Source organism: Ambystoma mexicanum, chromosome 6p (genome assembly GCF_040938575.1).
Source record: "Ambystoma mexicanum isolate Mex_15411 chromosome 6p, UKY_AmexF1_1, whole genome shotgun sequence".
NCBI classification, from domain to species: domain Eukaryota; kingdom Metazoa; phylum Chordata; class Amphibia; order Caudata; family Ambystomatidae; genus Ambystoma; species Ambystoma mexicanum.
This window is the reverse complement of record NC_090935.1, coordinates 17,853,905-18,142,262: the sequence shown is the minus strand read 5'-3', so window position 1 is coordinate 18,142,262 and position 288,358 is coordinate 17,853,905. Positions and strand designations below refer to the sequence as shown.

The following is a 288,358-nucleotide window of genomic DNA, read 5'->3' as shown; positions in this document are numbered from 1 at the left end:
ATGGAACTAGGAACTCCTCAGTCCCAGGATTCACAATGTCATGCCTCCCATTGCGAGGTGCCGAAGGTCCCAAAATGTTACAAAATAAGGATATCCAGCTTTGAGATGCTATCCTGCGCATCCCGCAACTGTTCCAAATGTAGGGCTATTACCTGGTGCTCAGCAGAGCTAACAAAATGTTCTCTATTATCCAATGTTCCAACGTTGTCTTCCCAATGGGGCCACATTTCAATCTGTATGCTACGGGTTTTTTGGGCAACCAAGCACCAATTACTACAAGGATTGGCAAATGGCACAGTTACAAGCCCAACCACCGACATTGCCTTGAGGAGTCACTGGAAGCAGCCACATACTAGCTGCCAAAATAAAGATCGAACATAAGAGTATTTCCAGATTTGTATTGGTCTGTCCCAACACCCAGTTTGACATTTCCAGCCAAAGCTGCAAACCTTAAACCAAGGTTATCGATCTATTATCCTATTTCTAGTGAGCCTTATTGATTTTATTTTAAAGTTGCAGTTGACCTTTAGCTTGGTGTGTTTCCAAGCCAGACCCTTTGTTTTGTTTCACATCAAGTGTACATTTGTGTCACTGCCATACTTCTCATTAGCACCCTGGGCGGGGGTGCCAGCCCATCTGGTGGCTAGGAACACAGGGTTGAACTGTCAGTGTAAGCCTGCGTTCCAAGCCGCCTGACGGCCGGCTCTCACCGCCGCCACCCTTAGTCCCCAAAGGTTGGACTACTGTAACAGCCTACCTCCCTCCACTCTTCACCCTTTACAACTAATCCTGAACAGGACTGCAATACTTATCCTTGGCCTCAAGCCCTGGGATCACATCTCTTCAGCTCTGACATCCCTCCATTGGCTCCCAGTGGATGCAAGGATTACATTTAAAACCCTCTGCATTGTCTGCAAGGCTTTCTGAGGCTGGGTCCAAAATACCTGCAACTATTCCTCCGTAAATACCTCCCCTTTCGAGCCCTTCATTCCGCTACTTCTAACTCCCTAAGGGTCAGTTGTTTTTCAAAGAAAAGAGCTGGGGGTAGATTTCTGTCTTTGGCTGGGGCATCCCTTTGGAACAGCCTCCATGCCACCTTGAAACTTGAAGAGAGCCATTTCCGGTTCCAGATTCACCTCAAGACATTCCTCTTCGCTTCGGCTTTTGCACCTCTTCTCCCCTGATCTGTTTTCTCTCTTGGCACTGTGCACCTGGCCACCCTCAGTCCTTCAGGCCCAGGTACCTGCTCACCCTGCCACCCTCCTGCACTGTCTCCGGGCCACCCCTTGCACTGGAGTCTGTATCTGTACCCATACAGTCCCCCATCCACTTCTCTTCTGCACTTATCAGATGTACCCTATCTGCTTTACCTAGCACTTGCCACTTGCTGGTTGCACTACCACCTTTATTTATTTATTTTACTTATTTATTCTGTTCCCTCTTCTGTTCCGCACTTTCCACCTCTCCCCCTCACATGCACTTTCCCCCTTTTCCCTTTCCCATGCACTTGCGCATTTTCAATGTCACTGGGCCTAGTAAGATTGTTGTTTTTGTTCTCCCCTGTTCCCCTCCCTTTGCCTGGTCACGCTCTGAAGCACTTGTGTATGAGCGCGATATTAATAAAATATCATTTCATTTCCCCAGCCATTGCTGCAGGCCACACATCCCTCTTTGAACCCAGCTTGGGCAGGGAACAGAATGTTGTTCTGGGCTATCCATACTTAAATCTTAGTGTGCACAATTTACCCATGATCCTCTGGAGCACACCACTGAATGAGATTGGTGTGCAATTGTCTGGGCACCCTGTAACTCTCTTTTTAGTTTAGCTTGAAAGCATATTATTACTGCCGTATAGTAAGGGCTTTCCGATGCGTGTACAGATGCACAGTACTTTGGTTTGCTGTTTCTATCCTGTATTGCATTCATCCGATCAGGCGTTTTCCTAATCATTAGGCAGACCTTGATTGGATGAATACTCCTGTCATGTGATTCCTAATGCTGCCTCTGGTCTCCCTTTCTCCCAACCCCATGCTTGAAAGCAAAATGCACATTTATGCAGAGTAATAACAGTTGGCATATTGGGTCATTTAACAGCACAACTTGGTGAGAAAAATAAGCAGAGAAAAATAGAGTGCAGGTGTCACAGGTTTATGGTATAAGAAACCTGAAGGTACCTCACTGTCTGAACCCTGGGGATCGCTTTCTCAGGTGGCCAGGGCACAGCCATTGCACTTAGATCCAGACAAGTGCGGCTCACCTGGGTGAGGGGTCCTCAGGGAGTATGGGTGTGACGTACATTGGGGAGATGCAGTATTCCCCCCTTTCTGGCACCTCCTCCAACCTTATAGGTTATTCTGAATCCTGTCCCGTTTCCCCCTTCCCAATTCCAACAAGTACCAACTCAGAAAGGAGGTGTGGGAGAACCAGGAGAAGGAAATCACATACATTACCTTGTATATTACAACAACAGGACTATCCCCTTCTTTCTAACAACAATTTTCTGGACTTACCTAACATAAATAGTGAAAACTACAACTTCTACTTCCATTCTAGAAGTCCAACTACTGGGATGAAGAAGAGGCAGTTGGGAATCATGAGGATTACCCATAGAAATTAATGGGCAATAGATTCCTATGGGCTGTCTCCATGTTGTCCCAATAATGAGGTCAGGCAGGGAGGGACAACTATTCACACCTGACTCCAATCAAGCTGGGAGTATAAAAGCATCAGCCAGAAACAGCATTATGAGCGAGCTAGGGATGCTGGAGGGTGCCAGAAAGAGACCCACGGAGCCGAGAGGAACCTGAAAGGCCTGGAGGAGGAAGGACTACCCAGACACTAAGCATGACTGTGCAGGGGAGGCTACAGTGTGGAGTAAAAGCTGCACCTCCAGCAAGCCTAAACCAGGGACAGCTGGGGTCACCTGGTGGCACTCACAACAGAACTCCTCCCCTGGGCGAAAAAGGAGAGCACAGGCCTTTGGGCGTAAGCTGTCAAGACCCTCATCCCAGGTAAACACCCTGAGTGCTCTTGCTGCTCCTGAAACCTCAAGAATTCCGTTTTGGGGAGCTACCAATGTAGGAGCAACATATCCAGAAGTGAATTATGGGACTGGAAGTCCGAAGACATCTTTTTCGGTTTTTGTATAAATCAAGCTAAAAGGTGGCAAATGTGAAGAGTTGAAGAGTGATAAAGAATTGTGAAATAGTGGTCCTGCAACGGGTCAAGCAAAACCCTTTGCACTTTCGAAAGTCTTTGATAGTTGATGAAAAATTATATAAAGTTGGTCCGAGCCCAGCAGAACGAGATCAGCTAAGAGCTTTTAGTTAAAGCAGGTTTGTGTAAAGTTGTATTGGAAATTGGAATTAGTCCGAGCACAGAGGAGGGAGACTAATTGAACATTGTGTTAAAAAGGGATTTGAGCCCGGCTGAGGAGGATCCGAGATTTGAGCCTGGTTGATGGGATCCGAGATCTGAGCCTGGTTTAGGGGGACCTGGGTTGAACCGTGAGTCACCCGAAAAAGAATATTCAACAAGCAATTGGATGCATAAATAATTTACGAACATTGTGTTGAGAGGATCTGAGCCTGGCTGAGGTGGATCCGAGGTGAATAGTGAATCACCTGAGAAATTGGGCACTTGTGAATATCTGAACATAGAAAATAACGTATTGTTTGTTTGTCGCATCAGGCCTCTGAATGAGGAGACTTTGAAAGGCAGGGACTTGGGCACAGAAGGCCCTGATGCTAATGATTGAACTGCCTCCTCGTGCTAGAGAAGCCAGAGACTGTGCTAAGCTCGAGTGTACCAGCTTGTCCCGTGCTGAAAACGTGGGCAAGGGAGACCAAAGGCCTAAACAACCCGACATATTTTGTGAACACTTCTTTCTTTTTTGTAACATTGTTTCCCACACGATTTGTATTTAGAGGTTAGGATTGGCAATAGGTTTATTAGTATAGGCCCTTTTATTTTGACAAGACACCACTAGGACTGCATTATTATTTGATGGTCATAGCTTGCTCTCATCTGTAGATTTAGGTTTAGATAGGCGGTTATCACTCCCTTGTAAAGTTCAATAAACACCCTTGAAATATGGTCACTTGCGTCGGTCTTACTGTTGATACCATGCCTTCCATACAATGGCGACCTTTCCGCTAGTTTTTGACATGCAACCATTTCACAGCAAATATTCCTAATGTCTGATGCTGCGGCGAAGGCTAAGGGGTAAAGGCATGCAGTAGAGATGGAGGGCCGGGGAAGGTTCAGTGGAAAGCGGTGGCGTAGGGCAATATGTGATAGTAAAGAGCAAGCAGCATTCAGTGCATGTCCACTGCTTGTTTAGGGTGGTCGCGCTGCATGGTGTCGCAGGCTCCCTGCAAAGACATTTTAGGTTTGTCTGTGGCAGTGTTCGAGTGGAAAGGTGATGATGTGATCACAGTGGTGTGTGTGGAGGGGGATTTATATGGGATACATTACTCACCATAATCATATTTCTGATGCTTATATCTGCTTAGATTCACATGCTATGCATAGGCCGACATCTAGTGGAAGCTGCAAAGTATTACATTCTTTTTTTTGAAACTCGAAAAGGGACGTCGACAGGGCGTGCCAGTACTACTATCCCTAGTGTGACGTCCACTGTACCCATGGTCCTTCACGCGTCATGGTCCCTTAGAGTGTTTTGTTTCTGACTTGAGGTTGCATTAAGTGTAGCGTGAGTACAGGTGTAGTAGAGCAGATATGCATCCGATTGGTCCAGAGAGAAAGCATCTATGCACCTTTGTAATGACTAATCACCAAATTCGTATTTATCATTAAACATAAGTATTAACATAAAAGATATCACCCACCTCTTGACTTGATCTTTCCCGGGGGGTTGGTAATAGATCTGAGTGATGATAAATGAGGTTCCTCCTAGGAACCCTTTCACAACCCGCTCCAAGAGCTGGGACGTAAAGGAGCCCCCAGGGAAAACCCCCTTAGTGGAAAAAACCCTGTGTTGGGCTGCTAGGGTTCGTAGAATCCTGTGGACAGCTGGAATGATGTGTCTCAGCAACTGGGCGCTCTGTGAGGATGTCAGTGGAGCTGGATGCTGCGATAGAAATATATAAGATGAAATATAGAATAGTCAGAACCAGAGTGTGGAAAGGAAGGGTTGAACAGTGTATCACAAAGATAAAGGGCTTACCCCTGTATCAACTGGCCAATCCTGAACGGGATGTTTAAAGCGGGTAGAGGATGATACCTAAGCTCACAGGGCTATAGAAAAACAGAGAAGTTAATCTATAAGGATTGGATCTATGGATTCTTCTAGGAAATACGAAGATAGTTCCTCTTACCGCCTGAAAAGATAGCCTGATGGAAATAATCTTTGCTGCACTTCCGGGTACGGGTTCCTACTTCTTCCGGTACAATGTATAGGATCCGGAGTCCTACGTAATAAGAAATACACTTAATAGTGCTGAGGATAGGAAACGAGTTATAAGTGGAAGCCAGTGAGAATATGTACATTGTAACGTACCTAGTGGAGCTCCCGAAGAGTCTGGCAAAGTCAGAGTCAGAGGGCTCCGTGGAGGTTAGAAAACCAACGGCTGAAAGCCCTGACGATCCGTCTAAGATGAAACAAAGAATGATTACGAACTGGAGATAACAGAGTCTACGAGAAGGTGGCTAGTCGTCAATAGCACAGAGAGAAAAGAAAGCAAGTAGGCTTAGACAAAGAGCGAACATATGGAGCGTGACGCCACTGTGGAATAGAGAAGCAACGCGAGTTGAAACTGGTGAGGTGTTCGGATATGCCGTGCGAAAGCCAGGGGGCGTGGCTAACAGCCGATTGGGATCTGGCAGAAACGCTAGGGCGTTGCAGCTTGTTCCGGGTTCCGACATACTAGAGGAACAACTCAGAACAGCTTGCGCAACGTGAGAGAATAGGCAGATAGACCAGTTAACTGAGTGAAGTGTGACAACCTTCTACTGCAAGGGGAGGAAGCAGATAGAAGCATCAGAAATACGATTACTGCAAGTAATGTATCCCTTCTGAGGCTTGTGGAATCTGCTTAGATCACATGCTATGCATAGATTAGTGAGCATTGCTTGGAGAAGGAGGTGGGTTGTGAGAAGGTACAACAGCAAATAGATGTTTCAGATCTGCTTGCCCAACCTGGGTATCTGCTTTAGAGTGCGTGTCAATCCATAAGTGCTGAGTAAAGGTACGTACTGAGCTCCATGTAGCTGCTTTGCAAATGGCGTCCAGTGGGACGCTTGCGATAAAAGCCAGAGTAGCTCCTGCACCCCTTGTGGAGTGAGCTCTTGGTGTGAAAGGCAGTGTTTTGCTTGACAAAGAGTAGCAGAGCTGTATGCATCCGACTATCCATCTGGAGATGGCATTCCTGGAAATGCAGTCTCCTTCTCTGCCTGGTGCTATGGAGACAAACAGTTGCTCTGTTTTTCTCAGCGGTCTGGTTTACATAGTAAAGGACCGCCCTCCTTACATCTAGTGTATGGAGTTTATTCTCAGCTGAGGTTTTTGGATTCTGAAAGAAGGCCGGTATGGATTGGTTTATGTGAAATTTAGAGATGAACTTAGGGGAAAACCTAGGGTGCTTTCTCAATAACAATTTGTCACCAAGAAAGCCATTTTATACGTGAGGTGTTTAGGCTTGACTTATACATAGGCTTGAAGGGGGTTCCCATGAGCTTTGCAAGTACTACATTGAGGTCCCAACCTGGCGGTTGGTTAGATATAGGAGGGTGGAGTCTTTTTACTCCCTCCATGAATGCCTTAATTACAGGGACCTTCCACCATATTTTACTGTGAGAGGTGGTGTACGCAGATAAATCAGCCAGGTGAACCTTTATAGAGTTAAAAACTAACCCTGAGTCTAATAAGTGGAGCATATAATGAAGAATGTGTGTTGGAGAACATTCTATCGGGTTTTTATGTTTTGACTGGCACCAAATTACAAATCTTCACTTGTCAAAATAACAGTGTCTGGTTTGCCTACCTCCTTGAGGATATCCATACACCTTTGGGGTAAATTGAGTTGTCCAAACCCGATGACCTCAGGACCCATGCTGCCAAGCTCAGTAAGTGAGGTTGTTGGTGTAATGTAGCCCCCCCACCTCCCTCTGTCCTGGGAAAGCAACATGGTCTGGCACGGGAGCTTGATGGGATCGCACATCGCCAGTTTGCGCAGATGTGGATACCAGGGTTGTCTCGCCCACATGGGAGCAACTAGGATGAGCATCATCTGTTCCCTGTGAATCTTGTTCTCCACCCTGCTCATTAGTGGAGTTGGCGGAAAAGCGTAGGCAAATTTCCCTGACCAGCTCATCCATAGGGCGTTCCCCTAGGAGTCTGGTTGGGGAAATCTGAACACGAAGGCTGGGCATTGCTTGTTTTCACTTGTAGCGAATGGTGGGGTAACCCCACTGTGAGAAATGTGACCTGACATTTGTGTCGAGTCGTCACTCGTGATCTTCTGGGAGAGGATCTCTGCTTAGGGAGTCTGTTAGTGTTGAGTTCCCCTGAAACATGCTGGGAAGTCAGGAACATCCCCCGTTTGAGTGCCCATTTCCATATTTTCTGTGCTAGTCTGGACAAATTTGGAGAATGTGTGCATCCCTGCTTGTTGATATAGAACATTGCAGTGGTGCGGTCTGTGAGAATTTGTATCGACTGATTCATCAGGTGCGCTTCGAAGGCTTGGAGTGTTTTGAATACTGCTAGAAGTTCCAGCAAGTTGATGTGGTTCTGTGCTGTGAGCCACAGACCATGTGCAGTGAGATGAAGGTGATGAGCCCCCCCCCCCACCTGGAGAGTGATGAGTCTGTTGTAACTACTGTTTGCACTGTCAGGTCATGCAAGGGTTTTCCCTTCAACAGAGTCTCCTTTGTCCACCAGCATAGAGCATAGAGCCTGTACTAGTGTTGGTGAAACGCCCACTAAATCCTCTCACTGAGGACTTGCCTGAGACCACTGTTTCGCCAAGGGAGGATAGCTCAGGGGCAACATGCTCGCCTTGGAAGCAAGACGACACGGAGCAACACAGGTTCGATCCCCGGGTCCACACTTAGAAACCTCTGGGTATTAAGCATCATACCACTGCTGCATCAGGCGCATGCGCAAACGTGCATGTGGGACCAGGTAAATGCAAGATGCCATCATGCCGAGCAAACGCATAGCTTTGCGTACGCTTATCTGGTGACCAGCTTGTTACTGAGGTATTTGCAGCAATAGGTTTTGGATTATTTCCTTTGATGAAGGGACTAGCCTTTCCTCTGTTTTTATAACAGCTCCTAAGAACTGTTTGGTCTTGTTTGGTACGAGGCTTGACTTTTCCTGTTTATCGAGAAGCCCAATTGGAAAATGTTGAATGTTCTTTGTCTATTTTGCTTGAAAATTACGTGTGTTTCTCCTGTGATCAGCAAGTCGTCCAGGTAGGGGGACACTGGGATTGCCTCGCTGCGCAGGTGCGCTGCCACCACTGCCAGTACCTTGGCGTATACCCTTGGAGCAGATGCTATTCCTGTAGCGTTGTCATGTGGAATTTTTGTGGCTTGACATAGGTGTTTGCAGGGCACAGATCTAATACTTTGTGATTTTTAGATCTTTATTGGGCATAAGAAAGTAGGTTAATACATACCTATTGTTTACCTGGTTCGCTCGGATGATTTCAACCGCGTCCTTTAACAGCTTCCACCTCTTCCAGAAGTATGCACGGTTCCTCCTTTCGTGGTGGCCTTTTGTCACTGGGGGATAATAGGAAGGTCATTATAGAAGCTCTACGCAATAATCGCTTGCCACGGTAGAAAGCACCCACTTGTCTGAGGTGATTCCCTCCCATGCGTGGGTGAAGTGAGTTATACGTCCTCCTACTCGAGTGATATAAGAGGGGACCCGAAGCTGGTGGTCATTCCCTTGGGGGTGTGGATCCGCCTCTGAAAGAGGAGGATCTGCCCCGGCCATGAGATCTTCACTGGCCCCTCTGGAAGCCTTGCGAGGACTGGCCTTGAGTAGAACCTGTCACAATCAGTGGTCCACGTGGATTATTATACTTCTGTCCCCAAGCACCCCAAGTCAGAGAAGAGCAATGAACTCACTGACTGATTATTCTGGCCACAGGTGACAGGCAGGAACAGAGAACACCGGGTCCTGGATGGCTGTAAGGAAAAGACACGGTTAGCAGGTAGATGCAGGGTATCTACAGATAAGCATAAACAAATAGACAGAAAAACACCTACCCTATGGATGACCGGCGGTAGCTTGGAACCTAACTGTTCCCCTTGAAGGTGTGGTGAGAGTGGTTATAGGAATCTCAATGCAGCAGGGTTGAAAGTGGTCGGGGAATATCACATGAGAAACAATACTTGGTTCCAATTGCAAAGTACCCGAGCCAGAGGGGTAGGGAGCAAGGCAGTCCAAGAAGCAATCCAGACGTTTGGAGCAGTTCAGTTGAGGTGAGGTAGTCCATAAACAAGCAAATCCAGAGGGCAAAAACCAAAGCCAGTCCAATAGTACAATCCAGAGGTCTAGTCAGTTCCAATTGGCAGAGTTCCAAAGGACAAATCCAAGGGACAAATCCAAAGAGGCATTCCAGTAGAAAAAACGAGGTCTGAAATCCAAGGAGTCAAAAAGCAAAACACATGGGAAGCACAAGATTAGCTACTCGCCGAAGGAACAGCTGAGAAGCACTGACTGAGATGGATGGAGCTCTCTTAAGCCGTTCTTCCGGGTCACGTCACTGCATTCCGTTTTGTTACTTGGTCACGTGACCGCTATCCTGTTCACGTGACCTTCCCCCGCGAAGCGCCGTGCTCAAAGGGCACCCGCGATGAAGGTCGGCACTTCCGTGTGCCTATAGGCACCAGGGCAAGCGCCAATGCGATCGAGGGAGCAGGCGCCAGAGACGCCATGGCGCGCAGCGTGCACCTGGAGGCCGGGCGGATGCAGGAGCAGAGGGGATTCACGGTCTGCGCTGCCGCCAAGATGTCGCCAGACCAGGTGAGTGGGAGGGGGTCTGTGGTCCATGCTGCTGGTGTGAAGAATGCATGACAGAACCCCAGGATGAACCCTGACCCTGGTTGTAACCAGAACCTCTTTGCGAATTTTGTCCCCTAAAACGATGAAAATGATGGACTCCCCTTTGACCTGAGGGTTTGTGAGTTGACCCAGTGACTTTAAAGTGTCATATTCTTCCTTTGCAGTTTTGAGAGCATCCTCAACTGCTTTGCCAAACAGAACATTAGGCTCGATCGGCATATTGAGGAGGGTCGCTTGTGTGTCTAATTTAAAGCCTGACTGGCGCAGCCATGCGTGACGCTATGGCGCTTTGGATGCCCTCTGCAATAATCCTTCCAGCATTATCTGCTGCATCCAAATTATTTTTTAAGATGCAGTTAGACAAAGCCTTCCCTTCTGCTACTGCGAGGGAGAGTTGGGATTTTAATGGCTGTGGGGCTGAGGCCATTAATGTGGCTGTTTCCGCCCACTTGTGGCAGTTGTAGCTTGCCAACAGAGTGGTGTTATTGCCAATTCTTGCCCGATATGCTGCCGAGGTGGCTACTTTCCTACCGAAAGTGCATATCTTTTTGCTTTCTTTATCGGGGGGTGCTTCTGATGAGAGAGGTGTTCCCGCCCTTTTTCTTGTCATGGTAACAACCAATTGATCCCTGATGTAGAGGGGTTCAAAGGGAGTTAGACGGAACATTCTTTCTATGCTGGAGTTTACTGCCCGCTTTCGGTTAGGGGTTACCAGTGAGGGTTGTATTCTTCTCTGCACAGATTGTAATAATGGAATAAATTGGGTTGCTACTTTCTTGTCACCCAATATGTCTTTGACAAAATCCTTGTCGACTTGTCTTTCCTGTGTTTAAATCTGGAAGTGGTCAACTGCCTTTAGGAGCATGTCATTGAATTGGAGTTGATTATCTACCAGTGAGTCACCCACCATCGTCGTCATAATAATGATCTACCTCCTCTACGTCCTTCTGATCCACAGAATCTGTATACGCTTCCGTCTCCTGGATGATTTGGTTGGGGTCATAGAGATCAAATTGGTCTGGGTCCTGATGATGTGTGTGAACTGGATGGACCCCGGCCAGCCCATAAGACTGGGGGTCTCCAAACAGCCCTTTAAGATGAGTAGCAGCACCCTCCAGATAGATGGGGATGCAGATTCGTACTCTTGCACCAAATAATTATGACAACTCAATAGTTTGGCAAAGGGAGTCCGCTTAATGACATGTACAAAAAACAGGGAGTGCAATGAACATAAGCAACCGCTCGTTCTTCCCTCTCACTTCAACTCCACTTAATTTCAGAAAAAACACAGTATTTATATCAAAAACCCGACATCACTGATGCGAAATCTTAAAAACCTAACATGCAACATGATTGGTTATAGGAAGGTAACTTTAACATAGGTACTATAACTGTACGTGGTAACAGGGAGAGGGGATTGGATAATCAATGTCAGGTGGGGCAACTAAGCCCTTCCTTCAGAATTGCCACTATAAACGTCACTAAAAGTACGGCATCTCATTGGTTCTACTCGCTATAATACACGGTGCACTATGATTGGGTTGGCATCAACCCCACTCATACTTTTCCACTTGTGCCTAGCAGCATAAAGAATAACCAGCCAGGTGCAGGGAGTTAGTCTGCACCCCAGCTTCCCTCCAATTATGTTACAATCATTCATCACCTCAGTTGTCATGTGTCAATTACTTCTTTATAGTTTGGCCTCGAGTCTGCTCTTGGTCTGAGAAAATTAAGGAGTGTGGGTATGGCAGGGATCCATGTGTAGTTGTGAAAGTCCCATCCCTTCCTGCCTGCCTTGTCACATGATTCAGCCACTGTGAAATCAGCCTCTTATTCATGCATTTTTGTGTATTTTATTTAATTCTACCAGTCTTCTACCATCTGTGGCTTATTTTGACCTTTCTGAACAGGATACTCTATTCTTTTTCTCTTTAATTGTATCCACTGTTGGCCTCTTCTAGCCAGATACGACCCTGGCTTCTTGGCATGGTTACTTTCAGCTGGGTTTCTCTCCGTCTTAATTCTTGATTTGTTTGCTGCAGCACTCTCCTCTTGAGACCTTTAGTAACCTTTGTTCAATTCTGCTCATGTGTGTAGTGGATTTACACTCATCTTTAAAGTGCCTTTGTGGTATATATCTGTATAGTTGGCGCTTGACGCAATCTATTTTCCTATCTAAGCATAAGCAAGCTTCACGCTTTCTTTGCTTCTTGCGGTTCCTTGCGTCTGAACATGTTTAAACTAACTTAATATCTTTATCGTGCATATGGCATACGTTTATGCATCTTGACATCAACTGCTTCACTTTAGGCTCAAGATGTCACTTATCCATGGTATTTTGTCTCTTTGTCAGTATTCTCAAGTCATTATATCTTCCATATGTGCGTCCGTCCGATTTCTTATGACGTCACCATTCGTCTTCCTTTAATATCTTCTTGGCTTCTTCGGGTATTCCATTCTGACAAATGTCATTTTGTCTTGCCTGTAGATATGGCTTTCTGAATGGGTATCTTACAGTCCAGGTTTTCTTAGGTGTCGGTACTTCAGTAGGTGCTGTTACTCTTATATGCACTGGGCAGAGCCCAGCTGCGGCTCTCTGCTGGTTTATATGTTCGTCATACATCTCATATTTCGGTGTGAACGTACCTGGCACTTTGAAGGGAATGGCTGGAGTGTGGATGATGTTTGGCACTTCCTCTTCACTCCCCCTTCTGGGCGATTCATCGACCACCCTCACTTCTTTCCTGGTATTCACTTGGATTTCATCCTCTGGCTCTAGACATCTAGGTCTGAAAAAATGCTTTTTTGGGGTCCATATCTTTACGACTCCCTTCAAGCATCCTGTTGTTCTTACGTGCTCATCTTTGCTCTAGGTCATTAGTTGACATTCTCCACTTGGATTACAGTAGATCAATTTTCCCACATATTTCCTGTGTTTCTTCGGATATCTGAACTTTGTTCCTTCTGGTGCATAAATGCTGACCTTCACAAAGTCTCTTATTTCTTCATCAATCAGGTCTTTGGGCTTCCACCCTGACTCAACATGAATCATGATTTTCATCCCTATGGCCTTTTTTGTAGTTTTCTGGCACTGACAGATTATTAGCTTGATTATACAGAATCCAAGCAATATCACCACCAACAGGGCTCCTAGGAACTTGAATGCATCTGCCATCCATTGTGGAACCCATGAAAACAGTGATCCAAACCAACTGTCATCATCAACTTCATATATCATCTGGTTCTGTAGTTCTGTCAGCATACCTATGGCTTCTGTTAAGGTTCCATTTTCATCATCGTGTGACGGTGTAAATGTGCAACATGATTCTCTGATTTTTGCATAAACACCTCCATCCATAGTTGTGATCATGTTTAGGACATATCTGTTCTGGAGTGTCATTAGTCAAATTGCTCTTAAGTCTTCTTTGATTGCATTCAATCCCTTTATGGTTGTGTTGATGGTCTGCAGTAACTCCCATCTGGTTATCTGCAACCAATTAGTATTTGCTCCAACCTGAATTCTTGGCATAAGGATTGTCATGAACACTGATGATTTTAAACTGAACAACCTATGTTCATATGGAATTGCATCAAAGGCTTCCATCAATTTGGCAGAGAAGTAGTTTTCTCTCTTCATCCTGGTTATCAGTTCCACAGAGCTTTTCTTCCTCAGGTGAGCATCTGCTTTCTGGAAACAGTCAATATTCAGATCACTTCTTGGAATCATCAATGCTGGAACATGGACATTTACCAATGTCCATATACCTCCACAATTCTTCGGCAATTTGATATATGCTTTGGATCCACACGCCCAATAATGATCCATGATCACTGCTGTTCCATGCATCATTCCTGTAGCATCGAAGATGCGTCCACAGTTCTGATTTTCCATTGTTTCTGAAGCACAGTTTGGAATTCTCCAATGGCACTATCTGTAGGGTTCCTCCTCCATCTTCGACTCATGTTAGCAGTCTTGCAAGTCTTGGCCATAATGGTTTGCATATCATCTCTGCATTTTCAATTGTTTCTTTACAGTATCCAATGATCATCCCTGCTCTGCAGATCACTACTCCTTTCTCCCATCCTTCTGGAGAAAGTACTGTTGCCCAAATTTGCATTTGACCTGTCTTTCCAACTTCGAGCTTCTGTAGAGTTCCCTTTGATGTTCAGCTTTTTGTTAGTTTCTCTTCTGATCTCGGCTCCTTTAACTCCAAGCTTCTCATATCGGATCACAATGTTCTTTGTTTTGCCATTGTTTCTCGTCTTTATGTCTTGGACATAATCATCTGGGTCAGTTGCTTCAGTTGCCCATTTGAGTGAAGCATCACCTCCCATGAACTGGCCTCTGGTTGTGCACATTGCTAAATCAGGCAGGGTGCTGTATTGACATCTATTTCAACAGCTACAAAGATTTTTGACTTCCCCATGTTGTAGGGTTGGAGTGCACACAAAAAGCATTCTTCCTCCGAAGTTCCTCTTCAACTTCCTTCATGTGTTGGTACCATATGTTGTTTCAGGTGTGCTGTGCTGTCCAGGTAATCGTTCAATTCGTTATTGTCTTCTTGTGTGCTTCTTCTAATTCTTAAGGTCTTCCTGTAGTTTGCTATAACCACACCGTTAAACACATCTGTATAGCTTCTTCTTGCTGGAGGATTCTCAGGTATCTCCATCAATGATCCTGGCATTTTCATCTGTACCATTTGAGTGGGAGGAAGTCCAGTAAGTCTTTTCTTGTCTTCCTGTCTCTTTTTGGCTCAGTTTATGAACGTCTATATTGATTCTGCCATTATCTCAGCACTTGATTGTATTTCAGGACTTAAGCTCGACCTTTTCATCACTGGATCAGGCGTGCCAGTGGTGCTGTCTCTGTTTGTTCATTCTCTAGAGTCTTTTGTCTCCTTAACAGTTTATTTTCCGTGTGTCTTGTGGCACCCCTAAGTAACAAGCTTCTTGTTGAGCTCTGTCCAAACTCTCCCCATTTTTTGGAATGTGATTCTGCAGTCATTGACAATAGACCAGGTGTGTATGTACTCATTATTTGCGTACTTGTACCTTTCATCAACCCCTTCTCGGATTTACTTTGCTGACCCTGTCTGTGGTGTTTCAATTAATTTGTTATCACGAGTGTCTCGTGTGTGTCATTGTTCATCACATCCATCTCAAGTTCAGTCACTCTATCATTCTTTCTAGGAACTGGAAAGACAATGTAAAGTCTGCGTACCTTTGTAGGTTTCATGCGTACATCATTGGGCGGGTGCACGGGAATCTGAACGCTTTGTTCACCAATAAAAAAATGCAGTTCTAATCGTCAATGACAGTCATATGATGATGAACACAATGCATGTATAGATGATACACCTATACGTTAATTTACAGCATTTGTGCCGGGGCCAATATGAATGTCTTTCCTCATGAAGGAGGACAACGTTACTGTTCTGGTTTCCCATCTCGATCATATAAAGAAACTAATTAATTCTTTTATACATGCTAAACATAGCCATTTTATCTGGATTCTGCTGCCTCTGCTTGCAGGTCACAAATGCTGGACTGATTATCCTCTTTGTCTGAATAAAAGACTGTGGGCCTCATTAGGACCCTGGCGGTCATGGAATGAATGGTGCCGGTAAGGGACGGGCACCGTTCATTCTGGCCACAAAAGTGATGGGTGGAAGGTTTCGAATGAATCTAAACCACTGGCAATTGCTCTGGGCAACCTTCCACACCACCGTTTTTTAGCCCGTCTGCGCCATTGCAAAAGGGGACCAGCCATGTGCAAATCAGTCAGCAGCTGCCGCCACCGAAGGTAGCAGCCCAGCCCGAACTGCTAGGCCAAGTCCCCTCTGCACAGAAAACCAAGCAACCCCAGACATGTTTCGGCCTTGTTGGACCTCCTCAGTGGGGTGCAGCCTGGTTCCCTGTGGCGCAGCGAGCAAGGGACCCACGTCTGGGCATACCCTCTCTCACAAGGAGAAACAAACTGACCACAAAAGTGATGGGTGGAAGGTTTCGACTGAATCTAAACCACTGGCAATTGCTCTGGGCAACCTTCCACACCACCGTTTTTTAGCCCGTCTGCGCCATTGCAAAAGGGGACCAGCCATGTGCAAATCAGTCAGCAGCTGCCGCCACCGAAGGTAGCAGCCCAGCCCGAACTGCTAGGCCAAGTCCCCTCTGCACAGAAAACCAAGCAACCCCAGACATGTTTCGGCCTTGTTGGACCTCCTCAGTGGGGTGCAGCCTGGTTCCATTGTGGCGCAGCGAGCAAGGGACCCACGTCTGGGCATACCCTCTCTCACAAGGAGAAACAAACTGACCACAAAAGTGATGGGTGGAAGGTTTTGAATGAATCTAAACCACTGGCAATTGCTCTGGGCAACCTTCCACACCACCGTTTTTTAGCCCGTCTGCGCCATTGCAAAAGGGGACCAGCCATGTGCAAATCAGTCAGCAGCTGCCGCCACCGAAGGTAGCAGCCCAGCCCGAACTGCTAGGCCAAGTCCCCTCTGCACAGAAAACCAAGCAACCCCAGACATGTTTCGGCCTTGTTTGACCTCCTCAGTGGGGTGCAGCCTGGTTCCCTGTGGCGCAGCGAGCAAGGGACCCACGTCTGGGCATACCCTCTCTCACAAGGAGAAACAAACTGACCACAAAAGTGATGGGTGGAAGGTTTCGAATGAATCTACACCACTGGCAATTGCTCTGGGCAACCTTCCACACCACTGTTTTTTAGCCCATCTGCGCCATTGCAAAAGGGGACCAGCCATGTGCAAATCAGTCAGCAGCTGCCGCCACCGAAGGTAGCAGCCCAGCCCGAACTGCTAGGCCAAGTCCCCTCTGCACAGAAAACCAAGCAACCCCAGACATGTTTCGGCCTTGTTGGACCTCCTCAGTGGGGTGCAGCCTGGTTCCCTGTGGCGCAGCGAGCAAGGGACCCACGTCTGGGCATACCCTCTCTCACAAGGAGAAACAAACTGACCACAAAAGTGATGGGTGGAAGGTTTCGAATGAATCTAAACCACTGGCAATTGCTCTGGGCAACCTTCCACACCACCGTTTTTTAGCCCGTCTGCGCCATTGCAAAAGGGGACCAGCCATGTGCAAATCAGTCAGCAGCTGCCGCCACCGAAGGTAGCAGCCCAGCCCGAACTGCTAGGCCAAGTCCCCTCTGCACAGAAAACCAAGCAACCCCAGACATGTTTCGGCCTTGTTGGACCTCCTCAGTGGGGTGCAGCCCGGTTCCCTGTGGCGCAGTGAGCAAGGGACCCACGTCTGGGCATACCCTCTCTCACAAGGAGAAACAAACTGACCACAAAAGTGATGGGTGGAAGGTTTCGAATGAATCTAAACCACTGGCAATTGCTCTGGGCAACCTTCCACACCACCGTTTTTTAGCCTGTCTGCGCCATTGCAAAAGGGGACCAGCCATGTGCAAATCAGTCAGCAGCTGCCGCCACCGAAGGTAGCAGCCCAGCCCGAACTGCTAGGCCAAGTCCCCTCTGCACAGAAAACCAAGCAACCCCAGACATGTTTCGGCCTTGTTGGACCTCCTCAGTGGGGTGCAGCCTGGTTCCCTGTGGCGCAGCGAGCAAGGGACCCACGTCTGGGCATACCCTCTCTCACAAGGAGAAACAAACTGACCACAAAAGTGATGGGTGGAAGGTTTCGAATGAATCTACACCACTGGCAATTGCTCTGGGCAACCTTCCACACCACCGTTTTTTAGCCCGTCTGCGCCATTGCAAAAGGGGACCAGCCATGTGCAAATCAGTCAGCAGCTGCCGCCACCGAAGGTAGCAGCCCAGCCCGAACTGCTAGGCCAAGTCCCCTCTGCACAGAAAACCAAGCAACCCCAGACATGTTTCGGCCTTGTTGGACCTCCTCAGTGGGGTGCAGCCTGGTTCCCTGTGGCGCAGCGAGCAAGGGACCCACGTCTGGGCATACCCTCTCTCACAAGGAGAAACAAACTGACCACAAAAGTGATGGGTGGAAGGTTTCGAATGAATCTAAACCACTGGCAATTGCTCTGGGCAACCTTCCACACCACCGTTTTTTAGCCCGTCTGCGCCATTGCAAAAGGGGACCAGCCATGTGCAAATCAGTCAGCAGCTGCCGCCACCGAAGGTAGCAGCCCAGCCCGAACTGCTAGGCCAAGTCCCCTCTGCACAGAAAACCAAGCAACCCCAGACATGTTTCGGCCTTGTTGGACCTCCTCAGTGGGGTGCAGCCTGGTTCCCTGTGGCGCAGCGAGCAAGGGACCCACGTCTGGGCATACCCTCTCTCACAAAGAGAAACAAACTGACCACAAAAGTGATGGGTGGAAGGTTTCGAATGAATCTAAACCACTGGCAATTGCTCTGTGCAACCTTCCACACCACCGTTTTTTAGCCCGTCTGCGCCATTGCAAAAGGGGACCAGCCATGTGCAAATCAGTCAGCAGCTGCCGCCACCGAAGGTAGCAGCCCAGCCGGAACTGCTAGGCCAAGTCCCCTCTGCACAGAAAACCAAGCAACCCCAGACATGTTTCGGCCTTGTCCCTTATAACTGGGTCTGCCAAGGTCGGCATGACCTGGTTATTGCCCTTTTCTGGGCTCCAGTAAAAAATCATTACCGGCAGCAGGGCACGGCTACCGCCAGGGTCGTAATGAGGCCTTGTCTCTGGAAACAGTTCTTTTTCCATTAGCAAAAGTTCCAAATGAGGCAATAAGTTCAACAAGTCCCTAATTTGCATGTTCCATGTAAACCAATTCCCAGTCTATGCCTCTAATATGTTTCACTCCAGACGACATGTTGGTTCTTTGTCAGCATAAACAAAAGTGAAGTCCTTTGCAACACCTTTACGATCTGCCCCTCGAAGGAATGTTTACGCTCTTCTCCTGTGATTCTGATGCTGACTAGAAAGTTCAACCTGCATTACGCAGGAGCATACTCAGATGTGTAGTGTTCGCTGGGTCTCTGATGAACGTGAGGACGTCGACATTGGCATGTCTTCCCGCAAGTTCTGGAAAGTCTTCAATCAAGCAAAAAAAATACATTATTGGCTAATCTGCTATTCTCTGGTGACATTTGTCTTGTCCTCGCTGTATTCCGGGAGAAAAAGAAACTGCTCTGCAATCACTGTGAGCAGCCTCTTTATTGTCTTTTCGTTTTCAGGATCTTGAAGAAACTTTGTTATGGTTGTGATCCTTCCCACCAATGATGGGTATGACCTCAATACTAACTCGAAATAGATCAGAATGTCCTTCGTGAGGTCACTATTGCGTGACACCATAAGTAAGTCCAAACAGGGATTCTGTGTCAAAAGAGTCAGGATACTGTATTCTCTTCCAATTGATGTATCCTCGATCAAAATGTGGCATCTCTTTTCTTATCAAGGCTTCAGTGTGCCTCAGTCCAAAGTTCAAAGTCAGCAAGCTATTTTGTGGTTTATGCGCGCAATCCTTCTTCTTCACCCTGCAACTAGGATGCACAGAGCGTCCGTGTTTTCATATCCTTTTTTCCCTTATTTTGCTCAAAGGAAGTGTTCAAAACTAAGCCACAACTTGCACAAAAGTTATTTGTCTTTGCTTTGCTGGTCATGCGTCCTTCTTCCTTGTAATGGATCTTGTCTGCACGTGCTGTGGTTCTTCCCCGTTGTGTGTACTCTCTACATGTTGGGGGTCGGGGGTGCAAGCAGAGGGTTTTCTCTGATGTATGGCTTGATGTCACCCAGAAAGATCCAAGCTCCTCTTCCCTGTAGCTTCACTGCAGAGGGTGTGACTTCCTCCACTCTAAAGGGCCCGTTGAACCTTGGCTCATCCAACTTTTTTCTCGTGTGATTTCTCACCAGGACTGTGTCCCCAGGTAATATTGGAGGAACAAATAATTCTGGAACTTGGTCTGTTGCAGCATCTCCTTCTGTGTTCAGTACTGCTCTACACCCTTCTTGTCGTCGCTGCAGCTGTCCAGAAATGACAGTAAGACACAATGGGCCTCATTACAGGTCGGGCGGTCCGGAATTAACAGTGGCGGTAAACCCGCCGCCACTGTTAATTCCTGACTGCCGGATCCCCACTCCTGCAGGCGGGAGGTGATGTTCCCGCCAGATCTGACCTGACGGGTTTAACATCGCCCACCTGCAGGCGGACGTGGAAACACCAGCACTATCACGAGATGGTGTTGGTGTTTCCACTTCCCCATTCCCATTGATTCCTATGGGACTCAATGGGAATGGGGATTTACCGAATTCCGCCTCCGGAATTCCTGGGACACCAGGGTCGTAATGCCCTGGTATTTCCGGGAGTCACGGAGGCGGAATGGTAATACGAGTCTGGCGGTAACCAGGTGGTTTTACCGCCTCGGTTAGCGACGGACTCGTAATGAGGCCCAATGTGATGCAATTCAAGTAATTTTGCATTTCCTATCCTAACACTTCTCCTTTTGGCTGAGCATCACATCTAGCTCTATTTCGAGGCGTAAGTGGCGTGTGCATCCTCCTGCCCATCACGATTTTGTGCGGTGAGAGATGAGGGTCTGAACCAGGCTGGTTTCTAAGTGCCAGTGGAAGACAGTGCAGCCATCCCTTCTTCAGAGTAAGCTTGAACTTGGCTATCTTTTCCTTTAATAAGCCGTTGAGCTTCTTGCATATCCCATTCCCTTGAGGATGATATGCCAAAAAAATATTGTGCTTTATACCAAGCAACAAGATAATCTGTTCAATTACTGCATTAACAAAATGAGGACCATTGTCTGACCTCATGACTTCACACACTCCCCATCTGGGAAACACCTCCCTCACCTGTAATTTGGCCGCACAGTGTGGGTGTGTACATGGACCTACTGCAATCCATCTAGAGAATGGACACACCACAACAATTAGATACCTATACCCGTTACATACTTGAATCATATCGATATGCAAGTGCTGAAAAGGCCCATTAGGCCTTGGGATAACTCCTCTAATCGTACGTAGTGTATGCCCAGCTGTGAACTGCTGACGGATCATACAGTTTACCATAAAAAATGCAACGTGTTCTGCCAAGTTCGGTATGAACCAGTCTTCGGCAATGGTTGCTGCTAGATTCTCCTTTGTCATGCGCGCTGGATTGTGTAACTGTTCCAGTGCTACTTTCAATAAGGCTATAGGCATCACCGGTTTACCAGTGCTGTCTTGTCGCCACAAGCTCTCGGAGGGGTTTAAAAAACACCCTTGTTGCTTCCATAGGTTCTTTTCTTCCTGTGGTGCTTCTCCTTAGAGCTCCATTAACTGAGTGTTTGCCATATTGCTATAGCCTTCCGGCTCGCTGCGTGCAACAATCATCCTCTCATTCACATCAGTTATTTCCGCATTCATTATTATTTCGTCTTTGGTTGCCACACACTTGGCTTCAGTGTCTGCTACTTGATTTCCACGTGAGATAAAAACCTGTTCCATTAGTGTGGGCGGCACATTTCACAACCGCTATGGAGTTGTAGTGCCTTAATGAGCCTGTCCAATAAGGCTGTGGCTTATGGTAGACTGCTCTGAGGTAGACCCTCCTTTTCCAGAGTGCTAGTTCTGCGTGTACTGTTGACATCACATAGGCAGAGTCACTGTACGTTGTTACTTCCTGGTCTGCGCGATTCTCGAGTGCGAGTATCAATGCCAATAATTCTGCAGCTAGTGCTGAATAATGTGAGGGTAATCGTGCCCTAATAAGTACTCGAAACTCCCCATTTGCCATGTGCTTTACCACAGCGGTGCCTGTATATCTCTGTCCATCATTCTGACCGATCCTCCAAGAACCATCAGCGAAGACTATTTCTCCTTCTGCCAATGCATTTTCTTTTACTATGGGAATCTCATCATAGAATGCTTCATAGTTCGCACAATCATGTATTGGCTCTCTTTCAGTGACTGGCTCTGCTATAAACATAGCTGGGTTCACTATTTTGCATCAAACTATTTTAATCATTGGATTTGATATGACCACTTCATAAGCAGAAGCTCTCAGAGATGTCAATATGCCTTTTGCTTTCTCTAAAATGGCAAATAATGCATGCTCGACAAATAGCACCATTGGGCATCCCATCACAACGGTTGTAGCCTTTTCTATGGCGAACGATGCAGCAGCCAAACTTTGTTCGCACTGGAAGTGACCCCCTCATCACTGCGTCTAGGTTCCCACTGTAGTATGCCAGGGACTTGTACACCAGCGTGGTTTTCTGTGTAAGTACTGCTGTCATAACACTGCCATTCGTGTGAAAACAGGTAAAATTCCTCTGCATATTTGGGGATCCCCAAGACTGGTGCCGTACAAATGGCCTTTTTTAGTTCAACAAACCCTTCTTCCATGGTCTCGGTCCACACGATTTTTTCTTTCATTGCCTGTGCTTTCTTTAAGGCTTGTAACAAGGGCCTGGTATAAGAGCTGTAGTCAAAGACACATGCCCTGACATAATTACATAATCCTAGAAAACTCTGCTTTTGTTTTATCATGTGTGGCTTGGCTGTTTTTGAAATGGCTTCAGCTCTTTCAGGGGTAACCTTTTTTCCTTGATACGCGATCAGCTGGCCTATGTACAGCACTTCCTGTTGACAATACTGTATTCTCTGACAACTTTATATCCTTTCTCAGCAGGTAAGTTAATAGCTGAATAGAATTGTGTCTGCACTTTTCCTCTGTTGTGCTGAAAATTAGAATGTTATCCACGTATTGCAAGACAGCACTCTCTAATGCGATATTGCTTAAGTCCATCTGCAGGACTCTGTTGAAAATCGAAGGAGACACACAATAATCTTGAGGCAGCATAGTGCTTTTCAGACGAACTTGTCTGAACGTGAACAATGTCAAATATTGTGAGTCTTTATGCAATGGGATTGAGAAAAATGCATTTCTCAAGTCAATCACCGTGAAATACCTTGCTTCAACAGGTATATTACATAGAATTGTGGACGGGTTCAGGACTAGAGGGAACTCGGCCTTAACTATTTGGTTTATCGGGCGAAGATCTTGGATTACATGCCAAGACCCTCTCTTTGATTTTTTAATTGGATAAACCGAAGTATTGCATGATGACTCGGACGTCACTAAGAGGCCTTGCTCCATCATGGCATAAATTGTCTTAAAAATCCCTTCATCTGCCCTCATAGACATGGGATATTGTCGTGTTTTGGTAATATTGCTCCTGGTTTTAATGTAATCTTCACTTCTCTGACTCCTTTCAATAAGCCTATCTCATAAGGGCCTGTAGTCCATACTGAGACAGGCACCTTTGCCATGCTGTAATCAAAATATTCAGGACGTTTTTGTGCCAGCATCAGTCTCTGAGGTACCTCTCTTTTGATCATTTGCACCCAACAAATGAGAATAACCTCAATTGTCATCTTATTTTCACCCATTTGCTCTTCAAATAGATTGTCATCAGTGATGTCAGTCAATCTGTAAACTTCCTCAATGGCGATTACTGCACACCATTGCCTGCCTTCATCATCACAACCATCAAGCAAAGCCATCTCTCCTCACACTATGGCTGCTTGTATTGTCAAGCTAAACACTCGCCCCTTTTCCTCATGCATTGGTATTCTTGGCCTGAACAGAAACTCATCTGGGGTTCTCATTGTTTTGTCTGCAAGGCCTGGTAGCCATGACATTAATATACGCACTCCATAAGCAAATATTTTGGGTTCTAATGGAATAACTCTCATAGCCATTTGTCCTGCGTATGCTCTAATCATTTTGCACACATTCAAATAATGCATTCCTGGAGTTGAACATACTATGCCCTTTTCTATGAACGAGATTGTCATGTTTAACTTTGTCATTAGGTCTCATCCCAATATATACACCAGTGCTGCCTTGAATATAGCAGTGGCACGTTCATGTCACATTCTCCCATGGAAACTGGACGTTCTTTCGTAAAAGGAACATGACTTGTTGCTCCTGTGAAGCCCTGAGTAATTATGGCATCACCGGACAAAGAAAACTTGCATTAACGTATACCGGAGCGTGTCACACCCGTGTCAACTAAGAAAGAATATTCTTTATCCCCTATAGAGACATCTATCCTTGGTTCCTCGTGAAGGTTCGGTGTCACCGATAGGATAGAACACATCAGGTCTCCCAGTGAGCTGTCCTATTCCATATATAATCTTGTCCTATTCTGACTGAATGGATTTCCCCATCACTCGTGGCATCTCTTATTCCCAAATTCAGTACCTGACATGTGCCTGTTGTTTGTAATAGTTGCATTGGCGACTGTTGAGACTGTCCCTGTAGAAAATGTGTCACCTTCTGCTGTGGTTGCAAGCTTTGCTATACTGCCGGCGCTTGCTGCTGCACCGTGTGATTCTGTGCAAACCCATTTCCACCCTGCTGCGAGAACGCAGGTGGATTCACCATCCTTCCTCCTGTGAACTGGTCGTTTTGCACCATTCCTTGACTTCTGCACCTGGGTGCTAAATGCCCTGTCATCCCACACATCCAACATGTTGGCAGTGGTCTGATTATTTGCCCATTTTGCATTTCTTGGTTTCCGCTTTGCATATTTTGAAAACCTCCTTGATTGTTTTGAAAACCTCCCCGATTACTCTGCCATTCTCTTCCTCGAAAGTCTCTTCCCCTTGGGTAAAGCCTGCTATTGCTTTGATCAAACTGCCTTTGATTATTGATCTGCTTTGTATTTGATCCATCTGTGTTAATTATCATTGCCCCCTCAATGGCATACTTTGATAATTCTTTCTGCACTAATTTAGCCTTTTCACCTTTTCTTGAAGCATCCTTTTTGTGATTCTTCTCTTGCAGCAATCTGCAATAGTGCGCAATGGTCAAATGTATTTCAGACCCTGGATTAGCCTCAATCCCTACCAATTTCTTGAGCTGTTTCTGTATCTGTTCTGGCTGCCCTTGGCATAATATATGGTAAAACACGGGTACAGATTTCCCCCCAAGATTCACAAATTTCCAATACCCATGGATCTTGGAAATTCTGAATGTAAACAACAGATCATTTGACTCCTTCATCTTACGTGTCATTATAGCTCCCATATCTGAAGTGTCTGAATATAGCACTTGAAGCGCTTTCCATACTGCGGATCTGCAATTGTTAAACAGCGCTCTGTCATGCGCACTATTAACTGTGGTCACCCGAGGGTAGCCTGCATGTGTCCACACATCGTCAGCTCTATCATCAAGTATGGCGATTAAAAGACCCTTAATATCCCCTAAGCTAACATGTTCCCTCCCGTCATTTCTTCTAACTCATGTATCCATTTTCCGGCTCCCGATGGCAACATTGGGAGCTTATTTTTCAGGTTTTCTCTATCCATGTGTGGCCAAGGTATATATTGTGGCCTCGTTCCTCCTTTTTCTCGTAAAGGGAATTGTGACACGTGACACTCCTTTTCCTCTCATAATTTTTCTGCTTACCACAGGGGTAATATTCCTGCATCGCTGTCTACCTGGCAATGTCCTTAATCTGCTCACATAGGGTGGTGTAGACACCCCCCTCTGATCGTATGATACTCCTTCATGCCGATCTGATTGTATGGCTAATTCCGATGTCTTGGGTGCAGACCCACTAGAATCAGACTTATTCCCTTTCCCCTAGAGGAACATTTTTCGCACCTTCTCTCATCTTCTCTTTCTTCACATTCTTCTTTCTGCATCTAACATTGATTGTGCCCAACTCGTTCAAGTTCTCTCATGCTCCTCATTTCTAGCCTATCTAATGACAGCTCTCTATTTTGCTACTTCGGGAGGCATTCTCAGTATCGTACAGCTGAGTGCTCTCAAGACGCTCATCCTCCCCTTTCCATTGGGGTACCTTTTCTAGCCCCATCTCATCATATATTCTATCGATCGTCTCTCCGATGCTTCTGGTGTCAAAGTCATCCTCGATATCTTCCTAGTCTACTACTGGGTCAGGTTTTTTACCTCTCTTTCCAGATATTCGGGATCCCGTGCTCTGTCTTTGCTTACGTTCTATGTCATCATCAAACTCGCTGAGCTTCCTCTCTGACCCAGTCTTTTTCTTGCTTCCTCGCATCTCTTCATTCATTTGCCATTTGTATTTCCTCATCTCTTCTTCTTTTTATTCTCTTTTCCCGTATCTTTTGTTCTTCTTCTATTCTCCTTTGCTCTATTCTATCCCGATCATCAGCTGTTCTCGGATTATGATCGCGTTTTCTTTGTTCTTCTGGATTTTCCTGTTTTCGGACCTGCTCATCATGATATAACTGCTCTCGTTTCCCCTTTTCCTTCTCTTCCCTTTCTAATTCATCTTGTTCTCCCCTTTGTCTCATATCCTCAATGCCTTTACCATCAAGTTTCAATAAAATCTAACCTCCCATTCATTCGTTCTGTGCGAATGCCGTCTCATCAGTCCTATCCTCATCTCCTTTCCATCTCTTTCCCTCTGTTCCCATATCTAGAGATGTACTTGCTTGCGCTTGGTCTCCTTTTTCCTTTTCGCGACTCTCCTTGTCCTTCAGGACTTTGGAGGTAATATCTCTTTCTCTGGGCTTTCGTCACTACTTTGCGTGGGTGACTCATATGCCAGGTTTCTATATCCCGTGGCTGCTTTAAGGTCCATCAGTGGGTATAATCCTTCGTCTTTACTAGCTTCGCTTTTCGTTTTAGATGGGGTGGGTGGCACAGAAGGCCCTTTACCCTACTCTGTGCATATATTCAGTATCCAATCTAATGGTGGCTCCTCCTCCTTTTCCTCTTGGTACATTTTCCAAAGCTCTAAACTAGCTAGGCGTTTGTCTAACTTTTTGCCAATATACGTGGAATGCAAATATGTCGTAATGGGCAGCAGGACCGTTTTAGATAGTGATCCGCCTTTGGCCATGGCATAAACATTTTGTTTGCGGTCCCCTTAACCCATTCTACACTGTACTGTTTAAGCTTGGGGCATGCTTCGGCAGCTGTTTGCACATGTGTATCAATGGGGTAATGTCTTCCATGCTTAACCTGTTTATCCTCTCCTCTATATAACACTTTGTTTTGCTTTACGTTTCACAAACAAGAATATCAGAGAGCACCAATCGTCGCAAGCTCCAATCCTGTTTTTTCCAACAATAATTTCACTTTTACTTTTGTTAGCTACAACCATCAATCCATCCCATGCAACATTTTATCATCACAATTGTGCAATTTTCATGCCATTTTAAAAATGTTTTACCTTATGACATCATAGATCTACTTAAACACATAAAACAGACAGACTCCGGCCAGCTACATAAATGTCATGCCATCTGCTTCCTCAGATGCATCCTGCCCCTAATTTGTATTCCGACATGGAATTTAAGCCCATTTCTTTCAGATCGTCTTTAATCGATCTGGTCGTCTACGTTATCCTATCACTTCAGGATTTTAAATTAAGGCTTCTGATAGCGCTCTTTAAAACCTTGGTATTTGGGCGTATACTCTTATCTCGGTCACTCCTGGTATCTCTCTATATTGCTCGGCCACCCTTGAGTCAATATTTTCCCTTTATATATATATATATATATATATATATATATATATATATATATACACATTATACTCTTATTCTGATATTATTTTTGTTCTATCTCCCTCCGTTACCTTCTCTTTACTTGTTTTAAGGCATGTAACTTTTTTGCCAAAGCTTTCAGTCTTTTTCACTCACCGTTCGCATGTTTTTCCTCTCTGGATGCTCGGGATCACCGCCTTTCCGTGCCGCTCGTTCAATCAGCTGCTCGTAGACGTGGGAATGGGTTTCTTGGGCGAAGCAAAGGTCACTTCACACATAACCTGCAGGGTTTTCAATTAATCTAACCACTATCTACAGGTAGCTTCTCATTCTTTCAGCCATATGGCAAAGGACTCGTGATATTGCAGAGGACCCGAAGTTACTTATGTCGACGGTCAATGGGTGTCTTATCTAATCTTAACCATCCTCTGCTACCAAGTGAACTGGATGAACCCCAGCCGGCCCATAAAACTGGGAGTCTCCAAACAGCCCTTTAAGATGAGTAGCAGCACCCTCGAGATAGATGGGGATGCAGATTCGTACTCTTGCACCAAATAATTATGACAACTCAATAGTTTGGCAAAGGGAGTCCGTGTCACGACCCTCAGCCCTGATCCCCACTGGCAAGCCCACAGGCCAGGTGGAATCAGAGCTCGGACCTTTAATAAGGACAGACATCCACTTTTCAAGCCCTCTTGGGGCCAGTCCTGGCGCCTTTGGCGCCAGGCTCATCAGTTGGGAGAGGCATCTGCTTGAGGGACTACTTTATTTGGGCCTTCAGTCAACATGGAGGCATCCACATAGCTGGGTTCTCAGAACCAAGCTATGCGGTCTAGTGCTTTGGGTGTGGTAGCCTGGGGACTATTTTACCTGGACTACTTTACAGTGGCTCTTTAAACCACACCCGAACAAGACCACATGCTTCGCATTACTTTGCTTCTAGCAACGTGATGCTCACCGTGTCCAGCTTTCTCACGAACCGACGAATTCTGGACCTGCAGAACAGACAAAGAAACATCGTTAGCAGCAGAATCTTACCTGCAATCTTCATCCATCTCTGCTCAAAGCTCCTGGGCATCTCTGTTGGAGGAGTTTGCCGCCCGGATCGAAGGACCTGAGAAAAGGAGAAAGACATCATTAACGGAAGTACCAGAGACATTACAACCATAAAAGCGCTTAAAGACTTACCTGGCTGGTTGCTTCTTGACAGGCACTGCTCCGGAAACTCCATCTGCGCTGGGTATTCTCCGCGACCTACGAAAAGGGAAAAACACAGGTCAGTGACGACAAGGCATCGCTGCGCTATGCAAAGCGCCTCCTCACCGCATCATAGCGCTATAGCGCACCATCATCCCCCGGTGAGAACCAGCCGTTCCCGTTCTCCAAGTGGACACTCCACGCTCCTAGGGGAGATAAAAAGAGACATTAGAACAGACAAAAGGCATGCAAGATTTACGACACCATTAATTGCTATAGGACCTACCTGAAAGACACTACAAGGGCCGCAGTCAGTGAAGTAACTGGACTGCCAGCGCCCACAAAAGCCAACACGCCCCTGCCCAGAGAGCAGGACGGAGCGCCCACCGATTCCGGCAACCAGGTGAGAAGAGAACCTGGAGGGGCTGGAAACATAAGGAGGTGGGGGATTAAACTGCTTACCTTGGTCCCCCAGTCCTGACATAGTCTTCATTTTCCAGGCAGAATTCCCTTGACACCAAGACCACAGGGGAACCATCAGCAAGGGCATCAGTGACCAGCTGGCTGGGAGGTGTCTCCGTGGATACCAGGTGAGCGTGACAGAACATGAAGCCTCACATACATAATCCACCTGGGTGCCATGGAAACATCAGACATTGACCAATTGGCCCAATTGTTGGGGGACATTCGTGCTGAGATTCATTCAGCCAGACAAGAGACTAATGCACTCCGGAGAGACTTAATAGTGACCAGGGAGCGCACCGACAAAATCAGTAGACAATTCTTGCAATCGCAGGCAGGGCAGACTCCTCTGCCTGGAGGAAATCCACTGATGCAAACTCCTGTTCCACCATCTCATGCCCCCACACCAGTACAGATCACGCTGCCTGGAACAGTTCCCCTGGCACCACCAGAAAGGTTTTCAGGCGACCCACGGAAGTATACAGCATGTATAAATCAGTGTCGCCTTCATTTCCTTTGTCACCCTGGGGCATTTCCAAATGACCAAGCTCGGGTAGCCTTCATCCTATCATACTTTAGTGGAAGTATAGCGGATTGGTCGGTGCTGTTGGTGACCCATAACGATCCATTGTTACAGGACTATGGGGGGTTCCAGAGAGAAATGGAAAAACTGTTTGCTCGCCCTACCCAGGAGCAAGCAGTGGATAACAAACTTTTATCCCTCCGGCAGGGAAACCAAGACTTGTTAGCATATATTGCAACCTTCAATAGGCTGGTTGCTGAAGCCAGGTGGCCAGAGAACAAGAAAACCACGTTATTCCATCGAGGTTTATGAGGCGAATTAAAGGATGTCTTGGCCCAGGTAGTTGATCCTCCCAGAGACTGTACCGAATTCATAAATCTAGTTGTGCAGCTAGATCATCGCTTGCAGGACAGAAAAGCAGACCGGTCCAAAGCGGACTCATGAATAGTTTATGTTCGGCCTAAAGACAATGCACCACAGGGGGGAGACAACGCCGTAGAACCCATGCAGATCGGAGGATTACGACCCCCATTAACAAAACAAGGGCGGGAAAAAAGAAGACAACAGCAACTTTGTTTGTATTGCGGAAAACCAGGACATTTCCTGAAAGACTGCCCAATTAAACCCCCTAGGAGAACAGTCGGAGACACAGAAAAAGATGAAGCTAAGGAATCGTAAAACTATCAAGCTCGGCAACCGTAGAGATCAGTTTGTCGAGTGATGAGAAAGAGCCACTGACCTCACACTTTGCGATACCCATATCTTAATAAATCACCAACAATCGTCAAAGATGCATGCTGAAGAAGCGTACATCGACAGCGGAGCAGTTGGAAACTATATAGATCAAGAGTTGGCAGCAGAGATGGGGCTCCCTTTGTGTTCTAAATCTACCAGGTACAAGGTGACGACCATGGATTGGACGGAAATCGCCTCCGGGCCAGTAACCCAGTGCACAGCAGTAGTAACCTTGCTGTGCCAGGATGGGCATCGGGGGTGTATTTCTTTCAATCTAATAAAGGCACCTAAATTCCGGTTGATACTAGGGATGCCATGGTTGGTTGCTCACAACCCTTCGATAGACTGGCCGGCACGAAAATTAACCTTCTCCAGCAACTGCTCCATAACCTGCTACTCTCCTGACCCGAAACCCGACTCCTGTGTCTCCAAAACTTACAGTATTAAAGCCTCTAACCTGGGAGTAACTAATACTTTGCCAGATGAATATCGAGACTTTCAGGATGTATTCCAAAAAGACCAGGCTAACACGTTACCACTGCATAGGCCTTATGATTGTCAAATTGACTTTGTTCCTGGGGCACAAATCCCATGCGGCAGGATTTACGCTCTCACCGAGCCAGAAAACCTTCACCTGAAAACCTATTTGGACCAGTACCTCGCAAACGGATTCATCCACCCATCTAAGTCCCCTGCAGCCAGTCCTTTGTTCTTCATACCGAAAAAGGAAGGGGACTTGAGGACCTGTATTGATTACCGCGCAATAAACCAGATAACCGTGAAGAACCGCTACCCCTTGCCTCTTATCCCGGAAATGCTAGACCAAGTCAAAGATGCCCAGAGCATACCACCTGGTCCGGGTCAGAAGCGGAGATGAGTGGAAAACCGCTTTCCGTACCAAATATGGCGTGTTTGAATATCAAGTCATGCCTTTTGGCTTGTGTAACGCTCCTGCAGCGTTTCAATATTTCATGACTGATGTCCTGAGAGAACTGATTGACGTTTGCATCTTAGTATACATAGATGACATCTTGATCTACTCAGCCTCAAATCAAGATCATATCAGGCATGCTCGTTCAGTCCTCACCAAGCTCCGCCAACATCGTTTGTACGCAAAGCTGGAAAAATGCTTTTTTCACGTCACCGAAGTAAAATTCCTTGGTTTCATCCTTTCGCCGAAAGGCATCAGAATGGACGTGCATAAAGTGGACGCAATTTTAAAATGGCCATCACCAACATCTCTGAAGGGAATACAGAGCATGCTAGGCTTTGCAAACTTTTACTGCCGGTTTATTCCAGACTTCTCTCAGATTGTGCACCCGATCACGGTATTGCTAGGAAAAAGCAATAAAAAGTTTGCTTGGACTGAGGAAGCAGAAAGAGCCTTTCAGGAACTAAAACAAAGGTTCACCTCTGTTCCAATCCTGTGGCACCCGCGTCCAGACCTCCCTTATGTCGTAGAGACTGATGCTTCCAGTATGGCGATGGGAGCGGTCCTGTCAAGGAGGGACCCAGAAACCAGCCAGCTGCATCCTGGGGCCTTCTGGTTGAAAAAGTGTTCACTCCCAGAACTAAATTATGCTATCACGGACAAAGAACTCCTAGCCATCAAGTCCGCTTTTAAGGCATGGCGGCACTATCTTCTGGGAGCTAGACACACCATTACAGTGATCACAGACCACCGGAACCTGCAATATCTCCAAACAGTCAAATCCCAGTCTTCACGTCAGTTACGGTGGGCCATCTTCTTCACCGAATATGACTACGTAATTACCTTTCGACCTGGGGTCAAGAATAGGAAAGCTGACACCTTATCTCGAATGGGCATCGATGAAACAGTGTATACAACTCCAGACCCGATACCCATCATACCTGAAGACAAACTCTTGGGCATCACAACAGCCTTATCACAACCCGAATTACGGGACAAAATTTGTCAGTCAATGAACTCGGATGCTTTCCTCGCATGGCAAACTCAGGGCAAACAGTATCGGCTATATGTACCCAAGAAGGAGTCGCAACAGCATATCATTTCAGGTTATCATGACTCCCTGATCGAAGGACACTCTGGGATCGCTAAAACTTTAGCCAAGGTAAAGAAGAACTTTTGGTGGCCTACTTGCCGTAAGGATATTGTCCAGTATGTTCAATCCTGCGGCATTTGTGCACAAAATAAATCACAGAAACAGAAACCATCAGGTCTCCTACAACCACTGGACATCCCTCCCGCTCCATGGCACAGTCTTTCCCTCGACTTTATCACGGATCTTCCACCAAGTCAAGCGTTTAACACCATACTTGTAATTGTGGATTTGTTCTCAAAGATGGCACATTTTATTCCTCTTAAAGGCCTCCCAGACGCATCCACTCTAGCAGGAGTATTTCTGGAAAACATTGTCAAGCTGCATGGCTTTCCATCAGTTCTGGTCTCCGATCGAGGCAGCCAATTTATATCCAATTTTTGGAGAAAATGTTGTGCGATGGCTCAGATTGACGTCCGGCTATCCACCATTCACCACCCTCAAACAGACGGCCAAACTGAGAGGACCAACCAGACCCTCGAGCAGTATTTGCAGTGCATGCTGCACCATGAACTAAGACATTGGAATGATTAACTGTGGATAGCCGAGTACGCATATAACAACTCCGTACATTCTAGCACGGGCCAAACACCCTTTTACACCTTGTATGGCAGACATCCACGTACATCAGAACTGGACCTTCCTGCCAACTTGGAAATGCCCGCAGCCCGCAGTAAAGAGTCTTCATACAACCATCACTCAAGCGTTCAGGAAGGCAAAGGAACATCTTATTCATGCTAAAGAAAAGCAAAAGCACTTTGCCGATCAGCATCGGAAAAAGGCTCCAGACTATCAAGTAGGAGACCTCAGTCCTGATCCCCACTGGCAAGCCCACAGGCCAGGTGCAATTAGAGCTCGGACCTTTAATAAGGCCAGACATCCACTTTTCAAGCCCTCTTGGGGCCAGTCCTGGCACCTTTGGCGCCAGGCTCATCAGTTGGGAGAGGCATCTGCTTGAGGGACTACTTTATTTGGGCCTTCAGTCAATATGGAGGCATCCATGTTCTCAGAACCAAGCTATGCGGTCTAGTGCTTTGGTAGTGGTAGCCTAGGGACTACTTTACCTGGACTACTTTACAGTGGCTATTTAAACGACACCCAAACAAGACCACACGCTTCGCGTTACTTTGCTTCTAGCAACGTGACACTCACTGTGTCCAGCTTTCTCGCGAACCGACGAATTCCGGACCTGCAGAAAAGACAAAGAAACATTGTTAGAAGCAGAATCTTACCTGCAATCTTCATCCATCTCTGCTCACAGCTCCTGGGCATCTCTGTTGGAGGAGTTCGCCGCCCGGATCGAGGGACCTGAGAAAAGGAGAAAGACATCATTAACGGAGGTACCAGAGACACTACAACCATAAAAGCGCTTAAAGACTGACCTGGCTGGTTGCTTCTCGACCGGCACTGCTCCGGAAACTCCATCGGCGCTGGGTACTCTCGGCGACCTACGAAAAGGGAAAAACACAGGTCAGTGAGGACAAAGCATCGCTGCGCTACGCAAACCGCCTCCTCACCGCATCATAGCGCACCATCATCCCCCGGTGAGAACCAGCACATCCCGTTCTCCATTAGAACAGACAAAAGGCATGCAAGATTTACGACACCATTAATTGCTATGAGACCTACCTGAAAGACACTACAAGGGCCACACTCAGTGAAGTAACTGGACCGCCAGTGCCCACAAAAGCCAACGCGCCCCTGCCCAGAGAGCAGGACGGAGAGCCCACCGATTCCAGCAACCAGGTGAGAAGAGAACCTGGAGGGGCTGGAAACATAAGGAGGTGGGGGATTAAACTGCTTACCTTGGTCGCCCAGTCCTGACACAGTCTTCATTTTCCAGGCAGAATTCCCTTGACACCGAGACCACAGGGGAACCATCAGGAAGGGCATCAGCGACCAGCTGGCTGGTTGGCGTCCCCGTGGATACCAGGTGAGCGTAAGGAACAAGGTACTTACCTGTAACTGTTGTTCTCCAGCATGGGTCTGGCATGGATTCACATGCTCATGAATATTCCCCGTCGTCAAGCTGGGAATCCTCGGTAAAGAAATAAATCAGTATCAGTTTTGTTTCTGATCTGTCTTTCTTAGTAGTAACCAATCACTGGTCTCTGGGTCATACTGCCCCCAGCCAATGACTGCCCTCTCCCTAAGCCCCGCCCCTGGCAGCCATCCTCAGATTTGGTAGCACGCAAAGTGGCAGTATGACCAAGTGAAGAGCCGCAGAGGGGTAGCCGGGAGGGTTCGCATGTGAATCCATGCCAGACCCATGCTGGAGAACAACAGTTACAGGTAAGTAACTTGTTCCTTCTCCAGCATGGGGTCTGGCATGGATTAACATGCTCATGAATAAAAGAATACATAGCAGTACACACATGCACAACCACGGGAGGTGGCAAAGGCTCAACCATAAGCATTACATCCAAAACTCAACATTAAGCAATTCTTACCTCCTCACCATGCTCACCTTAGGCGAACAGGTTGCGCAGCCCTGCTTGGCCGACCCTGGACTCCTCCCTGGAGTCCCGATCGACGCAGTAGAATCTTGTGAAGGTGTGCGTCGACCTCCACGTAGCAGCCCTGCAGATGTCTAGCAGGGGTACACCAGACAGGAACGCCGTGGTAGCAGCGATCGCTCTGGTCGAATGGGCTCTCCGACGGCCGGGCAACGGTCGGTTTGCCAACCGGTGACAGTGCATGATGCAGCCGGAGAGCCATCTGGAAATGGAAGCCTTCGAGAGAGCCTTCCCTTGATTCACAGATCCAAAGTTCACAAACAGCTGTGACGTCTTCCGAAAACTCTTTGTGCGGTCCACGTAGAACTTCAGCGCTCTAGCTACATCCAGCGAGTGCAAAGTCCTCTCGGCCGGCGTCGAAGGCGACGGGAAGAAAACTGGCAACACCAAGGGCTCGTTGAGGTGAAAGTCCGACGGCACCTTGGGCATGAAGGAGGGGTGCGTCCTCAGCACCACCCTCGTGTCATGAAAAGTCAAGTATGGAGGCTTGCAAGATAGGGCCTGGATCTCTCCCACTCGTCGTGCGGAGGTGATGGCCACGAGGAACGCAGTCTTCCATGACAGGAACTTCAAAGGCGCTGAATGCATAGGTTCGAATGGGGCCCCATGAGCCTGGTCAGCACCACATTAAGCTCCCACGCCGGGGCAGGAGCCTTCACTGGCGGGAACGATCGGAATAGTCCCTTCATAAATTCCTTCACCAGGCGATGAGACCACAAGGACGACCGTCCCGTAGTCCTGGTATATCGGGAGATGGCCGCCAGATGTATTTTGATGGAGGCGTGAGCCAGTCCAGCTTTGGCCAGCGACAGTAGGTACGGCAGTACTTGAGGGGCCGTAATCCGCAGAGGGTTAATCTTCTGTGCACGGCACCAGACAGAGAACCTCTTCCATTTATGACCATAACACTTGAGAGTTGAGGACGCCCTGGCCTTTGCAAGACCTCTCTGCAATCAGCCGGTATATCGTACCCTCCAAACTCTAGTGCCGCAGGAGCCAGGCCTGCAAGCTCAGCGACTGTGGGTCGTGATGGAGAATGGCGCCTCCTTCTCTGGAGAGAAGATCCGCGTCCGCCAGCAGCTTGACTGGTGGGGACGTTGACAAGTCCAGAAGGTCCGGGAACCAGATCTGCCTTGGCCATGCCGATGCGACAAGGATCATCCTGCACCTGGACTTCTTGAGCTGGTTGATGAGGCGGAGCAGCAACGGCAACGGATGGAACGCGTATAGAAACAGGCCGTCCTAAGGGAACGAGAAAGCATCGCCCATGCTCCTCGGCCGTGGGAACCTGCTGGCGAACCTCTGGTACTTGGAGTTCGTCGCCGTCGCGAACAGGTCGATCTGGGGTTTGCCCCATCGTTGGAAGAGTCGATCCACTTGGTCCTGGCGCAGTTCCCACTCGTGGCACGAGCACAGCTCCCTGCTGAGTGAGTCGGCAATGGTATTTTTTATTCCTGCCAAGTGGAAGGGAACCAGAAACATCCCCTGGGCGACGGCCCAGTGCCACAGATCCTGGGCCTCCTTGGATAGGGCTGGGGATCTGGTGCCCCCCTGCTTCCTTATGTAGAACATCATGGTGGTGTTGTCGGTGAAGATCCTCACCACTTTGTCGTCCTTGAGGGACGGAAGGAACGACTTGAGCACCCAGAACACTGCTCGGAGTTCCAGGATGTTGATGTGTAGAGACCTCTCATCTGGGAGCCAAAGGCCTCTTGCGTGGAGATCTCCGGTGTGGGCCCCCCAAACCTCCAGAGAGGCGTCCGTCGTCACCGTCTCCTGAAACGCCGGGGTTTGAAAGTCCGTGCCTGTAGTGATGTGAGCCCGGGTGCCCCACCATAGGATCGCCCGACGGAACTCCTCGTTGAGAGGGATCCTGCCCTCGAAGTAGCCCGTCGCCTGAAACCAGCGGGCGTCGAGGAACTCCTGTAGCGGGCGCATCCGAAGTCTGCAAAGGGGTACAAGGTAGGTGCATGAGGACATCATTCCGAGAAGGGACTTGATGGACCTCACCCTGGCCACGTCTGTGGCTAACAGGCACCACACCTTGCCCAGGATGGTTTTGGTCCTCTCCTCTGAAGGGGAGGCCAATTGCCCCACTGTATCGAGCTTCGCTCCCAGAAACAGTGCTACTTGCAATGGAACCAGGTGGGATTTGGGGTAGTTAATGGCGAACCCCAGCTCTGTGAGTAGCCGGACGGTCCTCGCCGTATGTTCGACGGCGAGTTCCCTTGTCCTCACCCGGATTAGCCAGTCGTCCAGGTTGGGGTAGACTTGGATCCCCTGGAGGCGCAGCCGCGTCGCCACTGGTGCCAGGCACTTGGTGAAAACCCTGGGTGCCGACTTTAATCCGAACAGTAGGGCTCTGAATTGGTAGTGGCGTCCTTGAAGCACGAACCTGAGGAACTTCCTGTGCCTTTTTAGAATGGGGATGTGGAAGTAGGCATCTTCCAGGCCCAACGACGATAGGAAGTCGCCTTCCTCCAGCTGTCCCAGCACATGCTGGAGGGTGACCATCCTGAATTTCTGTGCCTTGATGTATTTGTTTAATCGACGCAGGTCCAGGATGGGGTGCCAACCGTCTGTCTTCTTTCTGACGAGGAAGTACCTTGAGTACACTCCGGAGCCCCGGAGCCTCCTGGGGACGAGCTCGATGGCACTTTTCTTGAGCATCGCCTTTACCTCTAACAGCAGTTGAGGGATGTGATTCTCCTTCCTGGCCACGGGAGGAATGCAAGGGCACTTCTTTTGGAATTCCAGCGCATGCCCGTTGGTCAGGGTGTCTAGCACCCAACGATCGGTGGAGATGGACTCTCACACTCTGACGAACTTCGTCAGCCGGCCTCCCACCGGGGTGCTTCGGTGTGGGCCCGACAACCCGGCCGGGTCAGTCTTGCTTGGAGGCGGCCTTGCCGCCTTGGCGACGACGGCGGGATCCCCCTTGCTTGCCGCGACCTCTGTAGGCCTCCTGGGAGGAAGAGCAGGCCGCCTGGCGGTAGGTGGAAGAATCACCGCTGGATCCTTTGGAGGCACCCTGTCTGCCTCCGGAGCTCCGAAAGGGCCGTCGTGGTTGGAGCACCCCAAGGGCCCGGGCCGTCTCCGAGTCGGCCTTGATGGCCTGTAGAGACTCATCCACCGCCTTCCCAAAAAGGTTGTTGTCATCGAATGGCATGTCCAACACTCTGGCCTGGACGTCCTGGCGAAAGTCTGTTGCCTTGAGCCATCCTCGTCGTCGGAGGCAAACTCTGTTGCCCAGTTGGCGAAATCCGGTATCGGCAATGTCCGTTGCCACCGTTATGGCGTGGTCCGAAACCACCTCGCCTTCCTGCAGAATTTCTAGGGTCTCCGCCCTTTTGTCATCAGGCAGGAAGTCTAGCAGGGAAGCTATCTTGAACCAGAGCTCCCTGTCGTAGCGGGCTACGATCACAAAGGCATTGGCTGATTTAATCGTCGTCACCGCCGACGAGATGCCTCGTCGTCCCATAGAGTCCAACTTCTTGCCCTCGCTGTCCGGCGGGGAAGTGGAAGTTGAAGCCACCGTGCCCGCCGCCTTCTTCTTAGCCGCTGCCAAGACGACCGAGTCCGGCGTGGGCTGGGCCCTGAGGCACAAGGGGGTGGCATCAGGGACTCGGTACTTCTTCTCGTACCTGTCCCTCTTGGCGGGTGTCCTGGAAGGGTTCTTGAGGACAGCAAGCCCCTCGTCCCAGATGTCGTCGAGTAAAGGCACCACGAGGACCGTCTTCCTCTTGGCCTCTCGTCGTTGGTACAGAAACCCCTCCTTTTTCTGCTCTTCAGGGTAGAGCTGGAAGAGCTCGGATGCCCTGGTTATCATGGCGTGGAAAAAGCCAACCTCGTCGGCTGGAGACGCCCGCGGGGGGGGCGACGTCGGCATGTCTGCCGTGGCATCGCCGCCGTCATCGTCCGTCCCCGTCGCTGTATCCGTCGCCGTATCCTCTCTAGGGTCCAGCGAGGGGGATGAAGGGTCCACTGGTCTCGCAGGTACAAAGGGCAGAGCGGGGTGGACTCTCCTCCGTTTGTTCGGAGGGCTTCCCAACGGGCCTGGTTCTGGCTCCTCCGTCGGGGTGCATGGTAATCTCGTCCTTATCTCGGTACATAAGGATTGGATTGCCAACAAAATGGCCGCCGAGCTATCCTGGGGCTCGGGCAATGGCTGCGACGGACGGGATGGTCGCTCCACTGGGCCCTGTTCGTCGTCATCGTTGCTATCTTCAATCACATCAGCGGGAACCGTCCCCTGGGATCAAACCTTCTCGAACCTCTCGTTGAGGCCTATGGACCTTTCGTTGAGGCCCTTCTCGGTTTCCACCAGTTCCTCCTCAGAGGCTGATTCCGAGTCTGTATTGGCCACCGGCCCCCCCCTATTTTTCAGCCGGGGGCTTCACGGGGGTCTTAGCGATGGGCTGGAAAGAGGATTCCCTCCGTGATGGCAGGGATACTCTGGGCCCAGAGGCCGTTTCCACTGGCGTAGTCTCAGCCGGCTCCGCCAGGGTCGCAGCGACCACTTCGGTAGAGGCCTTAGCCGGGTGGATCAAAGCCCTCACCACCTTAGGTGCGTCCTGGGCCTTCGCCTTGGGCGGAGGGTCGGCGCCTCGCTCCCCCTTTGAGATCGACCGGATCCGCTCCAGCGGCCTACCCGGGTTCTCGGACTTCCTTTTCCCAGAACCAGGGGGCTGGCTCGTGGCCGAACGTGCCGGGGAAGTAGCGCCCTGCTTGACAACCGAAGAGCTCGACCTTTCGACGCTCCCGGTGCCCGCGGACTCGCGGTGCTTGGCCTTATGTTGGGCCCCCATCGCCGGGGCGCCCTCACAGAACTTAGAAGACCGCTCAGACTTCTTCTTTGCCTTTTCACCTGCTGTGCCCTTCTCCAGCCAGACGGCGAGGCGGGAACGACGAACTTGTTTGGTCCGTTCCGAAAGGTTCTTGCAGAACACACAGTCCTTCTCCACGTGCGTCTTGTCCTCATGAAGGCAGTAGAGAAATTGCAAATGCTCGTCCTCCTTGAAAACGTTATATAATCAGCATCCAGGGCAGTTCCTGAACAGCTTGGATCCGGGCGTCGAGCTTCCCTTGTCCTGGGCCATGTCCGTTGAGGTAGGCCGCAGATCTTCCGGAATCCTTCAAGAAGTGTAAACTCGACGAAAACTGCACCCTTGAGGGGAGTAGAAGAATTCCGAAACGGGTCTCCGTTATCGGAATTAGAAACGGTGGAGCTTGAGGCTCGATTAACTGAAAAAATGAGAAATCTCCTGAAAAAGCGTGAAAACGCAGTAAAAAAACTCGAGAGCTAAACACGAGGACTCCCAACACTTGAGCGGCAGTAAAAATCTGAGGATGGCTGCCAGGGCCGGGGCTTAGGGAGAGGGCAGTCATTGGCTGGGGGCAGTATGACCCAGAGACCAGTGATTGGTTACTACTAAGAAAGACAGATCAGAAACAAAACTGATACTGATTTTTTCTTTACAGGGGATTCCCAGCCTGACAACAGGGAATATTCATGAGCATGTGAATCCATGACAGACCCCATGCTGGAGAACAGTCCATTTAATGACAAGTACAAAAAACAATGTTCAATGAACATCAGCAACTGCTCTATCTTCTAACTTCAACTCTTAATTTCAGAAGAAACACAGTATTTATAATCAAAAACTCGTCATCACTGACACGCAATCTTAAAAACCTAACATTTAACATGATTGGTTATAGGAAGGTAACTTTAACATAGGTACTATAACTGGATGTGGTAACGGGGAGAGGGGATTGGATAATCAATGTCAGGTGGGGCAACTAAGCCCTTCCTTCAAAATGGCCACTATAAACGTCACTAAAAGTACAATGTCTCATTGGTTCTACTCGCTATAGGACCCTAGATTACACGGTCCACTATGATAGGGTTGCCATCAACCCCAGTCATACTTTCCACCTGCGCCTAGCAGCATGCAGAATAACCAGCCAGGTGCAGGGAGTTAGTCTGCACCCCAGCTTCCCTCCAATTATGTTACAATCATTCATCACCTCAGTGGTCATGTGTCAATTACTTCTTTGTAGTTTGGCCTCGAGTCTGCTCTTGGTCTGAGAAAATTAAGGAGTATGGGTATGGCAGGGATTCATGCGTAGGTGTGAAAGTCTCATCCCTTCCTGCCTCCCTTGTCAAGTGATTCAGACATCGTGAAATCAGCCTCTTCTTCATGCATTTTCGTGTATTTGATTTAATTCTGCCAGTCTTCTACCTACCATCTGTGGCTTATCTTGACCTTTCTGAACAGGAGACTGTTCTTTTTCTCGTATCCACTGTTGGCCTCTTCCAGCCCGATACGACCTTGGCTTCTTGGCATGGTTACCTTCAGCTGGGTTTCTCTCTATCTTAATTCTCGATTTGTTTGCTGCAGCACTCTCCTCTTGAGACCTTTAGTAACCTTTGTTCAATTCTGCTCATGTGTGTAGTGGATTTACACTCATCTTTAAAGTGCCTTTGTGGTATATATCTGTATAGTTGGCGCTTGACGCAATCTATTTTCCTATCTAAGCATAAGCAAGCTTCACGCTTTCTTTGCTTCTTGCGGTTCCTTGCGTCTGAACATGTTTAAACTAACTTAATATCTTCATCGTGCATATGGCATACGTTTCTGCATCTTGACATCAACTGCTTCACCTTAGGCTCAAGATGTCACTTATCCATGGTATTTCGTCTCTGTCAGTATTCCCAGGTCATTATTGTCACGACTCGCTCCCTTCGCTCCCGTTCCCACCACCTGGGGGCATGATTTGGGGTTCATTCCCTACTGGATTTTTCCTCCAAACCTTATGCTACAGTGCTGTGATGAATTGAGAGCGCTAAAACCTTATTTTCCAAGCTACTTCCCTTCCGGATCCATTCCAGGTTTTTGGCAGCCAGCATGCTACTTTGATCAAATGACTATGCTTCCCAGAATGCCTGGCTCACCGCTTCACCTCCTCCCTTGCAGGACAAGGTTGGGTGGAGGATAGGCAACACCTGTGGCTGCAGGTGCAGCAGGCAGCACACCTGATGGGTGTGCTCGTTAAGCAGCTTTAAAAGCCTCAGTCTACTTCAGTCCAGCGCTGGTCATCGTTGCAGTGTTCCTGTTGTGACTAGTCCCTTGTTCCTTTTTCCTAGCGTTTGTGCCGAGTTCCTAGTTCCTGTTTCTTTTTCCTCCGCCCTGGATTTCTGATTCATGTGCTAATTGATTTCTGCTCCCTAGTTTCCCTTTCTGTCTTCCTCTGTTTGCAGGCAGCATTTCTCAGTGCTTTCCCCTTTGGAAGCAGCCCAGTTTGTCTGTGTTCTATATTTCTTTGACTTTGTCCTTTGCTGCTGTAAACCTTTATGCCTTAGCCTTCCTTTTAGATTAGCTTTCTGTCTTTTACTTGGAGGAGTGGGGGAGGTTTGCCTTGGTAATTTCGTTTTTCCCTGCTCCTGATCCTTACTTTCTATTGTGATCCATTCCATGTTTTCCATTGTACTTCTGCATTTATTTCCCTTTTGATTATTAGGTGTGGTGTGCTGTTGTAGCTAGCTCCTGTGTGAATGCTTGTTTTCCTCACTATTCTGTAATCACTATTCCAACTTAGGTATTTAGTTATCCTCCCATTGCTGTTATAGCCTTTCCGGGTCACAGTTTGATCAACAGGGTTCGTGGGCTAGCTGACATTCAAGAGGGTTTTTTCGTCCTTGTGAGTACTGTTTTTTTAGTTTCCTTATTTAATACCATCAAGAGTGTTAGTTCACAGATCCTGTCATTGCTTGCCCTCTACGTGGGTTTAGCGCTGTCAGTACCTGTAACAGCAATTGGGGGTAAGGCACTTGCAGACTTTCCTCGCGGTCAGGTGCTTACCCCACATCCCTTTTCATATATTGGTTTTGTTGTCACACTCTATTTGCAATCCTGGGTTTTAGCATACATGAGTCTTGGTTCCTGTGTGCACGTAGTTTAATTCAAGGCTATTCACTGTATGATTTAGTGCACATTTCCCTTGCCATATTCGCTGCCTTTGTACTCGCCTGACTAATCCTGACAATTATATCTTCTATATGTGCGTCCGTCCGATTTCTTATGTCACCATTCATCTTCCTTTAATATCTTCTTAGCTTCTTAGGGTATTCCATTCTGACAAATGTCAGCTTGTCTCGCCTGTAGATATGGCTTTCTCAATGGGTACCTTACTGCCCAGGTTTTCTTAGGTGTCGGTACTTCAATAGGTGATGTAACTCTTATAGGCACTGGGCAGAGCCCAGCTGCGGCTCTCTGCTGGTTTATCTGTTCATCATACATCACACATTTCAGTGTGAACGTACCTGGCACGTGTTCTGCAAGCTTTCTAGAGCTTGAGCGTTTTTCTTGGAAAATAATCTGCCATAAAGGACATACATATCATGACTCAGTCTACATCTTCAGCAGGCCACTGTGACGAACTTGGGATAGAGACAGGAGTGGGAGGAATTTCTGGTGTGGGCTGCCTCTTGTGCTTCAAAGCTTCAGATATAGTTCCCCCCGTCCCAGGTAACAGTCTCCTTCTACCTATGGGATTTGTGGGTCTTCCATATGTGGTGTTACGAAGTCTGCCCTTTCCGGAATGTCTCTGGGACATTTTGTAACAAGATGAGACAATTTCAAAGTCTGCAGGGATTTTGCCGATTTCGACATGTGTGTCGACTGTTATTCAGCAAATGAACGAGCTGGAAACCCGTCTTTCGATGTCCAGCGGTATTTTTGGACACGGCATTCCAAATCAGAATTCTCTTGACTTCGGTGGCCTGTCGTGAGGCGAATACCCAGAGGACAGGGAACTTGTGAACCTTCCCCTCAACACTGTCTGCAGCTGTGTCGTCGGTGTTTCCGTCGATTTATGGCCTTGGGTTGTGTGTTTTGTGTGGGGTGACTGGTCTGTGCTGGTTCTGCTAGGTGTCGTCCCCGTAACAGCGCCACCGGCCTGTCTTGTGGGGGTTGGAGTCTTGCACATGGCAATCCAAAGTTTCCCTTTAGCCGTTGTCACTGAAGACACCGATTCTGCCATCGCTAGAAGCACCCTCCATGTCGATGGCAGCCTCAGCCTGCATGACATGGTGGGCACAGCACTTGGTCTTGCGGTGCTTTAAGATTTTGGACTTAAAAAGCTTGCATGCTTTACAGTGGCCCTCGTTGTGATCCCACGGAAGACAGAGGTTGCACACTTGGTGCAAGTCCCTCCAGGGATATTTTTTGCTACAAGTTGGACAAAATGTAAAAGGTGTATTTTCCATGTTTAATTGGAAGGGCAGCTTGGCGATTAGAAAGAGAAGATGGGGAAATATGCATTCTCTTAGTTATGTAAGATATGCATCACCCCCCACTCTCCCTACTGTGTGGGGTGAGGGCCGGAGCAGCCTTCCGAGGCCCTGTGGAAGTTCGTCGAGGCAGGTTCTGCGTCAGCCTATGTCTGTCATCAAAATCGTTGTTGTCAAAGAACAGCTATAACAGGACAGAACAAGTAACTAGCTCTAATTTTCTTTTATAATAAATCTGCTATTAGCATCTGACAATGATGGCGGGAAGAAACGATCCGAGGGACCTCGACACGTGAAGGACCATGGGTACAGTGGACATCACACTAGGGATAGTATTACGGTCACACCCTGTCGACATTCCTTTTCGAGTTTCGAAAACAACAACTGTAATACTCTGCAGCTTCCACTAGATGTAGGCCTATGCATAGCATGTGATCTAAGCAGTGTTAATGTACAAATACAGCTAAATGTACTCTTTTTAACAAAGCGGGCATCAGGTGTTGTAAGCATGCCAACACGTATAGCCAAAACATGCTGACTTCAGAGAGTGATGAGCATGTGAAAGGTTCTTGTGTGTTTCCATGTTGGATGAATTGACAGACATTTCATTTTTATGCTTTCCATTCAGATTATTCTAATACTTTTGTCTTAAAAATCCCACAATCCATATACAGAAGCAGCTTCTACAGACTATGTCCAGTAGCACCAGACCAATAGCCCAAATACACAACCACAAACATGACAACATGGTAGACCAAATTCTATATTCAAACGTGTTTTAAATATTCTGAACTAGAACAGCCTGGCTGCTGAAATGAATACACACAACCACAGCTATGATGGCGCCATCGCACAACTCTAGTGCCAACGATGTGAAGGAGTGAAATGTGGCATCTGCTTTTAAATCTCATGGCACATGCTTACACAGTGAGCGTAAAGGGTATATTACGCATCCCACCAGTCACTGATACATTGCATCATTTCCAGACCGATCGATGTGTTCCAACATCCTGCGAGAAGGTACAAGTGTGCAACCATAGACCACCAAACCATTAGCAGGAACTCTGTTGGTTAATAGTTAAGTCCATTGCCAATGTGGCATGCACCAGGGAGCTTCTGAGAGAGGCAGTGGTAACTTGTACATTCTTGGAACAGGCAGTCCCATGCCCCACTGCTGTACAATCATCTCCTTGGTGCCAGGGCTTCCCCTATGAAAGTAGCCAGCTATACCCCAAGATTGCGGCTCCTTTTGCAGCACACTAGCCAACACTGATCCCTGATGAGTCAAGTTGCTGTCTTTTCAGTCACAGTCCGAGCTTTCACTCGATTTTGCTCAGAGCTATATTGCTTACATGTGCTGGCAGCCACCGCCAAGAGCAAATCATGGGCAGCCCCTGACATGCTACTTACATGTGCTGGCAGCCACCACCAAGAGCAAAGCATGGGCAGCCCCTTCCCTGCTACATTTGCATACCGATTGAAGTGACAGAACAAATGGGAACAATTTGAAGAGCCAGTCTAAGGAGAATCAGATACTCCTGTGAAGTAGAGGATTTCATCTGCTCCATGGAAATAAAAGGCAACACAGTTTTACAGAAAAACAAACAAAAAAAAGTGCTAAAATGCCGGCAAATCCATGCAAGTATCTGGAGCCTACCACCGACCCACCCTGGGACATCCATGGGTGTTTAAGAGTAGCCTTAGTACACGTCTTAACAATGAGCAAATCCTCAAGCAGTGTCAACAACCAGCCCTGCTACACATAGACACAAATGGATTAAATATCAAGATTATATTCTATCGACTGCATCATTCAAGGTCAGGTTAGATGCAAAAGACTGCAAGTGTGGGCAGGGCTTGCGATGTGGTGCACATGGCGTTCCCGTGCTGCGCCAAGGTAGTGTTAGCCCACTACCCAGATAGCAGAACTCAAGCGAGCAATAATGACAAGAGCTCGAGTGATGTACGCATGTTGAATTCTAAGCACTTCTGGAACACAGCCAGGAAAGTAAATACTCCATGTTGTGAGAGTGAATGTCCCATCCAGCACTCTGCTCTCTAGGATGTGCCAAAACTAGCTCTATTCTTTTCCTCACACGTCGTTTTGGGGATTTCCTTCCCCACACAATCAGCTTTTGGCAACTGAGAATGAATATAATGTTGGATGCCACATACCGTGCCAGCCATAGTGGGCTATGACACCCAGCAGTTTCCTCTCAATATGCAGCGAAACACACTCCCTGAATTAAATGAAGAAAACATAGGATCCTGTGTATGTAAAATTGATCCAATTGTGGTCGGAATTGTGTACCTCAAGGAAAATTCTGAGAAATACCAAACATGAGGATAGGAAAGTGTGTAGAGTGGACAAATTACATTCATTCTAAGATAAAACTGGAACCGAGAAGGCCACCCACTAAAGCCAATGATACACCTCGGTTCCAGGAAGCAGTTACAAAAAAAAGACGGAGGTACTACTAACAGTGTATTTTGAATGTTTACAAAAAAAGCGACTGTTTTAGTAGACTGTGGGGCCAGCAACTTGCCTTTTCTTTCTTAGTAACTGTAAATACATGCTGAGGGGCTTGTCGAATTTAAACCTTATAGTGGGCTAGGTAAATGGCTGTCATGCTTTTCTGTTTTTCATGGTGTACTGTCTATGTTCTCTCTGTTGGTAATGTATGTTTTGTTAGCGCTCTGATCCCTGCGGGCTCCAGCACTTTGTAAATAAATAAAAAATATAAATAAATAGATACAGAAGTAACATATTGGCTGACATTATTTTAATCAGCATTTCAATCAGTTTATGAACTCCTGTGAGTAAGATTTAAATGCCACATGCCCGCTTAACCAGGTTCAGTTTAATTAGGTAAAAATTTTTCTCCATTATTCCTGCTTGGAGAGAAGAGCTATGATATCATTGCAGCTACAACACTTTCATTGGAATCAGAAAGGCACCATTTCATTTGCAAATGTGCATTTGTTGTATGGACTCACAGTTCAGGGAATATTGCTATTCCATTTGCTCTTCCTATTCACAGAAAGTAACGTTTAAAATACATTTCTATATCATTTAATTAAAAACATCTGGCATCCTCTCCATGCCCTTCAGACCAAAATCATTTCTTGTGCTTTTATAGGGAGAAATGTTGTTCTATTCAGCAACGTATAAAATACATGAATCAATCACCACACATTTAAAATAATGATTAAAAACAAAATGCCCAAGCAGATAAAAACAACAATGTCCTAGTGTAGCTAAACATTTTACAAATCTTTAAACAAAATGCAAAAGGCACCCTCCATTATGTAATTGCACCGTGGACTTAACACTAATAAATTCTCCAATGCACCCACGCATTCTAACACCTCCTTGAATGTACAATACCCTGGGACTTCAGTTCCCCTGAGAGCGTTCAACCTATAGCGCGGTGTGACCATACCTATGGTGAAAGGAGCTACAAATGACAAAATTAATGAATGAATTAAAAATGGATAATCGTGTTGTATTCTTTTGGGGATGCTGTGGAGACTAGCATTGTCGAATTTGCTGCCAATAGAAAAGCACTGCCGGGTTCAGCTAGACTGGTGCTCCAGGAGAAGCACACATTTCATGGGAATTCTGACTTCTGGATCAATATAGCAGATTGTAGGATTAAGGAGTTCATAGTCCATGTATTCCCTTTATTGAAACTGGCCTTTTCACATGTGCTGTGTCAAGTTTCAAAAATTGTATTCCCTATTTTAAGTTTGTAAGATCAGGCAATAATACCTGTAGAACTCTTTCCAGTGCTACTGCCAAGGTGGTATTCCGGAGCTGAAATTTCGATGTGGGTGAAAGCAGGAAGACGACACCTGTGTGTCCAGTGTTTACAATTGTATAGATGAGTGTATTGCTACTTTTATGATGGGGTATTCGCCAATTCTTGTGGAGTAAATGTAGCCAGTACATTGCTTATTTAATAGGCTGGTATTAAGAGCTTCTATGTAAGGATGGTATCTAGAGTTTCCTTTTTTTAATTAAAAAAGGCAAATGAGAATAGATGGGGTTTAATCAAGTGTCTGGAGAGCACATGGTCTGTGATGTCACGCAGTGTCAGTCAAGGGGCATTCCAGACGCATGGAGCTAAAACCAAAAAGGACACACCACCTGGACACCTAATGAAACGGGGAATCCTCCTCTGGAGGGAGGACTATATCTAAAGGTACAGGGAGGACAAGGGTGGCAGGATGGAAAGGAGAAAGGGGGGACATGTACCATAAAAGGCACAATGATGTCGACAAAGCATCTGAAACCCAATCAGAGTGATCACAGGAAGCCGGTGCAGATTGTAATGAACAAGAGTGATATTGTAACATTTCTGAACACCTGAAATGGCTCCTCTGCCACTCGGAGTTGTCTCACATATGCCAGACAGGCAACAAAATATGACATCACAGTACTCTAGGTCAGAACAGATCAGGGTAATAGCAACTGACATCAGACCATGAAGGATAAGTAGAAGGGGGCTATTCTGCAAAGCTTGAAGGTGGAAATACACTGTGTCCAAGCAATGCATTTGAGGGGCAAGTGAGAACGGACAGCCAATGTAAACACCCATGTAGATGTCATGTTCACTGAACTCGGTGAGAGAGATTAAGGATGCATGCCAGGAACAGACTGCAGCACTGACAACTAAATGTAAGAGGATGTGACTTTTGTGGGAGTAGATTTTGTAGCTGAAGGACTAGATTAGCCTGGCCACAGGCAGAAACCTGGGGCTTGCCGCATCGTGTAAGCAGGAAGTTTGATATATAAAATACAATTAAAATAAAATATCAAGAATTGTAAAAACAGAGTAGTCTGTGTCGCTAATACAGGCATCCATTTGACTAACTAGGATCTATTGGTCAGTGGTATCAATGGTAATCGCAGGTTCCAAGTGGATATTAACGATTTTTCACATTTGCTGCACTGATGTCGTTTCTCATCTCTATATGTCCTCTACCTCCCACTACACAGGGATTACCCACTACAGTGCTGGCAGGCCACTTAATACTGTATTGGTTTGGGAGATGCCCAAATATCCACTGAGAGCATACAGTTATTGATACAACCACCTTGTCTTTAGGCATTTTCAAAAATACTAGTGTCCATTTAACAGCATAAAGTATAAAGTCAAATTGTTTCATATGATGGGTACATTAAAAACAGATGGTACGTATTCCTTTACAATATATTCTAGAAGGGACACACTTCCAACAGCAGTGATTCAAAGAATTGTAATCAGCCATTGTATGCCAAGGGAACGTTGGTACAGATGTGGAGATCTGGTCTTATCCATGTCAAAGTTCCATTGAAGAAGCACTCCCTACTCTCCGAAGCTTCTTAAATTCCATAGTTTTCCCCACACGCGTTCCCTCTTAGCAGATAACAGCAACCTGTGTACAGAATCATTTACCACATTCAAACGTTTGTCAGGTGCTGAAAAAGGCTACTGTTCACACTCCAGCTTTTTCCACATTCTGCACACAGATAAGGTGCCTCACCCGTGTGCATTCTCTGGTGAATAAGCTGGCCCTTGCAAACAAACCCTTTCGACATTCAGTGCACTCATGGTTTCTCACCTGTGTGCACTCTCCGGTGGAAAGTAAGCTGGCCCTTCTGAACAAAGCCTTTCCCACATTCAGTGCACCAATTTTAATTTTTTTTTAAATTTTGAAATGATTTATATCACGCACCAAATTCAACTGTAATTGGGCGCTCAACTTTGCCTTAATCCACTTCAATCATTTTGAGATTGACTTGCACCAGCTCAGATCCAAAGTCTCTAACAAAACAGGTGAGTCTTCAGGGCCCTACGGAATGCAGGGAGGGTTTTAATCTCACAGATTTCTCTAGGTAGTTTATTCCATTCTCTTGGACCGTAAACTCCAAATCTACAGTCCCCTTTGCTCACATACCTACTGCGTAGTCTGAAGCAGATTTTGATCCGCTGAGCGAAGCTGCAGAGTTGGAACATGCCTCTTAATTTTGTCTAAGTATCTTGGCACTGTCTTATTGACACACTTGAATACCAGACAGAGGACTATAAACTCAATTCTCACCTTTACCGCCAACCAATGCATGTGTTCTCATATGGTGAGTACGTTTTCCCTCACTAACAAACCATTTCCCACATTCAGTGCACTCATGAGTTCTCGCCTGCATGCGTCATCTGGTGGTGTATAAGGTGATCTTTCCGAGCGAACCTATTGCCACATTCTGTGCACTTGTAAGGTTTTTCACCTGTATGTGTTCTTTGGTGGATAGTAAGATCTCCCTTCTGAGCAAACACTTTCCCACATTCAGTGCACTGGAAAGGTGTAACACCTGAATGTGTTCTCCTATGATCAAGAAGACCTCCCTCCTGACTGAATATTTTACCACATTCACTACACCAATAAGGTTTCTCACCTGTATGTATTTTCTGGTGGCAAATAAGCTGGGCCCTGTAAGCAAATGCTTTCCCACATTCAGTGCATTCATATGGTTTCTCACCTGTATGCACTCTCTGGTGGGAAGTAAGCTGGCTCTTTTGAACAAAGCCTTTCCCACATTCAGTGCACACATGAGGTTTCTCACCTGTATGTGTTCTTTGATGGCAAGTAAGCTTTCCCTTACAAGCAAACCCTTTCCCACAGTCTGTGCACCAATAAGGTTTTTCACCTGTATGTGTCATCTGGTGAAGAATAAGGTGATGTTTCTGAGCAAACTTTTTCCCACATTCATTGCACTCATGAGGTTTCTCGCCTGTATGGGTCCTCTGGTGATGAATAAGGTGTTGTTTCCGAGCATACCTCTTGCCACATTCGGAGCACTCATGAGGTTTCTCACCTGTATGTGTTCTCTGGTGCATAGTAAGCACTCCCTTCTGAGCAAACCCTTTCCCACATTCAGTGCACTCATGAGGTTTCTCGCCTGTATGTGTTCTCTGGTGGTGAATAAGAGATCCCTTCTGAGCAAACCCTTTCCCACATTCAGCACACTCATGTGGTTTCTCACCTGTATGTGATCTCTGGTGGTGAATAAGAGATCCCTTCTGAGCAAACCCTTTCCCACATTCAGTGCACTCATGAGGTGTCTCACCTGTATGTGTTCTCTGGTGCATAGTAAGCACTCCCTTATGAGCAAACCCTTTCCCACATTCAGTGCACTCATGAGGTTTCTCGCCTGTATGTGTCCTCTGGTGCATAGTAAGCACTCCCTTCTGAGCAAACCCTTTCGCACATTCAGCACACTCATGTGGTTTCTCACCTGTATGTGATCTTTGGTGGTGAATAAGAGATCCCTTCTGAGCAAACCCTTTCCCACATTCAGTGCACTCATGAGGCTTCTCGCCTGTATGTGTCCTCTGGTGACGAACAAGGTGCTGTTTCCGAGCACACCTTTTGCCACATTCAGTGCACTTATAAGGTTTCTCATCTGCATGTGTTATCTGGCGTTCAATAAGTTGACTCTTCTGAACAACCCCTTTCCCACATTCAGTGCACTCATGCGGTTTCTCACCTGTATGTGTTCTCCGGTTGATAGTAAGATCACCCTTACAAACAAACCCATTCCCACATTTAGTGCACTCATCAGGTTTTCTACCCGAATGTGTTCTCTGATGAGCAATAAGACCTCCCTCCTGACTGAATCTTTTCCCACATTCATTGCAACAATAAGGTTTCTTGCCAGTATGCATTCTCTGGTGTAGAATAAGCTGTCCCATCAGAGAAAACCCTTTCCCACATTCCTCGCACTTATGATAGTTTTCACCTATGCTCTCTTGTGGGAAATAGGTATGTTCTCAAGATGGCAACTTGTCCCACATTGTGTACATTGGCACAAGGTTTCTTGCCAGTATATTTTGCCTGGTACTTGATAAGAATACCCTTCCCACTGAACCTGAAGTTATAGTGATATTTGTTGTAGCTCTGTCTTGATGGATGCCGACAATAAACCATCAGGTATTCAATCCCAGATACTGAATACTCTGAAAATACAACTGGACCCTAGGCATGCATCCTTCTAAGATATTGGGAAGTTGCACATTATAGCAATGGTGCTTTTCCCTGCATATAGTCCAGAGAAATTGACAATCAAGGTTGTTGCATTTCTAGGGGCACCAATCACCTATTGAAATAAAAAAGAAAAGGAGATGAAGATTAATATCACAATGTTAACTATCCCAGGCACCATGTTTAAAAGATAGATTCTCTCAGCAGTCATGATATGCATTAGTCATTTAAGATTTAAAAAGACTTTGAAGTACTTTGAAATATAATGTGACTGATGAGAGATGCAGCAGGAATAATGGGATTCATTTCTTTTAGAACGTTTTAATATCGAAGAGCCAGAGAATAATTATCAAGCAGACGGGATGGCCAAAAGATTTAAGGGCATAGTCTTCCCATTCAAGATGCCAACATTAAAGGAATGCTTTTCACACTAGGTCAGCAGTCTGTAACCATCCATTTACATCATTTAACCAGTGTATTAGTATTGACTTCGTTAGCACTGGCTAGATGTATATTTCCCCAAACATAAATATATAACCAACTTCCACAGCACAGTCTAAGCTGGGCTACTTAAACACTCTCTCTCCTCACTGGACTCCAAAACAGGTCCCTTCAAAGTCACGCAGAATCTTCTACACACTCCACTTTGCAAACAAATACAAATGCAGAAACAAGCATTCCTCGGATGAGCATCCATGGACTGGAACACCCTACCACAAATCTATAACACACTAACACACACAAAAACCTCACACATACACATTTCCCCACACATAATTCAACCACACAAACTCCTAATGTTCCCATCCTGAAATACTATTTTACCTCCAACCTTCTGTACTTTTGAACCTTGTAAGGTACTCCACGACGTCTGGTTAGGGCCATCGATTAACACATTCAAATAAAATAGCACTGCCTTTACACGAATGAGCCACTTACCCCATCATACCTATCAGCCCATCTCACTCCGTACTCTACCCCCCGCTCCCTAAAGTCATTCTTGGCTCACCTCCCTGCAAACTCTTGTCCCCCTTGCACTCCCTCTCGTTTCTGCTCTCTTCCTCTCCTTGCTCCCTTATTCTGAATGCTCTTCCTGTGCTACTCCTACTCTCCCTCTATGTAAATCCAACCTTTCTTCCTTTCTGAATAACCACGTGCATCACATTCTACAGCAACACATCTCCCTGTTCTCATTTCCCTCAGCTCTCCAAGACAACCCCACGGCACATATCCCTCACCCCTTCATCCTAAAACTTCCTCCAATAGCATGTTTCTATATCATGTTCTACTGTCCTCATACCGGTTTATGTTGGCACATTTGTATATGCGTTCACATTCGCTGGCCTGAAGTAATTAGAATACATACTAATCCTGCAGCTTATGTTTGAGTTTTTAACCTGGGCCCAGAAGGTTAGGTGCAATAGAATAAAGAGACATGTAAACTCAAATAAAGAGCATGGACACAATTGTTAGGCAGAAACCTGTGCAGTTCCCTTAGGGACCACTGCAAAAGATTTAGGACTACAGGTGGTTGGCAGTAAACCCACTTGGTAGCAGTCTGTACCACCCAGATTTACCTGGTAGCTGTGGCTGAGCAGTCAGACTTCTCTCAAGATGAGTTAGGCAGTATGCAGAGTACACACAATAGGTCAAAAGAACACAGTAGAACAAGCATACACTGACCAGAGCTTTGGTGTAAAAGTATATAATTATTTAAAGACACACTTGTAAATTACACTAGCACAAAAAGAGGTAAGTAAATTCAACACACAGTCACTATTACTAGATGTACATCCCTTATTCCTTATTAGACAAGTCTTAGTTAACACCACTTATTTCCAGACAGAGGTGAGCACTTAACTAAAGATGGCACTCCAATAAATTGAGAAAAAGGGAGGGGAAAATGCAGAAATTAGGAAAAGCACACAACACAATACTTTAGAAGCACCCAGCAAGGCAGGAAAGTCAAGTCTACTTGTGAGCAAAATGTTCAGAGGCCAGGCTCCCTCTTAGAGAGAACAGAGCACCAATGCGCCCAAGATCACACAGCTGAAAAGTCTTGAAAATTCTTGCAGGGAGTTCAGAAAAGAATTAAGTCAGCTCAGAAAAAGTTCAGTTAGCCAGCCTAGGGCCAACCCAAGTGGTAAGTGGAGGCTTTAAGAGTCACCCCACACAGACCGTTGCGAGGGAGGCCAGGCGGACACAGTACCTTCAAAGTGGAGAGGATACTCCAGCGGGGGCAGTTGTTCCTGGCAGCAGGTGTAAGTCACGGCATCGTCCAGAGGAAGAGATGGACCCGACGTGGAGGAAATCTGAAGGTCGTTGCACTGCCAGGGAAGAAACCAGCGGCAGAATTCTCAGTTTAAAAGGTAAGACCCTTTTATTCGCTGTAGTGGAAAAAACGTGGTATCCCGGTTGCCGGGGTGCTTGGCACAGGCAAGGCGGCACGAGATGATCCGGGAAGGCGAAAAGACGGGCAAACTGGTTATCCCCACCAGTCAAAGGAAGAAGATTCTCCGGACTGGAGATCTCCTCTGTCGTCGGAAAAAGTGGTGAGATGGTTCAGCAGGGCTCCACCAGCGGTGTCGTCGTTGCAGGTCGGCTCAGCTTCTCCCTCTTCGGATTCTTTAGGTTCTGTGGCGACTTCACAAGTTCCAGTCCCCAAAGCCCTGCTTTTATGCAGCAAATCCCCATTCATTCAGCCTAGCTGTCAATCAAACATGCTAAGTGGTGAGCCGAGCGGCTCACCACTTGGGCCAATCACACAAGAGTGAGACTTGAGTTGCCAAGGCAACTCAGTCCAGGGTGCCTAAACCCCCTCCCACACCCCCTGTGGGATCCAGACAGAGTGGCACCACTTTTGGAGGCTTCTGTGGAGAAGCCCGCCAAAAAGTGGAACAAAGGGCCCGACTTGGGTTGGAGTCACAGAAGCGAACACAAACACCATTTTGGAACCGAGTTTTGGCAAAAATTACCAACCAGTGATTTTATATTAATTTAATAAACCATCGATATGTTCGAGGCTATATTAAAAAGTGGTAGCCTCGAACAATGGGAAAATCCCATAGGAATATATTCGCGGTCGAATATAAAAAGTAGTATCCACTGCCACCAGCCAAAACTCGATCAGGGGGGATGGAGACGTGCCCCCTCGAACAACAGACCCGGGGAAATCGAATCGCCCCGACCAGTACGTCCACAATATGATGGTTTGTACTGGTTTCTGTTCATAATTTGGGACTAGTAAAGCCAATGGTGACTTTACATGCCCTGGGAGACAGTAGTCAGTCCAAGGGTATGGAGTCTATGTTTGGGGGTCACTATGACACCCCGGGGTTACTGCACGGAGGGTGCTGTGTAACCCACATACCAAAAAACACATGAAGCCCTATGGGGTAAAGGACCCCATAGCCCATAAAGCACATTCAAAGTCAGAGGAACACCTCAAATCATGTCTAAGAGTGGGAGAAAAAGAGTCTCACTCTTAGCAGGAGAGAAAAAAATAAACCCCAAAAAATCCAGCAAAGCTGCTGGGGGACTTACTAGTTTTGGGAAATTAGCTTTAGCAGAGCATTCTCCCTAACACTCGCCCCCCAGCCCCCAGACTAAGGGACAGGAGGATTTAATCCACTCCTGGACGAATCTCATACCTCTAGTCGGTTACAAACACCCTAGAGAGACCATCAGCATTTTGGTGGTGACACCAAAATTATGTTCAGTGGTCGAGTCAAAGGTTTTCCTTTATAAGCTATATGACCTACAAACCCTTTGAGGAACATCAGTTTTTTTAAAGTTATAGGGGATCTGGTTGACCAGTCCCTCAGAAGTTGGTACAACTTCTGAACCTGTGATAGGCTTTTTCAAGGGGTCCTTATAAAGGATTCACTTAGATCTAGAGGGGCCTCCAGAAGTCCTCACCACCTCTCTGTTGGGAGAAGGGTGGGTTTTAGGCCTCTTGATTGGAGGGGATGGAGATAAGCAAGATACATGCTTCTCCTTCCTCTTAAATCTACCTTTACCTACTTTAGGAGTTTCCCCCTTAAGACTAGGAATTGGGTTGGAGTCTTCTGTGGAAGGTCCAACAATCTGAAGGTTTTTGGCCTTAGACTTTTCTTTTCTGGTTTTCCACCAGCACTGAGAATTACCAGTTCTCGTAGGCCTAGTTAGGGTTCCAGTAGGTCTATCTACCTCTTCCTCAAGAGCAGAGGGAGTCAAAGACTCAAACTTGCGGAAAAATGATGGAGCTTGGTTCGGGCTCCCATTTCTCTAATATTTAAGCCTGAAATTTGCCTGGGTCAGAGGTCAATTTACCAACACCAGGGCTTGGAGTGGGGTTCTCAGTAGAGGTTCCCACAGGCTTAGAGTGGTTCCTTAAGGTGGCCTCTCTAGCCAATTTGGTTTGGTTCTGGGTCTCCATACTGGGAGGCCTGGGGGTACTGGATACTACTCCTAGAGTTCTTAGATCATTCCCCAACAGGACTCTCCCAGGAACCTCAGTCTGAACACTGACAGGAATCAACACTGTCATGTCATTACAATGAATGAGGGCTGGTAGAATTGGAACCATTTGGACAGGGCCTCCAGATATCTTAGTGGGACCTTTGGGTGCATCCTCAGGACTGAAAAAGCTTTCATCCACTACTGTTCTGCTGGCCCCAGAGTCTCGCCTGGCAGGAGTATCCTGGCCATTGACAAGAATACTGTCCATATAATAGACTTTAGAGTTTTCTGGTATGGAGTTGTACACACTCCTATTCTGATCACTAACCAGACCCATGGACTCTACTGTTACACTTGCTTGTTTGTGTCGGAAGCGGCCTCTGTGTGGACTCGTGTTGTGTAAGCTCCGCCTGAGCTTTGGCGAGGTGCGGCTTGACACGTTTGACATGCGTAGAGTCGCGTTCAGAGAAGTTGTGAGGTCCTTTCCTCGTAACTCTGGCCGAGTTTTGCAGAGTGAGCCGGCTGTGTGGCTGACTCACGTTTTTCACCGGCTCTATGTCCCAGCTTTTCACCGGCTTTCGTGTCCCGCGGCTTCCCGGTGATGTGCTTCTACTGATTCTACTGATCGGATTGATCGGACTGAGCGAGAGTGAGAGGTCTGCCGGTGGAGCTGCTGAGTGGTGTGCGGTAAGCCTTAGGTGATTTGCTCTCACTTTCTGCCGGCACTGTAGACAGCGTTACTACCCGCCTGCAAAAACAGGGGGATAGCACTGGGAAGTATTTTTTTGTATTTCTCAGTGCCAGTACCGCGACTGGGCAGTGTGGTGTGCGGTGAGCCTCAGGCAACTTGCTTTCACTTTCTTCCGGCACCGCAGGCGGCGTTGCTACCCACCTCAGGCGGGGAGCGTCCCTTAGCCTGACCTGACCTGGTCCCGTTAAAGGTTTGCGCTGGTTGCCGTCACACTCAGCCGGGACGAGTGGCTGCAGCTCATTTACTGTTTCATTACTCGTTTATTGGTTATTGAATATTATCGTATACAGGGGCAGGCATAAGCATTGCGAGTGGGTGCTAAACAAACTGTGATAGAGGCTGGGGAGACTGTCGGAGTGATTCCTTTGATCCCCACCAACTTTCAGAATTGGCTAATACTTCCACCATTCCAAACTACCGTAATATTTACTAGGACATTTTCGTCCCTGCGTAAAGCACAAGCCTGGAGTGGTGACAAGGGCCGAGAGCAGGATTGCTGGGAGACTGTTCGGAGCTACGAGGAGCCTTGGGAGAACCAATTCACACCGTGTTGGAAGACTGATCCGGTATCCTGCCAAGTATAAGTGTGGAGCAAAATTATTGGTAGTTGAAGTACACCGGGGGACTGTTGGCAGAACTTATAAGGCACCCCTTTCAAGTAATAGCACGTATTGAATATTGAAACAAGATCAGGGTCACATGGTAGCGATTTGTACTACTAAAAACAAGGCAAGGCACTCTGAGTGACTATAGGATTTGGGCTAACTGTGTCCTTCCCTTGAATTTAAAATATGCCCCCTAAAAAAAGAACTGCGCAGTCCAATTACAACCTGCGCAAGGGTAAGGCGGGGTCAGTTACTGAGGATAATTTGAGAGCTGGCGATAACAAGAAAGCTAAACAGCAAAAACAAATCCAGAATGGTAAAGGAACTATACCTACTTTCTTTCCTCCCAACGTGATGGAGGAGGTGGCCCCAAACAATCCGGGAAAGGAGCCTGGGAATAAGCTGTGTGCTAGTAACTCACTTGATAGCACCTCTGGCCTAATGATTGACAATAACTCTTTGCTGGAGCTATGCCTCTTGGTGCAGAGGTCTCTGACTCCGGCTATTGTAAATCCTGTTATGGTTAATGGCCCAGGTGATATAGTAAAAGAGGCCATACAACTCGCGGCTAGCCAAGACAGACTATCAATGTCCCCAAATCTTATGATTGACTCGGTCATTTCTGAGCCGGAACAAACTGGAGGTTCCCCCTCTGGAAATACCATTTTGGTAGAACTCCAATCTTCAATGGCATCTTTACAATTCGCTTTAAAAATATTGTTAAAGATGTGTGGCCGTATTCTTGATAATATTATTAACTTGGCCAACGAAGGGAGAGACAAAGAAAGTGACCATAACCTGTCTGAAGCCATATTGATGATAAATGAGCCATCGATCCCTGTTGAAGCTGATATAAGTGTAGCTAATGATTCAGAGATTTACTTCTCTCGCAAACAACGAAGATTAGCAAAAAGGGCTCCGAATAAAAATAATATATCAAATTTGGCTCGTCCGGCTTCTGAACCAGCTCAGGTGCCCAAAAATACGAAAAAAACGAGAAAAAAGGCAGGAAGGGCCAAGAAGAGATTGGCGGAAAGAGAAGGTAGTCTCACTAGCTGGTTGATTATGGACAAAGACAAAGAAGTCTCTGAGGTAGAGGAAGAAGTACCTCCTCTTATACTATCACCAAAGGAACCGGCAGTCGGGAATCCTTCATCAACACCAAATAGCATCAGGCGAACCCGATCGAATGGAGATGTCAAAGATGTCAGATTATGAGGATACTGATTTGCAGACGATTGCTAATACAAATAAGACATGCTTGATTAAGAATCTATACCAAAAGCATGACCAGGATTGGTTATCACGGTCGGAATTCCCGGTCCGGCTACATTCCATTCCTCAGTTACGAGTATTAGCATGGGATGATTTCGAATACATCGAGCCATTAAAGGTACAAAATACTAATGTCTTTGTCGTCCACTGTAAATTTCAGGCTTCGGTTGATTTGTTACGAGCACACAAATTAAATCTGCTAAAGGTGGATGTGGAAATCGATGTTGACCCTGGGAAAATAGACCGAGAATGCCCTAAGAAAGTGACAACTGTAGCAGAAAGCAAGAACATTATGCCTCTACTACCGTCAAGCAAAGTGGTCCAGGTGGATGACGTACAGAATGTCCTAAAATGGTTGGCTGAGACACTTCCTACTGTGCTTAAGAAAGATTGAGAAATTTTGATTCTCTCGTAGAATACTAGGGGTTTCAGCCACTTAATCAATCAGAATGGTTCATTGCTTACATAAATGATTTTGTGTGCGTAGGTTTGCAAGAGGTGTGGCTGACTACCCCTGTGTTGTTTGAGGGATTTACTGTATACCAAACGTTGGCCAAAAAGGGTGAACGGGGAAGACCGTTCGGTGGCTTACTAACTGGCATACAACATAAAATAAAATCCCGGCAATTACCAGTTATAATAGATGACTTTGTGATAGCTGTTGAACTATTGTTGCATATTGAAAGTAAGGCAGTGAACATGTTGCTGATCAATCTCTATAACCCGTCGGGGGGAATGCAAACTGAAAGCATCCAAGAGGCCCTACATGACACCATGATCAAATGGACCATGAGAGAAGGAAACAGATCCATTATGATTGTGGGGGATTTTAACTGTCATATGTCCGGTGTGGAGGGTACTAAGAGCAATCCTCATTTAAAATCAGAGTGTATAATGTCACATAAGAAATCTGAGCCAGAAGGTCTGTACTGGTCGAGTTTCTTTGAACTATGGGACATGGAAATGGTCAATGGAAGAACTAAAAGTGATTGCCCAGGTCACCATACGTGGGAGGGTTGTGGGGGAAAGAGTACGCTTGATTAGACCTTTGTAACCGCTGATATTTCAATGTGTGTTAGGGATATGAAAGTTACCACTAATAGCTGGAGTGACCATGCGGTGCTTGAGTTAATTTTAGCTGTCGATACTGTTGGCCCACATACAAAATGCATGGGTGATTTAAGAGTTAACCATGCTGCAACCCGTATCTCCTGGTCGGAACGTAATATAGCAAATGCTAAGAAAACACTATCAACAGACTCTTATAGGGACCTAGAGGCATTTCAGACAATGTCAATAGAGGAAATTGAGCAGTGGATTTCTTCCTTTGCATCGTCCCACGCCTCAATTAGATCCGGGGTTGTGGTGACGAGTCAGGCTTTGAGAAATCCATACGACTGGGAGGTGAGAGATGCCAAAAGGCGACTGAGTGGATATTAGGAAAGCGAAGAATTCTTCACTTTCATTTAGACGCTATATGGTTTTGAGGAAGGACCTGAAGGGCAAATATCACTCATGGCTAAGACAGAAGAAACATCTTAAAAAAACTTCAACAATGGCAGGAGACCCTAAAAATATTGTGCTCTAAGAATACTAGGAACATCTGGGCTCTTTTAGGGGAAGTTAGAGGTAATAGAACTACTGCAATAGTTAACCCAATAGGAGCTGAGATCTGGGAATGTTTCCTTCGGGACAGCAACATTGTGATCAAAGGCTTCTACCAGGCGGCCAGGCACAGCAACCCCCCTAAGCCGCCCATCGAGTTTACGGTTGCAACTCTAACTGAGAAAATTAATAGGCTAAAAACCTCAAGGGCACCTGGCCCTAATGGTATGGCTAATGTAGTCCTAAAGAGTAACCCTGGTTTTTGGGCAGTAATTCTAAAAATCCTGTTCGACAAAGTCTTGTCCGAGGGTAGAATACCATGCTCATGGCAAACAGCCATTCTAATACCTGTGTACAAGAAAGGCGACAAAAATGACCCAGGCAATTACAGGTTGCTTTCGATGCTGGATTGCCCTGGCAAACTTTTTGCCGCCCTAATGCTTGAAGAACTGGAAGACTGGGCTGAGAAAGAACAGATCTTCAATCCTTTCCAAAGTAGGTTTAGGCGGGGCTACTCAACAACTCATAATCTAATTACCTTAGACTCCCTTCGTGCTAAGGCCAGGAAGAAGGGTAGCCCCCCGCTTTATGCCCTCTTTGTTGATTTCAAAGCCGCTTTTGACCTGGTAAATAGAGACATCCTATGGTCCAAACTTGAGTTGCTTGGCTGCCCTAAAGGGATTGTATATTACCTAAGGCTTTTTCATCAGAATAATACTAATCTCCCTTAAGCTTGATCCGCAAGGCAATATGACTGAGCAAGTGGATAAACATAGAGGCGTGAAGCAGGGCTGTGTCACAGCTCCTACTCTATACAACTTATTTACATATGATCTGCCAATAGCAATTGCTCAGGCCCACAACTGCCCCCCGAAAATAGGTGATAAGCACTGTCCAGTCCTTGCATATGCGGATGCCCTGGTGGTACTAGACCATACCTTTGGCGGTATGAGATCAGCTGAAGCGCTATGGTCATACGTGAAACGCAATGGGCTGGAAATAAATATACAGAAAACCCAACTGATGCTATTCACCAAGAAGAAAACCGCTCGTATCAGTTTGAAGATACAGAATGCAGAAAATGTGTATACCCCAAGCTACAGATGCCTGGAAATCGATGTTGAAACGGTTGGTGACTATTTACTGTGTAGAAAGCACAGAAAGATCAGGGCAGCACAAATGACTTTGTTGGCCTACCGTTTCGTTATCACTCAGTCAGGTTTTACAATGTGGGCGGCACAGCTTTTATACCTACAGGTCTTGGTTCCTATGATGATCTACGGTATAGAGGCCCTCCTAAACATGGATCTGAATTGGTTGCAGGTTGTGGAAGGGATATTTTGGAGAAAGATCTTAGGTCTCCCAACTTGTATACCGATGGCCATAATCAGGCTGGAACTTGGTCTGATTTCATTAAAATCCCTTGTTCTTAAAAGAAGGGCAGAATTATACCTGATGATGCGAAGTAGATTGGGCAATCCAAGGTCGATATTTATCTGAAAGATATTGGGTGGTTAATTCGATCTGAAGAGTTTTCTCTCAAAACTAAGAGGGCGCTTACTAAAAAAGCAGAGATATATGACTGGCTAACAAATTATGCCCATTTGAAGAAGCTAAAGTCCTATCAATTTAGTAAGTATATACTGTATTCATACAAAGAACCGCAGCCCTATCTTAATCTGTGTCCGGCAGTCAGACTTAGGCGTTTCATTATGTTATTAAGAGTGAATCATTTGCCGGTCCTGGTATGTACGGGGGTTATTAACCAACTACCACAGCCTGAAAGATTTTGCCGCCTATGTCAAAACCGGTTAATTGCAGAATCAGGGAGACATGTATTCACTGGTTGTCCGGTGCTACGTACGACATACCATGTTCATTATGTGAAATATGTACATAATCTTGATTCTATTTCAGAATTGGCCTTCTGGTGGAGCAGCGTTAACTCAGAGCATACAGGCCGTCTGCTTGCAATGTATAATGTCTGGTTGGTAGTTGAACGCCGACTTGGTATTTCTATCTGAAGTATTGGTGTGTAACGATTATTCTCCTTGTTCTTTACTCGACCAATTTAGTCCCTTTTAAGTCTCTATCCCCTATGTGCTAAGGAACACCGGCTGAGCTATGGCTAGGGAGACATGCTTCTTGTAGTTCAGATGCTTAGGTATGTTTTTTTCTTTTATTGTGCGATGAGGAGCATATGCTATTGTATATGGTTTTATAATTTGTGTTTGATATTGGATTTTGGCTGAGATGATCAAATAGATTTTGTTAACAAATGTTATTGGTATTAATTAACTTATGATCTTATGCTTGTAAATAATTTGCATTTGTGTTCTCATTCCTTCATAAGTGTCCACTTTGTAACCCTTAATCCATCCCTCTAAGTTTTTCAACTCTTCACTCACCCAGGTAGCCCAAGGGGTACCATCATGCTTTTTGAGGCTTCTAAACCTCTTAAGATACTGGGAAGGGGTCTTCCCAAACCTAGCTATCAAAGCTAGTTTCACACATTCATAGTCCTTCTTATCCTCCTCCCCCAACTCCATTACCACATCAGTTGCAACAGGGGGAAGCCTAGAGAACAACCAGGTGAGTAACTCATTCCCTGTGATGTTCTGGAGCCCATGATTATATTCAAACAGAGACAACCAATCCAACACATCCAACTTAGGCTCATACATACCAATCAATTCCTTAGGCATCCAGGGTCTTTTAGGACTGGAACTTCTAGAGGAGCCAGAGAGAGAAGCATTTTCAACAGATAATTTCTTCATTTCTAGCTCATGCTTGAGCTCCATTTCCCGTAGCCTTAGTTCTTGGTGCTTTTGTTCTGTTTGAGCACTAATTCTTTTATACTCTAAGTCCAGTTTCATTTTCTCTAGTTCAAAATATTGAGGACTAAATGTGGGACCTGGCAAACGTCCAGAAGGTACAGCTGGTTAGAGCAGACAGAGGCCTAGAGGGAACATCTACAACAGTTTCACTCTCCTCTTCTGAATCTATTTCAAGATTATTAATACTTGCATCAATATCAATCTCTTCACGGTTATCTACAGTTGCTGGAGTGGTAGGTTCCTCTTTGGTTCCAGACTTTGGTTGGCTAACAATCTTTCTATTAGCTCCATTTTCTTGCCCTTAGTCAGGAGATTCTTATGCTTACAGAGAACTCTTAAACAATCAGCAGTTTTTGTAGCAAGGGACTCTTGACTATAACTTTCCATAGTAGACAGGTTAGAAAATAAACTTTTTAGTGCTAAGCTTTGTGGTTAGTTGCACTAAGGTATCTATAAGCACACTACAATGTACACTTAATACAGATCCCACCGCTGTACACCAGTGTTAGGCAGAAACCTATGCAGTTCCCTTAGGGACCAGTGCAAAAGATTTAGGACTACAGGTGTTTGGCAGTAAACCCAATTGGTAGCAGTCTATAGCGCCCCGATTTACCTGGTAGCTGTGGTTGAGCAGTCAGACTTCCCCCAAGAAGAGTTAGGCAGTATATAGAGTATACACAATAGGCACTCAGAATCAGTAGCACAAGCAAAGACTGACCAGAGCTTTGGTATCAAGGTATATAATTATTTATTTAAACACACACTTATTGAAACACTCCAGCACTATTATTGTAAGTTCAAAACACAGTCACTATTAATATATATACATCCCTTATTCCTTATTAGACAAGTCTTAGTTAACACCACTTATTTCCCGACAGAGTTGAGCGCTTAACTGAAGAAGGCACTCCAATAAGTTATCAAAAAAGGGAGGGAAAAGGCAGAAATTAGAAAAGCACACAACACTAATACTTTAGAAGCACCCAAGCAAGGCAGGAAAGTCAAAGTCTACTTGTGAGAAAAAGCTCATAGGCCAGGCCCACTCTTGGAGAGAACAGAGCACAAATGCGCCCAAGATCACACAGTTGAATAGGCTTGAAAAGTCTTGCAGAGAGTTCAAAAAGGATTTAGTTAAGCTCAGAAAAGTTTAGTTAGCCAGCCTTTGGCCAAGCCAGATGGTAAGGGAGGATTTACTCGTCACCCCACACAAACCGTTGTAAGGGAGGCCAGGCGGACACGGTACCTTAAAAGTGGAGAGGATCTTCCAGCGGGGGCAGTTGTTCCTGGCAGCTGGTGCAAGTCGCGGTGTCATCCAGGGGGGATCTCGACGTGGAGGAAAGCTGAAGGTCGTTGCACTGCCAGGGAAGAAACCAGCCGCTGAGTTTTTCGGTTAAAAGGTACTACCCTTTTATTCGCGGTAGTGGTAAATCGTGGTATCCCGGTTGCCGGGGTGCTTGGCACAGGCAAGGCGGCCACGAGATGATCCGGGAAGGTGAAAAAGAAGGCAAACTGGTTATCCCCACCAATTAAAGGAAGAAGACTCTCCGGACTGGAGATCTCCTCTGTCGTCAGGAAGTGGTGAGACGGTTCAGCAGGGCTCCACCGGTGGTGTTTTCGTAGCAGGTCGACTCAGCTTCTCCCTCTTCGGCTTCTTTAGGCCCTGTGGCAACTTCTAAAGTTCCAGTCCCCAAAGCCCTGCTTTTATGCAGCAAACCCCCATTCACTCAGCCTAGCTGTCACTCAAACATGCTAAGTGGTGAGCCCGCCGACTCACCACTGGGCCAATCAGGACAGAGTGCGACTTGAGTTGCCAAGGCAACTCAGTCCAGGGTGCCTAAACCCCCCTCCACCCCTCCTAAGTACCCCAGACAGAGTGGCACTATTTGGAGGGCTTCTGTGGAGAAGCCCGCCAAAAAGGTGGAACAAAGGGCTCGACTTGGGTTGGAGTCACAGAAGCGAACACAAACGCCATTTTGGAACTGAGTTTCGGCAAAATATACCAACTGGTGATTTTATATTAATTTAATAAACCGGCGGTATGTTCCAGGTTATATTAAAAAGTGGTATCCTCGAACTGTCGAACAGCCCTACTACGAGTTCCCTTAGCGGGTCCCTACTTTAAAGCCTGGTCTGACCAGGCGTTATGGACGGGGCCCGTTAAGGGAATTCAGAGCCAATAATGGTACCGCAATTTGCGGCACAGTTATTAGCGCCTTCCGCATTCCCATTGAGCCCTATGGGTGCTTAAATGGGAATGGGGAATGGCTTTTTCAATGGGGACTTGCCGGTCCCGCAAAGGTCGGACTACACCAGAAAGTCCCCATTGAACCATACCAGTGCCGGACCCGTTATTGGAGGCAGTCATGGTGCAAATAGCGCCATGCCTACCTCCAATCTCGGAATGAGGCCCATCTGGTTTTATCAGATGTCTGATCCGGGTCCCACAAAGGGAACCTCGTAATACGCGCTCCCGTAATGAAGGGGGCCGGTCCCATACCGTGGGGGGCTCAATGGGAATGGGGTATGGTTTACTGAATGGGGACATACCGGGTCCTTCAAGGTCAGAATGACCCGGTAACTCAATTACCAGCTCTCATTCAGTGCAATGAAATGACTGTCAGGATACCTGTGAGTGTACAATCTGAAGAACCAGGAAGGGTGTTGTTGCGCAATGATTTGAAAGACCTGGGAGTAGTGTCAAGTAGTGTCAAGTACTCCCAGACCTCCTAGTAAGAGATTACAGGGGTTTACCAGACCTGCCAGGGAGAGGACCTTGAGGGGAACTCCTGAGGAGATGATAGAAAAGACTAACTGCTATTTCAAAGCAACCAGAAGTAAAGGGGAAACCCAAGACTTCAAATAAGAAACCAGCAGAATGCGATCCTGATCCTGTGAACCATCCTGAGCTGCAGTCTTTACTGGCAGAAGGTGGCCCCAACAGGGCAGACTTCAGTAAGGGACAAAGAGAATGTCCAACTCTGGAAGGTCTTCATCACCAGGCAGCTTCTCAGCTTGAAGGGCAAGAACCTGGGAAGTATAGGTTACATTGTGAAGATGGCCTCTTCTATAGCGAACCAACAGAGTCAACCCCTGGGGACTACAAAAGACTTGTTGTGCCTCAAGCAAACCAACTCCAATTCTTGCAACTAGCCCATGAGATACCTTTGGCTGGTCACTTGAGTTTCAAGAAGACCAAGGAAAGGCTCTCTCTCTACTTGTATTGGCCTAAAATGGGGGCTGAGGTAGATAAGTATTGCAAGAGTTGCCACACTTGCCAAACTTCTGGTAAAAGTGGCTCCAAGAACGTGGCACCTCCTGTGGTGGGAGTACCATTTGAAAGGGTAGGAATCGACATTGTTGGTCCCATTGATCCTCCAACTTCTTCAGGCGACAGGTTTATACTTGTTGTAGTAGACCATGCTACTAGGTTCCCTGAAGCAATTCCTATGAGGACTGTTACAGCTCCGGCTGTGGCTAAGGCCCTCCTTGGTATTTTTACCAGGGTTGGGTTTCCTAAGGAGGTAATATCCGACAGGGGGTCACTTTTTATGTCCCACTACATGAAGGCCATGTGGAAAAACTGTGGAGTTACCTACACGTTCTCAACAGCATACCACCCTCAGACAAATGGGTTGGTAGAAAGGTTCAACAGAACCATGAAGAGCATGATAGGAGCTTTAGAGGACCCCCTTAAGAAAAAGTGGGATCTTCTACTGCCATGCCTTCTCTTTGCATATAGAGAAGTCCCTCAGGAGGGAGTGGGTTATAGTCCCTTTGAACTTCTCTATGGCCATCCAGTCAGAGGTCCATTGGCCCTGATCAAGGAGGCGTTGGAGAGTGCTCCTTCCCCCACACCAGTCAGAGTCACTGATTATGTGATAGGGCTCCGGAGGAGAATGTCACACATGATGGCTGAGGCAAATGATAACTTGAAAGCAGGTCAGGCTCTGGTCAAGCATTGGCATGACCAGAAGGCTAACTTGGTTTTGTTAGCTCAAGACCAGCTAGTTCTTGTTATGGTCCCAACAAGGCAGAGGGCCTTGCAGGACAAATGGGTGGGACCCTTCAAGGTTGTGGGACAACTTGGAGAGGTGAACTATCTGGTGGACTTGGGCAATCCTAAGGAGGCTCCTAGAGTCTTTCACATCAACCGTCTAAATGCTTATGTCTCAAGACCAGAACTGGGAGCTCTGCTTCTAGCTTCAGCTCAAAAGGAGGAGGAGAGTGAACCTCTACCTGACCTCCTCAGAGGCAAACCTTTAGATGAGAAAATAGAAGGAGTTAATCTCTCTTCTAATCTGACACCTGAGCAACAGGAGGAGTGCAAAGTTTTGTTAAATCAATTTGCCTCCCTGTTCTCTCTAGCACCAGGTTTGACCCCTTGGCGCCAGCATGATATCCAAACTGGAGACTGTTTACCTGTCAAATTCAGGGGCTAGAGGATGTCAGAAAATGTAAGAACCCACATCAAAGGAGAGGTCAACATGATGCTTGATCTCGGGGTAATAGAGCTCTCTACTAGTCCATGGTCTAGCCCAGTTGTGTTAGTACCAAAGGCAGGATCCAAGGAGTTGAGATTCTGTGTGGACTATAGAGCTCTAAATGCAGTCACTAAGACTGATGCCCATCTTTTGCCAAGGACAGATGAGCTGGTGGATAGACTTGGGTCAGCCAAGTTCCTCAGCACATTTGATCTCACCTCAGGCTATTGGCAAATAGCCCTGACTGACCATGCCAAGGGGAAAACTGCATTCTCCACCCCAGTTGGCTTATACCAGTTTAAGGTTATGCTTTTTGGATTAAAGAATGCACCTGCTACATTCCAAAGGATAGTTAATCAAGTTCTGAATGGGATGGAGGACTTCTGCATGGCATACTTGGATGACATTGCATTGTTCAGCCCTACTTGGAAAAAACATGTTGACCACCTAGGATATGTTTTGCAGGCTCTTGAACAGGCTCATCTGACCATAAAAGCAAGCAAATGCCAAATTGGTCAGAGTAAAGTGGTCTACCTTGGGCATGATGTAGGAGGTAGTGAAATAAGGCCTTTGCTCAGCAAGATTGAAGCTGGGCAAAATTGGACAACCCCTTCTACTCAAACCCAGGTGAGAGCCTTCCTAGGCCTCACTGGGTATTACAGGAATTTCATTGACAACTATGGATCCATAGCTTCTCCACTGAATGTAATCTCTTCTCCTAAGTTCCCTAAAAAGATCAAATGGAATGAGGAGTGCAAGCAGGCCTTTGAAAGCCTAAAGAAAGCTCTTTGTCAAGCTCCATTTCTCAGAGCTCCCGACTACCACCAACCCTTCATTGTACAAACAGAGATGCTTCCAATATAGGTATAGGCGCAGTACTCAGTCAACTGGATGAGAAAGGTAGGGAGCACCCCATTTGCTTCATCAGTAGGAAACTGAAGGAACCTGAAACAAGGTGGGCAACTATTGAGAGAGAAGGTTTTGCCATTGTGTGGGCTTTGAAGAAGTTTAGACCATACTTGTATGGATCTACTTACATCATTCAAACAGACCACCAACCCTTGAGATGGTTGATGTACATGAAAGGGGAAAACCCAAAACTGCTAAGATGGTCAATCTGCCTCCAAGGGTTTGATTTTACCACTGAGCACAGGTCAGGATGTCACCTCTAAAATGCTGATGGTCTCTCTAGGATGTTCATAACCGACTAGAGGTAAGAGACTCATCCAAGAGTGGATTAGATCCTCCTGTCCCTTAATCTTGGGGGGGGGGGGTGGCGGGCGAGTGTTAGGGAGAATTCTCATTTTCTCATTTTATGGTTAATTGCCCTTACCTATAGAGTCCCCCAGCAGTTTGCTGGATTTGAATGGTTTGTTTCTTTTTCCTGCCAAGAGTGAGACTCTTTTTCCCCACTCTTAGGCCTTTTTGCTATGTGTGTTCTAGGCTATTTTTGTGTTTGTCTATGGGATTTTTTCACCCCCATAGAAACCAACTTTACTCACATTTGTTACACAGCACCCTCAGTGCAGTGACACAGGGGTGTTGTAGCGACCCCCAAACATAGACTCCATACCTTGGGACTGACTACTGTCTCTCAGGGCATGTCATGTCCCAATTGACTTTACTAGTCAATTTTTATGAACTAAACCAGTACAAACCATCTTACTACAGAGGTACTGGAAAGGGTTAATAGTTTTTCCCTTATGTTCATTTTTGAGAGGGTACCGTACAGTTTCTCTCTCAAAGGTTTCTGGCTGGTGGCAGTGGTTACAACCGTAAATATTCGACCGCGAATAGTTCCCTATGGGATTTTCCCATTGTTCGAGGCTACCACTTTTTCTGACATCCTCTAACATACCGCCGGTGTATTTTAATATTAACTTTACTCCGGTAGGTTTTTATTGCCAGAACTTTAATATAACGTCTTGCTCGTGTCTTTCTCTAAACTCCTAACCCAGGTTGGGGATCCTTTGTTTGTCCTTTTGGCGGGCTTCTACCGAGAAGCCCTCCTTTCGGCGCCATTGAGTCTGGGGTGGGTCCATTGTGTGGGAGGGGGAGTAGGACCCCTGGACAGGGTTGCCACAGTAACCCATGTCGCACTCTATCCTGATAGGCTGGAGGGTCTCCCGCCAAGATGACCGCTCCACTGTGTGAGTAACAGCTAGGCTGTATGAATGGGGATCTTTTTGAATAAAAGCAGGGTCCTGAGGACTGGAAGAGCAAGACGTCGGCACTGGAACTAAGAAGCCGAATAGGAGAGAAGCCAAAGACTTCTGCAACGACTGAACCACCGGTGCAGCCCTGCTGCAGCGTCTCACCACTTTTCTCCACACGACGAGAGAAGATCTTCAGCTGCAAGAGCCTTCTTCCCTTGAGCTGGTGGGGCCAACCAGTTTGCCAATCGCCTTCCCGGACCTGCCTTGGTCGAATCTCCCGTACCCTGTACTCGGAGGCTGGATAGCCAGGCACCAGTCCACCCGGACCGCGATTTAAAGGAGCATACCTTTTAGTCATCGGGCAGCACCGTGGCTGGTTTCATCCCTGGGTAGTGCAGTAACTCGAACCTTCCTCCACGACGAGAGCCCCTCTTCCTCTGCTGGATCACCCAAATTGCAGGAACTACCAGGAACAACCGCCACCGCAGGAGTCACTTCTTCAGTTAAAAGTACATTGTTCTGCCAGGCCGCCCTTTATTCGCGGTAGCACTAAAGGTGTATTAAATCCTTTACCTACCTGTTGGGTTGGCCACGCCTCTCTCTTAACATTGTCTTTTCACTTTCTGCATCCACCTTTTCAAAATCGTTAACCAAAGACTTGACTGCAGCTACAAGAACATTTTGCTCCTGGGCCCTTGCCCTGTACCAACTGTCTCTGGCACAGGCCTACTGACTCTGGCTTCATTTGTTAGACCCGCCTTCTTTAGATTGATTTTCATCTAGAACTGTGTGGTGCACCTATTTCTTACAACTACCCTTGCCTTCCCATTTTTAAACCTTGTGAAATGCTATTTTGCTCAGTTTTCATTTAAATGTTGCCTATACTGATGCACTGTCTTGCTTAAACTGGTCCACAAACTTATGGGAAGTGTTTCTAGGGTGTGTAGGAAACCATTTATATATTACTTGTGCTTTCCCTCCCTTGTAAGGAATTGTTAGAGTACCCCTTGTGTGTGGTTTTCACTGCCATTTTGATCAGTTTCACTCTGGTTCACTTGGTCTACAATTTAACTTGGGAGTGTGCCTATTTTTCCTTTGACTTAATTTAACTCACTTAATGACTCTGATACATGTGTTTTATTAGAAGTGTATAAAATAAATATATAACTACTTTTTAATACAAAGCTTTGGTCAGTGTTTCCTTGTGCCATAGTACTGTAGGCCTATCGTGTAAACCCTGAATACTGCACATCTCACTCTTGAGATAAGTCTGCCTGCTCAGCCACAGCTACCAACTAAATCTTTGTGGTATAGACTGATACCAAAGGGTATTTATTGCTCTCACCTGTAGTCCTAATCTTGTGTAGTGCTCCCTAAGGGAACTGCACAGGATTCTGCCTAACAGCCGGTAATCCCTTACCGCCCTACTACAAGTTCCCTTAGCGGGACCCCCCTTCAACGGCTGGTTTTACCAGGCGTTATGGACGGGACCCGTTTAAGGGAGTTCAGAGCCAATAACGGTACCGCAAATTGCACTACCGTTATTAGCGCCTTCCCCCTTCCCATTGAGCCCTATGGGAGCTCAAATGGGAATGGGGAATGTTTTTTTCAATGGGGAATTACCGGTCCCGCAAAGGTCGGACTAAACCGGTGAGTCGCCATTGAACGAGACCGGTGCTGGTACCGTTATTGGAGGAAGTCATGGCGCAAATAGCGCTATGACTACCTCCAATCTCAGAATGAGGCCCCATGTCCTTTACTTCCCTAACACAGAAACTCGAGTAGCAGGTTTCCTTTACCAGTTCATGTTCTTTACTTCCCGAACACAGAAACTCGAGCAGTAGGGTTCCTTTACCAGTCCATGGGCCTCATTACGACCCTGGCGGAATGGGTTAACGGGTGCCGCAAATGGATGTGGACCCGTTAAACCCATTCCGCCTGATTACGAGGTCCCCTCGCGGGACCCGGTAAGGACACTTGACACCTTAATAAGGGCATGGCCGCCTCCATACCAGGTTCCAGTACGGGGTTCTGTGAATGAGGAATTACCGGGTCATTCCGACCTTGAAGGACCCGGTAATTCCTCATGCACAAAACCATTCCCCATTCCCATTTGAGCCCCCATAGGGCTCAATGGGAATGGGAATGGAGCTAATAACGGGCCCCTTAATAACGGGCCCGTTATTAGCTCCTTGGTCCCCTCGCGGGACCCGCAAAAGGACATCTGGTTTAACCCAACGTCTGTTCCGGGTCCTGCTCGGGGACTTCGTAATCAGGCATCCCGTAAGGAACTGTGCCGGTCCGGTACCGGCACCCTTCATTACGGAAGCGCCTGCCCCGTAATGAGGCCCCATGTCCTTTACTTCCCTAACACAGAAACTGGAGCAGCAGGTTTCCTTTACCAGCCCATATCCTTTACTCCCCCTGACACAGAAACTCGAGCAGCAGGTTTCCTTACTCCCCGAACACAAACTCGAGCAGCAGGTTTCCTTACTCCCCGAACACAAACTCGAGCAGCAGGTTTCCTTTACCAGTCCAGCTCTTTCATATCAGCAGCAGTAAAAGCTTCCGCTGCTGGACATGTGCTACAAGCGGGACAGAATACAGTTCATGGTGGTAGCGACACAGGTGCTTATGCAAAAAAAGAGTTGCTTAGATGATGGAAACGAAAGTAATTATTTTTTGGAACACGCTGAATTTATTTTTATTTTTGTACTTATTTCAGCACACTACGCCTGGAGGCATCTAGGCACTAGCTACAGTAAATGAATAGCACACTAGAGAAGTGCAAGAGGACTCGTAATGGTTACAGACAGTGTAGGTCAATGTATACAAATTAGCGAAACCTCTACTCATGGTACGGGGCTATTTGTACATGCACATTGGATGTAGCCCTCGTTCCATGATGTGAGGCTTTCCCAATCTGTGTATCCTTACTATGTTGCATCTTGGCTATTTGAACATGCACATGGGGGCTACATCCAATGTGCATGTACAAATAGCCAAGATGCGACGTAGTAAGGATGCACAGATTGGGAAAGCCTCACATCATGGAACGGGGGCTACATCCAATGTGCATGTACAAATAGGTAAGATGCGACGTAGTAAGGATGCACAGATTGGGAAAGCCTCACATCATGGAACGGGGACTACATCCAATGTACAGGTACAAATAGGTAAGATGCGACGTAGTAAGGATGCACAGATTGGGAAAGCCTCACATCATGGAACGGGGGCTACCTCCAATGTACAGGTACAAATAGGTAAGATGCGACGTAGTAAGGATGCACAGATTGGGAAAGCCTCACATCATGGAACGGGGGCTACATCCAATGTACAGGTACAAATAGCTAAGATGTGACGTAGTAAGGATGCATAGAATGGGAAAGCCTCACCTCATGGAACGGGGGATACATCAACGGGGGCTACATCAAATGAACAGGTACAAATAGGGAAGATGCGACGTATTAAGAATGCAGATTGGGAAAGCCTCACCGCATGGAATGGGGGCTACATCAAATGTACAGTCACAAATAGGTAAGATGCGACATAGTAAGGATGCACAGATTGGGAAAGCCTCACCTCATGGAACGGGGGCTACATCAAATGTACAGGTACAAATAGGTAAGATGCGACGTAGAATGCACAGATTAAGAAAGCCTCACCTCATGGAAAGGGGGCTACATCAAATGTACAGGTACAAATAGGTAAGATGCAACATAGTAAGAAGGCACAGATTGAGAAAGCCTCACCTCATGGAACGGGGGCTACATCCAATGTACAGGTACAAATAGGTAAGATGCAACGTAGTAAGGATGCACAGATTGGGAAAGCCTCACCTCATGGAACGGGGGCTACATCCAATGTACAGGTACAAATAGGTAAGATGCAACGTAGTAAGGATACATAGGGCCTCATTACGACCCTGGCGTTACACCATGGTGCTAATAGCACCATGGTCCATGCCGGTAACTTACCCACCCCGCCATGGCGGTATGGGGAATTACCGCCCCATTCCGAGGTTGGCGGAGCGGTAATTCCCCATGCCGCCATGGCCCTTCCCCATTCCCATTTTTGCCCCATAGGGCTCAATGGGAATGGGGAAGGCGCTAAGTACGGTGCCGCAAATTGCGGCACCGTACTTAGCACCAAGGTCCCTTTGCGGGTTGGTTTTTAACGCCTGCAAAAAGCAGGCGTTAAAGTCTCCAACCCGCAAAGGGTCCTCGGAATCAGGCGCTAAGGGATTACCGGTACGGGTACCCTTACCGGTACCGGTAATCCCTTAGCGCCAGGGTCGTAATGAGGCCCATAGAATGGGAAAGCCTTGCCTCATGGAACGGGGGCTACATCAAATGTACAGTCACAAATAGGTAAGATGCGACATAGTAAGGATGCACAGATTGGGAAAGCATCACCTCATGGAACGGGGGCTACATCTACCCACAGTACAGAGCCGTACACTCCAAATGCAGCAGATGTTCACAATTAAGCAACATGTACAGCTCATTTCACAATTTACATACATGCTGAAAAGTGACTGTATTAGCCAAACATTACATCACATTTGTACAGTACATGCTGAATAGAGCCTTCCTTCTAGGGAACACCTACAGAAAACACCTCCCCCAAGAACAGTTATGGTTTCAGTGAGGAGAGGAGATGCATACCTTCACTGCTGCATGCTTGCAGTGTTTCAGCTCTCAGAAGTGGTTGTACAGTCACATGCCAGTGCTATATGGCGAACCTAGACAAACAACCAAACATCACAAGTTAGTGGTGTGCAGACACTGCAGGTTGACATCTTCAGTGTCCACTGATCAGAACAAAAAGCGTTTTGACAATGACTACGTCCCCGACGATACTTTACACAATTGCAGGAAATTTTGGGGGGCAATGGGGGTAAGCCGGGAATGTGTGATGACAGCAGTGACGGAAGCGCTCAGCAGAGACCAGGGTCGGGGAGGTGAATGGGAGTGCTAGTAGGGTAGACAGCAGGGGAGCTGCAACACTAATCATCCATCATCTAATAACAGAGGGAGTGACAAAGGAGGATGTAGAGTAGTAGTGACAACATGCTTGGATGTCAATGAGGGAAGCGGCAGCTAATGAAAAGGAGTCATTCATCTTTCCGAACATGCTAAATACTGGAGAGCAGGCTCTAAGCGCCGGGCAGCGATTGAAACTGTATAGCTCTGCGCTGTCTTTCTTCCAAGACAAATGCATTGCCCCCGAGCTACCCTCACAGGTAGACCTGCTACAGCACATCTGTGGTGGGGAGTATGGATCTACTACATCAAGCCCTATGTTGCCCACCCAGCTATCCTCCCGGGTAGACCTGCTACACGACATCTGTGGTGGGGAGTATGGATCTACTTCATCAAGCGCAGTGTTGCCCCCCCCCCAGCTATCCTACCGTGTAGACCTGCTACAGCACATCTGTGGTGGGGAGTATGGATCTTCTGCATCAAGTGCAGCGTTGCCCCCCAGCTATTCTCCCGGGTAGACCTGCTACACGACATCTGTGGTGGGAGTATGGATCTACTCCATCAAGCGCAGCGTTGCCCTCGAGCTATCCTCCCGTGTAGACCTGCTACAGCGCATCTGTGCTGGCGGGATGGAGCTACTGCATTAAGTGCAGTGTTGCACCCCAGCTATCCTCCCGGGTAGACCTGCTACAGCGCCTCTGTGGAGGGGAGTATGGATTTACTGCATCAAGCGCTGCGTTGCCCACTGGGCTATCCTCCCGTGTAGACCTGCTATAGCACATCGGTGGTGGGGAGCAATGTTCACTCCAAGCTGTGCGCATGTCCGCTTGCCAAGCTTCCTTCTGGGTGCCGCTCAGAAGAATTTTAGCAGCGCACACAGACAATTCCCACCTATTCAAATACGATTTAATAAGGCACAAGCCACCGCAGGTACCTAATATTTGCTTTCTCTCAAGATAAAGCTACATTATACTAACTATTATTGATATTCTGGTGTCACCTATTGACATTGGCCCACTATGCAAGCTTGACCTTAAAAACCTAAAAACTCTAAAAGTAGAATAGACCCACACAAGGTTAAAAATTAATATGAAAAGGTAGCTCCATGAACAGAAGATATAAGCAAGATATGACTGCACACATTAACTAACTTATCTTCCCTCCCCACCCAGGATCCTATTCTTGACTCTTCCACACATATGCCGTATGACTCAAACTCCGCCCCCGGCCACATTCACATATTACCAGACAACCTTGGACTCTGCACACCTTAGCTCAGCAAAAGGTTACCAGACTTATATGCAAGTCTTGGTTTATGTTATAATATGAATGAGGTTCAAGCACAAGAATTTCTGCTACTCGTGGTGCCTCAGTAAAAGCATTACTCACATTATGTACCCGAGTGTCAGCTCAGATATCGGGTACTGACTGTCAGTAGGCAGGCTGCTAGGTTATCTAACCTCATCCCATGCTTCCTATTCTTTGCATATATGTCACACAAGCACTTTGAAGAGCCCCCCTTTGCAAGTGAATGCATTATAAAACTCAAATATGAATTTGCCCTCTTAGGATTTTGAGTAGGCAAATGTCATGCTCAGCGTCTCCTACTTTAGCATTGCTAACATTACTCTACGATTGGAGAGCAACCTTGCAATATCATTTACTTGGCTTGTAGGGGATAATTGGTAGGGACTCTGCCTGGCATTATTCTTATATAAAATGAGGGCAACAATATTCAGATAACTAGAAAGCTTTTCACACAATCTGCAACCTTTCTGTTCAGAGTTCCATGGGGGATTGAAAGGTAGGGTATGTTGCAAACAATCTTGTATGCACTTCATAATAATTGTGCACATGCATATTTATGACATTTCCTTAAACTGTACATAATATGATCATGAGGCTTTAAATTGGATTTGCTTGCAAAGTATTGTGGGTATGCAAATATCCCAGTTAGAGATTGTAAAGACTGGAGGGGGGTCTGTACTCTATATGGTAGAGGAGAGGCACAGAGGACCCCAGCAAGATTCTCTTTTGTTCGTAGCAACGGATGAGCTATCGGGGCCTAGCTTCTCAGGAGGTGATGCAGGCTGGTTCTTAAGTACAGTGTAGTCCCCAAGCCCCCACAAAGGAATGTCCACACACACTATTAGTTAAAACACAGCCTTTATATAATTAAGTTCAAGGTTATGTATAACTCACTTTGTGCTCAGTAAATCTACAATGGCAAATATATACAGTTCTAAGTGGTACCACAATTATTATCAGATTTCATTAAAGTGCATCAACTGTACTCTGGTTAAATGTCACACAAATCACTTAATAAAAGGTAACCAACAATAGACATAGGAGGAAAGCAGTTGGTTATAACAGTTGGCAGAATACTGGCCCTGTTACCTAGACACAATTCTGTGTGGAGATCCTCCCCACCTGGGCAACCTGTAAAATAAAGATATCACAAGCACAGTCCATATATTGTTCTATTTGTCTTATTTCCTTCTATAATGTTTCTACCACCCCAATGTACCTGGAATAACAGTGTTGGACAACGAGTCGTCGATGGCTCCTTCTAGAGCGGCTCCCTTTAAAGCAGGAGCCACGGATCGTCGAGATCCCTCGAAGAAAGTGAACTCGGCGTTGAGGCGGCAACTTTGGTCCCAGCGGTGCTCGTCGACGACAGAGCGAAGACGTCCTGCAAGGAAGAGGCTTGCGGGGCACCTCGATGTTGATAGATCAGGACCGCAACAAGTTTGTGAAGAACTGTGGCCCAGCAAGGGCGTCGAGTCGTCCGACATCTCTACGGTCGTTGGGTGGCGGGAAACCCACCGGCGGATGCTCCTCGGAGCGTCAACGGCCTGGCCTTCTCCCACGGGATAATGCAGGCGGCAGTGCGGACGAGCATGTCCATGAATCAAAAGTCTTAGGCAAAGGAGCGTGCAGCTCCAGTCGTCGATGGGACGGTGTCAAGCGGCCCCCTCTTCTGGGCAACACGCTTCGACGGACCTCCAGCGGTTATGCAAACCTGCGAGCCCTGGTCGGTGACGGTGGACGGAATGTCCGGTGCTTATCTTTGTTCTCCTTGGCGGTCCCAGTCTCCGATCGGCAGCCTTTCGAGGGTCTGACTTCCAGGGAGCTTCGTCGAAGGTTAGCGGTGCTCGATGGTCCCTCGGAGCACGGGAAGAGGGTGCCTAACCAGGTCCTATCTTGGGTCAGTCTCGACGGCTTTCGGCGAAGGGAGACAGCAGTCAGCCTTCTTCCTCAGGCACGGCTTCGAGATTCGGCTTCGAGATTCAGCTTGAGTTTCAATGTTAGTTTCAACTCCAGCTTCTATACGAATTCTAGCAGTGAGAGGCCCCCAGATATACTAGTTGATCTCTCATTCATTCTGCTGGGTCACACTCAGGCAACCAATCACTCAGAAGGGCATTCAGGCAGTCAGTCAGCCAATGAGGCACACGGTGCATTCAGGCCATTCTCCTCCCTCAGACACTCACAACAAGGAATGTGTATTGGGACAAGTACCCAGCCATTCAGCACTACACACTGGATTCATACCAGTTTCGGGCAGGGCTATCTCAGTCATTGTGCCAAACACCAGATACCAGACATCCACAACAAGTGCATATTGGTCACACACTCCATTCACCCAGGTCCCACCCACAGGGTGTACCCACAACATACAGGGCATCATCATGACTTTGGCGGTAACCCTTAAATCCAGCGGTCGCACTATTATCACCGGATTTAAGGGTCCACCAAATCAGGGCTTCGGCGGATTTCACCCCAGCTCTGAGCTGGGGGGAAATCCGCAGACAATTCACGCTATTATCGCCAGCGGGAAATCCGCTGGCGGTAAGAGCGCAAAAATTCCCCATTGAGCCCAATGGGGAATGGGGCATTCCCGAATGGGCTCAATGGGAAATGGGGATTAACATTACTGCCAAACTCGTGATCCGGCGGTATTACCACTAACGCTAAAGTCGTGATGAGGCCCACAGTCACTAGGAAGTCTCCAGCCAGCCTGGCCTGGACTTCACAACAACACCATATATGGAACTTCCACCCAACAGCCAGTCAGGGGGAAGGGACAGAGTCAAGGCTTCCCAGGACTTTAGGAAAACAAGGGAACAGGCAATGGAAAGCAAGACGCCACAGGGGCTATCTTGTTTCCTATCAGGAATCAACTGATTCCAATGGCTGGGCCTGGGTATTCCAAAATGGAGGATACTCAGAGCACCTGTCAAATTCAGCATGGAGCTGCCATCAGCCCATTCCTTGCTCTGTGGCCCACACACAGGTGCCCAAAAACATAAAGGGACACAGGGTTGTACCCCCACCCATGGGTGCCATAAGGGTATCCCATGGGTCTGTACAACAAACCAAAAACAGGAAGAGCTGCACTGCCATTAGTCCCACATGGACTCCTGGGCTGAAAACAATACAGAACACAAATGAAAAAGGACTACAGGACAAGGACAGGAAGGCCCTGTCCCTCCAATGCATTTCCAGCATCACAGAGTTTTACTTCTACAATTCCTCACTTTTTACAGAGCTCTGTCAACTAATATTGGAGGCTAGCACAGGAGCCCGGGAGGGGAACGGGTGGAAGGGAACAGGAGAACACTCCTTCTAGGAGAAGAACAAATCCGATGTTTTGACAGGAAATGTGGGTTTGCTAAAGGATAGGAACCTATAGTAATAGCCTAGGAAACGCCACCTTCTATTTCTTTCTATGCTCAGCTGCTGAGTACTTTTCAATATATTCATGGGCTTGCATGTATTGCTTCTAGCATCCCCATGCATCTAACAGGGAACTTCGGAAGAGGGGTCCCTAGTTAAAGAAGAAGGTACTCAATGGGTCTCATTACAACTATTGCGGAATGGGTTTAACGGCGCTGCTAATGGTGCCGGCGCCATTAAACTCATTCTCTCGTGGGACCCGCTCTGGATGTTCTGGTTTTACCAGACGTCCATAGCGGGTCCCGCGAGGGGACCAGGAAGCTAACAACGGGCCGGTCGTAATCGGCCCGTTGTTAGCTCCTGCACCCATGCCCATTGAGCCCTATGGGGGATCGAATGGGAATGGGGAAGGACCGGGCCTGGGTTCCCTGAAGGAGGAAATACCAGGCCCTCCATACTCGGAATGGCCTGGTATTTCCCCATTCAGGGAACCCAGTCCCGGACCCCCGCGTGTACCCTCGACTTGAGCCCTAGTTTAGTGCCGTGTAATGTCACTTCGTATGTTAAGGATACAATCCGGGCTCCGATATGATTTTACTCCATACTTGGAACCAAGAGATTTTTCAGAGAGTAAGAAAGTAATTGGTTTTGCCAGTAGAGATATTTCATGCTTATTAAAATATGTTCTTTTCCCTTAAAATTCCCCTTGAGATCGGGCAGTAATATCATTTGAGTTCCTACCAATGACACAGCTCTGCTGGTCACTGATCGAAAAGAGATCAGTGGAACTTTGTGCTTAGAAGGAGGAGGTAGATTCATATATAACGTTTTTGTTGGGTCCATTGCCCTGTTTTTTAGTAACAATAGTATATGCCTCCTAGCTGTAAGGCTAAATTTGAGTAAATGTCACAACTCGCAGAACAACCTAATGTGGATAGTAAGCAGAGGGCCAGGAATTCAGCTCATCGTGTTCTGTGGTGCAGTTATTCTGTTGGAAATATCGTGCTTACATACATTATGAGAGGCATTTTCTCCTGGCACTTGAATTACTCCATTAAAGTGGCAAATGAACTCCTATTGGCAGGTTTTCTGACACATTTCTTTCAGTTGCAATTATTCCATTTGCAAAAATTACATAATGTCTGAATTTTTTGACAACCACATCAGTGATGAGCAATACTTGTTTTTTGTTAATAAACTGTCACGCACGGCGGTCGCTGGCAGCTGTGGAGACGCTGGCGGTGGAGCGGCCATTGACTTAGCCGTCATGCCGCCCGCGCTTTCCTCGGCAGCGGTCTAGTTTTCCAGCCCTTCCGACCAGCTACGTCCTTTTAATGAGCGCCAACCCGGAAGCCAGCGCGTTGCAACCTTTTCGCGTTAGGCTTCCGGGTTGGTACGCTTCAGTCCTTTCCTCTGCGGCATCCGCCGCTCCCTTTCCTTTTTCTCCCGTTTGCTTTCTGGCTTTCATTTCGCTCTTGGCACGCCTCGCTCTGTTGGAGCTTTTTCTCCGCTCCACCTTGGTGCTCTCTCACTCCTTTTCTCCCCTGTTCTCCTGGTTCCTTCCCCCTCAGCTCATTCATTAGTCACCCCATCTTTGTACTGTTGTTTCTCCCCTGGAGCAGTCGCCTTACACCACTTTCTGTGGATTTCCTTATCACCTGGATCCCTCAAGCTACACAGTCCCACCTTGTATCCTGCTGCCATCTTCAACAAAGAAGGGTTTTTTTGCGCCTATCGGCTTTTTCCCCTTAGCCAGTCTGCCCCGGTACGGGGGCCCCCTTGGCCCCGTGTTAGAGGGGCAGGGTGGCTTCCTCTCGAGGCAGACCTCATCCACACTCCAGAGAGGAGGCATTGAGAATAAAGAGATTCGGACTCACATCGGACGAGGAGACAACAGGTGAGCAGGAGGGTGTGAGGGGCACTCAGGGAAGAGGGGTGAAATTGACGGAATCCAGGAGTGAGCCTGACAGTTTGCAACGCCAAAAAGGGAATATGGCCACCCCAGAACAAATACAAGAACTAGTGGCCGCAGTCCAAGCCATGAACGTGGAATTGCAGAACGTGAAGGCTGATAACGCTGTCTTGAGACAGATGGTCTCTGGTCGGGAAACTAGGGATTCCGACTTACCTCCCATGGCCTTATCCTCGGGCAAGCTTGACGGAACCCCGAAGCGCCTCATGGAATTTCTGGAAGCCTGCTCCATTTATTTCGCCTTTAGACCTCAGTTGTTTCTCAATGATCACACCAAGGTGGGATTTATGGTATCCAACTTGACAGGGAATGCCTTAGCTTGGGCCGCCCCTCTAGTGACCAACAATAATCCTATCATCAGAGACTACGAGGGTTTTTTGACCTTACTGCGCCAGACTTTTGAACAACCTGAGATAATACATGTGGCTGCGGAAGAACTCTTGGATGTGCATCAAGGTTCCAGTGATTTGCTGACATATATCTCCACTTTTAAACGTTTGGCTTCAGAGGCTGGATGGCCAGAACGGGCCCAGTACACAATAGTCCGTCGAGGTTTGAAAGAGAAGATAAAGGATGAACTGGCAAGGATAGCCTGCCCCACCACCCTGTCTGATTTATTCTCCATTGTTACTCAGATTGACTATCGCCTCAGTGAACGCAAGGCGGAAATGAAGAAGCAAAAAGCCCCTGGCCCCTTTCTACCAAGTGCCCACTCATTACCCTCCCTGCCTCACTCCAGTAACAAGGAAGAACCAATGCAAGTGGGGTCCGCTAGATCCCCCTTGACACCCGAAGTGAGAAGACGTCGGAGGGATGCTGGCCTCTGCATGTATTGTGGATCAGGCGCCCACCTACTTCGGAACTGTCCAGAAGTCCCGCCTAGACGGTCGGGAAACGAACAACCTCGGAACTAAAGGGGACGAGTAACCGAGGTCAGAGCACTAGTCCCTATGTCACTGTGACGGTAGCTTCACACCCAACCACGTTGGACTCTCGCCTCATGGCTGTTCCTATCCAGTTGGAAACTCCGACAGAAGTACTTACCACCATGGCTTTGGTGGATTGTGGTGCCGCTGGGGTATTTATGGATACCATGTGGGCGCACCAACAAGGTCTCCCTCTGCTAAAACGGGAAGAGTTCCAGAAGGTAGAATGAGTAGATGGTTCCCCGCTTTCGTTGGGGCCTATTACCCATTCCACAGTATCCTTGAAGGTCCGCATTTTTTTTTTATTTTTTTTTTTATTTGTTTATAGTTACATAGTAACTTTTACAAAGAAGAATGGTTTATTTTCTTTTTTGTTTTGTCGTTTAAGAAAGAAGACATCACGTAGATATCATATAAACTACATACATATTTCCTCCATACATAAGTTATCATTTACCACAACATTTTCAGTTCATTTTCACATTAATAAACAGAACATCCATATATAGTTTTACACAAAAATCATTTGAAGGGGCTCATATGCATAAAATATAAAACATCCTCACGTATAAAAAAATACTCAGGGTTTTCGTGAGGCGACTTAAAACCCAGCCAGCTGTTTCTTCTTTTATATTAAACTAAAGACAGCAATGAAGTTTTAAAACCTAACAACCGCAATCTGTAGCTTAACACGTTTGCCCTGCATCATGTCTAGCCACAGCCGGTCCAAATCCACACACTCAGTGTTTGGGACATATTTACTAAAATGACTGATGCGTTCACTTCTCAAACCATCACACTCCGTCAGTAAATGCCGCAAAGTTTCTTGATTCTCTCTTGACTTGCAGAATTTACAGAAGGAGGATCCCTTGCTCTGACCACTTCTAATGTCAAGTATTTGTCCCGTGCCCAACACATTAAAACGGAAGCGCATGTACTCCTGTCTCCACTTTTTATCAGGAAATTTAATTAGATAAGGTTCCAATTCCCCCATTTTTTTGCAGTCCGAGACCATGTTGTTATATAGTTTAGACAATTTGACCTCTTTAACTGTTAAATTCCAGTCGGCATGAAGCAGTAATTTTTTTACTTTCATGGGGTTTCCAATAAGCATATCTCTAGAGACCCCCAAATTGTCGAGAACCTCATTTGCTTCTTTCAGCATTTCCCTAAGGTATTTAGAAGTAGGAGCACCGCTCCTAATACCCCTGCCCATGATGTCATATAGGGTGGTGTATTTACTGGTTAACAGTTTCCTAAATAGAGCCATTCTGCGCCATTCGATGACACTTCTAATAGATTGTAGCCCAAGCTCATATCTTAATACCACCAAAGGTACACACTTAGGGAGGCACTTTACCATAGATTTTAAAATTTTGGATTCATACACAGCCACCTCCTTTCTGCACCATAAAGGAGCCAGTTCCAGACCATAGCAGAATTGGGGCACAAGTCTGTTTCTATAAAGACGGATACATGGTGTTAGAGAGAATTTGCCATACTTCAAGTCAACTTTACACAATTGAGCTTTCATAGGAGCAATTTTAGCTTCCAATAGGGCCCGGAAGTTTACCTTATTCTTATTTCCGAACACTGGGTATCCCAAGTATCTTATTGCAGACTTTATTGATAATTTCTCATGATTAAGATACATTGCTTTTATTTTTTGATTTTTCTTGTGCGTCAAGCACAGTATCACAGTTTTGGAGTAGTTTATTCTGAGTGCATTGGTGGAGATATAATCTTTAAACGCATTTAACAGTCGTTGTAGGCCTATGGGGGTGTAATCGTATATAGTTACGTCATCTGCATAGGCAGTCCACAGTATCTTAATGCCCTCCACTTTCGGTGAGTTTACAACTAAATTAGCAAAACAATCTGCAAGGTCAGAGAAATATAGATTAAATAATGTTGGGGCATATATGCAACCTTGTCGCAGACCATTGGTTACATTGATCTCCTGTGACAGATTGCCCTCCATGTTCATTCGAACTTTTAATTTGGAATTTTGGTGCATGTTGTATACTATTGACAAAAGCACTGGAGGCATCCCAAGGTTGGCTAATTTACTCCACAAGATTGTTCTGTCGACTAAATCAAAAGCAGATGTGAGATCAATTGATGCTAAGTATATTGGAAGATTTCCGAGGGTCCAGGCTGCATTTTGCATAATGTTAATTAACAAACCACCAGCATCAGTGCCCACATTTTTTCTAAAACCAAACTGCAAAGAAGATAGTATTTTGGATTGGTCCATCCAGCTCCGAATATGCTCTAGAACCAAGCATGCAAATATTTTAGAATCTACATCCAACAAGGCTATGGGTCTGTAGCTGGTAGGTATGGCCCTGTCCCCTTTCTTATATATTGGTATGATATAAGACATTTTCCAACTATTTGGGAAATGATGAATCTTAATAATGTCTTTATACAAGAGGAAAAGAATTTTAGCCCATAAATTTGGATTCTCCTTCATAATCTTGTTGCAGAGCATATTCGGACCAGGTGCCCTGGAGGGTGAACTCTTCATAATGATGTCTTTGATTTCTTTTACTCCAAATGTGATATTCCATGTGGCATTTTCCACATCATACGGCACTACCCACGCCACGGAGGGCGGACAGTAGAGACTCGAAAAATGCCCTTCCCATTTCTTTGAGTTTATACAGGAGGTTTGAGATTTTGTTTGTTCATGCCCATCGTGGTTAACCAACGACCAAAATCTACGAGTGTTTACATTGCCCAATGAACTTAACATTGATTCCGCATCTCCCTGGTAAAGTTTAGCACGTAGAAATCTTAACTTCTTTTTCCATTTATTTTTTAGTACATTAAATTCCCGTGCTTCCATGGCTGTACACGGGAAAGGATGTCGTTTGCGGAACACACGAAGTTCGCGGTTTCTCACCTTCTTTAGTGTGTTCATTTCTATAGAATAAGAGTGTTTGTGTTGCTTGTAACTTTTAGCCTTTTCCTTAATCCCAGCCTTTCCTAGGATAATCGATTCAACATAATTCTCAAAAGAATCATGAGAATACATCTTTTTTTTCCTGTCATATACGTTATTTTGAAAGTCAGCCTGAAATAATATATTGACTTTCTCGATATTATTTGTATGCCACGAAATTCTATTCGCTTTAGTATTTACAGTAACCGGAATTTCCCACTTGTATACCTCTCTCACATCGATATCAACCAAAAGAGACATTTTAAGCATTCTATGATCGCTTTCCTTGGTTTCAAGAAGACAAAAGTCCTGGACAAGGTCAAAAGTATTTGTACAAACAAAAATGTAGTCTATGATGGAAGACCATCTACCATTTGACCATGTCGGGTTATCCGGAGAGTCATCCAAAAGTTCCTTCACACCTTGCGTACCCCAACCACTCAGAAATAGAGCCCAGGTATCCCCTTGATAATGTTTCCGCTGATCATTTCTTTCGCCGATCGAACGTCCAAACCTACATTCCTTTGATCCTTCCTCAAGACAGATTTCAGAGTTGAAATCCCCAGACCAGATCATATAAAGATCCTTATTCCTGTCCTGGCATTCATGAATTACATAATCTATTTCGTAGATGTTTGCCTTTAAATCGCATTCAGGTTGCCAGTAAATATTCAGAATTAATAAAAACAATGGGGATCTCTTGCAATCTATTTTCACTAAGACTGCCAGGCAACCTTTGTTCATATGGAACTCCTTTAGAGTGGTAAACCTTATATTGTTCTTAATGGCAATTAGTAGCCCTCCCGACGGTCTTCCCATGGCTTTTTTTGTGGCGGGTTCCTGAAAAATGGTAAAACCATCCCAAACAATTGCATTCTCTGCCCAGGTTTCTTGAATACATAAAAACGAATGAGTCAAGAGTTCCACACACGTAGCACACGAAGACAGTAAAGCACGTGAACCCCTTGAGTTCCATGATACCAATGTAAGGTTCACGGTACTCTAGGATGAATCGTTCATGCCTTGAATTTTTGATATTGATTCCCTCAGGGTTGAGGCCAGCCATCTCAACTCTGCCACCTCCTCAGGGTGTATCCCAACATTCTTATCTCTTACACCTTCTTTTTCGTTTCTCATCTGTCTCTCTATGGAGGGCCCACCCCTCTCATCTCCCTGATGTTTCCATGCCCCTTGACTGAAGTTCACTATATCGTACCCAAAACGTTGCATAGCTACTCCTTCTGTAATGGCGAGTTCGTATGTCGCCCTGGAGTAGAACACAATCCTAACACAATCATATCTTATTGGGTGGATATAATCAATGAGCTTGATATCACTTGAAGTAATTAAAGAGAGACGGGGGATCTCATTGAACAGGGATAGAATCCGTCCTCTATTCAATGAGGGAGGCCCTCCTATAGTGAGCATAAAGTTTAATATAACACTAGGGTCATCCACAAATTTCGGCTCCCTCCAATCACTTTGATCTTCTGGCCAGGCACTAGATAGTATTGGAACGTGTCCCTCACCCCTCGGAAGTTCTCCTGACTCCCACTCCCTCTTTTCTCCTCTCTCATTACTTTTATTCCATTCCTTTTCTTGTTTATATTCTTTATTTTGATCGGGGTCCTGCTTTATATTCCACATTTCAGCTATCTCCCGCACCCTCTCTTCAAAGCCCCTGCCCTCCAGTCGTGGATTATTTCTCAAAGTTCCCCAGTCTTTACATTCCTCTTTCTTATCCCTCCCAATTTCCCGCATAGATTTGGGCCCGGGTCCTTGACTATGCACATTCTCCTGCATGTCAGGATCATCCTTTTTAGTTTCAGTATTTATACTCTGATCAAACTGTTTTATTACCATTTCTTTCACTTCCTTTTTCTCACCCATAGATGACTTTTGCAGGTCTCCCTCGTGCTCTTTTTCCTTGGATAGCAGAGATCTAGGTGGTAGAGGGCGACCATGCTTTGAGGGAAATTCAAGGAGTTTAATAAGTGCCTCTTCAACCAGTTTTTTAATATCTTCACTAGGAATCATATATGGCGTATTACTGTTGGTCACCTCATTTACAGGTTCTCCTTCTAGTTCTGCTTCTTCGCGCTCCTTTAAATTGCTACCGTTAGAAGAGCTTTCATCAGCTTTAGGCACTATGGGATCATTTAATACTTTCTCTACAGTTTTCGGCACCGTGTCCACGGTGAGATTTTGTTTATTTTTTATGCCAAAAAATTGCTGGATACCCCTTTCCTCCTTGTGTCCTTCTGATTTATCTCCAATCAGCTTCTTTGAATTCTTTTTCTTATTTATTTCTGTTCTTCTACATTTAGGGCTACCCTTCCCCTTTTTGCCCTTATGATTCATAGCTTCTGAGAGGGTGATCTGGGCTTCTCCATATTCCTTATCATTAGTTACCAGTGGGTAGCCTTCTATAAAGTCTATGGCGTCGTTGTTAATATGTCCTTGTCTGTCCAATGCTTCTTTCACATTCAAAGCTATTTTGCTTTCTTCATTTAATTGTGTGAAATCCAGATGACCTCCTTCTGCTGATAAACTGCATATATCTTTAAAGTTTGTGTTAGTATTTTTCATTTTAGGGGAAGGTTGATTCTTAAGCTTTTTTATTTCTATTTTATTTACTCCCATCTCACTCCTAGCCCTTCTTTTAAGGGCCCTTGCCCGCATTTTTTTTTCTCTGCGTGTGATGGCATACACAAACGGTGTCTCCTCTCCCTGACTTGATTCTCCCCCCACTTTCTGCTTCAGGGCCTGCTTTGACACTTCCTCATTATCCATCGCTTCCAAAAGTACAGATGGACTGGCCAGCTCAGGGGTACTTGGAGTGGAATTATTCAGATCCCCAATTTTAATTTCGTTAAGATTTTCCATTTTTTTAATATTTTTCTGATTTGTTAGGATCATTTTTTTTAATTCATCTACAGTTTCCCAAGTTGAATCCCCTTTTTGGGTACATAAATCATTCCCTGTTTGGGAACCTTGGTTTAGGGTCATTTTTTTTTCCATTGAAAGAGATAGGGGGATGTTTTTCATACTTAAGGCATGAACGAAGCCTTCCAGCCTACTCAGTTTATCTATACATTCAACCATCATGCATCTTAATTCTTGTACTTCCCCATGCGTCCTTTCGTGACCTTTATCTAAAAGGTTCAAAATCCTGGTTAATACCGGGAATGACTCTGGTTCTAGCATGTTATCAACTAGCAAGTTGTCATCTGTTTCAGTTTCCTTGCCATACTGGTTGGGCATGATTTCCTCAAACTCTCCTCGCCCAGGGGGGACGGGGTGAGACGGGCTGGAGCACTTATTTGCAGTTTCCTTATGTTCTCCTGATTTGCTACCCCCTAGCAGGTCCATCAAGGGGCCCTTCCTGTTCTCTCCGAGATTCTCTCTGTTTTCAAGAATGGATTTATGCAGGTGGACAGTATCGAGGCCTCCACCCCTGGCCCTTACTGGGGTTGAGGGGCCCATTGAGAGTCTTACCCTCCTATCCAATTCAGCAGATACCACAGGTGCCAAGAGTGACGTATCCAGCTGAGGTGTAATAGGCATGGAATCATCCATGTTTAAAACTGAGGGTCTAACAGATAATTCTAGGGCACTCAGAAAACTTTTTTGTACAGACTCTTCAACAAGATCCATTTGCTGTAAAGACAACATTTGAGCCTTTGTCTGATCACTTACGACGTTGGGCAGGGGCGGGAACTCAATTCCACTTAGTTCCCACTTTTCTGACTCGCCCATCCCCAATAAGTCCTTGAAATCATCATCTTCCCTTTTAGGTGAGCGGGGGTTTGCCATTTGTGTCTTACTTAATTGGGTAAACACAAAAGTCCCACTTGCAATAATAGTATTAGGCCTCTCAGTCTTATTTCTTATGTTGTGCCGCTTAGGGTCTTTTTGGGTCACACAAAGTAAAGGTGTTGTACCGCTCCTTAGGGTTCCTACCATACTCCAGAAGCGGGATAACCCTCTCACTTGAAGGCCAGGCACACAATTAATGTGGTTTTTATTTATTTATTTTTTCTTTCTCTTTTTTTTTTTTATTATTTTTTTTGCGTCCTCCCCGCCCAAAAACACCACAATAATCCCAGCACTCCCCTTTTTGGAGTGCTGAGCAATACAATATAATGCAAGATTTAGGAGAAATCTAACTTGTACTCGCCGTGTCAGTCCACAATTTTCTAACAATTTATGCAAGAAAAGCAAATATATCGAAAAGAAACAGAACAAAAGCAAACATAGAAACAGAACAGCTTATTCAAGTCAAAATCAAAAGCTACTTCCACGTGTATTTGAATATTCCATGGCTGTGTCCACAGTTATAAATAACAGCTTATTGCATGTAACAGAGAGGCAACTGGGATCAAAGGGTCTAGCCCCGCAGTCTCCCGTCGCTCTCTACTGGTAAGTCACACAGAGTGCAGCTCGCATGAGAGGTGACCAACACCGGCAGTTGCAGAGACGGGAAACACCAGGTCACATAAAGCAGGTACACGGACTGGATCAATGGGTCTAGCCCCACAGTCCCCCGCCGCTTGTTTTCAGATATGTCAGGCCAGCTTTACACGCCGATTCAGAGGACCTCAGCAGCCTCAGTTCACGACGATCACCAAGGATCACACTTCTCCTCACTTTTCAATTAAAGCAGCTCTCCTTACCCAAGTGGCGACAGGGCTCTTACTAGGACCGTTGAGCATGCATAAGTGGCAGAGATCAAGCACTTAATTCACAGCACTGCGAGCACAAACAGCAGAGGCAGTGATTTGGAAACAACACCCTTTTACTCCACAATCGGGCTTCACCTCTTGCAGCTGGAAGCAGAAAGCAGGGGACAGGGCACTTTTTTTTTTTCCCCTCCTCCCGGCGAGGTGGGATTGTGTAAACTAAAAACACAGCGTACTCTGCGGGCTCAATCAATTTTCCCTGTACGAGAGTACCTGTTTCTGGTGCCTGTTTATAGTGCACACGGCCCCCCTGACAGCACGCTGGCTCGCTGGCAGCTCGCTGGGGCAGCTGGTATCAGCTGGTATCAGTTCTGCAGCTGCACCTTCACCGGTGCCTCGACACCTCTCGACACCTCTCAGCTTCCACTCTCCACGAACAGTTACACCTCTCCCGATTCCCGATTCCTCTCAAACAATTAGAGGAAGGGACCTAACAGTCCGGACTGAATCAAGCCGCACTGCGAAACGCCTCCTCACACAGCCGCTTCCGACTCAGACGAAAAAACTAATCTTCTGGATGAATCTTTGCAGCAGCAGCAGTCGAGTGGAGACTTTCAATCAGATGCCTGAGGTCCTCCATGCAAAGGTCCTTGAAGGTCCGCATTTTCCATCATTCGGAACAGATACAATTCGACTTGATTCGAGCAGCCCATTTTCCAGTAATCCTTGGGATTCCCTGGCTGAGGAGGCATAATCCGCTCATCGATTGGGCGCAGAACACCATGGCCTTTACCTCCCCATACTGTAAACAGAATTGTTTATTTCATTCTTCAGAAGAATTGGTCCAAGTCCTTACTCCCCAACAAGAAGGAGTAAATGAGATTTGTAAGGTTCCCCCGGAGTTGGCCGAATTCAAAGAAGTCTTCAAGGACAATCTTGTCTTAGATCTACCCCCACATAGGCCGGAAGACTGCCATCGAGCTGGTGCCAGATGCCCTGGTTCCGTTTAGCCGCATGTTTTCTTTGTCTCTACTGGAGAAGAGGACTCTTCGCAATTATTTGGACTCCCATCTGACCAATGGCCTCATTCGTCCCTCCAAATCTCCGGCTGGAGCCTCTCTATTCTTCATACCCAAGAGGGATTCCTCTGAGTTAAGGCCATGCATTGACTATCGGGGTTTGAACAAGGTCACGGTTCGTGACCGCTATCCAATGCCTTTGATAACAGACATATTGGAAGCTGTCCAGGGTTCTACCACCTTCTCTAAGTTAGACCTCCGGAGTGCCTACCACCTTCTCCGAATAAAGGATGGGGACGAATGGAAGACTGCTTTCCGGACTCCGTTTGGCCTTTTTGAGTATCGAGTGATGCCATTTGGCTTGGTTAACGCTCCTGCCATATTCCAGCGTTTTATGGATCGCCTGTTTTCTGATCTGTTATACCTCAGTGTCATAGTATACCTGGATGACATTTTAGTTTTTTCGAAGTCCACCTCTGAACATACATTACATCTCCAGACGGTCCTACATCGTTTACAGTCGCAACATCTATTAGTTAAACCCGAGAAGTGCCTCTTCAATATGTCTTCCGTTCCATATTTGGGATACATTCTTTCCCAGGAAGGCATCACCATGGACCCGAGGAAAGTATCTGCCATCCTGGACTGGCCCACACCCACCTCTCTGAAAGACGTTCAACGGTTCCTGGGTCTAGCCACCTTCTACAGGAAGTTCATCAGTCAATTTTCGCAGATTGTGCTGCCCATTACCTCTATACTTAAAAAAGACGCCAAACCTTTTCTCTGGTCGGAACCAGCTAATCAAGCTTTTATCGATATCAAAAGGAGATTCTGCTCCACTCCTATTCTATCTCAACCAGATCAAGACCAGCCTTTTATAGTCGAGGCCGACGCCTATGCGAGCGCCTTAGGTGCGGTACTCCTTCAACTGAAGGATGGCAAGGAACATCCTGTAGCATATCTTTCCAAGACTCTTTCCACAAGTCAACAGAACTACTCTGTTATTGAAAAATAACTTTTGGCTCTCAAGGTGGCCTGTGAAGAGTGGAGACACCTGCTACAAGGCGGAGCGCATCAGTTTACATTACGTACTGACCATAAGAATCTGAAGATTCTCCGTAATATGGAATGTGTCAATTCAAGGCAGGCTCGCTGGGCGCATTTCTTCAGCCAGTATGACTTTACCATTACCTACATTCCTGGCACCCAAAACAGCTTGGCGGACGCCCTGTCTAGATGTCGGTCTGCAGACGCCCACTCTCCCTCCGTTAGCCACCCTATGTTTCCCCGAAACAGAATCGTGGGGATAGTTTCCTCGTTTCTGCAAGAGATTAAGACAGTAGCCAAACCTGATTTGGCAACCACCGTACCCGGTGACTTACGTTCTCAAATCCATTGGTCTGAGGGTCTTTTACTGGTGGGGCAGCGTTTGTACGTCCCCTCTAAGTCCTTACAACTTAAGGTTCTGGAATGGGGTCACAACCATGTAACCGCAGGGCACAGGGGAGTCTGAGGTACCTTAGAGCTAATTTCTCGATCTTTTTTTTTGGCCTTCACTCTCCCATGATGTAAGGCAACACTGTAAAACGTGTGTTGTTTGCGCCCAGAATAAGAACTCCACCCACAAACCCTACGGGTTGCTTATGCAGCCGGACTTGCCAAGCCGGCCATGGTCCCAAATTTCCACTGACTTTATAGTAGACCTGCCCAAATCCCAGGGGTCGACTTGTCTCATGGTTACGATTGACACATTCACCAAGCTGGCCCATTTTTCCACACTGCGGGGAGTGCCGTCTGCCACCGAGATGGCCGATGTTTTTCTCAGGGACATTTTTAGGCTCCACGGACTTCCTGACAAGATTATTTCTGACCGGGGTAGTCAGTATACATCTCGATTTTGGGGTGCCCTGTGTCAACGGTTAGGGATAGAGAGGGCTTTGTCATCAGGCTTCCATCCTCAGACCAACGGTCAGACGGAGCGGCTTAATGCCACTCTCGAGCAATACCTCAGGTGTTATGTCAATAAAAATCAGGACAATTGGGTGAACCTTCTGCCCACCGTCAAATTTGCGTATAATAACGCTGTGCACTCGGCAACAGGACTCAGCCCTTTTTTCTGTTCTTATGGTTATCACCCTCGCAGTATTCTCCAAGTTTTTTCCTCACCTACTAAAATACCCACCATCGAATCCACCCTGGATCAAATAACTACAGCCCACACTACAGCTCAACAGAGTTTAGCTTCGGCTAGACGCAGGTATAAAGACCTATCTGATCGAGCTTGTTTACCCTATCCTGACTGGAAGGAGGGCGATCGGGTCTGGTTATCTACTAGATACTTGCCTAGGTGGGTACATTCGACCAAACTGACCCCCCGATTTATAGGACCCTTCAAGATAATCAAGAGGATTAACCCAGTGGCTTTCAAATTGCAACTTCCCAAGTCCATGTATCGGGTGCACCCGGTCTTTCACTCCTCCCTTCTCTGCCCAGTTGATCCAGACACCCCGGTTAGTAAGACTACAGGGCTATTGAGTAATCCCAAGTCTATACCTGAAGAATATGAGGTGTCTGCCATCTTAGATTCCAGTTATCGTAAGGGCAGGTTGGAATACCTGGTGTCGTGGAAGAACTATCCCAGTTCAGAGGACTCCTGGGAACCCAGGTCGTATGTACATGTGCCTAGGCTTGTCAGGCGTTTTCACCTGACACATCCAGGGAAACCCGGAGGGTTCGGGTCTGGAGGGGGGTATACTGTCACGCACGGCGGTCGCTGGCAGCTGTGGAGATGCTGGCGGTGGAGCGGCCATTGACTTAGCCGTCACGCCGCCCGCGCTTTCCTTGGCAGCGGTGTAGTTTTCCAGCCCTTCCGACCAGCGATGTCCTTTTAATGAGCGCCAACCCGGAAGCCAGCGCGTTGCAACCTTTTCGCGTTAGGCTTCCGGGTTGGTACGCTTTAGTCCTTTCCTCCGCGGCATCCGCCGCTCCCTTTCCCTTTTCTCCCGTTTGCTTTCTGGCTTTCATTTCGCTCTTGGCACGCCTCGCTCTGTTGGAGCTTTTTCTCCGCTCCACCTTGGCTCTCTCTCTCTCCTTTTCTCCCCTGTTCTCCTGGTTCCTTCCCCCTCAGCTCATTCATTAGTCACTCCATCTTTGTACTGTTGTTTCTCCCCTGGAGCAGTCGCCTTACACCACTTTCTGTGGATTTCCTTATCAGCTGGGTCCCTCAAGCTACACAGTCCCACCTTGTATCCTGCTGCCATCTTCAACAAAGAAGGGTTTTTTTGCGCCTATCGGCTTTTTCCCCTTTACCGGTCTGCCCTGGTACGGGGCCCCCCTTGGCCCCGTGTTAGAGGGGCAGGGTGGCTTCCTCTCGAGGAAGACCTCATCCACACTCCAGAGAGGAGGCATTGAGAATAAAGAGATTCGGACTCACATCGGACGAGGAGACCACAGGTGAGCAGGAGGGTGTGAGGGGCACTCAGAGAAGAGGGGTGAAATTGACGGAATCCAGGAGTGAGCCTGACATAAACATAATGGGCCTCATTACGAGGTATGCCGGTAGCCATCTTTGTGAATTGCCCTACTTGTCTTCACATCACAGAAATGTTTTACACAAGCACCTTCTGAATAAAATGTGCATACATTAATTACACTGTTTCAGGCTTATGTAGTGCAGCCATTTACTGTGGAGAATAGGCAGACTGAGGGTGTGGAATGCTTATGGTCCCTTCCCAGTGAGCTGTGATTTGTCAGGAAAAGGGGTGATTAGCACTCTCCAATTCTCCTGCAGCCCAATAATTAAAGATAAGAGTCAAAGTCATAGACTTGGGGAATGACCTGGGGGCCTGTGAAGCCCAGCTTTGGCTTTTACCATAGCTTGGCTTTGTTACTGCAAAGGCCTCATTAGTGCCAGCCTGCATTATGCACACACAAAAAAACTTTTGTTAAGATTTCAAAAAGGAAGACCTCTGTGTTTTACACATCAAGAAAGCACCTTTTCACTCGTTTTGGGGGACGAGCATGTGTACAGCACAGCAGTTTAAGTGCCACCACCAGGAAACCCTTCCTCAGGCTCCAGCTGCTCTCAGGCCTCATCAGGGAGTCACGTGACAGTACTCTGTGGCTATGCTCGGACCCCTTGAAGTCAGGCCCACCAGCTTGTTCTTCTCTGTACTCTCACTCTCTGTGGGGTTAACAAGCCCCTAACCCCCATCCCAAATGTGGCAGGCGGATGGGAACAGGGGGGGGATCAAAGATTATACCTGGGGAGCTGCTTTTTAGCATCCCAGGCAGCCACTAGGGGCTGGGTAGCACATATTCTCCCTCTCGGCAGCTCAAAAGCCCTGTGTATGTATGATGTCAACGGCTCATAAGGGCACACCACAATCTATACAGTTGCAGTATTCATAACCACATTTATAATGATGCAGGTCCAGGCAACCTGCAGTGCCGGAGATTAATTGGCATGGTGAAAGAAAGCGGCTGAGCTTCTTCGTTGAAGTTGGTGGGGCACAACCTCATCCACCTCCAATGGCAGGGCTACCATTCTCAAAAGGTAAAGTAAACTAGGAACAGATGTGCTAAACACTTCTGACCTGGGATGTCTTAAGAACTCTGCATCCCTGTCGTTAACACTGCACATGACGTCAGGCTTATGGGTAGCCACATATTCGAATGGTACTAGCCAGCAGAACTATGGCTAAAAGGCAGTAGTTTTGGGCTACTATACAGTCAGCACTTGAACAAAACATGGGCCAATTCAGTTAGCACACTTTTTGTTGCTATTTGTGTAATACTGAAAATAGGTTTTGCTGAAGTGCATATTACATTGTGTTTTTTCCCCTCTGGGACAGACATGGAGAAAAAGGCTGTTTCTCATGTTGGTGCCTGCATTCGAGCAGTGTAGCAATTAGAGCTTTCTACTGAATTCGCATGGACATATTTACAAACAATGTTGCAACCAATCAAAGTAATCGAGAGAAGGGGTGTTCTCTTGTTTTATTGCTGTTTATCTTAATAAGGAGAGTCAATAAACATGAGTACACTTTTCAACTCTGGGAGATGGTAGGTTTGCTGGTGTCATTTACGAGCTGCTCTGTGTAGAGTGTAGCTGTGACAAGAAAACGAATGCACGAGGACTCCAACCACTGCTTTCCTCGCTCGAAGGCTGCAGTAGAGGGAGAGTGTGCAAAGCGCCTGCCCCCCAATGCTTACCTCTGTCCAAAGACGTCTATGCTATTCCAAAGGTGAACAAATATGACCATCAGGAGGTCCAGCCGGGAAGGAGGCTTTCGGAGTGAATGGAGGGACTGAGGGGACAGAAATGGAGGACAGCATACAACAAACCGGTGTAGTGTCATTTTTTGCTGTATCCTGGTGTGTGTTAACGAGATTCCTTTATCAGGAATATGTATTTGAATTAAGTGCATAATTATGATGTTAATAATGCACTTAGTTCACATACACGCGCATATATATTTGGGATGGATTCTTTCATATATTTTACACATTTAGTGCTTATTAGAATCCTGGTAGGTGAGCCTGGCTCCCAGCAAGTTACAGAAACTTCACCCCCCCAGAAAGACAGGCACACTACATTCCTGCTGTCACAAAATACTATCCGTGAAGTAATAGTCTGCAGGATAGGATTTTTTGACACAAAGCAAAAAGTGACATTACACCGTTAAGAGACAGTCTACATTAGGGATGAGTCGGCAGGCTTGGACTGGCCTATAGGGCAATAGGGCGATGACTGTACCAAAAATGCAAAATGCTAGTGTAGGCCAATCAAAATGGGCCACTTTTTTGACCAATGTGGGCCAGTTTGAGGAGTTACTTCACTATGCAGCTAGTAGTTTTGACCATTGTTGCTGAATAAATATTCTTTAAATATCACAATTTGTTTACATTTGAATAAAAAACAACCCCTTGTGTACAATTCAAACAGTCTGCGACTAAAGGACTGAATATCCATTTGCAACTGCTGGCCATGTTTTCATTGGTGCCTAAGACCATTGTATGGTCCAGTCTGACCATGTGAGCTGCCCCCTCCCATTTCCCCCAATCTGAAAAAAAAAACAAAAAACATTTGTTTTTGTTTGTTTACATTTCATGCTGGGCGCTGGGCTCTGGCGCCCCCCCCCCAGGGGGCGGCCGTGCCCCCCTGATGCGGCGCGCCCCACAGTTTGAAGACCTCTGGGTTAGAGGATCGGGCGCAGTCTGTGAGGGTTGTGAGGTGAGTAACTGGGGTCAAGGGCCACTGGGGATACATTGGGTTTAGCGCTCGTGGGCCGGGGATTGGCGAATGTGACTCTTACAATGGGGATTGGCGAGGGGTCTCCTACCGGCAGTGCTGGGGAGAGGGGGGCCGCCCTACTCGCTTCGTGTTCTCAGAACTGCTCCAGGGCTCGCCTTTTCCTTGTTAGGGTCCCAGGAAGTGTCTGACTCCCGGTCACAAACCCGGGCCGCAGAGACAGCAAACAGACATGCGCAGTGCAGAGGCACGGATCTATCGAGCATGCGCAGTAGAGAGATACGGAACAGAGCACGCACAGAAAGGGGATACTGAAATGAGGAGCATGCGCATCAAGGGATATTCAAGAAAGAGCATGCGCAGCAAGCCGTACACGCAGAAAGAGCATGCGCAGCAAGCCTTACACACAGAAAGAGCATGCGCAGCAAGGGATACTCAAGAAAGAGCATGCGCAGCAAGGGTTCTGTGAGAAGGAGCATGCGCAGCAAGGTCAAACTTTCCGACACAAAATCTAGTGGAAGAAGAAGCATGCGCACAAACGAGATACTGAAACGAGGAGCATGCGTGAAAAGGGCATACCGAAAGAAGAAGCATGCGCAGTGATGAGCTACTCCCACAGTGGACACGGACATCTCTACATATGGGGGACGGGCATGCCAAAAGAAGAGACACTTCTACACTAACGCTTTATTTCCGTGACTAAAAAGGAAACAAGTCTTTTTTTTATTTTATATTTGTGTTTGGTTATACAAAACCTTCACAAATACAGCAGCTACTAATTAATCATCTTACTGTTCAAATCAAAAATAAAAATAAAATTACATTTCTAAAGAGAAACATTTGGATATAAAAATAGTTAAAACAATAATGTTACAAATCATGAGAAACATTTCTTTCTTTCATTCATTCATAGTTCAGCATCAGCGTTGGCATAATCAAGAACAGTTGTGTGCCCTGCCTTCCCTACCAACATCATAGGATAAATGAGAAGCGGCAAATATTTCAAATTACTTCTCGTAGCCTAGACAAAGAGGGAAACAGGATAAGGAGAGGATAACAATACGAAAAAAAAGAAAGAAGAAGAACGAGAGAAGGAAGGAGAGGAAAAGAATTAAACGAAAGAAAGAAAAGAGAACAAGACAAGACAATAAGGAGTGTACATCCGTTACAATAAGTCGAACAGTGTAGACTATAAACATTATCAGCTCATAAGTCCACTTCTTACCAAAACCCGAGCCACTGCTACAGTTAGTGCTGTATTAAAGCTCAAAATCATTCTATTCCAAAATATTTCTGACGCTATACCCTCCTCTCTCTCTCCACAAATGTAGTGAATATGATCAGTCTCCTTTGCCAGGTGCCTTCGCATTCCAATAAAAGATGTTTCAAGCTCTGTTTGCCTGGGGTGGTGGATGTACTGCATAATCTGATTGCTGCAAGGGGATCTTGCACCCTTTTATCAAGAATCTCCTCAGTATGAACAAGGTTGAGGCAAATTCTCAAAAGGTTATTTCTAGTTTTCCAATCTGGGAACTTCACCAGATATCTTGGCGAGGTCCCCAGTTGGGTGTCGACCGCCAAAAAACTATTCGGGGGGTTACAGACCGCATGTCCTCGATTGTGACTATCCAGTCCGTTGTTTCAATGGCCTTTTCCACTTTAAGTGCATTGGAGACTAAGGTTTCGAGAGTGGTATCAGCTTTTTCGAGGATCACCATTGTTTTTGTCACGCCCTCTCACACAACCTTTCCCCATAGCTCTCAACTCACACACTTTTGGCGGGTGTCACCCGCCTTGTAAAGGGCTGACACACCCGCCAAGCCTCCTGCATGCCCATTCATTCCAATGGGCGTCTCACCCGCCAAAAACAAAATCGGGTGATTTCACCCGCCTTTGCGACACAAATGGTTGAGAGCTATGCCTTTCCCTCCTCACACCTCTCCTCCTCATCAGGCGCTTCTCGCCGTCGTCTTTCCCATTTACACCAGCGGGGAAAACACGGCAGGCGGAATACCATGTTGGGCGTACCTGCCTCTTTTCGCCCTTTTCCGCGTTGGCGACTGCCATGGCGCCTCTTGCATAGCCGGCAACGTCAGGATACCAGGAAGTGCCGGCAGCCCCAATCGCTGGCCACGTTGCGCTCCACGCAACGTACGCGAGCAGTCACGTGATACGTTGCGCTCCACGCAACGTACGCGAGCAGTCACGTGATACATTGCGCTCCACGCAACGTACGCGAGCAGTCACGTGATACCACTCGTCACTTCAAAAGAAGCCGGCAAACAAGACTCATTGCTTCACAGCTACTTCTACGGAGGACTGTCACGCGTTACCCTTGTTTTCTTGTTTGCTTCGACCTTGGAACTCTTTTTGGAATTGCTATTGGAAATCCCTTGGATTTTGGCGTGCTCTCTGATTTCCCGGACATCTGACTCCTGTTGTACTCTGGACTTGCTCTTGGATTGCCCTTCTGTTTTTGCAACCCTCGGATTGCTTCAAGCTTTGCCACAGATCTTGTCTTATTCCACGAGGTACTAGGAAGGAGTACCTACTACATCATTCCAGCCTGCCGTGGATTTCCCTGCATAGGTTTTCTACCTCACTCCACCTCTATTAGGTAAGCTGGTGTCACTGCATCTTGTTTAAACTCTTTCTATCAACTGCCCATTGCCCTTTTAGAGTGTATTCCTGATTATAACCCTTTGCCTTACAGCACTCAGGGGTCCTTCCGGCGTTCTCAATACCAGGCTGATGACAACACTCCTTCCTGTGGCCTCAAAGATTGCTAGGGCAGTATTTTATATTCTGCTCGAGCGGTACTTGGGGACGGAGGCATTATATAACTGCACGACCATCAAGTCGGACCCATCAAGTTAGAACAGACTGTGAAGCCTTATGGTCGTCCAGTTATGGATGTTTCAGCCGGGGACCCTGTGACTGCTTTAATGCAAGAAGTGACATCGCTTAGGACAGATATGGCAGCTGCTACCACTGCCCTCCGCACTGATTTAGCCTCTGCCACCACTGCACTGAACCACCGTCTTGATGCCATGCAAAGCACCCGACATCCCTTACCTGCTGACGCTGAGTTCGGCGATGCTGCCTCCTCCCAAAACACGATCCCCATCACACCACCTACTCTGCCAGCCCCGTCTGTGGTGGTTCAGACACCATTTCCTCTAGCAGCCCCCGAGAGGTACCAGGGAGATCCTTTGAAATATCGCACTTTTATAAATCAGTGCAAACTACATTACTTATGCCGACCTCAGGCTTTCTCTGATCCAGTCTCTAAGGCGGCTTTTCTTCTCTCCCATTTGTCGGGTGTGGCAGCCACATGGGCTAATCCGTTTTTGGAGAGCAATCATCCCGCTCTGTACGATTTCGAATTATTGACTCAAGAAATGGCCAAGGTTTTTGACACTAGATATAAAGCCCAATCCAGAGACATGGAACTCTTAGATCTCACTCAAGGCCGATCCACTCTCATTGAGTATATTACCAAGTTTAATCAACTCGCTACCGAGACTTCTTGGCCAGAGAACAAGAAAGCAGTGATCTATTATCGGGGCCTGTGTAGTTCCATGAAGGATGCTTTGTCTGTGGTGCCATCTCTTCCCTCACTTTATCTTGATCTGGTAGATTTAACCTTGCAAATCGACGCCAGGCGGGCAGAACGTAAGGGGGAAGCAGGGTTATCCCAGACCTCACCTTCAACCTCATCTAGCACCTTACCTGAACCCATGCAGATCGGCGGGGTACGCAGTCCTATTACTCATGCCGAACGAGAGCGCAGGAGGGCGGACAACGCTTGCTACTACTGCGGACTCAACGGGCACTTTGTAAAGGAGTGTCCCCGTCGACCAAGAAACAAAGCTCCGGGTTTTCCGAAGACTCGCCCTTGAGATCAGGGGTTGGGGCGAGTCCTATACCAAATACCTCTGATCTCGCTTTTGGTCCCGTCCGACCTGTGGTGGTGCAAGCTTCCTTAAACCTAGCTGCAGGAGTCTCCCATGCAATACAAATAGTGATCGACTCTGGTGCTACTGGTTGCTTTATAGACATAGCGCTAGCCAATGCTCTAAACTTACCTCTCGTCCAAAAGAAACACCCCGAACCGGTTCATGCAGTAGATGGGACGTCTTTAGCCTCTGGACCGATCTTACAACAGACAGCCCCTTTGGAATTAGTCATACAGGAAGTCCATAGAGAGACCATGTCATTTGACCTCATAGCCACGCCTCAATTTGGTGTTATCTTGGGCATTCCTTGGCTAAAGAGGCATAATCCTTTGATTAACTGGGGTACAGGTCAGGTCCTTTTGGAATCTGAAACATGTCAATACTACTGCCTGCTTGAGACACCTCGGGTTTCCAGTCCCGCAGACATCCTAGGGGTAGTTGCTTCATTAGACATAGAAGACAGGTCCAATTCTCCGGACACGCACATGATAGGGGCGGTCACAAATAACATACCTCCTGAGTATTATGAATTTCGGGCAGTGTTTAACAAAGGCTCTGCGGAAGGCCTTCCTCCACATCGATCCTACGACTGCCCCATTGATTTAATCCCGGACGCCCCCATCCCAAAGGGGCGGATATACTCCCTAACCCAAACAGAAGAGCGAGTCCTACAGGATTACATACAGCAGGCTCTGCGTCTAGGTCATATTCGCCCATCAACCTCTCCAGCTGCAAGTCCTATCTTCTTTATGCCAAAGAAGGAAGGGGATCTCCGTCCCTGTATTGATTACAGGCGTTTGAACGCCATCACAGTAAAAAACCGCTATCCTATTCCTCTCATTACCCCGTTGTTGGACAAACTTACTCATGCCACAATTTACACCAAGTTGGATCTACGGGGTGCATACAATCTCATACGCATACGAGAGGGAGATGAATGGAAGACGGCCTTCTGCTCACGACAAGGGCTGTTTGAGTATACGGTTATGCCGTTTGGTCTCTGTAATGCTCCTGCTACGTTCCAGCGCTTCATGGATGACATATTTGGCGATATCCTGAACGCGTACGTAGTAGTGTATTTAGATGACATATTGGTCTTCTCTTCCTCTCTCGATGAACACATCAGGCATGTCAAGGAAGTGTTGTTACGTCTTCAAGCTAATGCACTATTTGCTAAACCTGAAAAGTGCATTTTCCATACCAGCCAGGTTGAGTTCCTGGGGTTTCATATCTCTCCTGGAGGTCTCTCCATGAATCAGTCCAAAGTTCGGGCAATAAACGATTGGCCAATTCCAACCACACTCAAGCAATTACAGTCATTTTTGGGTTTCGCCAACTTTTACCGACGATTCATAGCTGGGTTTTCCTCTATTGTAGCACCACTCACTGCGCTCACTAGTCCTTCAGTCCCCTATGTCTGGTCCGAAAAACAACAAAACGCTTTTGATTCTTTGAAAAATATGTTCACCACTGCTCCGGTGTTACAACACCCTGACCCTGAACTCCCGTTTGTCCTTGAGGCAGACGCATCCTCTTATGCACTTGGAGCTGTACTGTCCCAGCCATGTCCTGCCACTGGTCGGCTACATCCGGTGGCATTTCACTCTCGCAAGTTCACAACAAGTGAATTACACTACACAGTCACAGAAAAGGAACTATTGGCCATTAAGGACGCCCTACAGACCTGGAGACATCACCTTCTAGGAGCAAAACACCAGACGGTGGTGTTCTCCGACCATAAGAATCTCCAAGACCTTGCCTCCTTGAAATGTACCAATAGTCGACAAGTACGTTGGCATCTTTTCTTTGCTGCGTTCGACTTCGTGGTCAAACATAGACCTGGTGTAGGGCATGGGAAAGCAGACGCCCTGTCTCGTTCCCCTGGGGGGGAAGTTCTACCATCCTTCCCTGAAACCTTGTTGAGTGAGTCTCACGTAGTTTGTGTTTGCACACCATCACCTTCATTGCAGTCCACCATACGACAATAGGTCTCCCGCTATCCACAGTCACTAACAGAATGGGATCCCGTTATGCAGGACGGGCTGCCCTTTGTACACGGGAAGCTTTTTCTTCCCACGAGTGAAACCAGGAATTTGGCGTTGGAATGGTCTCATGATGCTGCCATTAATGGTCACCCCGGGCAGCATCGTACCCTAGAATTACTCAAACGCTGGTGTTAGTGGCCGGCTATGAAACGGGACGTACAGAATTATGTCAATACCTGTCCAATCTGTGCTCAGGGCAAGTCACGTAGGGGCCGTCCTTTGGGTCTTCTTCTTCCTCTCCCGGTTCCTCCACGTCCCTGGCACACGGTCTCAATGGACCTAATTACTGATTTGCCACGCACACAGGGTTTCGATACTATTTGGGTTGTTGTCGACTCCTATACCAAAATGGCTCGTTTTGTACCATGTAAGGGAGTACCGTCAGCCCCGGTTTTAGCCAAGCATTTCTTTAGGTCTGTCTTCTGTCTCTTTGGCCTGCCTCATGTTTTGGTGTCCGATCGAGGTACACAGTTCACCTCCCGCTTCTGGCGGGCCCTCACCTCTCTGTTGGGGATTGATGCTCATTATTCCTCTGCTTACCATCCAGAGAGCGACGGGCAGACTGAGAGGGTCAACCAGTCATTGGAGCAATATCTACGTTGCCTAACGTTACAATATCAGGACACTTGGCTTAATCTATTGCATCTCGCCGAGTTTGCTTATAACAACTCTTTGCATTCTGCTACTGGTTTTTCACCATTCTTCGCCCTCTATGGCCAACATCCCCGCACTCTTCCTCTACCAGACTTCTCTTCTTCTGATACCCCCGCTGCCTCGGCCTGCGCTAGGGATTTGGTCTCAGTCCATGCCCAGACATTGATCCATCTGCGTGAGGCCCAATCCTCCATGAAATCCACTGCTGACAGGAAGAGGGCGGATGCACCTGCGTACAAGGTGGGGGACCGGGTTTGGCTCTCCACTCGCCATTTACACATTCCTGGCTGTCGCAAACTTCTCCCTCGCTTTGTGGGTCCTTACGAGGTGGTCAAAGTTCTGAACCCGGTGGCTATGCGTCTGGTGGTACCTCCTGCCTGGCGAATCCACCCAGTTTTTCATGTCTCCCTGCTTAAGCCTTGCCCTGGTCCTACCCGATTGGTTGCCCCTCCTGCTCCAGTCTCTGTCTCGTCCCCTGATGTTTTTGAGATCCGGGGAATACTGGGTTCCCGTATACACAGGGGTGGGCTACAATATCTGGTGGATTGGCGGGGTTATGGCCCTGAGGATCGCTCCTGGGTTGCTGCTCGAGATGTTCACGCTCCTCGCCTGGTGGCCAAGTTTCATCGAGAGCATCCTTCCAGCCCACGCGGTCGTGGGCCTTTGAGGGGGGGCTCTGTCACGCCCTCTCACACAACCTTTCCTCCTCACACCTCTCCTCCTCATCAGGCGCTTCTCGCCGTCGTCTTTCCCATTTACACCAGCGGGGAAAACACGGCAGGCGGAATACCATGTTGGGCGGACCTGCCTCTTTTCGCCCTTTTCCGCGTTGGCGACTGCCATGGCGCCTCTTGCACAGCCGGCAACGTCAGGATACCAGGAAGTGCCGGCAGCCCCAATCGCTGGCCACATTGCGCTCCACGCAACGTACGCGAGCAGTCACGTGATACGTTGCGCTCCACGCAACGTACGCGAGCAGTCACGTGATACCACTCGTCACTTCAAAAGAAGCCGGCAAACAAGACTCATTGCTTCACAGCTACTTCTACGGAGGACTGTCACGCGTTACCCTTGTTTTCTTGTTTGCTTGGAACTCTTTTTGGACTTGCTATTGGAAAACCCTTGGATTTTGGCGTGCTCTCTGATTTCCCGGACATCTGACTCCTGTTGTACTCTGGACTTGCTCTTGGATTGCCCTTCTGTTTTTGCAACCCTCGGATTGCTTCAAGCTTTGCCACAGATCTTGTCTTATTCCACGAGGTACTAGGAAGGAGTACCTACTACATCATTCCAGCCTGCCGTGGATTTCCCTGCATAGGTTTTCTACCTGCACTCAACCTCTATTAGGTAAGCTGGTGTCACTGCATCTTGTTTAAACTCTTTCTATCAACTGCCCATTGCCCTTTTAGAGTGTATTCCTGATTATAACCCTTTGCCTTACAGCACTCAGGGGTCCTTCTGGCGTTCTCAATACCAGGCTGACGACAACACTCCTTCCTGTGGCCTCAAAGATTGCTAGGGCAGTATTTTATATTCTGCTCGAGCGGTACTTGGGGACGGAGGCATTTTATAACTGCACGACCATCAAGTCGGACCCATCAAGTTAGAACAGTTTTCTGTTCTAGGTGGGACAGTATCTTAGATTTGCGGTTTACCGGGTGAGACTTGATGTCCTCAATTAGCGTGTCTTTCTGAGCCACAATAATGAGTCTATAAAGGCAGAGCAGTCTCCATTCTGCCAAGGTTGTTTTGAGAAGGGGGTTCTGGTAGAATGACTCTGACATCAAGGTGTGGATGAGTAACTTCTTTAATCAGTTTCCAAGTGTAACATCCAGTTTCTAGAGTCATTATTCATCAGTAAAGTCCAATTCTCATAGGCAAGCACCAGCATCCTCTCTCTAAGGCTTACATCTCCAACTGCCTTCTAGAAAACACCAGTCACACATAAACATTCTAATCTGTAACATTCCAATGTCAATCATAACACTCACTCCAGATTCCACTAGGATGCAGGAGAAGACCAGATCCTTACATATCTCCCCTCCTTAGAGATATCAAAAACAGGCCCAGTTAACTCAAGCATGACAGCGATATAAAACACACGCACGCACAAACACCTAGAAGTATGATGCACCTGCATCCTCTCACCAAACTAAGACATTCTGCTAACAAACTTCCTAAATTCAATGAACGTACACACCGCCGTGGGACACAATTACAACCAATGTCCCTTCCTCTTTCTGCTAAGTGAAGAAGAGGCATCCAACTACTGAAATACCATTACTAAAACTTTTCACACATAGAGGCACCCATACCTCTCATCCAAATCAAGACTCCAACATCCCACAATAGAACAGACACTCAACTCCCTCGCACCCTTCAATCACAAGACCAGAATGTGCTTAAACACACACCACCTCCAACCAGGCTGAGTATATCTGATACTCGGGTATCTACTTCACAACCTTAGTGACACAAGTACCCCTACTGTGCCGTGTTGAAAGTTTCCTCACTCAACAACTATTTTAGAGAGAACCACACTTCATACACTGCAAGCAACACACCAACAGCAATAAACCCTGCATAAAATCTTCACCTTATCATCACAAAATGCTGCATGGTTTCTAAGCAAAATAACCAAACATTTGCTTAACAATCAACATTACTAAATTTTAACATAACAAAAGTCACAATATTTCCGCATTAACCTGTCCCATCTGTGGAGAAAAACATTAGTGCAGAGAAACTCTTCCACAACATATTTTGTAATTCTGACCAAACCACTTCACTTCACTTTAGAATCCATCTGTGGAAAAGAATATTAGTCAATGCATTAAATTACAGTGTTTCCTATTCTTAAACAATGTCCAACCTGGAAAAGAAAATTATTAGCATAGCAGACACAATATCATAAAAACTTGAACTAGATCTTTCTACAATCCTAGTTAGGCAAGACCATATTTCATCTTTGAGTCCAACTGTGTGAAAAATAATTTTGTTAAACATGCAAATAACATCGCAAATTGACATTTTTCTAAACACCTATAGATTCACCGTGTATTTAGATAATAGAAGTTACTACAAACCTTCTCACTCCATTCATTCAAACTCACTCAAAAATGTCAAAATCACCAATAAGCATCACTTGACATCTATTCCAAAACAACATTACTCGGAAGCAACAATCATAAATATGAAAAGAAAGCATTTGCTTCATTAGTTGTTCATCATGGCAGCATCCTTCAACCCCCAAAAGTACCTCTGGGGACACAGCCCCATCCACGCTGGTTGCAGGGAGAACTACAAATGCTGTATTCCTAGTTGCCAGTCCGACTCACATTTTTACAAGTCATCATCACCCCCACAGTTCACGATCTACTTCTAAATTGCAGGCAAAATAGTCTGCTTCTGTTTTCCTCCAGCCACAGCTCTTAGTTCTATAACCGCCTGTCCCTCGGCGTCCGCTCCTAAACGCCACAGCATTGTAGTCCAAACGCAAACACCTCCGCCTTCAAGAGGCTGCGTATCCTAAATTGACAAACCCCCACAAACTGTCTCATTCCTGTTGCCGTTGACGCTCACTTCCGGGACACGTACCCACGCCACAGGGTGCTTTCGTCTAGTACCACAGCCAACAACACGCTGTGTGCCACCGCATCTCCTCCAACAGCGACAGTGTTCTTCTGTATGTCACCAGCAACGATTCCCTCAGTGACGTAGCCACAGAACTCTGCAATCACTGAATCCCTTGCATCTCCGGCTGACGTCATCACTCACAGCACGGCTCCAAGGAGGACAGAGCCCTTGCTCCAATTGCCGTTACAGCCTCCAACGCTGCTGCCCTTGCTCCAACCGCTGCCACAGCCTCCAACGCTGCTCTCTTCACTCACAGAGCCTCCTCCGACACTCGAGCAACACCATGCAGCACTCGCCCACGGATCCTGCTGTCTCCAATATCACCAACGGCACCCAAGTAAGTTTGTTTATCTGTGATCCTTTTATAACACAGTTCCCAAAACAGTAAACCCACAGTTCTCCAAACCATAGGCACAGACACTGCCCTTCTGCTATCCGGCAAGAGACACCAAGCCCCTCCTAGGCACATCACAAACTTCAAACTCCTTCAAACCCACTTGCACATGCTCCCAGCCCCTCAAGACGCTTATATTGTGGGCTCCAACTAATTATGGCTCCGAGCCCCTTTATAAGCGCATTTATGGTCTGCAAACCCCTCCAATATGCCATGGGCTCCAAGCCCCCAAGTGCATTCACAGGCTCAAAATCCCCAAGGTGCAGGCACCTCAAGCCCCCTCAAATACTGAAATGGCCACCAGGACCCTCCTCTGCTCCAGGCGCTTTGCACATTAGCCACAGTTCTCTTAAACACTGGAATGCCCCCAGCACCCTCCTCTGCTCCAGGCGCTTTGCACATTAGCCACAGTTCTCTTGAACACTGGAATGCCCCCAGAACCCTCCTCTGCTCCAGGCGCTTTGCACATTAGCCACAGTTCTCTTAAACACTGGAATGCCCCCAGCACCCTCCTCTGCTCCAGGCGCTTTGCACATTAGCCACAAACTCCTTCAACCAACTTCACTTCTAGGCGCAGCTTAGGTAAACAACCTCTTCTGATGCTGCTGCCCTGGGCTCCAAGCCCCCAGCTGCGTGGCATGGCTTCCTCATAATCCAGGCATAACTTAGACCCCGGGCCTCTTCGAATTGCTACTGCCTCAGGCACAAGCCCCCCCATGTCGCAGCTTGGGCTCCCAAACCCCTTAACACAGTCTCTGGGCCTCAGCCCTGCCACAATCTCTTGACTTTCTCTGTGCTTGACCTGTCCAACTGCTGACAGGGCAGCTGGCCCCTGGCTCTGGCGCAGCTTCTTACTTCCTGCGCCTGTGCCCTTTGCGCTGGGCCCTTCTGCGCGCCTACTGATTTTAGCGCTCCCCCTACCTGAGAGAGAGGGTCTTCCTTGGGTTGGGGGGGCCGGTGCTTGTCTCTTCTTCTGTGCTGTCCCCCCAGCACAGCCAGCATCCTCGTCACCAATGTGGAAATCTGGGTTCTGGTAGAATGACTCCGACATCAAGGTTTGGATGAGTAACTTCTTTAATCAGTTTCCAACTGTAACATCCAGTTTCTAGAGTCATTATTTATCAGATGGTAAAGTCCAGTTCTCATAGGCAAGCGCCGGCATCCTCTCTCTCAGGCTTACATCTCCAACTGCCTTCTAGAGCACCAGTCACTCATAAACATTCTAATATGTAACATTCTAATGTCAATCATAACACTCACTCCAGATTCCACTAGGATGCAGGAGAAGACCAGATCCTTACAGATCACCATTGTTTTCTGTTCTAGGTGGGACAGTATCTTAGATTTGCAGTTTTCTAGGTGAGACTTGATGTCCTCAAACAGCGTGTCTTTCTGAGCCACAAACATGAGTCTATAAAGGGAGAGCAGTCTCCATTCTGCCAAGGTTGTTAGTGATTTCAGGCCCAATTCAAACCTGAGGCAAGACATTGAAAGGCTCATTGGGAGCCCAAGAACTCTCTTCCAAACTGATCCCTCCAATTTTTGCCAATTGGTGTCCCACAATTGGGGCTTTGCTTCCAAGCTGTACAAAATTACTGGGACGACTTTCGCTGTATAAAATTTTATTAACTGATCTATTTTATTCTGCACACCCTGTTTCACCTTGTGTGTCGATGGGGAAGCATAGATTGTATACCCCAAATACACCACTTCCTCGACTCTCGGGATTACTTGGTCATCCAGTACACACTGTGAGAACTTGACCTGTTTGCGACTGTGCCTGAATGCTACCACCTTGGATTTCTTTGGGTTTATGGTAAGCCCGTTCTCCTTAGTATAATCGCTTAGTTTATTCAAAAGACGTTGAAGTCCCACAGCTGTATTGTCTACCAGAACTCGCATATGCCAGCTAGTGAACCTTCGTCACATTGATCTTAGGGCTGGCCAATACCGACGATTGCAAATACAGACGCATGTCTGCTAGATATAGGTTATAGAAGAATGGAGTTCCTAGACACCCCTGTCGGAATCCATTTTCCACTCTATGTGGTCCGCCAGGTGTCCTTCCTCATCCAAGCGGACTCTCACTGTAGTGTCTCTATGCAGCTCCACTAGCATAGACACCAAACCTTCTGGGGCCCCTCATTCCCTAAGTTAGCTCCATAGGCGTTTCCTGATGACCTGATCGAACGCCCTTGAGAAATCCTCCCACGCCCCATACAACTGACATTCTCCCCCATCCCTGGTATACTCACTAGTCAGGTTGAGGGACAGCCCATTAAGAGCTGTGGGACAGGCCTCTCCTAAACTCTGTTTGTAATTTTAACAGAATTTTCGCCTGCTCAGCCAATTTTTTCAGGTCTCTCAACAACCTTTTCATAAGCAGTTTACTCTCGATATCTAAGAGGGCGATCAAACGATAGTTTTCCTGTTGTGAACGGTCTACATAACACACTATGTAGAACTACCTGTGCTTTCCCTTTACCCATTTCCTTCCCGACTACTAGCCGCACTTAGTCAGCATTCAATTCCTTCTATTATCAACCACAACTATCCCCGCTTATATCCTTACCTTGATGATGTGGAGTCAGCTGTTTTGGCAACACCGAATTGTCGAGAGGTTCTAGTGGTTTATATTGAGGCATGCACACATTGTATTCGCGAAGGCATTAGTCTCATTAGTCCCCTCTCTATCGTGATTGTTACGCAAACTTAAATAGACACGCGCCATGGATAAACAAACGGCGCCAGGAAGACGTTGAGCAAGACGGAACACCGTGAGGCTCCAGAGACGAATAACAAGTTAAGGAAATAAGCGGGGATAGTTGTGGTCAATAATAGAAGGAATTGAATGCTGACTAAGTGGGGCTAGTAGTCGGGAATGAAATGGCTAAAGGGAAAGCACAGGTAGTTCTACATAGTATGTTATGTAGACAATACGGACATTTGAAAGGGCGCAGACTAGAAATGGGGCTCATGGAGTACAGTTCTCACAGGTCTAAGGGCTGGGAATATACTAGTAATATGTACTGGTGGCCTTATGAGTGTCACAGTGATTATACTTATATTTTTTGTGTGTGATGCCCAATGATGTGAACCGAGAGGATTATTTCTGTTCCGCATCTTTGTTGACTTACAGAACGCTCCGGAGTAGTTACATCTGGGTCGCTATCGATCGCGGTATTTGTGTGAATAATGAAACTCTCGGACTCAGCATTGGACTGTAGCCATTTGTAAGTCTAAAACAATTAGTCCACGAAGAGATTTTTTGTAGCTTTTACTTCTTTTACAATACTGTCCCATTTCCATCTAGGATTTAATGAATGGTTTGAGGCGCGAAGAACCCCTCTTGAAGAGAAAGGGCTAAATAATTGTACATATTGAGAGAATCAATTGGATTCTATTTGAAGTAAGTACCATGTTCTAAAATTATAATGGAACAGGTTTGTTTGCATCGAGGTTGGTGGGTAGATGAAGGTGGCCACTAATTTGAAATGGAAACAGGATTTATCCAGGTTGCAATATAGGTGGGTGTATAAACTCATCACCCAGTGATATTGTATCAATGATTACTTTTCAGAACATGTCCTCACATTAACCGTGTTAAAAACAAGAGGGAATAGCCAATAGGAAATGCATGTGTATGATATTTGTTTGTGTTTTTTATAAAAAAAGTTCTGATATTTTATATTGTATTTTAGGTGGAAATACTCACCCTACTCGATGCTTGGGGAATAAAGATATTCCCACTATATCTTGTCCTGAAGAAGGATGTATGAACGAAGGGTCGATGAATATTGACGTCCCGAAAATAGACAACTGAAACACGTGTAGACTAATGTCGGTGTGATGTGCACACACAGACGGAACCATCAGAACAGTAGATGGAGGATTTTTGTGGAATTGTCTAAATAGAGCCAGAGGCCGTCTAGATATGAGGCCAAAAATATACACATGTTACTAGTTTGTTACAAAAAGTAAAAAGTGGTATGAATGGTAGGAGTGAATCGCTATGAGTGAAATTTACAACTAACTGTTTAATGAAATGTTTTAGTACTGTATATGAATTGATTATGCAAATAAAAGTTTTTAGAAATTGAACATTTATTATTTATGAAAAAATAAATGTACTGAGAAGCTATTCCCTGCCCTGTGGGTCCAATCCTATTTTTCTTAGTATATGACGCCTGAAGGACCTGGGACTATAATCAGGCACCCCTTTGTTGTATAGGATTATAATATCAGAATTATTGAATAGACAATCCGTCATTGTTTTAGATGTAAAGGTTTTTGGACCCCGCGTGTTCCAATTTATCAGATTTAAATTATTGTGCTAACGAGGTTGTGTCCCCAGGCCCAATTTCTGCAACACTTGGGATAGTATTTAAGGCAGGAGCGTGAGCGCCTTTTTTTGAGGGTCTTGGCGGCTGTCCTTTTTCACTCCAAAAGGGTCTGTTACTCTCAAATTTGCCTTTGGTTCAAATGATGATCGATTTGAATGACACTGGTCCGTTTTCTTTCCAGCATTTACTTCTGCTTGTACTGAAGATAAGACAATCAAGTTTTGTCTCTCCAGTTCGTTGTTGCATTCAAAAGGACAACTGCGCTTTTCTTGAGGTCAGGCCTACTTCCTCTATGTTTGGGTCATGTATATCTGGACAATTTGCAAATTCCATGTCCCTTTTGTCAAATCGAGATTTGGCACCCTCTGCATGGAGAGTTATATCGTGGGTTCTTTCCCACTGACTTGAGCCATATTCTCGGGACTGCATATGCGGATACTCCTTCCTCGATGTTTTCAAGGGACGCAGGGTTATTCTCCGAGATGTTTTGGGCCGGACCTGCTTTTGGGTCAGGTATCATGAGTAATCTCGACTTTCCAATCACATTTGCATTTTCAGAGAGCACAGAGATCTTCCCCTGTCCAGTTTTAATTTCCACAGCCAAGAGGGCTTTTGCTTGTTCGACACTCAGATGTTTTAAAATGAGTGGAGATATTTTCTTATTTGAGGGATCATATACGGCGCTGTTTAACTTTGACAATGCTGAGGTGTTGTTTTTCTTCCAAAAAATTGGAGCCCGCGGCGATCCTGTAGTCGATACAACAGACTGAGGCCTACATGCCACTCCTTTCGTGGACCCCTTGTTTAGCAGATTGGGGACGGTGTTGGCTCGAGTTGCCAGGCAAGCTAAGCCTTCCATGTGTTTTTCTTGTGAGTCCTTTTGCAGCCCCACACTCACATTGATGATCTCAATCAATTGAGGCATGGCTCCCACACTGGCAGTACACCGAGACTTTTGTTTAGTGCCTGAGTACCCCTTCAGGCTTCCTACATGCGAGGCGTCTCTTGGGTCGGCTCTTGATCTTTCTGCAAGGCTCCCTTTGTCCTTTCCAACTTGATCATCTTCTTGAGATGGTTTCAGGATGCCCTTGAACATGGGGTCTGTTTCCGATGCTTTTAGTTTTGCATTTTTCTGACTTTTCCTGAGAACTATTGGAAATGTGGTTGAACACCTCTGTCTTGATGCTCCTCTCTTTGCTTTCCTTCTGCCCCCGGAATGCTGTTTGCCCACCTCTGTCCAATTTTGAGTGGGTTCTGATGTCACTTGCATACAGTGTTCTCCGCCTTCTCCCCCCCCTCTGCCAGAAATGCTAATCTTCTGAATTCCTCTAGAGTTGACTCTGAGAGAGGGGTGTCATCGGGAGGGTTTGTGGACTCTTCCTTCCTCTCCTCCTCATCTTCGCTTGCCCCCTTTTGTATGGGATTTATCAGCTGATTCAGAATTTCTTGTAGCAGAATATTATGAGCCTCTTCTTCTTTCTTCTTTCCATCGAGGGACACTTGGATTGCTGAGAGATCTAGCCCCTGTTTGGCTATCTCCAACCTAGAGTCTTTTAAGGTTGGGATCAAAGTTGAATGGATTATGTTAGATATCCCCACCAACAATGTCTCGCAATTCGCTGTCTCTTTATTTAGTTCGAGAAGAATCCCTGTTTGAGATTGAACCTCTATTTTAAGATGCTCGAAGACTGTAACTAGAGAATTCAGTACAAAGTTCAACGTCAAGAGTGTTGCTTCGTTTGATTGAGGGTTGTCCAGCTGATCCACAGCAATCGATGGGTTCTTCAACTCACTTACTTTTTCCTTGGCTCTCCATTTGCTGGGCATTATTTTGTTGCATCTCTTTCTCCCCTATGTCATTACTCTCATTCGCTCCTTCTCTTGGTTGCTTTTGAGCTGCGGCCCCCTGAGGAGGAAACTCCTCCCTATGGGGGATTTGGTTTGTATCTAGTTCAGACTCCTTGGGACTCATTACGAGTTTGGAGGTAGCTATGGTGCTATTAGCACCATGGCTGCCTCCAAACCGGGCTCCATTACCGGGTTCCTGCAATGAGGACTTACTGGGTCATTCCGACATAGGAGGACCCGGTAATCCCTCCTTGCAGGAACCATTCCCCATTCCCATTTGAGCCCCCATATCGCTCAATGGGAATGGGGAGGGAGGTAACAACGGGCACATTACAAGTGTCCCGTTGTTACCTCCCTCTTCCCCTCGCGGGACCCGGAAAAGACGTCTGGTTTTACCAGACGTCTGATCCGGGTCCCGCAAAGAGATACTCGTAATAGGCGCTCCTGTAATGAAGGTGGACGGTCCCGTACCAGCCCCCTTCATTACGGGAGCGCCAGGGTCGTAATGAGGCCCTGGGCCGCATTACGAGTTTGGCGGCAGCCATGGAGCTATTAGCTCCATGGCTGCCGCCAAACCGGGCTCCTTTACCGGGTTCCCAGAATGGGAAATTACCAGGCCATTCCGAGTTCGGACGGCCCGGTAATTCCTCCCTCTGGGACCCGGACTTGGACCTTCTCCATTCCCATCTGAGCCCCCATAGGGCTCAATGGGAATGGGAAAGGGAGCTAACAACGGGCCGATTACGACCGGCCCGTTGTTAGCTCCCTCTTCCCTTCGCGGGACCCGGTAACGACGCCTGGTTTTATCAGGCGTCCTTACCGGGTCCCACGAGGGGACCTCGTAATGAGGCGGAATGGCGTTAACGGGCCCGCCACCATTAGCGGAGCCCATTAACCCATTCCGCCTCACTTGTAATGAGGCCCCCTATCTCTCGGTTTGATTGATATTTGATATTGATTGATATTTTATTTCTATTGCACTCGTACACAAGTGTTTCAGAGCATGGCAAGGCAAGGGATGGGAACAGGGGAGAACAAAACAGCGATCTTACTAGGCCCAGTGACATTGAGAACGTGCAAGTGCATGGGTGAGGGGAAAAGTGCATGGAAGGGGGGAGAAGTGGAAAGTGTGAAGCAGAGGAGAAACAGATAAATAACAATAAATAAATAATAATGGCAACAAACAGTGGTAGTGCAGCCAGAAATGTACAAGTGCTAGGTTTAAGGCAGCAGACAGGGTAGGTCTGATAACTGCAGGAAGAAAACGGGGGGGCTTTATAGGTACAGATACAGACCCGACCCCAGTGCAAGGGGTGGCCCGGAGGCAGTGCAGGAGGGTGGCGGGGTGAGCAGGTCCCTGGGCCCGGAGGACAGGGGTGGCCAGGTGCACTGTGCCAAGAGAGAACAGATCAGCAGCGGAGAGGGGGAGCGAAGGCATAAGAAAAGAGGAAGGTCTTGAGGTTCTCCTCAAGTTTTTAGAGTGGCAGGGAGGCTGTTCCAGAGGGAGGCCCCAGCCGAAGGCAGAGATTTACCCCCAGCTTGTTTCTTTGAGAAACATCTGACCCTGAGAGAGTTGGAGGTAGAGTAGCGAAGAGCACAAGAGGGGAGGTATTTGCAGAGGGATAGCTGAAGGTATTTGGGACCCAGAAAGTCTTGTGGACAATGCAGAGTGTTTTGAATTTAATACTTGCATCCACTGGGAGCCAATGGAGAGATTGCAGAGCTGGAGAGATACGATCCCAGGGTTTAAGGCCAAGGACAAGTCTTGCAGTCCTGTTCTGGATTAGTTGCAGAGGGCAGAGAGTAGAGGCAGGTAGATTTAGAAAGAGGCTGTTACACTAGTCCAACCTAGAGAGAACCAGAGCTTGGGATACCATGAGCTTCTGGGGGAAGGAGAGGAAAGGCAGAGTACCTCTGAGGAGGTGCAGTAGGGCATTTGACTTTTTAGAGACCTCAGAGATGTGGGCGGAGAAGGACAGGGTGGAGTCAAAGATGGCCCGAGGTTCTTAGCCTCGCAGGTGGGGGTAGGAGGAGGGTCAAGGGAGGCCGGCCGGAGAGTGAGGGAAAAGGATGGTGAAGGTGTGCTAATGAGGAGGATCTTCGTCTTGCTGGCATTCAGACAAAGACCATTGGCGGCACACCATTCTTGAATGGCAGTTAGGCAATCAGAGATGAGAGAGGAAGAGGAGGTGGCAGAGGGCAGCCTGAAAATGAGTTGAGTGTCATCAACATAGCACTGGAAATTTGAGCAGAAAGTGGCAATGCAGTGGGCGAGAGTTGCCAGGTATTGGTTGAAAAGCCAGGGCGAGAGGTTAGGCCCCTGGGGAACACCACAGGTAGAGAGGAAGATAGATGAAAGGAAGGACCCAAGTTGGACCTGGGAGGGTCGATCTCAGAGGAAAGAGGTCAGCCAGGCCAGAGCCTGATCAGTGATACCCAGGTTTTCACAGAGACTGTTGAGCAGGATGGTATGGTTGACCGTGTCGAAGGCAGAAGAGAGATCGAGTAGGGTGAGGATAGAGGGAATATTAAGTCAAGGTTGGAGAGCAGATTTTCACGGATGTTCAGGAGAGCAGTGTCCGGTCTTTTGGCAGCTCTGAAGCCAGACTGGTGGTCATGGAGACAGCCAACAGAATTGGAATGAAGGTTAAGCTGAGCTATTGGCCAACTTTTCCAGGAGTTTGCCCAGAAAGGGAGTATTGGAAATTGGGCGATAGATAGCTGGACAAAAAGGATAATCTGTGGGTTTCTTGAGAAGAGGATGCACAAGGGAGTGCTTCAGAGGGGAAGGATCCAGAGGCAAATGAGTGCTTGCAAAAGTCAGCAAGGGCCGGAGAAAGGGTGTCAGTGTGGTCCTTGATGGTTTTAGAGGAACAGAGATTAACCTGTTTTGACGAGGCTCTAATAGATCGGACTTGTCTAGCGACCTCGTCAGGGGAGAAAAGAGGAAAGGACGAAAAGGATGGTGGGGGGTGGCTAAAGGAGGGTCAGCAAGCACAGATGGAGAGGGGAGAGTAGGGGTGTGGGTGGAGAGGGTGGACAGGATGTCCTGGGTTTTTGAAATGAAGTGAGAGGCAAGGCCATTGCAAAGAGCCTGGGGGGCAACAGGAGGGGTAGAGACTGAAGCAGGGTTGCCCAGCTCCTTGCAGATTTTAAACAGTTCCGCCGAGTTGTTAGATGCCGCAGAGACACAAGCTTGAATGTGGATTCTCTTCTTGGTGAGGACAGAGAGTCGGTATTGCCTTTGTAGCAGGCGACAGGCCAGTTTGTCAGCGGATGAACAGGAAGTCCTCCATTTCCTCTCAGCCTCCCTACACTTACCTTTAAGTGTAGCTAGGCCAGAGTCATACCAGGAATCGCACTTGGCTTTGGACTTCAAAAGGATCCTCATGACAGGGGCAAGAGAATCAAGAGTATAAAAAATTGAAGAGTAGAGCAGAGACAGGGCTGTGTCAGGATGTGAGACAGCGAAAGGTGGAGGGCTTGGGACAGAAAGTGGTGGCAAAAGCCTCAAATGACACCCGCTTCATGGGCCGGATGTCCGAGAAGGTAGGTGGCAGTGTTGGGGTAGGCTTGGCTTGGGGAGAAGAGAGGGAGAGATGAGAGGAGAGGAGGGAGTGGGCGCTCCAGGAGAGAGGAGTGGTCAGAGGGATGGAGAGGGGGAGGTCAGAGGAGATCAAGACATCGAGTGTGTGCCCTGCAGAGTGTGTCGGGCCAGAGCAGAGAATGGACAGGCAGAGGGAGTCGCAGAGGTCACGGAAGAGTACAGAGGAGGAGCAAGGAGTGTCTAAATGTATATTGAGGTCACCAAGGAGGAGGAGGTGAGTGGTAGAGGCCAGGATGGAGGAGGAGGGGTCCGCCCACTCAGAGAGAAATTAGGTGATTTGACCAAGAGGCCGGTAGATGGTAGCCACAGGAAGAGAATGGGTAGGCGAGACGGAAAGCATACAGACAAGGCATTCAAAAGAGGAGTAGGTCTGAGTGGGAATGACAGAGGCAGGAATCAACTCAGGAAAGATCAGGGCTACCCCCCACCGGACCAGGAAGATCTGGGTGCTGAGAGGATCTTGTAGCCATCAGGGAGGAGAGAGTCAAAGCTCGTGACAGAGCTGGCCGTGAACCATGTCTCAGTAAGACCAAGGACATCAAGGTCTAGTTCTTCAAGGAGGTGGCAGATATCAGAGGAGTGTTTGACAGTAGAGCGAGAGTTGAGAGTGGCAATATGAAGAAGGTTGCCAGCCTTAAAGACCTTCCGGGGAGGGGTACAGATCAGAGGTACGCCCTGCAGAGGAGAAAGAGCCCTAGGAGGGGCAGAGGAGGAGGAGGAGGAGGAGAGAGAGGGCAAGGTAGCCAAGGGGAGAGAGGAGGGGACAGCAGGAGATGAGAGGAAATTGATGAGGCAAGGGAAACGCCTATCAAAGAGGAGGAGATTGGCCTGAGGGCCTTGGACCATGACAGTGCCATTTAGGTAGACATTAATGATGACTTTATAGGAGTCGAAGGAAGCCATGAGAACTTCCCAGCGAGTGCCACCATTAATGGGAGAGGAGGAGATAGAGCAGAGCACAGAGACCATATGAGGTGTCCATAGATCTGGCGAAGGAACGACAAAGAGGATGTCGGTGAGGGTCTGTCTGGAGGAAGCATTGGAGTAGGTGTCGGCGATAGGAAGACCAGGATTAGAGGCCAAGATATCCTTTTTGAACTTCTTCCTACCAGACTTAGTGAGAAGGGAAGGATAGTCAATGGAGAAGCAGTTGGAAAAGATAGGAGAAACAGAAAGCGCCATGGGGGTGGAAGCGAGGAGAGGATGGAGATACTGGGGGGGCTAAGGCAGGTAGGTGTGGGACAAAAGAGAGTGGTGAGGTCACTGGGCTGGCAAGTTACAGAGAAGAAACAGTATACAAGCAAAATACAGAGAATTTCACAATGGGCAGCAAGATTTGACTTTTTAGCACAAAGCAAAAACAGCAAGATTTGACTTTTGAATCTTGGAATCAGATGTTAGCAAAGGGTTTTAGAAAGCATTGTGCATCAGGATGACAACATGGAAGTAACAAGCAGAAAGAGCAGTGATAGTCAAAGCCGGTAGAACAGGAAAGTGCTTTAAGCACTCAATGGGCCTCATTACGAGTTTGGAGGTAGCCATGGAGCTATTAGCTCCATGGCTGCCTCCAAACCGGCCTCCTTTACCGGGTTCCTGCAATGGGGACTTACCGGGTCATTCCGACATAGGAGGACCCGGTAGGTCCTCCTTGCAGGAACCATTCCCCATTCCCATTTGAGCCCCCGTAGGGCTCAATGGGAATGGGGATGGAGGTAACAATGGGCACATTATAAGTGTCCCGTTGTTACCTCCCTCTTCCCCTCGTGGGACCCGGAGAAAAGACGTCTGGTTTTACCAGACGTCTGATCCGGGTCCCGCAAAGGGAACCTCGTAATATGCGCTCCCAGAATAAAGGGGGCCGGTCCCGTACTGGCCCCCTTCATTCTGGGAGCGCAAGGGTCGTAATGAGGCCATATATGTTTTTATTTTATTTTGTATTTTTGTTTTTTTGTATTAGCATGAAGTAGCTATTTTCTTTCTCATTTTACTCAACGCCAATGGTGATAGTTGTTAACTGAAGGCTAAATATGCACTTCTCTGTTCCCAGCTATTGGAAATAGTTCTGATTTATTTGAACATATATCTGTGGCGAAGTTCCAGCCAATGCAATTGGGGATGCCAATGTAAACGCAGATGGAGATTAGTCTGGAAAGCCGCTGATGTCCTCTCCGGCTGACTGAACTCGTTCGTGTACTGTATGAGGTTGGTGAGGAGGGGGGAGTGATAGTATATCAAACTACCGTTTGTGCACACCCCAACATCCCAAGTCACTGTCTTACCGCCTTACACGTCGCATGTTTTTGGGCAGCTCCTTGGGTTCATCGAAACTCCTTGACCCACTCGAATTTACTCCGGGAGGATGAGAGTGAGGCTGAACATGCCAGTCAAGGCAAAGAGCCTGAAGACCCAAAGACTCGTTGGCAGACTCAGCGGCCACTTCGTGGCTTCGGGCAGTACTTGTACTGTAGATACAGAAAGAGGACTATACTCCAGCACAGTTCCTCGCCGTAACTGATCTGAATAGAGCTGAATAGAGTCACTTGCCAAAGACTCTTCGGCAGACTTTGCGGCTGCTCCGCGGCTTCAGGTCGTACTTGTACTGTAGATACAGAAAGAGGACTATGCTCCCAGCACACTTCCTAGCCGTAACTGATCTGAATCGAGCTGAATAGAGTCACTTGCGAAAGACTCTATGAAACAAGTATTGCAAAGTTAAAGTTGACAATTTCTTTCTCATAGGTGCTCAATTAGATAAATAGGGAGTTAAGTTCTAATTTGAATTGTGTCCATATTTTTGACGAGTATCCCATATGGATTAGAGTCTTTTAATGTTTTACATTGTGATAAAGTACTAGATATTCAGCTACTTTTTTTGCTGTTTCACAGATTTAATCTAGTGGAATTCACAATCTCTGCTTGGGACGCTTGAGATCTTCTTTTCAAGGTCTCCAAGAGAGCGCCTTTTCATTAGTTGATACCTTGTGTGGTGGTAGCATGCCGCTCAACTCAGCACTTTTGGTGGCAGTCATCCATATGTAATCGCTGTCACCCACCCAGCCCCTTACACACCCATGAATAGAGCTGTATAGAGTCACTTGTCAAAGACTCTTCGGCAGACTTTGCGGCTGCTCCGCGGATTCGAGCAGTACTTGTACTGTAGATACAGAAAGTGGACTATACCCCAGCACACTTCCTCGCCGTAACTGATCTGCATAGAGCTGAATAGAGTCACTTGCCAAAGACTATTCGGCAGACTCTGCGGCAGACTCTGCGGCTTCGGGTAGTACTTGTAATGTAGATACAGAAAAAGGACTATGCTCCAGGACACGTCCTCGCCGTTACTGATCTGAATAGAGCTTTATAGAGTCACTTGCCAAAGACGCTTTGGCAGACTCTGCAGCCGCTAAGCGGCTTCGGGCAGTACTTGTACTGTAGGTACCGAAAGAGGACTATGCTCTAGCACTCTTCCTCACCGTAACTGATCTGAATAGAGCTGTATAGAGTCACTTGTCAAAGACTCTTCGGCAGACAATGCGGCCGCTTCGCGGCTTCGGGCAGTACTTGTACTGTAGATACAGAAAGAGGACTATACTCCAGCACAGTTCCTCGCCGTAACTGATCTGAATAGAGCTGAATAGAGTCACTTGCCAAAGACTCTTCGGCAGACTTTGCGGCTGCTCCGCGGCTTCAGGTCGTACTTGTACTGTAGATACAGAAAGAGGACTATGCTCCCAGCACACTTCCTAGCTGTAACTGATCTGAATCGAGCTGAATAGAGTCACTTGCGAAAGACTCTATGAAACAAGTATTGCAAAGTTAAAGTTGACAATTTCTTTCTCATAGGTGCTCAATTAGATAAGTAGGGAGTTAAGTTCTAATTTGAATTGTGTCCATATTTTTGACGAGTATCCCGTATGAATTAGAGTCTTTTAATGTTTTACATTGTGATAAAGTACTAGATATTCAGCTACTTTTTCTGCTGTTTCACAGATTTAATCTAGTGGAATTCATAACCTCTGCTTGGGACGCTTGAGATCTTCTTTTCAAGGTCTCCAAGAGAGCGCCTTTTCATTAGTTGATACCTTGTGTGGTGGTAGCATGCCGCTCAACTCAGCACTTTTGGTGGTAGTCATCCATATGTAATCGCTGTCACCACCCCCAGCCCCTTACACACCCATGAATAGAGCTGTATAGAGTCACTTGTCAAAGACTCTTCGGCAGACTTTGCGGCTGCTCCGCGGATTCGAGCAGTACTTGTACTGTAGATACAGAAAGTGGACTATACCCCAGCACACTTCCTCGCCGTAACTGATCTGAATAGAGCTGAATAGAGTCACTTGCCAAAGACTCTTCGGCAGACTCTGCGGCAGACTCTGCGGCTTCGGGTAGTACTTGTAATGTAAATACAGAAAAAGGACTATGCTCCAGGACACGTCCTCGCCGTAACTGATCTGAATAGAGCTTTATAGAGTCACTTGCCAAAGACGCTTTGGCAGACTCTGCAGCCGCTAAGCGGCTTCGGGCAGTACTTGTACTGTAGGTACCGAAAGAGGACTATGCTCCCAGCACACTTCCTCGCCGTAACTGATCTGAATAGAGCTGAAAAGAGTCACTTGCGAAAGACTCTATGAAACAAGTACTGCAAAGTTAAAGTTGAAAATTTCTTTTTCATAAGGGCTCAACTAGATAAGCAGGGGCTTAAATTCAAATTTTTGTTATTGTGCTCATATTTTTGACGAGTATCCCATATGGATTAGAGTCTTTTAATGTTTTATATTGTGATAAAGTACTAGATAGTCAGCTACTTTTTCTGCTGTTTCACAGATTTAATCTAGTGGAATTCACAATCTCTGTTGATTGTCCAGCTTGGGACACTTGAGATCTTCTTTTCAAGGTCTCCAAGAGAGTGCCTTTTCATTAGTTTTTACCTTGTGTGTTGGAAGCATGCTGCTCAACGCAGCACTTTTGGTGGTAATCCTCCACCATGTAACCGCTGTCACCCACCAAGCCCCTTACACACCCACAAAAATCAATGGGCTTTCCCCCCATCAACAACAAAATTGTGTGTTTACTTTCCATGCTCCACCGGTGGAAGGGGGGCACAAAAGTTTTAGATCTCTGGTTAAGGTGATGGAGAAAGGGGGTTTGTTTTCAATGAGCTTCATAAGAAAATGCTTACAGCTTCCTCAGGTTTTCTTTTTTTAAAACTCTTTTTAAGGACTGTGGCTTGAATCAATCCCTTGCCCCACGTTTCTTCACAAATCTTCTCTCTACCACATGTAATGTCCCGCTCCCAGGTCACTGTAGCGGGACACAGTCACCAGGATCTCCTGTCAGAGTATCGAACTGCGATCACAAAGTGAAACGGTCTATAGGGGGAGCCATGCAGCATCTGGTTCACCAGGCTGCATACCAGTGCTGGGGCACCCAGCACCGCCTCAGCATCGGCTCTGTGGGCACACATGCCAGGGCTGACACACAGGCCGTGGTCACACGGCAGACAGGCACACCAATAATGACACGTAGACAGGAGTTGCCACTAACTGGGTCGTCACTGCAGTGCCCTCACGTGCCTGCAGAGACCCCTTTTATTAACACGAGGCATGACAAAGTCATGACTCGTTTCCTTAAAGGGATAACACGCCCCCAGTTAAAGGGGTGACACATAACCCCACAGTTACTTATATTTACATAGCTCTCAACTCACCCGTTTTTTGGCGGGTGTCACCCGCCTTGCTAGTTACTGAATCACCCACCAAGTCCCTCATACGCCCATTCACTTATATGGGCTCTCGCCCACCTGACACACAAGGTTGGGAGCTATGAATTATCCTTCCTCCTACTATCGTGCTCTACCTTCTCCACATCATCAACATATATCGCCCCCATCCATAGGCATTTGCCCACCCACATTAACAGTGTGACAGCGAATCCCCTCCTCTACCCCCCAAGCAATCATCTTTAATAGTCAGCATATCAAGATATACCCTCTAAAACTCGTCTGTGAAGCCATCAGGCCCCATAGCCTTCCCCAGTGACAGCGCCTTACACGGCAATAGGATTCTGGCTTCCTCAGGTTTTCAGGCTTGTCTGTTTGCCTCTTTTTCTCGCCACTGTTATCCTTCATTCTATATTTGGTCATTATTTGATGTTTTAACTGATATCAGGCACGCCTCTCCACTCACCTGAATTTGGAGCGTGTCACACACCACAGCAACATTTTCACCCTTCCCAACACACCATTAACTTCAATGGATTCAACCCGGCAGCAAAACCTTTCTGGAGAGTCAAAAATGCTTTATTACTGGTAGAGTTTAATGGGACAAACTGCCAAACACACCGTATTGCACCTGCCTTAGGTAATCAAAGGGCCTCATTACACGGACAGCGGTAGCCATGGTTGCTGCCGGTATTTTACCGATTCCGCCTTGGTGAATAGGGGAATTACCGCCCCATTCCAAGGTTGGCGGGGCGGTAATTCCCCATTCACCAAGGCCCTTCCCCATTCCCATTTGAGCCCCCATAGGGCTCAATGGGAATGGGGAAGGAGCAAATAACGGTACCGCTACTAGCGGTACCGTTATTTGCCCTGAAGTCCCTCAGCGGGTCCCTTCCTTAACGTGTGGTCTGGCCACACGTTAAGGACGGGACCCACTGAGAGACCTTGTAGTATGGCGCTAAGGGATTACTGGCACCAGTGCCCTTCCCGGTGTCGGTAATCCCTTAGCGCCATCCGCGCAATGAGGCCCAAAATGTTGTGAGGTATGCAGCAGGGCTTCTGTGAGGGTTTATTTGTGCTTCATTTGTAGATACAATTACATTTTGTTTTGTAACATTATCTGCATTGGAGACCTATAAAGCCTCCCACAATGCATGGAGAAGAACTCCTGCAGGTCTGCATTTTTCACACCATATATGCAGGGCAATCTATCTATCCAGTTGGTCAACTCTGTGGGTGCTTCACTGTCAGCCAATCCTGAGTCGCTAATGAGGCGCGGACCATAACATCCACATTAAGGAACACTTATCCAGGAAATATGATCCTTAAAGGATCCTTAGTGGATCAGCTCTGTATTGAAAAGTGTCTCTGCAGGGTATGGCAACATATCCCTTGCAGTCTGTGCTGAGGAGGAGACAGCAGTTTCAGACTTTTCAGAGCCTTACTTCACTGTATGGACCTCTGGATTGCTGAGGGAACTGACACCCGTCAACTGAGCTTAGCCCCTGTTCGGAATGGAGAAATGGATCTCAGCAATACATGTCTGGATGACATGGCAAATTCAACCCCCACTTGGAAGGAACTGGGTCTGACTCAATAGACTGGGTGTCGGGACCTTCATCAGGCCAACTTGTTCAGGAATACAAACAAGTGTCAAAATGAACAGGAGCCATTGGCCTTCCTCAGGCATGAAGTTGTTGTATTTGAGGACAAGATGCAACTTCTTGTCAGTGAAGTACTCCATGTACAGAACTGGGCAACACCCACTAACCAATCCCAAGTGAGGGTTTTCCTGGGCCTCACTGGGAAATACAGGAGCAAAGTGACAGCCTATAGAAATATAGCTGTCCCTCTGGCTGCCCTCGCTACTCATAGGGGACCGAAAGAGTTATTATGGACCCCTGAGTGTGAGAAGGCCTTCACTGGTCTGAAAGAATCGCTAGGCCAGTCCCCTGGTTTAAGGACACCTGATTGGAGAGACCTTTCTTAGTGCAGGCAGATGCCTATGACACTGGGATAGTTGGGCAACTTTCACAGCTTAATGACAAAAGGCGAGGAACATCCTACATGTCTAGTCAGCTACCAGTTTAGGAGTGGAGAACTCAGTTGGCCCCAGGTGGAGAAGAGTTGTTTTTCCATTGTATGGTGCCTCAGGAAGTTGAGGCCCTACTTCCATGGGACTCACTTCACTGCATATGCTCCCCCTAAGCCTTTGTGGTGGTTGATAGATGTTAAGGGAGAAAATCCAAAGTGGCCAGGGTGGTTCATGTATCTGGAGGCCTTGAAACTCACCATTGGGCATAGGCCAGATGACAAATGTAGCAATTTTGATGGGCTGTCCAACAGAGATAACCGACTGGAACAGAGGAACCATCCAGGAGTGGATTAGTTCCCCCTTTCCCTAAATCTGGGGGGAGGGGTGTGTGTTAGGAAAGATTTCTCTTTACTGCACCGTTCCTTCTATCTTTATGGAACCTCCAAACTCTTTGCTTTTATTTTTGAATCTGACCTGTACTTTTTTGCAGTACAACAAAGTCTTAAGCTTCACTGCACTGGCATTTGCTCATATGTCACAAGGAAACTGATATGTCCTTCAGGCTGTCAGTACTGGGAAACATTGGGCCTCATTACGAGTCAGGCGGTCCGGAAATAACGGTGGCTGTAAACCCGCCACCACCGTTGTTTCCGGATCGCCTGATCTCGAGTCCTGCAGGCGGAGGCGTCATTTCCGCCAGGTCTGACCTGGCGGGTTTAACACCGCCGGCCTGCAGGCAGACGTGGAAACACTGGCACGAGATGGTGCCGGTGTTTCCATGGTCCTCATTCCCATTGAGTCCTATGGGACTCAATGGGAATGAGGATTTACCGAATTCCGCCTCCAGAATTCCCGGGTCACCAGGGTTGTAATGCCCCGGTAATTCCGGGAATCACGGAGGCGGAATGGTAATTTGAGTCCGGCGGTAACCGAGACGGAAAAAACTGCAGGTTACCGCCGTACTCGTAATGAGGCGCATTGTTTCCCTTAATCGTGTTACTAGGTTACTACTTTTGGTTACTTTTGTATCACTTGTGGTAACTTTATATCACTGTACAATGTAGTACAATGGGTGTGTATTTTTGTTGTGCCTTAGACTTAGAGGATTTTTGGTTACTTTAAGTGTGCTAAAAGGATAGGCTGGTGGCAGCAGTCACTGTTCCCTACTTTTTGGGGATTTTACTGCGTTTACCACGTTTGGCTTTCAACTGTGGCTACTAGACAAACATGGCACAACATTTTTCGCCTGTTCTTTTGCCATCTTGTCTTTGAGACTTCTTCCTGGCCTCAGAGGTTAGGACAGTCCTTATAAGGACTTCCAGCAGGAGCCTTTGGTGGGATACTGGAGGGCTGTGTGTGTTTGCTGGCAGGATGTGGGCTGGGCCTGTCTGACTCCAATCCACAAACTGGTTTGAGTGTATCTGAGTGGTATGCATGAATGTTCCCGCCAGTGGTCCTGATTGGGCTAGTGTGTGGGCTAGTACTGCAATTGGGAGTTGCAGCTCTGACCTGGCTTTTAGGATAAGAAGGATAAGAAGAGGACCCTATTCTTCTTAGATCCTGGAAAAACCTGAAGGAGCCAAGTATCCCATCCAGCTGTGAGACCCGTGAAGAAACATGGGACCCGACTGAAGGAGGCCTGGCAACCAACTTCTGCTGCTGTCCTGGAGAAGCCCCATCTTTCTCTTGATCTTTAGTAGTCCTGTGAAGGAGCTACAACCCTTGAAGTGGAGGGACCATCCATTCCCGACATCCGCTCGGTACCCTGCCAAAGGAAGCCTTCAGAAGTGCCTTGGAACTGTCCTGTGGCTGACCAGCTTCGTTTTTGGGCTACCGTGCTGCTGGCATCACGGTACAGAGTTTCAGCCTGAAACTTGGGGGACCCTCAGCTGGCCCTGCAAGACTACCTCCTGTGAGCATCATAGAATTGAGATGGAAGGGAAAGTCTGACCCTGCTGATTTATTTTGCATTGCAGTGCATGGTGACCACTGTCCAAAACTTGCTTACCTGACCTGAGTCCAGTCCTGAGAGGGGTGCTACAGAAAGTTTTTCTGCATTCTTTGACCGAGAGTCCTTGCAACAGTAAAAGACACCAACCAAAGATCAGCTCGAACCTGCAACCCCTGGGAATCGAGGACTGCGGCTTTCGGCGAGAAAAGCAACGAATCAGAAAAAGGGGGCTTAATTACAGAGTTTCTAACCTACCCCTATACTCCCATTATAAGTAAATGGACTTATAATGGAGCTTATTTGTAACACGTTTGGCTTCGCCATTGTGTTGGGAAGGGGCCTAGTGCTTTTCGTGATTCCAAAGTTTCCCAAGCGCATTCGAATTAGGCAACACTTTTGTTAAGTGTTTTCTAAGCACTACAAGAGTCCACGACGGAGAAGGGTCACTAAATAAAGATAGGTAGGATTTAAATATAAGGTCCAAATAATCATTTAGCTGAATAGATTTGTAAAACTGTTAAAGGGTAGTTAGCTTTTCTCAAAGCAGGCTCTCTGCCAAAGGAATGCAGCCTGTGCTAAAAGTAGACTACAAGCTTTGCGTCACTGAGGCTAGCTCTCGCAGAGCACACAAAGTGGCTGAGCAGCTGCTCCTGTCCATCAAAAGCCCACGCAGACTAAGAAGAGGAGAATGCAACATTTTGTAAAAGTACGTATTTATTTTAGAAAATACTGGACCAGATAAAATATAATTTTATTGAGTGAAGTGTTGAGAGATTAGCGGGAAGACGTGTTTATGTATGAATGTTTATAACATAGCAAATGATGCTAAGCAAGAGCTACAATGTATTCCTGTAGAGGCAGCAGTATGTTAAGCAGGATTGGTCTAAATGTCAACCTGGCCATGCAACACTGGAGACTGCAGCAGCCCTTTTATGGCAAGAAGGACAGTTTTGGATGAGCTCTGCAGGTATCCAGTGACCAAGTTGAAGAGTATATAAAGGCGCCTGCTGGCCATTAGTCTGTTTGGATAAGATGGTTTGCGATTCCGGATTGAGATATGTGTAAGTCGATATTTAGGAATTGTGGTTATGGATGGTCTGTACTTGTACACTTTGTATTCCTGTTGTGGGTACACCATGACATGGTCACCATTTTTGATGTGCACATTCCATCACAGTGACCATACACACTGCACTAGCCTACACACGTACATCAACTTGATCCCTCTCCGAGATACTCCACCTGCTGGCACACCTCGTGCAAAGGTGGCGTGGTTTCGCAATACGCCCCCTTTTACAACTTTGCAATTTGGGCTCCAGTGCCCCTTCGCCCGATTGTAGTTTTCCACCTCGATGTGCCACCACACAGCAATGGGCACATCATGTTCTGCGCATTAATTGTATACCATCACGCTGCCTACATTCCGTGCCGTTGCATCTAAGTGCTCCCCTTATGGCACGGCTCCGAGCTAGCTCCTGGAAATGACTCTTCGCTCCACACGGTACACACTGTGGACTCACCAGCTGTCATTCTCCAGGATCCGGCCTTTCGGACATGCAATCTGCCAGCCCGGCCCTCGCACAAGCCAGGTTGCACCACGCCCCCACCATCCTGATTGGGCAGCCCACGCCGTGACCCACCATGGTCCTTCCGCTCTGATGCACACGCACGCCACTTTGCGCTGTGTCTGGTCTTCTGCGCTTGCGTAGTACACTATATAATGCTGGTTACCTAGGCAACACACACAGCTCGGGACGCCGTCCAACATTCATTGCATTGAACGCCTTGATGATACCGCACTTTAGCTGGTGAGTGCATTCTTGTTTCTCCTGTCTGTACATGCCCTTCAGGTCTTGTCCCCTATCGCACGGCAGAGAGGGTGACAGGTGCTGACAGGGTTTCCACTCGAGCTCCACAGCACTGCTCCAATCAGACTCTGGCTTTTATCTTCAGGCTGTCTTTGTGCATTCACCACAGTACCCTGCCTAAAGGTGAGACCTGTTGTTTCTCCACACAGGTTTCACGAATTTTGAGCACTCCTCGAACTCCATTGAACAATCCAGGGCTCCAGCGCCCGGTCAAGCATTTTTCTACTGCGGACACACGCCAACAAAAGTAAGTTATTGGGCTTTTGCCCCCACACACTGCGATCTTATGCTCACCCAGCATGTACGAGCACTGACACCTATTCTTGCAATGGGGCACACCAGAGCTACGGCCATCGCTTTACACCCAGCAACTAAAAGGGCATTTCTCTTGGATTGCCTTGCAGATTTTCCGGGTACTGCCCCTGTTGACCAAGCTCCCTGTCCCCTTGGAACTTCATACAGGGATCCATGCTTCCCTCTATTGGCTCCCCCCCAAGGGTTTCCTGCACCCTCTTCCTGCACGGACTGACTAGCATTATACTCTACAGGGCATTAGCACTCTTTTTTGTAGAGCAACATCCGCAGGTCCAGATGAAGGTAGCCTCCACTGCCCGCCGAAACGTCTTTGGACGTACATTCATTCTGCGGTCCTCCTCAAAACATCAAGAAACCACTTTCTGACATTGACTTTGGATTGGTCTCTACACATCCACAGCCACCATAGATTGGACACCTATCTAATCAAGACACAGCACTTCATTTCTTGAACTGATTTGGAGCCATATGAAAGCAATCTCTTGTGCACAAGGAATGCAAAAAAACCTCCCAAACCTAATGACAGCAGGTTAGAGGTCTGTGAATGATGAATTAATTTATTTTACGAACTGTACATGAAATGGGCAAAATGATGTTTCTTTCACTGATCACGTAGATAAAACAAAACTATTGCTTTGTATCAGTCATTATTGCACATATGTAGCAAATATTATTCACAAGTACAACCCATAGTTGTGATCTTAGGCAGTGCTTCTTGCCAATCTTTTTCACTTTATTTAGATTGTGTGAAGTTGTATGTATGAATTTTCGCTGTTAAAAATAAGTTTAAAAAAAGCCTCTGATTAAATATTGACCAGTAAGTCTAATAGTGGCCCACCAGAGTTGTTGTTTCCCTTTTTGATGCTATGTTCTCCAACTGGGCCAGCCACCGGTAATGATTTTGAATATCCAGAGCTATGTTAGTGGTCAACATTTGTCTGTTTCTAGAGGTTAATTTGTTGAGAGACTCTTTTTCAGTTTATGTAACCACACTTAAATTAGATGTGTACCAGGAAACTCATTTGGGAAGGCCAGACCCCTCTTGTTCACCATTAGTCTGCAGGAGCCAGCCAAGGAAGACAGAATGCTGGTGGGAATGGCAGAGTCCTCTGCCATTCCCCCAATACTCATCTTTGTAAAGATTAAAGTTTGTTATCTCTTGCAAGATAGATTCATGGCCTTAATTCCCTAGAGGGGTGAATTTAATCTGGTGTGAGCATCATCAGGGGGTACCCCTATATATTTAAGCAGTACAAGTATGGGCTCCCTCTCAGTGTTGACCCCCACGTGACCTCAGTCTTCCCCCGTACTTTACATGGTTCCATGTCATTCCATCGCCCGTTTTTATTTCGTTGCATTTTTTGCAGCAGATTTTTTTGCCGCAAAAACTCATCTAATTTTTTTTTGTTTTTTATTGGGGGACTAACCCCCTCAACCCTCCTTCCCACCTATTTCGAATCTAGTCCCCAAATACCCCAAAACCTTATATCCCTCTACCCATCCACCCCATATTTTTCGATAGGTTTTTGTAGTAAAAAATCTGTGGCAAAAAATGCAGCGAAACAAAAAACTGCGATGAATGGACGTCATACCCTTTACGAAGCCCAGGCCTAGCCACCAGGAAAAGAGCCACGCCCAGCTATAGTGATCGGTCCCCTTAATCAAAAACCCCATGTATATATAGTGACGTTAGTAGGAGCCATTTTAAAAGAAATCCTCTCTGCTCACTGAAGCAGGGTGTGGCTCCAGAACGACAGGCCAGCCTCGGAACGGAGGAAACTCAAGTGAACAACGCCCACGTGAGTATCCATTTGCAAGTGATAACAACATGGGAACATGTATGTATGATATTATGGTGATGTGAATGGTATTATGGTGATGTGGAGGATGTACAAGGTCAATCGAATAGATGAAATAGGACTTGGTGATTTATTGTGGAATAGGACTTTTGGTGATATAGTATTGGTGATGAATTAAGACTTGGTGATAAGGAAAAGATTGGAATAGGATAGATTGGATTTCAGGTGATGTGTAAAGGAGTAGATTGGATAAGAGGTGGGTTATGTATTGAAATTGTTACGTATTTCTGTTTTTCTACTTTTTATAATGGAAAGGGAACATCAGCATATAAAAGACTGAGACGAAAGGGAGCCCAGTTTATAAGGACTTGGAGGTAAGGGATCCTCAGCCAGAACAGTTTGAGAAGGTAGTATCACACATTCTTCTTCTTATGGTGATAAAAGCAATAGGTGGTATTACAAAGAATATAAGGAAAAACAGTAGTGGCTCTGTATCATGAATGGGCCTGGATGGTAGTCAATTATTTTGTGTATATTTTCTCTTGCTGTCTTTTGTGGTAAAAAAGGAAGGAAGGTGGATGAGTCGCGGTGTGTGGCTGAAATCAAAGTGAGAAAAGTAAGGGAGTGAGGGGGAAAAAGTGGGTTGATCTGTATTTTTGAAGCACGTGCAGCATAGCAGTAGGGTTTAAGTGAAGCACTAGGGACGCGCGCAGCATTCACTCCAATAAAACACATGCATAGGGTTCTGTCACTGTATTGTGACAGAATAAATAAACAATTGATATTAGAAACAAAGGAAGGGGGTGTCCTGCTCCTGGCTCCCATAACAGAAACATGCTAGAAGAAAATGAACATCTATGTCCATTTAAATGGCGTGGGCCGCCCCTAGATGGTGCGACACGCGGGCTACCCCTAAATGGCGTGGGCTCCACTTCAAGGACCCACAATAAGTAATGGGACATATCCTTTGTGGCCTGTCTGGCCCCTGCATGAGAGGATCGCCATGCATACATGGGATCATCCAGCAGGCACCTACATTGCCGCTGAAGCCCCTATGCAGGTAAGCCTGGCTGGGCTTATTCCGTTATACAGCTATTTGAATATACTCTCAAACATGGCCGCCACCGACAAGCAGATCCTGCATCTGCAACCTGCAGCCTCCAGCAGCCTGCCCACACTGCATCCCGATTGGATGCCTAACGAGGTTACCAGCATGGCCCTATGGTGCCGGCATACATTGCACAGGACCCACAACAAGGAAAGGGCCATATCCTGTATGGCCCAGTCCGGCCATTGTCAGCCCAGCGACCACCCACCCTTTGAAAATGTGCACAAAGCTGATCACCCACCGCCCAGCCGACCCCCTACCTCGCTACAATGATCACCCGCAAAGTTAAGACTTGCAATGTTATCTGTTCTACTGCACTGCGTGATATTTTTCCCTCTACGAGCCCATCCACCATACCTACTCTGCAGCCACAACATTGCATTGACACTATCCCCATTTCACCATCCATAACAATCCTCGATCATTCATCCCCGAGACCACCACCTGATCCAACATTATTCCGGGGCCTTCCTACTGTGGTTCGACCTCCGCCCAACGCTCCGACAGTTTCCATGGCCCCCATGACCACGACACGGCCAGCCTTCACCTATGTCGTACCCTCCCTACCGACCGCACTCAAATTCAAACATGATCCAAACAAGGCCGATGCCCCTTTAGTATTGCGGGCCCTATCGTACAGCGGGTCAACTGATCTCAACGACTGCCAATGTCTCCCCAAAAACACCACACACCAATCTGATGCACTCTGTATTCCTCTCCATCCTGCTGCTATGTACTGGGACTTTACTAATTCATAAACCACAAGCTGCATTGCAGTTTTCCTATCTTTTATGAAGCTCATAGATACATTATTGTGTTCCAGGTGGCTGCAAAGGAAACACCGGGTTAGCTGATTGGCTACAAGGTATCCACAACAAGCATCAACAGATAGACAGTAAAGGCACCTACCATTGGGATGACCGATGAATACTTTACACCTAACTGTTCCTCCCTGAGGGTCTGGTGGGTCGTTGCAAAGGAAAGGATGGGCCCAATGGTGTCTGGGTGTAAAGACTTGAGTCCTGATGGAAGGTAACAATGGTTTCAAAGGGAGAGGAAGAGGCAGTCCTTGATAACAGTTTCGAAAGGTCTGAGCAATTCAGGTAAGAGGTTCACAATACGCCAAGTCCAAGGGGTAATCCAAAGCAATCCAAAGATGCAGTCCAGAAATCCAGGCAGCAGGAGCTAGCAGTCCTATTTTGATCCAAGCGTCAAAAACCAAGAACAATCCACAAGAGCAATGAGGTCCAAAATACAAAGGGGTCAAAAACCATGAAACACAGAGCACAGGAATAGCTACACGCCGTCTAAACAGCTGAGAAGCAATGAATGAAAGGGCTAACCCCTTTTTATTCTGTTCTTCCAGGTCTGGTGGCCAATTGCAGGCGACTTCCTGGTCACGTGACCGCTTGGACAATCCATTGCCTGTACTTTCCTGGTCACGTGAGTGTTTATGGGTCACGTGACTTTCCGCCGCGGGACGCCGCGCCCAGCAGGGGACCACAACGCGGAATGGGATCCCCTCCGCGCCTGCAAGCGCCAGGGCAAGCACCAAGACAAGAGTAGGAAGCAGCACCAGGGAAGTCCTGGAATGTGGCGTCCTCCCAGAGGCCAAGCGAGTGCAGCAGCAGGAGGAACCCGCACCCCGCTCCGCCGCCTGCACACCGTAGGACCAGGTAAGTCTGGAGAGGGCATGTCAACTACCTTCATAAACTCCTCATTCACTAACAATTCAATCCCTCCTAACCTCAGTCCCCACACATTACAGGCCCATCACCATCATCTACCAGGGCCCCCAACACTAGCGAAAGCATGGGCCAAAATATTTTAATTTGGGGGGACTCAACCGTTACCTCTCGGAGGCATGTTCGTGACCAAAGTTGCCCATGAAAGAAAAGAAACGTAAGCAACATTCTTAGTCACAGACAGCAGCACACACTCCCTATTGAGCTGCGCAGCAGCAGATGCCCTCGGCATTGTACACTTCGCCCTCACCGTATATGCCGAGGATATAAATGAGGTTCTTGAGAGGTTCACAACAGTGTTTCAAGGTGTCGGCAAACTAAAGGGCGAGCCCATTAAGCTACACATAGATGAGACCATACTCCCAACGGCACTAAAGCATCGTCCCGTTTCACCTCCGACAACAGGTGGAGAGTGAATTGCAAAACCGGGTGGACTTGGACATCATAGAAAGGGTGGATGGCCCCAACCTATGGGTGTCCCCCATTGATGTGGCATTCAAGCCGAAGCAGCCAGGATCTGTCCGCATCTGTGTCAAAATGAGGCTTCCCAATCTAGACATCAAGTGCGAGTGACACATCACACCGACTCTGGATGACGTGGTGGGAGAACTACAAGGTGCAAGAGTATTTTCAAAGACATGCAACTTCCTGCACGCCTCTTCCTGTTGCTCCCTGCTGTGGCCTCTGCTCCACCATCAAGCAAGGTAAGGTGGGGCAAGGAAGGGCAGGAACCAGGAAGGGATGTTCGAGGTTGTGCTCTCTCCTCACCTTGATAGGGCCAAAATAATATCCTATTTTCCCTTATTCCAGGAATCCACTAGCTTTATGGATTATACGTGAATGAACTTGCATAAGGATTTACCACTTTATATACCAATGGCTGCTATGCTTTCTTAGGCACCCTATTCCAATCGAGATGGAAAATGGCTGAGAGTCCACCACTTATTGAATGTAAGATATGAGACCAACCAGCAGTGAGGAGTAGTAGATGACAGTGCAACAGGAGTGAGGAATGCTTGTGGAGCGGTGCAGGCAGAGAGACCTCCGTCTGTGAGGAGCAGTGGAGAGAGAAAGGCACGCATCAGGTGTGGGGCTAAGCTGAGGCAAGCCTTTGGAATGTCTAGTTCCCCTACTGAGATGCTGACTGGAGAAGCCCGGTCCTGGAGGGTTTCCAGCAGCTAGTATTGCCCAAGCCAAACAGCAGCCCAGTGAACCGATACCAAAAACCCACTGGATGGCAGCAGGAAAGAAGCGTAAATTCTGATGAACACAGAAATGCTGCAAGAAGCCAGAGTGGAAAATTCACGTTGCCTGCGCTGAACGCCAACATGGAGGAGCATGGCAAAGGAAAAGAAGGTACACAGTTGTTCCTGGGAAGGAGCTGGAGGGTGTGAAAACCAAAACAAACCCCAAGGCAGAGAGAAGGCAATCAGACCCCAAAGTGGAGTGAGGAGAAACAAGCTGAAGTATACAGGAGCCAGGCAGGTTTCACAAACTTGAGTTTATTCTTCAAGTAACTTCTGAAGTCCCACCAGCAGCACAGCAACTCTCCTTTCAGTAGGCTCTCTATCCCACCAGTAACACAGCGGCTCTCCTTTCAGTACGTTCTTTATCTGTCCCACCAGCAGCACAGCGTCCCTCCTTTCAGTGGGCTCTCTATCTGTCCCACCAGCAGCACAGCGTCCCTCCTTTCAGTAGGCTCTCTATCTGTCCCATCAGCGCAGCGTCCCTCCTTTCAGTAGGCTCTCTATCTATCCCACCAGCAGCACAGCGTCCTGCCTTTCAGGAGGCTCTCTATCTGTCCCACCAGCAGCAGAGCGTCCCGCCTTTCAGTAGGCTCTCTATCTGCCCCACCAGCAGCACAGCGTCCCTCCTTTCAGTAGCCTATCTATTCCACCAGCAGCACAGCGACCCTCCTTTCAGTAGGCTCTCTATCTGTCCCACCAGCAGCACAGCATCCCTCCTTTCAGTAGGCTCTCTATCTGTCCCACCAGCAGCACAGCGTCCCTCCTTTCAGTAGGCTCTCTATCTGTCCCATCAGCCGCACAGCAACCCTCCCTTCAGTAGGCTCTCTATCTGTCCCAGCAGCACAGCATCCCTCCTTTCAGTAGGCTCTCTATCTGTCCCACCAGCAGCACAGCATCCCTCCTTTAAGTAGGCTCTCTATCTGTCCCACCAGCAGCACATCGTCTCTCCTTTCAGTAGGCTCTCTATCTGTCCCACCAGCAGCACAGCGTCCCTCCTTCCAGTAGGCTCTCTATCTGTCCCAGCAGCAGCACAGCGTCCCTCCTTTCAGTAGGCTCTCTATCTGTCCCACCAGCAGCAAAGCGTCCCTCCTTTCAGTAGGCTCTCCATCTATCAGTCATCCGTCCAATCTAGATCTGTCACTACTGAACATTCCCTACATTACATCAGAGGCACTGTTCTGGTTGGGATCAAGATTTTACACACCTCCCTCCTATTAACACAACACTAATACAGCACAAAAAAGGTCATTATGACCCTGACAGTTGCTGTGCTGGTAAATACCGGCACGGCTGCCGTCAGAATCCTTGAATTTGCCGGCGCATTTTTCTGGCACCCGTGAATTGGCAATTACCGGGGAATTACAGCCCCTGTCGACCCGGTAATTGCCCATTCCCGGGTGCAGGAATATATTACTCCCCATTCCCATCTGAGTCCCATTGCACTCATGGGAATGGGGAGGACGGATGCATCCGTCGAGGTCTGCGAGCGGGTGCCGTTCCACCCACCAGGTCAGACCTGGCGGGCTGAAAGGCTCCTGCTTTAAGAAATCGTAGTTTGCCGGTCCGGAAACAACGGTACCAGCAAGCTTACCAGTACCATTGTTTCCGGACCTGCAAACTTATAATGAGGCCCAAAGTGTTTGAATCTCTCAGGCCTGCTTATCGACCTGTGCCACATTTCAGACCATTGTCACTTGTGAAAACCTTGTTCTCGTCTATTTGCTCATTCACAATTACCATCCTCTTTTTGTCACTTTTACAACTCTGTTCATGTTCCAAACTCTACCATCATCTGTTCTCACTGAATAATGGAAAACATTTACTACCTCTCATGGCAAGGGCCACTTCATAGGACCTTACCTCAATGGACCAGGCAGTTTAATCCTGGCAGAGGGCCTCATTACAAGTATGGAGGTAGCCATGCCACTTTTAGCGGCATGGCTACCCCCATACCGGGTCCGGGTTCCCTGAATGGGGAAATACCGGGCCATTCCGACCTTGGAGGGCCCGGTATTTCCCCATTCAAGGAACCCGCACCCAGTACATCCCCATTCCCATTTGAGCCCCCATAGGGCTCAATGGGAATGGGGAGGATGCTAACAACCGGCCTGTTAATGACAGGCCCGTTGTTTGCATCCTGGTCTGCTCGTGGGACCCGCTAAGGACGAGCAGACCTCGTAACCCCCTACTGCATGGGTAGTAATGAGACCCATAGTCTCCTTCTTTTATATAATTTTTTTACCGACTTCCTCTCATCGTACCTCCATTTGTTCGTCATTTGCTTTTCTTTCATTCTCTCCCTGACTTGCTGCACGATCTACCACATCCAGCTTGCTCAGCCCATCCACGGAGGACTCAATTTGTAGTTAGGTTTTCTCCTTCTACACAACTAAAATGGCGATACTCCAGTCGTGGTGTGGGGATAGAATCTGTGCACCGCCATCCTGCTCATCACAACAACCTCCCAATCTTCACCATTCACCCATGCCTACCTAATACAGTCTTTGATCACTTTATTGTAGCGCTCCACCACCCCATTAGTTTGAGGTTGATACATCGCGGTCACCTTATGTTGCATACCATTGCTCATTAAATAATCACTAACTTCTTTAGATTTAAATTGAACACCATTGTGACTCAACAGTTCCACCGGGTGCCCTTCTCTCCTGAACACATCTTCCATGAAAGTGATAACATCTCTAGTCGAATGGACTTAGTGATCTTCATCTCCACCTATTTGAATTATATGTTAATCAACACAATGCTATACTTGTCCACACCTTTGCCATGAATGGGTCCAACAATATCCATGCCTACTCTTAGGACTGGGACTTTCTTTTTGCATTAGATTTTATTGCACTTAAACAGCAAGGTATACAGTACCCTGCTGTCCGTTCTACTTCTAAATCACAACCCAGCCACCAGAATTCAGCTCTCCACGCATGTTTGGTTTTTATAATAACCTGGTGTCCCTCATGAGCCGTTATCCTTTTCCACATGTCAGTGGGTGGAATTCCTCAATCTCCCCTCATGACATAACCTCTTTCCGCATGCAGTTCACTCACTTTACAAAGTAATTCTAAGCTGGTTCCACCAACTATCTCTTTCTTCACTTCTTCACCTCTCTCCAAAATTTCTCTCACTTTCTTAAGAATGCTATCTCCTTCCAAACTCCTTTCCCACTCGTCACTTGTTAACCTCTTGGGCTCAACATACAAGACACATTCATCCTCTTCTATGCACTCATTTTCATCTTCTCCATCCACTCCAATGCAAGATAAACAGTCTGCTTGTATATTCTTCTTTCCTGGTACATATTCTACATCAAATCGATTTTCTTCCAGTGCAATAACCCATCTCCTTATAAGTGAGGATGCACCATCCAGACCCTTCTTCCGTAATGTCTCTCTCTCAAACGCTTGTGTTCAGTACCTATGACCAATTCAGTTCCCCATAGAAATCTTCTAAATTTCTCATTTGCCTACTTGACAGCGAGAAGTTATTTTTCCAATGGCAGAGTAATTTACTTCTGCTCCTCTTAACAAACGTGATGCAAAAAGAATGTCAAAACCCTGGTTGCCTTCGATCTGCGTGAACACTGCACCTAGTCCCGTGTTGCTGGCATCTGTTGTAATTATCGATTTTCTAGTTAGTTTGAAGTCTTTAAGTGAGGTGTGCATTCTAATGCAGCTTTGATAGCAACACATTCTAGGGCACTTTTCTTTTAGATCCATATGAAGTTATTTTTAAGAAGCATCCTCATATTTGCCATCATGCTAGCAAAGGTGGGAATACATCTCGAATAATACTCGGCCATGACTAAGAATGTACGCACTGAATCTTTATTCTTTGGTTCAACAGCATTCTTTATGTTGTTGGCAAGTTTCTTCTTTATATTAACTCCATAGACCGGCACAGTGGGCCTCATTACAACTCTGGTGGTAGCCGTGCCGGTAAAAACGGCACAGCTGCCGCCGGAGTTCCATTTTTTTCGGCACCCGCAAATGCGCAAGAACCGGGTCATGCCGAGCTCCGCGTACCCGGTAATTGCCCATTTGCGGGTGCCGGAATCAAGGGCGTCCCGATCCCCATTCTGCCCCATAGGGCTGAATGGGGACGTCGGATGCACCAGCACATTCAGAGTTGTGCCGGTGCCTCCGACGTGCTCCGCTCGCAGGTGCCGTTACACCCACCATGAAAAAACGGGCGGGTGAAACAGCACCCGCGAGCAGAGCACGTACTATGGCGGTCCGGGAACTACAGTACCAGCGTGCTTACCGGTACTGTAGTTCCCGGACCGCCATGGTTTTAATGAGGCCCAGTATGTACTAAATACTCAATCTTTGTTTGATTAATTTTGTAGAGGCGGCTGAGAAAAGGTCAAAGGCCATTCTCACAAATTGAAATGATCCTTCTTGTGTCACAAATGCCGTAAATTGTTTTGATTCATGGTGTAACTTGACTTGATGGTAGGCTGCCGTTCGAGCCATTGACGAAAATATTTTTGCACCATTCATGGTTGATAAGGTTTCCAGGATGTTGGGAAGAGGATGGCAGTCTGGTATTATGCACTTATTGAGCGCACAGAGGTCTACACATAATCTCAATTTTCCATTGGGTTTGGTAACAACCACAAAAGGTGAAACCCATTTTGATGACTCAATTCTTTCTAGAATGCCGTTCTCTTCCAAAAAATGTTATTCATTTTTTACTTCTTCTTGTAGAGCCAAAGGTATTGTCCTTACTTTTTGAACAATTGGTTCAGCATCTGGCACAAGACATATCTTGTGAACAAATCCCTTCAGGCAACCCGGTTTATCATTTGAATATTTGATTTTGTAACTATTCTTTGTCAACTTGTAGTACGCACTCTTCCTCATTAGGATTAAGTTTGACATAAACTTTCCCTGCAGCCATTCTACCTTTAAATTCTAACCAGGCCTCGAACCATCCAATTAAATCTATTCTTGCGTCCCCATAGGCTTGCGGATTGATGTCAACCTTCTGCAACTTCTTGCTTGGAATGTTTTTTGAAATATTCTTCTTGGTCGTAGAGTGTATTTTGCCCCAGAGTCTATCATCATCTCTATGTTCTCACCGTCGATGGTTACCCAATCTCTCGGACCATCCAAGTCTTCCTCTTCATCACCAATGGCTAATACCGCTTCTTCAGAACCATAGTACCAGTCATCAACTGTATTGATGTTACCAGAACAGCAGCATTTCGTGAGGTGCCCTTTCCTTTTGCATTTCTGGCATCTCGCATCGAGAGCTGGGCACGTGGTACTATTGGCAAGATGACCAGTAGCTCTGCATCCGAAACATTTTTTCAGGAATTTCAGATTCATCTTGGTATTGAAATTACTTTTGGTCATATGACTGGGCTTGGGTTTAGTTGAAGGGGTTATCTTACTTTCAGAGATGGCAGCTGTTGTCTCAGCACTATTACAATGGTTCTTTTCTTCAGGTAATTGGATCTGGTGATCCTTGGCTTCAAGCTTCTTTATGCATTTATTTGTGTGCTCTACTTTTACACTATACATAAAACCTCATCAAGTGGTGGGTCACTCTTGGACCATAGCTGTTCTCTTATTTTGACGTCATTACACTCTAACATAAACTGGTCTCGCAAACGTTCTTCCGTCGTCAGTCCGAAATTGCATGTTCTCGCCAACCCTCTCAGCGCTGTGATGAATGCTTCCACTTTTTTCCCTTCAATTTGAGATCTCTTACCGAAATTCATACCATTCTAACATAATGCCCACTTTACACTCATAATGCTTGTCAAGTTTCGCTACGTACCTTTCATATTAATTGAGATTATATGCTTCATCAGGTGGCAGGTCAAGCAGATTGAAAGAACAAAGAAATATTTCCTTTCCCGGGGTGCCTAAGCAATGCATAAGTAAGGATTTATTTAGTTCTGCGCCATAGCTGTTCCCACACACAACCGATGCGTAATGTTCCAAGGATTTCTTCCAGCCTTTCCGCAGTACTGGCGGGTCACCTGGTTTAGGGTTCTAAACGTGTTCTGCATGTTTAGAATTGGGGAGTGCCCGTCACCTGAGGCAATTTCCTTCTCACTTGGGTAGTAGAATTTTAAAGTGTAAAGGTTACTGTGTTTCTATATCGAGTTCAAACCAGTTTTACATTTCTCTGCTTTAAGTGATATTCATACATATGTGTATATGTGCTTCCACTGTATGAAGGTTTTTCCAGCTCTCGTACCAATTCCTTATGTTTTCTCACTAAACACAGCAAACAATGGATTCCCTTTCTCCATGTAGAGGGTGGAATACTGAGTGCTCTGTTTGCTTTATTGTATGTCACAATTGCTGAGTGGAATGCAGAGAAGCCTGAGCATAATCAGTTGCTGGGCAGAAAAGGCCTGGAATGTGGGGCAGTTTGTTGTTTTATGAGTCCTGGAGACACTCATAGTGCTAAAGGCATCACTAGCTGCGAGAAACCTGAAGGTGTCTCCCATGCTAGTCCCCTGGGATCTGTCATCCAGCTGGCCAGGACGCGGCAATCGCTATTGGATCTAGTTCCTGGGGGTGGACCAGTGAGGGCGGATCCCCTGGATGGGGGGTCTTTAGGGAGTGGGACACCGATGGGTGAGATGCAGTATCCCCACTTCTTTCAACACCTTTTCCCCATCCTACCACGTAGGATATTTTCAAAACACGTCCCCCCCCTTTCCGTCACAAACACTTTTGCACAACACGAAAGACAAGGGACTAACACCAGAGTTGTTTACCTGACATGTCCCAATACAAGGGTCAGGCAAAGTCAGGCTATTAACCAGAATATCTCACACACACACACACACACACACACACACACACACACACACACACGCACACGCACACGCACACGCACACGCACACGCACACGCACACGCACACGCACACACACACACACACACACACACACACACACACACACACACACACACTTTACCTTCCCACAGCACGAGAGCACAGGACGAGCAAGGAAGACTGCACAACATGAGAGCTAACTCAGCACAGCAGTTCAAGAGGAGAAGAATGACGGCACATATTGAGAGGGCGACAAGGAAAGAAACTGCCTTGCCCTCTCCGACCAAGGCCCGTGAATCCTCTGCAGAAGGAATTATAAGACTGAGAACAATAGCCAGCGTGTTTTGCAGCATATGTCTTGACTCCAAAGAGAAAGAAAGCCAAGCAGTTTATCACAGCTGGTGAGTCGAGGGGAAAGTCGATAAGAAACCAAACTGTGTTGAACGAAAAGTAGCAAATGGCTAAGTTGAACTGTGTTTGGCTGATAGAGCTATTGATGCAAGAAATAGGGGAAACCAGTAACAGAGGAGTCTGACACAACGTGGGGGCTCACTCAGGGTTTCACAAACTTTAGCTTATTTTTCAAGTATCATCTGAAGTCCCACCAGCAGCACAGCGTCCCTCCTTTCAGTAGGCTCTCTATCTGTCCCACCAGCAGCACAGCATCCCTCCTTTCAGTAGGCTCTCTATCTGTCCCACAGCAGCACAGCGTCCCTCCTTTCAGTAGGCTCTCTATCTGTCCCACCAGCAGCACAGCGTCCCTCCTTTCAGTAGGCTCTCTATCTGTCCCACCAGCAGCACAGCGTCCCTCCTTTCAGTAGGCTCTCTATCTGTGCCACCAGCAGCACAGCGTCCCTCTTTCAGTAGGCTCTCCATCTGTCCCACCAGCAGTGCAGCGTCCCTCCTTTCAGTAGCCTCTCCATCTGTCCCACCTGCAGCACAGCGTGCCTCCTTTCAGTAGGCTCTCTATCTGTCCCACCAGCAGCACAGCATGCCTCCTTTCAATAGGCTCTCTATCTGTCCCACCAGCAGCACAGAGTCCCACCTTTCAGTAGCCTCTCTATCTGTCCCACCAGCAGCGCAGCGTCCCTCCTTTCAGGAAGGTCTCTATCACTCCCACCAGCAGCACAGCATCCCTCCTATCAGTAGCCTCTCTATCAGTCACACCATCAGCACAGCGTCCCTCCTTTCAGTAGGCTCTCTCTGTCCCACCAACAGCACAGCGTCCCTCCTTTCAGTAGGCTCTCTATCGGTCCCTCCAGCAGCACAGCGTCCCTCCTTTCAGTAGGCTCTCTATCTGTCTCACAAGCAGCACAGCGTCCCTCCTTTCAGTAGGCTCTGTATCTGTCCGACCAGCAGCACAGCGTCCCTCCTTTCAGTAGGCTCTCTATCTGTCCCACCAGCAGCACAGCGTCCCTCCTTTCAGTAGGCTCTTTATCTGTCCCACCAGGAGCACAGCGTCCCTCCTTTCAGTAGGCTCTCTATCCATCAGTCCCCCTTCCAATTTAGATCCCCAACTACTCAACATTCCCTACATTACATCATAGGCGCTGTGATGGCTGGGATCAAGATACAAAAGGTACAGTTGAATAGGTCCAGAGAGAATTCTGCTCAAGCACTCTCCTATCCCTTATCACCCTATGCACAAATATGGAAAAATCATTCTCTCATGCTCAATTATAGAAAAATGTCTTGGTTTTATATAAAGTTGCATGAATCAACATGAATTTAGTATTCGAGACAAGACATCAATCAGTGTTTAACCGGTCGTACAAGCAACAATTAACAACACACAAGAACATACATTATTGGCAGCAAACAGTTTGTGTGTGTGTGGGACAAAGAGAGTATATGTCCTTGACTGTCAATACCTCAATAGACAGTAATATGCAGGCAAACAATTGAACATTGTGACAAAAAACAACACAGTAAGTAACAGTAATTCCTTTTGTGGGGGACAGTGATGATACACTGTGGTTTGGAAAATGCGTCTACTCCGGGGTGTTTCAGCCGTTTAGGTGGGCTTGCTATGCCTCGTCTTATACACGGCCTTCTTTAGGTCGGGGCGCTGTACGATATGATGTTCGTGCTGCGGGGGAAGGGAGAGTATAATCAGGGGGGTGCTTGAGTGCATATTATTTCATAATGAATTTATCATGGACTGAGTCCTGTAAAAAGTTACAAAACCACAGCTTATCTATGGGTGATTATTGCCACAGTCACTCTGGTGGGGATCCACTTGCATCTATGGAGGTCCCCATGGGGTCCTCTTATCAAATAAATCATAGGAGGAGTAACATATTACTTAATCAGGTCTCCTAAATCTGAATCGTTGTATTTTAACAGAAACACACTGTATGTGTGGAGTAAGAGATGATCTTACCTCTCAGTGGAGGCTTCGGTCTCTTTTGTGCAAGGCTGTTAAATTCCTTGGTCTTGCGCAGCCCACGGGAAAAGTCCTAGGGGGAGGGCATATCATTAGTACTGACATGGTGAGGATTGTGCCTGGGTCTCGTACGATCCGAGCCCACATCATGTATATGCATACCTGAGGGGCTGGGAAGCTTGCACACGGCGTGCCGCTCTGATGATCAGCTCCGCTAGGAACGCTGAATCACTCTGAAGTACGACGGGACCTGGAAGCGCAGCGTTGGTAACGCTGTTGCTAGGTTCCTGTTGCTATTTGTATCGGTGGCCATCTTGGAATGGAATATGATGCCGCGTTCAGAAAAAACAAAAACAGGGTGCTGTTAACTCGCCCCTGGCTGTAATATCCAAAATAATTAAATTGGAGCATAGTCATCATGGATTCTGACGTGAAAATACATATTGGGTACTTTAGTGTTGGTCAAAACGAAACACAGTGTTATGAGTGGGCAAAATATTTCAGTGGTAGAGGCATTCGATGTCCGTATACATGACCTTGCCCCATTCATGTGAATTCGAGTGATTTATGGGTGCCGCATCAAGGGCACTAGCGAGCGCCTGGCCGATGTGCATTAAATGTGAAAACTACATCCATGGTGCCAATATGAGGAGTTTAGTGGTTATGAGTGACTTATAGGTGACCAGAAGAGGGCGAACACAATGTCCGGGACTGGTGTGTTGTTGGGCAGATGGTCAAAAAGTAACACCCACAGTGACAGAAATCGTATGGTGATTTGTTACATAGCATTGTTGAATGATGTTGGCCACATTTCAAGTCAAGGATACACATTGCTGAACAATCAACATAATAGATAGATTACAAGTGGCAGCCCTATCAGTATTTGTAAATCACAGTTCTAGACTGGTAACATCCCCCACCTGTGGCAGTGTATCTGAGACCTTGATGGTGACATAATACTATGGCTTTTGGTTCATTTATAGGCAAGATTTCCACTCGACTGAAACATTCAGTCCGACCTGTACGGTGTTCAATCTATGGACCCAACGTTGCTCAAGTTGCATCAGTGTTCTGCCCAGGTCACCCCCTCGTTTAGCCGGGGTCACCTTTTGAAGGACAAACCACCTTAAATCTGTATCTTTGTGGTTCTCTTTGGAGAAATGCTCAACTAGGGGCTTATTGGCTACCTTATTCCTAATGCAGGAACGATGGTCTGATATGCGCATCTTGATTTTGATTTTGATTTTGAGGGATTTATAAAGCGCACCAGACGGAGTAAACCATATTCGGGCGCAACTAAAAATTAACATTGAACAGCCGGGAGGACGAATTGACATTGCAGTTCTAACAGTCCCTTTTCTCCTTCAGTTAAATAGGAACGTTTTCAATTTCTTCCTGAATACCTCAAGGGTATCACACATTCTGATTTCTAGAGGGAGTTTATTCCAGACTCTAGGGCCCGATCCTCCGAAGCTTCTATCTCCTCTCGATACAAACTTTGTTCGTGGGCTCCATATGAGACATTTGTCATCTGAGCGTAAATGCTTTTTGGGGTGATATGGTATGATCTTATCCGCCAGGTATCCGGGCGCTAGCCCCTTCAAACATTTAAAGACCAAACATGCTATCTTAAATTTGACTCTGTCCTCCACCCTCAGCCAATGTATAGATCTCTGAGTTGATGAAATGTGATCCCATTTCCTAAGGTTCCCAACTACTCTGATTGCTGCATTCTGTGCTCTCTGCAGTCTATCCATTTGTTTTTTTGGAATGCCTACTAATAGGCTATTACAATAATCCAGGTGGGGGTTAGTCATTGCATTGCCCCCACCACAGCTGCCCTATCTTCTATTGGAATATAGGGTAGTAAACTCCGTAGTGAGCGCAGTGCAAAGTAAACTGTTTTTACCTTTGCTCCCACCTGACTCTCACTGCCTAGATTCTCCTGGCACCAACAGCCTAGATGCTTTACTTTCTTGGCGTACTGAAGTTGTTCACCTAGAATCAGTGGTGGCGGATTTTGTCTTTCCTGTGCCTTTTTGCTTTTTGGATCAAACAGTATGATTTCTGTTTTAGCCGCATTTGACTGCAGCTGATTGACAGTCATCCACTCCTTGAGTTCCTCCATACATAGGCTTATCCGTTCAAAGGCATCCTGACTATCCTGGAGTTCTATGTAGATCTGTGCGTCATCAGCATATGCATGAAACGACAGACCACACTTTTTAAATATTCCAAACACTGGACGAAAGTACAGGTTGAAGATGAGAGGGGATAAGGAGGAGCCTTGGGGCACCCCACATTCCAGCTCCACCATCTGAGAAGTGAATCCATCTAGTATTACTCTTTGTGATCTGTCTTTGAGAAATTATTCAAACCATCAACCATTGATAGCGCGTATAGTCTTCCCCACATAATGTAGTCCACAGGGGCATTGTATTATATATATTACGCCCTTCGTGTTGCAGTTTGTGAAGTCTTTCATGGTCCATTCCACTTTTTGATGTTTAAATGATTTTTTCTGCAAAGTTAAAGGACAAGCTACACAGTGGCCACATTTATAATGTCCCACGATGGAGGGTAAATTCCATAATGTGTTTTGTACTTGTTGTGGTGGTTCTATGAAAGTGTGCACCAACCCATCTTTCAGATTCCTGTTCTTTCTGAAGGCAAAGCACGGGATGTTTTTCAGTGTGCCAGGTTGTTTAATCAGATGCCAATTCTTTTTGATGGTTTTCTGTATCAACTGGATTAAGGGCCCAAATGTGGCGACACAGACTATCCTTTCCAGTTCCTTCTTGGGTCTTGTCTCCAAACAAACTTCTCTCTGTGTGTATCTCGCCCTCTTTTTTGCCTGGCTGATGGATTTTCGAGGGTAGCCTCTTTCTGTTAGTCTAGTGTGTAGCCTTTCGGCATGTTCCTTGTACCTGTCAATGTCCGTGCAGTTCCTATGGATCCGTAAGAACTCCCATATGGAAGATTGTATTTCAGCCCCATCAGGTGATAGCTCTGGAAGTGGAGTTGGCTGTTGCGGTCCGTGGGTTTACGGAATAGTTCGGTCTTCAACCGATCCCCTGTTTTATAAATATGTAGGTCCAGAAAGTCAATTTGGTGGTGGTCCCAGTGTATGGTAAACTTTATGTGGGGGCTTCTTAGATTGATCCAGCTGTGAAAATTCTGTAATTCGAGGGGCGTGCCCTTCCATATGATGATGATATCGTCGATGAATTGTTTCCACAGGGAGATATTTCCTAGGAACGGGTTCCCTTTCGTAAATATGTTGTTTTTCTTATAGTTGGACATGTACAGGTTTGCAATGTCGGGGGCAAAAGTGCCCCCCATGCTAACCCCCTTTGTTTGCTTGTACATCTGGTTTTGAAACAGGAAGACATTTTCCGACATTGGCAATCTCGTGCACTCCAAGATGAAATCAGTTGGGGTGGAATCAATGTGTTCTCTGGTGTTTAAAAGGTCCCGTATTGCTTCCAAACCTTCTAACTGTGGGATCAACGTATATAAAGCCTCTACGTCCATGGTGACAAGGAGGCTGTCAGTGGTAAGGGTAATTCTGTCCAATAAGTTTATTGTGCAGGTCGTGTCCTTTAGATATAATGGCATTTTAGTCACAAATGGTTTTAAAAAGAAATCTGTATAGAGGGATAGTGGTTCCAATAGGGATTCACAGGCAGACACAATCGGCCTCCCTGGTGGTTTTTCCGTGTTTTTATGCATCTTCGGCAAGATATAAAATGCTGTGTTCTCTGGATGGGTCTTGTTTAAAAAAATCTTTTCTTCATCACAGATCCAACCTTGTGTAAGAGCATGTTGTGTAAGGCTTTCGATCTCTTCTTGGAGGTTTTTGGTGGGGTTGTGGTCAAGGGGTAAATATGCTTCTCGATCACTCAATAGCCGTAGACACTCTGGGCCTCATTACAAGTAGGCCGGTAAAAGCGGGTTCATTACCAGCATGCCGGAATGAGCGGGTCCGTGCTCGTATGAACCCGCTAATAGCGGGTGATTACGAGTGCGCAAGCACGCGCGTTCCCCCATGCCGGTAATGGCAATACCGCCATGCCGCTAAAGGGCCTCCAACCCCCCTATACCGGCATTGCGGGACTTGCCCATAGCGGTACCGCCTCATACCAACCCCTAAATACCGGGACGGTAATACCACCATGGTTACCGTGTTCACAAAAAACGGACCCGGAAATTACGTCATCGCGCAGGAACAGGAAATGGGCCGGCGGCCATCTTTAAAAACACAATCCATTGCCATCCTCCCCAACCACCAGTCCATTTGTGTTGTGCTGTGGCAGAAAATAACCAGGATGTCCAAGGCAACCAGGAAGATGACACCCCGGAAGCGCAAACAGCGTTTTTCTGACGCTGAGCTTAATATGCTCGCAGACACCCTGGCCCAGCATGCAGACATCATCAGGTCTACCGACATGAAGCATGCGGCCCAGATCAAAAAGAAGGAAGTCTGGCAGGAGGTCACCCAGAGGGTGTCTGCAGTGGGAACCACCCCAAGGACTGTGCGCGACTGTCGCAAGCGGTGGGATGACCTCCGCCTCAGGGTGAGGAACATCCTGGCAGACAACAGGAGGGCCGCCATGGCGACATGCGGGGGGGCCACACTCACCAGCGAAGCTGATGCCATGGAAGGAGACAGCCAGTACCTTCATAGATCCCGAGTCCATAGAGGGATTCGGAGAGATGGAGGTGGGCACCGCATCATCCCCAGAAGAAGGTGAGTGACCCTGCACATCACTGTAGGGTAAACCATGATGTGGCACAAGTGACGTGGAAGTGAGACTAGGCAAGGCAATGCATGTCCCAGGCCCACATCAACATATCCAGTCAAGAATGTGTGCCACACCCTGCCACACACAAATGCATGCTAAGTGCCAATCCCAATCCCAATACACGTGCAACATGACTCGACCGTGCCCATGTAACTCACTACACAGACACCATACCAATGCCATGCCACCAGCCATGCATTGATTGCCCACATGCCCCCTCAGAACACCAAATGCCACACCCTTGTAATAATTGGATGCATGAATGTATGAACATATCACAGCACTATAGATTATCGCTGCCATGTGACACCATCACTGATGACCTGCATCTCTTCTATCCCCCAGGCACCGATGAGGAAGAAGGCAGGCAGGACAGGGGTGCAAGTGCATCACTTCATGGCAAGGGACCAGGGCCACTGCCACCCCCCAGCCCCATAAACTGCCCAGACCAACAGGCAGTGTGCCACACTGGGCAGAAACCCAGCAGGAAACACCTGCAGCCAGAGTCCCGCAGCAGCCACCCACAACAGTGGGAGGCGTTTCCGTTCCCGCACCGCCAACCACCGTGGACGTTGCGGATGCTGATGTGGAGAACGAGGGTGACACAGTCGTGTCCAACACACCCACCCCAAGCCCCATTACCAGCCCCCCCCCCTACAGAGGCCGAGAGCAGCGACGATCCCTGCCTCCACAACTCCGACCTCGGAGAGTCTGACATATGCCTCTTTGAGGAGGACAGTTCCCTGGACATGGGCCCCACGCAAGTGCCATCCACCACCCTGGCTACCACCACCCTGGCTGCCACCACCCTGGCTGCCACCACCCTGGCTGCCACCACCCCAGCCACCAGCACTCCCGCTGCCAACGACTCCTTTGAGGCTCGCCTGTCGAGGGTTGAGGCACGACAGGAGTCGATGCTAGACCTACTGTGGCAACAAATTGCAGATGGTAATGACTCCATGAGAGCCATCGCTGCTAACACTGCAGCCATTGAGGCGTCCACAACTGCCATGAGGGAGTGTCTGGTGGCACTTACGCAAGCCCTGATGTCAAACCTGCCTCAAATGCAGCGCCCACACCTTGGAGCAGGCATGGGACCGGCCACTGACACCTCCACTGCCACAACCCCTTCGACCTCGGCCCACTCAAGCCCTGTGCGGATGACCCGGAGGAGTGCACGGCGCTTGGACATGGCGCCCCCGGATCCCAAAAAAGCGAAGAAGTAGAATGGGCAGACAATGCCGTTGGACAAATGGACGTTGGTCAAGGGAACAGTGTTTGGTGTACATTTGGGGACATTTGGGGTTTGTAGGGTGAGTGAGGGAGTTCACTGGGGTATTTTTGGGGTTTGTAGGGTGGATGAGGGAGTTCACTGGGGCATTTTTGGGGTTTGTAGGGTGGGTGAGGGAGTTCACTGGGTGTTGTGAGGGGAATGTTTACATTATTACGTGTCTGAAAAATACACCCGTTGTTTGCAAGAAAATCAATGGCTGGACATACTTCATTTTGTGCATGTACATTTAATGTGTGATGGTGTACAGTGGCGAACTTCAAACAAAACAAGTGTGCATGTCCACATGCAGCCAGTGTGTCACTGGCACATGACTTTCATGGTCCCTGCGTATCAGAAGTATTCGTGGATTAGTGCTTGGCGTACAGCATGGCCATCCCGTGCATCACGTACTGGCAGGGGGGCTCCTTTGCCTCCGTCTCCATCCCCTTCATCCTCACCCATCCCATGCATGTCAATGTCAGGTGGCAGTGGTACATTCCTCCGAACGCACATGTTGTGCAGCATGACACAGGCCATGGTGATCTTTGCCACCTTCTCAGGCCTATCTAGGAGTGCCCCACCAGACCTGCTTAGGCAGCGGAACCATGCCTTCAACAAGCCAAAGGTCTGCTCAATCACAACACGGGTACGAGTGTGCACACGATTGTACTCCTCTTCATGGCTGTTCCGCGGGTTCCGCACAGGGGTAAGGGCCTCAAGGGATATCCTCCATCACCTGCAAGCAGCTACAAATAGGTGTGCGTCACTCTGAACTGCCAGCTTCAGGGAGCACAGTCATGGCGGCAGATATTTAGTGTGGGCATGCACATGTCCCTGTACCTATACAAAATAGTCACCTAGATGCAATGTATACTGTAATGAGGTGTGGTAGTCTGGATGGGGTTAAATAGATGATGCAGGGTGTAATCATGCATGCTGTGGCAGATGTGCTGTGGTAGTGCGACAATGTTTAGCCTCCAATTCATGCTGTATATTCTTCACTATGCATGGTCACACTAGCCACATTGCCACAGTTGCCATCCTGTTCAGTCATGCATTGCTTGCCATCACCATGGTGGCCTGGTTGTGCCTCTTACTTGTTGTCATCCATATGCATTATTTGTGATATGTGGCCCAGTGATTGGTCATGTTCCGTTTGGCTGTGTCAGGTGAGGAGTGTTTAGCTCTGCATGCATTCTCCACTCACTGGCTATTGCCACCCAGGTGCAGTATTCCCCCCCCCTTTCCCACCGAGGTGCAGTATTCCCCCCCTTTCCCACCCAGGTGCACTATCCCCCCCTTTCCCACCCAGGTGCAGTATGCCCCCCCTTCTTCATCCGCACACATCAGTACCCCACAGCACAGCCATGGGACGGTTGTGCAACTCACCAAGCAGCCAGGCACCTGGTCCAGCATGTCGCTCCATGTGACGGGGTAGCGTGGAGTTGCGCAGTACCATGGCATCATGTGTGGATCCAGGAAATCGGGCGCAGCAATGGGTGATGATCTTGCTGGAGTCACATACCATTTGCACATTGATGGAGTGGTATAGCTTGTGATTGCGGTACACCGCCTCTATGGCATGGGGGACTACCAATTCCACATGGGTGCAGTCGAGGGCACCAACACAATTGGGCATGCCTGCCAGTGCATGGAAGCCTACTGTGGTTTCGGCTATCTCCTGGCCAGTCCGTGGTAGGGATATGTGGGTGCTTGCGTGCTTCAGGAGGGCATCCAGCACTTGGTTCATTCAGCATGCGTGAAAATAGTGGTTGTGAAATGCCATGCAGCTGGCCCACTGTGTGTTGGTAGGTGCCTGTGGCCAGGAAGTGTAGCACAGACACCACCTTTAGTAGTGGGGGGATGGCAGAGCGTATTTCTATGAGGCTGGCAATGTCGTTCTGTATTATGTCCACTATGGTGGTGATGGTGTCACGGTCCAACCAGTACAGGGGGCCTCATTACGACCCTGGCGGAAAGTAACTGACCTGACCGCCATAGCGTAAATAGCGTTTCCGCCATTGTACGAAGGAGTAAAGTGCGGCTAATTACGACCCATCGGGCACGAGCATCAGGCCATGGCGGAATTGGAAAGTCCGCGAAGGCGGAAATGACCCCAAAATGCCCTTTAGCGCCGTCGAACTCCGCCCTAGGTGCCATTCCACCATCCATCTAGGCGGTCACCGTAATGAGCGGTCAGCGGAAATTACGGCCACCGGAAATATACGGAAACGGAAGTACAAACATGGTCCCGGAACGGGAAACAGCACGGCGTACACCTATAAAAACAGATTCCAAACACAACCATGAAAAATACGACCCTGAGACACAACCCTACCCGTTACCCACCCCAGTCAAAATAAATAAAATGGGAAAAGTAGCTAAAAAAGCGTGCGATCGCAAGCGCCAGGTACACTTCTCCCATGAGGAACTCACCGTGCTCACAGAGACCCTCCAGGACAATGCTGCCGCCGTCTTCTCGACGCAAATGACCAGGACGGCACTTGCGAACAAGAAGGCCATATGGGCCCTGGTGGCACAGCGGGTAAGTGCGGTGGGGACCGCACCCCGCAACCCACAGCAATGCAGAAAGCGATGGGACGACTTGCGGATACGCGTCCGGAGCATACTTTCTGCAAACCGAAACATTGCCACAGCTACCGGTGGAGGATCTGAATCACCCATCAAGTTGACCCCCTGGGAAGAAATATGTGCCTCCACCATTGGAATGGAGAGCATAGAGGGAGTCGGAGGGATGGAGAAAGGAGTGCAGACATCCGAAGAATCAGGTAGGTGCACCAAATAAAACAATGCCAAACCCACAATGTACAATCATGTGAAGTACCATGTGTCCCCATAGTGCAATAGAAACACATGTCCAGGAGAACGTTCACATACTTCTGCCTGATAGCGCCCTTTGAAAGTCAGAATGAATACACAAATAAGTCAGAATTCCAAAAACAGCCCCTACACGTGCAGCATGCACCCCCTAACTGCAGGCTGATAAATAAATGCATCCTCAATCCACCCGAAAATGAGACCACCTCCAAGGCCCTGTCCCAAATCACCCTCAGGTACCACCCCAATGCATGTGATACATTGCGATTCCAATTTCCACAGACCCATAAATAACGGTCTCCCTCCTTTACTCCACCACAGGGTCCGATTCAAACGACGACCGTCAGGACACCCCTACCAGCACACCTGCAAAGAGGGCCAAGACCAAAGGCCAAAGACCCTCCACCTCAGCTGCACGGAGCAAGACACGGCAGCATCACAAATCAAGTGGCAGCACACTGGAGGGGACTCCAACAGGCACCCCAGCAGCCAGCATGTCCAAAACAGCAGCACCACAGGTCCCCCTATGGATGCCACAGATGGCAATGTTTCTGGTGGCAGCAGCACCATAGGTGACACCGCTTTCATGCCAGCATGCTCCGACACAGAAAACGGTGCTGTCGATGTAGGACCCATCCATGACCTGTCTCAATCCCCCTGTTTGTTGCATCCCGTACACCATGAGGAAACCACGCAGGGGCACCCATAAGATGACGACTGGCCAAGCCACACAAGCCCTGTGACAAGGCAACATGTGGTGAGCAGCCCCTCTGTGACACCACCGCAAATGGCCATGGCCCAGCAGAGGCAACAGTCCCTCGACCAGATGATTAAGCAACAGCAGCAACTGGCCACGCTCCTCAAGGAGCATGCTGATGAATGTGGGGGTACTGAGGCAGCCATTGAAACATCTACTGAGACACTCAGGGCACAAATTGAGAGAAGCACTGATAGCCTGAGGGAACAAATGGAGAGAAGCACTGAGAGCCTGAGGGAACAAATTGAGAGAAGCACTGATAGCCTGAGGGAACAAATGGAGAGAAGCACTGAGAGCCTGAGGGGGGAACTGCATGCGACGTCCAAAGACGTATGTGGTGAACTTGCCGCCGTGCGCCGTGTGCTCACTGAGCTCTCACAAACCCTTAGGGACATGCATGGACGTGAGCAGGCAGAGACATCATCCGTTGCAAGTTCCGTCCAGGGCAGCCCCCAACGTAGATCTGGTAGGAACCGGCGCTCCACAGGAAGGGGTGGACCTGATACCCGGAGAGGGGGCTTGCAATAGCGCCTGCCCACGGACAATATTCATCTTTGGACACTGGTGTTCGGGGGGGAGGTAGGAGGGTGGAGGGGGTGTGTTGGGCTTTTCTGGGTGGCGGGTCGATTGTGTGTGTAATAAGATTATACATTTGCAATACATTTTTTTTATTCACCCAAAGAGATGTGTGCACATTGATCTTAGTGTACGAGGCAGTCATAGGCGTACAGTCCACAATGTGCATGTTCCAGACACACACAGTGCCACAAGTCCCGTGTCCATGTTACAGCCACCAGGCGTGAGTGCTAGAAGCATGTATCAATGATATTTTGACGATTTTCACGGGCCTCCTGTGCCTCGCGGCCTCCTTGAGGTGCTGCCACATCCCCACCCTCATCATGATCATCTTCAGGTGCTTGCAGTTCTGCGTCAGGGGGCATGGCCACATTTCTACGCACGTTGTGTAGCATGACACATGCCATGACCATCTTTGCAACCTTCTCATGGCTGTACATGAGTGCCCCGCCAGACCTGCTGATGCAGCGAAAACGAGCCTTCAGTAGGCCGAATGCCTGTTCTATAACTACACGGGTACGTGAGTGGGCATGGTTGTAGTCCTCCTCATGCTGGTTCTGTGGGTTCCGGAGTGGTGTAAGGAGCCATCTCTTCAGTGGATACCCGGCATCACCTGTATGTGGCCAATAAAGGATGTTAGTGGAATGAGATTGCTATGTACGCATCCCCCCCCCTTCCTGCCAGGTCATTGACGCATCACATGCTCCACATTCTCATGCATGAAATGAGACTCACAGAGTAGCCAGGATCTGTGTCCTGCGTGTCGCTCCATGTAGCGTGGTATTCGAGTGTTCCTCAAAACCATGGAATCATGGGTTGAACCGGGAAAACGTGCACAACAATGTGTGAAGATCCTCTTTGAGTCACACACCATCTGTACATTGATGGAATGATATTGTTTCCGGTTGCGGTACTGGACCTCCATGGCATGTGGGACAACCAATTCCACATGGGTGCAGTCGATGGCACCAATGCAACCCGGTATGCCGGCAAGTGCATGGAATCCCACTTTTGTATTGGTAATCTCCTGGGCCGAGCGTGGTAAACAGATGTAGTCGTCTGCGTGCTTCAGGAGGGCATCCAGCACTTGGAATAGTGTCCGTGAAAACAGTGGCTGTGAAATGCCATGCAACTGTCCTACTGTGTGCTGGTAGGTGCCTGTGGCCAGGAAGTGGAGTACAGACACCACCTTCAGTAGGGGTGGGATGGCGGTTGGGCTATCTATCATGCTGACAAGGTCAGCGTGTGTCATGTCCACAATGGCGATTATGGTTTCCCGGTCCAAACGGTAGAGGGTGTGGATCTGCTCAGCAGTGAGGTTGAACGGGTCAGCTCGGATGCGTGGGATTGCGGCCCGCCTGCGTGGTGGTAGTGGCTGTGCTGGTGGCCCTTGCTGCACCTGCCTTGCCCCACGCCTCCTCCTGCGTCTCCTCTGTGCGGCCGGTTGTTGTAGCACTTGGTGTTCGTCATCCTCCTGAAGTTGGAGTACTTCCAGTGCTATCAGATCCCCCATGGCCAACATCGCTAGTCCTGTCGGTAGCATTTTGGCGTGGTTGTGGTTGTGGGAGGGGGTTGGGCGTGCTATTTATGTGTTTCCAGGCTGTATAGCCTCCACCTGTGGTGATTCACTCCACCTCTTCAAGAACCAATCACTTTTGGCTGAGCACGTCCCGCACTCAACGCCTCAATTTGACGCATGGCATCTTGCAATTACAATCATGTATTTAATCCCGATGGCAGTGAAATATTGGTTTACATGTCAATTCTGCTATGGTCCCATTGTTTCACATACGATATTTGCAGTCGCGAAAAACACACAGCCACACCACATAGATGTATTTGTGCATGCAAGCGTTCACAGATGCCTTTACGACGTGATGTTGCAAATGAGGAATTCCAAGGCCAGCGCTTTTGGTTTTCAACTAGCGGCGAGGAGACGCCCACAGGTCTGACTTGAAATATAACGTTCCATTGTTGAATGTCCTTGGGACAGGGCCCATCACGAGGAAGAAATGATTGATATGAATTGAATGGGATGCGCAATAGCGTAGTGGAAGTTAAGGCAGGACGTTCCCAAATACATGTTACTTCAGAACACTACAAATCCGGCCAGGAGCACAGTGGATTTTGCAGACTGCATTACGCACAGACTCAATGGAGATTTCTAATGTTATGTGAGTTGATATTCTGGCATTTTCATACCGGGAAGAGGGAATGATGAATGGATGCATGGACAGATGATTTCATTGGGAGTTTGCCATGTAGATGCCTTTTAGGGATCTATCCCCTTCCCCTGCTCTATGTGATGCTAAGCTGCCATAGTGGGACCACCGTGTATCTGCCCTTGTTGGATCCTCCCTGTCTCGACGCGCCTTCAAACACTTGTGTCTATGCACGTTAATAATCCCATGTAGTGGATTCTGATTTGACGGATGCATGCACGTTTGTAATCGTGTATTTACCTCGATTAATGTAGTTATGATTCGCAAGTGATTTTTGGGTGTAAATGATCCTTTGGAGCGGCCTGGCATGCATATGGTTGTAGATTTAGTGTGTTCAATGAAGTGAGTGATCCATCTGTGGTTCTGATGCCCATTCTATTGTTTTTTGTTTCATTTGGGTGTCAGGTATCTGGTGCCCTTTTGCCGCTGCCATCTGTACGCCACTCCTGCAGATGGATTTTACTCTCGACACCTGCAGCTGCAAGTAAATCAGTGGAGCACCATTACGATATTATGGGACGATCGCCAATGGCCCACATGCCCTTACGCAGTACTGGTGGCTAGGAGCAACATAGCGACCTTTCAGCTGGACTAGTGCCTACCTCATGGGACGGGCCTGCGGTTCTAGGCGCTTCCATGTTGCCTTTTTAACGTTAATGTAGCCCCTGTGTACCATGAAGGGACAGGGCGTCACACAAGAAGATGCTGGTCATTAATTGCGGATGCAGCCCACAGTGATGTAAATTATTTTGGAGTTCATGAGCAATTAGCTGTATGGCCTTTGTGATTTTGATGTGCATTAAATTAGTATTCCGATATTAACCGTGTAGCGTTATTCTTTGCAAGTAATGTAGCATATTCCGATTCGTGGCGCTATGTATTGTGAGATGATCTGCATTGTGTTCCGCCTTCTGAGTTGAGGAGCGTGGTACTGTACTGGCCGCGTTTGCCTACGAAGCCCAGTAAGGTCACGGATAGGGGCTGCCATTATGACTGTATTAATGATGTCATGCTCATGGGCGGGGGATTGGCTTTTGTGCAACAGATGCCAGTCAGACAGGTCGATTGGTGGAATGTTGGGATTATCAGTATATGGCTGGTCACAGGTGCCTGTGTTTGCGTGCGTTTCTTGGAGGGAGACTGGGGTCATGTCCATTGGAATTGCTTCTGTATTCGTGCCATCTGTGCCCTGCAGCTCCCATTGGCCCCTCTTTAGATGGGCCTGGCTGCTCAGTCACTCTGCCTACTTGTGTGGTACATGCTTATGATGATGGTTGGTTTGTTTACTGGCAAGAGTACAGGGCTGGTGCAGTCTCCATCAGGATACTGCTTTGGATGTTGCCTTACACTGTTGGCAGCCGATGGGGGACTATTGTTGTTTTGTGTCATGGAATATTTCTGTTCATTTTGGTGTACTTGGACCTTCAGGTGCCTGTGCTGCATCAGTACGGCAATGGTGACATGCCGAATATGGATGGCCACTCACAAGGCACTTGGAGCCCCTGCATGCATTTGCTCGTTGGCATGCATGGGTGACTTCTAAATTTCACTGGTTGCATGGTGTGACTACATTGCGCCTACGAGGAGTCGTGCAATGTGGGCAGGGAGTGGAGTACAGGCACTCAGTAGGGCCATTTACGGTTGGTTCACGATGCCGTAATTCTCTCCATGGCGGAATGGTACTTTCCGCCATGCTTGATGGCGTTGAGTTAATATCCGCTAGGGTCATAATTCGCGTACCGTTGCGCCATGGCGGTAATTACGGTTTTGCAAGGCGCGCATGCGCGTACTTTGTGCAGTTAGCGTTGGCGTTCACTACGGTGTCGCTATTGGCATCGTACTTTACGGTGACGGGTCGTAATCGCAACGAGCGGTATTCGATGGCGGTATTGGTTTTCCGCCATCGTTTTCCGATTTCCGCCAGGGTCGTAATGAGGCCCAGGGTGTGGATCTGCTCAGGGGTTAGGTTAAATGGGCTGGGTCTGGTGCAAGGGATTGGTGGCTGCCTGCGAGGCACTGGTGGCTGCGCTGGTGGTAATTGCTGGGCCTGTCTCACCCTCCTTCTCCTCCTGCGTCTCCTCTGTGCTGCCTGTTGTAGCTGCTGTTGTTGCTGTTGTTGCTGTTGTTGCTGTTGTTGCTGTAGTTGCTGTAGTTGTAGCAGTATGGGCATGTCCTCCAGCACCATGATTGCAACAGCTAGTGGTAGCATTTTGGTGTTGGGAGGGGTGTGGTGTCTGTGTGTGTGCTCATTTTATACTGGCCCAGCCTCCATTGACTACACATGTGGGGATTGTGTGCACCTGTGGCAGTTGCCTTGTATCCTGATTGCCGTTTGCGGGTGGTCCGTGATGCCTGTATGGCCGGCATCGTGCAGCCCGTGATTACCGGCTTCGTGATGCCGGTATTTACATGTCTGCGTGGGTTGGAATTTCGCCCTATTACCGGCATGCCAGTATTTGCTCCCTAAAGGGGCGCATGTACGCGCCTATGCCGCCATTAGCAGCACCCTAATACCAGGTTTGCGGGTCGGAATACAACAGAGTGGTAAAACGATGCCGGTATTACCATACCGGCATCGTTTTTGCCTTACCGCCAACCTCGTAATGAGGCCCTCAGTGTTGTAATCGGAGGTGTTCCAGACCACTATACCCACCCCCCTTATCTGCAGGTTTAATGGTTATTGACTTGTCGGTTTCTAGGTTTTTCATGGCAACTGTTTCTTCTTTGTCCAAGTTCTCTCTATACAAATTCTGCTTTTTGAAGCCAGCCATTATGGTCTTCGTGACAACCTTTTCGAAAGTTATAATCTCGACAGGTATGGAGCTTGATGGAGGGTAAAAATTTCTGTTTGAATCCTGTAGTGTTTTTGGACTTGTTATGTCGTTCTTCCTGTCCAGTGTCTCTGGTGGAGGGTATATATACCTCTAAAAAATTCTTCAATCGTATATTCCTATAGAATTTGCGTAATTCTAATTCAATTTCAAAAGATCGTGCTTTTTGTGCAGGGACAAAGGACAGTCCTTTGCCGAAAAGTCGTAGTTCTGGTGGGGTCATTGTAACGCTCACCTGGTTCCTACGGAGGCGCTGACTCAGGCTGGACTGCGACCCTGGGTTCGGGATGTGCTCAGGGTGGGACCTCCAAATACGAACTGCCTGGTTTGTGAGGTATTTTTCTGTAGATGGGAAAAAAGGGGTAAATACCCAAGTGATAGGATGAGGTTCCCCCCCAGTCTTGCTTCTCCCACTTCTAGGCTTTCAACAAGTCTCAGCGAGCTCTTACCTTTGACTTGGTGAAGGTGAGCTCTCCATCCTGCTTCTGGTGCAGGGGCGCATGGAGTCCAGTTATGTCACTGGATGAATTCAATGTGCAGGTTAGAGTCCCTTTGCAATAGTCTTTAGATGCTGAGACTCCGTTGGGCGATGCTGTTGCAGTTGCACGTGCGGAGACACGTGAGTATAATTGAACTATGGTCTTTTCCAAAATGGCACCTGTAACAATGTCTTTTTCCCTTTCAGGTGCTGGGATGCTGTGAACGATGACGCCGTTGCTGCACGTGCGGAGTCCGGTAAGTATAACTGAAACGTGGCCTTATCCTAATGGACGCCTTTAAACAATGTCTTTTTCCCTTTCAGGTGCTGGGATGCTGTGGACGATGCCGCCGTTGCTGCACGTGCGGAGTCCGGTAAGTATAACTGAAACGTGGCCTTATCCTAATGGACGCCTTTAAACAATGTCTTTTTCCCTTTCAGGTGCTGGGATGCTGTGGAGGATGCCGCCGTTGCTGCACGTGCGGAGGCCGGTAAGTAATAGTTAAACTGTAACCTTATCCAAATGGGCGCCTTTAACAATGTCTTTTTCCCTTTTAGATGCGGGGATGCTGCCGGAGTGAAGGCTGCGGTGAGCCTTGGAGTGATCAAGGATGGATAAGGTAAGCGAGCGCGGCTGCGGGCGTTTTGCACGTTTTCTAACCTTGAACTTTTCTTTGCAGGTCTCGGAGACTGGATTCTGGAGGTTGAATTCAGGTACGTATGAATTCCGGCGTGTTTTCTTAACCCCAGGTTGCTGCTCGGGAAGCTGAGGATGTATCCGGACCAGGAATGCAGGAGCCGACATGGTGAGCGTCCTGCTGCTGCTGCAGAATAACGCGAAGCACGTGAAATCCATCGGGCGTGGTTTAAATAGTGTAGCAGAGCCTTGGTGCATGTTCTTCCTCCAGCCCCACCCAGGTAAGAAAAGAGTTCCTGATTTGAGGAAGTAGTTCCTCTCAGCCCTGCTGGCTGGGAACTTCAGCCTGACTGGGTTGCTCTGGGTGAGTATGCAGCATGGTCTGCCCCAGGTAAGTCCACCCAAGCATTATGACATGGTTTACCCATATGAGCCCGGCGGCTATGGCGCCGGGACTGAAACCCTTTATGAGCCTGGCGCCAAAGGCGCCAGGACACGGTCCAAAGGGCCCCTGTAGGGGCCTGCTGGGTCCGGAAGAATGAAAGGCGGGCCTGCTTCCGAGGATGCTGGACCTGTCCTGGCTCCTCGGGAGCAGTGCTCATGACAGTACCCCCCCCCCCCGATAGGGCCCTCACAAACTTGTCCTTCCCGGGAGTTTTGGTTTATTGGGAAAAGTCCGGTGAAATTTTCTGACTAAACGAGGAGCATGGACGTGGTCATAGGGTTCCCATGATCTCTCCTGAGGTCCGTAGCCTTTCCAATCAATGAGGTAGAATAGTTTTGATTTGATGATCTTAGAGTCCAAAATATCTTTAACCTCAAATTCGGGTTCTCCATTCACTTGAACAGGCTCTAGAGAACTGGTCAATCTGGTTCCCGGTTGCATGGGTTTCAAAAGAGAAACGTGAATTACAGGATGTATTTTCATATGGGTTGGCAATTTTAATTTGACAGCTACCGGATTAACTATGGCCGTAATTGGATATGGTCCCAGGTATTTGGGGTTGAAGGTGCGAGGCCCTTTAAGCGATAAATGTTTGGTGGATAGCCAAACTTGATCTCCAACCTGGTATTGAGGGGCATCGCTTCGGTGTTGGTCTGCTCCCTTCTTGTACCTTTCTTTGGCTCGTTGAAGATGTGCAGTCACTTCTTTAAAGGTTTGGGTGATAACAGTATGCAATTGATCCACGGCGGGTGTTCCAAGATCTTGAGGTGGGTCAAGGTCGGACGTTCGAGGATGAATACCATACAAAATGTAGAAGGGACTCTTCCCGGTTCCTGAATGAACTGAATTGTTGTATGCATATTCTGCTATCCAAAGGATGTCCTTCCAGTTGCTCTCCGACTGTTGTAGCATGCATCTTAAAAATTGCTCGAGAGTCTGGTTGGTTCTCTCGGTTTGTCCGTCGGTTTGGGGATGATGGCTGGTTGAAAGTCTTACATTGATTTGAGCTAATCGACAACAGCTGCGCCAAAAGTGAGAAACAAACTGGCTTCCCCTATCTGAGATTACTATCGATGGGAAGCCGTGTAATCGGACGATGTTTTCGAGAAATACTCTGGCTAGGACTGAAGCTGAAGGCAAACCTTTTAGCGGAATAAAGTGGGCCATTTTAGAAAACAAGTCTACAATAACAAGAATGGTGTTGTACCCGGAACAGGAGGGTAAGTCTGTGATGAAGTCCATGGAAAGGGTATGCCAGGGACATGGTGGAATGTCTAATGGTTGCAGAAGACCAGCCGGCCTTTTCTTCTGACCCTTGTTTTGAGCGCATACACCGCAGGACATCACAACATTTTTAATGTCTTTTCTCCACGAGGGCCACCAGAAGTGTCTCTTCACCTTTTCAGTGGTTTTGGCAATGCCAGGGTGACCCTCAATTAAAGAATCATGATAGCAGGAGATTACCAGTCCTTGTAAATCGGTGTGTGGTAGAAATAATCGTCCTTTGAAATAAGGCAAATCATTGCTTACGGTGAAATCTTTTCCTTTTTGTAACCAATTCTGTAAGTCAGATCGGGTCACAAGTTGTTTTGTTTTTTCCTCAATATCCTCGATGGATTGTGAAGAAATCAGGCCCACGATTCTTTGCTCAGGAATTATTGGTACAGGTTCTGGATTGGCAACGTTATCTCCCATTCCAATTCGGGAAAGAGCATCCGCTTTGCCGTTCTTGTGGCCTGGGCGATAGGTGATTACGAAGTCAAATTCAGCAAAGAATAGAGCCCAGCGAAGTTGTCTGGATGATTGAGCCTTAGCGGTTTTTAAATACTGCAGATTTCGATGATCTGTGATCACTGTGACGGTGTGTTTGGCCCCAAGAAGATAATGCCGCCAGGCCTTAAAGGCGGATTTAATCGCTAGAAGCTCTTTATCTGTAATGGTGTAGTTGATCTCCGGCACCGAGAACTTCCGAGACTAGAATGCCACAGGATGCAGCTGGTTAGTCTCTGGATCTCTTTGTGATAAGACAGCTCCCATTGCTAAGCTGGAGGCATCGGTTTCAACGATATTGGGGAGGTCTGGGCGTGGGTGTTTCAAAATTGGCGCCGAGGTAAATTTAGCCTTTAGCTCTTGGAAGGCTTGTTCTGCTTCCGCAGACCATTCGAAGCGTTTATTCTTTCTTAAGAGGGCGGTGATGGGTTGTACCACTCGTGAAAACTCTAGAATAAATCTGCGGTAAAAATTGGCAAAGCCAAGCATGCTTTGAACGCCTTTCACGGAAGTAGGAGATGGCCATTTGAGGATAGCGTCAACTTTTCTTGAGTCCATGTGGACCCCTTTTGGTGACAGAATGAATCCCAAAAATTCGACTTCCGTGACATGAAAAACACATTTTTCAAGCTTGGCAAAAAGTTTAAGTTGGCAAAGTTTTTCAAGGACTGCTCTGACATGATTTCGATGGTCAGCTTCTGAGGATGAGTATACAAGAATGTCATCTATATAGACAACAACACAGACATCAATGAGTTCTCTGAGGACATCATTCATGAAATACTGGAAGGCGGCCGGTGCATTGCATAGTCCGAAGGGCATAACTTGATATTCAAACAGCCCATACTTGGTACGAAATGCCATCTTCCATTCGTCCCCTCCCTTGACCCGTACCAAGTGATAAGCTCCCCGGAGATCTAGCTTAGTATAAATACAGGCGTTTTTCACTTGGTCAATGAGCTCTGGGATCAGAGGTATTGGGTACCGATTTTTTACAGTTATCTGGTTCAGAGCGCGATAATCAATACAGGCTCTAAGGTCACCTTCTTTTTTTGGTACGAAGAACAGAGCCGAGGATGCAGGGGACTTCGACGGACGGATAAAGCCATTGGCCAGGTACTGGTCTAAATACTTTCGCAAATGAAGATTCTCAGGCTCGGTAAGGGCGTAAATTCTACTGCAAGGGGGAGTGGCTCCGGGTATCAGGTCTATTTGACAGTCATAAGATCTGTGGGGAGGCAGGGTATTAGCCTGTTCCTTCTGGAAGACATCCCTGAATTCTTGATACTCTGGAGGCAATTGCGGTCCTTCAGCCGTTGCTACCGCTAGGCCAATACTAGGTCGAGGATAACAAGTGGTTGCACACTCTGGGAACTGTATCGTCTTTGCTCGCCAATCAATCTGAGGATTGTGTTTCTCCAACCAAGGAATCCCTAGAATTACCTGGAATTGAGGAGCCTTGATCACGTCGAACACGATTACCTCCTGATGTCCGTCTTGGCCTAGTATCGTCGCTTCAATAGTGGTATGGGTCACTGGTCCGGAGGCAATTTCCGTCCCATCCACCGTGATAATGACGTCTCTAACCACCTTTGGACAAAGAGGTAGGTTCATCCTGGAGGCCAATTCGCGATCCACATAATTTCCAACTGCTCCGCTATCAATGTATGCCTTAATTGCATGCAAGCGATCCGGTTGCTCTGGGTTTATGAGGATCATTGGCATTATGAAATGCGAGGTCAAAGAACTGGTTTTTACGCTCAGCAAGCGGACCTCTACACTTGTCGGGCAAGGTCGTTTCCCGGCTCAGATTTTTCAGAACTCTTATCAGAGACTCCCACTGTCTTCTTAGGTGGTTTCGTCGGGCAATCTCGAAGAAAATGCACAGGACTCCCACAATAGAGACATAGTTGCATTTGTCGTCTCCGGTCACGTTCTTTCTGGGTTAAGGGGCCCTTTACAACCCCAATTTGCATCGGTTCGACGGCTTCTACTCCCTTGGTGTAACTTTGAGACTTAGGGAACACTCGTGTTTCAAACCTGGATCGATCCACCTTTCTATTTTGTAGCCTGTGATCCAACTGGACCACCAAATCAATGAACTCTGAACAATCCTGAGGAGGATTCACTACCTGGGCAAGGACGTCTTTGAGTTCGCCACGCAAACCTCTGTAAAAAAGCGTGATCCTTTTGTCCTCGGGCCATCTGGTTTCCACGATTAGCCTATTGAATGATGCAAGGTAGGTCAAAAGATCTTGATTGCCCTGTCGTAGGGAAAGGAGTTCATTGTCCAGGGCCTGCCCCTGGGAATGCCTTGCAAAAAGTCTTTCCATATTGGCGCCGGGACTGAAACCCTTTATGAGCCTGGCGCCAAAGGTGCCAGGACACGGTCCAAAGGGCCCCTGTAGGGGCCTGCTGGGTCCGGAAGAATGAAAGGCGGGCCTGCTTCCGAGGATGCTGGACCTGTCCTGGCTCCTCGGGAGCAGTGCTCATGACAGTCATTACACGGTCGGATAAGACGATGACTGGTATCCCATGTTCGGTCCCTGATTCTGGTACAATTGACGCGTTTGCATTCGCTGTCCCGATGGTGTGGGTCGTCTTTTGGGTCTTCCTCTCTGTCCGCCCCTGGGAAAAAAAGGTTGTGGTAATTGCTGTCCAGTGGCTCCTGTTAGACTTGACGAGCTCCCGCTACCACTTGAGGAGGTGCCTGAAAAGTTGACTGCTCTGTTTCTGCGATTATGGCTTTGATTTGTTTGCAGATCAGTATAGTAGGTGGGTCTTAGGTATGGATAGGTTCTCTCATCCGAGTAATTGGCCAAATCTTTCTTAAACTTGTCCACCTTCCTATATATTTCAACTTCCAGTTTATCCAGCTTGTCTTTAGCCTCCTGAATGGATTTATCTTCAAGAAATGTATTTTCAAGGTCCAAAAGTTCTGCACGTTGTTTGTCACATTCTTCCTTTGCTGTATCAATCACCAAGATCAACTAATCACGGCTACATTTGTTGCCAACCCCGCTAAAGTTCTTAGTAAACTTGGGGTTATCGGTGAAGACCCTAGGGATATTGCGTACTTGCAATCCTTCAGGTATTATACCGGCCTTCAAATACTCGAGCATAAACTTGCCATGTAGCTTTGTGCGTATTATGTTCTTTTTCTTTTGGTTAAGTATCTCCAATTGGTCCGCTGTCAAACCCCTGGTGATCACGCCCTTTTCGTTGCGAAGCATGGATGTGGTCCCAAGGAGTTGTTTAAAATAATCATTGGTATACGAGACTATATTGACTTTATCCATAGAGAGATAATTATTTGGAGAAGGTTATATCAATGTGTGGCCCTGAGGAGGGTCAAAGTGTGGCCCACAGCCACGGGCCGTACTAACTAGACTTAACAAATGGACTCCTGGTTTCGGAACCTATTCTGCCCAGGAGCGCTACTTATGGAACAAAAGGTACAGTTGAATAGGTCCAGAGAGAATTCTGCTCAAGCACTCTCCTATCCCTTATCACCCTACGCACATATATGGAAAAATCAATCTCTCATGCTCATGTGTATCCTCGACTTGAAATGTGGCCAACATCATTCAACAATGCTATGTAACAAATCACCATACGATTGTTGTAACTGTGGATGTTACTTTTTGACCATCTGCCCAACAACACACCAGTCCCAGGGTAGGTCACCATAAGTAGAGTACAACACAGGACATTGTGTTCGCCCTCTTCTGGTCACCTATAAGTCACTCATAACCACTAAACTCCTCATATTGGCACCATGGATGTAGTTTTCACATTTAATGTACATCGGCCAGGCGCTCGCTAGTGCCCTTGATGCGGCACCCATAAATCACTCGAATTCACATGAATGGGGCAAGGTCATGTATACGGACATCGAATGCCTCTACCACTGAAATATTGTGCCCACTCATAACACTGTGTTTCGTTTTGACCAACACTAAAGTACCCAATATGTATTTTCACGTCAGAATCCATGATGACTATGCTCCAATTTAATTATTTTGGATATTACAGCCAGGGGCGAGTTAACAGCACCCTGTTTTTGTTTTTTCTGAACGCGGCATCAGATTCCATTCCAAGATGGCCACCGATACAAATAGCAACAGGAACCTAGCAACAGCGTTACCAACGCTGCGCTTCCAGGTCCCGTCGTACTTCAGAGTGACTCAGCGTTCCTAGCGGAGCTGATCATCAGAGCGGCACGCCGTGTGCAAGATTCCCAGCCCCTCAGGTATGCATATACATGATGTGGGCTCGGATCGTACGAGACCCAGGCACAATCCTCACCATGTCAGTACTAATGATATGCCCTCCCCCTAGGACTTTTCCCGTGGGCTGGGCAAGACCAAGGAATTTAACAGCCTTGCACAAAAGAGACCGAAGCCTCCACTGAGAGGTAAGATCATCTCTTACTCCACACATACAGTGTGTTTCTGTTAAAATACAACGATTCAGATTTAGGAGACCTGATTAAGTAATATGTTACTCCTCCTATGATTTATTTGATAATAGGACCCCATGGGGACCTCCATAGATGCAAGTGGATCCCCACCAGAGTGACTGTGGCAATAATCACCCATAGGTAAGCTGTGGTTTTGTAACTTTTTACAGGACTCAGTCCATGATAAATTCATTATGAAATAATATGCACTCAAGCACCCCCCTGATTATACTCTCCCTTCCCCCGCAGCACGAACATCATATCATACAGCGCCCCGTCCTGAAGAAGGCCGTGTATAAGACGAGGCATAGCAAGCCCACCTAAACGGCTGAAACACCCCGGTGTAGATGCATTTTCCAAACCACAGTGTATCATCACTGTCCCCCACAAAAGGAATTACTGTTACTTACTGTGTTGTTTTTTGTCACAATGTTCAATTGTTTGCCTGCATATTACTGTCTATTGAGGTATTGACAGTCAAGGACATATACTCTCTTTGTCCCACACACACACAAACTGTTTGCTGCCAATAATGTATGTTCTTGTGTGTTGTTAATTGTTGCTTGTACGACCAGTTAAACGCCGATTCACGTCATGTCTCGAATACTAAATTCATGTTGATTCATGCAACTTTATATAAAACCAGGACATTTTTCTATAATTGAGCATGAGAGATTGATTTTTCCATATATGTGCATAGGGTGATAAGGGATAGGAGAGTGCTTGAGCAGAATTCTCTCTGGACCTATTCAACTGTACCTTTTGTTCCATAAGTAGCCCTCCTGGGCAGAATAGGTTCAAAAAACAGGAGCCCATTTGTTAAGTCTGGAATCAAGATACTACACAAACCTAAAGCGGGGGTGTGATCAATCCGACCCCAACCCAGACTAAGAACAAAGTGACCCGAAGCCAGGTTCTGAGCCACAAAGCTACAAGTAGCAGTGAACAACCAAATCCCAACCCAGGGTGAGAACAACATGACCCGAGCCAGGGTGTGAGACTTAAAGCCCCAATCAGGGGTGAGCACACCCAGACCCCAAACGGGGGTAAAATCAAAGTGACCCCAAGTGGGGACAACATGAACAGGCCCCGAGAGGGGGGATAAGAGAGTTGAACCCAGGGTGGGTTGAGAGAAACTGAAGCACGTGTAGGAGAGCAAAACACGAGATCCAAGGGAGGGAGAAATTCCAGAAAACGAGCAGTGGAAAACACCTCAACTTTCCCTAGAGGGGGGCCCAAGAAGAAAGACTGGCCTGGGTCTATGAGCGAGGAGGGCCAAGAATAGACCAAAGTCCCAGGTCTTCCTGGAACAGAGACTAACCAAGGACTGAGAAGTAACCCCAGGAGGGGGAGCTGGGCGAGCATTTGCTGGTGCCTTGAAGCGGAACTGTACCAGAGACATTACGGTGAGGTCAGAAACCAGCCACCATTTCATCATTTGGGAAGACCAATATGCTTCTTTTGGTGAAGTGAAGGTCTGTTTAGTTTCATAGATGTAGGAACAGGAATCAGGTTAAGCTTGTCCTGACCAGAAGACTATTATTTTGTAGGACATCCAGACAAGCAAATAAAAGAACTACGTTTAGCAAAATGCCATCTTGTCCATCTCCTGCTTGACTAACCGCACCTGATTTTGCGTGAACTGGGTTGCAGATTGAGAGAAGGTGTTGGTACAAAAGGAACAGCGGTTTGCCAGAGCCCCTCTAAACTGGAAAGTCCCGCTTGACATTTGGCCACGTATTTTAGTATCTTTAGAGTTTCATCCACCCCTAATAAAATGACATGGCCCGTCTATAGACGTGTCTAGTAAGGTGGCCTGGGCCTACACTTTCAAGCCTGAACCTCTAAGCCAAGCATGACGCTTTATGAAAACTGCCACTGCTAAGAGATCACAGTCGGACAACATGGAGCATTTACTTAACCATGTCCCAGGGGATGTGTAGGTAACATTTTACAAGAATGTATCAGAGTGGAAAAAGGCGGCTAATGCTATCAAGAACACTTGACACAGCCGGATGCCAAATAGCAGGGGCAGTTGTGATAAAGCGTCATGCTTGGCTTAGAGGTTCAGCCTGTCAAGTTTGTTTGTTTGTTTTATTGATTTATAGAGCACACCACACCCTGGGGTATCTGGGCGCATTACAAGACATCTTAGTAACATGGTAGTAGTATACGGTTGATAATATATGTAAGATATATACAAATAAAGGAAGTAGATAGAAGATATACATAAGGAAATATACAAATAATGGCGGAAGATGATATAAAGATGACATGAGCAAGCATCAAAAAGATGGAACATAGTAGTATACATCTGGGTAGCATAAGAGATAAGAGCGTAGTAGAGCATGAGTGGTATTAGTTAGATACTAGAACTCTGAGCAGTCAGATTGTTGGCGTCGTTCACATACAGTCTTTTTTTGGCATTAGACCTGAAATTTTGGAAGGACTGGTTTGTACGCAGGTGAACTGGGAGAGTGTTCCAGGCTTGGGCTGCTTGCACAGGGAAGCTGTTGCGCCAGCTCTTTTCAGGTTGAAGCGTGTTACTATGATGCAAAAGGAGTTGGCTGTCCTTGTGGGTCTGGATGAGGTTTTCATGATCATTTTGTCTTTTAGGTACTGTGGTGTGGCATTATTCAGGCAGTTGCGGGTAATGGATACTAGTTTGTATTGCATCCTGTCTTTAGGTCATGAAATTTCCGAGAAAGGTTTAAAGCCGAAAAGAAATTTGGTTGAATCAATTTTGAAAACACAAATACCTGTGAATAAGGCTGAACTGAGATCATTTCTTGGCACTATTGAGTTTTATCACCGATTTGTGGACAGATTTGCTGACTCCATAATTAATTTAAGAGCTTTGTTAAGGAAAGGTGTTGAATTTGACTGGAGTAACGAATGTCAGAAAGAATTTGAAGAAATGAAAAACAAAATTGACATGGCTAAACCTTTATCAATGTTTGATACGAGAAAGAAAACTATTCTGGCTGTTGATGCCAGTGACACAGGAATAGGAGTAGTTATGTTGCAGCCGGATGTGGATGGCACAGAAATGATTGTAATGCATGCATCCCGCATGTTGAGAGGACCAGAATTGAACTATTCGGTACTGGAGAAGGAAGCATTGGCATGCCATTGGGGGATAGAGAAAATGAAAAATTTTGTTTTGTTTGGGGTCAAGATTTTATCCTGAGAACAGATCATAGACCACTTAAGGCGATCTTTGAAAGTAAAGGTCTTGACAAGGTTTCAAGAAGAGTTGCGGGCTGGGTAACCAGACTACAATGTCATAAGTTTGAGATAGAAGTAGTCGCTGGTAAAGAGAATGTACAGGCCGACCATGCCTCGAGGGTGAAGTTGGAAGATAAAGATGATGACAGAAGAACTAATATGTGTGGTGAGAATGAAACGGTTTTTGCAACCGTGGAAGGTATAATACAGAAACAAGAGTGGATTCAAATTCTTAAAAAATGAAATGCGAATGCTCTATCACTTTACTTTTGCAATTCTGGACAAACACCATGGCCTCATTACGACCCTGGCGGTAAGGGGTTAGCGCCAGCGTTAGCTGCGCCGACCCCTTACCGCCAATTACGAGTTCCCTTTCCGCCATGGCGGTTTTTACACCTGCTTTTAGCGGGTGTAAAAAACCATGGCGGTAAGGGAACTTGGTGTTAATTACGCCACCGTAATTTACGGTGGCGTAATTAACGCCTTCCCCACTCCCATTATGCCCTATGGGGCAAAAATGGGAATGGGGAAGGGTAAATGGGGATTGGGGATTTACCGCCCCGCCAAGGTCGGAATGGGGCGGTAAATCCCCTTACCGCCATGGCGTTAACGTAGTTAGCACCATGGCGGTAAAGTCACGGCCCTGGCGGTAACTTACCGCCAGGGTCGTAATGAGGCTATTTGTCCACGTTCCACACACACAGCATTCTTGAAAACTCATGTAACTCTAACTGGTTCTGTGTAAAGTGGCTCCCCTTTCTTGGAGATGACCGCCTTCCTTATCCTCACCAAATCTCCAGCTTCGACCACAGAGGTTTTCCTAGGATGTCTCTCATTCACTTTTTCCACCCATTTATCCTTTCGAACACCCATATTTTTCTTTACGGCATCCACAACCACATCTGTCGCTCTTGCCCTGCCCAACCAAGCTGGAACCACACAGGTATTCGCCTTTCGGCCTCTCATAAGTTCAAATGAACTAATTCCTGTTTCTACTCGCGGAGCCATCCTCAATGCATACAACCTGTTTCTCACTGCAACTCTTTTGTCCAAACCACATGCATTGGCTCCACGAATGGCATCCATAATGCATCGATTCACTCTCTCAATCGTGCCGTTGACTTGAGGACAATACAAAGGCGTTCTTTTGTGTTTAATTCCACATTTGTGAAGATACTCCATAAATAACTTCCCCACGATTGTGGACCGTTGTCAGTGAGTATACTTCTAGGTAAACCCTCCCTCTCAAACACATCCTCCATGAATTCAATGATACTCCGGCAAGTAACTTCCCTCAAAATCCTAAATTCCGTCCATCTTGAAAACATATCAACCATGACTAAAATGAATCTTCCTCTACCAGCACCCATGTCAACTGGACGTAGCACATCCATGGACAAATCCTGCCACACTCCCTCTGGTATACTTGTTTTTCCCATGGTTCTGTGTTACAGCTAACACATTTTTACCTGACTTGATACAATCATTGCACGCACCAACTACCTTCTCAATTTCACAATCAATCCTGGCCACCAGTAATCAGCTTTAACAACCTCTTTTGTCTTACACACTCCAATATGTCCTTGGTGGGCGCAATTTATTAACTTCTTCCTCAGACTACCTGGAACCACCAATTTATCCCATCTATATAGAAGCTCTCCTTTTACGGACAGTTTGTTTCTCACTTCCCATATTGCCCTTTCTTTGCCAACTAAAAGTCTTTTCTCTGGCCTTATGCCTACATGAATAGGCATGGACTTATTGCATTTTATCCATAAGCACCAAAAATGTTGGATTGGTCGAAGTTGGTGTGGTTGGGTGTGCTCGATTGACCTAGTCCATTTATGTGTCAGTATGTTGGTTGCGATGCAGGCACAGATGGCGATATTCCTTGGCAGTGGTTCAGCGTTTCTAAGAGTTCTCTCTTTCTAGCTATGGTGATTCTGTTGTCATCATGGTTGTCTAGCATTACGCCAGGCTGGCAAGTTATGCTTCAGGGTGGCAGCCTGGAGGCTCGCCTGTGGCGGGGGGCGGGCGGAAGGATAAAAGTTATTTTTAGTGGGTTTGGTTTGTAGGGGAGTCTGAGCCTTGTATTTGGGCTGGTATGTGTCTAGAGTGGGAGTCTAGAGTCTGTTTGTGGCAGGAACAGACGGAAGGTGATTTGCGTTGTTATTGATGGTTATTTGGATAAGTGTAGGCGAAGTTTTGGGATTGCATGGCTGTAGGAGCATTTTTGAGAGCATTTATGTGCTATCTGACGCTGGATGTGTTGTGATGTGTCTGTATGCGAAGCGCTTGTCATTTGTGTAGGCGCTTTGGTTAGGAGGGAGATGTGTTGCGTAGTGCTTGGTGTTGTGGTGCTTGGTGTGTGTGGTGTGTCAATGTAAAGGGGGGGAGATGTGTTGTATATGTCTTGCCTGGGTAAGCAGGAATGTTGTGATGTAATGTGGAGTGTTGATGCCTGAGTGTTGGAATGTGTGAGTGGAGGTTCTAGTCTGGGTCAGTTGGTGAACCTCCTGCCTGGGTGATGGGCTGCCAGTGTTTCTCTGTCCTTAATGTAACTTATATGCAACTTAAATGACTGCCTGTAAAGATATTTATGAAGCCGTGAAACAATGGTGACGAGTCGGTCTTCAAAAGAATCTGCGCAAGATAAGATGGTGAACCTGCTGCGGGGGGTGCAGGAGGACAGAGAAGGACATCACTGCCCCCACACCAAGTAAGGCCCATCGCCCAGGGCAGGAAGGGGGAAGCAGAAAGACATAGCCCCCATGTATAGACTAATCACGGGTCAGCGAGTGATGGTGATGGACGGAACGCCAAGGGAGGTGCTAGCGGCTGGTCCTTGCGCTCGGAAAGACGGGAACTTGCGAGTAAAGCACCCGACGACATCGCAAAACGTGACCAGGAAGTCTGTGACTGTTTTTCTCGTTGGGTATTAGATGTGCGCGGTAGTTATTACGAAGCCGCGTTACGCTCTTGGATACGCCACAAGTGACTATCAGAGTTACTGATTACTTGGACCATGGAGGAAAAGTGCCGTGCAGTTAAACAGTCAGCGCGCATTGAGGCGGATTGGACTTTTGTGGATGGACTTTTGTGGACATCAGTAGGTTTGCAGTTAAGGAAGCTTGGAACAATTTTCTACACTACGGGACTGTGGAGTGTGGTCGTCCGCGGACGCTCAGAGACTCCTGAGCACCCGGAGGTTTGGAACAGTCTCCTGTAAAAAGCTGCAAGACTGTGGAATCGAGTTTGTGCATGGAGACCCCTGAGGACCCGGCGAAATTGCACTGGAAGATCCGGGAGCAGTAACATATTCCCCAAGAGAAGTAAGGGGGATTGCAAGGCCAGAACGTTGTTCGGAGTTTTGGGGTAACGTATGGATGTGCCCTTATAAGTCAGGAGGTTCACCAACTGACCCAGGCTAGAACCTCCACTCACACATTCCAACACTCAGACATCAACACTCCACATGACATCACAACATTCCTGCTTACCCAGGCAAGACATATACAACACATCTCCCCCCTTTACATTGACACACCACACACACCAAGCACCACAACACCAAGCACTACGCAACACATCTCCCTCCTAACCAAAGCACCTACACAAATGACAAGCGCTTCGCATACAGACACATCACAACACATCCAGCGTCAGATAGCATAAAAATGCTCTCAAAAATGCTCCTACAGCCATGCAATCCCTACATATGCAAAACGAAATGAAATCCCATTTCATCATAAATTCGACCATTCTACATTAATTTTACGAACATGTAGGCCGGTACATTGCGCCTCCGTAGTGAGGCGTAGCGGGGCCACTCGACACCGGACACTGGTGGAGCAGCCCATGAAGAGACGTGGCGGGCACAGCTGATCCTCTCTTCTCCGCCGCCACATTGCGCCTTGGTAGTGAGGCGGAGCGGCACCACCTGCACCTGCACCCACTCCCCAACAAAAAGATGCCTTAACAGAGCACTTTGCCACGGACTCGCCCGCTACATCTCGCCCCTAGGCTGGTCTGATGAGAGTGTGTATGGAAAAGGTTAAATCACTGCTGTTAGAATGTAACCATTTCTTTAACATTTGCAGGTTTATGGATTTTTTTTTTTTTTTTACACATTTTACCGAAAGGTGCACAATTAAATGCAATGTGAAACGGTGTGGAACTCTTTGTGTGTGAATGAGCTAGTGTAACCTATTGAGGATGTTTAGGTTCAACGTATATTGTAGACCTTTGGACTTTTTAGGCATTTAGTATTAATGCAGGACATGGACAAGACATCAGGTATAAGACATAAGACTAGATAGATAGATCACCAGCACCCATCACCCAGGGAGGGAGGCACCAACTGAACTATAAACAGAACATTCCCCACAACATTCCACTTGCTGCTTGCATGACATCACTGAGCAAGGGGCTAGCTCAGCTATCTCGGCGGTGCCTGAGGAGTGTGTGTTGTGTACACTCCTCAGGCACCGCCGAGATAGCTGAGCTAGCCCCTTGCTCAGTGATGTCATGATGCATGAGTGTGAGAATGTTGTGGGGAATGTTCTGTTTATAGTTCAGTTGGTCCCTCCCTCCCTGGGTGATGGGTGCCTGTGATCTAGTCTTATGTCTTATACCTGATGTCATGTCTTGTAACAAGTAACCTAAGAACTGGAAGGAAACCTACTTATAAGCAACCTAAGTTAAGTGTGGACATTGCTTTACTACAATGGCGACGAGGATCTCTGGAAGAAGAACCTTGGTAAAAGGAAAGCTGGAAAGGAAGGTGAATGCAGAGGCCTGCTGCGGGGGGTGCAGGAACCAACAGGACAAAGGAAAGAAGAAGACATCACATCACCTCCCCCAAGTAAGCATACCCATCACCCAGGGTGGACAAGGGAGGAGGTAGGAGCCCCACAGCAGAAAGCCCATCAACACTTACTGAGCCCAGCAGCCCATACCTAATTGGGAGTGCTGCGCTCAGGGGGGCGAGAGGGGGCTCACAAGGTGCGTTAGGATCTGGAAGAGGTCCACCTAAGAAGGGTCCCCAGAACATTGTGGCCCACAAACCGTGGAGTGCTTGGTCCGGGCGTGAACTGGCAGCAGTCAGTGTGATAGGAGTGCCCCTGGAGTGCTGGGCGTATGCCGGGTCCTAAGGCATGAGAAGTGGAAGGGATCCAATTGAGAAGGGTACCACTGGAGTGCCGAGTGGTAGCAGAACCCGCTGCCTGTTTCCTAAGGGATTGCCGAGTCTGGGGCCACAAGTGACTTCTAAGCCCAGCAGGTGCCACGAGACTTTCTAAGAAGGTGGAATGGTCAATTTTGAAGAAAATGTTTAATAAGGCACCCCGGGCGTGTTTGGTATGACCTTTGGAAATTACTTTTTCTTTTTGGCTGAGTGCGAGTTAATATGTTGAAAAGTGCAGCAGGCAAACTGACCGTTGGACATTGGGCTGCACAGGAGTTCTTCAGGCTTTGGTTACAAGTTTGAAAGTGATGACGTCTGCCTTCTGCTGGAGGGATTCGGCGATGCCTCGGAACTTGGAACCCATCCTTCCCCGTGTTCGGAGTGTCATGATCCGTACAGGATGTTGTAATACAAACGTAATCCAGTTTGACGGAGACAATCGAGTAAAGGACTTCTCTAAGCGGACGCATTATGACGTCGTCACGTGCCAGTATCCGGAAGAGAAGGTGCGCTGGTCAAGGGAGCCGCTCTGCCTGTGATGAGGTTGAAGGCAGTGGCGGCTGCGGCAAAGAAGGATTCTCCGCCCCTTCAGTGTGTAGCAAATCTGCTCCGCCTGCTAGGGGCGAGATGTCGCGGGCGAATCCGTGGCGAAGTGCTCTGTCAAGGCACCTTTTGTTGAGGAGTGGGTGCAGGTGCAGGTGCAGGTAAAGCCGCTCCGCCTCACTACCGAGGCGCAGCGTAGCAGCGGAGAAGAGAGGATCAGCTGTGCCTGCCGCGTCTCTTCATGGGCTGCTCCACCAGTGTCCAGTGTAGAGTGGCCCCGCTCCGCCTCACTACTGAGGCGCAATGTAGCGGCCTACATGTAGCGGCCTACATGTTGGTAAAATTAATGTAGAATGGTCGAATTTATGATGAAATGGGAGTTCATTTCGTTTTGCAATGTTACCCTAGCTTTGTCGAATTTCTTTCTTTCTTCAAGTATTACTGCCGTGCACAAAATAGTGCATATGCCATAAGTCTTAGTAGAACTTAATTGATGCAATGTTGGCTAATGCTGTATTGGTAAGATGACTGTGAGCATTATTGTGGATTTTGGTGAAATCTGACGTAATTGAAATGCTGGTCTGATGAGAGTGTGTGTAGAAAAGGTTAAGACACTGCTGTTAGAATCTAACCATTTCTTTAACATTTGCAGGTTAATGGACTTTTTACACATTTTTACTGAAAGGTGCATAATTAAATGTAATGGGATATAGTGTGGAGCGCTTTGGGTCTGCAACCTTTGGCTCCCAGATGTGTTTGGACTACCATTCCCATCTGGCCTGTACAGCATAGTCAATGTCAGGAGATCATGGGAGTTGTAGTCCAAACACAGATTTTTAGGTTCAACGTATATTATAGACTTTTGGACTTTTTAGGCATTTAGTATTAATGCAGGACATGGGGCCTCATTACAACTCAGGCGGTAAGGGGTTTACGGCAGCGTAAACAGCGCCGACCCTTACCGCCTGATTACGAGGTCCCTTAGCGCCATGGCGCTTTTAACACCTGCTTTTAGCGGGTGTTAAAATCCATGGCGCTAAGGGACCATGGAGTTAATTACGCCACCGTAATTTACGGTGGCGTAATTAACGCCTTCCCCACTCCCATTATGCCCTATGGGGCAAAAATGGGAATGGGGAAGGGTAAATGGGACATGGGGATTTACCGCCCCGCCAAGGTCGGAATGGGGCGGTAAATCCCCATTCCGCCATGGCGTAAACGTAGTTTACGCCATGGCGGTAAAGTCACAACCCAGGCGGTAACTTACCGCCTGGGTCGTAATGAGGCCCATGGACAAGAAAAAGGACTATGTGGGAAATATTTTGCATTTAGTATTAATGCAAAACATAGACAAATGTTTAAGGAAATGTTTGAAGAAATGTCATTTGTGGTACATACAATGTACATAAAGTTGACTGTGAAAGTATGAACCTGATGGATATGTATCTGGTTATGAATGATGTGAGCTTAGTTCATGTTCAAATGACTTTGGGCAAAAAAAATGTTGTTGGGTAGGTTAGGAGTTAGGTCGGTTAGGATTACCGTCCAGTTTTATTGAGATGGAGGTAGCGTCTTTATTTAAATTGACTGTATTGAGGTAGCGCCTCAAGTGGTTGGCAATGGACACTTGTTTTAAAATGACTAAGTGTTGCTGGGAGGTAGGGTCCATAGTAGTTGTGGATGTTAGTATATTGTATACAGAGGTAGCGCCTTTGTTTCCTTAAGTATGGTGAGTTAAGTCGTCTTCTGGTTATGGGGACGTATGAAGTAAATCCTGGGGGTAGCGCCCTTCTAGGTGCAGGAGTGAGTACGTGGAGAAGTGCACTAAGGTTAGTGGGAGATGTAGTATGGTGATTTTAGGAAGACCTTAGGAACGGTAGTAGTGCACTGTTAGAACAAGTCAACCCTTATCTGTAAGGGACAGGTGGTTTTGTTGGATGAAGTTGTGGTAGTGATTCTCTTGAAAATAGCTGTTGTGCTGGTTGGGGACGCCCTCCGGTAAATATATTGGCTAAAAAGGGAAACATCTGTCCGAGATGAAGATTTGTCTTACGAGTTATTTTCCTTTTGTGTTATATGTAAATCCGGGCCAAGGTACTCTAAGGTCAGGACTATGGGACTTTTCTGTGCTGCCATTGAGTTGAGTGTTTAGGTCAACCCCATGATTTTGTTGGTGGTCTTGGAGATGCCTGGCCAGTATTTCCAAGTTTGTTGCAGGATCTGCTTACCTTGGTGTGGTTGAGTTGGGCTCTTTTGGCCTAGTCCGTTTGATGTATTTGTTTGTGTGTTTGTTATGCAGGCACATTTTGTTGATATTTCAGCTGTTGTTGGTGGTTTTGTGAATTCTCCCAATAGGTATGGTGATTCTTTTGTTTTCTTGGATGGCTAGTATTGCACCAAGATCACAAGCTGTGCTTCAGGGTGGCAGCCTGGAGGCCCGCTTGTGGCGGGGGCGGGCGGAAGGATATATGTTATGTTAGCGAGGGTCTGGTTTGTAGGCTAGTTTAGCCTGGTGTATAGGCTGGCATGTTTCTAGGGTGAGAGTCTAGAGTCTGTCCGTGGCAGGGATAGACAGAAGGTGATTTGTGTTTGTATCGAGGGTGACCTGGAAATGTAGGTGAAGTTTGGAATTGCATAGCTCTGGGATTACTCGTGAAGCTGTATGGTGGATGGTGATGTGCCTTGCCCATATGTAAAGTGCTTATTGTTTGTGTAGATGTTTCCATTAGGAGGGAGATGTGTTGTATACACTCCTCAGGCACCGCCCGAGATAGCTGAGCTAGCCCCTTGCTTAGTGATGTCATGCAAGCAGCAAGTGGAATGTTGATGCATGAGTGTGAGAATGTTGTGGGGAATGTTCTGTTTATAGTTCAGTTGATGCCTCCCTCCCTGGGTGATGGGTGCCGGTGATATAGGGCCTCATTACGAGTCCGGCATTAACCGAGGCGGTAAAACCACCTGATTAACGCCGGACTCGTATTACCATTCCGCCTCCGTGATTCCCGGAATTACCGGGGCATTACAACCCCGGTTTTCCGGGAATCACGGAGGCGGAATGGTGTAAATCCCCATTCCCATTGAGTCCTATGGGACTCGATGGAAATGGGGATCATGGAAACACCGGCAGCATCTCGTAATGCTGCCAGTGTTTCCTCGTCCGCCTGCATGCGGGAGGTGTTAAACCCGCCAGGTCAGACCTGGCGGGAACATCACCTCCCGCCTGCAGGGGTCGGACTCAGGCGGTCCGGAAACAACGGTGGCGGCGGGTTTACCGCCACCGTTATTTCCGGACCGCCTGGGTCGTAATGAGGCCCATAGTCTTATGTCTTATACCTGATGTCATGTCTTGTAACAAGTAACGTAAGAACTGAAAGTAAACCTACTTATAAGCAACCTACGTTAAGTGTGGACATTGCTTTACTACAGTTTTCATGATAATTTTGTCTTTTAGGTAATGTGGTGTGGCATTATTCAGGAATTTTGTGGGTAATGGATACTAGCTTGTATTGCATCCTGTCTTTGATGGAGAGCCATTTACGGTTCCTTCTTGTTTCGGTGATTTGAGCTCTCCTTGGGATGCTCAAGGCAGTTCTTAAGGCATTATTCTGTAGTGTTTGGAGCTTGTTCAGTACCAGTTTGTTAGCTCCTGCAAAGAGTGTGTTACAGTAGTCAAGTTTGGACATTATTAGTGCTCTCACTAGTATGAGGCAACTGTTAGTGGAGAGGTACGGTTTACAGGCATGTATAAACTTGCATGTGTAAGTAGTAGATGAGGCTGTCGCGTTGACTTGCTTTCTAAGGTTCAGTGTAGAATCTAGGTAGAATCCTAAGGTTTTTGATGATGTTGCCATCAACGTTGAAGGATGAATACTGCGTGTCCAATTTGTCAATGTGGTTGGGGGCACCTAGGATTAGAATTTCCATCTTCTCATCGTTCAGGCAGAGGCTGTGGGTAGCCATCCATGCCTGAATGATGAGGTATATTTTGTTTAGAAGGGCAAGGTCTGAGTCGTAAATTCCAGTTAGGGGTAGGAGTGTCTGAGTGTCATCTGCATAATTTGTGTAGATGACACTCAGATGATCAAGTTTATCAAATAGGGGCTTGGTAAATATGTTATATAATGTTGGAGAGACGCAAGAGCCTTGTGGCACTCGGCAAGTAATAGGGACAGGGTCCGCAGCCATGGGGGGTGAGAAGACCCTCATCAATCTGTGGCTTAGAAAGGATCTGATCCAGTCTCTGGGCTCTTGGGAGAAGTTAGCCGCAGATGAGAAGTGTTCACATAGTATTTTATGGTCCACCAGTCGAAGGCAGCTGATAGATCTGGTTGTAGGTCATACGATTGAATCTAAAGGGTCGACAGGTCAAATGATCGACACCAAAGGGTCAACAGGTCAAATGATCAAATTTTTATTTTTTTTCATATTTTTTTATTTTTTTTCCCTAAACGAAAACCTAAAAAATATATGTATAATTTAAAAAAAAAATCGATCATTTGACCTGTCGACCAAATTGAGTCGACCCTTTGACTGTCGACCCTTTGTCTGTCGACCATTTGACTAGACACCGATAGATCTAACAAGAGGAGTAGTGCACATTGTCTGTTATCTTTTAGATGGTCTATTTGCATCTTCTGATCAATTAGAGCTGTTTCTGTGCCATGGAGAGGCCTGAAGGCATATTGTATGAGCCCTAGTAAGTTATTAGTCTCTAGATAATGCTGAATTTGGATATAAGCTGCTTTGTTGATCATTTTAAGTAAGAAGGGTACCGTTTTTATCGGCCTGTAATTGGTTGGTATGGTAAGGACAAGGGTTGCTTTCTTCAGCAGCGGTAGAACCCAGGCGTCTTTGAGGTTTGTGGGTACCTGGCAGGTCCTGAAGGAGGCATTTATTAATTTAGTAATAAAAGGTGCAAGGTCACTGGCTGCTTCTTTAATTATTGGTGCCGGACAGATGTCACTTTGGCATCTCAAGGGTTTTAGAGAAGCAATGATATTTTCGACATTGAGAATGGTAAGCCATTTGGTAGCTATTTTGTTTTTGTAGGGCTGGCAATTTTATTGGCGAGGGCATTTTGAATGTCTGTGCACCATTCTTTGTTGTTAGGGTGGGATCGTCAAGTGCTATGGGAGATTCTAATTCCCTCAGGATTGCAAACAGTTCCTTAGTACTGGAACTAGCATTCTGAATCCTGTCGTTATATGCTTCTTGTTTTGTCCTGATGATTTCAGCTTTGTAGTGGGAGGTTATTTCAGTTACTTTGGCCCTCATTACGACCCTGGCGGAATTCGAAAAACGATGGCGGAAATGGAATACCGCCATCGAATACCGCCCGTTGCGATTATGACCCGTCACCGTAAAGTACGATGCCATCAGCGACACCGTAGTGAACGCCAACGCTAACTGCACCAAGTACGCGCACGCGCGCCCTGCAAAACCGTAAATTCCGCCATGGCGCAACGGTACGCGAATGCCGACCCCAGCGGACATCCACATAACGCCATCAAGCATGGCGGAAAGTACCATTCCGCCATGGCGAGAACTACGGCATCGCGAACCAACCGTAAATGGCCCTACTGAGTGCCTGTACTCCACTACCTGGCCACATAGCACAACTCCCCGTAGGCGCAATGTAGTCACACCATGCAACCAGTGGAATGAACAAGTCCCCCATCGCATGCCACCAGTGTAAATCATCATGCAAAGCAGTAACCTGAGGGAGACCGCACCAGCCCTGTACACATGCCAGTTGCCAAACCAACCATCAGCACAAGCACGTACCACACAACTGTACCCAGGAGCCGGAACCCAATGCAGATCACCTCACAATACATCGCGCCACAAATCGGGATATGCCACATTACCAGCAAAGAATAACGCCACACGGGCAATATCTGAATAAAAATTTAATGCACATCGAAATCACCAAGCCCATACAGCCATACGAACATAAACTCCCAACTGATTATCATTACTGTGGGCTGCATCCGCAATAAATGACCAGCTGCCTCTTGTGTGACGCCCTGTACCCTCATGGCACACAGGGGCTACATCAACGTCCAAAAAGGCAACATGGAAGCGGCCAGGACCGCAGGGCCGTCCCATGAAGTAGGCACTAGTCCAGCTGGAAGGTAGGTATGCTGCTCCTAGCCACTAGTACTGCGTAAGGACATGTGGCCCATTGGCGATCGTCCCATAAGACCGTAATGGAGCTCCACTGATTAACCCGAAGCTGCAGGTGTCGACTGAAGAAGCCATCTGCAGGAGTGGCGTACAGATGGCAGCGGCAGAAGGGGAGGAGATACCTGTCACCCGAATGAAAAAGAAAATGGCATGGGCATCCGAACTCCCTACGAATAACTCACTACATGCAACACACTAAACATACAACCATATGCATGCTAGCCCACCCAAACGGACCAATTCCACCCGAAAATCACTAGCGAAATACAACGACATTAATCGAGGTGAATACACTATCACAAACGAGTGTCTGTGTGCATGCGCCTGTCAGAACAGGATCCATCAGATGGGATTATCAACGTGCATAGACACAAGTGATTGAAGGCGCGTCGAGACAGGGAGGGTTCAACAAGGGCAGACAGACGATGGTCCCACTATGGCAGCTTTGCATCACATAGCGCAGGGGAAGGGGACAGATTCCAAATAGCCATGTACATGGCAGACTCCCAATTAAATCATCTGTCCATGCATCCATCCATCCATCATTCCCTCATCCCGGTATGAAAACGCCAGAATATCCACTCACATGACATTAGAAATTTCCATTGAGTCTGTGCGTAATGCAGCCTGCAAAATCCACTGTCCTGCCCGGATTCCCAGTGTAGTGAAGTTACATGTATTTGGGAACGTCCTGCCTAATCGTCCACTACGCTATTGCGCATCCCATAAAATTCATATCAATCATTGCATACCCGTCATGGGCCCTGTCCCAAGGACATTCAACAATAGAACGTTATATTTCCAGTCAGACCTGTGGGCGTCTCCACGCCGCTAGAAGAGACCCGAAAGCGCTGTCCTTCGAATTCCTAATTTGCAACATCACGTCGATAAGGCATCTGTGTACGCTTAAATTCACAAATTCATCTATGCAGTGCGGCTGTGTGTGAAAATGGCAACTGGCCTCAATCAGTAATGGTACTCCCCTCCCGTCGGTGCACGTCGGTACAGTGCTGCATGAGGGTCCACCGTTGATCGAGTACTACATTCCATTGACCCTTCACAAGTCTGCTCGCGAATGCTAATATAGTATGTGGAACAATGGGACCATAGCAGAATCAACAAATAAACCAATATGCCACTGCCATCCGGATTGAAAACATGAATGTAAATGCAAGATGCCATGCGTCGGATTGCAGCGTTGTGTGCGGGACGTGCTCGCACGAAAGGCATCGCAGCTGACACAGGTGGAATGAATCACCACAGGTGAAGGCTATACAGCCTGAACACACATAAATTGCACACCCAACCCCCTCCCCCAACCACACCCACTCCAGAATGCTACCGGCAGGACTAGCGATGTTGGGCCTGGGGGACCTGATTGCACTGCAAGTACTCCAACTGCAGGAAGAAGACGAACGCCAACTACACCAACAACCGGCCGCACAGAGGAGACGCAGGAGGAGGAGGAGGCGGAGGAGGGCAAGGCAGGGCCAGCAAGCCCCACCAGCACCACGCAGGCAGCCCGCAATCCCACGCCTCCGAGCTAATCCGTTCAACCTCACAGCTGAGCAGATCCACACCCTCTACCGCTTGGACCGGGACACCATAGCCGCCATTGTCAACATGACACACGCCGACCTTGTCAGCATGATAGATAGCCCAACCGCCATCCCACCCCTACTGAAGGTGGTGTCTGTACTCCACTTCCTGGCCACAGGCACCTACCAGCACACAGTCGGACAGTTGCATGGCATCTCACAGCCACTATTTTCACGGACACTATTCCAAGTGCTTGATGCCCTCCTGAAGCACTCAGACGACTACATCACTTTACCACGCTCGGAGCAGGAGATTACAAACGCCAAAGTGGGATTCCATGCACTTGGCGGCATACCGGGTTGCATTGGTGCCATCGACTGCACCCATGTGGAATTGGTTGTCCCACATGCCATGGAGGTCCAGTACCGCAACCGGAAACAATATCATTCTATCAATGTACAAATGGTGTGTGACTCCAACAGGATCTTTACACATTGTTGTGCACGATTCCCAGGATCAACCCATGATTCTATGGTCTTGCGGAACTCTAGGATACCACGCTACATGGAGCGACACGCAGGGCACCGATCCTGGCTACTCGGTGAGTCTCATTTTATGCATGAGTATGTGGGGTAGGTGATGCGTGAATGACCTGGCAGGAAGGGGGGGGATGCGTACGTAGCAATGACATTCCACAAACATCCTTTGTTGTCCACATACAGGTGATGCCGGGTATCCACTGAAGAGATGGCTCCTTACACCAGTCCGGAACCCACAGAACCAGCATGAGGAGGACTACAACCATGCCCACTCACGTACCCGTGTGGTCATAGAACAGGCATTCGGCCTACTGAAGGCTCGTTTCCGCTGCCTCAGCAGGTCTGGCGGGGCACTCCTGTACCGCCATGAGAAGGTTGCAAAGATGGTCATGGCATGTGTCATGCTACACAACATGTGCGTACGTAGGAATGTGGCCATGCCCCCCGACGCAGAACTGCAAGCACCTGATGATGGTCATGATGAGGGCGGGGATGTGGCAGCACCTCAAGGAGGCCGCGAGGCACAGGAGGCCCGTGAGATTCGTCAGAGTATCATAGATGCATGCTTCTAGCACTCACGCCTGGTGGCTGTTACATGGACACGGGACTTGTGGCACTGTGTGTGTCTGGGACATGCACATTGTGGACTGTACGCATAGATAGGCCTCGTACACAAAGATCAATGTCCACACATCTCATTGGATGATTGTGAAGGATTGTATTGCATTTGTGAGATGACATTACACACCCAATCGACCCGCCACCCAATGAAGCCCAACACACCCCCTACACCCTCCCACCTCCCCCCCGAACACCAGTGTCCAGAGATGCTCATTGTCAGTGGGCAGACGCTATTGCAAGCCCCCTCTCCGGGTATCAGGGGCACCCCTGCCTGTAGAGCGCCGGGTCCTCACAGATCTACGTTGGGGGCTGCCCTGGACGGAACTTGCAACGGATGATGTCTCTGCCTGCTCACGTCCATGCATGTCCCTAAGGGTTTGTGAGAGCTCAGTGAGCACACGGCGCACAGCGGCAAGTTCACCACATACGTCTTTGGACGTCGCATGCAGTTCCCCCCTCAGGCTCTCGGTGCTTCTCTCCATCTGTTCCCTCAGGCTCTCGGTGCTTCTCTCCATCTGTTCCCTCAGGCTCTCGGTGCTTCTCTCCATCTGTTCCCTCAGGCCCTCGGTACTTCGCTCCATTTCTGCCCTGAGTGTCTCAGTAGATGTTTCAATGGCTGCCTTAGAACCCCCACATTCAGCAGCATGCTCCTTGAGGAGCGTGGCCAGTTGCTGCTGTTGCACGATCATGTGCTCGAGGGACTGTTGCCTCTGCTGGGCCATGCCCATTTGCGGTGGTGTCACAGAGGGGCTGGACGCCTCATGTTGCCTTGCCACAGGACTTGGGGGGGTTGGCCAGTCGTCGTCTTGTGGGTGCCCCTGCGTGGTTTCCTCATGGTGTACGGGATGATACAAACAGGGGGATTGTGACAGGTCATGGATGGGTCCTACGTCGACAGCACCGTTTTCTGTGTCGGAGCATGCTGGCATGACTGCAGTGTCACCCATGGTGCTGCTGCCACCAGAGGCAGTGCCTTCTGTGGCATCCGTTGGGGGGACCTGTGGTGCTGCTGTTGTGGACATGCTGGCTGCTGGGGTGCCTGTTGGAGTCCCCTCCAGTGTGCTGCCACTTGATTTGTGCTGCTGCCGTGTCTTGATCCGTGCAGCTGAGGTGGAGGGTCTTTGGCCGTTGGTCTTGGCCCTCTTTGCAGGTGTGCTGGTAGGGGTATCCTGGAGCTCGTCGTTTGAATCGGACCCTGTGGTGGAGTAGAGGAGGGCGAGCGTTATTCATGGGTCTGTGGTAATTGTAATGGCATTGGGCCTCATTACGACCCAGGCGGTAAGTTACCGCCTGGGTTGTGACTTTACCGCCATGGCGTAAACTACGTTTACGCCATGGCGGAATGGGGATTTACCGCCCCATTCCGACCTTGGCGGGGCGGTAAATCCCCATGTCCCATTTACCCTTCCCCATTCCCATTTTTGTGGAAAGTGTGGATAAGGCTATTTGAGAAGACCCTCTATTCTTTGCCTATCCGAACCATTGACCACTCTCAAGAATTATTGTGGCTATTTTGTTTGTTGTTGTTTCTTACAACATATAATAATTTTGTTTGTTGTTGTTTCTTACAACATATAATAATTTTTGTATAAATAATCGGATCGTGAATGAATTATGATGTTTTACATGTGTTTTTTACTTGTACTTATTGATGTTGTGTATGAATGAGTTACTGTATGGTGTATGGCTGAAAATAAATGTGTGAATGAGTTAAGAGTATGAATTTTATGAAATTATGATGAGTTTTTAAACAAAAGTGTTCTGCTACTATGTTTAATTAAATAATTTTTTGAGTGCAAAATAAATTTGTGATTAAATTCACATAACAAGTAATGTATTAGGTTTAAGTAAATCCTTAATACGAGAAATTTAAATGATATTCTCTGGATGTTTTTTCCGAGACTAGTCTTTATCACTAATACCCTCTTCCAGAGAGTGGGGTTTCCTGTACCTTTCAGAGAAGTAAACTACGTTTACGCCATGGCGGAATGGGGATTTACCGCCCCATTCCGACCTTGGCGGGGCGGTAAATCCCCATGTCCCATTTACCCTTCCCCATTCCCATTTTTGCCCCATAGGGCATAATGGGAGTGGGGAAGGCGTTAATTACGCCACCGTAAATTACGGTGGCGTAATTAACTCCATGGTCCCTTAGCGCCATGGATTTTAACACCTGCTAAAAGCAGGTGTTAAAAGCGCCATGGCGCTAAGGGACCTCGTAATTGGCGGTAAGGGGTCGGCGCAGCTAACGCTGGCGTGAACCCCTTACCGCCAGGGTCGTAATGAGGCCCATTGTATCACATGCATTGGGGTGGTACCTGAGGGTGATTTGGGTCAGGGCCTTGGAGGTGGTCTCATTTTAGTGTGGATTGGGGATGCAGTTATTTTGCAGTCTGCAGTTAGGGTGTGCATGCTGCACATGTAGGGTGTGTTTTTGGGGTTTTTAATTATTTATGTATTTATTCTGACTTTTAAAGGGCGCTGTCATGGCGATGTATGTGGTCGTTCTCCTGGACATGTGTTCCTATTGCACTATGGGGACACAGGTACTTCACATGGTTGGTAATTGTGGATTTAGCATAGTTTTAATTGGGCCACCTACCTGATTCTTCGGATGTCTGCACTCCTTTCTCCATCCCTCCGACTCCCTCTATGCTCTCCATTCCAATGGTGGAGGCACAGATTTCTTCCCAGGGGGTCAACTTGATGGGTGATTCCGATCCTCCCCCGGTGGCTGTGGCAATGTTCCGGTTGGCATAGAGTATGCTCCGGACGCGTATCCGTAGGTCGTCCCATCGCTTTCTGCATTGCTGTGGGTTGCGGGGTGTGGCCCCACCGCACTTACCCGCTGTGCCACCAGGGCCCATATGGCCTTCTTGTTCGCAAAGGCCGTCCTCGTCATTTGCGTCGAGAAGACGACGGCAGCATGCTCCTGGAGGGTCTCCGTGAGCACGGTGTGTTCCTCATGGGAGAAGTGGACCTGCCGCTTGCGGTCGCACGCTTTTTTAGCTACTTTTCCCATTTTTGTTTTTTAATCTGGGCTGGCTGACGGGTTGGGATGTGTCTCGGGGTCGGAGTTTTAATGGTTGTGTGGGGGTTCGGTTTTATGGGTGTACGGTGTGCTGTTTCCCGTTCCGGCCCCATGTATTTGCTTCCGTTTCCGTATATTTACGGTGACCGTAGTTTGCGCCGGCCGCTCATTCCGGTGACCGCTGAGATGGGTGGCGGTATTGCACCTAGGGCGGCGTACCGCGGCGGTAAGGGGCGTTTTGGGGTCATTTCCGCCGTCGCGGAATTTGCACTTCCGCCATGGCGTAATGCTCGTGCCCGATGGGTCGGAATCAGCCGCACTTTACTCCTTCGTGCAGTGGCGGAAACGCTGTTTGCGCTATGGCGGTCATGTCAGTTACTTCCCGCCAGGGTCGTAATGAGGGCCTTTGTCTTTATTTCCTTTGGAAGGTAGAATTTTCCAGCTGAATTCCAGTTTTCTTTTTTTTAACCTAAGCCCCTTCAACTGAGGGGTGACCCAGGTGTTGAGGTGAGCTTTAGGTTTACTCTTACAGAGTTTAAATAGGGTGGTATGGTCCAGGGCTTGGGACATAGGGCCTCATTACGATTTTGGCGGTAGCCAATCCGCTATTGCCGGCATGGCTGCTGCCAAAATCGGGTCCGGGTTCCCAGAATGGGGAATTACCAGGCCATTCCGAGTTCGGAGGGCCCGGTAATTCCTCCCTCCAGGAACCCGGGCCCGGACCTTCCCCATTCCCATTTCAGCCCCCATAGGGCTGAATAGGAATGGGGGAGGGAGCAAACAACGGACCGATTACGAGCGGCCCGTTGTTTGCTCCCTCTTCCCCTCGTGGGACCTGGTAAGCACGCCTGGTTTGACCAGGCGTTACTTACCGGGTCCCGCGAGGGGAGCTTGTAATGAGGCAGAACGGGTTTAACGGGTCCACCTCCTTTAGCGGGTCCTGTTAACCCGCTCCGCCTCACTTGTAATGAGGCCCATAGTGTTGTTGAATAGGTCTACGAGTTCTTCTGGGTCTTGGGACTTGGTAGAATTTAGAGTCGGCATCAAGATTGGCATTAGCTTATCTGTGGTGATGTGTTTGTTTCTCGTGGAGAGAGGTGCCGCAAGAGTTTTAGGCTTGGTAGTGGGTCGATTGGCACAGATGTGAAGGAGATAAGAGAGTGGTTGGTCCATGTCTAAGGCTCGATGGCTGTGATGGGGTGGCACAGTTATGGTCGGCAACCCAGTCTAGTATTCTTCCTTGCTCATGCGTGGGTTGGCTGATTCATTGCATAAAATTAAGTTCAGTTAGAGAGTCCGCAAGTGATTTAGCTGCATGATCGTTGGGTTCTGAGAATCCTAAGTTAAAATCACCTAGTGCTGGGATTTAAGAGGTACGTTTAGTGTTGTCAGAAAGTATAGTGATAATATCCTCCTCAAATGTTCCAATGGGGCCAGGAGGCCTGTAGATTAGGTGGATAGTTAGGGTGTTAGTTTTAGAAGTAGCTAGTTTGACTGTTAGCAATTCACAAGATTTGACTAAGTGGGCAGTGGTTACTATGAGGCCTAGGCGGGTTTTTGCGATGAAGGCCACCCCGCCGCCTTTGGATGTTTCTCTGTCCACTCTTATTAGTGTATAGGAGTCAGTGAGGGCCCCGCTGCGGCATGAAGCCAGGTCTCTGAGATCCCTAAAAAGTCTAGATCGCTATTAATGATAGTGTCAGCAATATCTGTCGCATGAGCGATGATAGATCTGGCATTTATTAGAGCGCCTTTAATGAGGGGGTGGTGGTTTGCTGGAGGCTGGTGTTATCTTTGACCATTTTAGATTTAGAGCCTCATCACGAGTTGGGCGGTCTGCCCTACCGCCAAACCCACCGGCGCTATTAGCGCCGGATCACGGGTTTGGCGGATTTGGAATTCCCCATTCCCCATTGAGCCCATTCGGGAATGGCCCATTCCCCATTGGGCTCAATGGGGACAATTCACACTCATACAACTGGCGGATTTCCCCTGCCGGCAGTATGAGCGCAAATTTTCTGCGGATTTCCCCCCAGCTCAGAGCTGGGGAGAAATCCGCCAAAGCCCTTATTTGGCGGACCCTTAAATTCGGCAGTAACAGCCTTACCGCCGGATTTAAGGGTTACAGCCAAACTTGTGATGAGGCCCTTAGAAGTGGATTTTTTGGTGGTAGGGCTTTGTTGTTTTGACACTATTGGATCAGGTTTATTCGGGCGGATAGTTGAGTAGGCTTTTACCTGCTGTAGGTCCTCTGATAATGTGTCTTTAGAGAGTCTGGAATCAAGTCTGCTATTGCGGTGGTTGCCGCGACAGGGTTGGTTAGCTGTGGGTTTGGACATGAATAACTTTATCCACTGGCTAGGAGTGAGGTAGGAAGGACTGAATTGGTTGGTGTGATAGTTACTGGGTCTGTTTGGTATTAAGTTAGGTAGGAAGCACGTTGGTGTGATATGAGACTCAAGAATGTTTTGATTTAGGGGAAGAAGAAATTTTGAAGGTTTGATCTCCCTTGGGGATTCATGTTTAGTGTAGTAGCTGTTTCTATGAGTTGAGTGAGAATTAACATTACAGAGTACAGGAGGCACGCAGCTAGGGGAAGCACGTGGCCAGCTATGTGACGTTTAGTGGCGAGCATGTTAAAATCAGTGTTATACGCTGTTACGTGTCTGTGGCAGCTGGTTGTCCTAAGGGCTCGTAATAGGCGAAGGCGAAGAGCGATCAGTGCAAGGGTGCATGGCATAGGTTCTGTGCACTGCAGTAGGTAAGGGGGAGGTAAGGCGGTCGCATATACTATGCAGTCTTCTGGGCACTGTGGTGGAAATGTTGATGTGAGCAGAACAACAATAAAATACAGATAAAAACAGTCAATTGCTCAGAGTGAACAGAGAATAGTTACAGCATTAGAGGTATCACTCGGAGGGCAGTGCTGGTATACACAGTACGCGGAAGAAAACAGAGAAAACAGTCTATTGCCCAGAGTGAATGGAGATTAGTTACGGCATTAGAGGTATCACTCGGAGGGCTGTGCTGGTATAGGCCGGGCTATCACACAATACACAGAATTTGTGGTGCTTAGTATGGCAGAGGCATCAGTAAAGGACTCTATTGGGGATTCGCTGAAGGTGGTCAGGGCAAGGAGCACTTGTTAGATGACGCGCGGTGGCTGGATGGCAATATCAGCAGTTAGATTAGCCGGAGCCTTAGTTCTTGATAGCATTAGCTGTCTTTTACCCCTCCGATATAATCTTGCAAAATGTTACCTACCCATCCTCTCGGATATGGTTATGTAAATCCTCTATGTAGTCCCACTGTGCACTATTGTACATAGACATTAAAGCAGTTGTATTTGCAATGCTAACATTATTTTTTTAAGCATGTTTTTATTAACCGGTTCACATCATCCGACCACCGTAATACATACAATATGACATATATTCGCTGACAATTGCCTTATAAATTGTTCTTTACAATGATTAGGATACGTTCATTAACCCACATTAGTCGGGTTGTTACTAATCCAGAGAGATCTGTCGATGTTGTGATCTTGTTTCCCCTCTCTTGTATGTCCCCTCTCAGTTTAGAAGTGTCTTGTGTCAACAGGTAGGCCGTGAGAGGATCCCAAATGTTCTTAGGTTTATTCTGGTGCACACAGAGAGCAGCATAGTCCCTGTCCGTATTACTCAGCCATATTAAATCTCTCAGCCATTTTGACATTCCTGGCAGAGATGCATTAGTCCACTTCATCAATATGCACCGTCTAGCAACTATCATACAGGTCGCTAACAGTTTACGGTATCGCTTTGGTACCCCGGGGACCACCCAAACAAATGCGCACACTATTGTACATGGGATGGCCTGCCCCAGCATCTCTGACATGATCTCTACCACACCTTCCCAGTAGGATCTCAACTTGTCACACTCCCAAAACATATTTACGGTACCTGCTGACTCTACGTTACATCTCAGGCACTTAGCCGTCTTGGTGTTATCTTATTTATGGACCTGCAGGGGAAATATATGCCCTGTGTAGGGTTTTAAGTTGTATTAGCTGCAACCTGGAGCTGAGGGCTCCCGTGTGTGTAACTTCGCACAGCACCTTCCATTGTTTTTTCGCTAAAAGCCTCCCCAGTGTCTTCCTCCCACCTGCTTTTGCAACAGAGGGGCTCGCGTTGCGTGTCCGCCTGGATAATGTTATATATTGATGAGAGCACCCCTCTGCATCTTGGGGAATTTCTGATGTATTGCAATAACGGCGTTGTGTGTGGTATTGCACGGAATGCCGGGAACCACTCTCTAAAAGCTGCCTTCATCCCAAAGTACTGCAGCCTACGTTGGAACCCGCTACCCATCTTGTCGACAAATGTCCTTTGTGAGACAAACAACCCATGTGGGTACATGTCTTCCAACTGCACGATCCCCGCCCCCTCCCAGTCTCGCGCCAATGACATGTTGCAAGTTGGTGTCAAAACTTCTATATGCCATAGTGAGATACCCAGGTCAAACGGGTGCCCTACCCAGAGTCTTTTCAGAGCCCTCCTCCATGCGTGTACTGTGCAGGCTACAGGGTCTATTCTACACTTGTCTGCAACCTTACCTGAAATCAACACACCCTGTAGCGAGTGCGGTTTCATCGAGCCCCGTTCTATACGTACATGGGGTGCAATCTGCGCTCCCGGCATCCTGTATTGAGCGAAAGATAATTGAGCCGCCAGGAAGTAGGCTTCGATGTCAGGGGCGCCAATCCCCCCCTCTTCCCACATCAACGTTAACACCTCCCAAGTTATATGCAGGGCTTTTGGATACCAGGCCAACTTAATCAGTTGAGAGCGCACTTTTTGGAAGTAGCTTACCCTCAGCCATACCGGTATGTTTTGAACCATGTAGTGGAGTTTAGAGACCACCACCACTTTGGCCACGGCAAACCTGCTCATGAGTGTGAGTGGAAGTCTACACCATCTGTCTACGTTTCTCTTTAAGGGCTTCCGTACTGACTTTGAGTCCTAGGTATGTAACGACAGACTGCTCCCACCCGAACACCTCTGTGTTCGGCGGGCATGTGGTATTCTTATCCAGAGGGAAAAATGTAGACTTAGCGCAGTTCAGTCCGAGTCTGAAGGCTCCTCCGAATTCCGCTACTACCTGTGTTAGTGGGGCCAGGTTAACCTCTGGGTTTTTGATATAAATAATTGCATCGTCTGCATATAACAAGACTAGTTCACTCAGCCCTCCCATGGACAGGCCTCTGTGTCCATGAAATTTCTGCAGCCTGCACGCCAGTACCTCAATCGTGAGAGCAGAAATGAAGTGGGAGAGTGGGTACCCCTGCCTGGTTCCCCTCCCAAGTCTAAACAGGCCTGACAACGTGCTCCTGATGTTGATCTGGGTGCTGGAGCCTGTGTACAGTAGTCGCACTGCTCTCAGAAAGTATGTGGGGATCCCTACTTGGGACAGGACTTCAAACAAATAGCTCCACTTAACGGAGTCAAATGCTTTTTCCATGACCAACAATGCTGAAACAGCCTGCGTGGAGGGGTCCATCTGGTCCAGTATTGCGAACAACCTCCTAAGGTTCAGCAAGGTCGACCTCCCAGGAAGAACCCTCATTGGTCCCTGTGGATTATCTGCGTGATGTGCGGAAGCAGGCGGTCTGCCAGTATTTTGGCGAATATTTTTGTATCTAAATTCAGCAGTGATATTGGACGATATGATGAGCAGTCCAGCAGATCCTTGCACGGCTAAAGAATTAGGGTTATCACTGCTTTCCCTCATTGTGGGTGGGAGTCCCGACCCCATTCCCTCCTCCCAGGCTCCCAACATACGGTGCGCCACTTCTGGGCCCCGCTCTTTATAAAATTCAGCCGTTATACCATAGGTTCCCGGCGCTTTGGAAGAGAGGAGATACCGTACCGCGTTCAGTAACTCCTCTTCCGTGAGAGGGGCCGCCAGGGCCTCAGCCACCTCAACACTGAGTCTAGGGAGAGCCACCACCTCGATATACTCTGTGAGCTTGGTTTTCAGTAAAGTGCCCCTCGTTGAGTACAAGGATTCATAATACTCGCGGAATACTTCTGCATTCTCGCATGGTTTCACCACTATCCCCCCCCTCCGTTGTCCTCACCGCCGTGATCTCTTTGCGGCCTCGTTCATGTCTTACCAGTGCTGCTAGATGTCTATCTGGACTCCCCTCCTACCCATATCTACGCGTCATTGCTGGTTAGGTGAAGTATTTCACCTCCTGCTCTGCCAGTTCATGTAACCGGTTCAATTCCTCTGTACAATGTATCCGGTGTGGGCACACAAGGATGTAGTCCAGTCTGAAAGAGGTATTAAGTGCCATGGAATGGTGCGAGAATCCCACCACCCCTGGGTGCAGCAAACGCCATATATCCTGCAGATCAAACACCTCCATAGCATTCAGCACTGCCACGGTTGCCCTTGAGCGCCTTCTCTCCCATCCCGACCTGTCCACCCGAGGGTCCAGTACTATTTAAGTCTCCCGGCCACAGTAAATTGGTATACAAGAATTTTTGGCAGTGCCCTAGTAGTGTGTTAAAAAATTCGTGGTCCATATATGTTGACTAGTGTGAGCGACGTGCTTCCTACCAATCCCGACACGATGACCAACCTCCCCCCGGGTCTATTACAGTGTCACTGACCCGAAGACCCTGCGATCTGTGCACCAGCGTCATTACTGCAGCAGAATATGCAGTGAAATATTTGCAATTACCCCAGCTCCTGGTGTCCCCTTTGTTCCCTTTACCTTTGAGATGGGTCTCCTGAAGCATAGCTATCCTCGCCCCATGTCTCTCGCAGTATTGCATCACTTTTCGTGCTTTTCATGGGTCATTCAGCCCCCTCACGTTCCAGCTAATTACCTTATATGCCATTGCTTGGGTGAGGGCTGAAAAGTAAGGCTAATCCACCCTGTTTTCCTAAATGGTCTGCAGATAGGCCTGTGGTCCTTCTGAGACCATGTGAATCTTTTTGTAATACCCCAAACGTGCCATATGGGCAACTTGTCCCCTCTACCTCCACCCCACCGCGCCCCACCTTTACTTCCCACACTGCCCGCCCCCAACCTGCAGTGTAAACCTCCCCTCCCACATAACATCCCAACACTAATATCAGCATGAGCAACAGTCCAGGGGCACCGGACACCATCACCCGAGTGGTCTCCAGTTCCCTGAACCGTCGAGGAGGACGGACTTCATGTAACTTTTAACAAACGCTACTGGGCTGATTCATTACATTTCTAGCACTGGTGTATCACTGCCCATCGGGTCTCCCATGTACTGCACTGCACAATGGTTCAGCTGTTGTCCTTAACATTTGACATAGTGCTGCTCCGATGCCAGCATCCAGTGGTAAAATACCAGTCTCCACTGAATTATTGTCTAGCAGGTAATTTTGGTAGCGATTTGATGAATTTGTGCACACTTCCGGGTTAGTGAAGAAGTATGTCCTTACATTATGCTGTACCCGCAGCTTGGAGGGGTATTGCATGGAATATTGGAGTGCCCTGTCGCGTAGTGCCGTCTGAGCCATAACGAAAGACATGCAAGCTTTCTAGATATCTGGAGTGAAATCCGGGTAGAAGGACACTTTTCAGTTCTCGAATATGAGGTCCCCGAGCTCCCTCGCTCTTCTCAAGATGGCATCTCAGTCTTGATAATTTAGCAGCTTCGCCATCACCGGGCGTGGATTTTGGCCCGGTCTCTGGCCAGTTGCAAAATTCTGTGTGCCCTTTCAACCAGGAATTGAGAGGAAAGAGTCGGCCCCTGCAGCATATCCCTTATAAAGGTTTACATAAAGACTTCCATATTCTGTTGCGGGACAGTCTCTGGAATTCCCACCACCCTAATGTTGTTCCTTCTCGACCTCGCCTCGGGGTCCTCGTTCTTGGCTTTTATTGCTTTCACGAACCTCCGTAGCTCTTGCACCGCCTGTACAGTTTTGTTGCTGGTGTCCTCTTGCGTGCTGACTCTGGTTTCCGCCTTGGAGGTACTACTACTTTCTTTGTCTATGCGTTCCTGCATCCTGTCCACTTTGTAAGTCAAGACGTCCAGTTTAGTATTGATAGCGGTGAAGCCGGTGCGCATTTCTGCAAGGACCAAGCTCAGTTCCAACGCTGGGGTATCCACACTTGTGCCCGCTATTGTTCCCCCTTGAGAGGGGTCAGTCGCCATGGCAGGAGTCTCTGGCATGGTTACCAGCCTATCGTTTTTCCCTAGCCCTTCCTTCTGGGTGAATGGTAGGCGGGTCTGCCTTTTATTGCCCTTCGCCATAAAGCTTCTGTGTGACCATGTCCTCCCCCCCCCAGACACCTGCTAAATCACATGTTTTGGTAATTTGTGGATAGGTCCGATATTTATACCTCTCCAGCCTCCGTCTAGCCTTCACCTGCTTCGTTCCACAATGGCCGTTCGGGTCACCGGTGCGATGTACCCACCTCCGCCACCAACCCCCCTCTGTTGACTGTTGCGCTTAGTGAGGGTAGTTGCCCTTTCCTTCCGTCCAGTCCCTGGTCTGGCTCACTCCCCTGCACCCCAGTCATGGCTGATCCCAACCTCTAACAACAGTGGTTCAGCAGGATATTCAATGCACCGACCCCACTCTCTGCTGTAATCACCTCAGCCCCTGCTGTGTGTTTAGGGCTCTCGCTGCATCTTCTGTGGTTGCCTCTGTGGTTTGCTCGCCTCTGCGCTATCCCTCCGCACCCCCTGCTATGCTACATGTGGGTATAAATGCCTAGGTATGCAGTTTCATGGGGGGCGCCTTGGGTCGGAGAGCTCTGTTCAGTGCCCGGATCCCCCTCCAGCTCACCATTCTGTGTCCTGTTGCTTTGACACTCACCACGGTTCTGTTTTGTGGGGGGCCGAGACCGTTACCCCCACCAGGACCTCGGCTAATGCGCTTGCGCGCAGCCCCGTTTGCTGCAGTGCCCGCATTGCATGCCCGCCAGCTTGCGGTGCAGCGGGATGTCCTCAGTTCTCCAGGGCCTTTTCTGCGCTGGCATACGCTGGTATCTGCCTCGCCTACTCAAGCCTCTGTCTGTGAGCCCCCCACATGTTGGGGTGGTGGGGGGTGCCGTGGCCTCTCGTGCGGAGGTTGTGGCGCCTTGTGCCTGGGTCCCCAAAGTTGCAGTGGGGCGCGCCACTCACTTGTGTGGCCTACAAGGCTGCTGCTGCAGAGGGCTGTGTCCTAGAGCCCATCTCCGCTCCCGCCCTCTGCTCTCTCCAACTCACCGTGGCTCCGTTCCTCGCAGTCAGGTCTGCTGGTCCTGTCCTCCTCGATCTCCGATTGTGTTAGCGGGCCTCGTAGGTGCACCCCTGCTGCACATCGGCTCCAGGAGAGGGCCCGTTATCTCCTTCTCCACTCAACCTTTCGGCGCCTTCCTCACTCGCTGAGCCTCCTCCCCGGGCTGCCGCCCGGTCCGCCCAACACCAGAACCCTGGCCAGACCCTCCACTCTCAGGCACAGTGTCTGGGTGGCTCAGCTGTACGGGCTGGCGCGGACGATCTGTCACAGGAGCTGGTTGTTCTTGCTGCCCTCTTCATTTCCGCCCGCCAAGACCCGCACAGGCACTCGGTTATAGAATACTCCTAGCCACGCTCTCGGTCCTCCGACGTCCGCTATGCACTAGGCCGTTCCGTGGTTTCTGGGGCTTCAAACTTCCACAAACTTGGCTCTTCGCTTCTCCTGCCTCACTGACGGGCAGTGCTGGATTTACAGCCGGTTTTCAACCCGATGGGACCAGTATCCGCCTCCTCTCATTACGGGCTACAGGTGAGCTCACTAGAATACAGCCATCTTGGCTGTGGTCTCTCGAGCGCCAACTGCAATTCTAACTTTATATTCAGCATTTAGCGCTGCCTTTCTTCCAAAAATTGAATATCTGCCTGATCTCTTTGTCTCAAGGATACTCTATTGTCTATTTTCTTTCTTTCTGGTCGTAGTGACCAGTTGGGAGTCTTGAGGTTAGTTGTCCTCCGATGTGTACAGGTTCAGAATTAGAGGGTGCGTGCTTCTTCTCCACCCTAGGATTTATGGGTTTTCGTGGGGACAGGTTTAAAGATGGAGTTATCCTCTTTTTGATACCATAGAAAGTGATACCATGTGATACCATTTTCTCCTCTAAAATGTCCTCTATAAAGTCTTTATCCTGATCTGGTTCATCTGTAAAGATTACAAAGCATTCGGCTGCTCTTTGTACGAGGTCTGAATATTGAACATTGGGCCTCATTACACGGTAGGCGGAGAGCCATGGCGCTATCAGCGCCATGGCTCATGCCGGTAAAATACCGGCACCGCCTTGGTGGAAAGGGGATTTACCGCCCCATTCCAAGGTTGGAGGGGCGGTAAATCCCCCTTCCACCATTGCCCTTCCCCATTCCCATTTCTGCGCCATAGGGCTCTATGGGAATGGGGAAGGCGCTAATTACGGCACCGCAATTTTGCGGTGCCGTAATTAGCTCCGAGGTCCCTTTGCGGGTTGGATTTTAACGCCTGCAAAAAGCAGGCGTTAAATCCCCCAACCCGCAAAGGGACCTCGTAGTAAGGCGGTAAGGATTTACCGGTACCGGTATTTTACCGTTACCGGTAAATCCTTACCGCCATCCGTGTAATGAGGCCCATTATCTTCCGTTGGGGAAGAAGAGACTAGAGAGTGAACCTCGTCTGGAGATGGCAGTATTTCCCACATTCACTACCCTGAAATGGACCCTCACATGCATATCCTCTCTCGTGGCAGATAAGAACATCCTGAAGTATTTCCCACATTCAAAACCCTGAAATGGACCCTCACATGCATGTCCTCTCTCATGGCAGATAAGAACATCCTGTGCACTGAAGTATTCCCCACATTGAGCCTCATTACGACATAGGCGGAGGACCATGGTGCTAACACCACCATGGTCCATGCCGGTAACTTACCGACTCCGCCATGGAGAAAGGGGGAATTACCACCCCATTACAAGGTTGGCAGGGCGGTAATTCTCCCTTCCTCCATGGCCCTTCCCCATTCCCATTTTTGCCTCATAGGGCTCAATGGGAAAGGGGAAGGAGCTAAGTACGGTACCGCAAATTGCGGTACCGTACTTAGCACCAAGGTCCCTTTGCCGGTCCCTACTTTAACGGCTGGTAAAACCAGCCGTTAAGGTCGGGTCCCGCAAAGGGACCTCGTAATCAGGCACTAAGTGTTTAACGGCGCCGCAGCCTTTTACGGCGCCGTTAAATACTTAGCGCCAGGGTCGTAATGAGGCCCATTCACTACCCTGAAATGGACCTCACATGCATGTCCTCTCTCATGGCAGATACGAACATCCTGAAGTATTTCCCACATTCACTACCCTGAAATGGATCCCCTGAAATGGATCCTCACATGCATGTTCTCTCTCATGGCAAGTAAGAACATACTGAAGAGAGGGCCCCTTGAATACCCCTCCTCACCCGCATGAGCATGACGGCCCGAAGAGTCAAAAACGCACAAAGCCACTCATTATTTGTGCAGCCCCCAGGAGGGCCAGTGACATCCGGGAAAGGTACCCTCTTAGACAGCCATTCAGACCGTATCCAGAACATGTCTTTATGGATACAGGTGATCCAACATTGGTTATGAACCCAAATGCCTCGATGGATGATGTTGACTAGTGCTGAGAAATCAATGTGCTGACATCATTAGTGACACAACGTAGCCACGTTAGTCACAATTTACAATTGCAACCATGCAGAGAGTTACACAAACATACGTGCATAGACAAAGAACATGCTTACACAGTTCTGTAGATAGAGGAAAGATGCATACACATACTGTCAAAAGCTTTTATTATTTTTATCATTAGCCAGGTGCAGAAAAGAGGAACACAAGGCAAATGAAGGGATGCAGAGCAAGCTTGCATATGCTTATGGCAACTAACCATTTGGAACTACAGCATCATGTAAGGAGCCTGGAAGGACCAAAGACGATTAACCTATGGGAAGCATAGCACAGTATAGAGATGTAGAAATCATAATATAAGTATACAGAGGATCACATGAGGCTACAAGCCGCAGGATGAGAGATGAGGGATGGCAGATCCAGGCTACACAGAACATCAGGACAGGGCTCGCAGCCCAGGTCAGAGGCCAGCAACACATTCCAAACCTAAAACAAGGGGCCATCTGCAGAAAAACAGAATACATCCTCATACACTGCAGACCAGAAGAGCGCAATTGTGTGGCCCTCAACCACGTGCAGCCAAGCTAGACAATGTCATTCACCCATGGTGGGAAGATGAACAGTTCTCAGCGACCATACATGAAATGAAACATTAAGTCGTTGACAACGTTGCAAAGCTGAGGGCACTCTCACAGGCAAAAGTGGTACTGCTAACAGATACATTGGGAACACAGTCATTCTCATCACCTTGTGAAGGTGCACAGAGAACTGAGAACAGAGCTGGGTCCCAGGCCCAGGGAGAACAGTTCCAGCCAATCAGGAAACATAAATCCAGGGGTGGATGGCAGAGGGCAAGGGCAAATGGTAATCCTGCGACCCTGCAACAATGTAATAGATACGTTTCTTGGGGAAGGGGCATGCCAGCCACCTGACATGCAAGGGCCAATTGACTAAGGTCCATCGGGGTCATCTGTAAGGGATGCCACTATGATCACCCAACCAGAAGGACCAATAGGTTTTTCAGGGAAGGGCCCATGTACTGAGGCAAGGGGACAACGAAAGGGCCCGACACGGGCTGGGGAGCGGAGATTCTTGGAATTTTCGAATGTCCTGTATGATCCCTGGCAGTTGTGTAATAAACAACAGTTCTAACTTGCCCTTGACTGAGTCCTCAGTTTGTTACTGGGGGAGGGTCATTTGGCACTGGGAGCTAAATGTGTAAACTCGTAGTAACCCCCAGACCTATGGCATACCTAAGCCTCTCATTCACTACACTGAAATGGACCCTCACATGAATGTCTTCTCTCATGGCAGATATGAACATCCTGAAGTATTTAAAACAGTCAATACCCTGAAATGGACCCTCATGTACAGGTTTTGTCTGGTGCCTATTTAGGTTATTGTTCTCACTGATACAGGTTTTTCATTTGCGTGTCCTCGCTGGTGGAGCGTGAGCTGACCCTTCCTAGCATATCTATTCCCACATTCGGAGCACTCATGAGGTTTCACACCTGTATGTGTTCTCTGGTGGTTAGTAAGATCCCCCTTTGTAGCAAACCCTTTGCCACATTCAGTGCACTCATGAGGTCTCTCACCTGTGTGTGTTCGCTGGTGCAGAGTAAGCACTCCCTTCTGAGCAAACCCTTTCCCACATTCAGTGCACACATGTGGTTTCTCACCTGTATGTGTTCTCTGGTGCGCAATAAGATTGCCCTTATGAATAAACCCTTTCCCACATTCAGCGCACTCATGAGGTTTCTCTCCTGTATGCGTTCTCTGGTGGAGAGTAAACTCCCCCTTTGTAGCAAACGCTTTCCCACATTCAGTGCACACATGTGGTTTCTCACCTGTATGTGTTCTCTGGTGGCGAATAAGATGTCCCTTCTCAACAAACTTTTTCCCACATTCATTGCACTCATGTGGTTTCTCTCCTGTATGTGTTCTCTGGTGGCGAATAAGAGGTCCCTTCTCAACAAACCCTTTCCCACATTCCGTGCACTCATGAGGTTTCTCACCTGTATGCATTCTCTGGTGGATAGTAAGATGCCCCTTATGAGCAAACCCTTTCCCACATTCAGTGCACACATGGGGTTTCTCACCTGTATGTATTCTCTGGTGGATAGTAAGATCTCCATTTGCAGCAAACCCTTTCCCACATTCAGTGCACACATGGGGTTTGTGTGTTCTCTGGTGGATAGTAAGTTCTCCCTTTGTAGCAAACCCTTTCTGACATTCAGTGCACTCATGTGGTTTCTCACCTGTATGTGTTCTCTGGTGGAAACTAAGCACACCCTGGTGGCACATAAGACATCTTTTCCCACATTCAGTGCACTCATGAGGTTTCTCACCTGTATGTGTTCTCTGGTGGCTTGTAAGCTCTCCCTTTGTAGTAAACCCTTTCCCACATTCAGTGCACTCATGTGGTTTCTCACCTGTATGTGTTCGCTGGTGGCGAATAAGATGTCCCTTCTCACCAAACCCTTTCCCACATTCAGTGCACTCATTAGGTTTCTCACCTGTATGTGTTCTCTGGTGGCAAATAAGATGCCCCTTCTGAACAAACCCTTTCCCACATTCAGTGCACACATGTGGCTTCTCACCTGTATGTGTTCTCTGGTGGATGGTAAGCCCTCCCTTTGTAGCAAACCCTTTCCCACATTCAGTGCACTCATGTGGTTTCTCACCTGTATGTGTTCTCTGGTGGCAAATAAGATGTCCCTTATGAATAAACCTTATCCCACATTCTGTGCACTCATGAGGTTTCTCACCTGTATGTGTTCTCTGGTGGATAGTAAGCTCTCCCTTTGTAGCAAACCCTTTCCCACATTCAGTGCACACATGTGGTTTCTCACCTATATGTGTTCTCTGGTGGATAGTAAGATGTCCCTTCTGAGCAAACCCTTTCCCACATTGAGTGCACACGTGAGGTTTCTCATCTGTATGTGTTCTCTGGTGGATAGTAAGCTCTCCCTTTGTAGCAAACCCAATCCCACATTCAGTACACACATACGGTTTCTCACCTATATGTATTCTCTGGTGGATAGTAAGCACTACCTTTGTAGCAAACCCTTTCTCACATTCAGTGCACACATGCGATTTGTTACCTGTGTGTGTTCTCTGGTGGATAGTAAGCTCTCCCTTCTGAACAAACCCTTTCCCACATTCAGTGCATACATGGGGGTTCTCACCTGAAGGCATCCTCTGGTGGCAGATACGTGTATCATGCAAACAGAAGCTATTCCCCAAATTTGATGCACTGATAAGGTTTTTCACCTATGTTCTCACGTGGGTAATATGTACATAGCAACTTTCTCTCCAGTTGATTTTGTCAGGATCTTAATAAGAGGACACTTTCCACTGAACCTTTTCCCAAACTCAGAGCATAGATTAGCTTTTTCATGTGTGGGTTATTTCTAGTGACAAGCAAGATTATTCTTTGGAAATAAACTTTTAAAATATTCAGTGCAAGGGTACGGTTTGTCCATTCACATTTCCAAACCCCTTAAAATATCCTTGCAGTAAGAACCAATATAAAATGGCACTGACAAGTATTCTCTCGGGAATAATGTGTGAAACAAAAAAAGCTCGTTTTACTGCACATCAAACCCTGTTGCCAACGTTAGTCTGTAATGCTGGGGATTCATTGTAGCGATGTTAAAGGCTTCTTCGTGTGTGTTGAATGGATGAAACCCTTCATATATTCAATAGGCATGTCAATCCCAGTTCCTGAAAAGCCCCAGAAGACAACTGGACCAGAGACTTGAATCCTTTGGTGTTAGGAAATTGTGCATCGTATCAATGAAGCTTTGCATTAGTCCAGAGAGTTTAACAAATCACTGTTGCACATTTTGGGGCTTCAATCACCTATTGAAATAAAAGGAGAAGCACATTATTAGTTTCAACATGTTCTGGTCGCAGGCATCAACAACAGGCAGAACGGTTCTAACTAGTAGTGAGGGCATTATTTATTTACGGTCGTAGTAACTAATAAGACTTTGAAGAGCCATATATTGAGGACAGGCACCCAAATAGGTAGCAGAGTAGCAGTGCTCTTATAATAAAATATAATAGGGCTCATTTTGAGTTGGGCGTGTGGGTAAAATACGCATGTATTCACATACACCGCTGCATTACCGCACCACCCAACAGTAAGGTTGGTGGAAATTTGGAGGAATCACTTCCAGCTATAAAAGCTTGGAGGTAAATCTGGCAAATTATCATAACATTTCGGTGGCATTATTGCCACAGTAATTACACCAAAAACCCCCGCGTCCTATGCACTGAGAATAAATGGGGACTTACATCACCACCATCACCACTTGTAATCCGGCAGTACCAAGAGGTGGCATCCGGAATACAGTTTTGTGGTATCTGGGTGGATTTACCAACCAGATACCACCAAACTTGTAATGAGGCCCAATGTGAGAGGTGACATGCAGCAGAAACAGTGCAATTTATTTTTTATTAAGAAATGCAGTGTCCAAGAGCATGTGGAAATGCAGATCACACCGGCTGGGTGAACAAAACACTTTATGCATTTGTATTTTATTTATATTTTATTGACCGCCTTAACCAAAAGCGCTGTACACAGGATACAGAATGGTTACAAGATAAATGTATAAACAATAAAATCCAGAAAACAATAACTCAACCGTCTCCGTGATAACCTGGGTGTCACCCATCAGGCCCTAGCCTGTCTGACCTCGTTCCTCTCTTATCAACCCTCCCAGGTCCAACTTGGGTCCTTCCTCTCCTCTATCTCTACCTGTGGTGTTCCACATGTGTCCAAACTCTCTCCCTGGCTGTTCAACCAATACCTGGCACCTCTCGCCCACTGCATTGCCGCTCTCTGCTCCAACTTTCAGTGCTATGCGGAAGACATACAGCTCGTTTGCAGGCTCCCCTCTGCCACCTCTTCCCCTTCTCTCATCTCTGACCGTCTGCTATTCAGAAGTGGTGTGCTGTCAGCGATCTCTGCCTTAATGCCAGTAAGACGGAGATTCTCCTTACCAGCACACCTGCATTCTCCCTTCCTGTCACTCTCTGCCGGCCTCCCTTGGCCCTCGTCCTGCTCCCACCTGTGAGGCTAAGCTCCTCTGAGTCATCTTCGACTCCACACTCTTCTTTCCGCCTCACATCTCTGACATCTCTAAGAAGTTAAACTACCAACTGCACCTCCTCATAGGTATTCTTCCTTTCCTCTCCATCCCCCAGAAGCACACTGGGCCTCATTATGAGTTTGGAGGTAGCCATGCTGCTTTTAGTGGCATGGCTACCCCCAAACCGGTTACCGGGTCCCAAAAATAGGGAATTACCGGGCCATGCCGACTTTAGCGGGCCCGGTAATTCCCATTTTCGGGACCCGGACTCAGTACATCCCCATTCCCATTTGAGCCCCTATAGGGCTCAATGGGAATGGGGAGGATGCTAACAACGGGCCCGTTCATGATGGCCCGTTGTTAGCATCCTGGTCTGCTAGCGGGTCCCGCTAAGGATGCCTGGTCTGACCAGCCGTCCTTAGCTGCACCCACAAGCAGACCTCGTAATGAGGCGGTAGAGTGATCACGGCACCGGCAACTCTACCGGCGCCATTATCACTCTACCGCCTGGATCGTAATGAGGCCCACAGTCTCTAGAGCTCTGGTTCCCTCTAGGCTGGACTACTGCAACAGCCTCCGCCTGCTTCTACTCTCCGCCCTCTGCAACTCATCCAGAATAGGACTGCAAAACTTGTCCTTGGCCTCAAGCCCAGTGATCGTATCTCTCCAGCACTGAAATCTCTGCATTGGCTCCCAGTGGCTGCAAGGATTAAGTTCAAGACCCTCTGCTTTGTCCTCAAGGCCTTCTGGGGCATGGGTCCTCAATACCTCCAACTCTCTCTTCGTAAATACCTTCCTACTCGAGCTCTTCGCTCCTCCACCTCCAACTCCCTTAAGGTCAGTCACTTCTCCAAGCAACAGTTGGTGGTAGATCACTTTCTTCGGCTGAGGCCTCCCTCTGGACAGCCTCCCTGCCACCTTCCTCTTTGCTTCTGCCTTCTCTCTTCCTCTCCCCTACTGATTTCCTGTCTGATACTGCACTGGTCACCTGGCTACCCTCTGATTTCAGGCCCAGGTCCCAGCCCACCCAATTGCACACCCGCACTGCCTCCTGGCAACCCTTGCACTTGGGTCTGTATCTGTAACCCCACAGTCCCCCTACCTGCACTTTTGGACACCTGCGTTCTACACTACTCTTGCACCTGCTGGCCGCACTTCTGGTTATCGTTTTGATCCCATGTACAGCAATGCCCCCTCCCCCCTGCCCTGCAGTTGCGCAAATTCATTGTCACTCGGCCTAGTAAGATAGTTGTCTTTGTGCTCCCTCTGTTCCCCCTTCCTTGCCTCATAATGTCTTGAAACACTTGTGTATAGGCGCGCTCCTGTGTTACATCTGCTTCCTTTTCCAACACTGGCACTCCGCTCTTGGCTGCCTGGGTGGACCTCTCCCAGGAATTTTGATACAATTAATAGGAAAAGGCTGTAGTGGAAACTAAAAAACTGGGGTTTGCCTCATGGCATTCTAAACATCTTAATATATCTCCATCAAAACTCTGCCCTCAGAGTTAGACTTACAAGATCTGGTCTACTATCAAAGACTATTAATACTGAGAGGGGGTCCGACAGGGATGCCTTCTGGCCCCTTTTCTATTCATATTATTTATGGCAGACTTGTCTCAATGGCTGATGGACAAAGGCTTAGTGGCCCCAAGGATCGGCGCAGGTAAGTTATCATGGTTTGCCTACGCTGATGATATTCTAGTCATGGACCATACTCAAATTGGGCGCCAGCGGCTATTGATAGGCTTATCTGACTATGCAGCCCAAAATGATGCGATTATAAATCCAGGAAAGTCTAAGATTGTGATTTTTAAACATCCTAACAAAAATATCAAATCAGATCCATGGCATCGGAATAATATCGTGGTGCCGATAGATAAAGAGGTTATTTACTTGGGGTGTCAAATACCATCTTACCCCTCTATGTCGCATTTGTTGTCAATAATGGAACCCAAACAAAGAAAATTGGGAGCGCAAATGAAAAGGGTGTATTACAAGTACTGGAAATTCTCTCTTATACCTCTGATAAAATTCTATGGGGCAAAGGTACTTCCATCTATCAGCTATGGGATAGAATGCTATCCACAATCTTTTGATGTAAATTGGGACAAAATTGAGAGTCAGCTAGGGAAAAAGGTCTTATCTCTACCAAACTGTATACCAATTGCAAGTCTACGATAGGAGTTGGGCCTTGGCTCTTTGCTATTCCAAATGGAATGGAAATGGCTAAGTCTATATAGACTAATTTTGTGTCCCCAGCATATTCGAGACCCAACAACTTACCCCTGTAACATCTGTCCATAATCAGGAAACCTTGAACTCTACTCTTTTCTGGGAAAGATTGTCACAAGGTCATGAAACATTTCTCACTTATGAAGTGACGTAATTCTCGGTTGACATGAATTTATTAGTAAATGATACTGTACAGCCTCTACAAGGTTGAAGACGTTTTAGACATGTTTTTAAATTATGTATTTTTCTTCCTTTTTTTTAATTATGCTTCACTGCTAATGTATTTTTCTTCTTTTATGTTGTTATGTGTGTAAAAAGTCAAAACTTTTGACTAATATCACAATAAAAAATAAAATAGTAAAATAGTATAGGCGCGTTACAAATGCCATTTCATATCAAAAGTGTTGAAGTAGATGAGATTTCAGAGAACCACGAAACAGAATAAGTGGAGAAAGAGCGAAGAGAAAGCGGAACAACGTTCCAATGAAGAGGAGCAAGATGCTCAAAGGAATGAAAACAAGACTGTGCACACAGGGGACGGGGAGTCGAAAGTTTGAATTGAGAAGAACGGAGAGTGTGCCAGGATATTAGTGCAGCAAGATAGCTGGGAGGAAGACCATACAGAGATTTAAATACAAGACAAAGAAAGTTGAATTTAATTTGAGAATGAATGGGTAACCAGCCAAGTGTTTCAAGAGAGGCAGTAATAGAGTCCTGCAATGAGAGAAGACACAAAAGATGAATAGACAAGTTGAACACCGATTTAAGAGGGGCAAGATGAGAGTTAGGGAGCCCAAACAGGGCAGAAGAACAGTAGAAAAGTCGAGAGAAAAGTCAAGAGGAAATTAGAAGTTCAGATGGTTGAAAAATAAGAAATGGATATTGGTATGTGAATATTTTAATCATCAGGACCATGATTTTGTACCATTTTCTTTCTCTAGAAAGAACTAACCAAGCACATTAAGGCTCCCCATTTCCATATACAAGCGATCAAGGAAGGTGTTTGACACTAGGTCAGCAGTTGGTCACCAATCGTACACATCATTTGACCAGTCTATTATTTCTTCAGTGATGACATCATTACCTTTGGGAGAACAATGTATATCCCCCCAAACACAAACATATAACCGACGTTCCTACGTGGAAAGGAACTTTTTGAGCTGTTGAACCATATCACATGGGGGTCTAGATTACGCTTCTACTGGAGGAGAGAAATACTTAAGAGTGAACTTTGAACACTATCCACAGGCCGGACCCAATAGAAAGAGCATCAAATGAAGGTGGGGGTCAGAAACCAGACCCAGTCCAAGTCATCTCCCTCCCCCATCCCCCAACCCCGCTTCCTCCCCAAACCCCCAGTAGAGTCAGAGTAAAACTTACGTGTGTCAAGCTTAATTGTTTATTGGTAGAGTGAGCATAGGATAGAATAGGTCTTGGACAGAGGACAGAACTTTGTGGGACATTCCGACGAGCACCAATTTATTATTTTTCTTTTGAAGTTGGGGAACATTCATCATATCTGTAGGGCTAGAAGCGTTTTCGTTTCTTTAATAAAATTGTTTGAATTATGTCCATGTGTCCGCCTATGTCGGTCCACCACAGTTCCTAGTCTGATCCGTGCTACTACTTGGCCTTGCTCCCACTGTGTGGTGCTAGTTATTGATATTCTTTGCAGCCCCAGATCTTGGTAGAAGTGGCCTGCAGGGATTGTTCATAGAACTGCAGAGAATTCTCAGCTGTTGTCTGGATGGATCCACGGAAAAAGAGGGGGTGGGGAGAGCAGCGTACAGGATAGATGATCGAAGGAGGTGGAGAGCATTACTGGACTCTGAAAAGGCACCTGTGCCGCCGTCAGCTAAGACAGAGAAAGGAAAGTGTGTTCATTGTGGTTCTATGGGCCTCATTACGAGTCCGGCCGGCAGCCATGCCACTATTGGTGGCATGGCTGCTGCTGGAATCGTGTCCGAGTCCTCGGAATGAGGACTTACCGGGCCATTCCGAGTTCGGATGGCCCGGTAAGTCCTCCCTCAAGGACCCGGACACGGTCCATCCCCATTCCCATTTCAGCCCCCATAGGGCTGAATGGGAATGGGAGAGGGAGTAAACAACGGGCCATTACGAGATGGCCCGTTGTTTGCTCCCTCTTCCCCTTGCGGGACCCGGTAAGCACGCCTGGTTTTCCCAGGCGTGCTGACCGTGTCCCGCGAGGGGACCTCGTAATGTGGCGGAACGGGTTGAACGGCACCGTCACCTCTTACGGCGCCGTTTAACCCATTCCGCCAGGGACGTAATGAGGCCCTATGTCTTTAGAATGCTGGAAACTTAGCCAATCAAAAAACAAACATTTATTTTTGACCAATTATAATAACTAATAAGCTTTTTTACCAATCTTATTCTCGCCTTTAGAAAGGTATTTTTCCAGCATTATAAAGACATTGAACATATGGTTTCTCTGTTATGCTGCGCCATCTAGAGGGCTTTTGTGGCTTAAGACAGTTGAATAATATGTATTAGCACTCAGGGCAGGTGGCGCAACCAATCAGGTCACTTGGAGCGCGGGCTGAATTTATCGGTCCAAGTCTGTGGGCCTCATCACGACTTTGGCGGTAACCAATAATAATATTGGAGTATAGCCCTGTATTGCATCTAGCTGAATATTGGAGTATAGCCCTGTATTGCATCTAGCTGAATATTGGAGCATAGCCCTGTATTGCATCTAGCTGAATATAGCCCTGTATTGCATCTAGCTGAATATTGGAGTATAGCCCTGTATTGCATCTAGCTGAATATCTGAATATAGCCCTGTATTGCATCTAGCCGAATATTGGAGTATAGCCCTGTATTGCATCTAGCTGAATATCTGAATATAGCCCTGTATTGCATCTAGCTGAATATCTGAATATAGCCCTGTATTGCATCTAGCCGAATATTGGAGTATAGCCCTGTATTGCATCTAGCTGAATATCTGAATATAGCCCTGTTGTTAGGCGATCCTCTGCACACCAGGCCACGACACGTCAGAACACTGCCCACATTCCCCCAACACCTCCTCCCAAGCTTCGAGGCTCAAGTGATTCGGTGAACCCACAGAACCGAAAACTCCGTACCAGTGTACGGGCTCGATTGCAACCTTTTCTGCATTGGCAACTGCCTTGGAGAACGTATAGCAGAAAGGGCGGCCTCACGTCCTCACGCCAGTCACGTGATACACTACGGCGTTCCCCATGTGATCTTGGTGGACGTCACATGATCCAGAGAAGTCACGTGACCCTGGGGCGATCAGTATAAAGTACTGAGAGACAGAACGCTCATTGCTTCTCAGCTGGCTTCGGACACTGTTTGGCGTTACAACTTGCTCCTTGTTTACCTTGACCACGGAAATCTATCACGGACTCCCTCGGACACCCCTTGGTACTTTTGCTTGGAACTCTTTACCTGTTGCCGGATATTTGGACTGCACCTCGACTTGTCTTTGGATCATCCCTTGGTACCTTGCTGATCTTCTACGCCTTTTCCCTACTGGGGATTCAAGTCCAGCCCTGACTCCCACAGGTGGCTACTCTTCATCCACGCTGAACCTGCGGTTCTACCATTCCAGGGACCGCCGCATCTAATGAGCCTCGAACCTCCCTACTAGGTCACCTGGGTCTCCATTACACCAGATAGGTAAGACACTTTAGTTACTTGTTTTCCTTATTGTATTGTGCTTGCCTGGTGCTTAACCTCATTCCCTCTTGACAGCAGCTTCGGTGTTCCTAGAGGCTCCGTGGATCCGAGAAGACATCTCTCACCTGTGGCCTCAAAGGTCGTACAGCGGGTTTCTATTTAGTTCCCCTGTGCGTCACTTGGGGACGGAGGTCTCATCGGTCTACACGACACTCAAGTTAGAACAGACTGAGAAGCCGTATAGTCGTGTCAGACGATGCAGGGATCCACGGATGAACCCATAGCTGCTTTGGTTCAGGCAATTACAATATTAAGGGCAGATATGGCCGCCGCAAACGCTGTGATCCATCAAAGGTTAGATTCCATACAAAGTGTTCAACATTCCCTTCCTGCAGACCCTGAGTTTGGCGATGCCAGCTCCTCCACTACGCCCTCTCCCGTTATTGCTCCTGTAGTCCCAACTCCGATGATACTTCCAACCCCTTCCCCCCTAGCTGCTCCTGAACGCTATCAAGGGGATCCCAAGAAGTTCAGAACCTTTATTAATCAGTGCAAGTTACATTTCCTATGCAGACCTTTGGCTTTTTCCACCACCACTGCTAAAGCTGCCTTCGCCCTTTCCCATTTGGCCGGAACAGCAGCCGCTTGGGCTAATCCCCTGTTAGAGAACAACAGCCCAGTTCTCTACGACTTTGATTTGCTGGTCCTAGAAATGGCCCGAGTATTCAATACCCGACACAAAGTACAGTCTAGGGATTTGGAGTTGTTGGAATTGACTCAGGGTAAAAGGTCTCTGATAGATTACATCACCCGATTCAATCAGCTAGTTGCGGAAACATCATGGCCAGAAAACAAGAGGGCGGTGGTTTTCTATAGGGGGTTGAGTAACACCATGAAAGATGCACTAGCAGTGATCCCTTCTATGCCTACTCAGTACCAGGAATTGGTTGATCTGGTCTTGCAGGTAGATGCACGACGATCGGAGCGTAGAGCTGAATTGGGGGCCACTTCCTCTCCCACTCTTGTTGGCACTCCTGCTTCCAGTACCGAAGAACCTATGCAAGTGGGAGGGTTACGTAGTCCTATTACAACATCTGAGAGAGAACGTAGAAGGGTGGATAATGCATGCTTTTATTGTGGTACCACTGGACATTTCGTGAAAGAGTGTCCTCGACGGCCCAGGAAGAGTCAGGTTTTTCGGACGGCTCGACCTTAGAACCGGAGAACAGGTCGAGTGTTCCGTCATCTTCTCCGGGTACCTCCCTTGCCTTTACTCGTGTTCAACCCATTTCTGTAAAGGCTACCCTATGTCCCTCTACAGGCCTTCTTCATGCAGTCAATATCATTATTGATTCAGGTGCCACTGGTAATTACATAGATATTGATTTGGCCCATTCCCTCAACCTACCTTTAGTGGTGAAAACACGACCAGAACATGTCCAAGCCGTGGACGGCTCTGCACTGGTTTCTGGTCCTGTCAAACAGCAAACCGCACCCCTCTTGTTAACCATACAAGAAGTACACACCGAAACCCTGAGTTTTGATTTGATCACCACACCCCAATTCGGCATCATCCTAGGGATTCCATGGTTACATGAACATAATCCGTTGATCAATTGGCAGTCAGGTACTGTAGTCTTTGAGTCTGATATCTGTCAGAATTATTGTCTTCCGGTCCATCAAGCCCCTGACACACCTTCCCGGGCTTTGGGGGCCTTAGCCCAACTCGCACTGACTGTCGACGATCCGGAGCTTGTGCATACACATACTGTTGGGGGGTTGGTATCTGGGATTCCGCCAGAATACAGAGAATTCGAGTCAGTGTTCGACCGGGGCTCGTCTGAAGTACTCCCTCCACACAGACCATATGACTGCCCAATCGAACTGCTTCCCGATTCCAATATTCCTTCGGGCAGGATCTATTCTTTGTCCCCTTCGGAGGAACTGGCATTGAAAGACTATGTACAGAACGCCCTGCGACTAGGACACATCCGCCCCTCCACTTCACCCGCGGCAAGTCCTATCTTCTTTGTACCTAAGAAGGAGGGGGATTTACGCCCTTGTGTAGATTATCGGCGTCTTAACGCTATCACTAAAAAGGATAGGTATCCCATCCCGTTAATCACTCCACTTCTAGACCATTTAACACACGCTTCCGTTTTCACTAAGCTCGACCTACGCGGCGCATACAACTTAGTACGCGTCCGCGAGGGAGACGAGTGGAAGACCGCTTTCTGCACTCGGTATGGCTTGTACGAATATCTGGTCATGCCCTTTGGCCTATGTAACGCCCCGGCCACTTTCCAACGATTCATGAACGACATATTCAGGGATATATTGGATGTATATATGGTTGTGTACTTGGACGATATCCTAATCTTTTCTCGTGACCTTGATGAACACGTGATTCATGTCCAAGAAATATTGACCCGTTTGAGAGAACATTCCTTGTTTGCCAAACCTGAGAAATGTCAGTTCCATAAGACAACTGTCGAGTTTTTGGGTTTTCACATCACCCCTGGGGCGTTATCCATGAATGAATCTAAGGTCAAAGCAGTATTAGATTGGCCAGTACCTCGTACACTCAAATCCTTGCAGGCTTTTTTAGGGTTCGCCAACTTTTACAGACGTTTCATTTCTTCCTTTTCCACCATTGTAGCCCCGCTTACAGCCCTGACTAGTCCTCAGGTATCTTATCAATGGCAGAGAGAACAGCAGGAGGCTTTTGAGGCTTTGAAAACCGCCTTTACTACCGCACCGGTACTCCAACATCCTAATCCTGATCTTCCGTTCATAGTTGAGGCGGATGCCTCTTCCTTTGCCCTCGGTGCGGTATTATCACAAACATGTCCAAATACAGGCAAATTACATCCAGTTGCATATCATTCCCGTAAGTTTTCCAGTACTGAGTCTCATTATACCGTCACGGAGAAAGAACTCTTGGCTGTCATGGATGCTTTCCGTGTCTGGCGTCATCATCTTCTGGGGGCCAGACATCCCGTCACGGTATACTCCGATCATCGGAACCTACAGGATCTGGCTTCTTTGAAATGCATCAATAGCAGACAGGTCCGATGGCATCTTTTCTTTTCCGCCTTTGATTTCCATATCATGCACCGTCCTGGCACTTCACATGGGAAGGCGGATGCCTTGTCACGTTCTCCGGGTGGGGTCCAGTTGCCTACATTCCCCGACACTGTTCTCGGTAAAAGCCATGTGATTTGTCTCTGTACACCCTCATTGTCACTATTAGATTCGGTCCGGTCCTGGACTAGCAATCATTCTGACCAGTTGCGAGAATGGGATCCTGTATATTCTGATGGTCTACCTTTCGTACATGAACGCCTGTTTCTTCCTACACCTGATACACGTAACCTAGCCCTTGAGTGGTCTCATGACGCTCCCTTTAATGCCCATCCCGGACAAGAGCGCACTTTAGATCTTCTCAAGCGTTGGTGTTGGTGGCCTTCTATGAAGCGCGATGTAGAGTGTTATGTCAGATCTTGTGCGGTATGTGCTCAGGCTAAACATCAAAGGGGTCGACCGGTTGGATTGTTGCTTCCACTCCCGGTACCTCCCAGGCCCTGGCATACGTTAACAATGGATTTCGTTACCGATCTCCCCAAGTCCAAAGGCTTTGACACCGTCTGGGTAGTGGTGGACACGTTCACTAAAATGGCCCGTTTTGTTCCTTGTAGGGGTATCCCTTCGGCCCCTGTCTTGGCGGACTTGTTTTTTGAACATGTGTTTATGTTATTCGGCCTCCCTTCGGTCATTGTTTCCGATCGAGGTTCACAGTTCACCTCTCGGTTTTGGAGGTCCTTGACGAAACTGCTGGGCATCGATACGAGGTATTCTTCGGCCTATCATCCGGAGACCGATGGCCAGACCGAAAGGACGAATCAATCGATGGAACAATACCTTTGTTGCCTCATATTGCAACATCAGTCCTCTTGGTTGGCCGTTTTGCGGCTTGCGGAGTTCGCGTATAACAACGCGGCTCATTCAGCTACTGGTTATTCTCCTTTTTACGCCCTCTATGGTCAACATCCCAAGGTTTTGCCGGTCCCTGATGCCTCTGGTTCTTTGAATCCTGCGGCCACGACATGTCTTAGGGATCTTTCGGCTATTCATGCAAGTACAGTGGTTCATCTCACTGAAGCAAAGGCCTCCATGAAGGCCCGTGCGGATGGCAAGCGTCGTGCTGCTCCCCCTCTGGTGGTGGGTTCTAGGGTCTGGTTATCTTCCCGGCATCTTCGACTGGTGGGTTGCCGGAAGTTGCTGCCTCGCTTTGTCGGTCCGTATGTGATCTCACAGGTTGTTAATCCGGTGGCTTTCCGTTTAGTACTCCCCAGCTCTTGGCGTATCCATCCTGTGTTTCATGTCTCCCTCCTCAAACCCTGTCCCGACTCAGTCCGTCTTCGTACCCCTGTTGCGCCGGTGTCCTTGACCTCTCCTGATGTTTTTGAGGTGTCGGCCATTTTGGGTTCTAGGTGGTTTAGGGGTAGACTCCAGTATCTGGTGGATTGGATGGGTTACGGCCCGGAGGAGCGTTCGTGGGTTTCCGCGTCTGATTTGAACGCCCCGCGGTTGGTTGCCCGCTTCCATAGGGATCATCCGTCCTGCCCACGGGGTCGTGGGCCGTTGGGGGGGGGCTATGTTAGGCGATCCTCTGCACACCAGGCCACGACACGTCAGAACACTGCCCACATTCCCCCAACACCTCCTCCCAAGCTTCGAGGCTCAAGTGATTCGGTGAACCCACAGAACCGAAAACTCCGTACCAGTGTACGGGCTCGATTGCAACCTTTTCTGCATTGGCAACTGCCTTGGAGAACGTATAGCAGAAAGGGCGGCCTCACGTCCTCACGCCAGTCACGTGATACACTACGGCGTTCCCCATGTGATCTTGGTGGACGTCACATGATCCAGAGAAGTCACGTGACCCAGGGGCGATCAGTATAAAGTACTGAGAGACAGAACGCTCATTGCTTCTCAGCTGGCTTCGGACACTGTTTGGCGTTACAACTTGCTCCTTGTTTACCTTGACCACGGAAATCTATCACGGACTCCCTCGGACACCCCTTGGTACTTTTGCTTGGAACTCTTTACCTGTTGCCGGATATTTGGACTGCACCTCGACTTGTCTTTGGATCATCCCTTGGTACCTTGCTGATCTTCTACGCCTTTTCCCTACTGGGGATTCAAGTCCAGCCCTGACTCCCACAGGTGGCTACTCTTCATCCACGCTGAACCTGCGGTTCTACCATTCCAGGGACCGCCGCATCTAATGAGCCTCGAACCTCCCTACTAGGTCACCTGGGTCTCCATTACACCAGATAGGTAAGACACTTTAGTTACTTGTTTTCCTTATTGTATTGTGCTTGCCTGGTGCTTAACCTCATTCCCTCTTGACAGCAGCTTCGGTGTTCCTAGAGGCTCCGTGGATCCGAGAAGACATCTCTCACCTGTGGCCTCAAAGGTCGTACAGCGGGTTTCTATTTAGTTCCCCTGTGCGTCACTTGGGGACGGAGGTCTCATCGGTCTACACGACACTCAAGTTAGAACACCTGTATTGCATCTAGCTGAATATCTGAATATAGCCCTGTATTGCATCTAGCTGAATATAGCCCTGTATTGCATCTAGCTGAATATCTGAATATAGCCCTGTATTGCATCTAGCCGAATATTGGAGTATAGCCCTGTATTGCATCTAGCTGAATATCTGAATATAGCCCTGTATTGCATCTAGCTGAATATCTGAATATAGCCCTGTATTGCATCTAGCTGAATATCTGAATATAGCCCTGTATTGCATCTAGCTGAATATTGGAGTACAGCCCTGTATTGCATCTAGCTGAATATCTGAATATAGCCCTGTATTGCATCTAGCTGAATATAGCCATGTATTGCATCTAGCTGAATATCTGAATATAGCCCTGTATTGCATCTAGCCGAATATTGGAGTATAGCCCTGTATTGCATCTAGCTGAATATAGCCCTGTATTGCATCTAGCTGAATATCTGAATATAGCCCTGTATTGCATCTAGCTGAATATTGGAGTACAGCCCTGTATTGCATCTAGCTGAATATCTGAATATAGCCCTGTATTGCATCTAGCTGAATATTGGAGTACAGCCCTGTATTGCATCTAGCTGAATATCTGAATATAGCCCTGTATTGCATCTAGCTGAATATTGGAGTACAGCCCTGTATTGCATCTAGCTGAATATCTGAATATAGCCCTGTATTGCATCTAGCTGAATATCGGAATATAGTCCTGTATTGCATCTAGCTGAATATCTGAATATAGCCCTGTATTGCATCTAGCTGAATATTGGAGTACAGCCCTGTATTGCATCTAGCTGAATATCTGAATATAGCCCTGTATTGCATCTAGCTGAATATCGGAATATAGTCCTGTATTGCATCTAGCTGAATACAGCCCTGTATTGCATTTAGCTGAACATTGAGCGTAGCCCTGCATTGCATCTAGCTGAATATTTGAATATAGCCCTGTATTGGATCTAGCAGAATAGTCCCTCCAACCGCCCCACCCTCCCACACTGCCCTGCCTCTGCCCCATACAGGGAAGGCACAGCTCTAATATAATTAGAATTCTATGGGAGCTGGGCCTCCCATCCCTAAGTGTCGCCCGCGCAGCCCTCGCCAACACCCCCTCCTCCGCAGAAGGGCTGACCCTCTCACACATACACACACCACAGGCAGCCAAGAATCCCTTCAAGCACTGAATCTGCAACACCCACACCGATACCATCTTGTTTCTGCAGCCTCTCCTTACCTGCCCCCATCCCTACGCTCGCCCCCATCCCTACGCTCTCCCCCTACCCTCACAATTCTGTCTTCATCTTGCCCAATCCAGTGAAATCCCTCTTCACAAATCCTTTAATACATACCTCGCCTTCCCAACCCAGCCACCTCAACATACCCAGGGAAATACGCAACCCAACGTCATCTCAAACCTCATACCGCCCTTCTCGCTCCAACTAAACTCTCTGACTCTGTCTCTCATTGAACCCATTCGCCACCCTGCACCCTCAACAGCACACCCACTCCCTCCTTTGGGACCCCACCTGAAACTCCTTCTCACACTCTCCCTCCCCCCAACACATCACAAACACTCATTCCACAGACACTAAGAATGCTCGAGACTTCACCCGCCATCATAACAGAAACAACTGGCCACACTCCCCCACAAGACCTCCACCAGGGGATCCCCTCCACCACCTTCCCAGTCGAACCCTCCCGGCCCGCAGCCCGAAGGGCCAACCATCACCACTATTCGTTTCCACTCACATGGATTCTCATCAACCCCAGATTTGTTGTAAAAAACAGACACAGCACATTCCACTTCATCGCCTCTGAAAGCCTAAACATCCTGTTAATCACAGAAGCCTGGTTCTCTGACGATTTCCGACCCATTCGACGCAAGGCTTTCCCCCCAATACACACATCACACACTAGAGAGCTAGCAGAGCAGGCGGAATTGTCATCCTCTACAAACCTAATTTATCCATCTTATACTCTGTGGCACAGGCATGCAGTGCAGACAGAATCACTACATTGTAAAATTCACCATGAACCCGTCGCTCACTCACAGCTTCCTGCTCATCTACAGACCCCCGCAGCCCCAGCTACAACAGACATTTCGCTAAAACCCTAAGTGACTCCCTCACAGCCATCCTGATCTCCCACCCCTACTAGGAGACTTCAACATATGGTTCGATGCCCCTGACAACCCCATGCCACGACCATTAGAACAACCTGGAAGCCCTCAACTTGACTCAGCAGGTAACAGGTGCCACTCTTACAGCAGGACATACTCTAGATGAGATCTTCAGCTCCACTGACCTTATCTCCACACTGCCCCCATGACCGCAGATGGTGGACCAACCCTTCTCCCCAAAACAAAACAACCTGTGTCCATCATTACCATATCTACAAAGCCAAAATCCGGAAGGCCAAACAAATCTTTTTACGAGAATAGAATCTCCAACGCCCGTAATAATCGCAAGGAATTCCACAAGATTATTACAGAATGCTTGACACCCTCCTGCATCTCTCCTATCTCCCAATCTCTCTGCGAGGCCCTCTCAGACCATTTCTACAACATAGTGCTAGAAAGAACCTGCAACATAGGCATGAAACTAGCAACACTCCCATCCACATTACCTGCCCTCCCCATGAACCTGCCAACCAGCCACCTCCCCCACTCTCCCAATCTTCTCCTCTTTCTCTCCCATCTCTAGACCCAAGTTATTGGCTGGCAGCCGTCCATCGGATCACCAAGTGACCCATGCTCCCAGCCCTCTCAGGGAAATCTTCACCTGTGCAGGCAATATCACAAGATCCATCCTTAACGCTTCCCTCACCTCAGGCACTTTCCCAGCAGCTTTAAAAACATTCACGTCAAACCCTCCTGAAAAAGCCCTTACTTGACCCACTCCTGCCTACCAACTACAGACCAATTTAGTAGCCAAACGCAGGGACCGGACCGTACAGCCAACTCAAAGCTCTACACCTTCATGGAAGCTAATTACATTTTTCACCCCCACCCTTTCCAGCTTCAGAACCCTTCGTGGAACTGAATCAGCCCATGTCTCCATGTTGGGTGACCTCAAAAACACTGTAGTCTCAGAGGGCTGTACCACACTCGTACTACTCGACCTCTCGGCAGCCTTCGACAGCATCAACCACAGCATCCTCATTGATAGACTCCACTCCCTCGAAATTAGGGACATAACACTAAGGGGGATCTGGTCATTCCTCGCAAATAGATACAAATCACCCACCTCCCTCCCATCACTTCAACCGCCGCCCCATCCATAACAGAGTCCGTCAAAATGTTCTCTTTAACCTCTATATGAGCCCTCTCCCCGCACTTATCCGCTCACACAACCTCACCTGCTACAACTACACAAATCATCTTTAAATTGCCATGTCTCAAACCCGGAAAAACAGAAATCATGCTCTGTGGAAAGAAGGCCCTCTTCTCTCAACGGACTCCCTAGCCTACCCCCATAGGCCCCCGCTGATGCATCCTCCACAGTTAAAACCCTGGGTTGTACGATAGACACTAACCTGACTATCACATCACATTAACACTGTCAAAATCCTGCTACTTATACCTCAGCATACTCAGACGTATCTTCCTTTACCTCTCCTACCCCTAGAGAGGGACTGCAATCATATCCGTTGTCCTCTCCCGACTAGACTACGCCAACTCTCTCTACCTGGGCGCCTCTGCTTATCACCTCAGAAAGCTCCTAAAGGGGCCATAACTCTGCAGCTGGGATCGTCCATGTACACAGCGCCAGAGAACATCAGCCCAGCCATCCGAGTCTTCAACTGGCTCGCGGTCAGACGACGGATCGCTTTCAAAGCCATGTGCATCATTCACTGAGCCCTGCACAAGGCAACCCGAAATACTTTCTACAGAAAATCACCATCTAGAACCCCAAAAGAAACCTGCGTGAAGGCACTGCTCTCATCCTGGTGATCCCTTCTTTCACATCAACCAGAACAGGAACCTCCATCTCTTCCTTTAAAGTTTCCACTATCTGGAATCCAGTGCCCCATAGCATCCAAAGCATAGAAGGCCACCTGGCCTTCCGGAGGGCCCTCAAGACATGGCTATCCCCCCTGGCACCCTGACCACTTGTGCAAGCTAGTCACCCCAGGATGACTAGGGCAGCAATGAACGTCCACACATTTATTGAAGGACGGTAAGAATGACCCCAATTAATAATACTCAGCAGAACACAGGAGGAAGTACACGACGGAGATACAAATCCAAGAAGCCAGCAACAGTAGACGGGTACGTATCTCACTCCATACTTATGGTAACTATCCAAAGACAAGGCGGCCACTCACCGCTTCCAACGACTTAATGCACAATATCTCTGTCATTAGAATGCTGTTAACCGCCACAAAAAATGTGGTCTAGCTGGACACATAATGAACTTTATTTACCTTGTATGATCTCTTATTTTCTTCAAAGCACCCATCTACTTGCCTGCTCAATTTCGCTTTGACTAAATTGTACACATGCATTCTAAACTCCTCTGACAAATGTTCCCATGCCCGGACTACAGTCCCCAGAGGACGTTCTCCCTACAGAGTATTGGGACCATGCCATTGGTGAAAGGTGATATCCAAATGATAACTACATTCAATATTTAAAGGGGGGGTCCTAAGTAACTCCTTACTGCACCTTCCCTTTCACCCAGCACACCAACCATACACATATAAATTATGAGGGTATCCAGGCATTTTTTTGGTTGTAAAAGTACAAAAGGAGATTTCTTTTTACTCCATTTTTCAATTCAATGTTTTTAGACACACAAATATGACTCTATACTGTTCAATTTCATAACCTGAGAAGGCACACAGCCAATAAAAAAAACTTGTTAAACACTGGCCCCCCTATTTTCGATACCAGCGATTACCGGCTTCAGAAAGCAGCTCCTGGCAGCCTGGTGACCAATGATGGCCAAGTGCAAAACGGGGAGAAAGAAGCCTGTTACAAGAATATAACTAGGCCACACGGGAAAATCACCATAGACAGGAGCTCTATGGGCCTCATTCCGAGTACGGCGCTAACCAATGGCGCTATTAACGCCTTGGTTGACGCCGTACCCGGACCGGCAGCGCCTTGGTGGATGGCAGAATTACCGCCCCATTCCAAGGTTGGCGGGGCGGTAATTCCCCATTCACCAAGGCTCTTCCCCATTCCCAAATGAGCCCCCATAGGGCTCAATGGGAATGGGGAAGATGCAAATAACGGTGACCGTTCATTACAGTCACCGTTATTGGCTTGGAGGCCCCTTTGCGCCCTCGACTTTAACACCTGCTCAAAGCAGGCGTTAAGGGCGAGGGCGCAGAGGGAACTCGGAGTATGGCGGTAAGGGATTACCGCCACCGGTCTCGTTACCGGTGGCCGCTATCCCTTACCGCCATACTCGGAATGAGGCCCTATGTCCTTTACTTCCCTAACACAGAAACTGGAGCAGCAGGGTCCCTTTACCAGTCCATGGGGGTCATTCCGAGGTTGGAGGTAAGGGATTACCGGCACCTGTAAGGGCACCGATGGCGGTAATCCCTTACCTCTGTATTCCGAGTTCCCTTTGCGGGTCCCTCTTTACCTCCTGCTTTTAGCAGGAGTAAATTACGGGACCCGCAAAGTGACCTTGGAGTAAATTACGGCACCGTAATTTACGGTGCCGTAATTACCTCCTTCCCCATTCCCATTGAGCCCTATGGGGGCAGAAATGGGGATGGGGAAGGGCTATGGTGAATGGGGAATTACCGGTCCATCCAACCTTGGAATGGACCGGTAATTACTCCATTCACCATGCCGGTATTTCATGGAGTAAATAGCTCCATGGTTGCCAACCATGGAGCTATTTACTCCATGGTGTAGTCCTAACTCGGAATGAGGGCCCATGTCCTCTACTTCCCCAACACAGAGGGCCTCATTACACGGTAGGCGGTAGGGACATACCGTTACCGGTAAGGGATTACCGGTATCGGTAAATCCCCTCCCCAATTACGACCCGGACATACCGCTATTAGCGGCACCGCTAAGTACGGTGGCACTATTAGCGGCAAGTCCGTGAGCGCGCGCCCCCTCAGACCGGAAATAGCGGCATAGCGCTAATATCACGGAATCACGAGCCATGCGTACATGGCAATACCGGCATGTAGTAGACCCAAAAAACCCTTACCGGCAAGGCGCTAATACCGGCATCGCGAACCACACGTAAAAAGAGCACAGCAGAGTTCCCACCTGCCACAGGTGGACAAAATCAGCACAGGTGGAGGCAATGGAGACTAGCAGCACAAAAGAGCACACCACACCCCTCCCCACACCCATTCCCACACCAAGATGGATGCAATACTAGCAGCATTACATGGGCTAGAGGACATGATTGCAGTGCAGCAGCTACAACAACAGGCAGCACAGAGGAGACGCAGGAGGAGGAGGAGGGCAAGACAGGCGCAGCAAGCACCACCAGTGCACCTAGTGATACCACAGAGGCAGCCACCAATTCGCAGGATCAGAGCCAGTCCAGTCAACCTAACCCCTGAGCAGATACACACCCTGTACCGTCTGGACTGGGATACCATCACCACCATTGTAGACATGATATACAACGACATTGTGAGTCTCATTGACATCCGTACTGCCATCCCCCCTCTACTGAAGGTAGTAACAGTGCTCCACTTCTTGGCCACAGGCACCTACCAGCATACGGTAGGTCAGATGCATGGCATATCACAACCAGTATTCTCACGCACACTGAACCAGGTGCTCGATGCCCTCCTGAAGCACACAAGTCAACACATATACATGCCACGGACTGCCCAGGAGATCTCCAACACCAAAGTTGGCTTCCATTCACTGGCAGGCATCCCAAGTTGCATCGGGGCCATCGACTGTACCCATGTTGAACTGGTGGTCCCACATGCCAATGAGGCAGTGTACCGTAAGAGAAAGCAATACCACTCCATCAACGTCCAAATGGTATGTGACTCCAACAAGATCATCACACATTGCTGTGCCCGATATCCCGGTTCAACCCATGATGCAATGGTCCTGCGGAACTCGACAATACCACGATACATGGAGCGACATGCTGGACAACGTTCGTGGCTACTTGGTGAGTAGCAGGCCAACCACATGTCAGTGTGATGTGGATTGTGAGTGGGGGGGGGATGCATACTCCACCTGGGCGTGATTGGGGGGGGGGAGATGCATACTCCAACTGGGCGTGAACTGGTGTCATGAGAAGAATGGGAAAAGGGGAAGGTATCGCAAAGCACAACTCGCGATACAAACAGGGGCACAAACTGTAGCAAACCAATAGTTGCTAAAACATTTTTAGGAGCTTAATACTTCCAAGTAAGACAGTTCAAGAATAATTCAAAAAAGAGGAAACTTTTTTATATTCCATTTCAAAATAAACATTAGTCAAAGTAAATAGACGACAATAAGTTCTTGTCAATAATTTTGCAACAATTTCAAAAAACAAGTTTCATATAAAGGAATCTCGACATAAGAAATGATAAGTTACATTTGCCAAAGAGCATGTTTAGGTTATACATACAGTTGTTGACCAATTATTATATTCAAATATTATACACTGATATCTAGACAGGGAAATATTACTGCTGTTGTGTCTTCTGTCCTATACTACGCGTTTCGGGTCGTCAATAACCCTTCTTCAGGTAATGATATCAGATAATTCTTTCAGAAAAATTAATGGGAGGTAATTAATATAACTGCGTTTTTTCTGAGAAGTCAAAAAAGAAGAAAAAGAAGAAGAACCTAGAGGAAGTGAACAGCAAATTAGACGACTTCAAAACAGGTCTGGAAACAAAGAAAGTTCGAAAATTCAGGAGAGATACATTGGACTATAAACTAGACATTGTATATACATGGAAAGAATACTATCAACAACAGGACCCTTCAAGAAATAAACGACCCTTCTTCAATAAGAATAAACCGACTCCGAACAACTCTACAAACACCTCTGAAGCCTCTAGTGGTGAGATAGAAAACCAACAAGAAGCCAACGAACGTCCACAACAGCCACGAACACCAGAGAAAGAACTACGTGGCTTTAGTCAAACGCCTAGCACGTCTACAGCACCAACTTCTGAGACACTACCGACATCTTATTCTTTTTTAGACCGGCTAAGATCCGACGCAGCAAAAAAAAGAAATCCACCAAAAAAAGTGCCTCCTCAAACAAAGAAGACTTAGTAAACAAAGAAGACTTAGTAGTCAACATCTCTAAATATCAGTTAAGTCAATTTGAACACCAGACGCTTCAAAAAGGCCTCTCATTTGTTCCTCACTATTCAAGCACCTTACTGAAAGAAAAAATCAGTTTCTTTAAACTAATGCGTAAGATGAAGCTCAAAGTATTTTTTGACTCCATTGAGGTACCTGAAAAAGAGACTCAATCTGAATTTCTGGAAAAGAAATCCAAAAGCACGTTTGCTCCTCAGGTTCAGAATTGTATTTTAGAATCCTTCCAAAAATATGTCCTGAATGACTTTAAAAAAATCAATTTCAAAAGGAAACAACGCACAAATTTGATGGCGAGGGAAAAACAAGTACTCGATAGACTCTGGCAAAATACAGAAATAATAATTAAACCAGCTGACAAGGGCGGAGCTTTGGTGATACTGGATACATCAAAATATAAAGCGGAAGTGGAAAGACAACTTGCTGACACAGAGACCTATATGGAAGTCAATACAGATCCAACTGAACAAGTGAGGGAAATAATCAAGAAAACTTTAGAAACAGCAGAACAAGAGGAAATTATTTCATATAAAACTAAAGCATTTTTGACAAATTCACATCCCATTATGCCGGTTATTTATGTTTTACCGAAAATCCATAAAGATCTACGGAATCCACCAGGACGTCCAATAATAGCGGCTAGCAATAGCCTCTTGGAACCATTGGCAAAATACATCGATAAAATAATTCAACCTTTAGCACAACAGGCTCACTCCTACATTAAAGACACCAACCACTTTCTATCGAAATTGACAACGATCACCTATGATCCAAATACGGATATAATGTTCACTATGGATGTTACCAGTCTCTATACAAACATTACACATCAGGCAGGACTTGAGGCGATTGAATGGGCACTTCTAAGAACAACCAGCAATATTAAGTCTGACAGACTGTTCATTATGCAGTTACTTACAATCGTTTTGAACAATAACTTTTTCATGTTCGAGGACAAATACTATATTCAAATCTCTGGAACCTCAATGGGCGCCGCGATGGCCCCTAGTTACGCAAATATTTTCATGACATACCTAGAAGAAACGAACGTACTCAACAATCAAATGTGGAATCAAAAATTGAAGCTCTACACTAGGTACATATATGACCTCTTCGGTATCTGGAGTGGAACAGAAGAAGAACTAACACAATTCTTTATGTTTATGGACACACTGGCACAAAGAATCAAATTTACATACAAAAAGAGTAGAACATCACTGGAATTTTTGGATGTAATGGTATATGAACATCAAGGGAAACTCTCTACCACGGTATTCACTAAATCAACAGATAGGAACAGTCTTCTTCTTGCATCCAGCTTTCATCCAAGAACAACGATTGAAAGTATTCCGTTGAGTCAACTATTGAGATACCGAAGAATTGTGTCCGAAGAGGATGAATTTGAAAAGAAAGCAAATGAACTAACTAAGAAATTACTTTCGAGAGGGTATGACCAGACAAGACTACAACAGGATAAAGAAAAAGTCAAGAACATTACACGACAACAAGCTTTGAGCCCAGCTGTCAAAAGAAATACTGCAGACATAGTGTATGTCACTACTTATTCACAACAAAGCAGACAGATTAAAAAGATAGTGAAGAACAATTGGGAGAAATTGTCACTAGATCCTAAACTAGTAAACTTGTTCCCGACACCTCCACTTTTTGCCTACAACAAGAGCAAGTCAATGCGAGATTGTCTGATTAAATCAGACTTCTCAGCTAAGAAAACACAATTGAGCAATTTTAAGGGAACTCTCCCATGTAACAATTGTAACTGTTGCCACAATGTTCTACAAGGTAATTACATTCATCATCCACATAAAGGCAATCAGATCGCATTAAATCACACCTCGCCATGTGACACCACGAGTGTGATTTATGGCATTAAGTGTCCCTGTGGGCTCTATTATGTGGGCCTTACAGGCAGGAAAGCAAAACAACGATGGTGTGAACATAAATCAAATGTGCGGTTAAAACTTATGAAATCTCCTGTAGCACAACATTTCAATGAATGAAATCACACAATTGCACAAATGCAGTTTGTAATTTTAGAACATGTTAAATTACCCAGACGAGGAGGCAACTTACAATGATTACTCCAACAAAGGGAAACGTTTTGGATAGACAAATTGGACTCCATGGCCCCTCGGGGAATGAATTTAGAATGGGATTTGTATTGTTTTTTGTGATGGTCTGTTGTTTACAGAACTCTGTGATTGAATGTTCATTACTGTGGTTTGAGATCTGATTGGGTATACCTCCTTATTGAATTATTCACTGCAATTGTTTGTGATTTAATGTCTATCACCACTGTTGATCACTATAAGTACTCTTTTTTTCTTGTACATCTGTTATTGCAGTTGGGTGATAATAGAGGGAACCAGTTGTGCAAATCCCTAAACCTGAGGGAATAATGACCGTTAGGGTAATTTTTAGGATAAACCTGTGAACTAATGGCATTCGAATAGCTAACTGAGTCGGCTCACACTCATACAACAGCATAGATTGGAGTTATCCTCTTCCAATATGGCCGCCACTGAGAACCGTTCGTACACCCTAGTCTTTTTACTTTTACATGTTGCCATTAGCAACGTTGAAACCGAAGGAGAAACAGGAAGCCCGCGGTACTCCCGCTAGACAAGTGGAGAGCGAGACTCGGACTCAGGACAATAGGTAACCTTTTCGCTTCCATGACAAACACAAACCCGCTAGACAAGTTGCGGTCTTGATGTAAATAGACTAATACAGGGGTGCAATCTTTTTCCCCTCTTTCGCAACAGAATACTATAACAACAATATAATCGCTGGGACCTTACCGGTCTTATCACTTTTGAGAAGTGTAACGGCGTCGAACAGCAACACCTCCACTTCCACCTATGAAGTTAAACTACACGCTCGGCTCCAGGTAACCCCTAACAATATAAGCCAAAGAACTTAATTTGATCTTGTATCTTCAAGACAAATTCAAAAACTATAATATCTTACTCCTTGATTACAGCTGACTGTATGTTTCCTCCAAATTGCGGCTAAGAACAGTGGAAGTACCCCACGATCTCCATACGGACCATTGATTACCCTGATAGGTGAGCTAATTAAACTCTTCTTTTTAGTTTGCCGATCTGAGAGTGGGACCCAGCGCCTCGTTGCGCTACTGGTCCCACTCCAGATCGCCGATTTACTCACTACTGACATCCACCTCTAGCTTGACAGTATATCACTTTCTGTCACCTTTAGGTTCAGGAAATCTACAGAGTGAACTTCTTGCGAACACTGACCAAATTTGTTGCCCTCCAATACAGGTTAGTTAAGTGACTAATTATCACGGCCCTTAGTTTTGGTTCTTCTTCTTTTTCTTCTTTTTTGACTTCTCAGAAAAAACGCAGTTATATTAATTACCTCCCATTAATTTTTCAGAAAGAATTATCTGATATCATTACCTGAAGAAGGGTTATTGACGACCCGAAACACGTAGTATAGGACAGAAGACACAACAGCAGTAATATTTCCCTGTCTAGATATCAGTGTATAATATTTGAATATAATAATTGGTCAACAACTGTATGTATAACCTAAACATGCTCTTTGACAAATGTAACTTATAATTTTTTATGTCGAGATTCCTTTATATGAAACTTGTTTTTTGAAATTGTTGCAAAATTATTGACAAGAACTTATTGTCGTCTATTTACTTTGACTAATGTTTATTTTGAAATGGAATATAAAAAAGTTTCCTCTTTTTTGAATTATTCTTGAACTGTCTTACTTGGAAGTATTAAGCTCCTAAAAATGTTTTAGCAACTATTGGTTTGCTACAGTTTGTGCCCCTGTTTGTATCGCGAGTTGTGCTTTGCGATACCTTCCCCTTTTCTCTTTACACTTTGGGTCTAGTAGCATAGATCCTAACAGGGAGCACTACGAAGTATCAGTATACATATAAACACTTCTGTACCCTAACTAACCCAGTGTGCACCTCTACAACCATTCTTGTCATGAGAAGAATGGACATACATATTTGCATCACTGTACAGTGAGGCAGCCCACAATGGACCAGACACAAAACCACATGCTGGAAGTGAGTGCCACGACAAACATATCCATCCATTACGCCAAACAGGCCATTCCAAACAACATGCACACCGCACAACACACCATTCCCCCCATTACACAAATCAGCAACATGCATATCAAAATCACATCTGAAATGTACGCTGAACAACATCAGAAATGGTCCGCGCACATGAGTGCATACAAATGGATCCCCTATAGCCATTGTAGTGAGCCACACCCGTACCCCACCACTGAATTGCCATTGAACAGCATGGGGACATCAACTAAGGAATGGCAGTGTACTAGCAGTGTGGCACTAACGTTGCCAGGGCCAGGAAACACTAATCACTTAAACTCAGGCGGGACATGGCAATCCCTGCCGTATGCATGCATGGTGCATGTCCACTTGCAAGGACCACCTCACCTTCCCACATTGCAGTTACCCTGATTGCCATGCGTGCTTGGATCAGTGGATGTCATTGTAAATCCTATGTTTGTTTGTGTGATATGTGCACGCTCCACATGATGTGGACATTTACACATACCCATTGTTGCACCCATGCAGGTGATGCAGGTTATCCCCTGAAGAGGTGGCTCCTTACCCCTGTGCGGAACCCACAGAACAGGCACGGAGAGGACTACAATAATGCACACACCCGTACCCGCGTGGTGATCGAGCAGACATTCGGCCTATTGAAGGAACGCTTCCGGTGCCTCAGCAGGTCGGGCGGGGCACTCCTGTACGGGCATGAGAAGGTGGCCAAGATCACCATGGCATGTGTCATGCTTCACAATGTGTATCAGACGGAATGTGCCAATGCCCCCTGACATTGAACTGCGACCACCGTCTGAGGATGATGACGGGGATGAGGATGGAGGAGAGGGGGCTGCAGGTCATGCAGGTGGCGATGCCCATGAGGGACGTGCTGTGCGGCAGCACCTGATAGACCATTGTTTCTGATGCACATGGATTAGGAGGGTGCAATTGATGTTCAGCTCAGGGCACGGGGTGTATGGAGGACATAAACACAGTGCACCCTTCAACAATAAAGCACACATACACAATAATCAATGTCCAGTCATGTGATTATCCATGCCATTACGTGTGTATTGAGCATTATGTCATTCAAACGTGCATGTACCCTCCACCCCAAACACCCTCACCCTCCTCCCCCAAACACCTTCACCCCCCTCCCCCCACAACTCCCCCAAACACCCTCACCCCCCTCCCCCCACAACTCCCCCAAACACCCTCACCCCCCTCCCCCCACAACTCCCCCAAACACCCTCACCCCCCTCCCCCCACAACTCCACCAAACATGGTGTGCACATCAGTGCTGCATTAGTCTCCAAGTGTCAACAGGGACAGGCTGGCCCTACTTCCCTCCTCCACTACCACCATTGGGGGGTTGTGAGTCTGACCGCCGCAAGGACCGGCTGGACCTGCGCAGGATGGTTGTTTGGTCGGAGCTAGTAGACGAGGGGGTGGCTGGTTGATCTGCTCCCTGTGTGTGACGCATGCTCTCCATCGCCTCAGCAATGCGCGTTAGGACCTGCCTCTCAGCGGCCATCTCGTCACATAGGCGCGTCGTGTTGCTGTCCATGGCAGCTTTCATGTCCCTTGACAACCCCCGGATCTCCTCCCTGGTCGAGGCAGCCTCGCTCACTTGCCGGGCAACCAGGGCATTGAGCTCCTCCTGGCGCTGTCGTATCAGGCTCATGCTGTCGTCTGCGGCCCTGCCCCTGTTGCTCCTCGGCGCAGCTTGCTGCATGTGGCCGACATCAGGTGAGCTCGCCACGGGACTGAATGACCCATCCATTAAATCTCCGGCATGCACCTCATGGATGCTGCCATTGGATGTGTTGCATGGGCTGTGGAGTGGGGACAGCTGGGTGCTGGGTGTACGCTGCCCTTCCGGTGTCGGACATGGGTCGTCCACATCACTCATAGGTGCCGTGGCTGCTGCTTCCCCGACGGAGCTATTGGCTGCGGACGGCGTGCCTTCTGGCACTGGCTCCTGAGTGGTGGGGGTGGGTGGTGGGGGTGCTACCACAGTGTCGGATGGCATTTCGACCCTTGGTGTGGTCGGTGCATGTGTGGCTTTTGAACGCTGGGCCACTCCAGATATCCCAGTGCCCCTCGATGTACTGGGCCTGGTGCCTGCATCCTTTCCCTTGGCCTGCTTTTTGGGTGGTGGGGCCTGCGTTGCAGAGTCCAGCTCCTCACTGTCAGAATGTGACCCTGTGGGGGAGCAAGACAGGGATAGCATCAGTGATGGGTCAACGTGCATCATGCATATGTTGTTGTTGCTGCAGTTCTTTGGATTTGGACATCTAGTTTGGGCCTGCAGGTTGTTGGCCAGATGGATGGGTCATCCGGACATGTGTCAGGGTGACACGTGTGTGAGGTGCTGCATGCATGTGGTTGTGTGGGGATGTGCACGGCATATATGCAGGGTTGTGTACATGTGTGTGTGATGACCCCATCCATTAGCTAATTCCCATTTCACATTTGGGGGAGGGACTCATGCTTAGCATTGCAGTGTTTTGCATGGTCACTCACCTCCGTCTGACGTTGTTGCCACACCACACTCCATTCGGCCCACTCCCTCGATGGATTCTATGCCAATGGTGCTGGCACATGTCTCCTCCCACTCCTGCATCTTCATCGGGGATCCTCCTCCGCCTCCTGTGCCCATGGCCAGATTCCTGTTGGCCGATAAAATGCTGCGTACACGGAGGCGCAGATCATCCCACCGCTTGCGCACGTCCTTTACGGTGCGGGGGTGTGGAGCCCACCGCACTGACTTTCTGCGCCACCTCAGCCCAGATCTCCTTTTTTCTCAGGAGTGCAGGGCGCCGCATGTCGCTAGCAAACACTACGTCTGCATTTGCAGCCAGGGTGTCTGCCAGCATTTTCAATTCCTCGTTTGAGAAGCGTTCTTTGCGCTGGCGCGCATCGGCTTTCTTTAGGGCCTTGGGCATTGTTTGTTCTTGTGGGATGTGGTTTTGCCAGTCGTGGTGTTGCTGCAGGTCCTGAGTGCAGGGGATGGCAATGGATTGTGTTTTTAAAGATGGCCGCCGGGCTCTTTCCCGTTCCTGTGCGATGACGCTATTTCCGGTTCCGGTGTTTTACGGTGACCGCTAATAGTAGTGAGCGCTAACAGCGGTGACCGCTAATAGCGGTGATCGCTAATAGCATGCAGCATGAGGGCGGAGGTGCTATCAGCACTTTGGTCGGAGCCGGAAAGGTGCTTTTGCGCCATGGCGGTAGGGTCATTTACCGGCATGGCCCTATGCGCGTGTCCGCTTACTCGTAATGGAACGCTATTAGCGGTCTCCTACGATGGCAGACACGCTAATAGCGCCATGACGGTAAATCGCATTTCTTACCGCCTACCGTGTAATGAGGCCCAGAAACTCGAGCAGCAGGTTTCCTTTACCATGTCCTTTACTTCCCCTAACACAGAAACTCGAGCAGCAGGTTTCCTTTACCATGTCCTTAACTTCCCCAACACAGAAACTGGAGCAGCAGGTTTCCTTTACCAGTCCATGTCCTTAACTTCCCCAACACAGAAACTGGAGCAGCAGGTTTCCTTTACCAGTCCATGTCCTCTACTTCCCCAACACAGAAACTGGAGCAGCAGGTTTCCTTTACCAGTCCATGGCCCTCATTCCGAGTTAGGACTACACCATGGAGTAAATAGCTCCATGGTTGGCAACCATGGAGCTATTTACTCCATGAAATACCGGCATGGTGAATGGAGTAATTACCGGTCCATTCCAAGGTTGGATGGGCCGGTAATTCCCCATTCACCATAGCCCTTCCCCATCCCCATTTCTGCCCCCATAGGGCTCAATGGGAATGGGGAAGGAGATAATTACGGCACCGTAAATTACGGTGCCGTAATTTACTCCAAGGTCACTTTGCGGGTCCCGTAATTTACTCCTGCTAAAAGCAGGAGGTAAAGAGGGACCCGCAAAGGGAACTCGGAATACGGAGGTAAGGGATTACCGCCATCGGTGCCCTTACAGGTGCCGGTAATCCCTTACCTCCAACCTCGGAATGACCCCCCATGTCCTTAACTTCCCCAACACAGAGGGCCTCATTACGACCCAGGCGGTAAGTTACCGCCTGGGCCGTGACTTTACCACCATGGCGTAAACTACGTATACGCCATGGTGGTTGGCGGACTTACCGCCCCATTCCGACCTTGGCGGGGCGGTAAGTCCCCAATCCCCATTTACCCTTCCCCATTCCCATTTTTGCCCCATAGGGCATAATGGGAGTGGGGAAGGCGTTAATTACGCCACCGTAAATTACGGTGGCGTAATTAACTCCATGGTCCCTTAGCGCCATGGATTTTAACACCTGCTAAAAGCAGGTGTTAAATCCGCCATGGCGCTAAGGGACCTCGTACTCAGGCGGTAAGGGTCGGCGCTGTTTACGCTGCCATTAACCCCTTACCGCCTGGGTCGTAATGAGGCCCAGAAACTGGAGCAGCAGGTTTCCTCAGCAGGTTTCCTTTACCAGTCCATGTCCTTTACTTCCCGAACACAGAAACTCGAGCAGCAGGGTCCCTTTACTAGACCAGCCCTTACTTACCAGCAACAGTAAAGGCTTGACATGTGCTATAAACGGGACAGAATTCAGTTAATGTTGTTAGTGACACAGGAGCATATGCTTGGATGACGGGAACAGAAGTTAATTTTTTTAGAACATGCTGATCTACACTGGTCATATCTACAGTACTGAGTCATACACTCCAAATGAAACAGATGTTCACAATTAAGCAAAATGTGCAGCTCAGTTCACAATTTATACATGCGGACAAGTGACTGATTATTAGTCAAACATTACATCACATTTGTACAGTACATGCTGAATAGAGCCTTCCTTCTAGGGGAACGCCTTCAGAAAACACCCCCCTGCCCCTCCGAGGACAGTTATGGTTTCAGTGAGGATTAGAGATGCATACCTTCCTTGCCGCATGCTTCCAGTGTTTCAGCTCTCAGAAGTGGTGGTACAGTTACATGTCGGCGCTATATGGCTAACCTAGACAAACATCAACACATCAAAAGTTAGTGCTGTGCAAACACTGCAAGTTGACATCTTGAGTGTCCCGCCATGGTTCTAAACAAAATGGAGTTTTGACAATTACTATGTCCCCACAGATACTTTGCAAAATAGTGGGGAATTTGCAGGTGGGGGATTGGGGGGGAGGTGGACGGGCATAGCCGGGAATGGGGGATGACAGCAGTGAACAAAGTGGTTATCAGGGAACTGGGTCAAGAAGATGAATGAGTGGCAGTAGGGTAGACAGCAGGGGAGCTGCAGCACTCAAGATCCATCATCTAAGAGCAGAGTGAGTGACACTGGAGGATGTAGAGAGGTAGCGACAACATGCTTGGATGTCAATGAGGGAAACGGCAGCTAAGGAGAAGGGGTCATTTATCTTTTATAACACACGCGCTTGCTACTGGAGCCCAGGCTCGAAGCGCTGGAAGGGGATTGAAACTTCTTCCAAGGCAAACGCGCTGCCACCGAGCTATGCTCCCGGGTAGATCTGCTGCAGCACATCTGGGGTGGGGAGTGTGGATCTACTGCATCAAGCGCAGCATTGCCCCCCCCCCCCAGCTATCCTCCCAGGTAGACCTGATACAGTGCATCTGTGGTGGGGAGGTTTGGACCTACTGCATCAAGTGCAGTGTGGCCCCCCCAGCTATCCTCCTGGGTAGACCTGCTACAGCTCATCTGTGGTGGGGAGTATGGATCTACTGCATCAAGCGCAGCATTGCCCCCGATCTATCCTGCTGGGTAGATCTGCTAGAGCGCATATATTGTGGGAGTATGGATCTACTGCATCAAGCGCAGCGTTGCCCAGAGCTATACCCTCGGGTAGATCTGCTACAGCACATCTGTGGTGGGGGGATGGCGGGGAGTATGGATCTACTGCATCAAGCACAGCATTGCCCCCGGGCTATCCTCCTGGGTAGATGTGCTACAGCGCATCTGTGGTGGGGGCATAGATCTACTGTATGAAGCGCAGCGTTACCCCAGGGCTATCCTCCCAGGTAGATCTGCTACAGCACATCTGTGGTGGGGCGATGGCAGGGAGTATGGATCTACTGCATCAAGTGCAGCATTGCCCCCAAAGCTTTGCTCCCGGGTAGACCTGCTCCAGCGCATCTGTGGTGGGGGGATGGTGGGGGAGTATGGATCTACTGCATCAAGCGCAGCGTTGTCCCCGAGATATCCTCCCGGGTAGATCTGCTCCAGCGCATCTGTGGTGGGGGGATGGTGGGGAGTATAGACCTACTGCATCAAGCACAGCATTGCCCAGAGCTATCCTCCCGAGTAGTTCTTCTACAGCGCATCTGTGGAGAGGAGTATGGATCTACTGAATCAAGCACAGATTTGCACCAGAGTTATCCTCCCAGGTAGATCTGCTACAGCACATCTGTGGTGGGGCGATGGCAGGGAGTATGGATCTACTGCATGAAGCGCAGCATTGCCCCGAGCTATGCTCCTGGGTAGATCTGCTACAGCGCATCTGTGGTGGGTGATGGCAGGGAGAATAGATCTACTGCATCAAGCACAGCATTGCCCCGAGCTATCCTCCTGAGTAGTTCTTCTACAGCACATCTGTGGAGGGGAGTATGGATCTACTGCATCAAGTGCAGTGTTGCCCCTGAGCTATCCTCCCAGGTAGATCTGCTACAGCGCATCTGTGGTGGGGGTGATGGCGGTGGAGTATGGATCTACTGTATCAAGCGCAGCGTTGCCCCCGAGATATATTCTTGAGATATCCTCCTGGGTAGATCTTCTACAGGGCATCTGTGGTGGGGGAAGGCGAGGGGGGATTGTGAACTGGTTGGGACTGCTTACACGGATTGGCATGTCCATGGCCAGTCAATGGGCCTCATCACGACCTCGCCGGTAACCCTTAAATCTGGCGGTAGCGCTATTACCGCCAGATTTAAGGGTCTGCCGAATCAGGGCTTTGGCGTATTTCAAGCCAGCTCTGAGCTGGTTTGAAATCCGCGCTCATACCGCCGGCGGAAAATCCGCCGGCGGTATGAGCGCGAAATTCCCCCATTGAGCCCAATGGGGAATGGGGCATTCCCGAATGGGCTCAATGGGGAATGGGGACTTCCTAGTTCGCCCAACTCGTGATCCCGCGCTATTAGCGCCGGGGGCTATGGCGGTCGCGCTTATAGCCCCCGCGCTAATAGCGCCAACGCTACCGCCGATGTCATGATGAGGCCCAATGAGTGAGCAAACACCACCTTCAAGCTCGGTGTCCCTCCTCATTTGCCCTTTCTCCATATCTGTACTCTAAAGCAATAGATTCGGCTAACAGGTGGCGCGGACTACCCCAAACTAATAATGAGCACTGGATGAGCATGCATGGGTCACCTCAGCCTGTAGGAGGAGCACTGGATGCGCATGCCTGGGACACCCCGGCCTGTAGGAGGAGCACTGGATGCGCATGCCTGGGTCACCCCGGCCTGTAGGAGGAGCACTGGATGAGCATGCATGGGTCACCTCGGCCTGTAGGAGGAGCACTTCAGTGTCGCTCTGGCGAGGCGGGACCTTCCCGGCTGGACACAGCTCTCTGTCTCTCGGCCCGTGGAGTCGGGGTTTTCGTCCTCGTGGGTACGTTTCGGTAACCTCGTCTCTGCGGGCTGACCCATGGTCGGCTGTTCGGGGTTCTTATCATTATTCCATGCATTCCCAAGCACTGATGTTATGCTCTCCCACTCATTTAGTTCCTCTGTTCGGGGTAGGTTGGGTTTGCCTGTGTGTTCCCACCACTTGCCTACCATACAGGTCGCGTTTGATTCTTTTCCCAGCCCGTAGGTCTCCCTTCCATATTCCTGGGTTGTGTGGACCCCCATGTCTGGGTCATTACATACAACCCCTGAAGATTTCAGCCGATCGGGCTGATCAATGCTTCTTGATAGATAGTCAGGTACCAGCTGGAAGGCAGCCGGTTTGTGTATGGTTTCGAAACAAAACTCCTGAAGTGTAAGAAACCACCTTAACACACGTTGGTTGGAATCTTTGTGCTTGGCCAACCATTGTAGAGGGGCATGATCCGTGAAGACAGTAAATCAGTGCCTACTAACACTTGTGTGGGTAGGTGTGGCATGACGGCTACCTCCATTGGTGTGATAACCCTGTTTACCTCTAGGGTCACCTGCTCTGAAGGATACAACCTGACATCCCTGTGTACACATTTAACCGGCATCTCTTCACCCCTTTTCCCTGATACACTTACTTCCGGACGTACACTTACTTCCGGACGTATGGCGGTTTGTTCACTTCCGCTGTCGATCAGGCCTTGGCGTGGTACTCCGTCAACTCGAACCTCCACCATGTAGGGATCCCGTCTTCTTCGGTATTCCCGACTCTGTGAGTCCGATCTCCATGGGTTCCGGTCTGTTTTTCCTTGGGCAGAACCGGGATATATATGCCCCCACTCCCCAAAATCAAAGCACTGGGGTTGTTTGTTGGACGGGGTCCAGGGGTTCCTTTGGGTTCCACTCGAGGGGGCTTGGCAGCCATGACGTCCGGAGTTCGGGGAATGTGTGGTTTGGGCATTTCTACTTGTCCGAGTCTGTTTCCTCTTGCCTTTTGGAAGGCAGAGGCGATATCTATGGCTTCGTTCAGGGTGGGTCTATGGTGTTGTCTGACCCACCGTTGCATGGCACTCGGAAGGGCGCCCACAAACTGTACGAGTTTCACTTTTTCGAGGATTTCCGGAATTGAGCTGTTGGCTGGTTTCAGCCATCTTTCTGCTGCATCATGTACTCGATAATACAATTGCCTGGGGGTCTCTCTATTGCGAAGTTTGGTTTCTCTTCATTTCTGTCGGTAGGCTTCCTCGTCTACGCCCATCCTTTCTAGTATGGTTCTTTTAATTTCTGCATAGGCGGTGTCTCCGTTAGGGTTAGCGGCCTGGTAGGCACCTTGCATAGTTCCGGTTAGTAGTGGCGCAATGTAATGACCCCATTTGTCTGCAGGCCAGTGGGAATTTCTGGCCACTCTTTCAAAGTTCGTAAAGAAGTATCCTGGATCATCTCCGGGTTGGTATTTTTGCAAGATGTTGGAAGTGGCTGGCGTAACTCCTCTTTAAGCCACAACCGCTTCTGTTACCTTCTTTAGGGCATCTTGGTTAGGGCAGAAGAATCTATGGCTATGCAATTCTGGTCTAGCAGCTTGCATAGCCATCTACACTGAAACCTCTGGTGTACCTCAAAACCTCTGCCATTAGTACACAGCGACAACTTACACAAAATGTCAGCCTAGTTGGGCATACATGGAATGTCCGACACTAGCACTCTATCCTAAAGCACCAATAGTAACCCGCTCACTTGCCTGACCTCGGGGCTCCTAACTGGAGATTAGCCAGAAAAGTCCTAATCTGGCAAAATGCACAGACACACGCACACGCACACACACCTTTAAAACTTTCAAATAACTATTATAATCTCCCACACATGTACTGCGGTCCCCGAAAGCATTCCAACCATAAAGCACGTTGAGGCCATACAAATGGGGAAAGGGCACTATATAAATGACGAGTACAATAGTGAAAATGCGTATCGAGACATACTTTATATAGGCCATTACAGTACATGAACAGAAAATGAATTCTCAAATGAAACACTCAACTGAAGCGTCTGATAAAACGATTCAGTATTGTTCAGGCCCCAGAGATGCCCACCACAGAAGCAGAGCTGCCCAGTCACCAATATCACCTGTGTTTTCACATTGCTCCACATCTGAGATTCGCCCTCCCCTCCCCCCTCCTTGATAGCAACCACTGTGGCTCTGGTCAACTTTGAAAGGACAAAAAGCCTGGGAGAGCAACAGTATTGCCCAAGTAGAATTAGCTGCATGTTCAGCTCAAAAGAGGTTCTGCAACTAGAAATCTGTCTTCCAAATGTTCTTTCCTGGGGTCAGGGGAGTGGGGGAGGGGGCAAGCTGGGGAAAGGAGAGTAAGGGATCTCGTCACCCTATGGGATATAGATACATATGGATGAATGCGTCGGCAACAGACACCCGCTGCGAGTTCCAAAGTTAGTGGGGACTCTGGGGCGATTGGGAGAGAAGGGGGGGGTGGGGGCAGCACACAGCTGCATCTTGTGGGGGGCAATGGCAGACTAATGCTGCTTGTATGAGGGCATTTCCTTATTCTGCCCTCGCCAGTCTTGCTGGCACTGGGGTAAATCACAGCGTTGTGGGGGAGGGGCGGGTTCTGAAGTGGGGGGGTGGGGGGAGCAGAGGGGACCTCCTTCCACTGCCTCTTTTAACACTCCGACCCCTGGTGATGAGGGTAGAGGGTCGGGGGCAGGGGTGCTCTCGGAGGGAGACACTGGGGTGAGGGTCCTTGGGAATAGCGCCTGGCGCAGCTCCTCTAGGCGCTAGCACGCGGCGGGGGAACGGGGAATCTCACCAGCTGGAATTCGCGGCCTAGACCGATGGCCGGCGGGGATGGGCGAGGGGGGCGCCTCTACTCGCTCCGCGTTCCCGGGACTGCAGATCCTCGGCCTCGTCTTTTCCTTGTTGGGGTCCCGTGGAGAGTCAGGCTCCAGGCAGCAAATCCAGGCTTTGGGCCCGGTAAACAGACATGCGCAGACACTCATCAGTGGAGCATGCGCAAAAGGGAGCTACTGATCCGGACGACAGACATGCGCAGTGCATAGATACTGATCAGGAGAGCATGCGCAGTAATGATGTACTCCGCAGCAAGACACATCCCCCGCTCAGAAGCTTATGGAGGAGATGGGAGATGCTGCGTCATGAGCCCCAAAGCCGGACGACAGACATGCGCAGTGCATAGATACTGATCAGGAGAGCATGCGCAGTAATGATGTACTCCGCAGCAAGACACGTGACATCCCCCGCTCAGAAGCTTTTGGAAGAGATGGGAGATACAGTGGTATTTTCAGAGCAGGAAAGGACGATTCCCGTCGAGTGGAATTGATGCGTTCCGCCATAATTTTACAGAGTGGAGCAGAATTCCAGGCACTTCCGGATCCTGGCACCTTTTTGGCAGTGAGCGGGCAAATATTTCAGCCTCCTCTCTCTCCGGATTGGACAGACCTGTGGAAAACAATGCAAAATGGTGAAAGTTTCTTCTCCCAAAATATCTAAATGGCGATTTCCACTCGGGTTCCTCCACGTCAGCCACCTGCTCATGAAGGATTTCAACGTGGGTTCCTCCACGTCAGCCACCTGCTCATGAAGGATTTCATCACTGGTTCCTCCACGTCAGCCACCTGCTCATGAAGGATTTCATCACTGGTTCCTCCACGTCAGCCACCTGCTCATGAAGGATTTCATCACTGGTTCCTCCACGTCAGCCACCTGCTCATGAAGGATTTCATCACTGGTTCCTCCACGTCAGCCACCTGCTCATGAAGGATTTCAACGTGGGTTCCTCCACGTCAGCCACCTGCTCATGAAGGATTTCATCACTGGTTCCTCCACGTCAGCCACCTGCTCATGAAGGATTTCATCACTGGTTCCTCCACGTCAGCCACTTGCTTATGAAGGATTTCATCGCTGGTTTCCTCCACGTCAGCCACTTGCTCATGAAGGATTTCATCACTGGTTCCTCCACGTCAGCCACTTGCTCATGAAGGATTTCAACGTGGGTTCCTCCACGTCAGCCACTTGCTTATGAAGGATTTCATCACTGGTTCCTCCACGTCAGCCACCTGCTCATGAAGGATTTCATCACTGGTTCCTCCACGTCAGCCACCTACTCATGAAGGATTTCATCACTGGTTCCTCCACGTCAGCCACCTGCTCATGAAGGATTTCAACACGGGTTCCTCCAACACGGGTTCCTCCACGTCAGCCACCTGCTCATGAAGGATTTCATCACTGGTTCCTCCACGTCAGCCACCTGCTCATGAAGGATTTCATCACTGGTTCCTACACGTCAGCCACTTGCTCATGAAGGATTTCAACACGGGTTCCTCCACGTCAGCCACTTGCTCATGAAGGATTTCATCACTGGTTCCTCCACTCAGCCACTTGCTCATGAAGGATTTCATCACTGGTTCCTCCACTCAGCCACTTGCTTATGAAGGACGACTCTTTTCTACTCAGCGGGCATTCAGTGTTTCAGCTCCCTGCTGCGTAGCAATGAATCCTTCTTTGTAAGCAAGTGGCAGACAGCTGACTGCCCCCTCGCGGTCTCGTGCTCACTGGCGGCTATTAACCTTATCTTTATCTCCATTATAATCTATGTCTCCCATGGATGCCTCAGACTGATTTCCTCTCTAATCCGAGGAGGGGTGAGGGAGACCTACATTATAATGGAGATAAAGATAATAGTAATAGTCTCTCTAATAGAGGTGCAGACTATTGTCAGAATGCCTGACCCCAGAAATGGTCCCCTGCAAACTTGCGGCCGAATGCTTGAAGTGGGCCGTATCTCATTACAAAAGTAAACACTCCTCGCGGGCCGCATATCGCGGGATGGAGGCCCGTATGTTGGGCACCCCAGCCGTAGTCCATCCAAAGGTTGAAGTTAGTCCCTGTGCGTGGTCTGACTACTTTATGGTGGACGTACAAGTTCAGCTTCCACCACCACCTAGAAGAATGGACCTCTTGCCCCGAATTGAAAAGAAGTCCAGAAAGTATAAGAATTTCACTCCAGTCATACTATCTGCACGCTTAGCAGTCTATTGACAATTTTACCAATTCTTTGGACCTGGTAGTTCACCTTACATCTACCATTGATTCCATCATAAAAAACACTCCCCCTATAAAAACTAAAACGATAAAAAGTGAAACTTATAAAAACACGTGGTACAATGATAACATCATCTTGCTTTGAAGGAAAAAATGATAACTCGAAAGAGCCTGGCAAAAGGACCCCAGTTCTCAGTCACTGGGTGCATATAATGATGCAGTAAAAATCTTTAAAACAACTATCGTAGATGCTTAGTCAGCTTACCTTAATAAAAGAATTGCGAAAACTCGCTTAAGCTCTAGTGAACTGTTCAAAATCCTCTACGAATTTGAGGATAAACCAAATGCCAATCACGATCTTGTTAAAGACCTGGTATGGTGTCAGACAGTTCACAATGAATTCTCCTACAAAATTTGGGGCCACTTACAGACAATCAAAGATCTACAGGGAAGTATGGGAGGGCTCTCAGTTAGCTCTCCAACTCTCTCAGATCTTGCCTGTCCTCAAACCAATTACAATACTTTCAGCTTCATCTCAGGATCCGAGGATGAAATCTTTAAAATCATCCAGAGGGTGAAACCGGCATCCTGTCAGGGAGACAGCTGCCCAGCTAATATCATAAAGGGTGCCCTCAAGTCCGTGGTCCTGGATAACCAGACATATTAATCTTTCCTTCATTGAAGGCGTGGTGCCAGCGTCCCTGAAAGAGGCCTAGGTCACGCCTTTGCTCAAGAAAAGTAATCTGGATCCAGTAGTAGCCAGACATTACTGACCTATCATGAATGCACCCTTTTTTCTTAAAATCACGGCCAAAGTAGCCCACCTACAGTTCCAGGGCTTTATCAAAGAACATTCGATCCTGGGGGTACGCAAGTCAGGCTTCAGAGCTAAGCATGGGACTCAAACCGCTGTGCTGGATCTCAAATCCACCTTAGCCTGCATAGTCGATCGATGACATATAGCCCTGCTTATGCTGTTAGACCTATTTGTGGTCTGTGATTTGATCGGTCACTATCGTTTGGTGTCCAGATAAAGGGCTCAGGCTCACTGCTCAGAATCGGCAGCTCAATGGATTGCCTCCTTCCTTGGGCCATGTACCGCCAAAGTTGCAGTCGGCGGCGCAAGTTCCACTCCTACTGTCCAAACCTGTCGTGTCCCGCAGGGCTCTTGCATCACTCCCTCGCTCTTTAAAGTAGGCCACTGCTCAGCCTCCTGTACTGCCTGGATGTTCATTATACCAACTATGCTGACGACTCCCAGGTCGTCCACAAGCTCACTGGGGACTATGCACAGGACTCTGTTGCTATTAACACAGTGTACGATGCCATACAGTCTTGGGTGGACGAAAACTTCCTGGCCCTTAACAGAGGGAAAACAGAGCTACTGATTGTGGCCTCTGCCCAAAGGCTCAATAATCTCAGTCCGGCGTCCAGTAGTTCCAGGTTTTCCCGGCAACTCCCTCAGTGTAGCCAAAAGTGTAAATACCTTAGGTGTGTTTCTTGACTCTGGATTAAATATGAAATCACACGTCTCGCAACCCAGGTCCTCTTGCGCATTTACAACAAAATGGCTACACCACATTTAGTCGTCTATCTCAGCCAGTAACTGCACCGTTCTAGCTAGATTATTGGTACAGTCTACTGGCTGGCACTACACAAGCTAACCTGCACTGCCTCCAGGTCTCGCAAAATGGTGCTATGCGTACCATATTTGGCATGGCAAGACAAAAGCATGCCTCTAATGCCAGATGGGAACTACACTAGCTTCCTATTAGACATGGGATCACTCGCAAGATCCTGACATGTTCCGATACGTGCTGGACAGATACGACTCCACAATACCCGAAGGATCGGATGAAAGTAAACAACCCCATACAACCTCCTGCGGTCACAGGATAACCTTAATTTAGTTCAACCTAGGCACAAGCTTGTCAGGTTTGGCGGCACAATCTTTGATGTCCAGACCCCTTGAGCCTGGAACACACTACCAACTCCATCAGAGCTGCTAGCTCGATTGGTTTGTTTAAAAAATGAAGCACCACCTCTTTGACCTCAACCCAGGCTAAAAGCAATGCACTTGCATTCTTATACCCCAGAATCTAAAAACTGTCCGGAAAATTGTACCGGTCTTGCTTACTTGTCCTTTGTCGTATCATTTTATGTGTGCCCTGAGGCGCATGGGCATGTGGCGCGTTACAAGAATGAAATAACAATAAGATGCCAAAGACTCCTATGCTGCTATGCTGGTCTAAGGGTGCTCACAGAGTACTTCACCCCGCACACTAATGTGGACTATGAGCGCCACGGCTTCCACACGACAAAACCAAATAAGGGTGAATCCATGGATGCGTATGTGATGTGCTTGAGGCTGCATATGAAGCTTTTTGGTTTCAATAACTACTCCAACGAGGAAACCCTGCGATCCCAAATTATTGCGGGATGCGAGTCCTCAGTATTTCACAAGCATCTTCTTCAAAAACAGCAATCCATGGATGAGATTTTGCAGCTGGCCCGGTCTGACAGTACTGGAAATACAAGTTGAAGCTATGAGCAACATCAAGGAGTCCACCCCACCGTCAGAAGCCATTCAGAAGGTGATGACATCCTCGACACATCAACACAACAATGACCCTTTCTGCTAACGGTGCGGATATAAATTCCTGCATGAGGGCACATGCCTTGCCCTGGGTCAGCAATGTGCAGCATGTGGAGGAGACAATCACTTTAAGGCTGTATGCGCATGTCCTGCCGCCAGGCAAGAGGGGAAGGCGCACATTCTGGGACACCACGACCAAAAGAAAAGACAAGTACCAGACAAATTGGAATATCAATGCCATATGAGCCTCCACACAGACGATACAAAGAGTGCAAAGAAAATGGACCTCTTCATGAGAAAACTGTACCAGAGCGGCACTCGCATCACACATCCAATTCACGCCTAAAGAGGAAGTCTAAACGATATGTTAGATATCTGGTGGAGCGATCCGCGTCTGACAGTGGCTCCAGCTACTCATTAGTTGAACAACCAGGCTGTTTGCTGAATTCCTAGTGGACACCGGGGCATTATTAGTGAGGAAGTTTATAGCATATATACTACCACAGGCTCCCAGGCTCAAAGTAGCAGAAGTGAACATTTGCCCCTGTGGGTCAAAATACCCCTGCCCTGCAAAGGATACCTCATGGCTGAGTGCAGCTACAAGGGGAGAATCAAGACACTAGCAGTCCATGCGCTAAAGGCAGCGGCGGAAAGCGTTTGCATCTGGAGCTTTAATGTGGTGTTAGACATGGGTCTGATCCACATCCTATATTGCCTCATGGCCCACAAATACATAGATGCCACAGAAAAAATGGAACAGTTTTTTCCCAAATTTTACAAAGGACTTGGAAAGCTAAAGAATAAACAAATCAAGCTACACATCGACCCGGGGGTCTTCCCAGTAGCACACCACTACAGGGCATAACTGTGAACATCCAACTGCAGGTGGAGGAAGAGCGGCACAAACCACTTGCACACCATGGGTCTCACTCATAGTCCCGGTCACTAAAAAAGGCTCTGAAGACATTCAAATCTGCGTAGACATGCGCGGGCCCAACAAACCGGTCACGAGGGAAAGACATCAAGCCCCGGAATCACGGATAGGATTCATTTGTTGAATGGAGTTCAAGTCTTCTCCAAGCTAGACCTGAACAGGGGCTACCACCAGCTAGAGCTGAGTGAGGAATGTAGGGCCATAACCTTCGTCACCCACATGGGGCTCTTCAGATATAAGCGCCTCAGCTTTGGGGTGTCATCAGCCACAGCGATCTTTCAGGCCGAGATCTACAATGTTATCAAGCACTTCCCCAACTGCCTGAACTATAGCGACAACATATTGGTGTTTGGAAACCATTAAGACAAACACAACACTCTGGCAAGGGTGTGCATGAAGGGAACTCTGCAATTCTTCGGGAATGTGTTCTCAGCCAAAGGAATGACTCTGGTTCCTGAGAAAGTGTCATCCCTCACCAATGCTAGTCCGCCCACCAACGTATCCTGTCGGCAGTCATTTCTAACACTGGCTAGTTATTTCACCCAGTATATACAGGATTTTGCATCAGTAAGTGAACCCCTCTGTATACTGATGAAGAAACAAGTCTTGATTGCATGGTCGGAGGCCTGCCAGGAGGCTTTTGAAACCATTTGTCACCGCATCTCAGCTGCGGAGAACATGGCCTACTTTAACACAGCCAGAGACACTGAGTTTACAGTTGACGCCAGCCTGGTGGGACTGGGAGCCACTTTAGCTCAATAATATCCAGAGTCGCCGAACAAGCAGCACATAATTTCATATGCCAGCAGAAGCCTTTCACAAACGGAACAGGCCTCCTCCCAGGACGAGAAGGAAGGTTTGGCCGTAGTGTGGACAAGCAAACATTTTCATTTATTCTTATACGGGAAACAGTTTAATTTTTGACGGACCACCAGGCTCTTCTGTTCATATTTGGAAAACCCCAATCGCAAGGTGGGGCCTACAGCTGCAATACAATAGCTTCCGCATCATACACCGACCAGGGAAGGATGACAATCTAGCAGATTTCCTATCGTGCCACCCAATCACTACGACTGAGACAAGCCCCACAATTGCTGGCCAGTACATCCAATATGTAGTGCAGGTGGCCACCCCTAAAGGGGTCAGCATCTTGCAGATCATTAAAGAGTCAGGGAACGACCAAGCCATTCAGATCAACCGGCAATGCTTGAATGTAGGTAGGTGGAAGCAGGCCAAGCGGGTCATGGAAGGTGCATGCCAGGAAGTACAGAAAGACGTCAAAAGGCTACTGCTTACCAAGGAGAAGCTGAGGTGGGCGGAGGAAGGTCTACTTTTGAAGAGGACCAACATAGTGATACTGAAAGGGGCCCCTAGGGGTCCCTCGTGTTATGGAAACAAGGCAAATCACCACACACGAAAGATACGCCAGACACGAGGTTGTATTCCCAAATGCTAGGGTTTATTGCAAAGCAAATAGTCTCAGTTGGCCAACTCGGTCTCACGCCCCGCGATGTGTATATCTAGACCTCGAGGGACGCAAGAGAGTGAAAAACGTACATCAGTTCGATATATACAAAATGCACATCATACACAAAATGCACATCATACAATCAGTTGTGACATGTTTAACACCGCCCTTTATTGGGTTTCTTTGAACTCAGTGTGATGATGGACAGTTTCGACGAATATGACACCTTCAAACATCTATTCTAGTAACAATATGCAACAATATCAACTCGGCAAGTGTAGAGACATACTTCTGTTGTTGAACAGAACATTGTGCTTCTGTTCTTGTAAGCGGCTACCTACGGGGGAAGAGTCACATTCCAGACCTTGCTATCTGTGAGTTGCTATTCGTGTCCTGGGAGCCAACACGCTCTACATGGCTGGTGAAAGGGGGGCCGTAAGAAGAGCATAATTCAAGCCTCTAGCTGCCTTATTCTAGTATTTTTCTGCTATTTAACAAGACTGGCTGGCAGCTGTGAAATAATTAAATGGACTGCGGCTCTCCTTCAAGGCTACAACTAGGAGGGAGCTGGGCATTCCTCTGAGCTGCCCACGAGGAGTTTCAACGAACTCCTCAGCCTCGCAGCCTTGCCCTTTCATATTCAGACAACAATGTTAACAGTCGAGCAGAGTAAGCAGAATTTGCGAGGAATGAAAGCTGCAAAGCAGTTTAAACAGAAAGCAATGAGCAATGGTTAGAGAGCAAAATGGCGATCCTTGCTACATCAAAATGGCCGCTCATTGGTTAAGCATAGAAATCTGTATTTCTATTATTCTGTACATAAGACGGTTGGCCTTCGGCCATCAAAATACATTTGCCGTTCCAAATGAAAGGTGTTCATTTTGTCCAGACCAACAATACCTCAAACCCTAAGAAAGAAGGCATTAGAACTTGCACATGAGGGTCACCAGGGTATAGTATCCACCAAGCGGATCCTGCTACAGAAGGTCCGGTTTCCTCATGTTAGGTGGGAGAAAGTGAAAAGCGGGAACATTTGTGATTACAAAAAGTCAGGAGTCTCCCACGTAAATCGGGTGGGTTGGCATGTCAGGAGGTGGGAAGCCCATAGGACCCTTGCAAGCATAGACAAACCAAGAACCAACCAATGCAGTAAATCACAGCGAATCTTTAGAATGATTTAACAATTTATTTTTAGTTCCACATAGTCATCAGAAAACATATTCAAACAAGGAAAACTTCTTTTAATTAAAGAATGTGTAATACTGTCTTTTCCATATAATATAAATATTGTACATTCAGTAAAAACATGACTTTGCAAAGGTAGGTTCAATATACACATGCCATTTGTGAAGGCATCACAAAGTAAGACACAGATCACTGTAAGGAAGGCATGGTGTCAAAGTGACAGACACAGGGACCACAGTTCAAGGGTGTTTATTGAACTTCATCAAGGGTGTGATAAACGCCTAATCTAAACCTAAATCTAAGATGGGAGCAATCTACGACAATCAAATAATAACGCAATCCTAGTGGAGTCTCGTCAAATTAAAAGGGCCTATATTAATAAAACCTATTGCCAATCCTTACAAATAGTGTGGGGAAATGTTTATGAAAAAGAAAGAAGTTTTCACAAAATGATAAGTCAGGATGTTCAGGCAGTCGGCCTCCCTTCCCCACGTTTTCAGCACGGAACAAGGCGGTTTACTAGAGGATAGCACACTCTTGGGCTTCTCCGGCATGAGGACACAGTTCCGTTACCAACATCAGGGCCTTGTGTGCTGAAGTCTCTTATGTTATCAAAGTCTCTTGACTCAGAGGGCCTGATGTACCAAAACTAATGAAAAGTTCCTTTACAAAGATTCAATTCAGGTGAGTAACTTTTCACCCGGATTGCCCTCAGCTGAGTTCAGATTCTTTTTCACAATTAGTCTCCCTCAGCCTCGGACCATTGTCAGCAATATCTTTTCTCGGGTGACTCACAGTTCACCCCGGATCCCCCTCAGTTGGGCTCAAATCCCCTTGTACACAATTAGTCTCCCTCAGCCAGGCTTGGATCAATGTCAGCAATATCTTTTCTCGGGTGACTCACGGTTCACCCCGGATCCCCCTCAGCCAGGCTCAGATCCCTTTTCCACAATTCTATGTCAAGACGGAGGCGAGCATTAAGCTTCATCTTCTTTTATTTTCCACTCTCCAGCAGTTTCAACAAATATAAACATTGTAAACCTTTCATTTTTGTAATTTTTATTTTTAACAAAAACTTCAAGTCCCATGAATCCTGTAGTCCCATAGTCTCTGGCCATGTGACCTAGTCCTTCCTGTCCCTTAGTCCTTCCTCTTCTTTTTCTGCTCTCCAAAGATAAGTACAATCTTTACAGTGCTCCATGATTTGTGTTTATTATTATTAATAACGTGATCCGTTGTAGACTTTATATGGTTATTTATACCCCTAGATCGTGCGCGCGCGACGGCGCAGCGTTACTTTAATAAATCGTATTAGATTTTGTTTTTCAGAGTGTGAGGAATCTGCGGCCCCGTGCCGCACTACTCGGCACTTCAGGGGCCTGCAGATTTCCTCACACAAGGCCCGCGGCGCTTCCTGAGCGTCGGAGCGGGTAAGCCCCCACCCTTGGAGGGGCGGAGCTATCCGCGAGCGGGAAAAGACATTCTTCCCCGCTCGCATAGCTTACAGGCAGCCCCTGCCGGGGGAAGCCGCGTGGGGATCCTCCGCGGCACGCCACGTGGAGGAGCAGCTCCGGCCCCCACTCTCGTGGAGGCGGAGCCAGAGAGCGAGTACGGCTCGCGAATAGAGGATTTCCCCCTCTATCCTCTACCGAGCGTTTTCGCTCACACGACAGGCCCCCACCTTTGGGGGGAGGAGCTTAGCACGACGATCTCCGTGAAGGGGAGAGTTCTAACCTAACAGTCGAGCGTTTTACTATTACGGAGCAGCGATTCGCTCCATATATTCAATTATACACGCAAGCCTTGCAGTCTTCAAGCTCCTGAAAGGGTATCAGACCCAAGGGATATAGTAAGAATCCCTGGATAGACACAGTCCCTGACTGAGTAAATAAGAAGGTGCAGCCTCACAAAGTGAATCAGTGGACGTGCCACTACACCTTTCCAAGGTAGATATAAGGCACCTGTCAGCACAAGAAAATGTCTACCTTTGAGTGGAGTGATGAAGAGACAGGCTATGAAGACCTAGCCTACAATTTTAAAGAAGTGCTGGGGGATTCACTATCAGAGGCGGTAGCTCAAGGAGTTAGACCCCTGCAGGAGAGACTCCAGACCATTGAGCTATTTTTATGTGAGAAAAATATACGCACTGAGGATAGCACGTCCACTAGGACTCCTGCGAAGGGTTCAAAGGGGTGTATCAAGGCCCGGAAGAGTGGAAACTCTTCTGACCCCCCGGGCCAGATGGAAGGGGCAAGACCAACAACCCCAGAGGCTCCTGACGCTTTCAACAAACTCAGGGAAGCGTTTATGAGAAAATCGCAGGTGTCGAGCCTCGAGACCCCCTACCCAGGGGAAGACAATATGGGCAACAGAGAGGAGGATTTCTCCGATGAGGAACCTCAGGAATCCCCGGCATCCTCGCAGGAGGAAGCAGACAATGAAGGGGACGAGGAGAGCCAACCTCCTCCTAAGAAAAGGCTCAGAAAGATGAATAATCTAGAGGACGAAACCTCTGATATGTTCCAACCGGAGGAGATAAGGAACCCCAGATCTTCTGATTGGGTGCCCTCTCTGAGGGTAGCGAAATACATGACGCAGAGGCTGCGGAAAGCATTAGAGAAAGAAGTTAGGCAGAGGATGAGGGCGGAGTGCCTGAAACCAGACCTACCAGGAAAGGTGGCAGAAGCTCCGGAACTCAACCCAAAGATGCTTTCTTTCGTCTCCAAGTCGAACAGAGACCCCAGGAAAGGAAAAGACCGCTCCTGGAAAAACTGTCAGGAGAAAGTTCTGGACATAGCCGGGCCATTAGCAAAGATTATGGACCTCGCAGAGTGAGCAAAGGATACTGGGGAGGAAGTGGACCCAGTAGTCCTAGCAAACTGGGCGCAGAGAGCAGTATGCTTATTAGGCAACGCAAATTGCGCGATCTCTTCAGAACGCAGGAGAGGTCTCCTACTTAAGATCGACAACAAATTAGGAGATCTGTCATCTTATGAAGCTGGAGAGGCAGCTCAAGGACTCTTATTCGGCGACACATTTGGCAAGGAAATGGGGCGGTTCGTGGGAATCTTTACCTCATTAGAGAAGGCCCAAGCATCAATGAAAAAGATCTTCCCCGGGAGAGTTTTTGGCGGGACCGGTCGATGCAGAGGCCGAGCGACCGGTCGCTACCAAGCGTACAGAAGGCCTCAAGGAAACAGGAACACCTACTGGGAGAACAGGCAGCCTGATTCATTCTTCCCGTCTAGAGGTCGTTTCCCGAGAGGGAGGAGAGGCAGAGGACAGGGAAGAGGACACAACGTCCCCACAGGTGAGAACTTTTGCATACCCTCCAGTTGGGGGGAGGACAGCGCTATTTGGGGAGAACTGGCGCTCGCTTTCCAGCGACGCCTGGGTCCTGCAGACAGTGAATGGCATGCACATAGACTTCATAGAGACTCCCATTCAGAGTCTTATTCCCCGTCCTCTAGCCTCGACCCAAATAGAGAAAAGTCTATTACACACAGAATTGCAAAAGTTGGCAGAGAAGCAAGCGATAGAGCAATGCATATCGCCCCCAAAATTTGTGAGCACGATGTTTTGAGTCCACCGGAAAGAGAAAGTAAGGCCAGTGATACATCTAAAAAACATGAACGGTTGGGTAGTCTACAACCATTTCAAAATGGAATGGACGCATCAGCTCAGGGATACACTCAGGCAAGACGATTGGCTAGCGAGGATAGACCTAAAAGATGCATACCTGACGATACCAGTTCACAAAGAGTTTCGCCCTTTCCTAGCGTTCGACTGGGACGGGCAATTATGGCAATTTGCTACGATGCCTTTCGGGCTGGCTTCAGCGCCGTGGGCGTTCACGAAGATCATGAAACCGGGAGCAGCAGCAATCAGGGAGAAAGGGATTCGGATGATTATATATCTAGACGATATCCTGCTGATGGCAAACTGCAAGGAGACTCTCATTTACCAAGCCGACTGGGTGGTGAAGCTCCTGTCGTCTCTGGGTTTTTTAGTGAATCAGGAGAAGTTGGAATTGAAACCAACCAAGAAGTTAGAATTCCTAGGGTTTATCCTGGATACCAGGACAGCTACTCTAGAGCTTCCCGGCAGGAAGATATGAGACATAAAAAGAGAACTGAGAGCATGTCTCAGAAAAAAAGTGATCTCCCTCCGCACTGTAGCTCGAGTGGTAGGCTTATTAGCAGCTTCGATACAAGCGATCTTTCCAGGCCCTCTTCATTATCGAGCCCTGCAAAGACAAAAAATAAAACATTTACGACAGGGCCTGCATTATCACCACCTAGTTCAGATCGATCAGGAATCCAGGACAGAACTACAGTGGTGGTTAGCGAATATGGAAGCATGGAATGGAAGAGCCATCTTCGGCAACCGTCCAGATCTGATAATAGAGTCAGATGCCAGCCGAGCAGGCTGGGGAGCCCGATGCGGGAATCTCCAGACAGGTGGGAGATGGAGCGCGGAAGAACTCCAGCTTCACATCAACTGTCTGGAATTGTTAGCCGGATCATTTGCGATCAGGGCTTTCACAAAAGGAAAAGTTAATTCCTGTATTCTGCTGAAGATGGACAACATCTCAGCAGTCAGATACATAAATCATTTAGGAGGGACGAGATCCCGATTGCTGGCGGAGATAGCCAAGGATTTTTGGCACACCTGCCTGGATTCTGGGACTTCAGTGGTAGCCGAGTACCTGCCAGGTTCGCTGTATGTGATAGCGGACTGGAACTCCAGATACCTCTCAGACTCCAGCGATTGGATGCTGGATCGGGAGACATTCCGACAGCTGGAAGAACTGTGGGGACCGATTCACACAGATCTGTTTGCGTCCAGACTGAACGCCAGAAAGAAAGATTTTTCAGCTGGAGGTTAGACCCAGCAGCAGCAGGGGCGGACGCTTTCCTGCAAGACTGGAGTGAGCAGACTCGCTACGCTTTCCTGCCATTTATAATGATGAGCAGGGTATTAGCGAAAGTGCGCAGAGAAGCAGCGAGCCTCATAGTAGTGGATCCGATTTGGAAATCGCAAGTTTGGTTTCCGACGCTCATGGAACTGCTAATAGACTATCCGAGACTTTTACCTCAAGGAGTGAACTTGCTCACGGACCCAGCTGGGCCATTTCACCCTCTGAGAGTGAAGGGGACGCTGCCGCTGATGGCGTGCAGGATAGCAGGAGACGCTGGAATCTCCCTGGAATTTCGGCGCAGGCTGCAAGCCTCATCGCCGAGTCTTGGGCACCTTCCACCAGAAGAAGCTATGACGCAGCTTGGAATAGATGGTCGACATGGTGCAGAAGGAGAAAGATTCATCCCGTTTCTGCCCCTCTAGTCGAAGTTCTAAATTTCCTAGCAGAATTGTTACAGGATGGTAAGGCTTACAGGACTATAGGAGTCTATAGGTGCGCAATTTCGGCAGGGCATCTGCCGATAGAGGGACTTTCAATAGGAGAGAATATAGCAGTGATCAGACTGCTGAAAGGGATTAGATTCAGGAAATCTCCACAGCCAAGATACGAAACCTTATGGGACGTTTCCATAGTGCTGAGATTTCTCGCAGATTGGCCAAACAACAGATATCTGTCTCTGGGACAGTTATCCGGAAAACTAGCTATGCTCCTGTGCATGGTATCATGCAGGAGAGTAGCAGACGTGAAGGCTCTAGCGATCAATAGAAAGACTTTTGGTCCGGAAGGAGTGACATTCAATATAGTTAGAAGGACAAAGACAGACTCTTCATCAATCACTTACCCGTACATGCCAGATCACCCCAAGTGGTGTGTAGCAACATGTATTAAAGAATACGAGTCTAGAACAGCAGAAGTGAGGCCGGCAGGGATAACCCAGCTTTTGATAGTGCGCAGAAAACCACATAAGGGAGTAGCTACTGCCACGATAGCGAGATGGGTTAGAGACATCATGAACCTGGCTGGCATCGACATGTCCAGATTTGGGGCGCACTCAGTTAGAGGAGCGATGGCCTTGAAAGCAGTAGGGCAAGGCGCAGCATTGCAAGACATTATGAAAGCAGCAGATTGGGCTAGTGATTCAACGTTTAGAACATTCTATTTTAGACCAATTAATACAATAGCTGATCCAGTAGTAAGAAGCTTTGAACAAGCTTAATGCTCGCCTCCGTCTTGACATAGAATGAAGATTCCCCCTGCTAATAGCGCAGGGAGCTCTTGATTCTATTAAAGACAAGGAGGCGAGCATTAAATTCCCGTCCCGAATACACAAGCAGATGCGATGATGAAATGAATGACTTGATGCACGGTTTATAATTAATATGATTATTCCTTCCAGAATAGGGTGTGTATTCCCCGCCCTAATATGTACATTTTGTTTCCTCCTGGCATTAGGAGACGAGCAAAAGAACAGCTGAGACGATTAAAGGATCGCATTGCCTGGAGCGAGCTCGCAAGTTCAAGTGTGAGAGGCCAATCCAGCACTGAGCAGAACGTTCGGAACAAGTTGACCAGTTGGTTACACAGTTTGGGAAAGGATTGCAGTTCGAGCAGTCAAGAAGAGGAAGGACTAAGGGACAGGAAGGACTAGATCACATGGCTAGAGACTATGGGACTACAGGATTCATGGGACTTGAAGTTTTTGTTAAATTTAAAAAAAATTTTTTAAAAAAATTAAAAGTTTACAAAGTTTATATTTGTTGAAACTGCTGGAGAGTGGAAAATAAAAGAAGATGAAGCTTAATGTTCGCCTCCTTGTCTTTAATAGAATCAAGAGCTCCCTGCGCTATTAGCAGGGGGAGTCTTCATTAGTCTTCATCAGCCGGGCTCGTACCAATATCAGTGCGCATCAAACTATTGAAGACTTTTGAAAGGGCACAGGGTTTGGCTTGACCTGTTGCAAGACCATTTCGATTTTATAGTTCACAATTTTAAACTCTCAGTTGGATACCTAACAGAGACCTTCGAATGGGCACCTATGTGGCGCCGGACCACTCTGTATATGGCGTCTGCCGTGGTTTCAAAAGTTTACTCTCTTCTGGGATATTCAATTATATTCACGTCGCTCATCATATACGCCTTAAACTCTGTTCTTTGCAGATTCCTTCATACAATGTTACCGCATGCAACCTTGGTCTAACACAGACCGGTCTGCTATCAGTTTCCCCGACTCACCCGCTGTGCTGACTTTACTGGAGCGGCTTTGTTGTAGGAGCCAAGGACAGTACCACAGCAGCAATCGCTCCTCCACGCCTCAGCTATCGATGCGGGAGAGCCCCGGCTACCTTCGACAGACACTGCATCTTTCCTCAGCTTTAATTACTGGTCTTATATTTCTTATTCTCGAGGGTTCTTGAAAGTTGCGGTTTCCTTCCTCTGAAAAGGCAAAGGGCAATTCCCTTCTTGTAACCCTTTCTGGTCTTGCTGTCTTTCTCCTCGTATTAAACTGCCATCTCGGAACCGCTGTTGCCTCGTGTGTTTCGCCTTGCTCAGAGTGTGCTTTCGTGCTCTGCCTTTCGTCCATGTGGGGATGTGTGATGGAAGTCAGGTGTGTGTAATTATCAGTAATTGCTTAACTCATCCTGACCCTTGTGTTGGGACATGTCAGGTATATGGCTCGGGTGGTAGTCCATTTTCTCACACTAGTGAGCTGTCCATGAAAATGTGTTTGTGTCAGAAAAGAGGGGTGGGGAGGTTTAGTTTCTAGGTATCCTACTTGGTAAGATGGAGAAAATGTGTTATTGGGATGGGGATACCGCGTCTCACCTTCTGGTGTCCCACTTCCACTTCCAGAGGACCCCTCATCCATGTGATCCTCCCACACTGGTCCACCCCCAGGAATTGGATCCAAAAGAAATGGGCGTGTCCAGGCCACCTGGATGACAGATCGCCGGGGAATGGCGGGTGAGACACCTTCAGGATTCTCACACACCAGACTCTGAGTTCAAAGAAAATGTCTTATTAAGTCGAATGTCAGGATTGTTGAAGGCCCAACTTGCCCTATGCTAAGGTGGGATTTCCCTATGTGAACGAAACTAAGGAAAGTTTGAGTCAGAAAGTTTAACTTAAAAGTCTGTCTGTGTCCAAAACCTATCCTCTCAAGTAAAGCTAAACCATGTGTATAGGATGTCAATAACAAACAAAATGGTGATCAACACAAAGTTCTGAGCTTCGTCCAGCTCTTAGCTTTGGTTTCAGCTCCCATTCCCCAAGTTCAAGAAAGTTCCAAACAAAAGTCTCTAGATTACCTTTCTCAAGTTTAAGCCAGTATAGTTCACACAATCCTCAGGGTCCCCTTCCCCAAGTTCAAAGCAACACAGTTCACAAGAAAAGGGTCTTGAGGCTTCATCCTCAAGACAACATTCACAGTTCGCCAAGTCCCAGGGTCCCCTTTCCTAAGACTTCAAGGTAATCATTTTTATTAGTTTGAATCTCTCAAAGTTCAACATAAATCTGGGTCCACTTGACCCTCCTCCTGGTTCGCCTCACCAGTTTATTCTCAGTGCTCTTTCTTAAGTTTAATTCACAATGGGCCTCATTACGAGTCAAGCGGTAACCCTGCCGGTGCTTCTGGCGGGTTGCCGCCAGACTCCTAACATTTTACCGGTACCTAGCTTCCCAGTGCCACCGGGACATTACAAGTCCCGGCGGACCGGGAGCTAGGTGCCGGTAAAATGTTAGTACCCCATTCCCATGGAGTCCTATAGGACTCCATGGGAATGGGGACACGGGAGCACTGGCATCGTAGTCAGCGGCGCCGCTGCTACCGTGACAAGTATGCCTGCTGGGGCCAATGAGTCAGTCCTGTCGGGCACAGCGGCTCCGGCAGGCTAACTTGTAATTGGCCGGTCCAGATACAAGGGTGCCAGTAAGCTTATCAGACCGGCAAGGTCGTATTGAGGCCCAATGTCTTTGACTTTAACCATTGGCCTAGGCGCAGTTGTCAGACCACACGGTCCACCCATCACAGGTTGCACAACCAGGAACCCTAGGCTCTTCAGCCCCTGTGCATAGATTCAACTTCACTTTCTCCTTGTCGGCCTCTTTGCCCAGTATGCAGTATCTCACTCGCCCAACTTCTCCTGATTAGCCTCTTAGCTTTGCCACAGCGTGTCACACACCACTTGCCAATGTTTGGCCTTGCCGCAATGTAGCCATTCAAAAAGTTCACTTTTGTGGTGGTTTTGTTCCAGGGACATCCTTTGGGGGCCATCAGGGGTTACAACTGCGACCACCAAGGTCTCCCTTGCTACCCCTGTAGTCTTCCTTGCTACACTTAAACATTATTTTTTTTTTTAAATAAACTTTGCTTTTTTTTTTTTAAATGGAAGCTCCTGGGCTGGCTATGGCCAGAGCCATGTGGCTCTTTTTTTCTGGAGTGGCGTAACCCTAAATAACAAAGAATACGAATAACAAATAGTCTTTCTGGAATTCTATACAATAATTGCTAGACTCATTAAAGGTTTATTTCAGGCACACTTTACGGGGTGGGTCAATGATTTAGTCTGTTCTTAAACACCTAAATTTACAATGCAGACAAAAACGAAATGTATTTTGCTTTTCACAAGTTGCTGTTAAGCATGTTTTTGTCTGCCGTTGTCTCTGTTACGATCATCACAAGACATTCCATCTCGGTGTCTTGGTCACTTGACAAAATCATTGTGCCTAAAAGCTTGTGTACAGTGTAGAAATGTTTGATCATAGCACATCAAGTGGCCCTTGATTTCATTGGCCACAATTAAGGCTTTGTTGTAATGAGTCTATTTTTCCTATCTCCATGACATGCTGTTCAGGATGTTTGTTTGAATGTATGAGGTAACGAGTGCCCAGAGTACGGGATGCTGTGTGAGTGCGCTGCTTTCCCTGCGCTACTCTAAATTCTTTAATACACAGTTATGAACCCTCCAAATGGTATGTATTCTGCCAACCTCTGAAGCCTGAAATGTTGATCCACACAGGCTTGACGTGTGGCCAACCTTGCCCCAGACCTGCAGATGAACTGGCCTGCTGTTAAATCTCAGTTACCAGTTTATTGGTATCCACTACAGAGTGTAATCTTCTTTCTGACTTTGAGAATAGACATGTAGTTGCTCATTTTACTATAGTCAGTAAGATAGCTGTAGCTGGTAAGATATCTCAGTGGGTTGAGCGCTCGCTGCTGCGATGTGTGTGTGATCTGCAGGTCGCACATTTGAATCCGACAAGGCCAACTCAGCCTTTTATCCTTCTGAGGTCTATAAATGAGTACCAACACAGGTTGGGTGATATTGTATGTATATTTGTTCTATAAAAAGCACCCAAGTGTAAGTGCTATATAATAGCACATCATTATCGTTTGGCCTTGGACGTCTGCTTGCATTCACATTAATTTGGTAATATGGGCCTATACACATGGATATTAACAATACATATGATGATTCATTCTTGTATGAAATGTATATCACATTATAGTGATATTGTGACCGTATTTATTATAGTGTACCTAGGAACAATGTTATGTGATGCCACTTCCTGTTTTGTCAGGGGATGAAAGGTTGTGTTCCATAGCTTCCCATGATGTCCCTTTGGGGTGGGGTCAAATTACATCACTTCCTGTGATGTCATCAGAAGTTAAGGGTCATGTGATGTCACTTCCGCTACTCCTGGCATTTGGGGGAAATGACGTCCCTGTTTTGTTCTTGCCTCACCTTTTCCCGCTTTGGCTTCTATCAGCTATTTGCTTTGCCCATACAATTGTATTCTGTTTAGAGTTCAGCATGCTTAATTTGGCTGGGTTTCATGTTTTCATTCAGTTCGTTATTTAATAGGTGTACTTTTAGCTTGGTTCCAAATCTTCATTCAGTCCGGTATTCACCATGCTTAATTAAACTTTCCTTCAAGTTTTCAGTTCAGCATTGAATAGTATTTTCCATTCATTCAGTATTCACAACAGTGCACGTATCAGACCCTTATGATTTCGCCATGCCTCTTCTAGACCACCCTTTTCCCACGGGGTCTGGCAGGCTCACCGGTCTTTGCAACATTCTACAACCTCTGCTTAATGTGGCATTGGCTGCGTATTAGCTGGGTTGATCCAGCTGCCTCTCTTACCTGCTACACGGCTCCGCATGCACTTTCCAGCTTCCTCTCTAAGGGCAGAGCAGCAGACTTTGGCCAGGTAAACATCCCAAGCCTCCGAAGTGGCTGCTTCGCGTCTGGTCTTCTCGCTGCCCCGTCTGCTCTTGCCTGCCATCTTGCCATCTTGCTGCCTGCTACCTCGCTCTGCACTGCCTCGCCAAGCATGCCAACCTCCGGGTTGCAGGCAGATCTCCTTCCCACAGCACACCACATCTCCTGCTTCCCACCAGCAGGTTTCTCCGGTCTCTCTCCTCCACGAAACGCTTGCCTTCTTATACTCATGATAATTACTAAATGACTGTCACAGCTTCACCGTTCTGGCACTCGTGGAGGAGAGGAACTGGCCCCCATTAGTGTTCCATCACATTTTCCTACAAACGGAATGCCTGCTCTAGTCTTTTCCAAGATGGCCACCGCTAGAGGAATACGTCTGTCTTCGGATCGATACGGTGGTGCATTGCAACCCATTTCCTTTCGCTCTGGGTAAGACACTCCCCCTCTTGCAGTTTACCTCCCGCTTTCTGTGTTTTCCTCCTCCAGCTACCTCCTGCCAGCGACGGCCATGCTTCATTTCTGCTTTCCTGGTTCTTGCCTGCTTGTTGCTTACCCGCTCTCTGCCTGTTGTCTTCCTCTGTTTTGCCTGCGCTTACTCTGCAATATTCTTCTGCCTTTGGTATTCCGCTCTGACCTGCAAAATCATCCTTTGGACCAGCCTGTTCTCCCAAGCCTCCTGCTACATTATTCACCAGTGGAAGCTCTTCCTGTTCTCCCAAGCCTCCGGCTATATTATTCACCAGTGGAAGCTCTTCAAGGGTTTTCTGTGCCTTTGGCTTTTTCCCCTTTGCTTGGGCATTCCGGGGAGTCAGTCTCTTGCCCAGCCTGTTCTCCCAAGCCTCCGGCTATATTATTCACCAGTGGAAGCTCTTCAAGGGTTTTTTGTGGCTTTGGCCTTTTCCCCTTTGCTTGGATGCTCCGGGGAGTCAGTCTCTTGCCCAGGCTGTTTTCAGGCAGGCATAGTGGCTCCTCCCTGTGACAGGCCATGCCTCTGCAAGGACCCAAAGAGATCAAAGAAGAAGAACAACAAGAAGCCGATCCAAAATGACTCATCTCTGCACTCCTCTTCTGAAGGCTCAGGTGAGGAGCAGGAAGGGGTGTTTGACAGTTTGCAATGCCAGAAGACTGACTACTGCAGAGCAGGTACAAGAACTATTGGCCGCAGCTCAAGGTCTGACACTGGAAGTCCAGAGTCTTAAGACAGAACATACCATTCTGAGACAATTGGTCATTTCCAGGGAACACCACCCTGCAGATCTCCCCACAATGAACTTGGCTTCAGGGAAGTTTGAAGGATCGCCTAAGAAACGTAAGGAGTTCATTGATGCTCGCGTAGTGCATTTCACCTTTTGCACAGGACATACGCGTCTGATCATTCCAGAATCTTATTTATGATTTCCAACATGGTCGGGAACGCTCTTGCTTGGGCCACACCATTGGTTACATCGGCCAACCCGATTCTACAGGGCTATGGGGCGTTTTTAGCCTTACTGAGACGTACCTTCGAAAAACCAGAAATGGTCTTTCCTGATGGCAAATTCCTCTTGGACATAAGACCAGGGACAGCTGACATATGTTTTACGTGACTTTGTTCCAAAGAATGACTTCATAAGCTGGTTGGCCAGAAGAAGCTCAATACACCATTTTCAGGCGTGGCTTGAATGACAAAATTAAGGACGAACTTGCCCGTACCAACTGTCTGGATACCCTGTCAGCCTTAATTTCGCTAGCTCTTCAAAGAGAGTACCGGCTAACAGAAAGAAGATCTGATAGGAGAAGGTATAGAGGACACCTTCACTTCCTGTTCCAGCTTCACCTGACAACACCAAAGAGGAGCCCATGCATGTCAGAGCTGCCAGAGGTCCTCTCTCTCCTCCAGAAAGGAAAAGGAGAAGAGAAAAGGGATTGTGCATGTATTGTGGCTCAGGAGAACATCCTCTTCTTACTTGTCCAGGAGTACCACCCTGGTGCTTGGGAAACGCCCAAACCCGGTACTAGGATTGACCAGTTACCGGGGTCCTAACGCAGGTCCCCCGATTACTCTTTCAACCTGTTCTGTGTAGACTGATACCAGACTTATGGTTGTATGCATTCAGGTACACCTCCCACCAAAAGGCCAAAGACACCCACTCTCTCAAAGACAGTGGTGCGGCCAGACTTTTGGAGACATAGTTTGGGCAGAGAAAGAAGGAATTCCGCCACTGGAGAGAAAAGAAAACCAGTAGGTGGAGGGAGTCAATGGAACCCCTTTAAGATCTGGTCCCATCAAACATACCACAGAACTATTGGGGATGAAGATATCCAACCATTGAGAAACCATGAGTTTTGACGTCATCCGTGCTGCACACTTTGCGGTGATACTGGGTATACCCTGGTTAAGACCACATAACCCCAGTATCGACTAGACCAAGAATATTTTGTTTGAGTCTGACTATTGTTCCTTACACTGTCTTGAGGAGATCCAGGAGAAGACTGTTTTGGCATGTCTAGACCAATCCACCTCGATCATAGGGGTGCATTGCACACCTCACAAACTTAGTGAATTTGCTGATGTGTTCCAAGATAAGGTGCCTAAAGAATTACCACTACATCGGACAGAGGACAGTTCTATCGATCTAATACCGGAAGCTCTGGTACCTTTTGGCTGCATGCATTCATTGTTTGTCACTGGAAAAAACAGCTCTTCGGGAGTATCTTGATTCCAATCTGCAAAACGGCATCATCTGGCCCTCTCGATCCCCCACCGGGGCATCTCTGTTTTTCATACCAAAGAAAGACACCCAAGAAGAAGAACAACAAGAAGCCGATCCAAACTGACTCATCTCTGCACTCCTCTTCTGAAGGCTCAGGTGAGGAGCAGGAAGGGGTGTTTGACAGTTTGCAATGCCAGAAGACTGACTACTGCAGAGCAGGTACAAGAACTATTGGCCGCAGTTCAAGGTCTGACACTGGAAGTCCAGAGTCTTAAGACAGAACATACCATTCTGAGACAATTGGTCATTTCCAGGGAACACCACCCTGCAGATCTCCCCACAATGAACTTGGCTTCAGGGAAGTTTGAAGGATCGCCTAAGAAACGTAAGGAGTTCATTGATGCTCGCGTAGTGCATTTCACCTTTTGCACAGGACATACGCGTCTGATCATTCCAGAATCTTATTTATGATTTCCAACATGGTCGGGAACGCTCTTGCTTGGGCCACACACCATTGGTTACATCGGCCAACCCGATTCTACAGGGCTATGGGGCGTTTTTAGCCTTACTGAGACGTACCTTCGAAAAACCAGAAATGGTCTTTCCTGATGGCAAATTCCTCTTGGACATAAGACCAGGGACAGCTGACATATGTTTTACGTGACTTTGTTCCAAAGAATGACTTCATAAGCTGGTTGGCCAGAAGAAGCTCAATACACCATTTTCAGGCGTGGCTTGAATGACAAAATTAAGGACGAACTTGCCCGTACCAACTGTCTGGATACCCTGTCAGCCTTAATTTCGCTAGCTCTTCAAAGAGAGTACCGGCTAACAGAAAGAAGATCTGATAGGAGAAGGTATAGAGGACACCTTCACTTCCTGTTCCAGCTTCACCTGACAACACCAAAGAGGAGCCCATGTATGTCAGAGCTGCCAGAGGTCCTCTCTCTCCTCCAGAAAGGAAAAGGAGAAGAGAAAAGGGATTGTGCATGTATTGTGGCTCAGGAGAACATCCTCTTCTTACTTGTCCAGGAGTACCACCCTGGTGCTTGGGAAACGCCCAAACCCGGTACTAGGATTGACCAGTTACCGGGGTCCTAACGCAGGTCCCCCGATTACTCTTTCAACCTGTTCTGTGTAGACTGATACCAGACTTATGGTTGTATGCATTCAGGTACACCTCCCACCAAAAGGCCAAAGACACCCACTCTCTCAAAGACAGTGGTGCGGCCAGACTTTTGGAGACATAGTTTGGGCAGAGAAAGAAGGAATTCCGCCACTGGAGAGAAAAGAAAACCAGTAGGTGGAGGGAGTCAATGGAACCCCTTTAAGATCTGGTCCCATCAAACATACCACAGAACTATTGGGGATGAAGATATCCAACCATTGAGAAACCATGAGTTTTGACGTCATCCGTGCTGCACACTTTGCGGTGATACTGGGTATACCCTTGTTAAGACCACATAACCCCAGTATCGACTAGACCAAGAATATTTTGTTTGAGTCTGACTATTGTTCCTTACACTGTCTTGAGGAGATCCAGGAGAAGACTGTTTTGGCATGTCTAGACCAATCCACCTCGATCATAGGGGTGCATTGCACACCTCACAAACTTAGTGAATTTGCTGATGTGTTCCAAGATAAGGTGCCTAAAGAATTACCACTACATCGGACAGAGGACAGTTCTATCGATCTAATACCGGAAGCTCTGGTACCTTTTGGCTGCATGCATTCATTGTTTGTCACTGGAAAAAACAGCTCTTCGGGAGTATCTTGATTCCAATCTGCAAAACGGCATCATCTGGCCCTCTCGATCCCCCACCGGGGCATCTCTGTTTTTCATACCAAAGAAAGACACCCAAGAAGAAGAACAACAAGAAGCCGATCCAAACTGACTCATCTCTGCACTCCTCTTCTGAAGGCTCAGGTGAGGAGCAGGAAGGGGTGTTTGACAGTTTGCAATGCCAGAAGACTGACTACTGCAGAGCAGGTACAAGAACTATTGGCCGCAGTTCAAGGTCTGACACTGGAAGTCCAGAGTCTTAAGACAGAACATACCATTCTGAGACAATTGGTCATTTCCAGGGAACACCACCCTGCAGATCTCCCCACAATGAACTTGGCTTCAGGGAAGTTTGAAGGATCGCCTAAGAAACGTAAGGAGTTCATTGATGCTCGCGTAGTGCATTTCACCTTTTGCACAGGACATACGCGTCTGATCATTCCAGAATCTTATTTATGATTTCCAACATGGTCGGGAACGCTCTTGCTTGGGCCACACACCATTGGTTACATCGGCCAACCCGATTCTACAGGGCTATGGGGCGTTTTTAGCCTTACTGAGACGTACCTTCGAAAAACCAGAAATGGTCTTTCCTGATGGCAAATTCCTCTTGGACATAAGACCAGGGACAGCTGACATATGTTTTACGTGACTTTGTTCCAAAGAATGACTTCATAAGCTGGTTGGCCAGAAGAAGCTCAATACACCATTTTCAGGCGTGGCTTGAATGACAAAATTAAGGACGAACTTGCCCGTACCAACTGTCTGGATACCCTGTCAGCCTTAATTTCGCTAGCTCTTCAAAGAGAGTACCGGCTAACAGAAAGAAGATCTGATAGGAGAAGGTATAGAGGACACCTTCACTTCCTGTTCCAGCTTCACCTGACAACACCAAAGAGGAGCCCATGTATGTCAGAGCTGCCAGAGGTCCTCTCTCTCCTCCAGAAAGGAAAAGGAGAAGAGAAAAGGGATTGTGCATGTATTGTGGCTCAGGAGAACATCCTCTTCTTACTTGTCCAGGAGTACCACCCTGGTGCTTGGGAAACGCCCAAACCCGGTACTAGGATTGACCAGTTACCGGGGTCCTAACGCAGGTCCCCCGATTACTCTTTCAACCTGTTCTGTGTAGACTGATACCAGACTTATGGTTGTATGCATTCAGGTACACCTCCCACCAAAAGGCCAAAGACACCCACTCTCTCAAAGACAGTGGTGCGGCCAGACTTTTGGAGACATAGTTTGGGCAGAGAAAGAAGGAATTCCGCCACTGGAGAGAAAAGAAAACCAGTAGGTGGAGGGAGTCAATGGAACCCCTTTAAGATCTGGTCCCATCAAACATACCACAGAACTATTGGGGATGAAGATATCCAACCATTGAGAAACCATGAGTTTTGACGTCATCCGTGCTGCACACTTTGCGGTGATACTGGGTATACCCTTGTTAAGACCACATAACCCCAGTATCGACTAGACCAAGAATATTTTGTTTGAGTCTGACTATTGTTCCTTACACTGTCTTGAGGAGATCCAGGAGAAGACTGTTTTGGCATGTCTAGACCAATCCACCTCGATCATAGGGGTGCATTGCACACCTCACAAACTTAGTGAATTTGCTGATGTGTTCCAAGATAAGGTGCCTAAAGAATTACCACTACATCGGCCGGAGGACTGTTCTATCGATCTAATACCGGAAGCTCTGGTACCTTTTGGCTGCATGCATTCATTGTTTGTCACTGGAAGAAACAGCTCTTCGGGAGTATCTTGATTCCAATCTGCAAAACGGCATCATCTGGCCCTCTCGATCCCCCACCGCGGAATCCCTGTTTTTCGTACCAAAGAAAGACACCCAAGAACTGAGACTGTGTATTGACTACCGGGGTCTCAAGAAGGTTAAAGTCAGAGACAGGTGCCCAATGCCCCTCATGAAGGATGTTCTGGAGGCAGTGCAAGGATTTGTGGTATTTTCCAAATTGGATCTACGTGGGGCCTACCATATTTTATGCATAAGATCCAGAGACAAATGGAAGACAGCCTTTCGAACACCATTTGGGCACTTCGAGTATCAGGTTATGCCCATTGGACTGGTTAATGGCCCTTCTGTATTTCAACGTTTCATGGATAGACTTTTCTCTGACATGTTGTTCCATTCCATAGTAATCTACCTAGACGATATTCTGGTTTTCTTTGCTTCTCGTCAACAACATCTTGGGCAGCTCAGAGAAGTTACATCCAGGCTGCGTGATCATCATCTCATGGTGAAACCGGAAAAATGTCAGTTTGGTGTGTCTTCTGTTCCCTATTTGGGTTTCATACTTTCCGATCAGGGGGATTTAAATAAATTAAGTGTCTGTTGTTCTCAACTGGTCAGCTCCCACATCGGTTAAAGAGATTCAATGGTTCCTTGGTCTTGCGAATTTCTACCGCAGGTTTATACCAGGATTTTTGGAACTAGTACTCCCCATCACTGCACTTCTTAAGAAAGATGTTCCATTTCATTGGAGTTCTTCAGCTGAAGACGCCTTTAAATGTCTCAAAGGGTTGTTCTGTACAGCCCCTATCTTACTCCAAGCTAATCAAGACCTACCTTTCATCATTGAAGCTGACGCCTCAGCTGGGGCAGTAGGAGCCGTACTCAAGCAGGTAGTGTACAAACAAGAACACCCCATAGCTTACTCGTCCAAGACACTATCATCCAGTGAGTGTATTTACTCGGTTATTGAGAGGGAATTGTTGGCTATCAAGTTAGCCTGCGAAGAATGGCGTTATCCGCTGTAAGGTGCTAAGCACCCGTTTGAAGTCCACACTGATCACCGGAACCTCTGGATCTTACAACAAATGGAATGCGTAAATCCTAGACAGGCTAGATGTGCACACTATTTCATGCAATTCGTCTTCACTATAACCTACATTCCAGGAACCCAAAACACCAATGCTGATGCTTTGTCTCGCTAAGGGACCAGGGTGCTAATTACGGGCCTGCTATTCGCGGGCCTGTAATTAGTGACTTCCCCATTCAATGGGAATGGGGAATGGTTGGTTGAATGGGGACATACCGGGTCCGCACAGGTCGGAATGTCCCCATTCAACCAGACCGGTGCCGGACCCGGTTTTGGAGGCAGCCATGGCGCAAATAGCACCATGGCTACCTCCAAACTCGGAATGAGGCCAATAGACTCCTCAATTTTCACACCTAGGGAATCCATGTTTCATCAGAACCGATTTGTCTATTTGGTTTCATCTTTTCTACAAGACATCAAAGAAGCCTGCTGTCATTTGCCCTTCTCTGAAGACGGACATAGGGGAGAATCTTTCCTAAAAAAAATGAAGGTATGCTGTTCTATCAGGGACGGCTGGACATCAAGGGTTTGCCGCTACTCTGGAACTCGTGCTAAGACATTTTTGGTGGCTTGGAGTTTCTGTAAACGTCAAGACCTTTATTACGTTCTGTCCAGTATGTGCCCAGTGTAAACATAGCATGGGAAGGCCTATTGGCTTTTTGGAGCAAGCACCAGTCACCAGTCCACTGATTTTGTGGTAGATTTACATCACTCATAAGGGAATATTGCGATCATGGTCACCATAGACTCTTTTTCGAAACTGTACCATTTTGTTCCCTTACCTGGTCTTCCCACAGCAGCTGAAATGGCCAGAAACCCAATATACATTGGCGTTCTGAGGCACCATCTACAAGCTCTTGGGTATAAGAAGGGCTTTGTCCTATGGATATCAATCACAAACCAATGGACAAACCGAGAGGTTGAATTCTACTATGGAGAAGTACCTTTTTTGCCTCACCAATGTCCAACAGGATGACTGGATGGACCTCCTTCCCACTGCTGAATTCTCTTATAATAATGCTGGTCATACTTCCACCAAAATGAGCCCTTTTTTTGCACTTACGGCTTTCACCCTCGGTCATTGCCCATCAGTGTGCATCCTTACACTAAGACGCCTACAGTGGATAATGTATTGTCTAGCATCACTAGAGCACACTTAATAGCCAAACAAGGTCTAGAAGACAGCAAATGGAGGATCAAGTTGCAGGCGGACAAACATTGCAGAAAAACCCCTGATTGGACTGTTGGTACCAGAGTGTGGGTATCCACTAGGTATATACCCAGATGGGTTCATCCCGCCAAACTCTCTCCACGATACATCAGACCTTTCAAAACATTGTCCAACATCAATCCAGTGACCTTCTGTCTGCACTTACCTTAGAGTGTGCATAGATTACATCCAGTGTTTCATGCCTATCTACTACGTACATGGGTTCCTGATCCGTACTCCAGACAGAAGAAGATGTATGGCACTAACGTGGTTCCAGACGGTTAGGAAAGATTTTGGGTAGTACCATGAGGGTGCACTACACAACCTTGGCCTCCCGGCAATAGGAACCCAACCTTTGGTATAAATCTGTACTACACAGGTTGGTAGTGTGGTTGAGCAGCCAGGCTTATCTCAAGAGGGGTCAATATGAGCAGTAGGGTGGTTACACAGAGATTCACAGTGACAAGTATCCACATAAACACTTACACTCAAGGTTTCTTGATTAACAATTAGTAATTTATTTAACAGTCAGTTTGAATATGCCTTCCTCAGAAGGGGCAATATAATAGTAACACACAAATACACTCCAAAATGCACACTCTTAGTTTCTCTAAATCAGCAAGTACCCATTTGGGATGGCACGCAGACACTTCCTACACTCTCAGGTGACTTAAATAACTAGGACACTGTGGAAATTAATGCATCACTGGTACATTCAGAGCAATACTGAGATGAGTGTCAAAGAAAAGGGTTATTGGAAAAAAACAAGTGATCACACAATTATTCTGAAGCAGGTAAGTACTTTAGAACCCCCAATGCAAAGTAAGTAAACCCCTTCCTGGAAGGAAAGGTAAAGCACAATGTCAGAGGCAAGAAGAGCCATTCAGTGAGCCAGGCCAGCCAATGTCAATTGGCCGAAAGTCTAGGTGAGCTGAAGCACTTCTTGCAGGTAAGTAAAAGTCTTGCACAATATTTGAGATGTTTTTGTAGAAAAGTAGAATCAATGTAGGGCCACACGCTGTTTAGGCTTGTGAGAGGTAAAGCTGTAAGCAACTCTACAGAGCAACCAAGACAAGTCTCAACTGAGAACAAGTAAGGCTACACAACAAGAGGTAAGTTCTCTTAGACTGTACAGTACCTTTGGTTAGAAGAAATGGGTCCAGTTGGCTTCTGTTCATGTGCAGCTCTGCAGATCCTGTTGTTCCTGGGTCTCAGTTGTGGGGACAGAGGGAGGACTTCTGTCGACTCCTGCACTGCATTGGGACAGTCAGCAGCAGCAAAGGAAAACTTCAGTTCAGCAGCACTTTGCGGTTTCAGCTCCTCGCGTCTCAGCAAATAGCACCACCGTGGGTTCTCGAATAACACTCTGGACTTTCCTTGCATCTGGGGTCCAGCACTCTGTTGAGGTGGCTCAGGCTCGGCCAGTCTTGCTTCCTGGGAGTCCGGCAGATCTTCCAGGAGTTTGGGTCTGGCTTAAAAGTGATGGGCTTGTCTAGTTGAGGCGAATTCGGAGCTTCAGCACAGCAGGTTTAACTGGGCAAACCAATGGTCCAGGAGTTGCTGCCTATTTTCTCTGTGTTTTCTTGGGTGAATCCAAGATGGCGGCCGCTTTCTCCGTGTGCTAAAGGCATTGTGGCTGGCCTTCCAGTTTTCCTCCTATGCTCCCATTGTGCACCGGAGTGCGTTTCCTAACCAACTGGGGACCGGGAGGCTTATAGCCAGCCATCTCATCAAAGGGCCACTTCTAAGGGCCCTGCCTGCTCCATGTCCGCTGTCTGGCTGGGTCTGTGGGTCTCCTGCTGCACAGCTCCCCCCCACGTACACATGGACGCAGAGGAAACCACCATGGTCCCAGAACCCACGGCAAGAAATGAACTTCTGAACACTCTTCTGAAGGTCGGCGCCTTCTACTAGCTTTCTTTTTCCTCCCCTACACTGGACAACCTCTCACTTTACCCCATCTGCCCTTCATCTAATCTAGCCCTACTAGTGCCCTGCTAGTGTCACCTGCGCTGTTTTAAAATTGAATTAAGCGTGCCTAGTGTTGCTCCATTCACCTTCCCTGTTCTAAAATCAAATTTAGCCTGTCTAGTGCTGCTGCATTCACCTTCCCTGTTCTAAAATCAAATTTAGCCTGTCTAGTGCTGCTGCATTCACCTTCCCTGTTCTAAAATCAAATTTAGCCTGTCTAGTGCTGCTGCATTCACCTTCCCTGTTCTAAAATCAAATTTAGCCTGTCTAGTGCTGCTGCATTCACCTTCCCTGTTCTAAAATCAAATTTAGCTTGTCTAGTGCTGCTGCATTCACCTTCCCTGTTCTAAAATCAAATTTAGCCTGTCTAGTGCTGCTGCATTCACCTTCCCTGTTCTAAAATCAAATTTAGCCTGTCTAGTGCTGCTGCATTCACCTTCCCTGTTCTAAAATCAAATTTAGCCTGTCTAGTGCTGCTGCATTCACCTGGCCTGCTGGATAATTGATTTTTAGCTGTGCTTTGCGGCTGTCTGTATTCCCACAAGGCTCACCTCTCTCTGTTTGCCCCCCACCTCCAAATGCATCCGTGCTTCAAGCCCAGCAAGTGTCAGCCCCACCCGCACATCTACCTACCATGTTCCTATCTATCTCTCCTATCCTCCCCAACTGCTTCACTATCAACTATCCTTCTCCTATCACTAAATCTGGAGCCCAGCAAGTGTCAGCCCCACCCGCACATCTACCTACCATGTTCCTATCTATCTCTCCTATCCTCCCCAACTGCTTCACTATCAACTATCCTTCTCCTATCACTAAATCTGGTCGGAAGAAACTTAAGAAGGACACTCTGGCCTCCAACCCAGGCCTTCCTATTGCAGACACCTATGTCACGGCTTCCGCAAGAGAGACTGTCACTGACATCCTCTTCTTCGTTAATTCACCTGAGCTATGGACTCGCTACATGGTCGGCTTTCTCTCTCCTATCGCCTCTTCTCCATTAATGGGGGCACTCGCTGGGACTTCCTAGTCAACCTCTCCAACATCTCCAGGGTCATCATTAATGTCTATTTCAACGGAACCATCATCGTTGAGGATCCTCAACCCAACCTTCTTCTCTTCGACAGGCTCCTCCCTAGCTTTGCTAATCTTACATCCCCTTCTGGCCAGGCTCACTTGCCCATTGTACCCGCATGCTCCTCTACACAGTCCCCCTTACTAACCAAGCCTTCCTCTGCACAGGCGCCTGAGCCTTGCCTTACTGTCCCAGCTCCCTTGTCGGCCTTGACTCCTCCTCCAACCACCACTATCACTCTGGCCCTCTTGCCACCCTCGGGGGGGACCACTGTCCATTGCGCCCCTCCTGCAAAAGACCTTTAAGGAAGGCAAGCTACTCCACATTGCCACCCTTCACACGCGCTCTGCTGTAAAACACTCAACCGATATCTGCAAACTCCTCAAATCTTGGATCTTGATGTGTTCGCCATCACTGAGACATGGTTAAAATATAGCTCTATCACAAGCTTTGTCACACTCCTCCCTGAAGGCTACTTTCTGCGTCCAGGCTAAAGAAGGCAGGTGGAGGAGTAGCACTGATCTTCCCTGAATGGATTCCTGTGTCTACTATCCCTACTCAGGCCTATTCCTCCTTTGAGTGCCTAGTCTGCAGGCTCTCATCTCTTCTAATTTTTCTCTCCTCATGGCCACTTTCTATCGGACTCCTGGACAGCTCACTCTCTTCCTTTCTGAATGGGCCGACCTAGCCTCCTCTCTACTGTCCTCCTCCACTCATCTCCTCCTGCTAGGTGAACTCAACATCCATCTAGACCAGGCTTGTCCAACCTTTTTGAATGTGGGGCCGAAGCATTAACGTTTTGTCAACCAGTGGGCCGGCGTGCCAAAAGTCAACAACCTCACCCAAAGCAGTATATTAAAAAGCAATATTGTGTGACCTTTGACATAATAGCATAACAGGCAGTCCCAAAGATAGCTTTTGGTGTCAGGTGCAGTGAGTACCTAAGGGAGGCCCTCTATCAAATGATCCAAGGTCAGTTGCTTGTGATTCCTTTCAGTGTGTATGTGTTAATATTTTCCTGAAATAGTGGGGGTGACCGAGCATAGCGAGGGAGCTATAAGGATCTTGGGAGGGTTTAGGGGGGATCCCCCTCCAAGAATTATTTTTCAAATATGGGGTTGAAATGGTGCATTTTACAGCAGAAAAACTGACCAAAAAGCCATAAATTTATAATCAGTTCTAATGGGGAACATGAAAATTTCATGTCACCAACAGCAGACAAGAACATTTTACAACACAACACATTTTAATGATCTATGTAAAATATGCCTCTGTAGCAAAATGTTTATCCTGGCTGTTCCCAATTTAGGCCAACATTGTCCTTTACAAAGCATAATTGATGCTGCCTGAGCATGTGCAGTGTGCCCAATACATATGGCAGCTTATCTCTGTAAAACACATTAATTACTTCTGTGTTAATGATTGATGCGGCCTGTGCAGTGTGCCCAATACATATGGCAGCTTATCTCTGAAATACACATTCATTACTTCTGTGTTAATGATTGATGCTGCCTGTGCAGTGAGCCCAATACATGTGCCAGCTTATCTCTGTAATACACATTCATTACTTCTGTGTTAATGAGTGATGCTGCCTGTGCAGTGTGCCCAATACATATGCCAGCTTATCTCTCTAATACACATTCATTACTTCTGTGGTAATGGTTGATGCTGCCTCTGCAGTGTGCCCAATACATATGACAGCTTATCTCTGTAATACACATTCATTACTTCTGTGTTAATGAATGATGTTGCCTGTGCAGTGTGCCCAATACATATGGAAGCGTATCTCTGTAATACACATTCATTACTTCTGTGTTAATGAATGATGTTGCCTGTGCAGTGTTGTGCCCAATAAATATGGAAGCGTATCTCTGTAATACACATTCATTACTTCTGTGTTAATGATTGATGCTGCCTGTGCAGTGTGCCCAATACATATGGCAGCTTATCTCTGAAATACACATTCATTACTTCTGTGTTAATGAATGATGCTGCTTGTGCAGTGTGCCCAATACATATGCCATCTTATCTCTCTAATACACATTCATTACTTCTGTGGTAATGATTGATGCTGCCTGTGCAGTGTGCCCAATACATATGCCAGCTTATCTCTCTAATACACATTCATTACTTCTGTGGTAATGGTTGATGCTGCCTGTGCAGTGTTGTGCCCAATACATAAGGCAGTTTATCTCTCTAACACACATTCATTACTTCTGTGGTAATAGTTGATGTTGCCTGTGCAGTGTTGTGCCCAATACATATAGAAGCGTATCTCTGTAATACACATTAATTACTTCTGTGTTAATGAATGATGTTGCCTGTGCAGTGTGCCCAATACATATGGAAGCGTATCTCTGTAATACACATTCATTACTTCTGTGTTAATGAATGATGTTGCCTGTGCAGTGTGCCCAATACATATGGAAGCGTATCTCTGTAATACACATTCATTACTTCTGTGTTAATGAATGATGTTGCCTGTGCAGTGTTGTGCCCAATAAATATGGCAGCGTATCTCTGAAATACACATTCATTACTTCTGTGTTAATGATTGATGCTGCCTGTGCAGTGTGCCCAATACATATGGCAGCTTATCTCTGAAATACACATTCATTACTTCTGTGTTAATGATTGATGCTGCCTGTGCAGTGAGCCCAACACATGTGCCAGCTTATCTCTGTAATACACATTCATTACTTCTGTGTTAATGAGTGATGCTGCCTGTGCAGTGTGCCCAATACATATGCCAGCTTATCTCTCTAATACACATTCATTACTTCTGTGGTAATGGTTGATGCTGCCTCTGCAGTGTGCCCAATACATATGGCAGCTTATCTCTGTAATACACATTCATTACTTCTGTGTTAATGAATGATGTTGCCTGTGCAGTGTGCCCAATACATATGGAAGCGTATCTCTGTAATACACATTCATTACTTCTGTGTTAATGAATGATGTTGCCTGTGCAGTGTTGTGCCCAATAAATATGGCAGCGTATCTCTGTAATACACATTCATTACTTCTGTGTTAATGATTGATGCTGCCTGTGCAGTGTGCCCAATACATATGGCAGCTTATCTCTGAAATACACATTCATTACTTCTGTGTTAATGATTGATGCTGCCTGTGCAGTGTGCACAATACATGTGCCAGCTTATCTCTGTAATACACATTAATTACTTCTGTGTTAATGAGTGATGCTGCCTGTGCAGTGTGCCCAATACATATGCCATCTTATCTCTCTAATACACATTCATTACTTCTGTGGTAATGATTGATGCTTCCTGTGCAGTGTGCCCAAAACATATGCCAGCTTATCTCTCTAATACACATTCATTACTTCTGTGGTAATGGTTGATGCTGCCTGTGCAGTGTTGTGCCCAATACATAAGGCAGTTTATCTCTCTAATACACATTCATTACTTCTGTGGTAATAGTTGATGTTGCCTGTGCAGTGTTGTGCCCAATACATATAGAAGCGTATCTCTGTAATACACATTAATTACTTCTGTGTTAATGATTGATGCTGCCTGTGCAGTGTGCCCAATACATATGGAAGCGTATCTCTGTAATACACATTCATTACTTCTGTGTTAATGAATGATGTTGCCTGTGCAGTGTTGTGCCCAATACATATGGCAGCGTATCTCTGTAATACACATTCATTACTTCTGTGTTAATGATTGATGCTGCCTGTGCAGTGTGCCCAATACATATGGCAGCTTATCTCTGAAATACACATTCATTACTTCTGTGTTAATGATTGATGCTGCCTGTGCAGTGTGCCCAATACGTATGCCAGCTTATCTCTTTAATACACATTCATTACTTCTGTGGTAATGGTTGATGCTGCCTGTGCAGTGTGCCCAATACCTATGGCAGCTTATCTCTGTAATACACATTCAAAACTTCTGTGTTAATGATTGATGCTGCCTGTGCAGTGTGCCCAATACATGTGCCAGCTTATCTCTGTAATACACATTAATTACTTCTGTGTTAATGAGTGATGCTGCCTGTGCAGTGTGCCCAATACATATGCCAGCGTATCTCTCTAATACACATTCATTACTTCTGTGCTAATGGTTGATGCTGCCTGTGCAGTGTGCCCAATACATATGGCAGCTTATCTCTGTAATACACATTCATTACTTCTGTGTTAATGATTGATGCGGCCTGTGCAGTGTGCCCAATACATATGGCAGCTTATCTCTGAAATACACATTCATTACTTCTGTGTTAATGATTGATGCTGCCTGTGCAGTGAGCCCAATACATGTGCCAGCTTATCTCTGTAATACACATTCATTACTTCTGTGTTAATGAGTGATGCTGCCTGTGCAGTGTGCCCAATACATATGCCAGCTTATCTCTCTAATACACATTCATTACTTCTGTGGTAATGGTTGATGCTGCCTCTGCAGTGTGCCCAATACATATGACAGCTTATCTCTGTAATACACATTCATTACTTCTGTGTTAATGAATGATGTTGCCTGTGCAGTGTGCCCAATACATATGGAAGCGTATCTCTGTAATACACATTCATTACTTCTGTGTTAATGAATGATGTTGCCTGTGCAGTGTTGTGCCCAATAAATATGGAAGCGTATCTCTGTAATACACATTCATTACTTCTGTGTTAATGATTGATGCTGCCTGTGCAGTGTGCCCAATACATATGGCAGCTTATCTCTGAAATACACATTCATTACTTCTGTGTTAATGAATGATGCTGCTTGTGCAGTGTGCCCAATACATATGCCATCTTATCTCTCTAATACACATTCATTACTTCTGTGGTAATGATTGATGCTGCCTGTGCAGTGTGCCCAATACATATGCCAGCTTATCTCTCTAATACACATTCATTACTTCTGTGGTAATGGTTGATGCTGCCTGTGCAGTGTTGTGCCCAATACATAAGGCAGTTTATCTCTCTAACACACATTCATTACTTCTGTGGTAATAGTTGATGTTGCCTGTGCAGTGTTGTGCCCAATACATATAGAAGCGTATCTCTGTAATACACATTAATTACTTCTGTGTTAATGAATGATGTTGCCTGTGCAGTGTGCCCAATACATATGGAAGCGTATCTCTGTAATACACATTCATTACTTCTGTGTTAATGAATGATGTTGCCTGTGCAGTGTGCCCAATACATATGGAAGCGTATCTCTGTAATACACATTCATTACTTCTGTGTTAATGAATGATGTTGCCTGTGCAGTGTTGTGCCCAATAAATATGGCAGCGTATCTCTGAAATACACATTCATTACTTCTGTGTTAATGATTGATGCTGCCTGTGCAGTGTGCCCAATACATATGGCAGCTTATCTCTGAAATACACATTCATTACTTCTGTGTTAATGATTGATGCTGCCTGTGCAGTGAGCCCAACACATGTGCCAGCTTATCTCTGTAATACACATTCATTACTTCTGTGTTAATGAGTGATGCTGCCTGTGCAGTGTGCCCAATACATATGCCAGCTTATCTCTCTAATACACATTCATTACTTCTGTGGTAATGGTTGATGCTGCCTCTGCAGTGTGCCCAATACATATGGCAGCTTATCTCTGTAATACACATTCATTACTTCTGTGTTAATGAATGATGTTGCCTGTGCAGTGTGCCCAATACATATGGAAGCGTATCTCTGTAATACACATTCATTACTTCTGTGTTAATGAATGATGTTGCCTGTGCAGTGTTGTGCCCAATAAATATGGCAGCGTATCTCTGTAATACACATTCATTACTTCTGTGTTAATGATTGATGCTGCCTGTGCAGTGTGCCCAATACATATGGCAGCTTATCTCTGAAATACACATTCATTACTTCTGTGTTAATGATTGATGCTGCCTGTGCAGTGTGCACAATACATGTGCCAGCTTATCTCTGTAATACACATTAATTACTTCTGTGTTAATGAGTGATGCTGCCTGTGCAGTGTGCCCAATACATATGCCATCTTATCTCTCTAATACACATTCATTACTTCTGTGGTAATGATTGATGCTTCCTGTGCAGTGTGCCCAAAACATATGCCAGCTTATCTCTCTAATACACATTCATTACTTCTGTGGTAATGGTTGATGCTGCCTGTGCAGTGTTGTGCCCAATACATAAGGCAGTTTATCTCTCTAATACACATTCATTACTTCTGTGGTAATAGTTGATGTTGCCTGTGCAGTGTTGTGCCCAATACATATAGAAGCGTATCTCTGTAATACACATTAATTACTTCTGTGTTAATGATTGATGCTGCCTGTGCAGTGTGCCCAATACATATGGAAGCGTATCTCTGTAATACACATTCATTACTTCTGTGTTAATGAATGATGTTGCCTGTGCAGTGTTGTGCCCAATACATATGGCAGCGTATCTCTGTAATACACATTCATTACTTCTGTGTTAATGATTGATGCTGCCTGTGCAGTGTGCCCAATACATATGGCAGCTTATCTCTGAAATACACATTCATTACTTCTGTGTTAATGATTGATGCTGCCTGTGCAGTGTGCCCAATACGTATGCCAGCTTATCTCTTTAATACACATTCATTACTTCTGTGGTAATGGTTGATGCTGCCTGTGCAGTGTGCCCAATACCTATGGCAGCTTATCTCTGTAATACACATTCAAAACTTCTGTGTTAATGATTGATGCTGCCTGTGCAGTGTGCCCAATACATGTGCCAGCTTATCTCTGTAATACACATTAATTACTTCTGTGTTAATGAGTGATGCTGCCTGTGCAGTGTGCCCAATACATATGCCAGCGTATCTCTCTAATACACATTCATTACTTCTGTGCTAATGGTTGATGCTGCCTGTGCAGTGTGCCCAATACATATGGCAGCTTATCTCTGTAATACACATTCATTACTTCTGTGTTAATGAATGATGCTGCCTGTGCACTGTGCCCAATACATATGGCAGCTTATCTCTGTAATACACATTCAAAACTTCTGTGTTAATGATTGATGCTGCCTGTGCAGTGTGCCCAATACATGTGCCAGCTTATCTCTGTAATACACATTCATTACGTCTGTGTTAATGAGTGATGCTGCCTGTGCAGTGTGCCCAATACATATGCCAGCTTATCTCTCTAATACACATTCATTACTTCTGTGGTAATGGTTGATGCTGCCTGTGCAGTGTGCCCAATACATATGGCAGCTTATCTCTGTAATACACATTCATTACATCTGTGTTAATGAATGATGCTGCCTGTGCAGTGTGCCCAATACATATGGCAGCTTATCTCTGTAATACACATTCATCACTTCTGTGTTAATGATTGATGCTGCCTGTGCAGTGTGCCTAATACACATGGCAGCGTATCTCTCTAATACACATTCATTACCTCTGTGGTAATGGGTGATGCTGCCTGTGCAGTGTGCCCAATACATATGCCAGCTTATCTCTCTAATACACATTCATTACTTCTGTGGTAATGGTTGATGCTGCCTGTGCAGTGTTGTGCCCAATACATAAGGCAGTTTATCTCTCTAATACACATTAATTACTTCTGTGTTAATGAATGATGTTGCCTGTGCAGTGTGCCCAATACATATGGAAGCGTATCTCTGTAATACACATTCATTACTTCTGTGTTAATGAATGATGTTGCCTGTGCAGTGTTGTGCCCAATACATATGGCAGCGTATCTCTGTAATACACATTCATTACTTCTGTGTTAATGATTGATGCTGCCTGTGCAGTGTGCCCAATACATATGGCAGTTTATCTCTGAAATACACATTCATTACTTCTGTGTTAATGATTGATGCTGCCTGTGCAGTGTGCCCAATACATATGCCAGCTTATCTCTGTGATACACATTAATTACTTCTGTGTTAATGATTGATGCTGCTTGTGCAGTGTGCCCAATACATATGCCAGCTTATCTCTCTAATACACATTCATTACTTCTGTGTTAATGATTGATGCTGCCTGTGCAGTGTGCCCAATACATATGGCAGCTTATCTCTGTGATACAGATTCATTACATCTGTGTTAATGATTGATGCTGCTTGTGCAGTGTGCCCAATACATATGCCAGCTTATCTCTCTAATACACATTCATTACTTCTGTGTTAATGATTGATGCTGCCTGTGCAGTGTGCCCAATACATAAGGCAGTTTATCTCTGTAATACACATTCATTACTTCTGTGTTAATGATTGATGCTGCCTGTGCAGTGTGCCCAATACATAAGGCAGTTTATCTCTGTAATACACATTCATTACTTCTGTGTTAATGATTGATGCTGCTTGTGCAGTGTGCCCAATACATATGCCAGCTTATCTCTGTGATACACATTCATTACTTCTGTGTTAATGATTGATGTTGCTTGTGCAGTGTGCCCAATACATATGCCAGCTTATCTCTGTGATACACATTCATTACTTCTGTGGTAATGATTGATGCTGCCTGTGCAGTGTGCCCAATACATATGGCAGCGTATCTCTGTAATACACATTTTTTACTTCTGTGTTAATGATTGATGCTACCTGTGCAGTGTTGTGCCCAATACATATGGTAACTTATCTCTGTAATACACATTAATTATTTCTGTGGTAATGATTGATGTTGCCTGTGCAGTGTGCCCAATACATATGGCAGCGTATCTCTGTAATACACATTTATTACTTCTGTGTTAATGATCGATGCTACCTGTGCAGTGTTGTGCCCAATACATATGGTAACTTATCTCTGTAATACACATTAATTATTTCTGTGGTAATGATTGATGTTGCCTGTGCAGTGTGCCCAATACATATGGAAGCGTATCTCTGTAATACACATTAATTACTTCTGTGTTAATGAATGATGTTGCCTGTGCAGTGTTGTGCCCAATACATATGGCAGCGTATCTCTGTAATACACATTCATTACTTCTGTGTTAATGATTGATGCTGGCTGTGCAGTGTGCCCAATACATGTGCCAGCTTATCTCTGTAATACACATTCATTACTTCTGTGTTAATGAGTGATGCTGTCTGTGCAGTGTGCCCAATACATATGCCAGCTTATCTCTCTAATACACATTCATTACTTCTGTGGTAATGGTTGATGTTGCCTGTGCAGTGTTGTGCCTAATACATATGGAAGCGTATCTCTGTAATACACATTAATAACTTCTGTGTTAATGAATGGTGTTGCCTGTGCAGTGTGCCCAATACATATGGAAGCGTATCTCTGTAATACACAATCATTACTTCTGTGTTAATGAATGATGTTGCCTGTGCAGTGTTGTGCCCAATACATATGGCAGCGTATCTCTGTAATACACATTCATTACTTCTGTGTTAATGATTGATGCTGCCTGTGCAGTGTGCCCAATACATATGGCAGCTTATCTCTGAAATACACATTCATTACTTCTGTGTTAATGATTGATGCTGCCTGTGCAGTGTGCCCAATACATGTGCCAGCTTATCTCTGTAATACACATTAATTACTTCTGTGTTAATGAGTGATGCTGCCTGTGCAGTGTGCCCAATACATATGCCAGCTTATCTCTCTAATACACATTCATTACTTCTGTGGTAATGGTTGATGCTGCCTCTGCAGTGTTGTGCCCAATACATAAGGCAGTTTATCTCTCTAATACACATTCATTACCTCTGTGGTAATGGTTGATGTTGCCTGTGCAGGGTTGTGCCCAATACATATGGAAGCGTATCTCTGTAATACACATTAATTACTTCTGTGTTAATGAATGATGTTGCCTGTGCAGTGTGCCCAATACATATGGAAGTGTATCTCTGTAATACACATTCATTACTTCTGTGTTAATGAATGATGTTGCCTGTGCAGTGTTGTGCCCAATACATATGGCAGCGTATCTCTGTAATACACATTCATTACTTCTGTGTTAATGATTGATGCTGCCTGTGCAGTGTGCCCAATACAAATGGCAGCTTATCTCTGAAATACACATTCATTACTTCTGTGTTAATGATTGATGCTGCCTGTGCAGTGAGCCCAATACATGTGCCAGCTTATCTCTGTAATACACATTCATTACTTCTGTGTTAATGAGTGATGCTGCCTGTGCAGTGTGCCCAATACATATGCCAGCTTATCTAATACACATTCATTACTTCTGTGGTAATGGTTGATGCTGCCTCTGCAGTGTGCCCAATACATATGGCAGCTTATCTCTGTAATACACATTCATTACTTCTGTGTTAATGAATGATGCTGCCTGTGCAGTGTGCCCAATACATATGGCAGCTTATCTCTGTAATACACATTCAAAATTTCTGTGTTAATGATTGATGCTGCCTGTGCAGTGAGCCCAATACATGTGCCAGCTTATCTCTGTAATACACATTCATTACTTCTGTGTTAATGAGCGATGCTGCTTGTGCAGTGTGCCCAATACATATGGCAGTTTATCTCTCTAATACACATTCATTACTTCTGTGTTAATGAGTGATGCTGCCTGTGCAGTGTGCCCAATACATATGCCAGCTTATCTCTCTAATACACATTCATTACTTCTGTGGTAATGGTTGATGCTGCCTGTGCAGTGTGCCCAATACATATGGCAGCTTATCTCTGTAATACACATTCAAAACTTCTGTGTTAATGATTGATGCTGCCTGTGCAGTGTGCCCAATACATGTGCCAGCTTATCTCTGTAATACACATTCATTACTTCTGTGTTAATGAGTGATGCTGCCTGTGCAGTGTGCCCAATACATATGCCAGCTTATCTCTCTAATACACATTCATTACTTCTGTGGTAATGGTTGATGCTGCCTGTGCAGTGTGCCCAATAGATATGCCAGCTTATCTCTCTAATACACATTCATTACTTCTGTGTTAATGAGTGATGCTGCCTGTGCAGTGTGCCCAATACATATGCCAGCTTATCTCTGTAATACACATTCAAAATTTCTGTGTTAATGATTGATGCTGCCTGTGCAGTGTGCCCAATACATGTGCCAGCTTATCTCTGTAATACACATTCATTACTTCTGTGTTAATGAGTGATGCTGCCTGTGCAGTGTGCCCAATACATATGCCAGCTTATCTCTCTAATACACATTCATTACTTCTGTGGTAATGGTTGATGCTGCCTGTGCAGTGTGCCCAATACATATGGCAGCTTATCTCTGTAATACACATTCAAAACTTCTGTGTTAATGATTGATGCTGCCTGTGCAGTGTGCCCAATACATGTGCCAGCTTATCTCTGTAATACACATTCATTACTTCTGTGTTAATGAGTGATGCTGCCTGTGCAGTGTGCCCAATACATATGCCAGCTTATCTCTCTAATACACATTCATTACTTCTGTGGTAATGGTTGATGCTGCCTGTGCAGTGTGCCCAATAGATATGCCAGCTTATCTCTCTAATACACATTCATTACTTCTGTGTTAATGAGTGATGCTGCCTGTGCAGTGTGCCCAATACATATGCCAGCTTATCTCTGTAATACACATTCATTACTTCTGTGTTAATGAAAGATGCCTGTGCAGTGTGCCCAATACATATGGCAGCTTATCTCTTTAATACACATTCAAAACTTCTGTGTCAATGATTGATGCTGCCTGTGCAGTGTGCCCAATACATGTGCCAGCTTATCTCTGTAATACACATTTATTATTTCTGTGTTAATGATTGATGCTGCCTGTGCAGTGTGCCTAATACACATGGCAGCTTATCTCTATAATACACATTCATTACTTCTGTGTTAATGATTGATGCTGCCTGTGCTGTGTTGTGCCCAATACATATGGAAGCGTATCTCTGTAATACACATTAATTACTTCTGTGTTAATGAATGATGTTGCCTGTGCAGTGTGCCCAATACATATGGAAGCATATCTCTGCAATACACATTCATTACTTCTGTGTTAATGAATGATGTTGCCTGTGCAGTGTTGTGCCCAATACATATGGCAGCGTATCTCTGTAATACACATTCATTACTTCTGTGTTAATGTTTGATGCTGCCTGTGCAGTGTGCCCAATACATGTGCCAGCTTATCTCTGTAATACACATTCATTACTTCTGTGTTAATGAGTGATGCTGCCTGTGCAGTGTGCCCAATACATATGCCAGCTTATCTCTCTAATACACATTCATTACTTCTGTGGTAATGGTTGATGCTGCCTGTGCAGTGTGCCCAATACATATGGCAGCTTATCTCTGTAATACACATTTATTACTTCTGTGTTAATGAATGATGCTGCCTGTGCAGTGTGCCCAATACATATGGCTGCTTATCTCTGTAATACACATTCAAAACTTCTGTGTTATTGATTGATGCTGCCTGTGCAGTGTGCCCAATACATATGCCAGCTTATCTCTGTAATACACATTCATTACTTCTGTGTTAATGAGCGATGCTGCTTGTGCAGTGTGCCCAATACATATGCCAGCTTATCTCTCTAATACACATTCATTACTTCTGTGGTAATGAGCGATGCTGCTTGTGCAGTGTGCCCAATACATATGCCAGCTTATCTCTGTAATACACATTCATTACTTCTGTGTTAATGAGCGATGCTGCTTGTGCAGTGTGCCCAATACATATGCCAGCTTATCTCTCTAATACACATTCATTACTTCTGTGGTAATGAGCGATGCTGCTTGTGCAGTGTGCCCAATACATATGGCAGCTTATCTCTGTAATACACATTCATTACTTCTGTGTTAATGAGCGATGCTGCTTGTGCAGTGTGCCCAATACATATGCCAGCTTATCTCTGTAATACACATTCATTACTTCTGTGTTAATGATTGATGCTGCCTGTGCAGTGTGCCCAATACATGTGCCAGCTTATCTCTGTAATACACATTCATTACTTCTGTGTTAATGAGCGATGCTGCTTGTGCAGTGTGCCCAATACATATGCCAGCTTATCTCTCTAATACACATTCATTACTTCTGTGGTAATGTTTGATGCTGCCTGTGCAGTGTGTCCAGTACATATGGCACCTTATCTCTGTAATACACATTCATGACTTCTGTGTTAATGAATGATGCTGCCTGTGCAGTGTGCCCAATACACAAGGCAGTTTATCTCTGTAATACACATTAATTACTTCTGTGTTAATGATTGATGCTGCCTGTGCAGTGTGCCCAATACACATGGCAGCTTATCTCTGTGATACACATTCATTACTTTTGTGTTAATGATTGATGCTGCTTGTGCAGTGTGCCCAATACATATGCCAGCTTATCTCTCTAATACACATTCATTACTTCTGTGGTAATGGTTGATGCTGCCTGTGCAGTGTGCCCAATACATATGGCAGCTTATCTCTGTAATACACATTTATTACTTCTGTGTTAATGAATGATGCTGCCTGTGCAGTGTGCCCAATACATATGGCAGCTTATCTCTGTAATACACATTCAAAACTTCTGTGTTAATGATTGATGCTGCCTGTGCAGTGTGCCCAATACATGTGCCAGCTTATCTCTGTAATACACATTAATTACTTCTGTGTTAATGAGCGATGCTGCCTGTGCAGTGTGCCCAATACATATGCCAGTTTATCTCTCTAATAAACATTCATTACTTCTGAGGTAATGGTTGATGCTGCCTGTGCAGTGTGCCCAATACACATGGCAGCTTATCTCTGTAATACACATTCATTACTTCTGTGTTATTGATTGATGCTGCCTGTGCAGTGTGCCCAATACACAAGGCAGTTTATCGCTGTAATACACATTAATTACTTCTGTGTTAATGATTGATGCTGCCTGTGCATTGTGCCCAATACACATGGCAGCTTATCTCTGTGATACACATTCATTACTTTTGTGTTAATGATTGATGCTGCTTGTGCAGTGTGCCCAATACATATGCCAGCGTATCTCTCTAATACACATTCATTACTTCTGTGTTAATGATTGATGCTGCCTGTGCAGTGTGCCCAATACATATGGCAGTTTATCTCTCTAATACACATTCATTACTTCTGTGTTAATGATTGATGCTGCCTGTGCAGTGTGCCCAATACATATGCCAGCTTATCTCTGTGATACACATTCATTACTTCTGTGTTAATGATTGATGCTGCTTGTGCAGTGTGCCCAATACATATGCCAGCTTATCTCTCTAATACACATTCATTACTTCTGTGTTAATGATTGATGCTGCCTGTGCAGTGTGCCCAATACACAAGGCAGTTTATCTCTGTAATACACATGCATTACTTCTGTGTTAATGATTGATGCTGCCTGTGCAGTGTGCCCAATACATATGGCAGCTTATCTCTGTGATACACATTCATTACTTCTGTGTTAACGATTGATGCTGCTTGTGCAGTGTGCCCAATACATATGCCAGTTTATCTCTCTAATACACATTCATTACCTCTGTGTTAATGGTTGATTCTGCCTGTGCAGTGTGCCCAATACATATGGCAGTTTATCTCTCTAATACACATTCATTACTTCTGTGTTAATGATTGATGCTGCCTGTGCAATGTGCCCAATACATATGCCAGCTTATCTCTGTGATACACATTCATTACTTTTGTGTTAATGATTGATGCTGCTTGTGCAGTGTGCCCAAAACATATGCCAGCTTATCTCTCTAATACACATTCATTACTTATGTTTTAATGATTGATGCTGCCTGTGCAGTGTGCCCAATACATATGGCAGCTTATCTCTGTGATACACATTCATTACTTCTGTGTTAATGATTGATGCTGCTTGTGCAGTGTGCCCAATACATATGCCAGCTTATCTCTCTAATACACATTCATTACTTCTGTGTTAATGATTGATGCTGCCTGTGCAGTGTGCCCAATACATATGGCAGCTTATCTCTGTGATACACATTCATTACTTCTGTGTTAATGATTGATGCTGCTTGTGCAGTGTGCCCAATACATATGCCAGCTTATCTCTCTAATACACATTCATTACTTCTGTGTTAATGATTGATGCTGCCTGTGCATTGTGCCCAATACATAAGGCAGTTTATCTCTGTAATACACATTCATTACTTCTGTGTTAATGATTGATGCTGCTTGTGCAGTGTGCCCAATACATATGCCAGCTTATCTCTCTAATACACATTCATTACTTCTGTGTTAATGATTGATGCTGCCTGTGCAGTGTGCCCAATACATATGGCAGTTTATCTCTCTAATACACATTCATTACTTCTGTGGTAATGGTTGATGCTGCCTGTGCAGTGTTGTGCCCAATACATAAGGCAGTTTATCTCTCTAATACACATTAATTACTTCTGTGTTAATGAATGATGTTGCCTGTGCAGTGTGCCCAATACATATGGAAGCGTATCTCTGTAATACACATTCATTACTTCTGTGTTAATGAATGATGTTGCCTGTGCAGTGTTGTGCCCAATACATATGGCAGCGTATCTCTGTAATACACATTCATTACTTCTGTGTTAATGATTGATGCTGCCTGTGCAGTGTGCCCAATACATATGGCAGTTTATCTCTGAAATACACATTCATTACTTCTGTGTTAATGATTGATGCTGCCTGTGCAGTGTGCCCAATACATATGCCAGCTTATCTCTGTGATACACATTAATTACTTCTGTGTTAATGATTGATGCTGCTTGTGCAGTGTGCCCAATACATATGCCAGCTTATCTCTCTAATACACATTCATTACTTCTGTGTTAATGATTGATGCTGCCTGTGCAGTGTGCCCAATACATATGGCAGCTTATCTCTGTGATACAGATTCATTACATCTGTGTTAATGATTGATGCTGCTTGTGCAGTGTGCCCAATACATATGCCAGCTTATCTCTCTAATACACATTCATTATTTCTGTGTTAATGATTGATGCTGCCTGTGCAGTGTGCCCAATACATAAGGCAGTTTATCTCTGTAATACACATTCATTACTTCTGTGTTAATGATTGATGCTGCTTGTGCAGTGTGCCCAATACATATGCCAGCTTATCTCTGTGATACACATTCATTACTTCTGTGTTAATGATTGATGTTGCTTGTGCAGTGTGCCCAATACATATGCCAGCTTATCTCTGTGATACACATTCATTACTTCTGTGGTAATGATTGATGCTGCCTGTGCAGCGTGCCCAATACATATGGCAGCGTATCTCTGTAATACACATTTTTTACTTCTGTGTTAATGATTGATGCTACCTGTGCAGTGTTGTGCCTAATACATATGGTAACTTATCTCTGTAATACACATTAATTATTTCTGTGGTAATGATTGATGTTGCCTGTGCAGTGTGCCCAATACATATGGCAGCGTATCTCTGTAATACACATTTATTACTTCTGTGTTAATGATCGATGCTACCTGTGCAGTGTTGTGCCCAATACATATGGTAACTTATCTCTGTAATACACATTAATTATTTCTGTGGTAATGATTGATGTTGCCTGTGCAGTGTGCCCAATACATATGGAAGCGTATCTCTGTAATACACATTAATTACTTCTGTGTTAATGAATGATGTTGCCTGTGCAGTGTTGTGCCCAATACATATGGCAGCGTATCTCTGTAATACACATTCATTACTTCTGTGTTAATGATTGATGCTGGCTGTGCAGTGTGCCCAATACATGTGCCAGCTTATCTCTGTAATACACATTCATTACTTCTGTGTTAATGAGTGATGCTGTCTGTGCAGTGTGCCCAATACATATGCCAGCTTATCTCTCTAATACACATTCATTACTTCTGTGGTAATGGTTGATGTTGCCTGTGCAGTGTTGTGCCTAATACATATGGAAGCGTATCTCTGTAATACACATTAATAACTTCTGTGTTAATGAATGGTGTTGCCTGTGCA

The 288,358-nt window shown here is 47.2% G+C and overlaps 1 protein-coding gene across 3 annotated transcripts; it reads right to left on the bottom strand.

The window, feature by feature from the left end:
• Nucleotides 1–47,074: 47,074 nt before the first annotated feature.
• Nucleotides 47,075–240,661, bottom strand: LOC138511138 (zinc finger protein 84-like). 3 transcript variants are annotated; one of them, XM_069626628.1, is made up of 4 exons: nt 240,395–240,661; nt 234,908–234,984; nt 202,454–204,907; nt 47,075–51,903 (listed from the first exon to the last, which is right to left on the bottom strand). In XM_069626628.1, exons 3-4 carry the CDS (start codon nt 204,239–204,241, stop codon nt 50,479–50,481), a joined length of 3,213 nt encoding a protein of 1,070 aa, XP_069482729.1. In that variant the 5' UTR covers nt 204,242–204,907; nt 234,908–234,984; nt 240,395–240,661; the 3' UTR covers nt 47,075–50,478. The 3 variants fall into 3 exon arrangements, with proteins under 3 accessions (XP_069482729.1, XP_069482728.1, XP_069482727.1); XM_069626627.1 differs by lacking the exons at nt 202,454–204,907; nt 234,908–234,984; nt 240,395–240,661 and adding exons at nt 75,148–75,224; nt 98,009–98,170 and having other exon boundaries at nt 47,075–52,445; XM_069626626.1 differs by lacking the exons at nt 202,454–204,907; nt 234,908–234,984; nt 240,395–240,661 and adding exons at nt 75,148–75,224; nt 98,036–98,170 and having other exon boundaries at nt 47,075–52,445.
• Nucleotides 240,662–288,358: the final 47,697 nt, after the last annotated feature.

Bases quoted from the DNA above. Each gene is read 5' to 3' on its own strand.
- LOC138511138 (XM_069626628.1), bottom strand. From the start codon at position 204,241: ATGCCTTCAGGTGAGAACCCCCATGTATGCACTGAATGTGGGAAAGGG. The intron at 51,904-202,453 runs GTGAGAACAATA...AAACCTGATGAG, and splicing joins CAAATGAAAAACCTGTATCA to TGCACTAAATGTGGGAATGG.